Below are 243,793 nucleotides of genomic sequence, written 5' to 3'. Positions count from 1 at the left end.
GACATCACACCAGGGCCCACACATACAAATTCTGTATGAGACAGAACTTAAGCCAAGTGAGCAGCAGCTATGCTCCACACAGGGTGTCTCCATCGTGCTCACTCGCTCTCGCACATACATCGCCGCACTACGGCAAGCCATTTGAAAGCTGTGAGAAAGAGCTTTGCTTTTTCTCTGAAAGAGAAGACGGACCTGTTAGCCTATAGATGGCTTTATGTTCCAGTGAGACACCAGCTGATATATGATTAATGAAAAAAAAAGACTTCAAGTAAGGCATCTTTTAACTTCTTTCTTCCTGAAATTTTATTAAATCAGACATCTTTTTTTTTTCCTTTCAAAGAAGAAAGACATTAAAATAGTTTTCAGTGGCTTGATGAAGATCATCTGAAAAGAGTCCCAAGAGGTGGTATAGCGAGGGCTGATAAATGAATGCTATGAATGGTAGTTAACAGGAGCAGCGAAAGGAAGATGGCAGTTGTGTTGGTCACTTTCTGTTGGGCTGGGCTGCGATGTAGAGTGCCACCAGACAGTAGGCAACACCTCCTATAGTGAGAGCCATAGTGGTGCGGTACAGTAGCCTGTCGGGATAACCGCGCTTCAAATGGACGGGGATACCGTCTGACGTCTGAAATAAGAGGAAACAGGGAGGGGCAAGAAAAAAAGAAAATCAAAATTAATATTTATGATGTTAATCGCAGCAAATACAGAGCATCGTCAGCATCTTTACAGTCACATACATCGCAGTCACATGACTCAATTCCATCAGAGTAAAAGTAGTACATAACCTCCCTATGACTCAGGTAGTTCAGAGAATTGAGGGGTTACTGGTGCACTGTATTTTGGACCACTCTCCATTGCAAGGTACAGGTTACCTGGTCAAAGGCAACCCGTCTCCAAATAGTTGCAGTCTGACTGCAATTACTCACAGACAGATTGGCAAAGGTTTGCAAAAAACACTGCTGTCTAATTTATAAAGACTGCCAACGAGTCAGAATCAGCCTGCTCTGATGAACGCAGCTTGTCTAATGCGTCTCTCAGCGATAGAGGACTTGACTCTTGACACCATTTGTGATGGAATTTCTATAAGATTCGGTCTGGACTCTGAATATAAATACTTAATGTGAATGTCTGTGCATGCAAACAGCAGAAGATTGGAAATTGATTGCCGTTCATCACTGCAGTATCACAAACAGATTGCATGTAACTGCAAACACACCACCTCAATCACGGTCCAGCCCGGACAATGCAGTGCATCGGGTTTGGGTGCTTTGGGTTGGGAACAGAAATGGATGGTGAACTGCAAATGGACTGGTATTTAAATAGCACTTTTCTATGCTTGTTGAGCACTCAAAGCGCTTTACACTATAAGCCCCTTTAAACCAATCATCCATAAGCACTTTATTCTATGCATTACTGTAACACAGTTGCAATCTGGGATTTGAGGACACTTTGGACAGAGGAGATGTATATCAAATATCAATCGACCTGCTCTTCCTCCTGAGCTACAGCCACCATCGCAGCCTGACATTTGATTTTATCATGCGTGCCATTGATGAAAAATGGAGCTGCATCTGAAAGATGAGCCTGTTAGACTTGGATTTATTGCCTCTGAGTTTGATCAAAATGAGCACAGCTATTTTAGCCATGTACAACTGTAAAGAAGGCCTGATGCTGATGGTGTAGTTAGGTGGAGCTTATAAACTAAGTAATAAGACAGCCACTGTGATCCGTTGCTTCCTTTGCCATTAGCCATTTACATCCTTTTCCTGAAGACAATGAGAGTTTACATCCCATTTACATTTTTCATGTTTGATTGTTGTGAAACGTGTTCTTTTGAGACTAATATGACATACAAACTAATATATATTATATATACACTGTGTAGTCTGAAACTAGCTTAGAATATCAAGTTAACTGAATGTATTTTTGTATAAACTTTGAAAATTAACCCCTGAAGACTTTTGACTGCAAAAGTAATATTTTTAAAGCTGTAATTAAAATGGTTGTTTTAGTTCCAATCAGTATTTAATCAGCTTCCTTTGAAAAGTGATTTATTTTTTTTATTCTTCTCTTTTGTACTAGTGTCGCTCTTAAACAATTTTGTTAATTAATTTAAAAGAGAAAACACGTTCAGCAGCCAGTACTGTGATTTCCACTTATTTGAGTGATTGCTCTGTTCAGAGTTCGCCTCTCTTATTCTTATTAATGCAACTTGTGTGGTTGCTACTGGTGGTGGTGGAGATGGAAGTGGCAAAGGGCCATTAAGAATTGTGAAATAAATATCACTTATCAACTTCTACTAATCAGCCTTCACTGCTTCGACTGATTAAGCTAGCAGGTCGTGAACCCTCGCTGCTTCTTGGTCAAACTGGCGCCTTATTCAGTCTGAGCTCTGCATTACCTGGAATAATTTCTGGAAGTCGGGAACCTTGTTTGCTCCCATGTACTCCGCTGTGGCCCCTGCTTCTGACACCAACTTTGTGGGTGTAGCAAAGATCATGGTTGGAGACTCAGCTGGCAAACCGGATCTCAGTCCCTGAAAAGATAAAGAGAAACAACATGCTGGTCACAATAATGCACGAAATAAAAATCTAATGAAAGTGTCAGAGTGAATGTAACATCCTCTCTCCTGCCTATCTATCTATCTATCAACTAAGATTTTAAACAGAAACTTCATTTTTAACATTTACCCCCTTACATAACCCTCTTTACTTCCCCGCCCACCCAATCCAATCCTGAGGGTATGAGACCTTGACAGACTTCAACAAAAAAAACAAAACAAGAACAGAATGTAAAAAAAATAGACAAATAAATAAATTAAAAGGAAATCACCAGGGAGAGAAAGGGATAAGAGGCAATCAGCCAACCTCAGCATCATCAGGCACCAGAGGCAATTTTATTTTTTATGTGAGAGAACAATCTTGTTTCCTCCAGTTTGATGCAGTCCAGCACTCTTCGATCCAATCTCTGAACTTACAGTCTCAAGACATTAGCGTCTTTGCATCCTGCAAAAGCTTATTTATTGTTATTTCTTTACTTATTAATACATTTTTACAGGTTTGGCCCAGCTAGCATGAATGTTAAATGGCATTTGAACACAGCTTAATGTAGAAGAAACTAACTTAGTATAAATCAGAAGGTTTTCTGAACTGTTCAAATATTAGGGGACTGGATAGCTACAAGACTGTAATGACACACTGGGATGTCTTTTAATATTAACAACAATAAACCAGGACACCTCTTCATATCGATCTTCTGTATATTAAGTAAAAATAGTCCACAGTCTTTTGTAGACACTTGACTGAGCAGAGTGCTCCTACATAAATACAGCAGATTAAATGAGTGCATGATTGATTTCATTCTGCAAATTGTATCTCCTCATGTGAGACGCTTTAAGTGCCCGTTTAGATTAATACAGATCATCTCCAGCAGCAGTTCAGCTTTATAAACAAAAGGCATTTAAGCTTATTTCTGTATAAAACAGTTCATTGTTATAGCTTCAAATAATAACAGTCTTATCATTTATGGATATTTTGTACCTAGAGATTATAACCTGTCTCATAAAAGAAAGTAGCTTTGGATCATTCAGAGTTCAAAACCATCCTCGATCTAAACCCCGAGATTAAAAAACTGAAGCTAAAGCAATGCATAAAAACTTCTGATTAGCCAAGATTTTAAAAACGCTGAACCTGGAAGCTCAGATGAAACACACCTTTTACCTCATTTTTATAAACAAAGTGTAACTATTCAATTATCTTTCTTATTTAACCCTGGAGAACCCATGGGGTCAGAGCTGACCCCATTGGTTTTCTAGGGAAACCATGGGGTCAAATTTGACCCCATGGGTTCTCCAGGGTTAAAGAGCAATCAATATGTAAAAAAGAATATGAATAACCTGAGATGTCACTCAATTATCCTTTCATGTTTGCTATAATTTACAGATCACAGTGGATAGAAACAAAACCTAGAAATACTGTGCATGTCATCAATTTCCAGCTATTCTGGGGGTCAAAGGGGACACTTTGGACTTTGGTGGTCCCCAGCCCACATGTTTATCTGCCCTGAACTAAAATAATCTGTTTGACTCTGTTCTCCTTATCTTTAAGTCAGCTGCCCTCTGAAAACAATCAGAGCCGTTTACCTCAGATGACCATATTATGTTATCAACTGTCAGTGACATCACATCGACCTAGAGCAGGAAAAAGAAAATACCCTGCTATAAACAGCATGTTTAGACCAGTGTAAAGGTCGAGTGTTTCACGCACTCACATTTCAAAACTAATCTCAAAATTCTTAGTCTCAAACCTCGAGCTGTCCTATTTTTCCAGACAGTACACACTGTAAATAAATAAACCACAGGAACATTGCTGTGCACATATATATTTTAAAAAATACACCTCAGTATCCTCTCATTTGGAAGAAGCTTCTCTTGGTTGTTCAAAGTTAGTGGGACACCCATTAGCTTGTTAAGAGTGTGTGGAGGCAGATGGTGTGGGAGTGGGTAAATTAAATCTGACATATAAAAATGCAGAGGCAGTGAAAGATGATTATTTTTACTTTAACTTTTAGACAGAGGTCATTACTAAATGTGTTCACAGCAGGAAGTCATGTTTATGGATTATACCAGAAATACATATACTTCATATACTGGTTATATCACAATGCCTTACTACAACGCTTAAGGGATTAACAGGAGTACAAATACTTGTCATAAGTTTTGTTTTAGTAATAGTACATATCACTAAGCATTTGTGCAAGCCACATGAATTTAAAATTTTAAATGTTAACATTTGCTAACCAACATAAGAGGCTGGGAAATTAAGACTCAGTAAACATAAAAAGCAGGGAAACGCAGTGGAGCCAAATGTTCTTGAACACTTGTTGCTGTGTTTAAACATGATTTAGTTTATTTATGATTCGTGTGGAGGGAAACTTTTATACTGCTGTCAACCGAACTCTACAACACAAAACATCTCTAACAGAGGGATCTGTACTCCACAATTCAAGTTTTTATGCTGTCGATTACTCTTCACACTGCTATGCTGAAAGACTTTAAATGTTATATGACATTTTCGGGCTTGTTTATTACAACATTAAGTAGTCTAAACCTTTTTCTGTTTGAGTTATTCTAGTTTAGAGTTTTCTCATTAGTAAAGGCTAAGATTTCTAAGATTTGACTAGAAAAAGGACATTTTTGGCATCTTTTTTTAACACCGTTTTTCTTGTTTATTTTTCTAATAGATCGCCAGTTTACTTTTGCTTCCTGTGTCTTGTGCTGCTGTAACAAGTGACTTCTCCAGTGTACAATTAAAAAAGGTATATAAAACGCCTGGATTTAGTAAGAAACAACCAATAAGCTCCTTAGAAATCTTTAAGTAATCTCCAACTATCTTCTGACACTACAGGTATCTGGATAAAGAAGAAAAAAAAATGATGATGGTGCTAGCAACACCATTAATGAGACAAACAGAATGAACATAGAGGAACACCTTCAATTAAATGTGTGGATTCGCTTCATCAGGTCGAACAACACACTGACAAAGGTTTGATAAGGGATTAGGAAGGCTTTCTATCTGATAAAACGATAATCAACCCTATGCTCACTACGGTTTGCAGTCGTTTGAGAGAAACGAAATGGACGAGACTGAAAGCAAAACTGACTCGTTGCCTTTTAAAATTTTAATCATCACTGCTGAACTAATTTGAAGCACATCCCGGAGTTATTGAAGTGTTCCCAGGTTAGCCAAGAGAAACAGATCTAGCGGATATGAGATGGATTTTTGTTTTTCTGTGAAGAACTGTTTGATCTTTAAGTGGATTGTTATTGTTTTAACCACCTCTTTCATTTGTAATTGAAAACAGAAATCAATTTGGCTCAAATTAGCTAAATAAAAAACATTTTGATTTGATTTTAACAGTGAAAGAGGAAGTTAAGCTTTTGCTAGAAGTCAAGGCAATTTACTTTTGGTCCAGATTTGAAGAATAAGCTAGTGTATGTATACTGCTGTATGTGGCTTTTTTGTCAGGCAGGAAGAAGCAAGGAAGACCACAGAAGATTCGTTGATAGCGTAAGATTTTAAACGCACTTTTCTTAACATAAAAATACACTTAACGTACACTAAGAGTGAAGCTAAACTAGCTTTTCAGTAAGAAGTAATAAAACGTAAGTAGAGAAACACTTTCGTTTAGGAAAAATAAAACCAGATCTTCATGCACCCGTTTTCCTTGAGTGTAATTTATGATCCTGCAACTGTATCAGTCTGTGTACACACAGCCGAGGGGCGTTTCAACGCACCACAGACCTGCTTATTTGCCACTAGGAGAACCACTAAAAAGAAAATTTCTATGATTCAACTTATACAGAATAAAGAGCACAGACAGTGGCTGCTGTGGACACTTGGTTGTTTTTAATAGCGTTTCACTTCAGCTCTTTTTTATGTTTTAACTTTGCTCCTCTCTGCGGTTGGTTGACTGATAACAACAGTGGCTCACACACACACACACACACACACACACACACACACACACACACACACACACATGTCTGGTTTGCTATCTTCGTGGGGACATCCCATTGACATAATGCTTTCCCTAGCCCCTTACCCTAACCCTAACCATTAAAAATGAATGCCTAACCCTAACCCTTACCCTAAACCTAACCATAACCTAATTGTAACCCTGACAGTAAAACCGCATTTTGAGTGTGAAAATTGCTTTCAACCCCGAGGGGACCTGGATTTTGGTCCCCACGGTGCAGAAAGTCCCCACCAGGATAGTAAAAGTCAGATTTTGGTCCCCACCAGGATAGTACGAACCCGTACACACACACACACACACACACACACACACACACACACACACTTTTTACACCGTCTCCATCTGACAACAGAATCTGCTGCAGACAGACTGCGAACGTGCCACCCCCACTGAACCATAAATTGTCTTTCAGGTGCACCCCAGACACTCCTTTTCTTAGAAAGGAAAAACCCCTGAGATTAACCTAGAATGAAAATGACTTTTAGTTGTAAGTGTGCATTTGATCCATATGAACAAAGCAGAAGTAATTTACTACAGAAGTAATTTAAAGTAAACTCAAGAAATGTACAGGCTTATTAATACTGATGCAATAAAAAGTGAAAGCACTTTTATGAGCACACTCCAGACTGAATGCTGTAATACTCTGTGCTTGAAAGGTGTTGATTCAGCTGTAATGTCATTTTTGGACGTAGCATACGATGTGCATTATTTAACAGATGTGTTTTTATTATTTAGCCTCACAAATCGGTGAGACATAATAGAAACACCCATCAGCAGCACAACTGTGCCTGCGTGTGAATACTGGGTGTAAAAACAACACTGGCAAACATATTTTTTTTAATATCACATTTGGCTGTATGAAAATGGAAAACCCACTGTAATATTTGGTGTCTGCAAATACAATTAAGCTGTAAAAAGATGAAATTAAAGTTCATCAGAAAATCTCTACCACCTGCTGCTGTTGATTATCAGCTCATGGAAAGCGAGTGTTGTATCTGACGCCTCGTATGCTGCCTGCGCTCTGCAGGGTTCGGTGCCCTTGCTGGCACATAATGGGTGGCATGCTGGGATGGCCAAATGGAGCTTTGCGTGAATGTACTTTCTTGTTGTAATTTAGCGAACTCTGTGTGGTATTTGTTTTGAAACTAACTATTTCCTATATTGCTGGGTTATTTTTAAGCATCATCTAAATTAAAATTCATTTGAATGGTCACTGGGATGCAAAAGCTGAATTTATAGGGAGGACGTGTGTGCGTGATAAGAGGGAGGTAAGTGTAGCCCCAATTTAGACTTCTGCTTTGTAAAACATAGCCCACACGAGTGGTCAGTGTCACTGCCAGCATTTAAGCTTGTGCCGGTTAATTACCAAGTGATCCTGTACCAGTGTTTTACATCAGATACCAGCCTCTTATAATTATTACTCCCTATAGTGAGATAATGATTGCTATTGTCTTGATAAATTAAAAAACCGAAGCAAAAAAAAAAGGAAAGAAAGAAAAAAGTAGCAGACGTGCACGTCGGAGTATGACGTAGGTTAGGGCGTAAACTTCCCACTAAAGCATAAATCCCCAGTAACAGTAAACATGTAAGCAGAGGAGTTGGTGGCAGATGAGTTTAAACACATGGGGTCAACCATTCAAAGAAACAGACAGTGCATAAGAGAGCTAAAGAAGAGGCTGCAGGCAGGGAAGAGTGGGTGGAGAGGAGTATCGGGACAGAAAGACAGGCAGCAAGAGTGAAAAGGGAAGGTCTACGAGATTGTAGCGGGACCTTCTGTGATGTAGGAGTTGGAGACTGTGGCACTGACAAAAAGACAGGGGGCAGTGCTGGAAATACTAAGATATTCACTGGTTGTGACCAGCATGGACGGGATTAGAAATGCTCAGGTTTGAAGAAAGTTGGAGAAGCAAGGCTGAAGTGGTTTGGAGATGTGTAGAGATAATATAGAGACAATGTATTGGACCAAGGATGTTGAAGGTGGAGCTGTCAAGCTATCAGAGGGGAAGACCACAAATGATTCATGGATATAGTGAAGGAGGTAAAATAAGATTTTAAGCTCTTTTCTGAACATGTAAAACTACACCAAGTTTTACAAGCACCTGTGGCGGTGAGAGTGATAATAACACACCGGTGGACTGGAGGTAAACAAGCTTTTCAGTAAGTACATATTTAAATTAAAGCTCAATTTTCTCCTAACAAATGCAAACGAAGACATGACTTTTAAACAGAGACACAAAGGAGCTTCGAGGTAATTTAACCCCCTATCAGAGCACCACCACCGTGTAAGGGACCCACGGGGGAGCCATAATAAAGGTCACATCAAGCACACCTGCCACCGAGGCCATTCAATTTCGAAATTGCCTGTAGAGTCACACCACGGCCAGATCCACAGATTGGAAATGACCGTTCAGGCTAAAGGTTAAATAAAGGTTCCGTGATGAGGGGGAAAAGCGAATTACATTGTGCAAAGAAATGGAAAAGAAAGGCCACAACCTTTTTGATATCTGTCTAAAGAGCTTCCAAGACCTTTAAAATGAAATCCAGATTAAGACTATGCGTCTAACTATCGTGTGATCAAACAGGAAACTGGTGTTTAGGCTTTAAAGCGGGCATATGTTTGACATCACCGACTCTAAACCTCTCCAGCTGAGCTTTAAGCCCTCGTTACTACAGTCCGGTGCTACATCAAGGTCAACCCCGGCGGTTATCCACGCGCTCTCTCACAGCCACCCCGCTTCCGGCACTCACCTGAGGGTTGTAGGCGGTTGCAGGAGCAGAGCCCGTTAGTTTCTGGGTGAAACCACTGAACTTGTAGTACATTTTTCTTCTGAAGGAGGACCGGGACGAGGTGTTATGCACTAAAGAAATCCACCGGTAAGGACCTTCCTGTTGGGACCTTCGAGGGAAAGTGACGCAACAGTTAGCTGACCCAACACTGCCTGTTTAAAAGTCGAACGGAGGGCGACCGGAAGCGTACGCGGACAGTTAAATGCAAAGTGTGGACAACAAAATGTCACCAGGAGTTAACGCAAAACAACGAAAAAAAAAAGAAAAAAAATGAAATGGGAACATAGTACACGAAAGGGGGGTGGGAGCCAATCTCAGTTTCTATTTCGACTTACTGATTCAAACTTCAGATAGAATAATAAAATTATTAAGTACCCTTTCTGATAATAAACTCTTTAAACTTCTGTCATGCTTTTCAAAATAAACTAAAATAATATGACAGAATAAAAATCAGCCGAATCAGCTTTACACAGACACACACATAAATAAACGTACATTTAAAGAGTTTGGTGAAAAGCTAAACTGAGTCAAGTATTTACTCAAACACTGAACTTCTTTGAAGTTCATTTGTTTTGTGAAAGATCTTATTTAATAGAGACAAATGTCACAATAATACAGTGAAAAGTGTTAAATGGGAATGGCAATACATAAACATTGCTAGCGTCACGGATTTGGTTATATATACCCCATATTTAGGTTCAAATTATTCAGTGTGGAAAGTGAAAAACAGAACGGGTTTGAGATTAACTGACTGAACACGGGTGTGACTGATTAAACAAATGTAATGAGGGCGGGTAAATAATTATAAACACGGAAAATTAACAAGGAAAGGAAGTCAGAATTGTAAAGAGCCTGGGAATTACAAAACAAAATAGGAATTAACAGGCACCAAAATACAACCAAAAACCACAGAAGCTACATTTAAGTAATGCAACTTATCCAAAGTATACAGGGCTTTGTCCCTGATTGAGTTTTTAAGACATAGCAGTCAAATAAAAATTGTGTGTGTGTGTGTGTGTGTGTGTGTGTGTGTGTGTGTGTGTGTGTGTGAGTGAGAGAGAGAGAGAGAAATTGAAAAACCTGTCACTGAAGCAAACTGGATAACCAGCAGTGCCTGAGAACAAGAGTAGGAGCAAAAGACTCCTTTCAATGGTGCCTTTATTTTAGTGATAATTCTTCTTTGCCATTAAAAGTTTTAAAGTCATAATTTCTTTTGCTTTTAATTTCTGTTGGCAGGGTGTCTCTGTTCTTTGGACTTTTTAACTGGCTGCTCGATATGTGATGTATTTTAAAATCTCTAACTATCAGAACCACACATTGATAAATTTGCTGGGTTCTCCCTTGTATCAAAAGGCTCTTTCAGTCACACAGTTAGGGTAGCTTTGCCAATATACTTTGGATAGTTACACTCGTGATAAATTCAATCTTTCGATTAATTTGAGTTTGAAATAGCTGAGAATCATTGATCTCCTAAAACATAAAAAATAAAACCCTACATTTTCTACAAATCTACAATTTCTGAATGTTCAAGTAGCAAAAATTTGTTAAAACAAACAAACAAATTAAAAATGTTAAGTGACATGCATAGTCCCCAGAGAATGAATCCTATGAGTCCCAAAATATTTCTTCTGTGCCACCACCAGGTCAAAGTTTCACAAAGTTTTTGTGGTTTTGAGTGAAATAACTCAAAAATGTCTGATCATTTTAAATTTATTAAGCACTCACACTGCCATCATAATGAAGTTCAGTAACTTTGGTGATTTGAGAATCTTTCCTCTGGTGTCATCAAGGTCTAAAGGGCTTTTTTTTGTATTGTTTATGGGCATGGCATAAAGCGTTGTTGGAAATAACTCTAAAATAGAACATTTTCTGATTGCTCACACATTATTCAAATGGACTGCTATAAAGAAGTACACCATAAGGATGCATTTATAACAAGCCTTCTTACGTAATTGTTAAAAAATGTCTTGAATATTTTTTAATTGTTGATCATTCTTTTAAGAGAATTGCAGTTCTTATTGGTGGTTGTGCAATTGTTCAGGACAAAACTATTGTAGAAAAGTGGTACTAGTTGTAACATTAGCTCCATGTGTATGTAACTCCCTAAAAGCCTTGCAGTTACATAATATGTTCACCCCACCGGCTTCATATGTGTGTGCTTTGTCTTCTGTGTCATGTTTTTTAATTCCTTCTTCCGGGAGCCGTTTTTGTAGCTTAGAACACAGAAAGGCCCATTATAACAAACTGACACATGGGCCCTCTTTAATGGTTTCCAGAGGTGTATAGAGCACCTGCATGCATGAAGGTCACATAACATTATGGTTTTTGTTTGCAAGTCGACATTAGTAATAAAAGAAACACGAGCCTTTCGTGATTTGTGCTAGTTTCTCCTGAGATTGCAATTAAAATTGTCCCTGAAGAAGATTCCTGACTTTGCTGTCTTACTTTGACTGAAAGCAGAATTTGTCTTTTTACACTTCAAAGTTTCTTTTCTTTTTTTCAGTGTCAGCAGCCAAACACTGCCAAGTGCAGCTTGGTTCCCAGGTTCTGCCTGCTTGCATTTTGACCTTTTGTCTGTTTATTGGACATTGGATGCCTGCCTGTGAATTCCCATTTTAGTTTGTCTGGTTGGATTGCCCTTTCTGGTTTTGGACCCTAGCCTGCTTCAACCTTTACTTCTGTTATATTAGCTCTGCCTCAGGTGTCTGTATGTGGGTCTTATTCTCTGTGGACCTTTAATCCTGTTAGCACCAGTTGTGACTTATAATTGTAAGTCCACCTTTTGCCTTCACAACTACCTTAATTTTTTGTGGCATAGATTCAATACAGTGTTAGAAACATTCTTTAGAGATTTTGGTCTGTATTGACATGATAGCATCACACAGTTCCTACAGATTTATCAGGTAATAATAAGCAGTTATCTGAGCTGCTGTTGCCTTCCAGTCAACTCAAAGAAGTCTAACAATTCTCCTCTGACCTCTGGCATCAACAAGAAATTTACACCCAGAGAACCGCTGCTCACTGGATATCCCCCCCCCCCTTTTTTTTCCTTTCTTTTTTTTTTTTTAGACAATTCTCTGTAAACCCTAGAGATGGCTGTAAATCCCAGTAGATCAATAGTCTTCTGCAACACTCAGACCAGCCTATCTGGCATCAACAACCATGCCACATTCAAACTCACTTAAAACACCTTTTCTCTAAATTCTGATGCTCGGTTTAAACCTCAGCAGGTCATCTCGACCATATCTACGTGCCTAAATACACTGGGTTGCTGCCATGTGATTGGCTGATTAGATATTTGTGTTAACAAGCAGTTGAACAGGTGTGTCTACTAAACATCAGCAGCACTCTTGTGAGCTTCTCAGAGTGTGCCAATTAGAATTTAGCAAAATGAACAGCTGTGCTTTAATACAGCACCACAGAGCGGCTTGCTTCACCGATCTCAGTAATTAATGGCAAGAATAAGGGGTTATAAAAACAAAATGAGGAGAAACAAAATTTTGGCCACAATTAAATTAATAAACACCAGCTCTATCAGTAAAAACAGGCAGCGTGATGGTGCATTAGTTAGCACTTTCACCTCAGGGCAAGAAATTTCAGGGTTTCAAGATTCTCTGGTCTACTGGGGCATTGATTTTGAGTTTGCATGTTCTCCCTGTTCTTCCAAGTCCTCCGGCTTCCTCCCATGTGCATGTTAGGTTAATTGTCGGTTCTAAATTGGCTGCAGGTGTGACATAAATAAAGCACCGTATCAACATGTGAATGTTGTTTTTTTTATAGGGCCCTGAATTTTTAGAAAAAACAACAGTTTGGTCAATTTATCGGAAGAACCACTAAAAAATGGATACTTGGTTTTTTTGAGCCCACATGTATTTTGTTTTTATGTTGTTTTTTTTTTTTTTTTACCTCAGGTGCTTATGACACTAAAAGAGTTGAGTGAGTAAACACAGCTATCAGAGCTCATTGACAGATGTGCAACATGTTGAAAAGGTTTAAGAGCTGAGAACAGTGCGTCAGCATGGCTTTTTTTGGTTTAGTGTCAATTTACCCTCATGGCAGTACTTTGTGAACCAGACTGCAGTGCAATGCTCGCTCCAGTGTGAATCCAATGAGTGCACTAAATGACCTTGCCAACAGGCTCAGGTGTTCCTCGGGTTAAATGTTACATTCCCACTGCCTCCACAAAGGCAATGGTATTGTGATCATTGCATGAATATTTCTAAATCGCACCTTCACTGATCACATCCTGAGGTCATTTAGTGCAATTTTTAGTTCTGCTAATTTAATTAAGAATATCATGAGTTTGAATATTGTGAGAGCTGATGATTGAGACTGATAATTTTCAGAACATGACACTGAGATCAGACTATTTTTCTGGCTCAATCTGATTTCTAATACGCTATTAGACATTCAGAGGCATTTTGCAAAGAGTAATTTTATTATAAAAGCTCGTACATTGATCACATTAATTACAACTCCAGAGTGTACTGATGAAAATGTTTTGATTGATGGTTTCAATCAGGCCTGGCCAAACTTCACTGGTAAAAAGCTATGCTACATGAATAATGCATTGGAAGGTAGGTAATAAAATATTGATTGTGTTTAATTCAATTGTGCAACTACTTAAAAAGCACATCAATAGCAGCCACGAGGATACGGAGGTGTCTACAGTACACATTAAATACATACAGGGCTGCACAGATTATGAGGATTTAACATATGCAGACTACTATCAGTACAAAGACACAGTGAACACTCATTGTTTAAATTTCCTTTGCAAGAAGAAGAGCAGGATTTTGATGCGTGTGTGTAAAAAGAGGATTGTTGATGGCAACAGGAGGAAGAGGAGAGGAGATGCAGAGAAAGACTGTTGTGTGGGAGAGGTGTTGACTTGTTTGTTTGGATCATGTGTCTCTTCAACAAATCGTATCATCTTGGCAAACCGTGCAAACATGTCTGAATCATGAATGTCAGAACCATGACATTGACAGCCTCCATTGTTCTTTTTATTTTTTTCCCTCTACACTTGATTTTTTTCCCCCTGTACGTTTGTTTTTGGTAATTTTAAATAATCGCTCTGATGCTGTGATATTCCAGATAATCGTAGGACAAAAAAGCTGCGTGCCAGCCAGGAGGTGTGCGTGGATGTAGCCTATTTGTGTGCACACAAATCAACCACAATTATGATTGACATGCTGGAGGATGATGTTGCCTTGGAGACACAGAAATACAAAATGCCTTACATTCACTGGCAAACAGAGAAGCGATGCACGCTGCATCTATTCATTCTTCGTGCTCGGGTTTGAACCACATTCCAACATTTTTGCCCATAATCTTTTATGCTCACTTTCACACTCCATCTGCCCTGTCATATCTATCTCAGTGTTATTGTCTGCCACCTTGCAGTCCTCGGTGACCTGTCTCCATATTTCATTATCATCGGCTTAACTCCCCCCCACAGTCCCCCAAACTAAGCCCTCTGTGTAACTCCTCCATCCCCACTTTGCAGTGCCCTGTTCACTCCTTCTCTTTATTTCACAGGTTTAACAGGATGCATCTAGGTCACACATCAATCTTGTGTAACTTGTGCCATCTGTGTGCAAAGCTTAGACAAAGTGAAAGGCTGATGGCCAGACAAACAAACACAAACATACACACACGTTGCACTTGACGCAGCCGTCTCTGCCAGTGTTGTAACCAGGGGAATATGAGTAAACAGCAGCCGCTGTCAGATCTGGATTGACTGCACCTGTCTGCGTTTAATAAATAAATATCTGTGTATTCCTATTGTTACGTTTAAATGGTGCAGTTAAGAAGAGAGTCGCACAGCATGTTGGTTCAAGACAATGAAAACAAAAGCTTCTATTCTACACATACAAAAGGCTCTGCGATCAGACTTTAATAACCTACAAACTTGGCTGTCAGATAACAAATTACTGCTCAATAAAAACCTGCTTTATGCTCTTTGGCCTGAGACAGAACATCAACTTAAATCTAATTTGCTGCCTTTAACCCATAATGATGCCGGAGCTCTTCAGAAAATAAGGGGAAAAAAATGAAATATTTATGTGTGTGGGTTGACTCTGAACTTACCTTCCAACCACACATCGATCATTTCGTGAAGGTAAGCGTTGGTGCTGGTGCTCTGCATTGTTCCACATGAGAGACTTTTTTTCCCTTTTTACAACCTATTGAAGTGCTTTAACCCTGATCTTCTTCATCTCAATGGTACATACTATGATTTACAATTGGCTGCGCTTTCTTTTTCTTTTTTTAACATAATGTGACTTAGTAAATACATGATATAATTTTTATTTGTAGCGTTTTTAATGCATTATTTTGATTATAGTCACACTTTTTTAAACTTCTACATCATGTATTAGATGCTTTGATCTAAACCTGTTTTAAAATAGATTTTATTCTTTTACTTATGTTCTGTCATATATAATGTTGCACTGGTGAAATCTCATATTAAACAAGGCAAAGTTTAAAAAATAGTGATATGTATGTGTATATGTACAAGTAGTCTTGTGATCCAAAATCTGAGCCTTCAGTCTGCTCTGATGCTCACACTTAGATCTGTGTGATATCGAAAACAGCAGATATACTTAACATGATCATCTCAAGCACACAGCTTTGTCTATGAGTGCAAAAGCCCCAGCCATCAGCCTTTCAGAGCTTCTGTCTGCAAGGGACAGCGAATCAGAAGAAATTTGGATTAAAGGGAGGGTGCCTTTAAAGGGAGAAAGCTATAACAGCTTATTTCAGACAGTGGGTGAACTGAGGGGTTGCACAAGGCCCTATTGAACAATAATTCATGCAAAGCTACTCTAATAGTGTTAAGGAATTAAAACAACAGCATTTATGTTTCATTTTGTGTTTGACTAAAATAAGCTTAGTACCTTTAAATATGAGCTCTGTGTTATTTTTTCACTGACTTGAAAATATCTTGTTTTGTCAACTCAGAATAGAATAAATTATTGAAAACATAAGCAAACATATTAATTTATTGTTTTACTTTTAAGTTAATATATTTGTATAGTCCAGCTTTGTACGTCTGGTTTATGTTATTTTCTGTCCTTTTTTTTTTGGTAGGTATACTCCAACATATCTGCCTTGCTGTCTGTATCAGCCTTGTTGACTGATGTTGTTCTACTGGTAAACAAGATGCCATTTACCAATGTCATTCACTGACATTTATATATTTTGCACTAACTAAATGTTCACAGATAGCTGTTTTTATAATGACAATTTGTTTTCCAGATGCAAAGTGGAAATAAAAATAACATTGAAAACAAAATAAACTGAAACACATGAAGATATTGCAGAATTTCACAATTGTTAAATGTTATGTTTTCTTAGTCTTCTTTTTTCTATTTGATATATGAATGTTTAAAGGGTTTTTCTAGGAAATTTATTGTACCTGGATCTAGACAGGACAAATAAAATCTGGAAGGAAAAAGGGGCACATCAAACATTTGATGGTCTTCTGGTCATTAGAGTTTCTGTTTGTTGTAGGCAGGATGGTAGGCAGGATAGGACATGTTCATCGCAGCATTTCTGCCGACAGGTTGCGTGCATATCTGGCAGAGCGCAGTTTGAGTTCATGGTAGCACTGAACAAAACTGTGGTAGATGAATGTGATGGGCAGCGCCAGGAGCACAATGCCGCTCACTACACACATTCCCCCAAGCACCCGTCCTCCGATTGTTACCGGGTACACATCCCCGTAACCCACTGTTGTCATTGAAATAATAACCCACCAGGCAGCAGCAGGGATGCTGGCATAATCACTGTTCTGGGTCTCCAGATCCAAGCCGTGTTCCAGTAGCTGGGCCAGGGCACTGTATATAGCCATGGCAACGCAGACAAACACCATCAACATGACCATCTCTCGGTAGCAGCGCCTGAGAGTCAGCCCCAGAGTCTGCAGTCCCAGGAAGTGTCTGGCCAGCTTCATGAGCCAGAACACTCTCATCATCCTCAGGACCCGCAGTATGATTCCAGCAACCCCGAGCCCAGCACCCGGCATCCCTGCCCGGGCCATCGCCATAGTGACATAGTAGGGGGTAATGGCAATCACGTCGATGATGTTGAGTGGCCTGCGGAGGAAGTCCCACTTGTCTTTGGCCACCAGAAAGCGCACTATGCACTCTGCCGTGAACCAGCCAATACACACTGCCTCCACTATCCTACAGAGAAGATAGAAGAAAAATTAGTTGCACACACTGTAAACAGGAAATGACAGAGGAGGTACAGTGAGATATGGATGGCATGAAATATGAAATACTGCCTGGCAGTCAGTAAATGTGAGGAAGAAGGAAGCAAAGGAAGGGGAGTTAAATGATGGGAAATAAGGAACAAAGCTGTCGCAGTTCAGACCTGGCACAAGTAAACAAAGACAGCAGGACAGATACACGGGCTAGTAAATTGCTGGGAAACTGCACAGAGGGAGGGTTTAAACCCTTCAAAGAAAGATTGTGTCAAAGACAGTCACACAATTACCCCATTGACAAGCAGAGCAAGGCCAGTCAAAATGAATTAGAGAATGATGATTCTTGCATTAGATATAAATGCAGTGAAGCCCAGAAATTACTAAAATACCTGCAAAGCAACTATTAGAATAGTTACACCGACCCAAATTATGTAGCAACTGAGAGAACTGTATCGTCTAATGACATGAAACTAAATTGGAATCCTTTTGACCTCAGAGTATACAAGCCACTTGTAGTTGATTACTTAACCACTGTAGCTGATCCAAAACTCAAAACTATGTCCAGCCTGAGGGAGCATAACCTAACCTTATATAGAGAATGGCCAGCTCAGGCTTCCAGGAAAGTACAGGCCAAAATCACGCAGACATGGAGATACACGTTTTCACCTTGCGCCTACATGCTTAAGTTAAAGAAACAAAACTCTGACTTATGATGATTCCTGTAAGTGGCCTAATTTCTTTGTTTGCTTGCACTATTATATAATCCCCTCAGTACACATTCTACTTTTATCTCATTGCCCACTCAAATATTATAAATCTGTGATTACCTGATGTTTGCCCTTCATGTGCGCAATGCAGTGTAAACTAAGCAGGACAGTAAACATATTCAGACTAACTGGGAAGAGGGTGGGAGAAATAAGAGGGGAAAGCTATGGATTGGTTATTGATTTGCTTCCTTGGGGGCCTGTCCGGCTGTCATGTGAGGAGCCTAAGGTGTAATGTGCTGCCTGAAACTTGTCAGCGGGCATATTGACTTCAGGGGCATGAATTCACTAAAGCACAAGAACAAATCCCCTGCAGGCAACGTAATACATGGATGTTTTAAATATCTTGCTTCGCTGTCATTCTTATTTTTATGTTATTATACCAAACATCCTAGAAAACACTCAAAAAGCTGAGGTAGAAAACATCTCAATGCATCCACCTCCTGGTTAATATTAGTGCGCAGTGACTTTGGCCGTTGCCTTGAACGCATGCATGATCAAATGTTAAGAGGCATATTTATTTATTTATGCTACTTATAATGACAGAATCAAATATTTGACACAATTTCATCTGTTCAGCTCACTTTTACGCAAGACAGTCTCAGTTGTAGGATATCCGCACACATTGCGCCTAAACATTTGGCAGCATTTTCATGAGGGGGCTTCTATTCCTTCAAGTTAACTGACCCTTGACTATCGCCTACCTGTGTTCCTCCACAGTAGTTCTCTTGGCTGTATCCCAATCCGGCAGGGTGCTAGCGCACAGCATGATCATAGAAACGATAACAAAGATCACGGACACTGAAGCCAAAAGCTGCGCTACAAGGGAAGAGTTGGGCTCCTCAAAAGCCTTGCGCATTTTCTCGAGCCACCTAGCGCGACATGTGAGCTCAGCCTCTTGCACTGACTCCCCTGGGCTCTGGGGCTCATCCTCGATGTCCTCCTCAGAGAGTGTGTCCAGTCCGATGTCGGACATCCTATCGTCCAGGCGTTTCTGGCAGCAGGAGTCCAAGTGCGCGCTCTCCAGTCCCCAGTAGAGCATCTCTGTGTAGAAGGACAGCTCACACACTCCGGGAACAAATCGGAGTTTGCCGGAGCGCACGTACAACATAATAAACACGAAAGCCTGAGCGTGGCGGTCGAAGAAAAACTCATTCCGGTCCCGATCGTAGTCATCGCAGAGTTCGAGGACCTCTTTCTCGGTTGCGCAGGCAATCAGGCGGCTGACGCGTCGAAGAGGGAAATCCCTGATCACCTCACGGGTGAAGGCGTACCGGGTTCCCCCAACGTTAAGCACGCAGATGCTCTTCCCGAACTTCATTTTGACAACTTAAATCTTGAAAGCCTAAAAGAACTCCTCTTCACAGTCCATTCTTCCTTCCATCGCAGGAGTTTGGGCACTTGGGGAACTCGTCTCCCCTGCCCCGGGGCGTGGTTCGCTTTGAGTGAAGGTGGCCCTGCGCTGAGGTCCGTGCCTGCTAACTGGAAACTCTTCCCTCTGTCCCTGACTCTATTCTCCGTCTCCCTCTGTAGCCTGAAGAAGAGACTCATCCCCCCAGTCAGCTCCAGCCAATCCCATCAGTGATGTCACAAGCGCGCGCGCGGACGCAAGCAGAGAAAAATCCATAAGCAACAGGAGTATAGAGCGTAATATGTGATTTAAGTCCACAGTGGAGACTGCTTCTTCCTCTAAAATACTGTTTAGATTCTCCTGGAAGCAGACTGATGAGAAATTATCGTCAAACATGATGAAAACCGGGAGGAAAATTCTTGTTTAAGAAAGCTTAATTATGTCTCACTGTAATATTCCCTGTTACACTGACAAAAATAGATGTGAAGCTTGTATTTGATATGCTTGCACCATTATTAAAATTTAGACCATTTTATATCATTTAATTAAGATAGATAGAGATACTTATATACACCATCTCTGACTTGTGCAACAAAAGGTACATTATGTTTAGGTAAGTATAATGGAAAAAATAAATAGCAAGAGAAATATATGCACACATGTATAATTTATTATTGTTATTATTGTTAGTATTATTATTATACAAATAAAGCTTTTTTTACTATTATTTTGATTTTTTGTGTATTTATTTATCTATTTGTTTCGAACAAACATAAAGAAAATAGTAATTATTTTAACTTAGCAATGCAAATATTCTATACCAGCTCATTTGATAGCAAAATAAAATAATAATAATATCTACATCAATGTGTTAGCCGTGCGACAGACTGGCGACCTGTCCAGGGTGTACCCTGCCTCTGCCTGCCTGATAAGAATAAGCGAAAGGGAATGGATGGATGGATGGATGGATGGATGTCTACATCAAGTATACAAAACATAATCATATATTGAATCTTCTTCTTTCGGATATCGCCACAGCATCATCTGCCTTCATCTCACTATGTCACTGTTACACCAACCATCTGCATATCTTTCTTCACTACAGCCATAAATCTTCTCCGATGTCTTCTTCTTTTACTACTGCCTGGAAGGTAAATCTTTAACATCCTTTTTCTAATATATCACAGTATATCCCTCCAAGCTATCTAAGCCTTGCTTCTCTAAAGTTATTAGAATTAGAAATGACGTACTCATTTCTAATTCTGTCCACTCTGGTCAAGGTGGATCATGTAACGATGCATAAAAGATAATAATAATAATAATAATAATAATAACAACAACACAGAGACTTCTTCATGTAAACAGTTCCTTTTAAGTTTTAGAGCCCTTTCTGATTTGTTAGGAATTTTAGAGAGACTCAGTTTTAATGATTAAATTAAAGTTTAAACTTCTGGCTTTACAGATATAAAAATGTCCAAAAAATAATGTACAAACTGCTTTCTTATGTTTTCTGAGGTGGGCTGTAAGTGTCTGCGCGTGTGGGCCGCGTGTGGCTGTGCTGCGCGTGCGCGGGCCCCCTCCAGCGTCAGCAGTGGTTTTTCGGGTTGATCCGACTTCTTTTGGCTGCCGTGAGTTAACTGTATCATAAAGGGTGCTGTGACTCGAAGGAGGAGGGGGGGTTGAATTGCCATAATTCTCCCGATAGGTTACACATCCGGAGTCCCGACGATCTTAATTTGTCGCTCCTTTTCCCTTCAAAGAGAGTGACTTTTATTGTTTTTATTAATTTATTCCATTTCTCTTAGTTTATGGTTTGCACACTGGGAGGGCAGAAATGGCGGCCAACATGTACCGGGTCGGAGGTATGTATGTCAGTGTGGATCTTTTTATCAAAGAGAAACCGTTACAGTTTTGCACCTCCTGGGTGTTATTTTGTGTTATTTTGAGCCGTTTGCATTTAATGGTGGAGATGCGGATGTGCTACAGCAACGTGGACGCGTTAAGTTGAAGCAGGAAGGTGAGAGTTGGTGTATATTTGAGATTCAAAATGGGTCAGGCCTCGCGTCTGTCGTGGCCACAGCAGCTAGCCGCCAGCTTGCTAAATGGTTAGCTGGCAATGTAAACATTTTTCACTTGTTTGCTGCTCCCCGGGTTTCTGAATTCTTAGACCAGGGGATACAGGGGGCTTCTACACGGATAGACCTCACGACTAGACGTGTGTTTCAAAGGTTGTTAACATGCTACCACGGACAGTCTAAAGCTGCCTTTGTATTTGCCACTCCTGGCATGCAGCCATTAGTACGAGACCTTATTTAGCTAACGTTAGCACCAGCGATGGCTTCACTGATTACAATTAATGCCGTCTCAGCGCTCGTTTGCTGCATTTAAGGATCGTATTTAACCATCTCGGTAACATCAGCTGCCAAACTGTTTTGCCAAAGTGACCACCTACAGTAACCACAAGTGCAATTAATTATCAAACAGGGATGCAGGCTGGCTGATTTGCTAGCTAGCTCCTTAGCAGTCTGCTGGAATTCAACATCAAATTATTGTCTCCGCGCATGGCGTCGCTGCGTCTGCTTTTACACATTTATGCACGAATACTTGAGCTTTAAATCCATACACAGACGGCCACGTATCCTAATTGCATTAATGCTTGACATGCCACGCAAACTATAGGCATCTAATGACATATCTTGCAGCACTTTATAACCGGTATTTTCGAGGTGCATCAGCTTATTGTCCCCTCACGTCACCTTTAGGGTAACTACTTCTGCTGCTTTTAGGTGCTCATTGTAAACTCCGTCAACTTGTCGCTAGGACACACAAACTTCCAGGTACATTCAGGTACAGTTTTTCTCCCTGTATGGAACAAGTCTTAACAAATGTAGTCAGTATTTTTGCTGCTACGTTGCAAACAAAAGATGGGATATGTAGTTTATTCATTTATTTAGGGTTTGTTTTTGTTTTGATTTTTTTTTTACAGCATTGCAAGACTGATGTGCAGTACATTCCCATCCTAGAGGCTGAGGGTTATCATACATATTAGCATGATGATACATAGACTCTAATGACATGCATGAAGTGATATGAATTTTGACAACTCTGACAAATATGCCGCTGCACTGTTTAAAAGTCTGGAACATGTGAAATGAAATATTACAGACTTTGTGTGAATGCTGCCTTTGCCACGACCTAAAGTTGTGTAAAGTTGGTGAGCAATCTTCTAATTAAAAAAAAAAAAGAGAGATATTGTTACATTTATTTTATTTGTCCCATTTGTTGGGACCTGGCAGTGTCGAAAAGACGCATAAGGGGATTCAAACCAGTGCTTCTGCATTAGCCTTACGGCATATGGGTCATCTACTCAAACCTAGAGAGCTATACTGGCATCTGGTGATGTTATTTATATGCATGGGCAATCTTTTTTTTTTTTTTTTTTTTTAATGGCATATTGAAGTTTTTATTGTCTTTAATTTATTTTTTCATACAAACTGAAACAGTGTGGTAACATATGGCAACAGTTTGAAAGACTATGATAATTTTGCACTTTTATTCACCCATAACTTGGTGGTTGTTGACTAGAGATTTTTCCTTTTAACTTTTCTGGTGCAACACTTTCTGAAAGTCACAACTTTGCACATATTTATTGACTAAAGGATATGCATATTCATTGATTTGACCTACTGTAGCGCCAATGTATTAGTTCATGTGGTCTATATATTTAAATATATGATGTGCGTGTTTCCTGTTGCAGACTATGTATTCTTTGAGAACTCCTCCAGTAACCCTTACCTGATCCGTCGGATAGAAGAACTCAATAAGGTACTGATGTGTGCGTTTTTCATTTTCATGTGTGCTTATGTTAGAGAATTCCTTGAATTCCTCTGTGCTCCTGTCCCCACCCCATCACTTTCCCATTGTTTGTGTGGATTTTGTGACCTTGTTTGTAATATGGCTTGAAAAGACAGGTGTTCCCTGATCTACCAACTGTCATTAGTATGGCTTGACACACCTGTGTGTGTGTAGGTGGGGTGATTATTATCAACATTTCACAAGCTCATGTAGCTTTGGGCTAAAGATGCAGATTTATTTTAATTACAAGCTGATACCAACTGTGAACAGCAGTGTTGTTGCTCTCTCTTTTTTCTCTCACCATTTTACCGTAATTCCTGTTTTATTTTGTTCGAAATCCTTCACAAGCATCGTTAATAGGTGTGTAAAAGCTTTTCCTGTGTCATGCTTGCACTGAGATATTCAGATAAATGCAGGTCATTATCAGATTGTGTGGGTGGAATAATGCCAGATCACATTATCATCCTGAAAGAGCGTACTGAGGCTCAATGTTATAATCTAAAGACAGGAGACATCGTAATTATCATAAATGATGAAGTAACAGGAAGTCCCTGCAGCATGATACCATTTAATAAAGCTCTGCTGTTGCAAATACAAGCTGTATGAAGCTTATCGTGTTTGTAAAGGTGAAATGGAGTGCTTGATCAAGCATGATGGACATTTTTGTGGCTTTTGCTAGTGCATCGATATGCACATCATTGTTCCTGTTATTTACTCCAGATCCTTTTTTATATAGATACATTTGCTTTTGCGCATAAACTTGGAAGCAGGTAGGTGGGGAGTATAAGTTGTTTCTTCTTCTTCTTCTTCTTCAATCCTTTTTCAAACCTTTTACCCCCACATCTAGTCATCAGTCACGACATTTAATACTAGCTGAGTTTGAGCACAGCTTGATAGGTACACAAAGGAGCCAGGTCTCTTGGGAAATTACAGGGTTGCACAGGTAGGTGTTGCCACTTATTTGAGTCAACCTGGATGTCTCTCCTCCTCTCTTTTAGACTGCCAGTGGGAACGTGGAGGCCAAGGTAGTTTGTTTCTACAGAAGGAGAGACATCTCCCACAGCCTCATCCAGCTCGCAGATAAACATGCAAGTGAGTAGCAGTCGTGACGCATCATATGTGAATGATTCCCTTCAAGCATCTGTGTAAAATAGTACAGTTTCTTTAGATTGTGTTTGCATTAATACACATTAAACTATTGTATTTGCATTAGAGGGTTCTGTGTTCTAATTCACCATCTGGTTCTATGTGGAGTTTGCATGTTCTTGACGGGTACTCCGGCTTCCTTCCACAGCCCAAAGACATGCAGTTAGTGGGGTTAGGTTAATTGGTGAGACTAAACTGCTTCTATGTCGGAATGTAAGTGTAAATGTCTTGATGCATGCTCAATCATCCAGGTAAGGAAAACCCAAAAAGTTGGAGACTGAAGAAGTCACTCGGATGAGTGACGAAACGTTTCTCCCACTGAAAACGCTATGTTCAGATGAGCAGAATAAACTTTTTGGGTAAGTGTGAATGGTTTCTGTCTTTCTGTGTTGGCCCGGTGACAGACTGGCGACCTGTCCTGGGTGTACCTCACTTTTTGCTTTATGGCAGTGGGGATGGGCTCCAGCTCAACTGTGACCCTGAATTAGATAAGCAGAAGAAACTGGATGGATGGGTTCTTTCTGTTTTGCTAAACTTTAGAGTGACTTGTCTTTGTTGGTTGGACAAATCAAGCAGTGTCACCTTGGACTCTATGAAATATTGTATTCTAAATTGTATTTTTTCCTTTAAGGAGAGTTGTGATATTTTAGACTAGTCAATTATGTGACAGAAGTGTAACCAGTGGTGAAGATTAAGCCATCCATACATCCATCCATTTTCTTTCACTTGTGCAGTTTAGGATCACAAGTGGCTGGAGCTGATTCCAGCTGTCATAGGCTGAGAGGCAGGGTACACCCTGGACTGGACTGGTCATCAGTCTGTCACAGGGCTGACACAGAGAGACAGGAAACCATTCACACTTGGGGCCAGTTTAGTATTACCAATCAACCCAGCCCACGCATGGTTTAGATGGTGGAAGGAGGCTGGAGTACTGGGAAAGAATAAGCAAGCACCACAGAAAAGGGCCCGAGTCTTGATTTGAACCCAGAACCTTCTTGTTTTGAGGATGTAATGTGATGGCTAAATTTCAACATGACAGATGATATCAGGGTGACTTAATTATCGAAATTTTTTAAAGACTTTAAACTTGAGACATGACACTTTGATTTTTTTTTTTTCAGAAAAAAATGTAATTAAGCTTTCTGTCAATCAGAATGACATTGCCATTAGTGATTCCTCTTGGCAACTTTGTAAATTGCGCATTTAACTAGAAATAAGAGGTTTTTAATGCCAGAGATGGAGACGTTGAAACCTAAATTTGTACTCCAACTTGGGGAGATTCATGTTTGTATTTCACAGTAATTTCTCAATTGCTTGTTACTGCATTTTACAGAATTTGAGTGTGGATGTGTGAAGTGAAAAGGAAAAGAAAGTGTCATCACAGCAACACCTATTCAGTGTGGGAAGCAGAGTACCTGATTCCAGAAGGCTATTGGCCAGAATAAAACACATTAATAGTTAGTTTCTCAAAGTTAAAAACATGCTTTCCACCAAAGCAGATTTCCAGTTTAGATGTGGGCAATGAAGAGCAGCAGGAGACCCAGTGAACAACATGTTTACTGCATTCACGTCATTCAGCACTGACTGGAAAAATACTGTTCACTGTGTATGTGTCATCGAACTGCTGGTAAAAACCAGTTATCCTGATTGAGGTAGACTTTATAAACATAAAGCGAGAACAAAAACATAAAACTTGCAGTATGCAGAGACAGAGCATTGATCAAAGTGCTGTGCCAGTTCTGCAAGGTGTTTGGTGTCCTTCATCTGCCAGCTGGTCAGAAGAAAATCGAGAAACAACAATAAAATTTATGGCAGCCTAGTGCAGTGTAAAAAAACCCAGTTAATTTATGTTTGACATTATTTCAGAGGGAAAACAAAAGAACGCCAACTAAATTTGATTTACAGGACGAAAACTTGACTGTGCAGAGTTTATGTAAGAGTCACAGCTGAAAACTTTTTACTTATTACCTGACTATCGGTGTGTGGGTTGAAGGTAGAAAGATACAGATGTGTGGCTCTCTTTTTGTCTGAAGCCGGGTGTATGCTGTGCAATTTTGGGCTGCCCCAGATAAAAGATAACCAACAAAGGAAGGAACTGAGTCTCCAGAGCGGTGATCACACAGTGAGAGATGGTTAGAGGTGTCTCGAATGCTCTTCCAACCTAAGATTCTTATAAACTTAAGATGTCCATTTCTCAGTAACTGCGGTTATAACTGTCTACTAACCAGCCAGGAGTCAGGAGCGCAGGTAGAAATGATCTTCTGATCAACATGACACCAGAACATGTGGGTGGACAAAAACAAACTCAAACAAAATAGAAGAAAAACATTGTGTTTAGTCTAGTTGAGTAATGGTTTGTATGAAGTGTCCTCCAGCTGTTAGACTGAGCCAAGGGGAATGTTGGATTGAAAGAAGCGAAAGAGAAATAACAGCTGTACATTTTGGCCTCAATTCAGCAGGCACTGTACAGTCTGTGTGTATCAAACTTTATATTTTATTATACCCGTGGACCATTGTAATCACACAGTATTTAGATGCTTTAAAATCTCAGCAGACAGCATTCCTACTCTTTTGTACTGGATATGGTACAATCAGACACACCTGTTTTAACATTAACTAAGCTTGTGACATCACTTAACTTTAGTAATGAGATGTTTCTATGTTAAATTAAAAAAAAAAAATCCTACCATTGGCTGGAATGAAAGACCGTACAGAGACACTAACCATGGTAGCACAAGATCAATAAGGGGTTTAGACCCCAGTTACAGGCTGTGTATAGATGGCCCTGAGTAAATCCAGCGCATAACAGCAGTGTGCAAGATGCTAACAGACAGGGCATACAGGCAACACCATAACAAAGTGCCTAGCATAGTATACAGGAACACAGGTATGGCCTTGAGGTCGCAATGGGACATGACTCCAAAGATGACTGAGCTAAAATCCTGTGGGATACAGATGGTTAACCAACTGGACAGAGTAGTGGTGGACAAGCAGAGGAAAAAGGCCATAGTGATGGATGTAGCTATACCAAGTGATGGCAACATCAGTAAGGAGAAACACAAAGCTGGAGAAAAACCAAGGGCTGAGAGAGCAGCTAGAGAAGATGGAGAGTAAAGTCAACTTTGGTCCCCATGGTAACACGGAGCAGTGACGACCCCCCCAATCTGGGAGAGTGGCTCCAGCAAATTCCAGCAACGACATCTGAGATCTCTGCTCAGAAGAGCGCAGTCCTAGGAACAGCTAAGATACTGCACAGGACCCTCAAGCTCCCAGGCCTCTGGTAGAGGACCTGAGTTGGAAGAACAAATAAAGACTGCCCACAGGGTGAGAGGGGGATTATATATAATAGTATTTTACAAAAACATGAGCCTTTGCAGATGTTGTGCAGAGTATTTTCTGCAACAAATGCTAGCTGTTGCAGTTTATAAATTTTTAACAGTAACTCTTTTCAGGATATTACATTTTTATGATTTCTTAATGTAACATTAACTGAAATGCCAACAGTTTACAGACTCTAATGTTGGTGTATTTTTCGTTTTCCCTGCTGCTGCTGTTCCACCCACATGTTGTCTTCAGCAAACAATACTGTCATGTTTTCAGAGTTTAGCCATTGACACGTGATTGGCAGTCTGGGTTTTAATCAATTGAGCAAGGCAATTTTTGCTGTGTCCTCAGCACATTGCAGGTGAATAAAATAATGTTCGTGGCAGTCGAAAAATTTCACTTTCAAATGAACACCGCTTTTTGCTGCTTCCTCTTTCAGCATTACTTGGGATCTTTCACTGTATATGGTGTGAAAGCTGCTGAAGTCATTCCCCTGTAAATGTCAGACCTATTAATTAAGATCTTTGTCTTACCTCACTGACTGTGTCCAAAATAATTCTATTTCTCTCTGAAACTGACAAATGCATGCATTTTCCTCATATAAATGTGACACTATATAAGTTCTAGTATATTGAAAATCCACTTATAGAATTATATTTATTCAAAGTGTATGCAGTGCCTGCACTGTTTACCAGTGATTTAATATGTTTATATACTGCCTAGTATTATGTGCTAACCAGCAAATCCAGAGTTAAAAAAGCATGGGCCTCCTCATTTGAGAAAGCACTGCTAACAAATGTGAAATTACAGTCTGAGGGATAAATTGAAGAATCTGTGAGTTTTGATGGGGTTTTTTGCATTTATTAGTCACTGTCTTTGTTTTTGTTTTTTGTCTCTGGGATATATTGATGACAAAAGTGTTTCATAAAATGGATTCATTTGTTTTGTATTTTCCTTTGCAGAGGAGCTCGAGGAGGAGAAGGAGAACCCAACAGAGACAGAGCTAACAGAAAAACAGAAACACCAGCTCCGCCACAGAGAGCTCTTCCTCTCCCGGCAGTATGAGAGTCTACCTGCGACACACATCAGGTACAGTGCACAGAGGCATACAAATACATACACAAAATGGACCGTACAGCTCGTCAACTAAAGGCAGTGCCCATGGATAGTCACTCATTCAGCCATGAACGCATCCATCACACAGCGCGCACTTCCTTTGTTTGTGTTTTTATATGGTGTGTGCTTCCTCCCCCCTCTCTCTCTCCATTAGGGGGAAGTGCAGTGTCGCATTATTGAATGAGACTGAAGCCGTTCTTTCATACCTTGACAAAGAGGTAAGCCTGAGAGGGGGGAACAAATTGATGTCTCTTTCTGGTTTTTGTTACCTCAAGCTGCATCATAGAAAGTCCGGTCATAATTTACATGCTTTTTCTTTCCTTTTCTTCTTTTTTTTGTTGTTGTTAAATTCTGTTGCTTCAGAAAGTATTCAGGCTTTTCAGATGTGTCCCTGCCAGTTATTAAACTCCTAAAAAAAGACTCGCACATTAGAAATCTGTTTCAATACAAATAATCCATTTGTGTCTTAAATGGTTTAGATGCAACTGTGTACACCTTTGCTTCATTTACCATAAGCAAATCTATGAATATCCAAATTAGTGCCTGCACCTTGGCCCACTCTTCTTCTGCATTTGTAACATCATGTGCACAACTCCCCAAAAGTTGATTCTGTTCATCTGGACGTAGTGTTTTCAGTTTCTGAAAACGCTACGTCCAGATGAACAGAATCAACTTTTGGGGATTTACTTACCTGGATGATTGAGTATGCATCAAGACATCATGTGCACAAGTTCCTCTGGTACATGGAGGCAGACGCAGCACTGGTTCACATTGCTATAAAATGGGTTTGTTAACCAATAGAGAAAAATGTAGTGTTTAATTTCTTTCATCAGGAAAATACAGGGTGCTGTTGGGGTAGACATAAAGTGGAATACATAAAGAATCCACAGTGTCTGTACCTAGCCTAGGACCTAGCTGTTACATGACAGAAATACCATTGCAAAGAATTAGGCTTGATTAGCACAGGAAGCGGGAATTTTCTTATCGTCTTGAAGTAAAGCCTGACTGGTGGGGAGTGAGCGGCCAGGTGAACTAGTGACTTGTGATGCATTTTTATTGGTAGTGATGAATAAAAATTGGGGAATGCACAAAAAAGGTTTGCCATTTGTGGGAAGAATCTTGACAATATTATCAAAAAGCTGAGGTAATGCAAGCCTGGACCTGTCGGCAACTTGTTGCTAGGAAGTGTGTATTCCCCCACGTTTTGGCTGAGTGATTGCTGGAGGTTGCCGGCAGTTGGTAGGTGAAATTAGTAACACAGGTATACGGTGCTGCACCAAAGAAACTTCACAAACCGTCACACTGTTTGCAACAATTTCACCTAGCAACAACCAGTTGGGGAAATAAACATTTTCCCCCTGCAACCGCAGGGTGCCTGGGGGTTGTGGGCGTCGCTAGGTCCGTGTGGCTGATGCTGCGTTCCTTTTGCTTTCTTTTTTTAACAGTTTTTTTATTGTTTGCTTAAACAGTCAAATCAAGCATGGCTTAAAAATGACCTAAACAAATAGTCAGTAAACAGTGGAGTAATATTTTCTTCTCAGTTGACTGATTATATTATACATGTTGTCTGTCACATAAGTATCATTATATCTGTTATAACACCTGGAGATCACAGGAATTCCAGCCCTGCCAAAATCTGGGAAGCTCCACATTAATGGATGTGATGTTTTCCTTAGGATACCTTCTTCTATTCGCTGGTTTATGACCCAACACAGAAAACCCTGTTGGCTGACAAAGGAGAGATCAGAGTGGGACCGCGTTTTCAGGCAGATGTACCTGAAATGCTACAAGAAGGTGAATCGCAGATTTCACCTTTATTTCTTTCCTAGCCCCTTTCCTAAAGCATAAACAAAATGTAATTAGTTTATAATTAAAACCATCACTAATAAGCAAATAAGCGTGGAAGGCAAATCCATTGTTATCCTACTGTGTGTGTGAGCTGTTGTCTCTGGGCTTTGCAGGTGAGGCAGATGAGAGAGATCAGGCCAAACTAGAAGAGAAACTGTGGGATCCAGAGTGCCCACTCACCAACAAACAGATAGACCAATTCTTAGTGGTGGCACGGTAGGTCGCCCTCACATCTACAACAACAACTTCTTGATCGCATGCACTGGATAGGCAGTTTCACAGATGTAATAATTCTGAGTTTTGGCACTTTAATAGCCCGTGGTGCTGTGAAGGATAGGCTGAAATATTTAGTGTGTGAGATAATATAAATGCACACTGTTATGAGCCATGGCTCATAAGTTTGGCTCATTATTTTCATTTTTATTCATTCAATATGTGAATTTGTCATAGGTTTTTGTTTATAAGGGAGGATGAAAATGAATTAAAAATGAATCATGCAGAGATTTAAATCGCTTTTTGGTTAATAAACGACTGTTTACTGTTTCTGATGAACGACTCATCTGTGTTTGCCATTTATTTTTGCTCCATACCACCCAGTGCATATTTTGAGCTGTGAGGCTGTTCGTGTTTACTTTGCAGACAAGCCCTGCACATTAATATGTCAGACCATGCAGTAAGCTGTGCATATATGTATCATGTATTGACTGACTGTGGGTAATTTTCAGGGCGGTCGGGACCTTTGCCCGAGCGCTGGACTGCAGCAGCTCTGTTAGACAGCCAAGCTTACACATGAGTGCAGCTGCAGCCTCACGAGATATCACACTGGTCAGTGGGACACACACAGTCGAACCCTGCAGCACCTCGCTGGGATTTAATTGATGGTTTTGTAAGCTTTTTTTCTGCGTGCATTGATTACAGTTCCATGCGATGGACACACTGCACCGCCATAATTACGATTTGTCCAGTGCGCTGAGCGTACTGGTCCCAGCGGGGGGCCCGGTGCTTTGCAGGGATGAGATGGAGGAGTGGAGCGCCTCGGAAGCTGCCATGTTTGAAGAGGCATTAGAGAAATATGGAAAAGACTTCAATGACATCCGACAAGACTTTGTAAGTGTTTTGTAATCATTCTGCCTGGTAATCCTGTTAACGTAGAAGTTATTCAAAAGAATATTACATTATTTATGGTGCTTTTAAGATATTTTGTTTTTATGTAGCATTTGATTGGTTGTTACCCATTACTGTGAGAGACTGCTCACTGTGCAGTTAAAGTCTTCATGTGGTGAAATGTATTCACAGCATGCCGATGGACAGTTGAGAGGTTCGACTTTGAGGCTTTGAGAAGTTTCCAAAGAGTCGTCCTCCCTCATCAGTGAAAATCTGTCACAATGGAAATCCATTGTAATCTGCATAAATTGAAGCTGCTGTTCTGTGAAGCACAAAATTACCAATTTTAGCACTCGCCTTTCAAGCCTGTGGGGGTGAGGGATGACTGTTTGGTTCTTTTGAACTCTCCTTCCCACCATCTACCTCTACTGTACAATAAAGCCAGGGTATGGGTGTATGCGGTGGCACCAGGTGCTCATGAATACTTATTAAATGTGTGAATTTCTCTGTGTTTCCGTCTGAGGCCCAAAACCAAGCAAAGCCAGTAACTCTGAGCCTCTGTGGTCACGATGCCTCTTGCTCATGAATATACATGAAGGCTTCGCACCCAGATGGCAAGAACATGAGATATTAATATCATTAATTTGCTCTGTGTCTGTCTCTCTTTCTCTCCCCGTGCTCGACCGTTTCTTCTTGTGAAGCTGCCGTGGAAGTCTCTGACCAGTATCATAGAGTATTACTACATGTGGAAGACTACAGACAGATATGTGCAACAGGTGAGAAAACCATGTAGCTGCTCTTTACATGCATCTTTTTTTTGTAATTAGTGTGTGTTTTTCTTATGTTTACACAAGATTAAACTAAACAATGCCACCCCTAACAACTGCATCGCACTTCTAGTGTGCAAAAACTCCTTGTTTCCTTTTAAAAATGCGCAAAAACTCATTGTTTCATTAGAAAGGCACAACAAAACCAAAGCAGCTCACGACAACTATTCCAACTGGCTTTCTGTAAAATCAAAAGGTTTCACACCGTTCAAAATTGGTCCCCACAACATTTTAAAATAAAAGGGGACAAAAAATGCTTTTGCCTTCTTAAAAAGTGACGTTTTCATGCTTGTTCATTTTTTTTTTAAATTAGAACTGTGTCCCTAGGGATACAAAATAAGTAGAAGTGGCTAGAATCAGGCTTTCTATTGAAATAAAGTTCTCACCCACAGCTCTGACCACTTTTGAAATGTCTTTTTTCTTTTTTACTTTTTTTTTCTGAGCTGCCAGACATAGTAAAAAGGTCCTCGTTATGTTTTTATTATAACGATATAAAGGTATTTGCAGTGATTAATTCTGAAGTGGCAGTCTGTATGAGTGCAGCTTAAAAACTGTAGGATACTTGTACTTCTAATTCAGTTGCACCATTCCTTGGACCTCCATTGCTTAATAAATTTGAAAAATGCTTGCTGCATGGCCTACTAAACTTTTTTTTCTAGAGCTATTGAAAACTTTATATAGCTATTCACAGACTAAGTGTTACGTCTTATGATAAAACTGCCCTCTGTGTAGAAACAGGGTAGTTCCCCTTAAGGTAGGCGTGGTGGTGCAGAACATGTTTACAACCAAAAAAGCAAAAAGTCTGGTTAAAAAGGTCCTTCTGTATGAGAAGAGCAACCAAATGTATAGCATGCACAAAGGGATAGCCTTTGCTCTCCAAGGATTTCATGTGCTCAGATATAAATTATGCTTTTTTGGGGCACATAAACACAGAGGGAGAAAACAACTTCTTTGAATTACATCAACAGATTGAATCATTATCACTGTAATTCCACACTCCAACTTTCAGGATGCAGGGCTGAGTTTTATTTGAAGCAATGCTTGTTAAAGGCAACAGTTATTTTTATTTTGGGATTAATGAAGAAATCCATTTTTTTTTCTCTCTGAACAGAAGAGACTGAAGGCAGCAGAGGCAGAAAGCAAGCTGAAGCAGGTTTATATCCCCACATAGTAAGTTTCTTTATTTCATATTTCAGTGTTTGCAGATGACATTGGATGTCTTTTGTCTGTTACTCTGCTTGTGGTGGACAGATGATGATTTTATGCAGTATAGCTGCTGTCACTCTGCTTCCTAAATCACTTTGTCTGTCCTCTGACAGTAACAAACCCAACCCCAACCAGATCTCGATGACCAATGGCAAGATGGCGACGGTGAACGGAGCGGGCCCCGGGGCCTACCACACAGCAGGGGGGGGCAGAGCCTGCGAAAGCTGCTACAGTGAGTTAGTGTGTGCGTGTGAGAGTGAGTGAGTGTGTGATTAGCTATGGCAAGTGTGAAATTAAGTGGTGAGGGCAGTGAACATAAGTCAATTAGAAATCAAATGGAAACAAATGAAGCCTTGGACAGCTGTCACTTCTCTTACTTAAAGAAGAAATGCTTTCCTTTTATTTTCAGTCACTGCTTATCTGCTTATTATTAACAGCTTCACAGACTAAAAGGGGAACTCATTGTCCCACAGTATGTAACCCAGAGTGTTAACAGAGTGCCTCTAGCTGCCTAAAAATATTAGATTTCACTTTGTCAGAGGATTAGCAAGCAGGGTGGTTAGCTACAGCCCAAGTCACACATGCCTAGAGCAAAACCAAGATAATTTTAACTACTTTGCTTTCTTTCTTATCTCTTCTATTATTATTTTTACTTTCACCCTTACAAGGAGAGCCATTTTTAAGCATGGGTGCAATGATTTTGATAAATAACCTGGAACAAAGGCCCAGAGAGCGTTTGATGACCCCCGGCAACCACCGATCACAAAGAAGAGGGAAAAAAAGTATTTCCCAAACAGACTGAAGGTGTACAGACTCTGCTTCTGGTTGTGTAGTGCCATGCAGTTTTGCTGCTGCTCAGGGAAGGGCTGGCATATATTTGTAGGTAAATCTAAATCTTGCGTGCAAACTGCAGGCAACTGTGGCAGTCTGCTAGCAACCAAAAACCAAAACAAACCCATCGCCCCAAGGCTTTTGGTGCAGCAGTGTTTAACTCTTTGTGACCAGTTTCACCTTAAATCAACCTATTGGAGGATACACATTTTTTGCCCCTTGCACTGGTGGTTGTCAACAAAAATCTAAGTAGCATAAAGTGCCTTCAACATAACTGTTTCTGAATTATAACAATCCACTATAACACAAGTTGCAAGATTCTCTGGATATTTGACTTTTCAGTAATAATAATTCTGCTGGACATAAAAATCTGTCTGCGGCAGACTTCTGCTGATGTCACGTTTTATTGATGATATTCATTTTTGTGTCCCTTGGTGGGACTCAATTGCACTGAGAACTGGGAGAATTGTAAAAATTATAATCTGAGTTCTGCTTATTAGTTCTTGAACACATCCTAACATTCCCCTTAAAATCTACTGTAAAATGTAGAATATCTTTTAAAAAAATGCTGACAACTAAAATTATTTGATGGAAATGATAAATCTAAATGCCTAATATCTGCTCACTTTGCAGTACAATGGCCTTGTGCACTGTTTCATGTTTGTAAGCACTTAAAGTCAGTAGCAGGCATATAGAGTGATGTCTTGTGTAGTATGAATATTGATAAAATCACACAGGGAAAGATGGAGATCAATATTCTTAGTGTCTTGAGACCAGTTTTTTTTCTGCCAGCTCTCTAACAAGTGTTAATGGATTCCGTACATTAACAGCCATGCAGTCAGCCCAGTGGTATTCATGGGGGCCTCCAAACATGCAGTGCCGTCTGTGCGTCTCCTGCTGGATGTACTGGAAGAAGTACGGTGGTCTGAAGATGCCAAGCAGAGCTGAGGGTCCAGAGGAGAGGACCTCACCCACTCCAGCAAGCAATGTAAGCTCAGTGGAGGGTACAGAGAAGGGTTTCTGCAGGTCCTTAAAACATGTTCATATTAGAGTTAGACAAAAACAAAGCCTTTGAAACAAACTTGTAAAAATCTGTACCTCCTGTGTGATGCAGCGTTCCTGACACTTTAAATTTGGTGACACATTTTAAGCTGTTCTTTTAGCCACAATTTGCCTTTATCTTAAGTTCAGACACTAGAAACCAGCTAGCTCCTGGCCCTTTCACATCACTGATGAGGCAATCCCAAAATGATAATCTTAAGCTGTGGTAAAAATGTTCTTCAACTGGAATACAGCTGGTGATGGTAGTGTGGGTTATTTTGGTGATCCTCTGCTTGCTGAAGGTTACCATAACCAGAAGCTTGGAGCAGATGGAGAACTGGTTCATGTGCCTCTGTGTCAGAGGTGGGCAATCAGTTTTCTCAAGGAGAAACTGAGAACACAAGAATCTTGGTCTGTTGTGGAGGGCTGTAGCGATGAGCTGATCTCCATTCTGCTCAGTATTCATTTTTATCTCTTTATAAGCTATTGGTGCAGCCCTTCATAGCAATCCCAGTTTCTCGTGGCCTCTTGGGAAGATTAATTACCCAGCCGTGCTCTATGCTAAACCCCTCGTTGGTGCAGAGCAGAACGAGGGTTACCATTGCTAGCTGCAGTCTAAGACGAAGGAGTTGGAGTTTAGCTGCATGATGACTCACCGTAGAGGTTGCTGATTGTGCCGCAGTAAAAATATTTTTAAGGGACCATCAGGCACTCAGTAGTTTAACCCGTTTACCATCTTGATGTAAATTTTATGGATGCAGTGACAAAATATCCAAATATCCAGATGTAAAAATAATAGTAGTCCAAGAAAGTGGCTGATGGAAACCATAATAGAAGCTTTTACTAATATCAGTCCTCATGTGAAAACAGTGGCTTTGCTTCTGTATCACAAAACAAGCTCGATTGCCAGTTATCTAATGCAGTCTAATGCAGCAGCCCTGCAATAAATCCTCCCCTCAGGAAGGTTGTAATGCTCGATTTTTATCTAAACTGTTTTCAGAAGGGTGCTGATTCAACTTTATGGCCGTTTTGGAGGCTGTAATTATCCGCTGGCATAAACGGGGCGGGCAAATGATTAGATTCTCCTCACTGTATTACACAATACAGTTCAACAGCACCACGAACAGTAGCCTCCACAGTGACGACAGAGTGAATTAGACTCCCCTCTACAACAGTTTGAACCACAAAACAGTTTTGTGTTAAATATGCATGTTTTTAATAATAAATAACAGTAAAATCTAATTTGTTTTTCAGATTTTTGTTAAAGCCTTCAAACCAGCCAATGTGAATCTTTTGATAATGGTTTTTCAAAATAAAATCCAATGATACAGAAGCTAGTGCAGTGGTTATCAAACCTTTTCTGGCATGCTCCCCCCCCCTCCAAGAAAGCCACCATTCTACATTTTAAACTAATAGCCATTGTTAATAAAACCAAATCCAAGTTAAATTTGGGTGACATAAAGGTCAGCATGATATATATACTCAACCCTTTTATTCCCTTTTTATTGGAATTTTTAACATGATACACTTTTGGGGGGGGGGGGGGGGGGGGTTTGAACAAAATTGTCTATTTTTGAGTTTTTATGCTCAGTGCAGCTCTTTGATGCGCACATATGCACTAAGGCTGCATTTAAATGAAGTTGAGTTTTTTCCCCCTGCAAAAATATAATCATTCAACTGAAGTTCCCATTCCCAACCCAAGAGTTTAAAAACCATTGGATTTGTTGAACCATCTCTGACTTTTACATTTTCTGCCAGATGTCAAACTGATTTAATTTTCTTTTGTGTTTTGTTTGTTTGTTTGTTTTTTCCTTCCTTTCTGTCCCTCCCTCGATCTCAGGAGTCTCGCTCAAGGAGTCACGCTCCCCGCCAGTCCAACCACATGGTGCCGATGCGAAACAGCAACAGCCCCAAATCCTCCATGAAGACCAAGCAGGCTTTCCTGCTGCAGGCCACCCGCCTCACCAAGCTGGCCCGGCACATGTGCCGTGACATCATCAGGCTGCGCCGTGCTGCGCGCCGGCCCTTTGTCCCCATTAACTGTGGGGCCATAAAGGCAGAGTGTAAGAGCTCTTTCAATTCCTCCTAACTTCTGCCACATGGATACACATACACATCTCCAGACAGAACACAACATACAGAGACACACACCAACACACAGACACCTCCCCTCACCCCGACTGCCCCACCATCAACCCCCGACATCTCTGCTCGCCTCTGCCCCACCCACCCCCTCCGTCTGTCTCTTTCTGTTTTTATTATAATTATTGTTATTATTATTTTGTTTTTTGTATTCTCCCACCCCGTTTCCAATAAAGACTGCCTGTCCTCATAACTATGAGTTTTGATCATCTTTTCATTCGTGTTTTTTCTTTATTTTTATTTTTTTTATTCTTTTGCCTGTTGTTATGTTTCTGAGTCACTTTGAACCAAAAGCCATTGTTCGAGTGGTTAAACAGGGATACACACACCCGCGCGCGCGTGCGGGCACACACACACACACACACACACACACACACACACACTCTGACTGAAGTCGCTCCTGTCATAATGAATAGATTGTAACAGCATCCAGTAGAAGTCTAGTCTGAGCCGTATATATTTGCTGAAGTTGCTGGTAGAGGAAATGTATTTTATTAAGAAAAGCTCTATTTTGCACGGCACTCCTGGTAAAGGTGCGTCCAGTCTGTGCTGTTATGACTGAGTGAGTTGTCTCAGCCACATATGTTCATTGTAAATACTGAACCTCAGCTTCACTGTCTTTGCCATCACCATTTTTAAATAATTTTTTAATTTAAACTTCTTCCTCCTTTTTTTTTTTTTTTTTTTTTTTTTTGCACATGCGTTTTTCCCTCCTATTGATCATGTGTGTATCTGTGTACAAGACAAAGTGAACTGTTTGGATTGATTGTGAGCTTCAGACAGATTTGGAACCCTGAAGGAAGGAAGGTGAAGAGAAGACTTGGGTATAGCTGCTGGCTGCATCGCCCCTAGCAGATCAGGCCCAATCATAAGGAGTCCAGATCCCATTTGGGGATGGACCTTTTGCCATATTATTCACTCAGCTAATTTCCTGTGTTTCAAATCATGCAATATTCATATGAATCCACCCTGTCTCGTATATCCTGTGGACAGGATTTGCCACTCAGACTCATTTCTCGCCTTCGATTTCCCCTCCCTCATCTTTCATTCTCTAACGACTGTTGCAATATTCTCATCTCATCTTCTACCTCTTTTTTTTTTTTTTTTTGCTCTTTTCTTTCATTGCTGTGTGAATGTGGAGTAGACCTGCAATAAAGTCACACCTGAAAGCATCTCTTCTGAGTCCTTGTGCTTCATGTGTCTGTGTTCTCTGTCCATCAACTCCACCACACTCAGAGGAAGCACAGCGGCACCCCCGCCTCCCCCACTCCTCAGCATGGACTCAACCTCCAGTGCCTGCTGTCATGCCGTCTTCATAATTGAATGTATGTGTCTACGATATGTTTTCATGCATGTAAGCATGTGCTGACATCTGTATGCGCATGTGAGAGGGGGGGAGATTTCTCCTCCCTTAGAGCAAGTCGCTGCAAAATACCTCAGTCATTTGCTCCTTTGCATCAAATCCTGCATCTTGTGGTCTTTATCCATAATCATGTACCTGAGAAGAGGCCATTTTCATCTGCATGAGATGTTCATGTTGATAAACGGATAAATAGGGTTGTTTTTTTATTTAAATACAGGGAGAAGAGGGGATTGACACAAATTTCTGTGTATGTGTGTTTGGTTTAGACATGTTAAGGGTGTCGGAAGGGCAGGGGACTCGCCTACCTAAAACCAGAGCCGCCCAAAGGAGCACTCTGACCAGTGTCCTGCAGTTTCTAGGTAAATGAACACACAGTCAGTGTTTGAGCAGTAGGAGTCTAACCCATTAAGCCAATAAAACATGAGCAGAAATAACTCAGATGGTCTATAGGAGCCACTTCATGCACCTCCGGTGTGTCTTTTCCAGAGTCCCGTCCAGCAACCCACGCCCCTCGCTCCCACCGCACCCCGGGCCTTCAGACGCCTCCCCCTAGACGCCTCCTCTCCTCTCTACCACACGGGCCTCATGGCATGCTGGGAAAACGCAGCTATCATCACCACAGCAGGGCTGACCCAGACAGGCGCACAGGTACATCACAGACTCTTATTAATCAGTAAAAAGAAAAAGAGATCTGATTTAATCCAACAAAGGTAATTATTTTCAGATTTGCTTAACTTAATCCTGCTCAAAAGCAGAAAGTCCATTCTGTTTAAAGCCCCCCACATTCAAAAGAAAAAAAATGCATCCCTTCTTTCTTTTTTTTAAGTTACTCATAATGTGAATTAAGTCTGGGGAATAAATAGTGTTGATATCCAATGTTTTGTTATCCTTATGCTTAATAAAAAATCCAATTAGTAGGAATACATCTGGAGTTGATAACCTTTTCTGCCATTTCTTATCTAAACTAGCTCGTTGGAGAGAATGACAACTAATTCTAATGAAAACGAATCAGCAGATGGGGGTCATTTGGATAATTTGGATGGTTCAACTTCAGTTTGACACTTTGTTTTTTATTGGTAACTTCACTTTTTTTTACTGAAATTGAAACACAGTCATTTGTTGCACAACTTGTAACTAGGACAAGAAATAAAACCAATCAATACTACTCGCAACTGGCAGATTCCCTCATGTGTACTTTGCCTCTTTCTCTCACTGCTGTGGGTTTGTTTTTGCAGAGAACCCAGGTACAACAGGTGGACCTCTCATGGTAGGCTTATTTTCTATTTGCTTTACACTTCCTCTACAGCTGCATTGACTGCTCTTTGTAACGTTCGGATGTATGTTTTGCAGCATAACGGCCGCAACAGCAGCAGTGGAAATACCAGGGGAGGAGTGATGATTCGCAAGAGGCGCCCTAATTGGATTGACGCTCCCGATGACAGCTTCTTCCTTGTCACACGGGAGACCAGGTAAGCAAAGGTGACCCTTTCTTGAATTCTGATAGGCTTGTTGTGTGTGTGTGTGTGTGTGTGTGTGTGTCTGAAGGAAGATGCTGACAGCTGAGCGAAAGCAGATGACAGGAAATAGGCTGGGACAGAAATGGACAGCGAGTTATTTTTGTCTCATGGTGACCTTGAGACAGATGCACAATGCACATCAGCTCAAAAGGATACAACACAATGCCCTAAGAGTGCAAACACATCAGCGCATCATTCAACACTGTTTTGACCAACTGGATGGAAAATTTGGAAACTGATTAACACACTCATGTCATATTGTACTATTTTTTTTTTTTGTGGGGGGGGGTTAAGGGGTTTTGACAACTTTAAAGGATTTTAAATCAGTAAGAAGCTTGGGCAGCACAGTGGTGTGATAGTTAGCACTGTTGCCTCACAGCAAGAAGGTCCTGGATTTGAAGGTCCTTTCTGTGCAGATGTTCTCCCTGTGTCTGCGTGGTTTCTCTTGGGGTACTGTGGCTTCCTCCCGCAGTCCAAAGTCTTTAGATTAATTAGTGATTCTGTCCATGGTGTACCCCACTTCTTGCCCTATGGCCACTGAGATAGACTCAAAACCCCTCCTTCGAATTAGATACATGGAAGAAAATTAATGGATCTATAAATAGTACAAATTTCATGCTTGATTTGCGTTTTTAAGTTTACTATATCTAAATTTGGCCCCTTTCACAGTTTGTTAAAGTTTGCAGACTGTGGGGAGTGTGCAGTGCATAAGAGCCAAAGTGCAACAGACCAATTAACAACAAGCTGTATATTCACTGATAAAAGCCCAAATGTTAAACAGATGTTATCCAGACACCACAAGAGAACATGCAGGTAAGTAAACAGAGACTAAGGAGAAGAATTGGACTATTTTATATATACATGGGCTAATCAGGGGATTACCCCATGAACACAGTGTGGTAATGAAACACAAGTGAAGGTGAATCACACAGCAGAGGACAATCACTGACAATGAGGAAGGGAAGTAGAGCTAAAGAGCAAACATGGAAGACATAAGAGCCTGATAACTAAAAAAATGACAGTTTTTAACTGGAAACAGTGAAACGCAGACACACGAACAAACTAGAGCTAACATGTATCCAGAACTGAAGACTCACAGAAAATCAAAACTAACAGTAAAGAGAGCAAAGAAACAAACAGAGAACAACAATCCCAGTTCAGACCTTTGAGACTGGTCCCATACTTGGATTCAGTCAAGGATGTGGATGCATTTTTTCCCATATAGACATTAATCTTGTGCTTCACTGTGAATTCAATTCAATTTTATTTATATAGAGCCAAGTCACAACAATAGTTGCCTCAAGGCGCTTAAGGATTTGTCTCGGTCAGATTTCTGGTTATTTATTTATTGCTGTCTGATTCAGTTCAGTTACCTTTTAGCTACATTAGCCCTGTGGGTCTGAGGGTTAGGTGGTGCAGACATTCAGGTTCCCAAGGGGTGAATGTGAATATCATATGCCACTTATGATGAATCCTCTCGTAAGCACAAGCATGTCTTTGAAGGCACGGGTGAAAAGTTGGTATACTTTCTGAAGATTTAATCAAAGTCCAGCTGAAATGTAAGATTTCATGGTGCATTCAGGTAATTTAATAAAACATTTAATAAACACGATTAACTGTGCCATAAACAGCTGTTCAAAACATGCTGTTTCATCATTCTCCAGCTTTTCAGCTGAAACAGCCTGCCATTGATTTTGTTGCTGTTAAATGTTTTTAAAGCTTTGAATACGCGTATACATTTTTAATAAAAAACCTCTTCATTCAAGTGTATTCACCTTCATGGTCTGTTTGTTTTTGCATTGCTTTAGCCATTAATATACTTTTTTCTATGTGACTGAATTTACATCCATTTACTTTTTCTTTAAATGTACACATGCACATTCCCGCATGGACTCATACACGTATGTGTGTGTTCCCATGTGCAAGAGAAAGATGTTCCTCCATTAAGCCTGTGTCTAAATGAGCCATAGCGCTCGGCTCTCACAGCCGCCCTCGGACCGCTGGGGCTAAAATTAGAGGAGGCTAACTGGTGCAGATGGAGCCTGGCACCGTTGTGCCCTGAGTGGAAATATCATTACCACATTAACCATGGCTGCACTTGCATGAATCACTCAGTTACCACCAAGGCAACATGGCCGTGTGAGTGGGACAGCATCGATCTGAATTCTGCACCCTTTGTTTAATTGTCACCTAGTAGAGACAATTAATGCCTTTCTGAACAAAATGCATTAATAGATGTGCCCTGAAAGGTTGGTGCTAATGAGAAATGATCAGAGGTTTCATCAACTCCCTTTCTTTGCCTCTCCTTCTCTCTGAGTATGATGAAAACACAGAGTATAGACAAGGGGTTGGAGATGTCTCCCACTCATTCAGGGATGGGAGACGGATGAATAGAAATGAAAGTAGAGATGACAAAATGTGTTTCATCGTCATTAAAACAATTCTACTAGTTAGGCAATAAAAATTTTGAAACTATGGACAGGAAAATGCAAGAGATATGTTTTTTAAAAAAAACTTTTTAAAATATTGTGTATTGTGCAATAATCACACAAGAACTGGACTTAAAATCAGCGGCAGCAGGTCTTACAGAGAGATCAATCCAAATGAAAGACTTTTTATTTGAATTGCCATCATTGTGTCTAGAGGAGGTCAGGAAAAAAGCAAAACATGGAGTGTCTACAGCTATTTGTAAAACATGCTGGAGGCTTTGTCATGGTTTAGGGCTGCATTTCAGCCAGTGGTGTTGGGCATCTTGTCAAACTTGATGGCATTGTAGATGCAGAAAGTACCGTCAGATTTTCATCCACTGTGCAATGCCATCTGGAAAGGATCTACTTGGCATGGCTTAATTTTTCAGCAGGACAATGATTCCAAAATCACTGCCAGTGCAATAAAAACATACCTGGATAGAAAAACAGAGAATGGAACACTATCAGTCAAAGACTGGCACCCCCAGGGCCTGGACCTCAACATTACTGAGGCAGAGGTGGATGAACTCAACCGTAAATGGAACAAAAGGCAGCCAACATCCAAAGCATGTCTTTCATGTAGCCCGGAGAACTATTCCTGAAGACTACTTAAAGAAAGTACAAGAAAGTAAGCGAGAACATCCTCTGGGAACTATAGTAATCTTTAGCAATATTTCATGGCTTTCATGTAAAGACTGTATGTTAAAATATTTTGTTCACATGTAAATTGCATTTTACACTCAAAGTATAAACCGGGTATAAAGAACATACTCAGTGGTTCCAGCCCACTTTTACTACCTTTTAATGTTTTCCTCCCTTGAGGTGACTGCAGTCCATAAATAACCAGTAAATACGAAACTATTACACCACTGTTCCTCATTTCTTTCATTGCCGATAAAAAATAGCACTCCAGTGACTTTTTCCCCCTTATTTAATTGGAAAAAAAAAACCCATTGCATTTTGGTGAGTAAATGAATGGCAGCTGGTTTATTTCCTGAAATTGAATACTCCCAAGATATCACAAAAATCAGATGTTTGCAAAGAGAAATTGCTATAAATTGGACCTAATATGTTTTCCTTATTTTCTCTCATATATCCTTACCAAATACTTTTGTAGATACACCTGTTTAATCGCTTGTAAATCTCTAATCAGCCAGTCGCATGACAGTAACTCGCAGCACAACTTTCTGAAGTTCAAATCGAGCATGAGAATTAGGAAGAAATGGGATTCAAGTGACTTTGAATGTGGTCGGGCTCTTGTGCCAGATCGGCTGATCTGGATTTTTCCAAAACTTCAGTTTCACAGAGGATTTTCCCACACAACCATATCTAGGGTTTACATAGAATGTAACTTGGATAAACACTCAACAACCAAGTTATACTACAATGGTGGAGCTCTACATTAGCATGGCTAATGTTTTAAATAATAAGTGTATGTAAAGGTAATCCTTGTGAACCAAAGGCTAGGGCTTTGGTCTTCATGATGTCTTAGACAAATTGGTTATCCCTAGATTGGTCATCCGAGGCAAGGAAGCTCCACCCAACTGGTGATTAAATCTTTTGCAGCCGGTCAGAAGAAAACTGGATTAAGGATAGAAAAGCTAAAACTAAGGGGCTTACTTTAAACTATGAATCATGATAAGCTACTATAGTAGAATCCATGATTAAAAATAAATGGCAAATGGTAAATGGACTGATTCTTATATTGCGCTTTTCTACTCTTCCGGAGCACTCAAAGCGCTAAATATGGAGCTGGAAAATGAGCACGTCTCAATTCTTCCCCAAATTTGTCACATTATCCTTCAGATTTTATGGATTTGCCTTTGGAGAGGTTCTGAACTAAGCAATCAAACTGCAAATAAAATGGATAAACAAGCTTCACAGCTAAAACAGCAAAATGGTGCTTAAAGTGCTTAACAATGCCTGAGTATTAACAGTGTTATAATATCATATATCGAATGACCGTCTATAGCAAAGCGTCAGAAATGGGGAACATTAGGATACAGAAGCAGAGCAAAGCAGAATATAAATGAGACAGGCTGATATGTTTGAGGATAGATTTACATGTTTGCTTTCTTCCTCCCAACAACCAGATGAACAGACAACCAGCAGAGATAAATCAGTTCTGTTTTCCCCCCGTGTTATAAATGCGTGTCCTCTAACTTTGAGCCATAGCACATGCATGCGGTGCTCAGTGTCAGGGTATACTGTACTTGAGAGATTTGTGTGGAGACTCTTGCATGCACATTCAGACACATTTCGTGTTGTTGGATGTACTGGCACATAATGTACTGTAATCTGCTCGGTAGGAGATCCCTGTGGTTCGGCACATTATAGTTGTGCAGCGCAGCGGGGATTTGGAGGCAGCCGGTGTGTTTTGCGTTCACAATACGAGAAGCAACATTTACAGCAATAGGAAAGGGGAAGAAAATGAGATTGCACAAAGAGCTTTGCTGTGCATTAAGTCTCAGACTGCTCTAAGGGAACCATGAATAATCACCTATACATTGTGGTTATGCACCTTGCATTTGTCTCCATTTGGATTCAATTAGCGCTCCGTCCAAGACTTGTGAGTGTGTCCCAAGAATCTGGGATTCTTTAGTGCCTGTGGGTTGTAAAAAGTGCTTTCCTGTCATGCCGCAAAGCCCACTGCAGTCTGGAAATTACCTACAAAGCCCTCTACGAGCCAGAAAATCCTGCAAAAATGTTCTCCTCTATTACTTCATAACAGACACGTGTATTTGTTCTGGTGCTCGGAAGGCGCTGCACTCTCCTATAGTAAATCTCTCGAGATGAGAAGAATCTAGTTGTATCTAATTACCTTCTCAACAGCCTGGATCCGCAATGTATTGCCCTCCAGCTGAACTGTGCTCATATTAAATCATTCAAACTACCCTAAACTTCACAGCTTTCTCTCTTTATGAGATTTTTCATCTTCGTGTCTTGAACTGGCCGTTCTCTGGCTGTTTGCACTTTTCTACTTAAGTTGCGCTGATCAGAGACATCAGAAGCCATTTTCTTGCTCATATTTAAGAGACACTGCTAAAACCAGAATCAGATGTTGACTGATGATTAAATTTTTTCCAACCAAACAACCAGATGATTAACAACCAGTAGCGCAGTATGTCAAGCTGCATATAAACCCACGGTGATAAATCAGCTGTCTCATGAAGTCAGTTTCATAATTTGTATATTTGGGCTCTACGTGTTGATGCAGTCAACATGAGTAATCGTCTCAGACAAGCATTATTTGCAGGCTAAGAAATACATTCAGAAGCCACTTTATTAAGTACACCTACTCATCTGCTTGTTACTGTACAATCAGTCAGTCACATGGCAGCAATTCAGTGCTAAAGTATTAGTAAAAACATTTTTTTTGTTGTTTGTTTTGTTTTATTTATTTAAGGATTTTTGACTCATGTTGAGTTGAGTGATTATCGGTTCCCTGACCCTCGAGGCAATAGTTGGATTAGCTGCTGATATTTGCATTTTTAAGCAGTGAAATACAGTTAAAGTACCAAAGGTAAATTTGCTTATAATACCATTTCTGTAAAACGTAGTCCAATGGGTTATAACTGCTGACATTGCAGCTTGGCTTGCTAGGGAATTTCCTAGGGGATTGATAAAGTCTTACCTATAAAATTTACCAAATCTTTGTATTATTAATCTGAATTTGCAAAGTCAGTAGTGCCGATTGTTAGAAAAGGTTGTAATAATAAAAGATGAATATATAGTATGATGTTGAGCACAAACTGCACCACATAGTATGCAATTTTTTCAGATTACTGCATTAAAAAATTCCAAAATCCTACAAGCATAGTTGAACTACTGCCCAGGTGTAAAGATGTTAATTTCAGCTGCAAAGTTGTGCATTTTAACACATGAGTTTATGGTAATAAGACTAACCAGACTAACCAACTATGAAGCCAGTCTCTGGTAGTCTTTTGTAGAACTGAGGCACTTAGAAGTTGGCTTCAGACCTGGAGTTGAATGAAAAGCATAATATAAGCCCCTGAAATATGGCAGAGAGGAAGCATAAAACAAGTACCAAACGCCTAAGATCAGGAACATCCTTTTAGTTTTATTAATGCTATTTATCTCTGCATCCCTGTTTCTTCTTCACTCATCTTGTCCCATGTTGTCTCCATCCATCTAGGCGGGCTCGACGGATGTTGTCTCGCTCCCAGCTGAGGCACGCTTGCCGGCAACCTTGTGAGCAAATCACCCTGCGCAGGGTCTCCCAGGGTCCACCGCAGGGGCTTGTCCTCGCCCCTCCACACCCTCACCCCAGCCTGAGAATGCGAGGCCCCATTGTTATCCACGATTGATCGGATATGGACTCTCCGACCTCCACTCCACCTGCACTTCTGCGTACACACTAATGAATTCTCACCACCTGTTCTGCCATTAAATCCTCAACCCCCCCCTTTACTTTTAGTCCTAAAAATACCATTGTATCCCCTGACAACACTTAAACAACCTGTCTAACTGTTTGGCAACAGAAGGATGCGATGAGCTGCGATGCAATAGAAACATAAGCCTGACCTGACTGCAAGTGCTGCCTGTCTTTACTCCCCTGGGGATTACATTTGTATATGTATATACTGTATCTGGGTGCACGTAGAGAGCGTGCTTATATATATGTGACCCTATCAACCAACACATGAGGGAGTGGTCCGAGCGGATGTTGATGTCCGCTGTTTTTAGTTTTTACAGGATGGACGTAACCACAGGACTTTGTGTGACCTTTGTGTTGATGGTGAATTTTCGTGAAGTTTTATCAGTTTGTATAAAGTTATTTTGGGTGGGGGCATGGGGGCTTGAATTAGTGTGGGGAAGGGGTAGCGCTGCATTTAAGGGGGAATGGGGTTCTTTTAATATGGGTATCAAGACACAAGTCCACTGCTAACATTAAAAAAGAAAATGCACTATACTGAGATTGGCCATTTAAGACATGACTGCTATAAACTGTGTTTTAGTTTCAGTCATTCACACACCTCTTGAAATCTAAATAAATGAGCTGGAATCAGTGTTGAAGAGAGATGAGATATTTAAGTGGGGTCTTTTTCTGGCTCCATATTTCTATTCTTGGACTATACTGAAGTGGTTTTGCATCATTCACTCAGGCTCAAAATGAGCCTTGTATATCTTATGCTGGGCTTTGGTGCAGATTCTCACAAGCAAAGTAAAGCATTTTTATCTCCTCTCCAGTTCAAGCCAACTTTTAACTGATTGGCTGCTTCTTGCAAACAGAACATCCTAAAAGGAATCCAGAGTTAAGAATGGTAAAAACTGTCTCAAGCATAAGCTTTTGTTTCATACACACACACTTTTGGCATGTTTAAAGGGGTCGTATTATCAGTGTTGCTGATTTAATTAATAAGTAACGCCTGTGAGCCAAATGCTCAGTTTCACACAGTTTTTCCTACTCGTACTGTGACAACAGAAGTCCCACCCACCTGTTGTTCAAACCTGTTTACGAGGGGTATCCAATTAGAATTAGATAGCTTACATGGAGCGGCGACACAGTTAAACAACTTGTTTCACTCAGAGGACAAAGCAAGGCCTGCAAAAAGGATCAAATAAATATAAATAAGGATTATTTTGAGCTGTTTTTATTAAAAGGTACTTTAGGAGTGCCCAGGAATAGAAATACGGACTACAAATGAATAGAACAGATCCTCTTTAATATGGTCATGAAACTTGTAATTTCTCTCTCTCTCTATATATATATGTCATAACATAAGAAAATGCATAACAGGCCCTCTTAAAAACAACAATAAAAACAACAGAAAATGTGTATAATTCTACCCAAGAAACTATGTTACTCATGATGAATCTGCTTGAAGTATAATGAGGCAGAGAAATTAAGAGCCAGCTTACATCAAACAACATAAACCTCCCACATAAACCGCTGTATAATATATTGTATATCTCATTACATCACTGTAAATTGAACTCATCTTCTTTCTATGGCCAGTTCTACCTACCTATCCCAAACATGGGTACTAAAGCACTTCCTTTGCAGCAGAAAAGGGCATGGATCCGTCACTTTTCCCTCAAGGCTGTGATGTCCCGGCAACTTTTTGAGGCATAAAAATACATGCGGTTTTGCCAGCAGCTGTTTGCTATGTGCTAACATCCTCTGCTTTTTGTTCTTTAAAGCTAACGCTTGCATTTTTACTGATTTCAAACCTCTCTCCCCCTGCTGTACCGCCAAATTGCCTCAAAAAGCTGCCCGCCAGCGCATCCGGCCTCAAGGTGTGTTTATTCTGAGTTTTAGAACTGGCATTGCCGCCGCATGTCTTTGAGGTGAGAGCCTCAGCTGACCGATGGGTCACTTGATTTCTTCTTTCAGTCAGAATGTTTATGTTAGTGTTTCCTGTATGTCATGTGTTGAACTATGAATATGCTGAGACCAATAAAAGAGAAAAACAACGCAGTGCCAGATAATGGTGTCCATTGTCAGAGAGAGTCATTTGGTGGTGTTATACACTCACATTCTGCCTTGTCTACCAGCCGCCTACTCCATCTCTCTGCCTCTGTGTGTCTGTTTGTGTTGTTCTCGAGAGGGGGGGGTTGTATGTGATAGATGGGGCCTCATACACACTGTGGCCTGCGTGAGGTTGCCATAATATACCCCCACAAAATATGGCAATTTGACACAGTGGTGAAGAATGAGGAGTGTTTTCAGAATATAAATCATGTTAGTGGGAGCATGCAGCTTTCTTTGAGAGACTTCACTGTGTGTACATGTGCACGCTTTGTTGCACCCCCGTTGTTCTGTTTAAAAAGGTTTTAAACCTGCAGCTTATGCTCCCCCCACAGCCTGCAGCTAGAGAAGAATGACCACAGTTAACTGTTGCGATTGTTTTGATGGTTTCTCAACCTATGTTTTCTATGCGATCTGTAGCAGATTGAACTTGACATGTTATAATTTGCTTTTCCAGCTACAGGCATGAAGGATTTAGTAATAATATTTTACGGCTGCTTTCATAATATCTGTAATAGCTACAAACTTTTATCTTGCCGCTAATTTTGCAAAAGTATATAGATTAACAAAGATCATTCCCCTGTTTAATTGCTTAGCTCCTCGTTTCAACATCTAATAGAATTAATTAACCCTTAGATAACATTCATGTCATGGTGACGACATCAGTTTCTCTGAAAGATGATTCATTTTCATGTCTTTTAAATGACAGACATTGAAAAACTAATTTTAATCATCTTGTAGGAGTGACGCATGCTTGGTGTCCATACAGTTAAAAGACAAAAAGATCTGAAGATGAGAGGCCTTAGAGAAAATCCCCCACTTCCAGCTGGCAGAGTGATGACTCTGATTGCTGATTGACTGCACCTGGTTGAAGCAGAGCCCATTGGGTGTATAAAACCTGGATACTGAGCTTTACACCAGTAGCAGCTTTTCCCATTGTAGTACTATTGACTTGTGAGCATCATCAGTCACAGCGGAGCACTTGTGTCAGAATGTGTAAGTATTTTTGATGGTTGTCTTTTATTTTCAGTGCTTTAATGAACTGGTTCTGATCTAATGGGCACTTTGTGTTATCTATTCTCTTTGACTTTTCAGCCAAGAAAGTGCTGATTGTGTATGCCCATGAGAGCTCTGCCTCTTTCAGTGCTGCTGCCAAAGATGCTGCTGTGGCAGCTCTGACTGCTCAAGGCTGCACTGTAGAGGTGTCTGACCTGTACGCCATGAAGTTCAAAGCTGCTGCTACTACTGAGGACATCACTGGTACATGAATATCATGCAGGTATTAAAACATCTTTGCTTTGTTCATCAGATACAAACACTAGATTTTTGTTGCAGGTGGCGTGAAGAATGCTGAGAACTTCTGCTATGCAAAGGAGATCAAATTGGCATCAGAGGAGGGCCGACTTGCAGATGACATCAAAAAAGAGCAGGAGAAGCTCAAGGAGGCAGACCTCGTCATCTTTCAGGTAGTGTCTGACCGGCAATGTCTTTGTGATCAGGTGTCCACATCAAAATGACCATTAAACCTGTGTTCCCAGTTCCCCATGTACTGGTCATCTGTTCCTGCAATCATGAAGGGGTGGATGGATCGGGTGTTGGGCTTTGCCTACGCACAGGAGAAGCGGTACAGTGAGGGGATCTTCAAGGTGAGAGCTCCACCAACATGTCTGTGTTCAGGCTGTGTCCTCTCCCTCTTTGCTCACTCCTTGCTCTCTGTACAGGACAAGAAAGCCATGCTGTCCTTCACCACTGACTGTCCTGAATCTGTGTACAGTGACACTGGCATCAATGGTGACATCAATGTCACACTGTGGCCACTGCAGGTGAGGTCTCACTATAAACAGAGCCAAGCATTAAATGATCTGTCATGTGGTAACAGCTGCTCCTCCCTGTGTGCAGAACGGGATCCTGAACTACTGTGGCTTCCAGGTTTTTGCCCCTCAGATCTTCTGGGATCCTGCTGCTGGTTCTCCTGACTCTCGCAGCTCCATGCTGGAGGGCTGGCGCACACGACTGCAAAACCTCTGTGGGGAAGCCACTGTGTACTTTGCTCCCTTGGACCACTTTGACAAGGAGAAGGGTTTCCTGAAGCCTGAGGTCAAAGAGAAATATGCCAGCAGAGAATGTGGCCTCACAGTGGGGATCCACATGGGCAAGCCACTGCCAGCCAACAGCCAGACCAAGGCCGGGGTCTGACAATGGAGTGGGTCCATGTAATGTCTTAAAATGTGCTGCAATAAAAAGCCTGCTTTATTCTGATTTTTGAGCATAGTCTATTAATGAATCACTGCTCTCAAGTTGTAACTGGATAATGTGTGTAAAGTGGTTTTGAGTTCAGTAATTTGGACACTACTACTGCACAATGACTTAAAGTAACTTGCCACCTACAAGTATTCACTGACGACCCTGCATAGCAAGTTAGTATAGAGACTACTTCTATGGAGATGCCTGTTCTTATTCAGGCTGACCTGATTAGTCTGATGCATCATTGATTTATATTCATCACTTGACACAAGTTGCCACCGAACACGTGTTATTGTGCTGACCAGTCTGCGCGACTAAGTGGGTTGGTGCAATTGGTGGCTGCACTGGCTTTTGTCCGTTTGACAAAGCCAGTGACTTTTTCTGGCTTTGTCAAACAGACTTGATTAGTCTTCTACAATATGCTATTTGCAACAAAATCGGAATACTGGGTTATAGTTTGAGAGCTAATCACCATGCTGAGGTCAAGAAAATCCTAGAAACGGACTCCTTTACTGCACAGAATTGAATAACCTGGGCACAGTCCCCAACTCAAACTACTAATGGGAGTAGACCCATTTCCATAATGAGTATGCAGTCCTAACCTTTGAACCGTGTTTATACAAGCCCATGCATATCTGAATCTAAAACTGGCACTACCCCCAGTGCTGTAAGTGGAAATGTTAAATGCTGACTTAAATAGATTTATGACAGGGAAACAACTTGTCTGAAGCTCCAGTGGCGCAATCGGTTAGCGCGCGCGGTACTTGTATAACAGTATTCAGCAGAGCAATGCCGAGGTTGTGAGCCTGACCCTCAACTGATGATAAAAGGTTAAAAGTTCATGATGATAAAAAAAGCCTTTTTGGACTACTGCCACCCGCATAAGCAGAGATTGTTACAGCAGTGTGCACACCACAATGATCAAAATATGCAGAGTAATTAGACAATGTAGTTTCATACCATGAACGCTTTGTTACAGAACTATTTTATTTTAATTATCCTGTATTGTTAATACATCTGACTTTGTTTTTTACAACAAAAAAAGCCAGAATATATGTTGATCATAGCTAAAGTATTATGATGACTTTAGCTGTGTATAACTTAGCCTCATTAATGTCTAGCATTCCCTGCCCACTGCTGGCATATGTTAAGATTCAATCTGTATTCCAGAGCCTACAGAGTAGTATACCGACTCCATTTATGAGTGGAGACACCCATGAGAGCTGCCGGAGGCCTCACAGGACTCTTAAGTCCTGCCACCTGTGCCAGTAATTTAGCACTTTTTTGACTTTTCTTTTCAACTGTAAAACTAACGTTGACATATTTCTAACTCTCTGTCACTGCTAGCAGCTAACATGGTCATGCTAATATGCTCCCTAGCTGAGTCACTCCCAGCATCAACAGTAAAGTTTAAAGTTTTAATTACATGTGTCTAGCAAACCAGACCTTAAACATTGGCATACAGTATATTTTCTCTTATATCTCATACATAATCCTCGAAAGTGTTTTTGTCAGAGCATTGACTCCACTGACTCTCAACCTACTTTAGTGACTAAAACAACCAAGTGGTGTTTGGGGCTGATAACATTCAAAGTGTGCAATTTTATGCAGGAATACTTTTGTAAATGGCTTTATTTATGGTAGCTAGAGCAGATATTTGAAAGATTTTGGAACATCTTGAACCACCCCTTTTTTTTAATTTATATAAGGGGTGGTTAGGAAAATAGGAAATCAGTGGAGCTACTTACTGAAATGTGTGCAAACTTACATGGAAATACAGTACATGAGGCAAAAACAGAGCATGTACAATTTTAACAAACTTGGCAATATTTGTATGATACCTTTATTCTGAACTCTCTTTGGAAAGCTTTCTTGTTATTTCTATAATAGTTTTGGGAATAATTCTCCAGGTCACTTGGAGGTCACACCAAAGCTTTTCTTTTCATGTTAGCTGCCTTTTTTTCTTTTCTCTTTGATGATGATCCCACACTGCTTCAGTAATGTTGAGTTTTGGGCTCTGGGGATGCTAATCAATGACTGATAGTGTTCCAGTGTGTGTTTTTCTATCCAGGTCTGCGTTGCTTCATTGGCAATGTGTTTGGGATCATTGTTATGGTGAAAAATGTTGCCAGTCTGAAGTTTCCAGATTTTATATCATTGTGGATCCAAACATCACTGTCAGAAAAGCAGCCCCAGACCATGACACTGATGTGGCATCCACCATGTTTTACAGGTGGCCATGGATACTCACTGTTCACCATTCTCCTGACCTCATATTGACAATAACGTGAATAAAATTTTCACATTTGGATTCATCACTCCATGAGACCCAATACCACTGATGTTTCACTTCAGTTTCTGTGTAATTTGGCATACCTCAACCTTTTCTCCCCATTTGGGGAAAGACAGCTAGCCATCCACTGAGAACATTTCTGATGAGCCTTCAGTGAACAGTAGATGGTTCAGCTAAAGGGCCTGATGCATCTCTCAGGTTCTGTATCAGGTCTTTGCTTTTCCCCCTATTTCTTAGGGATTTCAGATACTTTCCATCTGCTTTTCACTACTTCTGCCACTTCTTCTTTTGTGCTCCACTATCCAGTTTCCCTCATTTTTTAAGGACACTTCCTAATATATGACTAAGATAAGCTCTTGGCTAGTAGCTATTTGAGAATCACCTTTTTGGTAAAAAATAAAATTTCTAGCTGTCAAACTCTGTTATCTTTGGCATTTTTCATAGATTCAGATGAAGAAACTGGAACTAATTATGTGTTTGGGCAACAGGCTGCTAGTAACAAAGTGCCTAAATATACAATTTATTGTTGTTTCTTTGCCAAGTTGTCCATTATGTGTAGACACAACACTGGTTCATCCTTTGAGTTAGGCATCCATTATATGGAACCACTAACCTGAAGATAATGTCCAAAGAATTAGACACAAACAACTGACTTTAGCAAAAAGTCATTTTGCTAAAGACCACTTTGAAAAATTACAACAGAGTCTGGCTCCTTGGAAGCAAAATATATTGCTGTTGGTGGAGGGGTGTTGGTCAATTACACTGTTTTCGTCTCTCCTTTGAGGACTGAGTTATGGCCTGAAGGTTTGTGCAGGTTTGTGCAGCAGCAGTTCTTGCTACTCCAAATTTGTCAGCCATTGTTCCCTTGTACTGTAGAGCTCAGAAGTAGACAATTATAAGAAAATCAAAGGATCATAAATGAGCACACAACTTTGACACAAAGAAGGTGAAAATATAACAGTGGCACATATAAATAAACTGACTTTATAAATGATAAATGTCAGATACTTAAAAGCCGTCTTATCTCGTCTAACTTTCTTTTCACTGAGACAGTAACTGAGGGCAACCCTGTGAAAGAAAACACATACATTGTTTTGAAGTAGAACATATATGCTTAAGGCCACTTCTATGAGTTGTTCAGTGTGTTCAGTGGTCTGCTGCTGCTTCTTCTTCTTCTTCTTGCTTGGTGCTTTATCACAGCTGGCATCCAGGACAATGCAGTACTGCCTCCTGTAGGATTCTCCAGTCATTTAACATTACTAACCATTCTGCTTCTAGATGCTCTTATTTAGTCCGGTCACGAAAAGATAACTCCATAGTGCTTCCATTGATTCAGTCTACATAATTTTGTAACATTTCTTTCCCTAATGAATTTCCTACATCACAGAAGAATGTGCTTAACTGTCTCAATCTAATGGCATTGTTCACAGAGACCAAATGAATGTTCTGTTATGAATAAAGTATTATTGAGGTTGCTGTGCCCACTCTGGATTCTACTCAACATGGCTTGGTCTCTTCTACTGGTCCTTTGATACAGTATGGTGCCAGTTTTATTTAGTAATGAATACAAATGCCTTCCCCTTGTACTGTTTTCCCAATTAAGTTGCCACTGCTTTTTTTTTTTATCTGTTTCCATACAATACTTTTCACTTCTGACTTTGATCATTTTACTTTGCATTTAACATGATTTTTTTTTTTAATTGCACCTTTTGCCAATTTGCTTTAAACTATGAAGTACAATCCAGTTCCTGTGTTCTGCCAGGTAATTGTATATTTGCATTTCTCAAGGTAAGACACCTGTTGCAATACTAATACCAATACTAATACTAATAATACTATTAGCTGATATCGAGCCAATTCAGTGGTACTCAGAGCCAGCCATCAATCAGCCAACTGTCTGATTGATGACCCTGATTGCTGATGGACAGCACCTGAAGTAACGAGAGCTAGAAGGTATATAAAACCACCATGCCAAGCCTTCCACTAGTAGCAGCTATCTCCAACAACTTACTTGCCACTTGCAAAGCTGATCAGTCATAGTCAGGTACTTGCTTCGAAATGGGTAAGTATCTCTTTTTATCCCTCCCCCATTCTTCTCTGTTGTCATGATTGCTGGTATTGTTATTTAAATTAAACATTGGAAGTTGTAATAGTTTTTTTTTTTCATAGAGTGTGATTTAAAATATTCTTGACCTAGTAGGAATTTAATCTATTCTCCTTGGCTTTGCAGCCAAGAAAGTGCTGATTGTGTATGCCCATGAGAGCCCTACCTCTTTCAATGCTGCTGCCAAAGATGCTGCTGTGGCAGTTCTGACTGCTCAAGGCTGCACTGTAGAGGTGTCTGACCTGTACGCCATGAAGTTCAAAGCTGCTGCTACTACTGAGGACATCACTGGTATATAAATATCCTGCAGGTATAGCAATGCTTTGATTGCTCTTCAGATGCAAACGCTAGATTTTTGTTGCAGGTGGCGTGAAGAATGCAGAGGGATGCTATGCAGATGAGATTAAATTGGCATGGGAGGAAGGCAAACTTGCAGATGACATCAAAAAAGAGCAGGAGAAGCTGAAGGAGGCAGACCTTGTCATCTTTCAGGTAGTGTCTGACTGGAAGTGTCTTTGTGGTCAGCTGAAGGGTGACATCAAATGACCATGAAACCTGTGTTCCCAGTTCCCCATGTACTGGTCATCTGTTCCTGCAATCATGAAGGGGTGGATGGATCGGGTGTTGGGCTTTGCCTACGCACAGGAGAAGCGGTACAGTGAGGGGATCTTCAAGGTGAGAGCTCCACCAACATGTCTGTGTTCAGGCTGTGTCCTCTCCCTCTTTGCTCACTCCTTGCTCTCTGTACAGGACAAGAAAGCCATGCTGTCCTTCACCACTGACTGTCCTGAATCTGTGTACAGTGACACTGGCATCAATGGTGACATCAACGTCACACTGTGGCCACTGCAGGTGAGGTCTCACTATAAACAGAGCCAAGCATTAAATGATCCTTCATGTGGTAACAGCTGCTCCTCCCTGTGTGCAGAACGGGATCCTGAACTACTGTGGCTTCCAGGTTTTTGCCCCTCAGATCTTCTGGGATCCTGCTGCTGGTTCTCCTGACTCTCGCAGCTCCATGCTGGAGGGCTGGCGCACACGACTGCAAAACCTCTGTGGGGAAGCACCTGTGTACTTTGCTCCCTTGGACTACTTTGACAAGGAGAAGGGTTTCCTGAAGCCTGAGGTCAAAGAGAAATATGCCAGCAGAGAATGTGGCCTCACAGTGGGGATCCACATGGGCAAGCCACTGCCAGCCAACAGCCAGACCAAGGCTGGGGTCTGATGATGGAATAGATCATGTAATGTCTTGGTCTTAAAATGTGTGCTGCAATAAAAAGGCTGCTTTATTGTAACTTCAGTTTGAGCAATGAGTTTTAAATGCACCACTTGGTTTCATACAGTTCAACCATCAACAAAATGGTACATATACAGAGTTCTCTATGTAGGCTTTCAAGACTGGTGTCATTATCCAACACTGACCAAATTGACACTTGGGGCTTTGTTGTATACCAGAAATGTGAGCTGGCAATGGTACACAAAGAACTGATGCAATGCGTGGCAAATCCAGTGAGCTGCTTCACATTAGCATGCTGAGTGACGGCTTGATTCATCCAGCTCACTACACCATCTATAACGTGATGGTGTCGTCACCTTCATGGTTCACTTGGCACTACTTCATCGCCTCTTTCCTGTACAGGTACTGTCTCTCTACCGGTAGTACCACTGCTGGAATTGTGGGGACTGTTGGTGCTTCTCATCAAGGGGAGGGATGAACTCAGATTACCAAGTAATAATTTTCAGCATGTGAGCAGAGAAGAAATGTGGCACTTTAAAATACAGGTCCTTCTTAAAAAATTAGCATATTGTGATAAAGTTCATTATTTCCTGTAATGTACTGATAAACATTACTTTCATATATTTTAGATTCATTACACACAACTGAAGTAGTTCAAACCTTTCATTGTTTTAATATTGATGATTTTGGCATACATAACTCATGAAAACCCAAAATTCCTGTCTCAAAAAATTAGCATATCACGAAAAGGTTCTCTAAACAAGCTATTAACCTAACCATCTGAATCAATGAATTAACTCTAAACACCTGCAAAAGATTCCTGAGGCTTTTAAAAACTCCCAGCCTGGTTCATTACTCAAAACCGCAATCATGGGTAAGACTGCCGACCTGACTGCTGTCCAGAAGGTCATCATTGACACCCTCAAGCAAGAGGGTAAGACGCAGAAAGAAATTTCTGAACGAAAAGGCTGTTCCCACAGTGCTGTATCAAGGCACCTCTGTGGGAAGGAAAAAGTGTGGCAGAAAACGCTGCACAACGAGAAGAGGTGACCGGACCCTGAGGAAGATTGTGGAGAAGAACCGATTTTAGACCTTGGGGGACCTGCGGAAGCAGTGGACTGAGTCTGGAGTATAAACATCCAGAGCCACCGTGTACAGGCGTGTGCAGGAAATGGGCTACAGGTGCCGCATTCCCCAGGTCAAGCCACTTTTGAACCAGAAACAGCGGCAGAAGCGCCTGACCTGGGCTACAGAGAAGCAGCACTGGACTGTTGCTCAGTGGTCCAAAGTACTTTTTTCCGATGAAAGCAACTTTTGCATGTCATTTGGAATTCAAGGTGCCAGAGTCTGGAGGAAGATGGGGAGAGGGAAATGCCAAAATGCCTGAAGTCCAGTGTCAAGTACCCACAGTCAGTGATGGTCTGGGGTGCCATGTCAGCTGCTGGTGTTGGTCCACTGTGTTTTATCAAGGGCAGGGTCAATGCAGCTAGCTATCAGGAGATTTTGGAGCACTTCATGCTTCCATCTGCTGAAAAGCTTTATGGAGATGAAGATTTCATTTTTCAGCACGACCTGGCACCTGCTCACAGTGCCAAAACCACTGGTAAATGGTTTACTGACCATGGTATTACTGTGCTCAATTGGCCTGCCAACTCTCCTGACCTGAACCCCATAGAGAATCTGTGGGATATTGTGAAGAGAAAGTTGAGAGACGCAAGACCCAACACTCTGGATGAGCTTAAGGCCTCTATCGAAGCATCCTGGGCCTCCGTAACACCTCAGCAGTGACACAGGCTGATTGCCTCCATGCCACGCTGCATTGAAGCAGTCATTTCTGCAAAAGGGTTCCCGACCAAGTATTGAGTGCATAACTGAACATAATTATTTGAAGGTTGACTTTTTTGTATTAAAAACACTTCTTTTATTGGTCGGATGAAATATGCTAATTTTTTGAGACAGGAATTTTGGGTTTTCATGAGTTATGTTTGCCAAAATCATCAATATTAAAACAATGAAAGGCTTGAACTACTTCAGTTGCGTGTAATGAATCTAAAATATATGAAAGTCTAATGTTTATCAGTACATTACAGGAAATAATGAACTTTATCACAATATGCTAATTTTTTGAGAAGGACCTGTATGAGGGTGTGGTCAGCCAGTACCACCATTACCTTTCAGTAGTGGTCAAAAGAAGGCCAAAAATGACACATCTAAATACATTTTAACTCATTAGCTATTTAGAGTTTCGTATGTACAAAATTCCAAGATAAGATGTCTTTGAGAGAATTAGAAATAGTTGTCCTTACCCATAGCTTACTCCTTGGTCTCCCTGTTCTTTCTACAAGCTGGCAGCCTAAAAACACTGGGTCCAATTACATCCCAAATTTCATTTTTCTGCAATACATTTTCTGGTTTTGTTCCATTCACCAATTGATACTGATTCGGGGCTGGAACCCATCCCAACTCCCACAGGGCAAGAGGCAGGGTACATCCTAAATAGGAAACTGGCCTGTTGTACAGTCCATTTTATATCCTATAGTATGAAATTTCTCATTTCTCCTTAATTTTGTAAATAGGTACATGAATGCTCTGGATTTGAATGTAGCGCAATCGGTTAGCGCGCGGTACTTATATGACAGTATTTGGCTGAGCAATGGTGAGGGTGAGAATTCAAGCCTCTCCTGGAGCAGTGGCTTCATGCTTCTCCACATTTATGATAGAAAAACTATCATAAATGTGGTTGCTACACATTTATGATACAAAGGTTGTGTTGGCTAACACCCTAATATGAAATAGGAAAATATGCAATACATACTACATAAACAGACTGTCGAATAATTCAGCCTATTTGCATGCTGAGTTATAAACAAGTATCTTGTACTTTAAGCGTTAAGATGAGGCAGGGTACACCCTTTCTTGTGGTGCTCCAATCAGTGCATGTATGATAGTATTAGACAGAGCAATGTTGTGGCTCTATGTCCATGGTCCTTGAATGACAAAAATACACAACAAACAAAAAGAGGCGGTACACACCCTAGACAGGCTGCCAGCCTATCTCAAGCCTAGTACTCATTTGTTCATTAATTTTTCTTTGATTTATTATAGGTCCATGAATGCATTTTTTTATATAACTGGGAAACTTTCTGGGGGAAACCTGGTCTTGTTAGGAAAGACGGCATCCATCCCACTTTGGATGGAGCAGCTCTCATTTCTAGAAATCTGGCAAAGTTGATTAAACCCCCAAAATGTGATTATCCAGAACTGGGACCAGGAAGCAGAGCTGCAGTCTTACATGCCTCTCTGCAGCTTCTCTTTTCCTGTTATCCTCCAAACCCAATCCCCTTAGAGACTGTGTCAGCTCCTAAACAACAAACTAAAAATCTCTTGATGCATGCTCAATGATCCAGGTAAGTAAATCCCAAAAGGTTGATTCTGTTCATCTGAACGTAGTGTTTTCAATGGGAGAAACGTTTCGTCACCCTACCAAGTGACTTCTTCAGTCTCAGCTGACTGCAGGTTTCCCCAGCTTATAAACAGTACATTTGCACAGAGGTCAGTTCCTTGATCATTAATATGCAAATTGTCATGACCATTGATCAGCAACCACTGATCAAAGCTTACTGATTAAAGCCCATTGATCAAAGCCCACTGATAATGGCCATGAGTACCATTCACAGAGAGTTGGGGAATTGCTGCAATCACAGCATTGTAAGATGGCGAAAGATGTACCCTTAGGCCCCCTCCTCGATTCAGAGATGGTCTTTCCCTTTTCACGTAAATGGCCTCCTTGACTCCCCGCTCAAACCAGGGGCCTAAAGAAAGCTCCAACCAATCCAGGAGAGATTGACAACTGCTGCCTAAGCAAAACCCTTAGTGATCTCGTATGTGTCAGGAGTATCAGAACAGTTGAGACACATTTCCTCTTAAACGCCGCATCTCGGTTACTTTTGAACCTCAAAACACGCTGCACCAAAAATTGGTCCACCCCAAGGATCGGGTCCCTCGACACAAACAGAGTAATATACTGTACGCTGTTAAGGGCCAGGAGGATTGCCAGGATTTATACATCGGAGAAACCAAACAACCTCTGGCGAAGCGGATGGCACAACACAGAAGAGCTACCTCGTCAAGCCAGGACTCTGCAGTCTATTTACACCTACAGGCCAGTGGACACTCTTTCAGAGATGAGGATGTACACATCTTGGACAGGGAGGAATGCTGGTTTGAGCGCAGAGTCAAGGTTTCTCTTCAGCACTGTAGCCAGACTGACAAAAATTCAGAGCTCTGTTAAGCCAACCATTCCTTTAATGATAACTAGAAATAATTTCATGAATTTCTTTACAAACAAAACTTTAATCATCTCACAGACGTAATATTATATCCATCTATTTTCAGTACAATTTGTATTCATTTAGTCTTTTTCTCCAATTAATCTTTCTGAGTTAACTTCAGTAATTAATTCCTCCGAATGTGTCTTTTAGACCCCATTCCTACAAGACTGCTCCAAGAATCCTGCCATTAATTTATGCTTCAATCTTAAATATGATCAACCCATCTCTAATAATCGGCTCTGTACCGCAGGCCTTCAAGCTAGCGGTAGTTAAACTATTACCTAAAAAGTAATCTCTTAGTTGTCAAACAGCTAACAGATCATCTGCAGAGGAATGGCTTATTTGAAGAGTTTCAGTCAGGTTTCAGAGCTCATCACAGCACAGAAACAGCTTTAGTGAAGGTTACAAATGATCTTCTTATGGCCTCTGACAGTGGACTCATCTCTGTGCTTCTCCTGCTAGACTTTAGTGAAGCGTTCGATACTGTTGACCATAATATTCTATTTGGATGGATGGCATTGGGCTCCAGTAAAACTGTCAGGAACCTTTGAGTCATTTTGACCAGGATATGTCCTTCAATGCATACATTAAATAAATATGTAGGACTGCTTTCTTCCATTTGCGCAATATCTTTAAAGATATTGCGCAAATGGAAGGGAACACATATGTTTATTAGAAAGATCCTCTCTCAGTGTGATGCTGAAAAAATAGTTCATTAATTAATACTTTTAGGCTGGCCGACTGTAATTCATTATTATCAGGATGTCCTAAAAACGCCCTGAAAAGCCTTCAGCTGATCCAAAATGCTGCAGCAAGAGCACTGACAGGGAGTAGACAGAGAGAACATATTTCTCCTATATTGGCTTCCCTTCACTGGCTACCTGTTAAATCCAGAACCAAATTCAAAATCTGGCTCCTTACATACAAGGTCTTCAATAATCAGGCCCCATCAGTGCCTTTCTAGTACCATATCACCCTATTAGAGCTCTTTGCTCTGAGACCGCAGGCTTACTTGTGTCTCCAAGAGTATTTAAAACTGCACTGTATAAATAAAATTGAATTGAATTGAACTGAACTGAATTGAATTGATCTGAAATGGGAACCGAGGAAGGGTGCTGTGGTTGCAGATACTATCTCGCTGTGAATATGCTCTTGGTCTATGGTCATGACAATTTGCATATTCATACATACTGACTGACCTCATGGCCAGTTGCAAGTAAGTGATGGAACGTTGAGACATTGTGCAAAGGTGCGTTTCTAATGTTGGAAAAACCTCAAATCAGCCGATTCTCACTAATGAGCTCACATGGATGACTGACAAAATGTTCCTTCCACTATAAACAAACCATCCAGATGAACAGAATCAACTTTCTAGAAGAAGGTACGTTATGGTGACTTAAACCATGTACCATAGCTTCTACACTGAAAGGACCACATGATGGCACTGTAGAACGAGTGAAACTAAGATGAATATGACTCATAAATTCATCTTGTGTTTGAACTGGGCTGAAGGTTTAGGTTAATCTCAGAGTTATGCCCAAGTTTCTGCACAAAATGGGAAACCTGAGAGAAAATCCCGCAGTAGCAGCTGGCTGACTCATTAGGCTGATTGCTGATTAACAGCATCTGTGTGAAGTAGTGCTCGAAGTGTGTATAAAAGCAACAGACTGTGTTTTACTTCAGTATGGGCACCTTTTTCTCTTATTATACCAGCTAGATAGAAAGCTTATCATTTACTGTTGTGCACCAGTTTTGAGAATGGGTAAGACTTTTTCTTCCTGGTAACTGCTGAAACTTGTTTGGTCTCTTATTTTGAACAATGTGAAATGTTTGTATGTTTGTGATCTGACTGGAAATCTATCAATTTTTATTTATTTTTTTTGGCTTTGCAGCCAAGAAAGTGCTGATTGTGTATGCCCATGAGAGCCCTACCTCTTTCAATGCTGCTGCCAAAGATGCTGCTGTGGCAGCTCTGACTGCTCAAGGCTGCACTGTAGAGGTGTCTGACCTGTACGCCATGAAGTTCAAAGCTGCTGCTACTACTGAGGACATCACTGGTATATAAATATCCTGCAGGTATAGCAATGCTTTGATTGCTCTTCAGATGCAAACGCTAGATTTTTGTTGCAGGCGGTGTGAAGAATGCAGAGGGATGCTATGCAGATCAGATTAAATTGGCATGGGAGGAGGGCAGAATTGCAGATAACATCAAAGAAGAGCAGGAGAAGCTGAAGGAGGCAGACCTTGTCATCTTTCAGGTAGTGTCTGACTGGAATCGTCTTTGTTGTCAGCTGAAGGGTGTACACATCAAAATGACCATGAAACCTGTGTTCCCAGTTCCCCATGTACTGGTCATCTGTTCCTGCAATCATGAAGGGGTGGATGGATCGGGTGTTGGGCTTTGCCTACGCACAGGAGAAGCGGTACAGTGAGGGGATCTTCAAGGTGAGAGCTCCACCAACATGTCTGTGTTCAGGCTGTGTCCTCTCCCTTTGCTCACTCCTTGCTCTCTGTACAGGACAAGAAAGCCATGCTGTCCTTCACCACTGACTGTCCTGAATCTGTGTACAGTGACACTGGCATCAATGGTGACATCAACGTCACACTGTGGCCACTGCAGGTGAGGTCTCGCTATAAACAGAGCCAAGCATTAAATGATCTGTCATGTGGTAACAGCTGCTCCTCCCTGTGTGCAGAACGGGATCCTGAACTACTGTGGCTTCCAGGTTTTTGCCCCTCAGATCTTCTGGGATCCTGCTGCTGGTTCTCCTGAATCTCGCAGCTCCATGCTGGAGGGCTGGCGCACACGACTGCAAAACCTCTGTGGGGAAGCCACTGTGTACTTTGCTCCCTTGGATTACTTTGACAAGGAGAAGGGTTTCCTGAAGCCTGAGGTCAAAGAGAAATATGCCAGCAAAGAGTCTGGCCTCACAGTGGGGATCCACATGGGCAAGCCACTGCCAGCCAACAGCCAGACCAAGGCTGGGGTCTGACGATGGAGTGGGTCCATGTAATGTCTTGGTCTTAAAATGTGTGCTGCAATAAAAAGGCTGCTTTATTGTAACTTCAGTTTGAGCAATGAGTTTTAAATGCACCACTTGGTTTCATACAGTTCAACCACCTAGAAAATGGTTGATGCACATAACAGGATACTCGGCAAGCTTTTAAGACTGTCATTATGCAACACTGACCAAATTGGTGCTTGGGGCTTTGTTGCCTACCGGAAATGTGAGCTGGCAATGGTAACTTGGAACTGTACACAATCTGATGCAATGCATGGTGAATTCACTGAGCTTCTCCACATTAGCATGCTGAGTGACGGCTTGATCCATCCAGGTCACTACACCATCCTGTAATGGGACTGTGTCATCAGTTTTATGGTGTAATTGACACTACTTCATCGCCTCTTTCCTTTACAGGGAAAAGGCGATAGTTGGTGGTGTTCTCGGCTTCATGGTTTACTTAAGAACACTTGATTGCCAATTTCCTGTACAGGTATTGTCTCTCTGCCAATAGCACAACTGCTGGAATAGTGGGGAATGTCAGGGTTTTTATCACGGGGAAGGATGAATTCTGATAACAATGTTAAAAAGCTCAGTATGTTGGAGGACAGGAAATGTGACTTTCTTTTTAGTCATGGTCAAAAGACAGATCCCTGTATTGAATAGATATTCATTTCAAAAATGACATCTTTTTAAAAAAAAAAAAAAAAAAAAAAAAAAAATTTTCACTGAGCATTCCATATGTACAAAATTCATGCAACTCAGATGTCTGTGACAGGACTAGAAATGGCTGTCCTCAGCTATTGCTTACTTCAGTCTCCCTGTTCTTTCTACAAGTTGGCAGCCTACAAGCATGATCTAAAATGGTTTTTGAATCTTTTGGTATGGAAAGAGAATTGTTCTGCAGTTCATTTTCTGGTTTTATTTTCCATATATACATAACTCACATCTGCATGGAGACCTGGGACTTGAACCTTTCCCAGCACCTATAGGACAACAGGCAAGGTACACCCAATGTATTAGGATTCAACCTTAGACTGAAATAAAGTCTTTATTCACATTTACTGTTATTAATAATATAATACATACAGCACAGTGTTCACTTAGCTTTGCACAAAAATAGCTGCTAGTAATGTTCTCCAAAGAGCTTTGACTTTTGATTTTGAGTATATTTCAGAGGCTAATTTTTCCTTTGAGTAAGCAGTTTGAAGCAGCACGTTGGTTAGCACTGTTGCCTTACAGTAAGGAGGAACTGAGTTCAATTCCACCATCGTCCTTGGGTCTTTCTGTGTGGAGTTTGCATGTTCTCCCCATGTTTGTGAGGGTTTGGCACTAGTATCTGTGCCTCTACCTAAGTACAGAACGATTATACTTTTCCCACCTCTGTAGGTAACCAGGCTATTGCAGAGGCAATTTTATATCTTAAATGGGCTGAAATTTATTTCCCCGTAATTTATTATAGGCTCATACATGGAACTCTTTTGGCGCTACACTGCTGCGATCTTGCAGTCACTGCTATAAAGGTTGTGTTAGGTAGCACTCTATTGTGAAATAGGAAAAACATATACAGAATATAAATAGACTATCAAATAATAAAGACTGATTACATCAAGTATACTCAATATAAGTACTACAAAATAGACATTTTGCCATTCAATATTACCTAAAATCTTTCTTTATTAAAACTCACTTCTGTGTTTTTAGTATGCTGAGTTATAAACAACTATAAGGTGTTTTAATTGTGATGACTTAAACAAGATGAAAAAAAGAGGCAGGGTACACCCTTTCTTCTAGTGCTTCAAACCATTAGTTCACGGTGTTTAATAATACCTGGACTTAGTAAAGTCTTTTAATTTTGTCCAATCTGTAAATGGTGCCACTTAAGAACGTGGACACACGCTGGACTTGGTTTTATCTTATGATCTATCTGTGTGCAATGTATGTTTTGAAGATGCGTTTTTTTCCGACCATATGCCTATTTTATTTGATATTGCTTCTCTTAACGCCATTGCAAATTGGGCTGTGCCTGTTCGATATTATCGTGCCCTTCGCTCTGATACTGCCAAACAGTTTTATATTGTTTGACAATCTCATGTCATATTCTTCGGAGTTGCCTACCTCAAATGACTTACTTCTGTACTTTGATTTTGCTTGTAAATATGAGCTGGATGTTGTTGCCCCATTGAGACTAAGACAATGTAAGTCCAAGACGAGGTTTTGGCTAACTGATTTCACCCGAGAAATTAGAAAACAATGTAGGAGATGTGAAAGACAGTGGAAAAAAGACAGGCTGCATGTCTGTCTGGAAACCTTAAAAAGTAGTTGGAAAAGTTATCAGAAGGTGGTTAAAGCCGATAAACATGCCTATCTTTCTCAACTTATTTCGGCCAACTCACACAACCCCCGTGTTTTATATAATACTATAAATTCCTTTGATGGTCATGTAAATGGGGTGGTAAAATCGGCTTTTTATCACCTCAGACGCCTATCGAAGGTCAAGCCTTTCCTTTCCAAACACAATTTGGAAACTGTTATTCATGCTTTTATCACCTCACGTTTGGACTATTGCAATTCCCTTTTAATTGGGGTTGGGTTGGGCACCCTGTCACGCTTGCAATTAGTGGAAATTGCGGCGGTACGTTTTTTAACTGGTTGAAGGAAATTTGACCGCATCACTGCAGTTCTGGCTTCACTACATTGGCTTCCTATTGAATGAAGGGAGAAAGGAATCAAAGCTTTGTGCATGTGCTCCAGTGGCGCAATCGGTTAGCGCGTGGTACTTATATGACAGTATTGGGATGAGCTATGCCGAGGTTGTGAGTTCAAGCCTCACCTGGAGCAGGTTCTTGAAATTAATGTTTACCTAAAGGGGAAAGAAATATCTCCTTAACCTGTTTTCTTTAAGAGACAACAAATGTCATGTATTCAAATACCTATTATAAAGTGAATTTGTGTACTTTCTTCAAAGAAAGTATCTTTTTCTTGCATAACCTTCAGTGAGGAGTCAAGGGGGCCATTGAAGGCAAAAGTAACCAAGGGGGGATCCTGTGGTTGCAGATATTCACCATCTCGCTGTGAAATATACTCTTGAATATGGCCATGACAATTTGCATATTCATACTTAAACTGACTGAGCTCTTGGCTAGTTGCTAGTAAGTAGTGGTGTTTTCTGTCATTGTGCAAAAATGTGTTCATAAGGTTGGAAAATCAGCAGACTGATGAACTCACATGGATGATTGACAAAATGCTTCTCCCACTAAAAACGCAACATCCAGATGAACAGAATCAGTTTTCTGGGGGGGAAAGTGAAATAGAAATAACAAATGATTCCATTAGTAACTATACAATGCAAATGGATGAAAATTCATAAATAACAAGTAATATGTAAAATGCGATTCTCAAGCAAAATACTTACTGTCCTTTTTCATTTAGCTTTTCTTCTCAGTTTCTTTCTTTGGTATATTCATAACATTTCAGTGGCACCTCTGGACTTTCATATTTACCTGCTGAAGCACTGAAACTGCACCGATTACAAAATTAACTGGCAAATTGTATAATTAAATCCTGATTCTCAGTGTAATGGATGGCATGCTCCTTAAATATACAATGAGAATCCAATAAAACAGACTACTTACACAGAGTATGCCAGTTCTAAACACTATTTTATAGAAATTTTGCCATCTATTTATAACATAAAAACTTCTTTCTTAAAACCCACCTCTTTATTTTCAGAATAAGATATAAAACACTGTCTGGCTTCATAAGCATTATGATGACTTAAACCATGACCACATGATGGCACTGTAGAACACCATTAGAAATTATTATAAACGTTCCTAATAATGATTTAATAATAAAGCATTATTGTGTGTGTGTGTGTCCTCTTGTATAGTTTATATCAGTGGTTCTAAGACTGCAGGACTTGGTCAAACATCCAACATTGGTCCAAGTTGGACACCAATCATCACAGGAGATGATGGAGAGAAACCAAGGTGAATATTATTTATAAGAGGAAATAAAAAAAAACAGAATGAATATAATGAACTGTTATACATTTATGCTGTGTTTCAACTGGGATGAACATTCAATTTAGTCTGAGTGTTACTCCCACTAAAATATTTTCCAGTTTTAGTAATAAATAGGAAACCTGAGTGAAAATCCCTCAGTAGCAGCTGGCTAACTCATGACCCTGATTGCTGATTGACAGCACCTGTGTGAAGTAGTGCTCGAAGTGTGTATAAAAGCAGCAGACTGGGTTTTGTTTCAGTATGAGTATTTTTTTTTTCCTGTTCCTACATCAGCTAGACAGAAAACTCATCAGTTACAGTTGTGCACCAATTTTGAGAATGGGTAAGAGGTTTTCTTCCTGGTAACTGCTGAAACTTGTTTGGTCTCTGGTTGTGAAAGTGTTTGGTTTCTGTTTAGGCTGTTTCCTTTGGCAATCAATGTGAAATGTTTGTGATGTGACTGGAACTCTATCAAATCTTTATTTTTGGCTTTGCAGCCAAGAAAGTGCTGATTGTGTATGCCCATGAGAGCCCTGCCTCTTTCAATGCTGCTGCCAAAGATGCTGCTGTGGCAGTTCTGACTGCTCAAGGCTGCACTGTAGAGGTGTCTGACCTGTACGCCATGAAGTTCAAAGCTGCTGCTACTACTGAGGACATCACTGGTACATGAATATCATGCAGGTATAGCAATGCTTTGATTGCTCTCAAATGTAAACACTGGCTTTAATTGCAGGTGGAGTGAAGGATGCTGAGAACTTCTGCTATGCAAAGGAGATCAAATTGGCATCGGAGGAGGGCCGACTTGCAGATGACATCAAGAAAGAGCAGGAGAAGCTGAAGGAGGCAGACCTTGTCATCTTTCAGGTAGTGTCTGACTGGAAGTGTCTTTGATCGGCTGAAGGGTGTCCACATCAGCAGTGAATGTACATTTCAAAACACACCACATGAGCACACACTAGGTTCTGCACATATTTTATTCTATTAACATCAACCACTACACTGTGAAAGATTCAGTTCTGATGCTACCAGAATACTGTAGTATTGTAATTTGCATGTAGATGTACATATATTTATATCTGAATTGGATACACTATACAATGTAGAAGAAATATCTTCTACATTGTATGGTTCTTAAGTATACAGCTTATTTTATTCCTTCCTTGTCTACTTTAGGAAATTCACATTGTTGCAGCAGCAATCTCTGGTACTAAAGGCTCTCATCACATCAAAGTGACCATTAAACCTGTGTTCACAGTTCCCCATGTACTGGTCATCTGTTCCTGCAATCATGAAGGGGTGGATGGATCGGGTGTTGGGCTTTGCCTACGCACAGGAGAAGCGGTACAGTGAGGGGATCTTCAAGGTGAGAGCTCCACCAACATGTCTGTGTTCAGGCTGTGTCCTCTCCCTCTTTGCTCACTCCTTGCTCTCTGTACAGGACAAGAAAGCCATGCTGTCCTTCACCACTGACTGTCCTGAATCTGTGTACAGTGACACTGGCATCAATGGTGACATCAACGTCACACTGTGGCCACTGCAGGTGAGGTCTCACTATAAACAGAGCCAAGCATTAAATGATCTGTCATGTGGTAACAGCTGCTCCTCCCTGTGTGCAGAACGGGATCCTGAACTACTGTGGCTTCCAGGTTTTTGCCCCTCAGATCTTCTGGGATCCTGCTGCTGGTTCTCCTGACTCTCGCAGCTCCATGCTGGAGGGCTGGCGCACACGACTGCAAAACCTCTGTGGGGAAGCAACTGTGTACTTTGCTCCCTTGGACTACTTTGACAAGGAGAAGGGTTTCCTGAAGCCTGAGGTCAAAGAGAAATATGCCAGCAAAGAGTCTGGCCTCACAGTGGGGATCCACATGGGCAAGCCACTGCCAGCCAACAGCCAGACCAAGGCCGGGGTCTGACGATGGAGTGGGTCCATGTAATGTCTTGGTCTTAAAATAAAGCCTGCTTTATTCAAACTTTGAGCAATGAGTGATAAATGCACCACTTGGGTTTCATACATGTTATCCCTCTACAACATGATGTATACTACCAGAATGTAATGATGGTTCTAAGTCCCTATAGGATCCAGTCAAGTATGACTTTAAATGTGATGGGGAACTGCTGGCTGGCTGGCTATGGTTCCACATGCTAATGCAAATTCTTACTCTAATAAGAACACACAGGTGTTTGGGGGGGGGGGGGATGACCGCACACCAAGGTTGAAAGCAAGACTGACACCTGACTGCTGCTGTAGATCACATGACTGCAAGCCCTATTGCGCCTCACTGCCTGTACTCTAGGCTTTGGCTGGGTTTTGCATGAACGCACCTTTAAGACCACACTTTCTGCAGCATGTGTTCTTTCTGTCCTAGATGCAGTTTACACTTTACCATTGCACTCTTGCAATTTTGTGAGGTAAAAATGTCTATTGCCACTATGGGCTCTTCCACTATTTTCCTCCTCCCACACATGAACGGAAGTCAGCTGACTGTGGTGCCAGTGCACAGGAAGAGTAAAGCATGTTTAATATTTGAAGATTTTGTTTGTCCTTTTCCAATATTTGTACTGAAGGCTTTTCACCATTTCTATTCACCTGGCAAGCAAATAACTGACAAACTTTCATAATTTAACAACACAACTGTTTATTTAATTTAGTACAGTGTTATTTTTCATAACTGCAGAAACTAAGATCATTACAGGAACATGTTGCATTTTTAAGCGTTATACCCAACGCTGAACGTCTTTAAGTCTTTAAGCTACTGAGCACTGGTTATAAAAATACAGGTCTTTCTCAAAAAATTAGCATATTGTGATAAAGTTCATTATTTCCTGTAATGTACTGATAAACATTACTTTCATATATTTTAGATTCATTACACACAACTGAAGTAGTTCAAGCCTTTCATTGTTTTAATATTGATGATTTTGGCATACATAACTCATGAAAAAAAATTAGCATATTTCATCCGACCAATAAAAGAAGTGTTTTTAATACAAAAAAAGTCAACCTTCAAATAATTATGTTCAGTTATGCACTCAATACTTGGTCGGGAACCCTTTTGCAGAAATGACTGCTTCAATGCAGCGTGGCATGGAGGCAATCAGCCTGTGGCACTGCTGAGGTGTTACGGAGGCCCAGGATGCTTCGATAGAGGCCTTAAGCTCATCCAGAGTGTTGGGTCTTGCGTCTCTCAACTTTCTCTTCACAATATCCCACAGATTCTCTATGGGGTTCAGGTCAGGAGAGTTGGCAGGCCAATTGAGCACAGTAATACCATGGTCAGTAAACCATTTACCAGTGGTTTTGGCACTGTGAGCAGGTGCCAGGTCGTGCTGAAAAATGAAATCTTCATCTCCATAAAGCTTTTCAGCAGATGGAAGCATGAAGTGCTCCAAAATCTCCTGATAGCTAGCTGCATTGACCCTGCCCTTGATAAAACACAGTGGACCAACACCGGCAGCTGACATGGCACCCCAGACCATCACTGACTGTGGGTACTTGACACTGGACTTCAGGCATTTTGGCATTTCCCTCTCCCCATCTTCCTCCAGACTCTGGCACCTTGATTTCCGAATGACATGCAAAATTGCTTTCATCGGAAAAAAGTACTTTGGACCACTGAGCAACAGTCCAGTGCTGCTTCTCTGTAGCCCAGGTCAGGCGCTTCTGCCGCTGTTTCTGGTTCAAAAGTGGCTTGACCAGGGGAATGCGGCACCTGTAGCCCATTTCCTGCACACGCCTGTACACGGTGGCTCTGGATGTTTATACTCCAGACTCAGTCCACTTCTTCCGCAGGTCCCCCAAGGTCTGGAATCGGTTCTTCTCCACAATCTTCCTCAGGGTCCGGTCACCTCTTCTTGTTGTGTAGCGTTTTCTGCCACACTTTTTCCTTCCCACAGACTTCCCACTGAGGTGCCTTGATACAGCACTGTGGGAACAGCGTATTCGTTCAGAAATTTCTTTCTGTGTCTTACCCTCTTGCTTGAGGGTGTCAATGATGGCCTTCTGGACAGCAGTCAGGTCGGCAGTCTTACCCATGATTGCGGTTTTGAGTAATGAACCAGGCTGGGAGTTTTTAAAAGCCTCAGGAATCTTTTGCAGGTGTTTAGAGTTAATTCATTGATTCAGATGGTTAGGTTAATAGCTCGTTTAGAGAACCTTTTCATGATATGCTAATTTTTTGAGACAGGAATTTTGGGTTTTCATGAGTTATGTATGCCAAAATCATCAATATTAAAACAATGAAAGACTTGAACTACTTCAGTTGTGTGTAATGAATCTAAAATATATGAAAGTCTAATGTTTATCAGTACATTACAGAAAATAATGAACTTTATCACAATATGCTAATTTTTTGAGAAGGACCTGTACTTGCAACACAATAGAGAAGATGTCCTAAGTACTTCAGTTCATGAATCTAACCTCTGAGCTGCTCCCTGCCACCGGTTGGTCAAGCAAATCCATCATGTGAGAGCCAATAGTTTTGCTTTGTACCAAATTCAACCAACATTTAGCCAGTCATGTGCTCCTCCACTACCAAGAACTGTAGAAGCCAATCACCTCTCGCTGCACCTACCAGGATTTGACCAATCATTGTTATTGCTACCAAGTATGCTACAAGGATTTGCTCCCCAAATAGATCCTGATTGGCATCAATATTGTAATGAAGTCTGTCAAAGTTTATAGTATAAAAACATTGAGAAGTATTGAAACGATGGACTTTTCCTGCAGTGGCAGCAAGCTAACTGTACTGAAGGCTAATCAACATTTATATGTAGTTCACTTAGCTACTTTTTAAAAAGTAAGAGCCAAGGATGTCAGAATAGCTCATTTTAATGCATGAAAGTCGATCAAATAGTACAGTTAACTGCTTCTAAAACATTACTGGGAAATAATATAACAGAGAGGCAAATTTTATTTGAGGCAAAGCTCATTTATATGAAAAGATGTAGACGCAGACTTCAACTTTCGTTCATTTAATTTAGTTTTGCTAAATGGAAGTTCATGGTATAGTGGTAGAATACAGAGATACAAAGACTTTGTTGCCACATGCTTGAATTCTTTATCAGTTAGTTCAATATCTCATAGTAAAATGCAATTAAAAACTATGACAATTAAAGAATAAAAGTGAAATATGAAAAAAGGGAAACAGAAATGATCTGAAACAAATGTGCAGAGACTGAAAAAAAAAACATTTGTAAGATATATGTATAGAAAAAAAGACTGATTTCCCACATATATTAATGCATGCTGTGACAACACTTATTGTAGTATAGCACCACTGGAGGGGGGGGGGGTTGCCCTACTATTATTGTAGTTGGGGGAGTCCCCTAGTGGGTATGGGAGTATAGCGGTGGCCGTTACATGCTGATCATGTCGCTGTTCAGAGAAACCTTACCGTTGTAACGGGCTGGCGCTGGCGACTACCGGTCCCCGCGCATGTATGTACGGACAGGGTAGAGCCGTGGAGACCTGGCTTGTATGGTCTTATGTTGCTAACGTCAAATAAAGGTCTGTTTAACTGACTGGCTCCGAGTTATCCGGCTAACCTCCACACCACATGCCCGCTGGACCTGCTAACCGCTCCTCCCTCGCCAGACTGCTGTTACAATGCATCTATCGATTAATCCTATATATAGTACATAGACTACAAGCGTGAGATTTGTGGCAATTTAGTATAGTGTAAAGCGTTTGTCCTATGAGTGACTGACCAAGCTGTTTGTGTTTCCCGGTTTTTCCCTTAGACCAGTTGAATGAAGGGAGAAAGGAATAAAATCTTTGTGCATGTGCTCCAGTGGCGCAATTGGTTAGCGCACGGTACTTATATGACAGTATTGGGCTGAGCTATGCCGAGGTTGTGAGTTCAAGCCTCACCTGGAGCATAAACTTTGAGTTAATGTTTATCTGATGAAAACAGATAAATGCTGAGCACACTAAAAATGCCAACAGACTTTATAGCATCTTTAAAAACGAGCAACATTCAAAATAGAGATTAAGAAACCCAGAATTATACCTCTCTGTGTTTGTTCTGCTTCTTTTTTGTCGACCAATGCGAGCTATTAACCATCGAGATATAGTTTTTCCTTCAAAGTCAGATTTTCGGCTGTATGTGTGTGTGTGTGTGTGTGTGTGTGTGTGTGTGTGTGTGTGTGTGTGTGTGTGTGTGTGTGTGTGTGTGTACCTTTTTTGTCCTCAGACCGCAGGGCGTAAGGCAAATCATTGGTTCGCCAAGTTGGGCAACAATCACCATGGGAAAATGATGTGTGTGAAACTAAGATGATTATGATTATATGAGGTATATATTCATCTTGTGTTTAAACTGGGCTGAAGGTTTAAGTTAATCTCAGAGTTACTTCCACCAGTTTCCATACAAAATGGGAAGCCTGAGAGAAATTCTACTTCTTTATACGGTTTATTGGCAGTTGGCAAACAGCAGAATAGAGCATTACCGCCACCAACTGGTCTGAGAGAAAATGCCGCAGTAGCAGCTGGCTGACTCTTGAGGTTTATTGCTGATTGACAGCACCTGTGTGAAGTAGTGCTCGAAGTGTGTATAAAAGCAGCAGGTGTGTTTTGCTCCAGTATGGGCACCTTTTCTGTTGTTATACTAGTTAGACAGAAAACTCATCATTTACTGTTGTGCACCAGTTTTGAGAATGGGTAAGACTTTTTCCTTCCTGGTAATTGCTAACACTTGTTTGGCCAAAGCTGATAATCTTTGACAAGAAGAGTGAAAGGTTTCTGTGCTGAATGGAACTTTATGTTTTGTTTTTTTTATTCTTTGGCTTTGCAGCCAAGAAAGTGCTGATTGTGTATGCCCATGAGAGCCCTACCTCTTTCAATGCTGCTGCCAAAGATGCTGCTGTGGCAGTTCTGACTGCTCAAGGCTGCACTGTAGAGGTGTCTGACCTGTACGCCATGAAGTTCAAAGCTGCTGCTACTACTGAGGACATCACTGGTATACAAATATCATGCAGGTATAGCAATGCTTTGATTGTGCTTCAGATGTAAACATTAGCTTTATTTGCAGGTGGAGTGAAGGATGCTGAGAACTTCTGCTACGCAAAAGAGATCAAATTGGCATCAGAGGAGGGCCGACTTGCAGATGACATCAAAAAAGAGCAGGAGAAGCTCAAGGAGGCAGACCTTGTCATCTTTCAGGTAGTGTCTAACTGGAAGTATCTTTGTGGTCAGCTAACAGGTGTCAACATCAAAATGACATTAAACCTGTGTTCCCAGTTCCCCATGTACTGGTCATCTGTTCCTGCAATCATGAAGGGGTGGATGGATCGGGTGTTGGGCTTTGCCTACGCACAGGAGAAGCGGTACAGTGAGGGGATCTTCAAGGTGAGAGCTCCACCAACATGTCTGTGTTCAGGCTGTGTCCTCTCCCTCTTTGCTCACTCCTTGCTCTCTGTACAGGACAAGAAAGCCATGCTGTCCTTCACCACTGACTGTCCTGAATCTGTGTACAGTGACACTGGCATCAATGGTGACATCAACGTCACACTGTGGCCACTGCAGGTGAGGTCTCACTATAAACAGAGCCAAGCATTAAATGATCCTTCATGTGGTAATAGCTGCTCCTCCCTGTGTGCAGAACGGGATCCTGAACTACTGTGGTTTCCAGGTTTTTGCCCCTCAGATCTTCTGGGATCCTGCTGCTGGTTCTCCTGAATCTCGCAGCTCCATGCTGGAGGGCTGGCGCACACGACTGCAAAACCTCTGTGGGGAAGCACCTGTGTACTTTGCTCCCTTGGACTACTTTGACAAGAAGAAGGGTTTCCTGAAGCCTGAGGTCAAAGAGAAATATGCCAGCAGAGAATGTGGCCTCACAGTGGGGATCCACATGGGCAAGCCACTGCCAGCCAACAGCCAGACCAAGGCTGGGGTCTGATGATGGAATAGATCCATGTAATGTCTTGGTCTTAAAATGTGTGCTGCAATAAAAAGGCTGCTTTATTGTAACTTCAGTTTGAGCAATGAGTTTTAAATGCACCACTTGGGTTTCATACAGTTCAACCACCTAGAAAATGGTACATACTTGTCTCTGTAGGCTTTCAAGACTGGTGTCATTATCCAACACTGACCAAATTGACACTTGGGGCTTTGTTGCCCACTAGAAATGTGAGCTGGCAATGGTAACTTGGAACTGCACACAAACTGCTGCAATGCATGGTGAATTTGGTTAGCTTCTCCACATTAGCATGCGAGTGACAGCTTGATCCATCCAGCTCACTACATTAAGCTGAGAACACATCACATTATAGATGGTGTTCTCAGCTTAATGGTTTACATGGGAACACTTTATTGCCACTTCCCTGTACTGTCTCTCTATTCTGGCAGCACCACTGCTGGAATTGTGGAGGGAAATGAATTCAGTCAGTATCTTTGGCTAATTCTTGGTAAATAAGGAATCATATGCTTTTCCACTACCAAGAACTACAGAAGCCAACCACCTACCAGGATTTGACCAATCATTGTTATGGCTACCAAGGTTCTGCTTGACTCGCATCAATACTGTAATTAAATCTGTCAAAGGTTAGTGTTAAAAACACTGAAGTATTAATATGATGGGCTTTTCTTGCGATGGTAGCGAAGTAATCATACTGGAGGCTAATCAACATTTATGTCGTTCACTTAGCTACTTTTTATAAAGTTAGAGCCAAGGAAGTGAGAATAGCAATGAAACGCGTGCCGTTAGGTCCATTAGTATAGTTAATTGCTGCTAACACATTATTAGGAAACAGTATAACAGAAAAGCACATTTCATTTACTTATTTACATGAAAAGAAGTACACACAGACTTTAGTTTTCTTTAATCTATTTTAGTTTTGTAAAATAGAAGTTCAGGATACAGGGGTAAAATACAGGGATACAAAGCCTTTATTACCACATGGTTAAATCCTTTATCCATTAGTTCCATATCTATTAGGTAAAATACACTAAAAACTACGAAAATTAAAGAATAAAAGGAAATATGAAAAAAGGTTCTGTTCATAATTTTTATGGACAGGATTTCTAGGCGCAGCCAAGTGGCGGAGGGCTTTCACTTCGGTGGCCTCAGAATCTCATCTCTGCTTTTTGCGGATGATGTGGTTCTGTTGGCTTCATCGGGTGATGGCCTCCAGCTTGCACTGGAACGGTTCGCAGCCGAGTGTGAAGCAGCAGGAATGAGGATCAGCACCTCCAAATCTGAGGCCATGGTTCTCAGCCAGAAAAGGGTGGAGTGCCCACTCCGGGTCGGGGATGAGTTCCTGCCCCAAGTGGAAGAGTTCAAGTATCTCAGGGTCTTGTTCGCGAGTGATGGGAGAAGGGAGCCGGAGATCGACAGACGGATTGGTGCTGCGGCTGCAGTGATGCGGACGCTGCACCGGTCCGTCATGGTGAAGAGGGAGCTGAGTGTAAAAGCGAAGCTCTCAATTTACCGGTCGATCTACGTCCCTACCCTCACCTATGGCCACGAGCTGTGGGTAGTGACCGAAAGAACGAGATCGCGGATACAAGCGGCAGAAATGAGCTTCCTCCGAAGGGTGGCTGGCCTCTCCCTTAGAGATAGGGTGAGAAGTTCGGCCATCCGGGAAGGGCTCAGAGTAGAGCCGCTGCTCCTCCACATCGAAAGGAGTCAGTTGAGATGGTTCGGGCATCTGACAAGGATGCCTCCTGGGCGCCTCCTGGGTGAGGTGTTCTGGGCATGTCCCACCGGGAGGAGGCCCCGGGGCAGACCCAGGACACGCTGGAGAGATTATATCTCTCGGCTGGCCTGGGAACGCCTTGGTGTTCCCCCGGATAAGCTAGAGGAGGTGGCTGGGGAGAGGGAGGTCTGGGCTTCTCTGCTTAGGCTGCTGCCCCCGCGACCCGGCCCCGGATAAAGCGGATGAAGATGGATGGATGGATGGATGGAAAGAGAAATGATCTGAAACAAACGTGTACAGACTGAAAAAACATTTGTAAGATAGATGTATAGAAAAAAAGACTGATTTCCCACATATATTAATGCATGGATCTATCCATGAATCCTACATATAGTACATAGACTACAAGCGTGAGATTTGTGGCAATATAGTATAGTGTAAAGTATTCTTTCTATGAATGACTGAGCAAGTGGTTACTGTCCCCCCTTTTTTCCATTAGACCAGTTGAATGAAGGGAGAAAGGAATAAAATCTTTGTGCATGTGCTCCAGTAGCGCAATTGGTTAGCGCGCGGTACTTATATGACAGTATTGGGCTGAGCTATGCCGAGGTTGTGAGTTCAAGCCTCCCCTGGAGCATAAACTTTGAGCTAATACTTATCTGATGAGAACAGATAAATGCTGAGCGCACTGAAAATGCCAACAGACTTTATAGCATCTTTAAAAATAAACAACATTCAACATAAAGATTAAGAAACTCTCTGTATGTTTGTTCTGGTATTTTTGTTTCTGTTTATTTTCAATGCGAGCTATTAACCATCGAGATATAGACGTTCTTCCAAAGTCAGAGAATTTTGGCTGTGTGTGTGTGTGTGTACCTTTTATGTTCTTATGTATAGTTTATACCAAAGGTTCTCAGACCGCAGGGCGTAAGGCAAATCATTGGCTCGCCAAGTTGGGCAACAATCACCATGGGAAAATGATGTGTGTGAAACTAAGATGATTATGATTATATGAAGTAAATATTCATCTTGTGTTTACACTGGGCTGAAGGTTTAAGTTAATCTCAGAGTTACTCCCACCAGTTTCCAGACAAAATGGGAAACCTGAGAGAAAATCCCGCAGTACCAGCTGGCTGACTCATGAGGCTGATTGCTGATTGACAGCACCTGTGTGAAGTAGTGCTCAAAGTATGTATAAAAGCAGCAGGTGTGTTTTGCTTCAATATGAGTGGTTTTTTTGTTACTACATCAGCTAGTCAGAAAACTCATCACTTACTGTTGTGTGCCAGTTTTGAGAATGGGTAAGACTTTTTCTTCCTGGTAATTGCTGAAATCTGTTTGGCCACAGCTGATAGTCTTTGACAAGAAGAGTGAAAGGTTTGTGATCTGACTGGAATTTTATCAAAACTTCTTTTTCTTTCTTTTTCTTGGTGGTGTAGCCAAGAAAGTGCTGATTGTGTATGCCCATGAGAGCCCTACCTCTTTCAATGCTGCTGCCAAAGATGCTGCTGTGGCATCTCTGACTGCTCAAGGCTGCACTGTAGAGGTGTCTGACCTGTACACCATGAAGTTCAAAGCTGCTGCTACTACTGAGGACATCACTGGTATATAAATATCATGCAGGTATAGCAATGCTTTGATTGTGCTTCAGGTGTAAACATTAGCTTTATTTGCAGGTGGAGTGAAGGATGCTGAGAACTTCTGCTATGCAAAGGAGATCAAATTGGCATCAGAGGAGGGCCGACTTGCAGATGACATCAAAAAAGAGCAGGAGAAGCTCAAGGAGGCAGACCTTGTCATCTTTCAGGTAGTGTCTGACTGGAAGTATCTTTGTGGTCAGCTAACAGGTGTCGACATTAAAAATGACCATGAAGCCTGTGTTCCCAGTTCCCCATGTACTGGTCATCTGTTCCTGCAATCATGAAGGGGTGGATGGATCGGGTGTTGGGCTTTGCCTACGCACAGGAGAAGCGGTACAGTGAGGGGATCTTCAAGGTGAGAGCTCCACCAACATGTCTGTGTTCAGGCTGTGTCCTCTCCCTCTTTGCTCACTCCTTGCTCTCTGTACAGGACAAGAAAGCCATGCTGTCCTTCACCACTGACTGTCCTGAATCTGTGTACAGTGACACTGGCATCAATGGTGACATCAGTGTCACACTGTGGCCACTGCAGGTGAGGTCTCACTATAAACGGAGCCAAGCGTTAAATGATCCGTCATGTGGTAACAGCTGCTCCTCCCTGTGTGCAGAACGGGATCCTGAACTACTGTGGCTTCCAGGTTTTTGCCCCTCAGATCTTCTGGGATCCTGCTGCTGGTTCTCCTGAATCTCGCAGCTCCATGCTGGAGGGCTGGCGCACACGACTGCAAAACCTCTGTGGGGAAGCCACTGTGTACTTTGCTCCCTTGGATTACTTTGACAAGGAGAAGGGTTTCCTGAAGCCTGAGGTCAAAGAGAAATATGCCAGCAAAGAGTCTGGCCTCACAGTGGGGATCCACATGGGCAAGCCACTGCCAGCCAACAGCCAGACCAAGGCCGGGGTCTGACGATGGAATGGGTCCATGTAATGTATGCTCTGCTTGAGGCAATATGCCCAAATGTTACTAGCGTTTACACATGCAGGCTGCGGATTTATAGAATGACACAAACAAATGCAACAAATTGACCTTAAAGTATTAGTCCTCTGACTATTGTTGAGTCTGCAACAAAATAAAAGACTTGTACTCATTTGTGGTGTTTCAATTTTATTTATTGCCTGAAATTTGGATTTTGATAACTAAACTTTTAACTCTATCGTACAGAGAGAAGACTGCTCTCACATTAAAAGATTCAATTTCCTTGTGGATCTACTGTTCAGAAGCCTTCTTTACATTTACCTTCACGCTGGTTCTTTTTATAGTTTAATCTGTTTTAGTGCAGCAAGCAAGAACTTTAATTTCTCTGGGCATTGACTACTTGACCAAAGATGGCTATCACAGCGGTGCAAGTTTTTCTTCACTCAGTGAGCTCATTTTTAAAAAATGCATCAAGTAATCGGACTACTCCTGCACAGTGCCGTGAAGAGTTTTTCCTCATTCATATTTCTTAAATTGCTCCTGATTTTCCTCTTTTTCTTTCAGCCTCACCTTTTGCTTTATGCATTTTATAGTGCTGCAGCTTATTGTTTGGTATCTGGTATAATTATAAGAGGGGAATGATTTCCTTTATGCTGCTCAAGACTACAATGAAATTGCAGATTTCCCTTTTCACTCATTAAAATGGAGCATGCTAATTAAATGTATTTATGGTTTGCTGTTTAAGCATATAAGTGCAGCTTTCAAAACCTTGCAAACACATTGATTAAAACAACTATCTGCGTTTTTACTTTCAAAGAATAAAGTGTCAAGCTTTTAGGTGTTAATAGAGCCTACTTCTGGTTTTCTAAAACACTAACATGAAGCAAGAAAGGCAGTGCTTGCCTTGGCAAGTCTAAAAATAGACAAACCATAAAGTAAAGCTTTCATCTCATAAAGAGTCATCCTTTGTATTACTGTCATCTTGTGGCCACAGTTAGCTATTGTCACTGAAAGCTCTGCTTGTTTCTTACTCATAGGAAACGACAGCTGTCTTCATTCTACAGATGTGTCTGTCTCCCATTAACAATAACTTGAGCTATGCTGAGAGGGCGAGCAGATTTTTGTTTTGTGGTGTGAATACGTGGCCAGCATGCGAAGCAGTGTCATATTTATATATTAGTATCAAACCAGTGTATACATATACTTTAACATTAGCTAATGCTGAAGAACCGACATGAGTCCTGACTGAAACATTTCCTTCATCACTATACTTGGTATTCTTTGCCTCTTTGAAAAGATTGTGACAGCATGCTGTGGTCTTGATCTGTCTGAGGGATCTCGATCCTCCTCTCCATTTCCTTTGCAGTTTGTTCCAGGAAGAAGCTTTTTCTTTTCTTGGTCTTTCATGTATTTATTTAAGCTGTTGGTGTTATTTAAGGAGAGCTTTTCCTTCCAGCATGTTTTCCTTTATTGCTTTGTTTTGTTTTCATAGATATGTGGCCCTCACAGCACATCCACTACAAATGTGATTTAAAGAATATGATGCTGGATATTAAACAGAACATAAAGCATTTAATATGAGCTCAACATTAAACATATGGAGCAGTATTATTAATCTATTTAAAACTGATATGGAACATTTTTCTACACAAAATGTAGTTTTACTTTTTGTGCTGTACAACAGTTGTTGTACTGTAATGCACAATTTTCCATTAATACGTTTTTATGTGTAGTGAGGCGTTTTCATAGTTCACACAGTAGATAGTAAAAAATTAATTACAGTTTCTCAGAAAGGATAGGGGTTCAGAAAAGTGTAAACATCCATGCTGTGTACGGTACAGTATGGGCATTTGCTTGTTAAACTGTTAAATAGTGGAGGAAAGTGTGTGTGTGTGTCTCTGCTTACCTTTCTTCAAAAGTCACCGCACGTCTGCGTGCCGCTGCTCACGTTTTGTTGCCTGTCTTATTTTTAGGTTTACCGCAGGTTTTTTCGAGCTTTGTGTCAGGTCCCTGAACGCAGCACGTGAGTCGGCTATTTGGGATCTTTTCGCTTCTAGACTCGGACAACCGGGGTCCCATGAACTTTTAATACAGTCTGCATACATTCTGCGCTTGCACTATTTGATAAGCAAAACGTAATTAACTAAAAGTCATGTTTCCTCACCTCTTCCGGGCAGTTGCGCCTTCTTAAACCGATTTCCTGGCGGCCTTCCGCCGAAGCTCCAGTGGCGCAATCGGTTAGCGCGCGGTACTTATATGACAGTATACAGCAGAGCAATGCCGAGGTTGTGAGTTCGAGCCTCACCTGGAGCAGAGTTTTTAGTCTCAGCCTCACCTGTAGACGACAGTTACAGCCTGATATTTGGAGATTATCTGTCGACACGAGCGACCCTCCAGCTGTTCTTTACACGTTTATCTTCACTTTCTTTGCTTTAAAAGTGCATCTTTAATACTTCCTGCCTTGCGATTAAATGCAACTGCTGCGATCTTACCTAATGAAGACCACCAGTGTCATCTGAAAGGAGAATGCTAAAAAAGCTTCTTTGTATAATGGACAACCCCTCCCACCCCATGCACGCCTCCCCGAAATGCAGAACTGACCGCCACAGAAAATCCTTTGTGCCGGTGGCAGTAAGACTGTACAACTCTTCCTCGCTCTGTGGGTGATTTTCCTGAGGATTAATAACAAAGTTATTCTGTTTCCATTCAGGCCGTGCAATATCACCCAACAGTTTTTCATCGAATGTTTGCTTCATCTCCCCATCATATGCTGCTACTCTCTTTTATTCATTTGCACAATACTATGCCACTTTTAGAATCACCTGCACTGATAGCTAAACTATTTATTTTTCAGGATATAGTTATATTGTTACTTGTTAAAGTTATTTGATATTATATTTTGCACTATCCTACTGTATATTACTGTATACTAGTATTCTATTGTATATATTGTATATCTTATTCCTCTGTTCCTCTGTCTCTCTTGCTGCATTGAGCATGTGTATGACAAAAGAATTTCCCTCGGGATAAATAAAGTTCTTCTTATCTTATCTTATCTTATCTTATCTTATCTTATCTCATCTTATCTTATCTTATCTTAATGTGATTAAGAAGTGTATATTTAACTGGAACCCAGTATAAGCATAACATTTAGCATTTCAATTTCCTGCTAGAAATAGCTAGAATTGAGCATATCCTTGCTATTTCTATATCATATACTTGCCGTATAGATTGGACAGCGCTCAATACAAAACTGAACTGGAAGCTTACATAAATAAATAATTAAAACATGAGCAGACATCCATCTTTTCTATTTAGAGTCTCTAATAATAATAGAAGTGTTGCACAAACGCAAAGCAAAGCAGATTATATAACTAGGCAATTCAAAGTGATTTACATAACACATAAAGACATGAAAAAATGAAAAGGCACAGTTATTATGCATGCTTTAGATGCTTTTCTTCATGTTAACTAGTTTCTGTTATTTTTGTTTTGTTTGATTTCTTTATGAACGCTGCGAATATGTTGCAAATGATACAACACAACCACACCAAAATAAGCACTGGTTATCACTGGTAAAAAGTTTAAAATATGTATGCTGTTACTGCATAAATTAACCTCCTATTTTAACCCAATAATAATCAACATGAAATATCTGCATGCCACAGAAGACAACCACAACAAGGTAAAACATGTTTTTGACCAGGGAGCTAAAAGCAACTTCAGCCTACCGTTCTCCCAACAATATTGTTCAACACTGCCTCCTGTCGATTATCACGTGGAGGTGCTGTTTGCTGTGAAACCATTGCCCACCGGTAGAGGGCGACATTGCTGCACAAAACTGCCCTGCTCTAATGCGCCTCTAAACATATTTTTTTTTAAAAAGTGAAATAAATAAATGAAAGTACTGATGACTGCAGCAGAATCCAGTGTTAATTTTTCTCATAATTTGTATTTACAAACATATTGACTGACGCATATTTATGACATTTTCTACGCAACTGCTTGAGAAAATGTCTCTAAGCTTTGATCTGTAGCAAATGTGTGCTGATCAATCTTTTCACCGCATCCTGAAATCTGCGTGTTACCAAACACAACCCCAATCACCTTAATCCCTTTTAAGACGTTGTTTTATTTCACTGTTCACAACTGTCACACACTGTGCACACGTCTCCATCCTTGTGTGTTTACGTGCATGTGTTTCTCAGCAGGTCTGCCGCTCTAAGCCCCCGTAAAGCTGGGAATGAACAAGCAGAAGATTGCAGTAATGATGTGACCCAGATGTCCTGGGTGCAGATCCCCTGGCTGAAAATGAGAGTGGAGATCGGGACCTTGGACCTCCCCTCCCTCGCTCCCTCCCTCCCTCCCTCGCTCCCTCCCTCTTGCCTGGGACACAATCACAGAACATTTGCATGCGTGTGTATTATTTGGGGAGGGGCATGTGTATGTTGCGTGTGTTTAAGCTCATGCAGATCCATGTAAACATGAGGGATCAGACTTAGGAGTGTGTGCCACTTGTTCTCAGCACTCCGGATTAGATGTAACAGGTTTTTTTTTTTTAATTTACTCTCCTTAGCCGCCTCCATAAGATACTAAAGCCTGGCTTCAAAACCTTCCTTCCCTCTCTGCCTCCCCCATTCCCTTCCTCCCCTTGACTCACCCATTCCCTGAGGTCAGCAGGTGGCTGAACAATCACATAACCCGCACCGTCCTGAAAGTAGGCTCAGTGGGCCACTTTACTCAATGAGAGGCTTGGCAGTTGGAGTGGTGCAAGCATGTGTGTGTGTGTGTGTGTGTGTGTGTGTGTGTGTGTGCGTGTGCGTGTGTGTGTGTGTGGCAGGGATTGAGAGGAAAGGGGACAAAAGACAGAGTTTAATATTTGGGATAAGCTGTGATTGAATATCCTGAGATCAGAGCAGAATGATCAAATTCTGCCAGTGATAATCCTTCATCTTGGAAAATTAAATACCACTCTGCAGTCTCTCCTCTTGACTCACACTCTCTCTCACACACACACTTGCAGTATTTAAACGAGGTCTGACATGTGTCTCATAACCGTGCTCGGTTCCTCGGGGAGCTGTTCTGATATCTGATGAGTTTTTCATTAATAAGACACAAGTCTGATCCTGAGGGAGAAACACAAAATGACAACAGATAAGCCCTGCTTTCCCCAGCTCTCCACCGCACACACACATAACACAGATTCACTGATACACCATAACTAAACATCTTTATACATGCACTTATATTAAAGTCTTTGCCTTAATCACCTCAGCCCTGTTTTATTCACTCAAGCCTACATTTCATTTCCTTGCACATCCTTGTTCAAATAAATTAAATCTCATCTTTTTTTACAGTCTTACCAGTATAAGCCCCGATACAACAGAACAAAAACATTATCAGACTCCATCAGAGACCCTGTTCCTCCTCACCTTTTTGTAATTGGCATCTAGGATCTCTCCAAAATCTCAATCCAGCATACACCCACACGTCAGGTTATGACTGCCCAGCTGTGTGGAGTAGAGTGTTTTTGTCACTTTGTGACTGCATTCAAAAAAGCATGCACAGCTATATTCCTCAATATTTGGGCAGAAAGAACAGGTAATCCAATGCAAGCAAGTAAACTAGTACCAATAAAGTCATAGGCAATCAGTTTAATTACGTATAGACCATGGACAGCATTAAAGATGGGTATAGCACCCAGTGGGTTTGGGGGCTGGATTTTCAAGCTTTAGAATTAGCACTTGGCCACCATGTTGTTTTGTTTGTTTGTTTCTTTGGTTTTTGCTTTTGTTCTTTTGAAGACAGAATTATTTTATGCAGATGAAATGGTGAAGTGCTAATTTATCAACTAATACTAGCTATCTTGGTTAGCAATCTCCCGTGCAATGCAGAGCCACACATATCAGCTAATTATGGCTAAGCAGGAGACTAATAACACACTAGACCTGCGTTCATAGAATCTGAAGCACAAGCTTCTGGGATGGTCTGTTGCACACAGCAAGCCATAATATTGGTCAGGTAACCTATTAAATGTGCTCCCAACAGTCACAAAGCGCTCACACAGGAAGGTCCAGTAGCAGACTGATGAGGACACTTTTGAAGGGGAAGCTATTTTTTTTAACTAGGCTGCATAAATGCTTTGTCACAGCTGTAAGGCTAGCCATAGTGTAGTGGTTTTGGTTGCTTAACAAGCAAAATATTCCTAGTTTGATCCTGAGAGGAGTCACAAATGCCTTCAAGGGTGTGTCAGTAAGGGCAATCAGCATAAAAAAAAATAAGGGTGAGATAATTTGGACATGTACAGATGAAGGATAATGGATACATTAGACAAATGATACTGAATATGGAGCTGTCAGGCAGGAGGAAAAGAGGAAGCTCACAGAGGAGATTCCCAGTGAAGGAGGACTTGCAGTCCTGGAGATACTTGAAAGTAAGAAGAAGAATCTTAAAATGAATGTGGTATTTTACAGTAAGCCATATTTTGAACCAGGTGAAGTCTACCGAGAAGTTTGTGTGGTAAGCCAAAGAAGACACAATCTTAACAATCAATACTAGATGTAACTACAACACATACAAGCTCTAGTTACATACACGCTACTCCCATCTCTTTTAGCTGAGATGGGAGTAGCTGACTAATATTACACGAGTGGAAATATGTCAGTTTAATTTCAGGTAAGCAGTCAATGAGAGAAGAAGAAACTGAATTAGACTTAATGCAGATATAGAGCTGGGTGTCATCAGCATAAGAATGAAGGTCTATGCCAGATTTCCTAAACATGTGACCTAAACGTAAAAGATAAATAACAAATAGAAGGGGGCCTAAGAAAGAGCCCCGGGGAACACCTAAGACACCTGGGCAAGCTTGTGATCTGAAAATCTTTTTAGCTGTACATACTGATTATGATTTTAGAGATAAGATTTAAACCAGGCATGTTATATGCCAACAGTACAAACAGATTCTAATCTCTTTATAATAATATTATGAGAGAGTGTATTAAAGGCCAATTGTAATTTTGACAGCACTCTGTGCTGTGAAGTGGTCAAAAATCTGACTGAAATTGTTCAAATGGATGATTGTTAGTAAGGTGAGAGCAGTGGTGGTTTTTGCTATGGGCAGCATGGGCTGTTGCCCAGGGCAGCATCGGCCTGGGCAACGGCCAGGCATTGGCAAAAAAAAGTTGCTTGTACCCATGCTGCCCCGACATCATGCCAGCACATTTTGGGGATATCATAGGCACCAAAGGGTTTTCTATTGCCCATTTGCGAGGAGTAAGGGCGCCCTTCATTTACCCTGGGTGAGAGCAAACCTGCACGTCAGCAGCGTTTTCGAGATTTTTTGAAAGAAAGGGGAAATTAGCAGTGGCACAGTAATTATTTAGGTTGAAAGAGTCTGCTCTGGGTTTTTTAAGAAATGGTGTTATCGCGGCGTTTTTAGAGGAACAAACCCAAAGATTATGGAAGAATGCATAATACTCTCAAATTCTCATGACCATTGATCAACATTGAGAATTTGCATATTTATGATGAAGGAACTGACCTCCCAGCCCATTGTTCCTTCAGTGGGCTGGTTTCAGTCATTATGCAAATGTACTGTTTATAAGATTGGGGAAACCTGCAGTCAGCTGAGACTGAAGAAGTCACTTGGATGAGAGACGAAACGTTTCTCCCACTGAAAACGCTACGTCCAGATGAACAGAATCAACTTTTGGAGATTTACTTACCTGGATGATTGAGAATGCATCAAGACGAAATGCATAATACTCATTATTAAAGGATAGCGAGAAGAAATGTAAGGTTTAACCAAAAGTAGGAAGTGGGTCAAAGTAACAGGTAGAAGGTTTAGAGGTCTTAATAAATCTGGTTATTTCATCTACAGTCAGGAATCGGAAAACTAGAAAGAAAAGAACAGGGGGCTCATACACTGTCCTAAAAGTAGAGTTACTAAGAGCCAGCTGCTGATGAATATTACTGATTTTAGTTTTACAAAGGACATAAAAGTATTACTCTGTTCAGTGCCATACAACTGAGGTCGAACGTTTTAAGGTGGTCGAAGGAGCTTGTTCACACTGGAGATGGGTGCCCTTGTATTTCCTTTACCAGACCTGATTAGTGTTGCATTATATTCAGATGTAGCTGCAGACAGGGAAATCAACTATACACTGTACCCTCTATATTGGATTAGATTTTCTCCTGATTGAAGATGCGTGGTATAATTTAGATCGTGCGTGTGTTTGTGTGTGTATGAATATACTAGAGACTCTTGGAACCTCTTCAATCATCCATATTGCGCTTCATTTAAGTTGCGCTTCTTAATGACTCCGGGGCACTCGGGCTCATGTGTGGCAACTTTCAACCATGAAAGACAAGCAAATGGCATAATTTCAATTGTGCTCTGTTTTGTTTTATATATAATATATTTATATATTTATAGTATTAGTGGGCAGCTTTGGACGCGGAGTTGAAAGTTTCTATTTTAAGACTGACACCGCCTATTTAAAGTACTGTCGGCATAAGCCGGTAACAGTTAGTAGTGCATCTCAAAGGTCTGGCATATCGCAGAACTTTGCAACGCACCAATGAGAATGTAGTATCGCACAGGGGCAGAGCTAATTGACGGAAGAAGTAGCCAATTAACCGACGCTTTGCCTAGCCGTTGTAACCAATCATCGAGCAGATGCCAAAAATAACACCTCCTCTTGTTCAGCACCCAAAGTCGAAGGATAGCTCTGGCCTTTCAATGGAAGAAAGTGCTAGATTTGTCAGTGTTGTATAATATAACCAATTCTCAGTGTCCATGTTTGTTTGGGAACGATCGGAATTGTCTACATTTACTGTGAAGGACACAATTGGCGTCAAACATGCGTAAAAACCAACGCTATCCAAGCAGGGAACCACCGAGAAAGGAATTATCGCCGCTCATCTGAGGCCGATCTCCATTATTTTTGTCAAATAAGGAAACATAACACAGCTAGCAAGCTAACGTTAGCTCCGCATATAGCTAGACGAGTCTTCACACAGAAAGCTGAGATTTTAGCAGATAATCAGGATTGGATCTACAATCGCACAGCAGCAGGAAAACGTAAGTAGCACGCTTGTATCTGCGCTAACGTCATTAGCATTAGTTTGACAGTTCCAGCGACAGCTAACTGTGAAGCTAATAGCTAACGTTAGCTCACATCAACACACTAGTAAACGGGCCTTTCGTGGAGGGAACAGTGTTAAGTGGAAGGGATTTCTGCATGTGGTATTTCCAGAGCCAGCCGGTTGGTTCATGCTACACAGGTAGATCAAAATAAAACCTGAAACAATGAGCTGAAGTTTTAAAGTAACTTGATTACCTTAAGCGTTAGCTCGGCTACCTCATGGTAGTTGTAGTAATGTAATATATTTAAAGAAAGTGCCAAAGGGCTTCCTTATTTTAGTAATGTAATGTTTGCTGGGTAACTCTACCAATCTTCGATATGCTCCAAGCAGACGTGCATTGGAGTGTCTCTGGGTACTCCATGTTCTCATGTGTATGCAGGGCGAATATAAGGGCAGGGTTCCCCCTATTAGTGTGCAATGTCTTTAGTCAAAGCCAGAAAGGCATTCAGATGTCATTTAATTTAATGTAAACAGGCAAGATTTACTGATATTTAGCAGTAATGTTTCACTGCGACAACTGTACGGCTCCTCCCCACACTTCACTGATTTCCCATTGCTCATTATTTACAACAGGACCACTGATACTGAATTTTGGGCCGTTTTTAGTGAGTACCTACAATAGAATCTTTGCAACTCTAAACATTTTTAATTTGACGAACTAGTGAGCTACTTGCTAGACCTGCGATAAGTGAGTAAAGCATGTGATAACATCGTTCATAATTGCAATGATGACATGATTTGGAATAAATAAACAGGCACTGAACTGTGAATGTGGCTTGTACAGTTCAGCTCAGGGTTGTCCCTAAGTTTCTGCAGGGCTCTAGGCCTCAAGTTGAAGTTGGGAGGTGGTGGAGGTCCATCTCTCCATACAGAGGTGTGGCTAATCGCCTGTGGTACTGTTATATCAGTCTGTTTATTACTGACTATGGCGCAAAATAATAATACTTTGGGATATGATGTGTTGATAAGATAAATACATTCTTAACTTTTACTATTTTTTCTTTACATTTTATGTAAAGACAATTTTAATTCTTTAAACAACAAAAATTAGGACAGAAGTATAGTCTGATATAACTAAGTTAATTTGCTGGTGAATCAGCAGTAAATATTTGAATAAATGTAAAATGTCACTAAAGTGCATAATATTTGTGATATGAAATCTAGAGTAAAGTATGGCAAACATTAACAGTACACACATCAGCGATCTTTATCCTTCTTGTACTGTTACTAATGTGGATTCACTGCTTGTCAAGGCTCGAGAGAGAGCGCTATTAAAAATACTTGGCAAACTAACCTGGGAGTTGTGATACATGGGCTGGGTTGTAATGATTCATATTTAAACACACTCACTATGGTTGTGTAAAACAAATGGTAGTTTGTTAAGATCGCTTTTCTCCACGTTTAAGCTTGGGAATCAGGTGGTTTAGTATTTTGGTTTTACTTGCAGAGACTTTGATTGGATGGTGTATACAGTAATACTGATATAGCCATGATAATATTGGTTAATAGTCTTGGATTTTTTTTACTTACTATTTTAAGGGACATGGTTAAGTATATATGAGGCTCTTCGAATAGAATGTGTACTGTAGCGATGAGGCCTGTCAAAAATATGTGAAATCAACTGTGATAACACAATATTACAATTCCCCTTTAAAGAGTACTAGTCAAGCTATTTATCTTGCACATTAAAAAAAGCAAGAGTTGGCTCAGAGTGGATTCCAGTCGACGTAAAATTTACAAAAACACAAGCTGAAGTTTGTGCAAGTTTGTGAGACCCTGCAAGTATGGAGGTGATAGATACAGAGGGCTTTTAAAATAAGTAACATTTAAAAATCAGTCATGTTTTTCAAAGGTTGGCAGTGCAACTGAGCTGTCTTCATTTGTACCAGCTTGAAGTCTAGCAGCCGACTAACTAGTAAGTAATATAAACTTTAGTTGTCATTCTGCTTAAGTCGTCTAGTACTTGGAAAGTTTCTGTAGTTTTGTGTTTGTCCTTCATGCTTCGGTTGATTTGTGGTACGGCAAAGTCAGATAGCTACATTCTTAGAAATATTTTACAGGTGTTGCACATGTTCCAGGCTTTGTAAGGACATTGTGGGTCCGTTGTCATAAGACAGTTGTATTGAATGTACTGGGGGTTGCTCTGATATAGACAAAGGTTAGTTGTTAAACATTGCTGTAGATATACAGGAGGAACTTGTGACCATCCCTTAATCATGCTGTTTTTCGCTGATGTGGTAATAAAATGGCACAATGACTTTGGGTTTGTGGGAGTTACAGTTAACCAATGCATGGTGTTACTTTTTTGCTACCATCAGTTACACTCTTACCTCTTTAGCTTTGCTCGCTGTTTTTCTAACAATGCAAAATGTATTGTTCAGAAAACAGAGTCAAGTAAATATTGCTAGATATTATTTGCTAGATATTTGTCTACCTGTTTATTTCTTAGTAGTCATACTTGCATCACATACTATATAGAAAGTTCCTGTTTTTTTGTGGTGTTTCTTTTTTTGGGGGGTTTGGTTTTGTTGTTTGGTTTTTATACTTCTACCTGTTCCAGTTAAGGGCATCCCGTCAGCAGCGGTCATCCATGCAGCCCTTCTTCCTTAAAAAAATGTAAAGAAATATACATATGTATGTGTTATATATTTTAGGGCTGTTCGATATAACGATATATATCGGATGACGATATAAAAACATCTATCGTTTCATTTTACGCTATCGTTTGTTTCGTGGTGTCGCAAAATAAACTGTTTACGGCAATATTTTTTCAATAAAGCTCAAGATCCTGTTGAGACTTATCAAAATAAACTGAATCACGTGAAAGAGTATGCAGAGTGTTTACGGATGAGAAGCAAAAAAGAGCTGCCAGGTGCTAAAAAATAAACCTTAGACTCAAACGTTAGAACAGGCTTTTCCCCGCAGCACGCCGTGTAATAAATACTCACAAAGAAAACGGCGGCCGTTACAACTTATGTCTAAAAATGTATAGTTTCATACATCGTTAAAACACTCGACTCCAGGTACACGACGCCCAGCTGGAAACACTTCACGCAAGTCGAGCTGCTCGAGTTTCACAGAATTTACAGAAAATGTTAAATCTTTGTGATTTGTATCGTTATCGGGACGATAGATGTCTTATATCGGGATATGAGATTTTGGTCATATCACACAGTCCTAATATATATATTCATCTTAACAAACGTTAGGCCATTACTGAACTTTAAAAATGTATTTAAAGTTCAGTATTTGTACTCTAGCTTGACAATTAACAAATGAAAAGTGAATGAAAAAAGTGAATGAAAAAAAGAGGTTGAGATGGTGGAGCACACAGGGTTGTACGGTAGGGAGTTGAGGCCATTTTGTACCCGCCGCTGTTGCCTTCATGAACAGTGTATATCTAAAGTGATGTCTCAACTATTGGCGCGAGCCGTGCTTTGGTGTTGTTACGCCTTGTCATGCATGTCTGCGTTTTTGTAACCTTGTGTGGCTGCATTGAAGACATGAATATACAGTCGGGTTGGTTTCTATCACCATTTCAGTGATATCGGTATAAGAGCTCAGAGGTTTGCAGATCATGCAGAGGAAGATGCTGCAACAGCTTGAAAAGATTAGACTTTCTGAGAAAAAGTTTTTGGAGGAAAAACAAACCTCAACTATTCCAGCATTGGCACTAATGGGGACTTTTTCTCTGAAGGGTGGCACCTATTGTTCAGGAGAATACTGCAGTGAATCTGGCGCTTCAAGTATATATATTTGATGTGGCTTTTGTGACACTAAAACAATAAATAGGCCATTAGGGTTTCTTTTTTAAACTGTAAAGACTAGGCTGATGTCCATATGTCAAGAGGGACTGTCTGCACCATGGAATGAATAAACACTGACCGTCAAATGTCTACTAGATTGGGTAAGGAACATGTGTAATATGAACTTTACTGGTGGATCAACACATTTTTAGCTTGCGGCATTTATCATATATTCAGAGATGAAGGGAGCTCGAAGCAACTGATAATCCCTTCACAGTTTCAATAATGAAACCTTGACAGTTTTACTTCCTCCAGATAGGTCTCGTTGAACAAAGTCTCTCCTTTAGTCATCTTGGAGGCAAGTGATTTTCAGAAACCTTTGCGGTGAAAACGAAAGCAAAAGAGTACGTTTTTCATGCTGATATTTTTATTTTATAATTGGCGAAAGACAAAATCAATTGATTAATCTGTTTAATTGAACTAAGGACTAACCTGATGAGTTCTTCTCTGACTTTGCCCTTTGCCTTTTCTTTCCACGACAAAGAAAAAGACTGCTACAGTTTGCATTCACAGTGAAGCTCTGGACACAAGTTTATCAGCAGCTTCTTGTGCATTTTATACACTCTGCTTTACTGCAGAGGTGTGTCAAAGTTAGAACTGATGATAAATTAAAAAATAATTATCAGTTATGTACCGTGTGGTGTTGAAATTTAGCCACCCTGCCCACCTTCTCTATTATATCAGATGGTGATAAGGTATTCAGGTGACCAGTAAATGACATCACTTAGTTGGGCTTGTGCTCCACTCGTCAGATATGAGATGAGTTCAGTTTATTTCACCTGAGTCAGCACTCACTGTGTAAAGTCACAAGCAGCAGTTGAAACCCCAGTGTCAGTGAAAGACTGAAGATAGTTAACAAGATTATTTTAGAGTTTAACAGATCTTATCGGCCTTAGCTGTGCACTGGTAGAAACTGTAGGCATCAAGTTGACCGCATTGATCCTCCATTGTAGAGAGCAGTTTGCACTGCTTTAGTGGCTTTCAGATTATTCACTAACTGCTAAATGTGTGGTGGCTTACAGCACAGCAGAGCTGCATATGTGCAGATTTGCACATAGAAGGAGAAGAGGAAGGCAGACAGAGTGACGGTTAAAGAGAAAGCCATGTGCATCTGTACCAGCAGGAGAGAGCTGAGTCATGTATAACCTCAGTCACATACAGCAATGAATGAATGATTTACCTCCAATAGTGGATATTTGAACATTTCCATGATTTTTTTTTTTAAAATTTCATTGTTAACAGTTAAGAGGAAAACAGTTCCTATTAATGATGTTTGTCTGAGAAAATAGATAAATTATTAAACATCCCCAGTGCATAAGCCTTGTTAGGTTAGGACAGTGAAAGCAGGTGTTTTGCTGTTAATATTGCTGCATTGATGTTTGTGCTTTATAATACTCGTCTGATATTAATCAAAATTACAGAAAGTAAATTCTAATTAGAGTTTTAATCAGAATTATAGAAATCAATATGGTTTCGTTATAAAGGCTGGAATTTTTTTAAAGCTTTATTTACTCTGTGTTTGATCATATTGGACACAATGTTGAGACCAGCAGAGTTTGAAAGAGTTGGATGTTCTTGGCTTGTAAAGTCATGCTTAAGCTTGGATTCGGTTATCTTTGATTTATAGTTTTGCTTTAAATCTGCAGCCTAGCCTAAGGTGGACCTTCCCAGATCTCAACAACTGTGATAAGCATGATACGTCCATGAAACAAAATGTTATAGGTTGTATTTGTTTCTAGCTTGCTCATTATGATTCTCTGCCTGAGTAATAATATCGTGTTTTCCTCGTTTTCATAGCTTGTGTGTACATGCGCGCATGTGTGTGGATTTCTTTTTTACATTTCTCTTCTTCCTTCCAGTTTATGTTCCATTTCCTGCACTTTGAGATGATTACCAGGCTTGACTTGTTAGCATCTTTGAAGGTAGATAATCTCTGTGTTGGTTCGTTGGTCATCCATCATGATTTAAGGAGTCTGCAGTCAAGACTGTAGATGAAGGCAATATCTTGGTCACAATTTCCAAGATAGGTCCATCTCAAGTCTAAATCTTCAGTTAGTTACCGAATAAAAATGGGATTTTTGACTTGGTGTAAAATTGTATTGGCCTGCAGTTTTTAATGGAGCTTAGATATTTTACTTTATTATACTTACTTTAATTTCAGAGTGGATTTTTATATTATTGAGATATGTTTTGTTTTAGTGTATTTATTTATGTGGATGCAATTCTGCATATTAATTTAAGCGCTATAACCAAATTTCTCCTATCTGGGACATTTTTATCTTAACTTATCTTTTGTCCATGTGTAAGGAACCATCAGGTAAATTTAAAACAGATGGCCCAAATTTGTAAATTAAGATGTAATTTGGATATAAGTGCATCCAAGGATAAAAAATTTACTGAATTATTGCTATTCATTAGTGGAAAGAAAACCCCAAATCAGCTTTGGATCATTTCAGTCACACTTTGACACTTGGTAACCAGTGTTGGGGAGTAATGGAATACATGTACCGCCGTTACGTATTTAAAATACAAAATATGAGTAACTGTATTCGGTTACAGTTACAGTTTAAAAAGGTGGTATTTAGAATACAGTTACTTTGTTGAAATAAATGGATTACACGGCGGTATTCTGTTTCATATTGTGGCGGGTCAGGACTGTTTGGGTTTTGTTTGACAGCTATGTTCTGTTGTTCCAGGCGGCAGCGTTACGGTTGCCATGGTTACAGGGTGACGCGCGCTCTCTCTGCGACTGTGTGTTTCCTGGGTGAGAGAGCGCCTTTTTGTTGTTGTTATTGTGCTAAGCTAATAGGCAGAATGGTACAGGCATAGCCCTAAAGAGTGTAGCCTCATGGGCAGTGTAGTCCGTGCTGCAGGGAGAATGGACTGCCATACCCGGTATGTGTCTGTGAGCGCGAGGAGGGAGAAAAAGGAGAGTGGAAAACTACGAGTTGTCATCGAGCAGAAACGGGAGCTGGAAGCATGTAAATATAATAATAACCACTGCAGCCAAGAAGAGTGCCTGGAGAGCCCAGTTGTAAGTAAGCTATTAAGACTCGACTGTACACCGTGTTCGTGTTTTCCTCCGAAACAATAAGTTCAGTTGGAGCAGCCTTTCAACGCCTCTCTCTGTCTCTCGCTAGCAAACTTGACCCAGACAACAAATTAAAGCTAGTTTTCGGCTACGAGCCCGACACGGAACCGACGTATTAGCCAGAGGTCCCTTTACTATGGTTCGGAGCCGCGGACCTTCAGTAATAGTAATAAATCACATTCATGTAGTTGTAAACAGCATGATAATATATTAAGTAATCCAAAGTATTCAGAATACGTTACTCTCATTGAGTAACGTAACGGAATACGTTACAAAATACATTTTGGGGCATGTATTCTGTAATCTGTAGTGGAATACATTTTAAAAGTAACCTTCCCAACACTGTTGGTAACAATTTGCAGTTAAAAAAAACAAAAAACAAAACCTTGCCAACATAAAAATAGAAGCAAATTTAAAATATCTATAATTCTGCCATCTTGCTACATTAGATCTGCTGCTAGCTGATGTTGTCCTGTGGGGATGTAAAGAGAACTAAACCCAGCTGACTGGACCATAGATCGACGCATTGTCACGATATCAAATATAGCGTTTTGCCTCAGGACAATATTGACATCTAATCTAATAACCCTTTTGCACTAGATTCTTCTTGGGTTGGCCTGATCGTTTTTGTTTTTTTTTACTTTTTTTAGTACTTTTTGTACTTTTTTTTTTTAAAACTACCTACTTGGCTAGGGTTCCAAGCATTCTGATGCAAAAATGTGCCGTCAACAGACTACATGCCACCATTTAGCTAGTTGGTGGTATCACTTGATGAATCATGAGAGCGTCTCCTTCACTAAAATCAAAACTGCCATTTTTGAAACTCGGCAATGAGGGTAATAGCTACACAAAAAACAACACCATGGTCCCAGAGTCTGACAGAAAGCCATACACCATGCAGTAGGTATTCCATCGACTCGGCGTCCTCCTTTGTTGTGGCATTCATATGGCATACAAATGATATCACAGGACCTTCGGCCATGTTGCTATAATGACTCCACACACATTAGGTGGTAGTGAGTTCCAATGGAAAACGACGGAAACTTTCGAGTCGAGTCGGATCGGTACTAGTGAAAAAGAGCTATAAGTACTGGATTGGTGCTTTTCTTTTAGTTTTATTCTTTCTGTGGTTCCTTCCTCAGATTTTATGAGTCTTGTTAAGTATTAGGCTGTGATTTTGTGGTGTGCGGCGGTAGACTGCCCTTGGCCCATTTCCATGCTCTTGTCTTGAAGGATTGCAGAAACCTGTCAGTTTGACTTTAGTTTTTTGTAACACCTGTTTTCTTTAAAAGCACTTTGACAGTGTAAAATGTTACCTGTGAGCTTTGTACACCAAAGTTATTTTTGCTGTCATTCAGGAGGCGTAATGCCCCTCTCTGAAGCAATCTGCTGCAGATTAGTGCACAAAGGGCAGATGAACAAAAGTTGGATATGTGAACCTTTTGTTCTGTGTGTAATAAAAGAAATGTAAAGCTTAAAAATGCCTTCAGTACAGGCTTTTGGTAAGAGTATCAGATAAGATAAACAAGACTAATATAAACATGTAACCTTATGTTCAGGGGTGTGACTAGATATAACATAAAGGTGTGGCCAGTACTGTTGCTCTGGACCACTTACACAACAGGAGCTGTTTCCCTATTCGGGGTATGCTTGCTTCAAAGTCCGTAACTCAAGACTGAACACTTCCCTGCAGTTTGACGAGGCTGTCCCGTACCAGAGGCTCCTCCAAATGCAGCTGTGAAATTTGACCCGCCGTATCCTCTTCAGTCCTCACTTACTATCCCACAGTCCTCCCTGAGCTGTTAGTTTAATGGTGCTTTCACATGGCTCCCTTTCACTATGTAAATATGGAGGAATATCACAAGATCGAGTTATATTTATCAGTAATTTTCCTTTTGGTGGTCATCAGTTCAACATGTGGATTGAAAGATCCAGGAAAGTGTAAATGATGTAAGATAACCATATTATTCTTGCTAGCTCCTTTTATGCTTATAAGCAGAGAGGTGTAAAAACTCAGTATTCTAGTATTGCGTTTGCTGATCCTTCATTAGCTTATTATTTTTTTAATAAGTTAAATATATTTAACGTATTTAAATGAGTGCACAGTCTGCGTAAGACTCTCTGGCGGCCATATATGCTCACAAGACAAGCCAGGCAAAGCCCAAATGGACGAGTGACGCGCTTTACAACTTCAGTGAGAGAATAAAGTAAGATGACCCTTAGGAGGACAGAACGGTGAAGCAGAATTAGAGGTTGGGTTGGTTCGCTTGTTACCACCCATCTTATGTTGCAGAATTAACCTGCTTTGAAGCAATTTACATCAGAGATGAGAGGTCAGCATGCAGGAAATCACCGCCTGCTGACTTTTTTGGAAAATAGTGTCACTATTCCTGGAAGATCCCGTGGACCTCAGTTGGCAGATATTTTTTTCTTTTTCTAACTGAGCATCCATATGAAATAGATTCATTATGTCTTTTTATTTTTTCCCCTTCTGCCTGCTAGCAGTTTGAAAACAATTTTCTTGTTCTGAGCCTTAACATCAATAGCTAAAACCTTGATATAAATTTAAATTTTTTATTTGTTCTTTGTTTAATCTCACACTGTTTAACACCACCAGGATTGCAGCTGAACAACTATAGTTGAAACTGTATTGCATATGATAACAAAACATTGGTGTTGGGGATGTTAAATGATAAATGTAACAACATATTTAATCAATGAGATATCTTAATATAAAAAAAGAGCGCAAATTCAACAGTGTTGTACTGTAAACAGTACTGTAGTACATGAAGGAAATCTGTCAGCATGACTTTTGGGCTTAAGTTGTAAGAAGTAAAATGCAGAAATCTGTTACTTAATTACTTTGGAGTATAAATGGCCATGGAGAAGGTCTTGCTGTACAAGTTGTCCAACAAACTGAAAATACAGTTAAAAGTCCAAAATTAATGTCGTCCTTCACATTATCCTAAACCATCCAATGGGCCAGATTGGAGTCTCTATTGGGGTAATTCTGGCCCCTGGCCCTTAGGTTTGACACCCCTGATCAAAGTCTGTGTTGGTTCTCAGTCATCAAGGTCGTGGTAGTCTAAGGAGTTTGGAAAAGAAAGCAACTAGACTTATTCTGAACTTTTAGTAAGTTTGTATGAACTTAAAAATTTATAGATGGATTTAAAAACTAAAAGAAAATTTGTAATAATAGTTACATCTTCACATTAGAACCATGACAGTGATAATTCTGTAAACTTTTACTGTTGGTGCTTTTCACTGCTTTGATTCCAGGGTTTGGATAGACTTTATTAGAACCTGTAGTGTTTTTCCTTATCACACAGACGACATTACCTATCTTAGTGTTCTTCCTTTGCTGCCAGAACCTGTATACTCCCAGCACTGGCTCTTTCATGTGAAACTGTGCGTTAAATTATGAAGTGAGTAACTTTTGTGTGACGGCTTGGTGGGGCTGTAAGTGAACTCAGATAAGGAAAAGGTATTCAGAGTATGCTGAACTTGTATAATAGTACAGGCACCAGGAAAAAACGGGGGAGTTATTTGTGGGAATACCAATCATTTAAATATATGTTTGTTTTTCGAAGTTGATGTTGGTAAATAATAGTAATGTTAAGATAATGCGCTAGCTTATATTTAGTCTCTCTTAGTGGTACTATTGCATTTGTGCTGAAGCTTGTGCATGTGCATACATGCAAACTGAGGCTTACACATGCTAATTTAAATAAATGAGGAAGAAATGCAAATATGACTATCAGCTTGTTAAGTATCCAGCAAAGAGACTTCAACTCCACCATCTTGGACCTCACAGCAGGTAATGATTGTTCCTGTTCTACTCATCAACTTCAGCATAGCAGCATCACGTCATCACCTGCACTAGGTTCTGGCTAGAGTGAGTGCTCACAGTGGACTGGAGAGCAATTAAGATGGTGGAGTTGAAGTCAGAGATTCAAGACAGCTAAATGATACAGAAGACTGCCACAACAGCAAACTGACCTACCTGGCAGTAAGGAAATGCTATACTTTAAGAACTGTCAGTGGAAAGATTGAACTTTCAAAACTATATCAGTTTTAAGGCCATTGTGTAAATAAAATAAAATAAAAATATACTTGGGTGGCCATCAATATACCTGAGTGGCAAGTGTATATTTGGAAAAGACTGCTCGCTGCCTCCTTCAGTCTGTGTCCTGTTTGTTTGCTAGGCAGCCACTTTGTTCTGTGGCTTTGCTCTTCACAGAAGTTAAATATAATGGTTTGTTATATTTTGTAAATGTCAAGAAAGTTTATAAACAGTACCTTGGAAAAACTTGTCAATGAAGCAAAGCTTATGTTTTCCAGCAGCAGTATAAAGCCCCAAGGCCTGGGCTATTGGTAATCACCAGGCAACTGACTAAGTGGCTGTGTCCTCTTTAACCATCTTAAATGTAATCCCTTATTGTGCTCTCTATAAAGACACTGTTATTTATTAAGGCAGGAACACATGTCAATTTGTATTACTCAACAAAAATTGGATATTGGAAATACTGAGTTTTTCCTTTTAAAATAAAAAGAATAAAATAGGACTGTGATTTTAAACAGCCATTTTTGAAGTGGGGTTTAAGTTATTCAAGTCTAAAATGCATAGACTTCTGTTAGGTCAGGTAACACAGGTTTCTTAGCCTTGACAGTCACTCCCAAAAGACCGGTTTTGAGCCAAGGTAAACCTTTTATAGACGAGAAGCAGTGTAAAGGTCTCCAAGTTCCTGGAGCGAATGAAATGTCTTAAATCTTCTTCTTATTAACATGTAAAGTTGTAACCAACCGTCACACACATTTATATAAATCAGTCAGATTAAGCGAAAACCAGTGAGTTATAGTGTATATATGGATAATGCTGAAACCTGTGAGCTACTCTTATTGAACAGGATAGCTGTTTCGTATGAATGTGGCTGCTCTGAGCGCAGCATTTGGACTCTCTGCAGCATTATGTAATCCCCGACCTTCCACTTCCCTTTTCAAAGCCAGTGGTTTTTGGCAGGCGTGTGTTTCAGCATCGGGGGTGACTGTTTCGACCTGTGGTTACTGTATGGGCGATAGCAGTTTTAAGGGGGGGTTAAGTAGTTGAGAGTTCCTAGTTTCAGTTTGATGTCATAGTCCAGATATTTCCCAGCTTTTCTCTTCTCTGTGTACGTGTTTTTTGCCAGCAGTTTATTAACAGCCATTATCAGCCAGAGATACCTCATCATATCTGCATGTCTCCTTTCAGGGCTGGCTGCTGCAACTGCTTTAATGGATGGATGATGCAACTCCTCTCTCTTCTCCCTACCAAGCAGCTGAGAGTGTGTGTGTGTTTCTTTTAGACAGAGAAAGACATAGAGAGGGGGATGTCGCTGAATGAAGCCTAGGCTGGATGTTTGCACTGCAGGGTGGGTGGTTGCTAGGCAATAGCAGTGTGTTTGTTTTATTTTTAGAGAGAATCACTGTGGGTGAACATAACACGTTTGTCCCTTTCTCATAGCACGTCTAAGTGCTTTTTCTTAACATACAGTACATTAAAATACAAGCTACACAAGAGTGGAAAACATGAGCTTAATTTGGAAAATCTAGTTGTCATAATCACGTAGCAAGAAAGCAGTTTAAAAAATGTCAATGGCATGGTTCAACTCCTCACCCTAGTCATGAAATCTAAACCATCCTGGCGTATTTATAGAGTATCTTTTTCTCGCACATAGACTATGACACTGCACGCATGCGCAGAGCAGACACAAACGCACACACACACATACATGAAACCAGCTGTAGTCACTCCTTGCACGTACCAACCTTTTTTGGGCACATGGCCGTCACGCTGTGTGTCTTTGTGTGTGTGTGCGAGTGTGCGAACTCATGTGGGAAGTAACACCCAGTGAAAAGTCAATATGCAGTCAAGGCTCTTTTGATTTTTATAGCTTTTCATTGATTTCGAGATCTCGTGAGTGTAACACCAACCATGCGTTTTGTGAATCGCCCCATACTGTAGCAGTTGCTCACATTTAGGTCTGAATTTGATTCATGCGAAGAGAAAATACCAGAGAAAAGTAAAAGGAAGGTTTTGGAGACTGTAGTGGGTATCATGATCTAGCCAAAATAATATATATAATATTAAGATAAGTGCCAGGTCAGGCTGCTTAAAAAGTCAGACTTTAAAGGGCTGATGCTTAAGCACCAATTTTCATATTGGTATCCCAGCTACCATAGGGCGAGAGGCAGGGTACACCCTGGACAGTTCACCAATCTGATGATTTTTGAGTATGTTCTTATTTTTAGACTAGTCAGCTATTGTTTCCTTGTCTGCTTTAAATAATTTGTAAATTAGTTGCTAGAAACGTTCCTAATTTCAACATTAGAGGTCAAAACATATCCAGCTTTTTTAGTCTCAATAGCAATGCGTTTATCTTGGATTTGGCTTTTGGCCAGTACTGAGTGCTGCGTCAGTAGTTAATTGGCTTTATTCCTAGTTATGATGAAGACATGGGGATCATTATTAATTGTTGAAGGCTTTAACTAAATATTGTTTAGTAAATGGACAGAAGAACAAAAATAGTGTTTATTTAACAACTTTATTTGCACTTTCAGCTTAATGTGAGAGTCTCTTGGGTATTGCTGTCATTTGCAGTTATGCAAGTTTTTTTCCCTTCTGTTTGCCCTTTAGGTAAGGGTGTAAGTGTGTGTACTTATTTGACCTTCCCACACACAAACAGTGAACAGTTATGTCAGTTATGTTGACATTTCACTACATTACTGGGGATTTGGGGTGTATTAACTCTTCACAACTGTCTTTTGGGTCATGCTTATTTTTTTAACAGTCAGCAAAAAATAAAACAAAATAAGAGGAAAAAAAATAAGCTTTTTACCAGAGTTAGGTCTGATGACTTCTTCGTGAACATGGACATTTAACTAGGGACAAACAGCTGTTTGTCTGGTGATTTGGATCTTGGTTTCAGAAGGGTTACAGCCCTACTCTAAGTGCAGTAAAATCTTTGAAGGACATGTCTTCAGCACAACATTATAATGCAGCTTTCCCATTATTTCCAACTCACTTAATCATTCTTTGCCATTAAATCGCCATTAAGATTGAAGTACTGCAATGTAGCAAACCTCAAATAACTGCTGACCCTTTGTAGTGACGTAGCATGGCTTCTCTCATGCTCTGTCATTTACCTTTATAGGTAGTAAACTAGTAAAAGATAGATTAGCAAAGTATAGACTTCAAATGAATCTGCTGTTTTCACAGCTGGTGTGCTAACAGTATAGGGTTTTCCATCAGATAAGTTGAGCCTGACTCAGCTGTTGCAAAAGCGACACACAATGTCCTTGGCAAGGTACAGAGATGACAAAAGCTTGTACATTCCTAGTAAATTGCTTTCTAATGAGCATTCCTACAGTTTCCCTGCATTTGTTGCATCATAAGATAGCATACTTGCTAACTTTCCACAGCAGTAAAATCCCTCCTGATGACATAAACGTCTTCCCACTCTTGGCATCCAAGAAATCGTGGATACACAGGGCCTTGAAATGTTAAGAACTAATGACGTCTGTCCGCCTGACGCCACTGGCTTTAATAATTAAAAGGCTGATTGTGATTAACTCATGGACAAAGAGGTTCTGCGGTTCTTTTTAAGTGAACAAGGTTTATGTTGAGGAAAAGACCAAACACGACTCAAAGTGAGATTTAATTCAGCTCTTGGCAGCAGAGAATCTATGCCCTGCTGATTCAGTAATGCCTCTCCACTTCCCGACAACAAGTTAACTAATGGTATTAGTTACTGTGTGTCCAGAGTGAAAGAGGTTCTGTGTGCTGGGTGAAGCTTCCACAGTGTAATCCTCGACTCTGTGGTTCCTCCTCAGCTATCTTTGTCTTGTCAGGATCTCTGGCTCTCACCCTCCATTGAGTAATTAAAAGCTCTCAGTACTCACGGTATGAAGCAGCCTACTGAACTACTGACATCAAAAACCGGTGATTTAGAGAGATTTATAGTACAAAGCACATTATTATGCACTTTAGAATGTTGTGTATTTTCTGTTATAGAACTGACAAAGTTGTGATCTGTGAACTGAAAATGGCTTTTTATCAAACGTGTACAATAAGATTTATAAATGCAGTCATTAATTGTTTATTTCAGTATTGCTGTTTTCTAAGCATAGTCTGAATAATTCTGGATTATTACATTTTACAACATGAGAGTTCAAGTTTAGAATTTGGAACTGACGTGAAGACCTTCAATGTATAGTTTTTTTGGTCAGTATGTGCAGTTATTCATATATGATAACATGCATCAACTTAATGAGTTTATCAGTGCAGAGGGTTTCCCACACAACTGGATTACAGTTAGTTCCATATATCTTTGAACACTGACTCAAGTTTTTTTTTTCCTGTTTACTGAAACATGTTCCAGTTATGTACATGGACATAATGTGTAGACTCTTAGCTTTCATTTGAGTGTAGGGTATCTACATTCAAATTGGATTATGGGTTTAGTTTCAGTTCCTTAACATGTGCCACCCTCTTTTTAAATGGACCAAAGGTAATTGGACAATTGACTCAGGCTAGGTCCACACTAATCCGTTTTTGTTTGAAAACGCATCATTTTCTCTCCATTTTGGCCTCCCGTCCACACTGAGACGGTGTTTTCCCTGAAGGAAAACGCAGCGTTTTCAAAACGTTCTCGAAAACGAATACATTTGAAGAGGGTGCTTTCGCGTCGCAGTGTGGACAGCGAAAACAGACTTTTGAAAACGATGACGCATGTTAGTCATGTGATGCAGTCATGTGACCAATTAAACTAAGATAGCGGAGGGCATTATACAGCAGTTGTTTTGTTTGCTCTCAATTTTGACAGCCCTATTAAAGATTAATATCAGCTTGTACATGCTTCAGATAGCTTTTCTTCAAATTCTTTAATTCTCACTCGCTTTTGCAACTTTGTACGTTTGTGTTACTCGCAACAACAACTTCACCTCATTGTTAGTCCATTTAAAAAGCTCTGTGTTTTTCCTCGACATTTTGCCGCGACGTTTCAAGTAAATAAATGGCAGACAGAAACGAGGCAGGCCGAATCTTCATGCGTTTCACGCATGTGCAGTACTGGAACATAAGCGTTTTTGGCCGTTTCAATGTGGACGCACAACTCTGTGAAAATGCTAGTGATGACGCAGAGCGTTTTCAGACGAAAACGCCGTTTTCAAATCTATCCGGGCTAGTGTGGACGTAGCCAAAAAGGCTATTTTATGGGCAGGTGTGGGCAATTCCTTTGTTATGTCATTATCAATTAAGCAGAGTTGATTTGAGGTGTGTGCTCACATTTGGAAGATTTTGCTGTGAACAGGGAGTCAACGGAGCTCTCCATACAAAAGCTGAAGGAAAAAAAAAAAATCTGAGAAACTGTTACAATAGTATGAGTGGGAAAATCTACACTTTGGTACATCCTGAGATAGAAAGAAAGCACTGGTGAACTCAGCAACACAGAGACTTTGATGTCCATGGGAAAACAACAGTGGTGGATGATCGCAGAATCATTTCCATGGTGAAGAGAAATGCCAGCCAAGTGAATAATACTAATAATATCTGTACAACACAGCGGGGGCAGTGTGATGGCTTGAGCGTGCATGGCTGCCAGTGGCACTGGGACACTAGTGTTTATTGATGATGTACAGACAGTACAGCAGCAGCCGATTGAACTCTGAGGTCTTCAGAGACGTGCCGTCTGCTCAAAGCCAGCTACATGCATGGAGTTTATTAAAGCAAAGAAGTAGAATATTCTTGAATGGCCAAGTCGGTCACCTGATCTTAACCCAGTTGAGCATGCATTTCTCTTGTTGAAGATTAAACTTTAGACAGAAAGACCCACAAACAAGCAGTCCTGGCACAGCATTAAAAGGAGGAAACCCAGCATCTGATGATGTCCGTGAGTGAGCATGGCCAGCAAATGGTTTTTAACCAAGTATTAGAAATGAATGTTTTATTTTCAGCTATTTCATTTGTCCAATTACTTTTGGGCCCCTGAAATAAATGGATTGTGTTAAAAAATGCTTTGTTCATCACATTTGTATGCAATCTTTTTATTCAGCCCTATTCAGCCCTCAGCCCTAAAACTGAAAGTCTGCACTTCGACTGCATCTGAGTGGTTTTATTTAAGCAGTGGTAGTGCACAGAACCAAAATTAGTAAAAAGTTGTCTCTGTCCAAATAATTATTTTCACAGGGTGCACACGTGTGTGCCAACGCGTTCTTAAATTATCTATAACAAAAATTCATTGTCTTATTCTTCTTTTGGCTTCTTGCTATAGTGTTCACCACAGTTGATCATCTGCCTCCATCTGGGCAGGTATAAAGTTATTTTGGTTCACATGTTGATTTGGAGAAGGTCTTATAGCGCCATTGCTGATGTAGCCATCTCATTTTATCCAAGCTTGGACTAACATACCTTGGTGGTTGCCTATAGGAAAGTCTATGTGTGGGAGCACTGGCTATAGGTCTAACTCAAAAACTTACAAAGTTGGTGTTTATGATGTGGTCAAAGTTACTGACTTTGTGCAAGAGATACTATTTTCTTTGTCTTTGCTGTTTATAGTGTAATGTTTACTGAGTTGCCTTCTTCTCTTCCACTCTCTAGCTATAGGCAGCAATGGGTGCATTCCTGGACAAGCCGAAGACGGAGAAACATAGTGCCCACGGTGAGGGCAATGGGCTGCGTTACGGCCTGAGCTCCATGCAAGGCTGGAGGGTGGAAATGGAGGACGCCCACACAGCTGTGGTGGGCCTTCCCCATGGACTCACCGACTGGTCTTTCTTTGCTGTCTACGATGGTCACGCTGGCTCCCGGGTGGCCAACTACTGTTCTGGTCACCTGCTGGAGCACATCTTGTCAGGAGGGGCTGAATTTGCTTCAGGACCCAGCTCTGTGGAAGGCGTGAAAGACGGCATCCGCTCTGGCTTCCTGAACATTGACGAGTATATGCGCAGCTTCTCAGACCTGCGGCAGGGCCTGGACCGCAGCGGATCAACGGCAGTATGCGTGTTGCTCAGCCCGACCCACCTCTACTTCATTAACTGCGGTGACTCACGGGCTGTGCTTAGTCGAGACAGCAAGGTGGGCTTCTCCACCCAAGACCACAAGCCCTGCAACCCACGTGAAAAGGAGCGCATCCAGAATGCTGGCGGCTCAGTCATGATCCAGAGGGTAAACGGTTCCCTGGCTGTGTCCCGGGCCCTAGGGGACTACGACTACAAATGTGTGGATGGTAAGGGCCCCACGGAGCAGCTGGTGAGCCCTGAGCCTGAGGTATGTGTGTTGGAGCGGGTAGCCGAAGGAGACGAGTTTATAGTCCTGGCGTGCGATGGGATCTGGGATGTCATGTCTAACGAGGAGCTGTGTGAGTTTGTCCACTCTCGACTTCTGGTGTGTGACGACCTTGAGAAGGTCTGTAACTCAGTGGTGGACACCTGCTTGCATAAGGTAAGTTGTTTCTCATATACAGTGTACATTTAAGGTGAAAGTGTGCATAAACAGAGTTGTTTTGACTAGTTTTACTGACAGGATTGTGATTTTAAATGCAAAATTTTACTTTAATGTATTTCCATGGGGCAGAGCTGTATCGCAGTTACAAATGTCTGAAAGATTATTTGTTGCATGCAAACCAACAATAGCTTGGTGAATGTGTAGGTAATAATCTGTTTAGAAGGCTGATTTGCTCTGGTGGGAAAGTATTTGAAGACTATTTACTCTAGTATACCAAATGTCAGACCAGATCTGGTTATTAGAATAAATCCAAAAGGTATTTCTGGTGGTGTCAGAGAGACACGCATCTTAAACAATACTGTCTGAAAAATGAAGACTGACTCCAATTGCAGCTGGTTGTCCTTGTTTAACTCTGAAGACTCAGTGAGCTCAGTGTAGCAGTACATGAAGGAGTTTCCACTAGCTGTAGGCTCCAGTTAAAGTGGCCGTCTGGTTTATGCTGAATCTCCAGAGCAGAAAAAAGACTACTGATGGAATCTCATCCTGCAATCTTAGACTCAGACTATCTGATAAGGGATTATAAAAACTTGTGATTGATTGGGAAACAGAAGACCAGGTCTGGGTTAGCACTGACTAAACTTTAAAATATGAGAGAACAATTGTCCAGTAGTATATGGATGGTGTCATGCCCCTGATGGATTTTTTTTTAAAGTGCTAAATGAGTTGTCAGAAACACTTGGGCAGCAGTTCACATGCCTGGGCACCTCGCCTAAGTGAAGTGTATTTGTGGGAAACAGCTGCCACTTTTCTTAATAGAAATCTAATGCCATGTAAAATGACCAAATAGATGGACAACTGCAGCCGAGTGTAACAAAAATAATATGCATCTAAATATTTAAAATGCTTTACGTCTCACAGTGAAAGACAAGATGATGAATAATGCACTGGTGCTTTAAATTCTCTCATTATCCATTGGCCCTCTCAGCTATCGATTGAAGATAAAGCAGGAATGGCTTTAGCAGAATCTATTAGACTATTACACTTTGTGCATCACTTATTTTGTGTCTTGGGTACTCCAAGAACCAGTGAGTGCACAGCACCTTGGTTATTTTTACCTTGCTGTACGAGTTATCTCAAGTAACAGCCACACGCTGCTATAAATTTCCTCCACTGCAGCGGCTTTTTGTGATGTATGTGACACTGTACACATACAGAACATTACTGTGACCAATTGGAGTTTTACAAGGTAATGACAAGGTGGCTACCCATTTGGTTAAAGGCCAAGGAACTGTGTGTGTCCTATAAATGCCAATTAATATAGTGTTTTACACTGGCCCTCCAGCTAAAGAAACGCATTCTTATTCTCTCTCTTCAAACTTTGCTCTCCAGGGGAGCAGGGACAATATGAGTGTGGTGCTGGTGTGTTTCTCTGCGGCTCCCAAGATCTCAGAGGAGGCTGTGAAGAAGGAAGAGGAATTGGATAAATACTTGGAAACCCGTGTTGAGGGTCAGCATTCTGAACACACACAAACACACCTGCAAACTATGACTGTATGATTTTGGATTTGCAATAGTTCTTATTTTGCCTTTAAGTACATCCCTTTTCTTTACTTTTATCATTCAATAAAAGCCAACATTCACTCACCACCAGGCTGTGAAAAGTTTAGTATGCTTATTCAGTCCCACCCCCCCACCCCCAATTTCTAATTAAAGTTCAAGGTTATGCACTTAATTAAAAAACAATTTGCTAAGTTTGCAAGCTCAGTAAAACAACTTTCTCTAACACAAACATAATAACACAATTTAGAATATTTACTGTATTTATTATTGTGTTCAACAGCACAGTCTTTATACTGTGGTTAAAAAAAGAAACATTACTATTTATCTGTCAGCATCTTTCTTGTTATGCAAATACACTAAGTATTTAAACTGTCACGTCTGATATGTTGCGGTTGAAACTTGTGGTTGGTTTTTGTGAAGTGTTTAGTTATAGTTGAGCCTGTTTCTAAAGGTTAAGTGAAACACACAAGGCCACATACAGTGCTTAGGTGCTGTCTATATAACTTCGACATAATAAGTCTTTTTTAGGTATTACAAATATTTGAAGTCTTCTACTGAGTGCCGCAGCAGAAGGCAAGCAGGGGTTTATCTGATTTACTATGGGTGAATTCTCAGCCTTTGTAGAGAAAGGTGGTGGTTAAATTCCAAAAATGGTGTATAACTTTCTGTATTATAGCTCTTGTCATCTTTCCATTTGTCTGTAGGGCTTATGGGAAACTGTGGAGAGGCTGGAGTCCCTGACCTGGTATCTGTCCTAAGGAGCATTGCCTCAGAGAACATCCCCAACCTTCCTCCTGGTGGAGGCCTGGCCAGCAAGTAAATATACAACAAAATCTACTCTTTCTACACTTAAAACTTGTATATAGTTATTATTATGAGGCTTGAAAATTTGAATAGATTCATTCCATAGAAATTTATCGCCAGAATGTTAACACTGTGCGATGAACTAGAAGTTGAATCCTTCACTCACAAGTCACAAAAAACAGCTTTGTTTGCATAGCACATTTCTTATCGCCGTTATGAAGGGAAAGTAAAGGGTTATGCTTTGGAGTGCCATGGTTAGATCTGATCTCACCATATTTCTGGTATTTTGTGATTACTGGTATTGTTGATGTAAAATCAAAATCTAACCACATTTAACTGAATTTAACAGAGATCTGTTCACAGAACTTCTGAGGAGTCTTGTGACTGCTTTTTTACCTTCTCTCTAGTATATAGCTAATGCATGCAGATTAAAATGTCTGTCAAAATACAGCTATTAAATATAGCTATTAAAGTGCATCAGATTAATACCTGACTCCTAAATTTAAGTTAAAATGATACATTCGATTACCTGCACCATCACACATCATGCAGGTAAAAAACAAGTTTTTATATACATGGCACAGTAACAGAAACTTTATTAACACAGGGGTCAGACAGCTCTGACAGAAAATAAGGTTTTGTATTCTTATTTTGCACATCCTACTGGTTAATGTTAAACACATTTCAGGTTTAGAAGGTGGAATAGTTTTTACCCTTCAGCCAAAAAGGCTCATGACAATGGTATTGCCGTCGCCTCGACAGGCGGAGTGAACACCCAAGCTTGTGAATGCAATAACTTGGGAATGAGGAGCGTAAGATTTTCAAATTATTACCATTAAAAATCTCTCTTGGAGTTCGAATCTCGGTGATGTCAACGTCAAGCCAGAGGTCAGGTTGTCTGAAAATGTTGTAAATTCAATAGTAAGTCAAGAACGAGTCAGCGTAGGATTTTAAATTCATCCCATAGGTGCAGCTACAAAAAATCTAAGACAAGTTAAATTCCCGGTAACCTTGACCTCAAGGTTAGAGGTCAGTCCCCTGGGATTTTCAAATATATACCATAGGTGCCAGTAGTTTTTATAATTCAGCGCTTCACAGAATCAGTCCCATATGCCACCTGATATATTAAAAGATGCCATTTAGCCACACAAAATTCCCAACAATTTGTAACTGAAGACTCCACCTTTACATCAAAAACACAACAATTCTTATTTAACTGCTCATTGGTCTAAAGTGACGCTCGATTTGTGTCGTTAAACACAGAGATAAAACCTGTTCTTACATTGTATTACTTTAGTAGGTTGAATACGCACTCCCTCATCACGCCTGCTCATTTCTGACCCGCTAATTTGTGCTGTCGATGGATGGTGTTAGTCATTATTGAAATAAATTGGCTGCATCTTTGCTTATGAACTAGCACCTTGTTAGTAGAACACTTGCAGAACTTTCCTCTCCCATCTCATGCTAATTTGCCCCACCTTGTAAATCTGGCCCTTTGGGTTTATAAGCAGTCAATCTGTTTGATGTGTTTTTAGCAACATGTCTTACTAGGAGAGCATTAGATGTATATAATGACCCACAACTTAAAATAGTCTGGGTTGATTAAAGATGTGAAAAGTTTTGATTTTTTTCATCAAATTCAAAAGTGTATATATTGTTTATGTTTGGGATTTATCCAGTTATACAAGAAAAGCCTTTCAGGATTTGATGATGATAAAACACTGAGAAACGCAAGTGTCTGCATCCTTTAGTTGCATGCACAACAACTTGGGATAAACATGCTGTTTAAAAAGCCAACACATGCAGAAAACACTCACAACATTAACTGACTGCACACATGAATGAAGAGATTACAGAGTGTCATATGCATGAATGGTGAATTCTCGAAAATTGACAAAGTCGCTTTTAGCTCCATTAAGTCCTCAATCAATATACATTTACTGAGAGCGACCAGAAGCTGCATTATGTCGGTGCTGTTTGTCTCCTCTAAGCAGGAAACTATGTGTTGTTTGTGTGTTTGCAGGCGGAGTGTGATCGAGGCGGTGTACAACAGGCTGAACCCTCACAGAGAAGAAGAAGGGGTGAGTTAACCTCTCTCTGAACTCTTTCCCCGCCCTTCACCTCTTCAGCCTTTCACCCTGCCTCAACATAACCTCATAAACAAACACCAGCCCAGACAAGGACACTCTTTCTGTGTGCCGCTGTATGTATGTGTGAGAGCGAGAGAAAATGAATGTGATATAAGTGTGAAAGAGGGCAGAGGATAGAATAAACGGAATAACCTTGACAGGTTCAGGGAGCCTCAGTTGACTGCATTCCACGTTGAAAAGCACTGAAGCTCCAAGCGTATGTTTCTATTTCACATTTATCATCGAAACGGGATGTATAATGAGACCTCGATAAACCTATTGAACCTCTCAGCAGTGAGCGCATATCCTTTAAACCATTGACTTCATATAGTTAATGCTTGAAAAATGCATCTGTGTTTTTTTTGTGTGTGTGTTTGGAAACCTAGCAGCAGAAAATCATTCAAAAGAACATGCTAGCTTTATTTGTTACATTAAATATTTACTTCGTGTTACTGATAAACTCGGTAGTCACAGCTTATTTAAGGTGGATTCTTGTTCCTCTGTTTCATATACTCAGTGTGTGCACTTAAACAAATGCTTGGAGGACATTTAAAAAAGGTTTTATTCACCTCATCGGGAAGCCATACTTCTGCAAAGCACTGAGTGATTAGATCTAGAAAGATATTTGAACCCAGATTTGTTTTTGATACTTTCCTAAAATTCAAGATAAGGTCTTCAATCAGATATTTATTTGTGAACATACTGCCTGAAATGTCCAGTTTTTGATCTTTATCACAATGTTAAAAAATCCCTGCAAAAAATTCATAGATCGAAATCCAAAATTCTAATTTTAAGCTAGGCCCAGCCTCACATCTTGTAAAAATATAATTCAAATCTGTGTGTAAATTTTGCAGAAATCCTCCCATCAGACGTATCGATCCGAGAGAGGCCTTAGGCTTTCTTACTGTTTTCTGTCTCATGTCTTTTTGACTATGTGGAAATCAATGTAAATAAAAAATAAAATTAGAGATTATTATTCTTCTGTTACATAGAACGGGTGTGCACACGGCTTACGAAAACAATGTCAGGATCATCTGTGCTTTAATTACCCAATAATTAAAGTACCCATGCTGCATTGTGCTCGCTGTGTTTGTCTAAGAAATCTCAAGCCAAAGATTATGTAAATTAAGTTGAATTAGATGTTAACACTCCCCTGGCATGATGATTCTGCTCAAAAATATTGATTTGTGTATTCAAACACATTTATATGGTATGTGATCCAAAGGTTCTTTAAAAAATTAAAACCCACCTCAGATTTAAGTTGTCATTTTTTAATTTTGGCTCATTTTGCACCTTTGACCACAATGATTTGGTCAGATAGGGACTTCCACAAGGCCATCTAATCGGGATAGCACAAAAGTTTTTTGTTTTGTTTGTTTTTAAGGGCAGAGTCACAGATTTTTTTTCTTAGCACCTTCTGTAAATAAATGTTTAAATGTTATTGGACACAATCAAATTAAATCATACAACTGGAATGTTTTTTTTTTTTTAGGGTAGTTTACAATATGTAACACCGCACCGTCACTATTAAGAGATAAATAAAAAGAAATGGTATGAAGTATTTACAGCTGCAAATAATATAACAGCAACTGGAAAAAGACATGAGTTTTAAACTTCAGCACTCTGTTTATACTGCAGGAAATGGATATGATGTTAGAGCAGAGAATCCCACATCCAGCATCTTTTAAGGAAGGCTGCAGGCGTTTTTACAAACATCTTCATTCTGAAGACGAGATCAGTGTCAGGTCTTGAACGGCCCACCAGGGTGAATGTGAAGAAGTGTGTGCATAAATGCATGGGTGTATTTGTTGTATTAATGTCAGTGGAGTCTAGCCTCGCAGGCTCTTTTCTTTGGGCTTGTGGGTACTGATGAATTCCCCCTCCCCTCGTTACACTACACAGCAAATCTCACAAAGGACTGTTGGTCAGAGGGTCAGAGGTAGCGTTTGCATGGGCCTGTCCGTCTGGTGCAAGTATGTCTCTTGATGCTGTGATGCTGTTGTGTGGTAGATGTCTGTGTGTGTGATGTGCCGCTGATTGTAAGGTGATGTGTGCGCGTGCGCGTGTGTATATATAAATATATATATGTGTGCTGGTGTGTGTTTGACAATGGAGCGTGCCTGCAGAGTCTGACCCTGGCGTGTCACCTCAGGCCTGTGCGGGGGGAGAGGAGGAGGAGGAGGAGAGTGAGGAGGGAGGTGGCAGCACGGCAGCTCATCTGCTGGAGGCTCTTCGGCAGTTCCGCATGCACCACCGGGGGCAGTACCGCTCGGTGTTGGAGGAGTCCCTGGCTACCTACCATCTGCGGGGGGAGAGTGCTGTTGAGAGAGCAGGGGAGAGAAGGAGGACGACCGACGACTGTGACAACCAGGACGAACCCGCCTCCCCTCCCTCTCCCCCTTCGCCCCCGCCCTCACCCGCCATTGCAGAGCTGGAGGCCAGCCAAGACGAGCCCATCCCAAAGTCTGATCCCTCCTCTGACTGACCACCTGCCTGTATACCCAACCACCCTCTCATCCATCCTATCCCAGAGCTCTAGTGAGATGTGCTATGACCTCTCCTCCTCTGTCCTTCATCGCAGAACTTGAATGGCCACATCGGCCACGTCCAGCTTTGTATTTGAATAATTCATTAGGAACAACAAAAAGGGCTTTTCTGTCCATTCAAGTTCTGTATCTGAGACATACATATATATATCTATATACCTTAGATGTGGACTCTTTGATTTTTCTTCCTTTTTGTTTCTTCTGACCACTTTGGCTTGGATTCCCAAACTTAAACTTGATCACAGAAGCAGATTTATTAACTAATTTTCATGGTAAACAAAATAAAAATATAACAAGCAAAAGTGGCTAGTGAAGCCAAAGTGAACATTGCACTCTATGGCTTACATTTATCAGTATTTGCTTCTGGCTGACCCCACCCTCAACCCCACCCTTAAGCCTCACCCCCACACCTTCATACAGTGGAGGAACTGACAAAGAAAACACGAGGAGACATTCTGAACTGCAGCTGTGCAACCTTTTGCACTGTCTCCAGGCCTACTCCATCTACAGACTCAGAACACACTCTTCTTGTGTTTTTGTATGTGTGTTTATGTGTGCGTGTCTGCATGAGTTTGAGTGACCGAGCAAGAGCCCAGTAATCACTACTGAAATGTGTGTTTCTGATTGCTTGCGATACTTGACAGTTACACAGTCCATCAGCTGCTCAGCGATGGTAGGTTGTTCAAACCAGTCTGGGTGCAAATTAAGTCTTTGCAGCTTCCACATGATTACATAAAAAAATAATAAATTGCTTGATACTGTTATTGGTGGGGTAGAGTGCGGTGGGGGTGTAAATGTTCAGACTCAGGCTCTTTGAAAAGTAGAAAGCAAAGTTATTAAGTGGATAAAATTTTGGTGCCAGAGCGGCAATTATAGTTCTCCCTAAAAATGTTTAGTCCTGCACTGAGGTGTTTTTGTTTTTGTTTGTTTTGTTATGTTTTTACAGCAACACGCGCATAGCCACATTATCTTAAAATGCTAAGCACTACATTGTATGATGCGACCTACATTTGTACTAACAGCTGTTTGATTGGATGGCGTGTTCACAGCTTAGCACTAGTATTTCAAACTGGAAACGTGCGCCTTACTAACAGAACGTTAGCATTAATTAGTATAACCTGTGGAACCATAGACTGTATATAAAAGATGAACGTAGTTCCGGGTCTGAAAAGTATGTAGAAGTGCCATAAACCTGGATTCCTTCTAATTCCCAGTCTCAATTTGTAGTTTCAAGTCATCTGTAATACAAAATTATGCTCATTTTGTAAATTTTGGTCCCAATTCAGGTCAAAAATGTGTATCCTTTAGGGTGGGTCTACCTTCTCGCTTCTGTAATCCAGTTTGAATACAAAAACAGTAAAAACTCTCACTAACCAATGGGCAAGATAATGTTGGCTCCTGCTATCTTTTGTTTACAGTCTATGTTGCAAACCTATTGTTGGCAGTTTTACCAAAGCTGCTATTCTGACAAAGTGCATCGATCAGTGAAAGGCAAACTGTAAAAACTGGTAACTGCTGATAAGATTAGGACATGGGTGACATTGGGACTCCTCTGCTTTGATTACATCAGTTCTGTCAGTCTAAAGGTAGCACACCATGTGGGATGGCGACCACAAGTATTCCTGCCTTCTCGATCTTACCTTACAAAAGTGATACGTATACATATCGGTGGGACGGCCGATGTCATACTGTTCACCTGTGGTGAATTACACTCGGACCACAGTTGATATGTTTCATGTGCGATGGCTCTCTGTCTGTAATCAGTTCAAGGTATTATTAATAATCAAGGTTTTCCAAGAGTCCTTTGTAGCTTTTGTTTAAAAAAAACCCCACATTGCAGCATATTATATTCCTCACAGGTTGTGCCATTGCCTGTACAGAACGACTCAATCTTAAACACTTACCTCGATGTAAAAGATATATTGAAACTAACTCCTTCACCTGCAGGGTTTATTCTTTTTCAGGTAGATGGAGGTTATTGTGAGTCTGTACAAGCCCTGTATTCTGGTAATGCATGCGCTGCACTTACCTTTTCAATATCTAAAGCACTTAACTATCAGAGGGGAGGTAATGCTAAACGGCGTACGTGCGTGTGTATGTGTGTGCTCGCGCCTGTATGTATGAGCTGTATTTCTATGATTTCTATGTGGTTGTGTGGAACAGGTTAGTTCTGCAAATGAGAAATAAAAAGGATTTGAGGTATAATGCAATGATTTGTGTCAACTGTGTCTCACTGTAAACTAACTGTATGTATTTATGTCTTGGGGTTTATTTTTTTCTATTTTTCGTGTAGGCCCTGTACCAAATCAGTCATCTTGCAGATCAGGGGTTGTCATAAGGAGTTCAAAATTCACATTTTTCCATGCAGAAGTGATTGTTTTTCATGATTAAGCATTCCAATCCCAATGCAACATGGTGACATTTGATACAGGACTGTTCCCTGACACTTTTAGTAGACCTTTACTCCGTTTATTGTGTTGTGTATGTGTCTGTGTAGGCTGTGAAGTATTCGGAAACTGCTGAAGCTTCCTTGCTCTCCTCTGTCAGCTGTTAGCTCGAGCCTTGACCTCGTCTCGGCTGCTTGAAGACATTTTAAAGAGTCGTCTCCTTTAAAACAAAAGCAGCTCTCAGGTTTGAAAACTCAAACTGAGCGAGGAGCGAGAGGAAGCCATGTAGACTATAGGGACTCCATTCTCTCCATTCCTCCCCTGTTTTTCAGTCTGACAGCTGGCCTCGTGATTCTCCGCAAGGTGAGTCATCAGAGGTTCTGGTTGTGCAGGGGAATATAACGGCTTTCCACCATTAGCCATTCAATTTGAATATATTAAAAAAGGGGGGGGGAGGGGAGGGGGGCAGTGAGGTTTAAAGGTTTGCCATTATTTAAGGCTTCTGGAGCAGTTTAATTACTACATACAATGATAGACTTGACAATAACGATTCTGGCACACCTCTCTTCCTTTTCTTTCCTCACCCAGAGTGCCGGTGACCTGGATGACCCTTGGTAGCTGCGGCAAGAAACCCCGTCTCCTCCTGGTGATCCGTGCGTCCACTCGGGGAGGAGGAGTGTCTCTCCATTGCGCCATGTCTTTCTCCACTAAAAGAGGACACGTGGTGTGTGCTGGAGCGCGTGAGTGTGCGTATGTTGGTTGTGTGTGTGTGTGTGTGTGTGTGCGCGCGTGTGTCTGTGTGTGTGTGTTTGCAGCAGTGGGACAAAGACGATGACGAAGACAACTACTACACACATGCATACTGCTTTAAACCTGGAGGAAAAACCTGAATCACTTCTCTGAAAAAAATATTTTATGAACTGAAGCATTGTGATGGTAGAGATGATTTTTACCATTGAGGTGTTTTTGTTTTTCTTTTCTTTTCTTGAATGTTGATGCCTGACTTCACAATGACATGAGGACCTATCGTGTGTGTGTGGTGCGTGTTCGTTTGTGTGTATGCGAGAGAGTTTGTGTGTGAGAGTGTTTCGAGGAGGGCCAAGAGGAGACAAATGGTGGATAAAGACTTTGTATGTAATTCTTCGTCTCCTGGACTGTTTTTTTGTGCTCCTAGGTCTGATAAACACCTAACACATTTGCTTCTTCCCTCTTAAAAGACACAGACACACACACACACACACACACTCCCTCTATCTCACACAGACACTCTAAACCATAAACCCCCCCACACCCCCTCCCCACTTCCACCTGTGCACGTATGTGATGTGCCACCTTCGCAGGGCACTGCATGAGGACTTTGGTTCTACATGTACAGCTACGTGGTTTTTCTAATCGACCAGGATGGACAGCCATTGGTTGAGATGGACTAAACCTGAGGGACCTCTGGACACTGATAGGCTCCTGAGGTTTGAAAAGCAGAGATGATTTGGATTTTATTTTTCTTGTTTTTGTTAGGTTGATGACAATGATAATCATGATGGGGAAATGGGAGGTTATCAATGAAGAGCCGCGGGCAAGTTGGACTCATGGCGTCGCGGTTGATGGTTTGGATTGGGTGGGGGAGAAGGGGTGGAGGCAGTTCAGTAGTCTCCTCGGTCTTCCTCCCCACCATGACGGTTGGAGGTGCACATGACAGCAGACTGTCCTTGTTTTTTTTCTCCTTTGTTTTGGATGTTGTCCATGAGGTTACTAGCTGCTCGCTGTGTAGAGTGAGTGAACTCCCTGTTTTAACCCTGTTCTTGGTTCTCAGACTGCATTGGTAATGTTTGTATTGCTGTTGTTTGATTGCACTCACATTTGATTACAGAAAGCGTCTATATATGAAATAAAATACCTGCCAAGGATCCTGTGGTGGCTGCGTGAATCACTAACTGAAGTCACATCACTTGAGTTGTGTGTAGAAATAACATTTGTGTACCGCCAGAGTAAAACTAGTATGTAGGAAGTGGTTTGACAGAAAATGCTGAATTTGTCAGAGCTGGACATTTGTGCTTAAAACTGTAAAATTAGAGAAATGGGGAAGCTAAAGAAAGCATTGCACAAAATGCTGTTGTCCTTTTAAATAACAATAAAAAGACGGCATATAAAAAGTGTTTAAAATGGATTTGATCATTGAATTAGGCATATTAAGCCTAAAGTTATTTACAGAATGTTTTAAGTGTTCATATACACTCAGTATAGGAATGAATGTCTTGGTACTTTTGGACTTTTAAGGATTTCTTTGAACTTTTCGGGGGGGGGGGTGTTAGCGTGGAACGCTTACATAGCATAAATCTGTAACTACTTTAAAAAAACAAGATTTGGGTGCACAAGTACATATCTAAACTAACATTTGGTTAAATGTCTCTTAGCAAGCTGCACTTCAACCAGACATATTTTGGTTGAAAGTAGTCCTCCATTATTCCATCCACTTTGCAATGTAACAGTACCACAATCAGGAAAGCAGCCCCAGAGCATGGTATTACCACGACCATGCTTGACAGTTGGTGCAATGTTCTTAGGTCTGAACGCCTCACTTTATCCTCCAAATATGCTTTCTATCACTGTGGACAAATAGTTCAATCTTTATTACATCAAATTGTGAAACTTTTCTCCAGAAGGCATTTGCTTTGTCCACGAGGACAGCTCCAAATTTCAGTCGAGGTTGAGGGTGCTGATTTTGAAGCAGATTGGCACCCACTCAGTCCATGATGATGTAACACTCACTTCACTGTGGATGGTGACACTGGTGTTTCTGCAGTTTCCATTTTTTTTGCAGATTTGAGCCTCATTGGTTCCTGTACAACCCAACCATGAATGTTTGGGTTTTCATCCACACCTTGTTAAAGTGACCTTCCCAATATGTCACAGTTCTCTTTAGATCTTCACTGCGCTCCTTTGGACTTTTGAATTGTTCTGAGAGTTGGTCAAATGAGCACTGTCCAACTGATCTTTTTTATGCTGGCAAAAAGAAACTACCAGTTGTAGTCATACTAAAAAGGTGAGCGCATGTATGTATTTGAGCCTGTGGGGATATTTTAGACCATGTGTGGATTAGAGAAAATCTCGACTTGTGCACTCAGTTCTTGTTTTTAAAGTCATTAAAGATGTGCAATCCTCGGGAAAAGAGCAGTTCAAAGAAATTGTTAAAATTGCTATGACATGCATGCCCATGATGAGTGTATGTAAACTTCTGACCACGACTGTACATACTGTAGATTATACAACCTTTTTATAACGCCACGGAAAAGTTAGAACAGAGCAAACTGCGTCATTGCCGATGGAATTTGTATGTCTTCAGTATAAATGTTTGTATACTCAGTCCTAATCTTGTCTTGTCTCTTTTCCACTTCTGGATTTGCAGCTGCTAGAACAAACATTAGACGACTGATCTGTTGCATTTGTAACCTACTTATCACCAACAATAACTATCAGTGAAATTAATTCTGCTTTGATCTGGTGACAAACTGAAGCGATTTCCACCTCTCCTTTATTAGGCTATGGGTAATCTTTAATGTTTAAATGCATGCAGTTTAAAGTTTCAGAGCTCTAAGGTGCTATTGTCACATTAGACACAATCAGCTGCACAGAGAGCGCACAAAGCATCATTACTTTGCAGCGCTGGATACGTCCCAGACTTTCAAGGCTAATGCAGAGAGACAGAAAACCATTCACAACTACAACCAATTAAGAAGCACTAATTAACCAAATATCTATGTCCTTGGACTGTGGGAGCATCATCGTACCACCTATGATAATTCTAAGGAACTTGGAAAGAAAGCAACTGAACGTCTTTGTTTCTTGAAGATGTTTCACCTCTCATCCAAAAAGCTTCTTCAGTACCAAACGGTGGAGAATCCCAGGTATTTAAGCCAAGTGGGAATTGTCCCTTTAGAGGGTTGTTGACCCACTATTGATCATGTGACTCACCACATGAGCCAAGGTGTGATAAAAGGCATGGGTCCTTATCAGCAGAGGTTTCGGGTGAAGCCATTGCATCACCCTATTATGTGACCTATTGAGATCACCTGACACAAGATGTGAATGGGGGTTGAGGCGCCTGGGACGGGATCTTAAAACTGCATTGTTAAGGTAGCAAACAGTGTCATAAGCCACCCCAGCTGTTCAAAGATGATCGTTTCTTTCACTTTCGCTTCTTTCACTCCTCTTTCAAACCATCTGTCTTCTCTGTCCAAAACGTGAACATTGGCATCCTCGTAAGAGTGACCTTTGTCCTTTAGATGCTGATGTACAGACGAGCCTCGTCCTGTCGAGGTGGCTCTTCTATGTTGTGCCGTGCATTTGTGGAGTAGCTGTTTGGCTTTTGGTTTCTCCAGTGTAGAAGTCTGAGCACTTTAGCTTGTCTTTGGGAGTTTTGTCCTTGGGATGAACCAGGTTTTGTCCGAGTGTGTGGCTGGGTCTTAAGTGAAAATTCTCCCGAGTTATTTTTCTCCCTAGTCGGTGTCTCGCCTTCTTTCCTGTGCATCTTCCCTGATTTGATGAAGGCCTACTTTGGGATAACCACATGTTTTAAGAGCTTTCTTTAAATGTATGCGCTCTTTTTCTTTCCCTACTGAACTTGCTTTGCAGTACACCCTCCTGAACTGGCTCATATGAAGTCAGTCTTAGTCCTATCTTGGGACCTGTCTTTAATGTGCTTTAAAACCAAGCAGCGAATTCTAAAACTCAGTTGTATAAGGCTTACAAAACCAATGGAGAGAATCCAGGATTTGAAGGATGTAATGCTGTCTGATGGATTTTTAACCAGCTGGAAGTGAGAATGATTTTTTTTTTAATGCTGTGTACTTGTGTGTGGCCTTGTGCAGACTGTCGGTATATGTGCAATCTGTTGATGTTTGGAGTACACTTTCACTTTATAAACAGACGCGACTCAAGGCATTAAGAAACCTGTTGCCTGTTTTCAAACATCAAAGCTTGTTTGGCGTCAAATTTCCTTCAGATTCAGTTTCTTTCAGTAGGGTTGGTACTACAAAGCAAGTGAGGCATAGCCAGGTTTTCTTTGCAATTGCTGGCTTAACAAACCCTGATAATAGGTATCAGGATGGTTGGTTATTAACTTTACCTTTTGTACCAAGACTTCTGCTTCCATGCCTGAAAAAGGTAGTGTTTGACTCGACTTCTGCTGAAAATGGATCACAGTGAGACGTTTTTAGAGGAACAGGTGATAGAGATGCTGATTTGCATCTCTAAGCCTGATATATTGGCAAAGGGCAGCACTGGTGCTCTTTATAGGGCAAGAGCACAGTGCTGCAGAAATCTGTAATTCAGAAATGTATATTCTTATTTTCACCATTAGTGCTGTTGTTTATTGAAGCTGCACATTACAGCTCTGAAACTTTACACTTGATTCATTTAAAGGGTAAAAACAGTGTAGTTAGCTCTGAATTTGTCCCGTAGCCTAATTACATTTTTCTTAACTGCACAGCTTCCTTCACTTGTATCTTTAGGACACAGCTTTACTCAAAACACATTCCTTCAGGAGTGACTCAAGATCCGACTTTGCGTGTCAGGAAAGGACTGTGAATATGCGGCGCTTCCCGTCAATTTTAAACTGAAACTCTGAACACATGTTCAGGATGAATTACTGCAGAGATGTAGTCAGGTAAAAAGAGAGCCACCTTCACGACACAGAGACCTCTGACTTTTGGCTCGACATACCTCGCTAACCCATTAGTTTTGTTTTGCAGTACACGTCCATAACTCAACATGAAGCTTAAGTCTTTAGGCAAGATACTAAATTACTGGTAGCTCCATGCTGCTGTTGTGAAATTTGACCTCTGACGTCTATCAAGTACAGACACGACTACTTTAGTTATACAGGTAAAAGGAGGCACTATTGTCTCACAGCAAGAAGGTTCTGGGTTTGGCCAGGCTTTTTCTGTGTGGAGTTTGTATGTTCACCCAACGTCGGCATGGGTTCTCTCCATTTTCCTTCAACAGTTCAAAGTCTGTGGCTCAGAGACTACAAAGCATTGTCAGACTGAGCACTCAGAGCAGTCTAAAGCATGAGCTTTTGGCTCACAGGGATTATTTTCACATAGGCCGACCTCAGTATTCAAAATCCTGGCCATGTTTATTATGAGCATCTACAATCTAACAGTATCTATGTGATAGAACATAAGACGCGTAATAGCACACGCTTTATCAAAAATGTCCGCCTTGACAGCACCACACCTCCCCGACACACGCACACTACCCTGTCTAATCTGTCACTCTGTCATAATTTGATCATAATCCCTAATCATAATCACGTTGTATCTTAAAGGTGTTCTCAATCTGGAGTGGGATTATGGGATTGCAGAACATGTGCGTTTGTGAATGAGTGATCCAAATACATTATGAAGTCGGTGCGTATGTGTGTTTTGGGAGGGGTAAAAGGGGTAAATTTAATTTGGTGATGGTGGGGTACAGCACGCGCTCTCTCACTGATTCACCCGGTGAATCCACTTTAAGCCTGATAGGACAAAACAATAGACAGACACTGACCTGTTAACATTGTGTTTGTGGAGCCTCGTTTGGTTCATCGTTAATCTCTTTCACTTTAATTTGTTTTCTCAGAAATACAAATTCTTCTCTCTCTTTTTTTTTTTTTTTTGGGGGGGGTCTATGCCAGTAGGGTGACACCTCATTGGTTCACACATTGAAATAATTTCTCTAAAATTTTTACCAATGAGAACTTTACTGAGAACAGTTTTCTTTATGTTTAGGCAGCAGTCCTAATAATCTAAAAATAACCATAGCATTCAAAATTATACTTAAATTATCAAAAGTAGAAGGTCATTCAGAGCAGAACAAGTCGATGGTACCAATAAAAAGATTTATTTTTGTCTGTAAAAATACTGTTTTTGCACTGGACAAGATAACAATATAAGATAATCATTTGTGGTTCTGTTTGAGGTGAGTGTTTGAATTTGGCGATTTTACATTTTAAATAAAGTCAGACTATAGTGTCCTGACCCGTAGTCAGCCACAGTAGCTAAATGGGGCTGGTTTTTAATTTGAGAATATTGAGTAACAATTTGTGTTTTTACAGGAAATAGGAAGTAATTATACTGTAAGTAATTTCAAGTAGTTTGTAACTTCTGGTTCATTTAGAGGTGAAACAATTACAAAACCTATTTCTTTGCTTTTTTGTGCTTTCTACACAACACCCACTACATAACGTGGCCTATGCCTAAAAAAAAATGTACAGTTAAATTGTGAAATGGAGAAATTAGTTTGTTACATGTCTTAGAATACTGATAATATGATTTGTCTCTTTTTCTGTAAAATATGTTAAATTATGCACACTCGCGCCAGCAGCGCCAGTTGGCAGCCATTTCTGAGTTTACAACAGACATTCAATGGTCAATGGTAACTTTCAGCACGTAACTGGTAAGTCCAACTGTGTGGCTGACTGTCTGTCCCGCGCACTTATGTTGGCACAGACTTTGACGCTATGGCCGCTGACCAGCGTGCTGACCCGGACGTCCTTGCCCTTCGGTCTGCGCAAACGGGCCTTGTACTGGAGGACAGACCAGAGTGGAACGGCGGGCCTAGCCTGCTTTGCGATGTTTCCTCCGGCCGTCCACGTCCTGTAGTTCCCCTTTTGTGGCGTCGTCGCATTTTCGACTCAGTACACGCCTTCTCTCATCCAGGCGTCCGGGCCTCGGTCAAGCTGGTCAGCTCTAGGTTCGTTTGGCCGGGCCTTTGTAAATCAGTGCGTTGGCATGCATCCCATGCCAACGCGCTAAGATCCATAGGCACACGCAGGCGTCCCTCGAATCCTTGCGCGTTCCAGGGAGGCGTTTTGATCATATCCATGTGGTTCTGGTTGGTCCTCTGCCGCAGTCACAAGGTTTCACGCACGTTTTGACTGTAGTGGACCGCACAACCCGCTGGCCCGAGGCAGTGCCTCTGGTGTCCACTACAGCAGCAGCGGTGGCCAGGGCATTTTTGTCAACGTGGGTTTCGCGTTTCGGTCCCCCCTCCCACATCACCTCAGACAGGGGCCCCCAGTTCGTTTCGGGGCTTTGGTCTGCCGTGGCTGATGGCCTGGGGGTCAAGGTCCATCGAACCGCTGCGTACCACCCGCAGGCCAACGGGATGTGCGAGCGTTTCCACCGGTCAGTTAAGGCCGCGCTCCGTAATTTTCTTACGGATGGTAACTGGGTTGACCGCCTTCCGTGGGTTGCGCTGCACGGTTAAAGAAGACCTTGGGGTTTCCCCGGCTGAACTTGTCCTCGGCCAGCCCCTCCAGGTCCCCGGGGAATTCTTGCCCAAGAGCCCGCCCCCGTGCTTCGATCCCTCTGTGCTTTCTCTCCGACCCCCAAGAGACTCGTTTTCTGTTCCTGTCCCAGTGCACCATTGTCTGCCCAACACTTTTGTACCAAGGTCGTTGGACTCTTCGCAGTTTGTTTTCGTCAGGCATGACGCTCATAGGCCTCCCCTGCATCTACTGTATGACGGCCCATTTAGGGTTATTCAACCGGGCCGAAAGCATTTCCTTTTGGACTTTGGGGGTCGGCAGGAGGTTGTTTCCATTGACAGACTTAAACCGGCAAATGTTCTTCTGGATGATCAGGTGGTGCCGGCCCAGGCCTCCCGCCATGGCCATCCGCCTTCCACTGGACTGGACGACTCTGCTTCTTCCTCTGGGACCACCCCCCACCTGGCGGGGCCCGAGCTATCTTCAGCTTTTCTATTTTGCTCTAATGGAATCTATAATTTACAAAATGAATGTGATGTTTGTAGACTTTCATATAGCCTTCATATTTCTGCACCCAAAGGAGTCACACCCTGCTTGGCTTCACTTTTCAGATGCTAAAGATACACCCATCTTTCATATGAAGTCTAAACATATTAGCTTCCTGATTTTGGTCATAGGCTCTATTCTTTCATTCTGCCACGTTCTTATTTTCTATTTTCTATCTGTTCTATTAATAAGCTGATACTTCTGTGAAAACATCAGAGCTTCTGGATGCACGGCCTTTGACCTGTAGCTGTTATAAAGTCGAAGCTGCTTTAGAAACTCAATATACAGGGTGTGTATATATAAGCAACTGCCTTGTGTCACAGTATTTATATCATATATTTCTACAGCTATCCAAGTACCGTGTTTATGTCTTCCTCTGCAGTGATGCTAGTGGTTGTTGTGCGCTTTTCAGTTCGAGATCACCTGACCTGGTTGACCCTGACACTCAGAACAACTTGTGCCAGATGTAAAACCAACAGATGAATTGTTTTCTTAGCAGAGAGGGAGATGCTAGTGGTATTTCTTCGAACTCTGCACTCTTAGGTCTCCCTTTCTTTTACTTATTTTTTTCCCTTTTCACCCACTCCTGGTGCTTTCACTTGAGTTCTCCTTCCACCCACTCTTGTCTATTCATTGTAAAGGGTTTTCTGCTTGAGGCGGTAACCTTGAGCGAGAGTAATGGTGGCCTGGTGATTCAGTACCCAATGAGAGCCCAAATAAGACCAATTTGCACACACTGTGAAACATCATTTACGCACAGCTCCCTGAACCTGTGTGTGTGTTTGTGTGTCTCAGCATATGATTTTGAGTGAAGTAATTTAGCAGATGAGCGCGTGGCCATTGTTAGAGGGATAATCTGGCTCTTGCTGCTCAGATAGGTTAACATCCAGCAGATTAGACCAGATTACCCCCAACCACACCAGACTGTTGCCTCCCTCCCTTTACCTCCATATTTCTGAGTAACCCCTCCCCTCCAACTTTCACTCATTCTGTTTCATTAGGCTTTCGCTTCCTCTAACTCCTACAACATTTATTCCTACCACCCAGCTAATAGTCCGACTGCATTTTCCTCTTTATTGCCAGATTCGGAGACACATACCTCAGGTCAGCCGCAATCAAAAGGCGAAAAGCCGTGCATTACTGTCAAAGATTCAGACCTGTTTTATGCTAGTTGTTTATGCAACTTTATCATCTTGTGAAATATGTATGTCAACCTTCTGTGGATTTAAAACTTCTGCATCTAATTCTTGTTTGCTAAAGTTATTAAAGATACATGTTGTACAATCATTTCACCCTGAAAAAAAGCAGTTCAAAGAAGTCCTTAAGAGAAATTATATTCATGCTCACGCTTAGTTTATGTAAACTTTTGAGCACAACTGCAGGTACAATGATAGGCTATTAAAACATTACTATGCATAAAATACAGTATAATGGGATCTGAGACATTTCAGTTGCTCAAACAGTTTAATTGCTTGTGGGTTAGCATTGTTGTTTTATTCAAGACACAAAATAATTACATTCATTCATTCGAAGACTGATCAATAAATAATCTTAGGCCTGCGTGACCACAGGTTGGCATCTAAGCCTGTCAATAAGTCATCTTTAAATGTATAAAACATTGAGTGATATACTCCTTCCCTTTCTGTGCCAGATTTACTAAAAGTGCTGCAGGCAGATTAACTTTCTCTGAGTTACACAAAAACTTTCTGCAGGAAAAAAAAAATCTCCAGATGAAAGAAAAAATTTAATGTAACTCATTCTCCTCATTTCCTTTCCTTTGACATATGGTTTCATTTCCCTCTCCTGCTGACTTTGCATGAATATGTCTAACTGGAGGGTGTTAATGCATTAGCTCTGTGTGGGCTATCCGTGTGTGTCACTACATCTGCACGTGTACCATGTGTCTCTGCCTTGAGAAGCCTAGGAGCCAGCTGTTTGTATTTTTGGCCGCTAGTGTTTGTTTGTCAGGTCGCTGCTGTGTTTATCTCGTTCAAGCTATTAATTAAAAGCACTGCCAGTGGTGAGATGACACTAACATAACACAGGATAATGATGTAATTATTGGCTTTACATCTGGACCAGCTGTCCTAAAGCATCCTAGAAAGCATTGTTAGTTAAATTATCTGATTATTTTGTTTATTCATCTATAAGTGAGGTGTTTGTGTTTTAAAGTCTGTCACACCCATCTGTCACATTTTGGTGCGTATTTGCGAGCATCTGTGTGTGTTTGTGTGACACACAAACGTCCTCACTTGTTTCGGCACTCGCATACATTTAGATATATCTTTGGACACTGACACAAGTTTTGTTTTGCTTACCTGTTTACCGAAACGTATTCCAATTATAGTTATATAATATATATATAATCTACATGGACATAATGTGTAGAATATCAGCTTTCATTTGAGGGTATCTGCATTCAAATTGGATGAAGGGTTTAAGAGTTTCAGCTCCTTAAAAATTAATTACATTACAAAAGTAATTGGACAATTGACTCAAATTAATTTCATGGGCAGGTGTGGGCAATTCCTTTGTCATGTCATTATCAACTAAGCAGATAAAAGGCCTGGAGTTGATTTGAGGTGTGTTGCTTGCATTTAGAAGATTTTGCTGTGAACGGACAACATGCAGTCAAAGGAGCTCTCCATGCAGGTGATACAAGCCAACCTTAACCTGCAAAAACAGAAAAAAACGCATCCGAGAAACTGCGACAATATTAGGAGTGGGGAAATCTACAGGTTGGTACATCCTGAGAAAGAAAGAAAGTACTGATGAAGTCAGCAACACAAAAAGACTGGTGATGATCGCAGAATAATTTCCATGAGGAGAAATGCCTTTACAACAGCCAACCGAGTGAACAATACTCTCCAGGCGTGAGGCGCATCAATATCGAATCTACAATGAAGAAAAGACTTCATGAAAGTAAATACAGAGGGTCCACTGCAAGGTGCAAGCCACTCATAGAAAAGCTAGTTTGGACTTTGCTAAAAAAAAAAAAAAAAAACATCTAAAAAAGCCAGCGCAGTTCTGGAAAAACCAAGATCAACCTTTGTCAGAATGATGGCAAGAAAAAAGTACAGAGAAGGTGGGGAATGGCTCCAAAGTATAGCACATCACGTTATCATCTGTAAAACACAGCAGTGGCAGTGTGATGGCTTGGGCGTGCATGGCTGCCAGTGGAACTGGGACACTAGTGTTTATTGATGATGGACAGATGGGACAGAAGCAGCCAAATGACCTGGCAGAAACCCAGCATGTGGTGATGTCCATGAGTTCAAGACTTCAGGCTGTCATTGTCAGCAAAAAGTTTTCAACCAAGTGTTAGACATTTTATTTTGATTTATTTAATTTGTCCAATTACTTTTGAGCCCCTGAAATAAAGGGATTGTTGTTTAAAAATGTTTTAGTTCCTCACATTTATATGCAATCTTTTTCTTCAGCCCATTGAATTAAAGTTGAAAGTCTGCACTTCATTTAAAATTCATAGTGGTAATGTACAGAACCAAAATTGGAATAAATTTGTCTCTGTCTAAGTATTTATGGACCTTAGTGTAGTTGGACTAATGCCTCACCAATTACAACACTGGGATTGGGTTACCATCCAATCAGGTGATGGGATTAGTAGCTCAGGTACAGTTACTTAAGTACCTTTCCTCCTCAGCTTTGTGTGACAGAAGTTAATTTGTGGTCAAATGGCGACCCCACACAGATGCACACAATGTGTAACACAATACGCCCAAATGTGCAGGAAGCTTTTCTTCCCCTACACTCATATTTGTGTGATGATGATGGGGAATCCCACCAACCTGTTAGGTTTTTTTTATTATTATTTTTTTTTTTAACATTTAGCTGATTAAAAGAAAGATAAAAAGTGTATGGAAATGATTAATTACTAGGGTCTTTAATATAATGCTCTGGTATTACTACAAAAGAACAGACAAGCTCTTTAATACATATAGACAAGAAATGCTAACAAACAAAAATGATTATTGTTACACAAATAAAAAAAGCAATATGTGAAGGTTTTATGCTGTTTGAAGCTCTTGGTGCTATGTGTGATGTTGGAATTGTAAAATACAGGGTGGGCCATTTATATGGATACACCGTAATAACATGGGAATGGTTGGTGATATTAAAGTCCTGTTTGTGGCACATTAGTATATGTGAGGGGGCAAACTCCTCAAGATGGGTGGTGACCATGGTGGGCATTTAGAAGTCGGCCATCTTGGATACAACTTTTGTTTTTTCAATAGGAAGAGGGTCATGTGACACATCAAACTTATTGGTAATGTCACAAGAAAAACAATGGTGTGCTTGGTTTCAACGTAACTTTATTCTTTCATGAGTTATTTACAAGTTTCTGACCACTTATAAAATGTGTTCAATGTGCTGCGCATTGTGTTGGATTGTCAATGCAACCCTCTTCTCCCACTCTTCACACACTGATAGCAACACCGCAGGAGAAATGCCAGCACAGGCATCCAGTATCCGTAGTTTCAGGTGCTGCACATCTCGTATCTTCACACCATAGACAATTGCCTTCAGATGACCCCAAAGATAAAAGTCTAAGGGGGTCAGATCGGGAGACCTTGGGGGCCATTCAACTGGCCCACGATGACCAATCCACTTTCCAGGAAACTGTTCATCTAGGAATGCTCGGACCTGGCACCCATAATGTGGTGGTGCACCATCTTGCTGGAAAAACTCAGGGAACGTGCCAGCTTCAGTGCATAAAGAGGGAAACACATCATCATAGAGCAATTTCAAATATCCAGTGGCCTTGAGGTTACCATTGATGAAGAATGGACCCATTATCGTTGTACCCCATGTACCACACCAAACCATCACTTTTGTTGTTCCAACAGTCTTGGAGGGATCCATCCAATGTGGGTTAGTGTCAGACCAATAGCGGTGGTTTTGTTTGTTAACTTCACCATTCACATAAAAGTTTGCCTCATCACTGAACAAAATCTTCTGCGTGAACTGAGGGTCCTGTTCCAATTTTTGTTTTGCAGAGTCTGCAAATTCTGTGCGCCGATCTGGGTTATCCTCGTTGAGATGCTGCAGTAGCTGGAGTTTGTAAGGGTGCCATTTGTGAGTAGCTAATATCCGCCGAAGGGATGTTCGACTGATGCCACTCTCCAGTGACATGCAACGAGTGCTACGCTGTGGGCTCTTGCTGAATGAAGCTAGGACAGCCACTGATGTTTCTTCATTAGTGACAGTTTTCTTGCGTCCACATTTTGGCAAATCCAACACTGAACCAGTTTCACGAAACTTAGCAAGCAGTTTGCTAACTGTAGCATGGGAGATGGGTGGTCTCGTAGGGTGTCTTGCATTGAAATCTGCTGCAATGACCCGGTTGCTGCGTTCACCAGATATCAGCACAATTTCGATCCGCTCCTCACGTGTTAACCTCTTCGACATGTCAATGGCTGTGAACAAAGAGAAACTTCTAAATAACTCATGAAAGAATAAAGTTACGTTGAAACCAAGCACACCATTGTTTTTCTTGTGACATTACCATAAAGTTTGATGTGTCACATGGCCCTCTTCCTATTGAAAAAACAAAAGTTGTATCCAAGATGGCCGACTTCTAAATGGCCACCATGGTCACCACCCATCTTGAGGAGTTTGCCCCCTCACATATACTAATGTGCCACAAACAGGACTTTAATATCACCAACCATTCCCATTTTATTACGGTGTATCCATATAAATGGCCCACCCTGTATATTTCATGGAAATTTACAATAATATTTCTGACTGTATAGAAAAACTGTGCTTTATTGGTGAGTGGTGCATGTATTTATTCACACAAACAAAACAAAGTACATTTTCCATCCTGTTCCAATAGCCTACTGTTTTTGATGACAGACTACCTATTTGTGCACATTTATTGCATAAAGCTGCAAACGTAGCCTAGGTAGGTTTTTTTTCCCTTTAAATTTTAACACTTTAGTTTAAAGGTGAATGAGGTTTGTTGTTTCCACCTGTAGCAGGAATAGTTTTCTTGCATATTTTTCATAGTACTGTGCTTTGTTGGAGGTTGTTTAGTACCTAAAAACTCCCTATTTAGATACTAAATCTTCATGAGAGGCTGACAAGGGGGCTCTCACTCTCAGACATGTGCTGGCTTGTCTTGTTGTTATGCACACTAGTAAAAATACTTTGCAGTACCACTGATGTTGAGATCTGGCTCTTTAATATCACATTAAAAACAACCCTTGTTGGAATTATCTGGCAAATGTTTTGACTTTTGGTTAGAAAATGTCAGTAAAATTTGATGAAAGTCAATGGACTATCAAGTTGTTGAAATCACAGACAAAGACATGGCTGATGATGATGATGAAGAAGATTAATGGTGAAAAATCATATTGCATATTAAGTTTTTGCTAATGTTTCATTTGTTACAGGCTCTGTTAATTTCTCTTCATGTAACGTGACCAAAAAAGTGTAATGAGTTATTAGCAGTAAAACTGATAGCAAGTCTGGTAAAGCAGCTTTTTATTATTATGCACTACAGACTCTATACATTGTTTTAATGCTCATAGCAATTATAACATCAGACATCCAACTTAGGAAGGTGAACCATCCAAGCAGCGTTTTAATGCACAGTACAGACAGAGAACTGTTAACTTAGCTTTCTCCTTCTAGCGCATATCTCAAATAAAACCACAGCTTGTTGAATTTATTCTTCCTTTTGGTGAAATATAACAAACACAATACTGTTTGTTCAGCCAGGAACTGAACTAGAACTCTAATGTTATCGATTTACTCTCACTGAAAAAGCCACAGTTTGAAAATGCACTTACCCAAAATGTTAAAATATTCTTTTAAATTAAAGAATTATCACTATAATTATTGCTATTTCTTTTTCTGATCACTTATTCAACAGTTTATAAGTTTATAAGTTTATAACAGTTTGTAAATTGTTGCACAGTCTCGCTGTGCAACAATTTACCCTCGTTTTTTGTGTACAATTGTGCTCCAGATTCTCCTGGAAACCTGTAATGGCACAAAAGCACGACAAAGACTCGGGAAGTGATTAGTGGCTTAATGAGGAGGAGGCTTTGGTGGGAGTTTGGGGCCTGTATGGCCACGGGTGAGGGGGTTAGAGTTTTGGGGCTTAAGAGGTCAGTGGAGAGGTTAATTAGGAGCACGGCTTTTGTTTATGAGGGGATAAGGAGATGCAAAGGAGATTCACTTTGTCTCGTCATAGTGTTTCTCCAGCCACCCTGGAAGTGTCATCCACCCGGTTTTAGCCACCTCTGCTTTCCTTCCTCCTCCCCCCACCCCTGATAATTACCCTGCAGCTTGGTGGAGGTGCAGCTGAATTAATATGATTGTCTCCGTTATAACACACTTCCTTCCTCATCATACATGCACACATACACTTTGAGTATCTTTCCTCAAGTATGTTTGGCATGTCCTTCCTGCTTCCACAGAAGAATGTTTTTTCAACTTGGAGGAGCTCTGGTCGTGACTGTCGCTCAAAGCCTGTTGTGTGAGTCCATTGTTCTGCTGTTACAACACAGATAAAACCGTCTGCAAACAAAAGCATCCACAGACTCGAGCTCGAGTCGAGCAGAATGAGTGAGTCCACATGATGAGTGCGTGTCTGTGAAGACGAGTAAACAGAACTGACAGCTTTCTTGGCCAAAACTTTTACACCACTTTCATTGTGTCTTAAACTGTGCATTAAGTGCATTTAGAAATTAGGTAATAATTGACAAGCTGATGTTATCACCACAAAAATAGTCACAGATGATTGCAAGACATCCTCTGCAATACATGTGTGTAACTGAAGAACAGAAAATAGCCTTAAAGAGGGCCAGAAACTAAACGGGAATTATGTATTTATTCAGTGCTTTGAAATGACTGTGAGTGTGTGTGTATATATCATTATTATTTAAATTTAATAATGCCTAAGTTTATTTTATTAAATGCCTAATTAGCCATCCCTTCCTGTCTGCCATTTCCATTTCTTCTGCCAGTTCGATAACTTATGTTTAATTTACTCGTTAATTTTGGGAATCTTCACCTCGAGGTGTCGTGAAATACAGGTGGGGAAATCTGACTGGAGCACCTGCATGTTTGAATAAAAGTAATGATGCTTTAGAGGAGAATCTTGTTCCATTTAAATTGCATGGAGTTACATTCCCTAACACTGTTTGGATTAAATGCAAATTTTGTTTTAGCCCTTCTGTGTCTAACCTAAGTGGAGGTTGGCCGAAAAATCATGTGGTGTTTCATGTAACTGGAGCTCGTATTCACCTATATTTGAATGATCGTGGGCTCATAACTCTTAAGCACCTCATCACTGCTGACCATGACCAATGTTATCCGGAGCTGCAGACTGTGTTAAACCAGAGAAACTCCTGTTTCTGTCTGTGTAAAGTTGTTTAACTGCACATTGAATCTCTGGAATATCAGTATAAGAAAAAAGAAGTGCAATTTCAGCAGTACGTCTCCGTTTTCTTCACATGATAAAGAAACGCTGCTGTAGTTAATGAAAGAAATCTGTCAGCACTATTCTTTGGGCTTTAATTGTAAAATATTATTGTTCAAAATTACGCAAAAACTTTTAGTAGTCCATTGCCCAATCAGTCCTGTAATTATAAGATGACATTTTTGTTAATTCACAGAAAATGTTGTGTTTTATTTATTTATTTTACTGTGGGCATTTTGTGAAAAAAATCAATTGTAGTGAAAAAACAGCAACTTTTCCATCATTTAATTCTTTATCTGTTATTGCATTACTTTGGTGCAGTACGATTGGCTGTGGGAGAGGTCTTGTCAGTAGGACAAGCTGTAAAATACATGAAAAGTCCAAAATGTTTCCCCTCCTTTACAGTTTCCAAAAGATGTCCAGTAGGCTGGATTGAAGTCTTTGCTAGACCAATTCTGGTCCCTGAACCTTATGTTTGATGCCCCTCTGGTAAAACCTTTTCCTACATTTTGCAGGGATGTGCTGGAGAATGGTTAGAGACAATCTGTCTGTGATGTTACACATTTCCGTTCTATACCTGCAGCTGCATAAAGCCCAGAAATATGCACCTTTACCTGCCTTGAAGGCTGATAAGACGTTGGATGCAACCAAAGACGATATAAAAGACTAAGATAGCTAGCGTGCTGTCACTCGGCTTGTGAAGTTCTGTAGCAAAGCCTCAAGATGTGCCAATGTGACAAGGAGGGGTGGTTCTGATAGTAAAACCACTTGCTCATTGGCTAATTACTTGAAAAGTACTTCGCCAATGAGTGAGCAGGACATAGCATGGCTATTCCTCATTTATGAAACTTTTTTTTTTTTTCCAAAATGACCCAACATAAGCGACTTAGTCCTTGAACTCAGCAGGAAAGGTCAAGAAAGAAAGCCATATTCCCAAAGACTTCTATAGGACCAGATATCTTTTTGCAACCACACCTATCGCCATCTGGTGGCCTTCAGATAGAAGTAGGTTTAATGCACTACCACATTGGCTTTGTTTTTTTCCAACCAGGATTTTATGTCCACCACTGTGGAAACACCATTGCTTTTGTTGACGCTGCTTATCCTCAGCTGTCCAGAGCAGGTATCTACAGAGCAAAAGAAAAATGGAGCCTCAAGCAGTCTAAGATCTTAAAAGCTTACTGAACTTTCTCCTTGTGTAGTTCTCTCTTTTGTTTTTTCCCCTCTTCTTCTGATTCCCGTGGCTTCTTTGTTTGCATAATCTTTGCAGTGCTACATGATTTCACTGAATACATGCATACAAAAAAGTGATCACAAAACATATTGATCGTTCATTGTGCAACTAGCTGAAAGTGAATGAAACATTTTTTCATTTTGTCCCCATCCTTTCACTGTAGGAAATGAGGCTTTCCTGAATGTTACAAAATTAAGGGAGAAATGTGTTCCATAGGGAAAAAAATAAAAATAAAGATAAAAAATAAAAATACAAAAAAATGCTACCTGGCACAACATCACATAAATTGTCGGGAAATGTTCATATTTTTAATTAAATTGGTTACTAATGATAATCTGCAGGACTTCCTGGACACTGTCTCCAGCAGACTGCCACAAGGACAGATGCAGGAAATCTGTGATACATTGTGCAATAGCACGTTACAATGCAGCACATCTGTCTAACAGATTATTATCTGTTCTCTTGTGTTAACATGCTATTTCAACCTTGCACTGTCACTACACTTTACACTATTTGCACTCTGAGCCACTTGGATGCTATCTATTTCATGCTTTTACTTAATTTAGAAGCCATTTTTACTGATAAAGTTTGCTTTATTTAATTTTACTCTATACTTTATATGGTCATTTTATTGTGTTGTCTTGTATTTTAATTGGATTTTAACTTTATTTTTTATGCTTCTTTTTAATCAAGGCCCTTTCTTTTGTGTACTTCTTACCCTGTTGAGCTATTGTAATTCTGTTATGTTGTACTTATTGTATTTTATTCTTATGTTCTATTTATTTAACATTTCTACAAAATATTGCTATTAATCTCTACTTTGTGAACAGTCAATTGGTTTCTCAACATAAAACTCACTGCAGCACAAAAATGATTCTTTTAAACTGATTTTTAGTTTTTCTGTTATTATTTTCCTCAGAGTAATCAGTTCTGTCCCTGGTTAGCTAGCATAAACTAATGTAAGTCTATTATCTGCAACCAAATACATGACGTCACGTTCGGTGCTGACAGAAGATGGCTCCGCACATGTTCTCAAAATGTAAACTTTAAGCACTTCTTTCTTAAATTGGCGATTGCCTGTGTAGTGTTTCATGTCCTCTTTAACTTCTGCTGTTAGAGAACTTCGAGGCTTGAATGACCACCTTGGTGATCTCAGTAAAATCAGTATCAAAACCCATTATGTCGAAATGTCTTGCATACAGTTTATTTGTTGGATTAATTTAAATTTGAACATATGTATATTTTTCACAGCCCTTCCTCTATTGTTTCCTTGTTGTTTTGCATTAAAATCTTTAATATGTATAAAATATTTGGGATTATTTATTATTTTAGGCTTACTTGATTTGATTTAGGGATTAACCAGAACCATATGTGTCGCTCAGGGTGAAAAACTGGCACACAACCCCTCACATCACAGTGCAGGGACATCTGTCTGTTTGGGTAATTGGCATTAACCCTTTTAAGCCGAGTGACACCATTTTTTTTTTTACAGCCCACACATCTGCATGGGGGTATTTGGAGGGTGTTTCTATGTGACAGAACAGTGTAAGAAGGTGTCCAGCAAAGATATAAAAGATAGTTTTTGTTGTTTCGATCAAGTACTTTAGCTTGCACATACAAGAGGATGTTCCACTTATTTACTCTAGTTTACTGGACTCTGACCATCGTGATCAACCCCAAACTTAACTCTAGCCTTGCATTGCATGCTAAAATATATTGCTCTCCACTGCATCAATTGTCTTTACTGTCCTAAAAAGGGAGGAAAATCAACACAGTATGACAGTGTAAACAGTTTTATGTGCTCATACCTTAAAGAATACAAGCACAAACATACACAGAAGGGCAAAAGTTGCCACACTTCAAAGCATATGGCCCAGGGCAGCTAAAATGTGTTAATGTTGATTGAATAAACTGCTCCATTACACTAATGTTAGCAGGCTGCATAGACCCGATGCTAATCCAAGGTAAGAGAATGGAGATGGAGCAGCTTATCTCTAAACTCATGGATATTGGAAAATGATTAGAAAAGTGATTAGAGTGGAGGGATACCACTTAGAGAAACATACGCTTTCAGGTTCTGATGTTGTTCCCAATCACAACAGGACGCTACGCATTACTGCTATTAATGATGCAAGCAGCTTACTGCCAGGAAGAGAGAGGTTATGAGACTGAGGTGATAGGTGTTGATTGCAGTTTTCAACATAATCACCATGAAAATTTAGAATTACAGTGCACTACTCACCACCAGGACTTTGTTTTTAGTTCTTCTGCCTTCTGCCGTCAGAGCCATGCAGTGTTTCCCTCTTTCTTTATAAACTGTTATATTTACTATGTTGGCACACAGCTTGCACACACAAAGCCTTCACATTGCAATAGTACAAAGAAATTCAAAAGCACTGAAAACTGTAGAATACTATTTATATTTATTTGTTTATTTATTTTACTCTTGCACAGTTGGTGTGGAGTACCCATAATTTTGTTGTACATGTACAGTGACAATAAAGGACTATTCTTCTTCTTCTGTTCACACTGACAGATTAAAAAATTGATGCTGTTTTTGTTTTTGCACTGCAGCCTCCATCTACAGGGGGAAAACAGAATGAACTGTCCACATTAGAAATGCAACCCAAGTGACTTCATCTGTACAGCTAGTGCCAGAGATCATCCAGCTGTGTTTGATTGACAGTGGTGCCATGACAACCCCGCATCAGCTCCCGGGAGTCCAATGAGAAGTCAGAATCAGTGTCCCTCCCTGACTCCCAGGTGAGTTTAAAAATCAGATTTAAGCAGATTTCTGTCAGATGGTTCACGGAACGCTTTCCGCCTCCTTTTTGGCTTCAGTCTGCGAGCCAGATGGTTTTCAGGTCTCCCCTCGACTTTTTCTCAGCCTCCCGCCTCCTCCTGCCGCACTTTGCGGACGGGTCCCCTGTCCTAGCTCGCTCTCAGTCCCCGGATGACTCTTCCGGGGCTTGCGCTCCCGTTGCCCTCCCGGGACTGTGTTTCTCTGCTGCGCAGATCGCCAGCGTGTGCGAGACCCTGGAGGAGACAGGAGACATCGAGCGGCTGGCCCGCTTCCTTTGGTCGCTCCCGGTGACCTCGGACGGCCGCGACTCTATTTCTGAACACGAATCTGTGCAGCGGGCTCGCGCTGTAGTAGCCTTCCACACGGGAAGTTTCCGAGAGCTTTATCACATCCTGGAGACTCACCGCTTCACTCGCGCCTCGCACGGTAAATTGCAGGCGATGTGGCTCGAAGCGCACTACCGGGAAGCAGAAAAGCTACGCGGGCGGCCGCTCGGACCCGTGGACAAGTACCGCGTGAGGAAGAAGTTCCCGTTACCCAGGACCATCTGGGACGGAGAGCAGAAGACACATTGCTTTAAAGAGCGCACCAGGGGCCTGCTGAGAGAGTGGTACCTGCAGGATCCGTACCCTAATCCGGGCAAGAAGCGGGAGCTGGCACACGCCACCGGACTGACACCGACCCAAGTAGGGAACTGGTTCAAAAACCGCAGACAGAGAGACAGGGCGGCAGCAGCCAAAAACAGGTCAGTAGATTTGACTAGAACTAGGCTGTGCCCTTGGAAGGTGCACTGAGGTTTGTTTGTCTGTTTGTCTGTTTTTGTTTTTAAATAAATGCACGAGCGCATTTGGAGGTTTTTTAGTATCAAGTTACCGTAACTATATCACATTTCAGTTCAGTTTCATTCAGTTTTATTTATGTATCAAATCACAACAACAGTGTGATGAGACTACTGTTCATACTTACTATTCAGTTGGGCAGTACTTTAGCTAAGGGTGCGCAAAAAGGCCATTCATGCGTAAAAGCGCACGCCCATGCAGCTTGTAGGTTTTCGTTTTCCAGTTGCATAGTCGGTCTTTCTTCACCTTTCTGTCACTACAGTTTACTTCAGGGTCAGTGTGCGGGTCAATCACCGTGTTGATGAAGGCAAAGCAAGGCATGCATGAATGGGCACAAATTGCTCATCATGCAAGGATAGACTCCAGTTTGACAGGGACGGAGATGGCATTAATTTAGTTCATAGGCTGAATTTAATTTCAGTTTTAGTTATAGGTTTTGTGTTCTACTTTACCTGAGTTGATAAAATTACTTTTTTCCCTCTTCAGTAATAGGTTGCAGCACCACCACATCTGCTCCGACAGAGCGCGTGCACTAAGCAGAGGAGGCTGTAGTCCAGACGGGAGCACAGAGCGCGCGGATGGAGAAACTCTGCTCTCAGTAACGGACAGTGACTCCGACTTGGACGTCTGACACTTTTAAAAGTGAAATAAACATTTAGGCTCTGCCGTCGGTCAACAGTGAGGAGAATGTGTGTGGACAAACGCTGGTCAGGATTTGCGCTGCAATAAATTCGGGGTATAAAACCCAATATTATTCCACAGGCGAAGGTTACGTTAACCTTTTCTGGGTGCTTTTTCTTTCTTTTTGGTTTTTGGTGGTCTTCAGGTACAAATTTTGAATTTTAACCACCGATTTTATTTAAACTGCATCATTGGAGGGTGAGTGCACATCTGCTGACCCAGTTTGTCATGAACTTAATTAAACACGCATCAAGCAGTGCACTCCTGTTGGACTTTAAACCCAGGGACCCCCCAAAGAGAAGGCTGAAAACTGCCAGTGAGCGAATCACTTTCATTCTCTCTCATTTTCTCAAATTATGTGTCATAAAAAAAATCTGTCTAGTTGTTCCTTTAGAGGCTCAAGGTGGACTCCTAAATGTTTACTGTAGACAATCAGTCAGCACCACTGAATTCTGCCTGCTCCCTGTCTGTTTGTATTTTAATAACCGTTTTTTGTCAACTTGCCATTTTTTCGTTATTTAAAATTTACCGTGTAGCCATGTTCTGTCTACTTGATGTTCATTTTAATGCTGAATAAATGTTTTTTTGGTATTTTATAGAAATAAAGTTATTTATTATATCACTGTTATGAAGACTTTTGTAATGATCCGGAACCAAATACCTGTCATATAAACAGTTAACACAAAACAAACACAATGTATGATCACAATTTATGATTAGAGTAAATACAAAGTATTTATTGCAAATGACTCGCATGTGGCTTCAGCCTAAAATGTGTTCTTAAGGGCTTACCTAAAGGGATTTATCAAAGTTATATAAAGCTTATCAAAGCTTTGTTGTTTTCTGATTGATCCAAAACCCCAAAGAAGGGGAAAAAACATATAGAATTGCAAATAAAAACTTTGCTTAAATAAACTCAAACTATTCCTTTTTTCAACCAGTTGAGTATTAAAACCGTGCAGAATACGTTTAATAATCGTGTTGGATTTTCCGTAAGTATTCGTTTATTTTTGCCTACTTTTGCGATCAGTATGTTTAACCTGACTTTCCCGCAAAATGCCCACGGTTCCGGTCCACACAGTGGCCTTTTTTGTATGCCAAATATTTTTATACACCTGTATACATGCAAACTACGCCTACATATGTGGATAGATATTATTTAAATACTCTCACTGTCTGGAAACGCTGTTTAACAAAGTAAATGCACACCGGCGCCACCTAGTGGTAACATTAAATTCAATTTGCATTTATACCAATGACTGTAGAAAACCAACGACTGTTTTCTACAGTCATTGGTTTATACTCGTTTATGTAAGCCCAATGTGTTAAAGCTCAAACTACGCAGTAGTTGACACAATACTTCAATAGTGATTCACCGACTATACAGTAATATAACCGGACTTTACTGCACCACTACTGCCTTTATTTGGGTTTTTAGTGTATTCTATATTTTAAGTAAAAAAAAAAAAAAGAGAGAGAGAGAGAGAGAGAGAGAGAGAGAGAGACTTTTAATTCTAATGTGCCACATGTCTATATATTTTTAACCCATCATCTCTAACTTTAGTCTGGCTCCACCACTTGGATAGTATTTCTGAGACGACTGACTCATATTTCTTGGCATTTATCTTGTTTCGGCGTGAGTCATTATAACCATCCACTATCCTGTGAAGGGCGAGAAGAACAGAATAGCATTGTGTTTTAACATACTTCTGAAAACAGCAGTGGTTTTCCAGCACAGACGACTGGACGACCCTTTTCTTCTTGACCATTGCAAAATGGCATCGGTCTCCGAGCTGCACTTGAACACAGCGTTCAGTGACATCACGTCTGATAGCGTCATCCTTCCGGTGATACTTTTCTTGCACCAGCAGGTGGCGCAGTTGGACAGGCCTGATCATAAACTGCATTGGCGTTAATAAATAGTCTCTGATGATATGATGACATTTTACTCATCATTCTATTTAATTTACTAGATCATAATTTGATATCTAAATAAATAAATAACACATTATTTCAGACAGGAGACCCAGCTGGAGGTAGCGGAGTGGAAGATGCTACTGTTTTCACTGGACAGAATTAGAAATGAGTATGTCAGGGGGACAGCTCAGATCGAGTGGTTTAGAGACAAAGTATAGAGGTAAGCTTGAGAGAGTTTGGACATGTGAAGAGGAGGGATGGTGGATATATTGGGTAAAGGGTATAGAAAATAGAGCTGCCAGACAGGCCACAGTAATGGAAGTAGTGAAGGAGGACACACAGAGGGTCGGTGTGACAAACAAGGATACTAGGCATAGGATACGATAGAGGCCACTGTGGCCTAAGTGAGTATCCAAAAGAAGACTTTGGCTTGCGATAAGACCTGGGTACCTCTTCCAGCACTGGCTGCATGGTTAAGATGCTCAGATTCCTCCATAGGGGAAAAAATATGAAAAAAGACATGGCCAAGAGGCTCATTGTGAAGATGTGTTTGTTATGTTTTCAGCAGCTGTAATTGTAAGAATTATATTTTAATTCCAAACCAACAAAGGAATAAACAAGCAGCACGTTTGGAGGAGAAAAAATTATGACGTTTGATTATGGTTTCGCTCTTGTTTAAGGACTAGTGGAGGCAGACAGCAGGGAAAAGCTGGAGTTTTAGCAGATACTTTGCAGTTATAAGTTCCAGTATGTGTATGTTGCTTGAGCGAGTGCACAGGAGGTCAGGGCTTCACTAACATAGAGTCCAGAAGATTTATGACACCTCATCCAGATACACACTGCACAACCAAATGACAGGCCACAGAAACATTCATACCAATCTACCTTCTGCTGCATTGTTAACATATATATTTACATGTCCATATTTTCTGGTAAGTGAAAAACCACTATAACTGTGTACGGTTTCATGTAAGTCTCAACGAGAGCTTATGATCCTTACATCACAGTGAAGATGAGTTCAGAAGAACTGATATATGCAGTAAAAACAGCGCTATGCTTGTGGTGTAGTTTTAAATAAAGTTTAGAACAGCATAAGTAATGAATATATATCTAAATTTGATTGTTTTGAGTACTGGCATATCTTGGAACATTTCTGAAATAGCATCACTCACTGCTGATTTAAACACCAGTCAAACATCTATTATAGTCTTATAGAAGTAGCCAGTATTACTATAGTACTTTATAAGATACTAAAATACTATTCCAGCCATTTGAAAAAGTGTAGATGGCTTCTTACTTTCAGAGCTCTTTCTTGTGAGAAGAAATGTGAAAACAGAGGTTCTGGAGCATTTTCATGTAATATTTTGGAACTATTCTAAGTTTCTATTCGAACAAATAAACTATAGAAATTTTGGATGAATATGATAATTTTATAGAAAATGGGCAATTTATTTAAAAAATATAATTAAATGTAATTTTTTTTATTATCACATGAAATGTAATGAAAGAATACAATTTTTTTAAGGAGGCTCTACCTCCTCCCCGTATATGTGGATAAAACCCACCCAAGGGCATCACTTTTTACAGTCTGTTAACATCGAATTAATCACTAAATCTAGTTAAATGAAGTTATTTGGTTTCTATTGTTAGTGGAACACCATAATACAGCCCTCAAATATGATGACATTTCAGAACATTTATAATATAAATATGCTGAATTCAGGGTAGTTAAATTCCATAAGTACAGTAGAACAAAAGAGTAGCAATTTGCAGTTTTTAAGGGACAAGAGAAAAAACCCAGAATGTAACTTTTTTTTTTTTTTCGAAGAACTGGTAACTGTTTGCTTTAAGGTAAGAAGGGGATAGAGTACTCCCTTAAAATGGAACCTAAACCCCTATAAAAGTAATGGTCGATTATAAAATAATAAGAAGGGCTCATTGGATTACTCTACAATATAGCCTGGAGCCCTATTATTATGGTGTAATTACAATGTAAGAAGAGAAGGTTAGACTACTCTAAAAGGCAGCCTAGACCCCTAATAGTAACATGTAATTACAAAAATAAGACAGGATCTTTAGGATAATCTATTATACAGCCTTCACCCCTAGTAGTAATGTTTGATTACAAAAGAAGAAGGGATTTAGGATGTTTAGGAGCTTCAGGGTATTCATTGATATAGGGAAGGCTGGGTTACTTTATAATACAGCCTGAAGCTCTATTAGTATGTATTGTATCTTGAAGCATATTAGACTACTCTAAAATACAACCTAGACACCTATTAATGTGTAATTACAAAATAAGAAGGGCTCTTTGGGATACTCTATAATATAATGAAGCCTGGAACACTTTATAATACAAACTGTAGCTCTGTTAGTATCTACAATGTAAGAAGGGATACTTAGATTACTGTAAAAGGCAGCCTGGAACCCTAATTAAATACAAAGCAGGGTTGAAATCCTCTGTAATAAAGCCTAACCCCAGGAATACAACAGACATGGTTCCGGCTTTTCATCACCACTGGAGCCGACTGCACCTGCTCAAGACAATGCTTGTAATTCTACCAGACGTACCACAAGTGTCCAAGCGGCTCTCTGCTCCACGTTGCTTAAAATAGGCCTAGTCTGTTTTTTCTCTGTCTGTCTGTCTGTCTGTCTCCCTCTCTCTCTTTTTCGGAAGACATGTCAATCTGCACAGAGCAGATGAGAAGGGCAGAAAGTCTGACAGAAAAACGGCACGGACAGTGTCGTAACTTTTCAATTTTCCCTGTGAAACCATCAAAGCTTGCAAAACAATGAAATAAAATATGTGTAAAAGGAAGTTGGGATACTCTTTAATAAAGCTTTATTACTTAAAAATGTCTAGTGTTAAAATGATTTAATCTTAAAAACAACAAACAACTGTTGATTATGACTCATTTTTTTAAGTATCATTGGGAATCTGTAGTATTTTAGGAACCTGAAAATCACATCCTATATTCAGGGTGTGGTAAAACGCGGGCTGTATTATAAAGTGCTGCCACCAGATTTACTCAACAATATCAGCCCTGTCTCTTCAGATTCTCTAACTGTGCGTGAGGCTGTCTGTGGTCATGCATGAGGACTGATGGGCTCTGTGGGCTGTCTGGCCATGACACGCGCGTTCACACATACACATTACTCCACGCCTGCGGGTGAATTCCATCGCCCCTCTTTTAAAAACACCTCTTCCAGCTAAGCACACACACACACACACACACACACACACACACACACACACACACACACACGTATGTATGCACGCACGCACGCGCACACAGATTCTCTCTGTCTTTCTTTTCTGTCATCCGGCGCAGAAGCCCGGCAACGCGGGTGACGCGTTTTGCGCATTTCCTGCAGCTCGCGCTCACTCACAGATTCGGGAGCGAGGGGACGGGAAGCGAGGGGAGCGCGCAGAGAGCGAAAGGAGAAAAAAAAGCGAAACGGGAGCGGAGCACTGGGATGTGTTTGGGGTGCTCGTGAACCCCCCAAAAAAACCTTCATTTGGGGGGGTGGGGGGGCAATAAAAGGCACTGCTTTCTGAGGGTTACGCGCAAATATCGCGGTGCCGTGAGGTCGTAGGAAGGAGATTATCCAGGAGAGGAGCGAGTGAGCCGAGACGGGCTGGAAGAGGAGCACCAATCCCGGATGGCTAGGCGCGGCTGGTCGCGCTCTCTTCCACCCTGACCCGGGAGAGACACACGAGGACCGCGGGGAAGCTCCGGGACTTCACGTGAACGTGAGCCAGTCAACCTGCGTTTCTGATCAGAGACGTTTATACCCCGTTCTGTTTCCGCGGTAACAGGAATTTTGTGTGGCTCACGAGACCGATCGTAAACAAACAAGGCAACCGCCTCGGTGGGAGAGCGTCCATCAGGACACCCCTGAAGGGTGTGAGTCCGCGTTATTTCTGCGTTTTTCAGCCTGCTGGGGATCAGTCAGCTGCCCTGTTGGCGTCTCTGCGCGCGTGTGTGGATAACGAGCTGTTCTGATATGGCTGTACTAGACTGAGAGTCCAAGGAGCCAGCGGCATTATGGGATGTAGCAGGACTGTGCAGTGACCCCGCTCATTGGAAGGAAACACTCTGTGTACAGGAGCAGGAACAGGCAGACTAGCCTAAACACACACACACACACACACACACACACACACACACACACACACACACACACACACACACACACACACTCATCCTTTTACGCACACACACTTCCCAGCAGCCATGCCTGTGTTCAGTGGCCTGTTGAAGGTGCGGGTTTGTGAGGCGGTGGACCTAAAGCCCACTCCATGGGCGCTGCGTCACGCAGTGGGGAAGAGCGGCTCCTTCCTGCTGGACCCCTACCTGGCTCTGAATCTGGATCAGACCCGACTAGGCCAGACCGCCACCAGAACCAAGACCAACAGTCCCGTTTGGCACCAGGAGTTCTGCACCGAGGTGCGTGAGGGAAGGAGCCTGGAGCTGTCCGTGTTCCACGATGCACCCATCGGGTATGATGACTTTGTGGCCAACTGCACCATCCAGCTGGAGGACCTGCTGCAGAATGGAACCAGGCACTACGAAGACTGGGTATGCGTTTGATCTGTAGCTGTGTGTGCGTGTGTGTAGGTGTGCGTGTCTGTAGGTGAAAGCCACAGTTTTGCATGTGCAGGTGGAAGGAAATCCTAAACACTCTATCTGCATAGTGTATTTGATGTGGTCTATTAGGCTGTGGTATGCATGCCATTGCTTGACTGCTTGTTTCATGTTCCTGTTCACAGTGAACAGCTAGGGAAAGAGTATTCCCAGGTTTCACCTGTCGGTTATTATTGCGTAAGGAATCAATACTGTTGGTCTTCTATTCCCAAAATTCAAACGTGAGCCTTTGCCACACCAGTGGGTGAAACTGAAAAAGACTACAATATGATGGCGAAGACTTTAGGACCTTATTATGCTTGTTTTCTGCTCGCAAGAGGTCCCCCCCCTCCCCTCCAGCTTCAGGTTCCTATTACAGACAGTATAAAAGATGGTTGTGAATTCCAGGTCTGAAAAGTGAAACTAACATGACAGTACCTTCAACCAAGATTCTTTGTAATATCCACCAGGGGGTGATACTCATGGTTACGGACCTACTAGAGTCCATTTTGGAAGATTTTGATCAGTCGGCTAACGTTTGACAAGTCGTTAGCTGGTTTCACAATCAAATCTGCCCCTCTTTCCGTACAGTCAGTTTAAAAAACATGAAAAATGATAAGAGTGCTATTGCTTCAGAACAAGACTTTTCTAAACCACTAGTTTCATGTTACAATACCTGCATCTATCTCCTAAAGGCTCCATTTCACACTGAAGTTTCCTCTCTTGTTGTAACCTGATGTTCAAACCGTCTGTTTGTGAATTGTAGCCAGTGAGAGGCTAGTTGATTTAAAGGGGAAAGATGTTGTTTCAGAAGGTAGATAAACCAAGGGCCTGCACCAAGGTCCAGTGTAATGCTCGACTTAAAAGTCTGCAGCACTGATTTTTTCCTTCACAGAAATATAACTACACTTAACAGCTACACAATACGTCCACTTTAATCGGTAACAAATATATGTTTAACTCTAGTATCATTTAGTATCAAGACTGACAACATCCCTATCCAGTGAAACCGTTGGTTTTAGTTCAGAGCCTTTTACAATGAAATGGGCCTTCATATTTATGACAACGTTAGTGAGGCAAGGCTGAGATGGTTTGGACATGTGCAGAGGAGGGATAGTGGATATACTGAACAAAGGATGTTAAATATGGAGCTGCCAGGCAGGAGGAAAAGAGGAAGACCATAGAGAAGATTCGTGGATGTTGTGAAGGAGGACATGCGGAGGAAGATGCTAGGGATAGGATCAAGAAGGAAGAAGAAGATGTTTACCTTATGTTTATTATTAAATGCTCTCTTCCAGTGTCAAACATTTGCACTGAGCTCTTCGTCAGAGCCTCCACTTCTGTTATTCAGTTTCCTTAGCTGTGCTGCAGTCTGCCGTTGTCACACTGCACGTGTGTATGGATATAACAGCTGGAGTCTGACTGATACCACATTATAAAAGCCGATACCGATATTTGGTCATTTAAGAATCCAATTTTCCAGTATATCGGCTGATATGGTTTTTCTTTCATGAGAAACGGATTTCCCTAACACTTGTTACGTGTGGTCATTTTTTATTTATTTGCGCTCTGCTCAGATTAGCTGTTTGTTGTGTTCGTGGCCTTACAAGCGTTTCCAACGGGGAATTTGCAGGTTGCCCTCTAGTGGACAAACTATGCAACATCAACACTCATAACATGGTTGAAGGGTGTTTCTTCTGTTTCCGTTACTCTTATACTTTCTATAAATGCCAATATCAACCTCCAACCAAAGTCATGGAGTCGTCTTTTGCTAATGTAAAATGAGACCATGTAGGGGCGACTTGTTGTTTTCCATTCTATTATCATGCAGCTTTACCCTCGTTATCTGTGACACAGGAGCTGTTCGGACTTGCATTGCATCTGGTTTGGGCATCTCAGGTTCGACTTGCAGTCGCCCTTTCACAGTTCATCGCATTCCTCCTGTCTCTTTGCACTCGCAGAAACAGGAGCTGTTGTTTTCTTTAACCCCCCCCCCCCCGAAAACGCAGCGTTGCAGCTCAAGATAAGTTTGTTTTTTTACTTATTTATTCGTTTTACTGTCCTTTCAGAGATGTACTCAGCTATGCAGAGGAGAAAACTATACTACGGTTTCCCATCATTTAACGTTAAGACTGTGATGTTGGACTGCTACACGTAGATTTGTATGTAAGGGAATAAAGAGCTGTTTGTTTTAGGTCTGCAAGTTTTGTCTCCAGTTATAACATGTGATCTCGTTCCACTGCTTCCCCTCATTTTGTGTCAACTTGCCTTATGTTAGACGAAAGGCTAATGAAGGTGATTTCAGGACAGAGTTGGGAGGGGGAGAGGATAACGGCAGACTGTTCTCCAAAGCACATTGTGAAATACTCTAATAATTTTCTACCTTTCAGGCAACTGTTTCAGGCAAGACACACACACACACAATGAAAATCCACTGTCAGGCCTTTGGAAGAGGATATGAAATCACAGCACCCATTGCACTTATTACAATATTATTACAGTTTATTTTGTGAAATGGCATTTTCCTCTTTGAAGTAAGAGTATTTAATAGAGGCCCTGCTCTCAGCTGGATTAACATATGACCGTGATGTAATCTTAAAAAAAAAAAGAGGGGCAACAAAATGCTCATTGTGGTGAATTAATCGCAAATCTAAAGTCTTAGGAAGCTTATTTTCATGATGCAATGCTGCAAAAAAATGTCAGTGTGAGCTCTGTTAATGAGTGTAGGATGTGAAAGTGTATATGATTTTATGCTTGCCAAACTGTAGGTTTTCTTAACGGGGGGTGGGGGTTAATTGATGTGCAGTTACATAACCTTATGCTATGTCAGCACACGCACTTGTATATAAACCAGCACACACACAGGCACCCACTTCGCCCCTCAGCCATCCAAAGTGAGGTCAGAGCGTATGGATCAATGTGCTGATTGACCACATCCCATCGATCAGCCAGCCGGCTCGTCAGTACATCTGCCTCAGAGCGACACAGTCCCTCTCACTCCCCCCCCCCTCCCCCCTTCATTATTCCATTACTCACCATTTCTGCCTCCCGAGTCTTTCTCATCCTCCCCTCTTCAGCAGCGAGCTCGTCTTTCAGCTTTAAGAACACCCCCACTCTCCCGCCCACCCTTCGTTTACCCATCATCTTCCTCTTCCTGCCTCGCTCGTGCACCTTAAACTCCTCTTTTATCTGCTTCCTCCTGATGCTCTTACCTTCTCGTGCGCCTCTGTCTTAAGCGAGGAAGGAAGGATGTGATGTTCAGTCTCAACAAGGAGGCAGCGGTGGGAAATATAGTATACTCGTTAATAGGTTGTCTGACTCAGATCAGACGGTTTTCTCTTCAGTTTTTTTTAAACTCATTTATACAAAAAAAAAAAAAATAGGCCAGCCTGCCTCTCACACACTGATTTATCACTACTCGCTGTATGTTTCACAAAAAATACGTTATTAAGGATAAACAGAGAATACTGTTAACACAAGAATGACTTCTGGAATCAGATCTTTTCAACCTTTTCTGCTCGGTGGTGGATGCAAACCCTCTGTATAAATCTCTCTGTATGTAAAAATGAGCAAGCAAATTAAACTGGGTGGTAAGGCTTTAAATCTAGCTCACTAATTTCTTTCATGGTAAATTTATCTGTCACTTATTTGAGCTTTAAAAGGTCACAAAATAGTAATGAATGACCTTCACAGCCCGCATGGGGAACTCTCTACTTGCAGCTTATTAAGGTGGAATGAAATGCTCTTTAGGTATTCTGGCTTTTTAAATAGCTTCAACAGTTAATGACAATCAAAAATGATGTCAGATTCTCTTTTGGTCAACTAATTAGCAAATTATGTAACTTCAAAGTTCTGGTCAGAATTTGGAAAAGTTTATCCCCAGAGGATGAATCCTAAAAACCTAGAATCCTAAAGAAGATTCTTTCTAATGGATTACCGTACCGTGCATTCATTCCTTCTTCAGGATGCACACCGACCTAACATTAATCCCTGTCATTGACCGAAAAGTTTAGCCAAATTTAATTTAAATCACTTTAAACAGTCAGTCTTTTACTTTGGTTTATTGGCTAAATATTAATATTGACTTTTGAATGAACATTAGCTATATGTTGTAGTTGGAGATAGATAACTAAAGCCCCTTTTCCATTCGCCATGGATCTCCATGACTTGATTCGGATTGACTGGTTTTCCACTACAATCCAGTACTAGCGAACGTGCGTGGTTGTCGTCACAGAAACGTGTCCGAGCATCCCACAATGTTATTAACATGGCACACGAACTCTACAAAAAAGGTGCACGTCAAAGTGAAACCCGCTGCTCGGTCTGTGGCTTTTCGTCTGACTGGGGGACCATGGCGTTGTTTTAACCATTTCCTTAGTTGCTGGGTTTCAAAAATGGCTGTTTTAATTTTCGTGAATGAGAGGCTCTCTTGACTCATCGAGTGATACTACTGACCAGCCAGTCAGTGGCATGCAGTCTGATGATGTCACACTTTAGTGCCTGCTCGGATCGCTTGGAACCCCGGGCGAGCGGGTACTAAAAAAGTATCTGGTACCAGGTACTATGACCTAATGGAAAACGCTGAAAACCGTGGCGAACCGTGCTGAGTTGATCCGAGTAGGTACTAATGGAAAAAGGGCTTAAGACTAAACTAAGTAAACAGATAGATCCCCCCACTCCCCATCCCATTTTCAGCAAATGCAGAATCACCCATCTGGGATTATTTTGGTTTTAAACCAGGTTACATCAGTGAACTGAAGGACTTAAACAAAGCAGTGAGATGAATGATGTTTCAGCTTGCAGCCTCCAAATGAAAAGCAGGTACAGATATATGTTATCCAGTGTCAAATATGATTTCAGCCTAGGCCAACGGGACAGCAACGTCCTCCTTTTTTGAAAAAAGAAAAGGAGACAGAAATCAGGGGAACAAGCAGTGATTTGAGCCAAATACTAGTCTTAGATTAGATTACATTTGTGCTTTGTGGGTAATTATTTACCAAGTTGAATTCTCAAGGCACAACATTAAATTAGCAGTTGTGAACTCAGCCAGTCCAGTCTCTCATAGCCGCTATATTCATCCAGTAGCTCATCCATTCTGTAGACATCGTGTTTTTTGAGTTTGCAAAAGATTTTCCATAAGACACAAAAATAATTTAATATTCAGTTAAGCCTAGCTAAAAGAAATCTTTTGTGCTCAGTTGCAGTGCCATGTTTTTGTTCTTGGACTATGATCATTAAGTCTGCTGTGTGCAGAGAGGGCCATTGAACAAGGAAAAAAAAACAGTATAGAGCTCCACAAAATCTGTGACTTAATACATTTTGCATAATGGATCCTGGATCGCGCTACCCCTATCTTTGTATATTAACCCCCGCCCTTCTAAGCAGCAATAATATCAGTAATTGGCAATCTAATAGGGGGAAGAGAGGGCAACTGGATTATGAAGAAGATCACCTAAATCATTAATTAAAATATATTCTTTTTCTCTTACATTGGACCTTTCATCCATCCATTCTCTGTCTGAATCAAACAGTTTTAGCATCCTCTGCTCTCCATTTAACTCATCTTTCTTGTGATTGGCTGCCCCTCCCAATGTGGGTGGAGCTTCTGTGCTCACAGCCCAGGGTTCAGCAGTCTGAAGCCTGAGATTTTGCATCATAGGAATTATTTGCACATATATTGACATTATTTGGTCGCTTTCAAGAAAATAAGCAAAACAGACCACTTTAGTGTGTACGAATTATTTAAACCTCGGCAGAGTTTGCAGTACTTAGAGCAGATCAGTGACAAAAACCGAAGTGTACAGTAATACCCAGTGAGACCCAGCACAGAGTACAGCCAAATGGCATACTTCCTGCTGTTCAGAAGAACACTGAGGCATGTGTACCTCAGCTCCATCTTTCTCACTTCCTCCGCCCTTCTGCTGCCTCTCTCATCCCATCTCGTCATCGCTCCATCTCTGTCGTATGTGCACTGTTATGCCCATCCTCTCTGCTTCCTGTTCTCTTTTGTCTTCCACCACCTCTCCATCTCCCCGGGACCCAAGCGCTGGTTCCTGCTTTGTGCCGCTGGTGAAATATTAACCAGGACTTTGATGCTTATTAATTGTCCCACTCAGTAATTGAGATGCTCTACGGAGCCCATCCCCATGGTGACAGTGACAGCCCCGTCCCCTTGGTGACAGTCACTCACCCACAGGCACATCAGAGATAGAGAGAGAGAGAGATGGGTAGGTAGGAGCTTTTTTTTGGGGGGGGGGGGGGAGGGGGGTAAGAAAGGGCAGAGAAAAAAGCCAGAAAAGCAGCGTTTTAGTTCTTTTAGAAGGAGGAGTGATTCAAACTCAAGGCCTTCAAAGGTAGAGCGACTTAAAGGGTTCCCTTGTGCTGCGTGCCCACTCTTCAAGGGAAATTCCACTTTACTCACCAGCATAATTATGCCGATGATGTATTCAGGTAGTCGGTGAGACACGACATTACAGCATCAACCGCTGGGCTCTGTAAATCAAGCCTCAGGCAGGTTTGGACAAGTTTTACTCAGTAACAAAACAGTAATTAATCATTCAGCCACATAATACAGTTGCTGTTTAGATCGTCATCGGTGTAATGTACCGTTTAGGACACACAGGTTAGTTACACCGCCATTTATGTATTGTTTTCTGTTCCTTATAGCTGCGATGTCTATTCTTTCGTGACTGAAATGCATCACTTGAATATGTTCGAAAATTTAAAATCTGTCAGTGGGATTGACTCGCCTCAAGTGGCCATTAAAGGAACTGCAGTTTTTTTCAGCCCTGCAGGTTGGTGGTTTTACTTCGCATACACTGCAGAGGAAATTCTGTTGCTTTCTCCATTATTAGCAATTATTACAGTATAGACTGTAAGCTTATATATAGATTTAGGGTGGGTTGCTTTTTTCAACAGAAGAAAAAATAGAAATAGAACAAAGAAGTAATGTCTACAAAAAAATGATACCATGTAAATCTTATTCTGTAAAATAATTTACTCTGAGGCTCTTACATATTTGTGGCAGAGGTTTAGATTCAAGGGGTGTACGCACAGGAAATAATTCACAGTGATGTGGTGAGCAGAGACCAAGCGATGATGGGCAAAATAACCACTGATGATATGTTTCTCAATTGAATTAAACAAATACCAACGAGAGTGAAGGATATTGTAGATTCGTGTCCAGCGGGGTGGTGGATACGCTAGCAGGTGCTTAGGTAATTAGAGATTACCTAGGCAACCAGAAGCTTGAATTACCGTTAGCGATTGACCGTTATTACAAAGCAATGTGCAGAGAATAAATACTTACATTTAGTAAGTTACTTACATTCACAGGGAGGTGCACAAAAGCTTACAGCTCAGTTTACGTTGTAAGGTTTCAGAATGGTAACTTGCACTCATTCTTCCAAAATTTCTCCACCAAAGCGATTCTATCTCCAGGTAAAAACTCCAGGTAGTTTAGAGTAACACGTTACCATCGTCTTGTTTCCTGCTGTACTGGCCCTGCTCACACTTAGAAATGTGAGCAGGGCCTCATTTTCTTGAAGCCCGAAAGGCTTCCAGACTGCAGACACAGCTCTGCTATTGGTTGAAAGTTACTCTGGATCTGTTCTTCTAAACCTCCACCTCTCCTCACTGTCTCCCAGCTGTTAACAGCCTGTTACCCAGCATGCCTTTCACTTTATTAATGTTACAAGCTGTTTATGTTTGACAGATTATTTTTTACCATGATGTTTTGCCCTTATGATTGTTGTGCATTATTTTATTTATTTATTTTTTTGCAGCAGTGTTTTTATTAAATTTTAACACAATACAGCCATAAATCAGAACATCTTGTACGTTTAAAGAATATTCAAGCTGTATTGCCAGAACAATAAAAAGAAAAGGAAAACACACACACACAGAAGGGGGAGGCTTCTGTTTTGCAGCTTCACAAAACAAAAAAAGAAAAGAAGAGCGGAGGGAAACATCTTCAGCTTGTTATATTCAAATTCTCGACATGAAGGGTGATGAAGGGCGTCCATATATTCTCAAAGATCTGGTTAGCAACATTTGATTTATCTATTGGTGGTGCTCAGTCTGTGACTGGACTTCCATAACATTGCAGTGCTTTTTTTGGAATAGTCAAACTACAAATGGCTCATTTTTACTTTAATTATGTTTTTTTCTGAAACAATCTCAAGAGGTAACATTTCAGATCCAGTTTAGTGATTGTTTTTTTCTGTAATGATGCTTTAAATTCTTCATAAGATTATCTGGTATTATTTTTTATTATATTTATTCAATAGTTGTGGATTATTAATTGTGGTTTTATATTATTGTATTTAATTCTAATAACAACCAGGAGTGAGCGTGCACAGTTGCAGGCTGTAATATTCAAGTCAGGCTGGCTATTATTACCACCAGCTTATCGCTTCCTTAGTAATTAAAAAAAAAATAGCTCCAGGTAGTGTTTTTTAAAAAAAGTTCTCAGTTGACAGAGAAAACAGAGTTGGTGCAAAGGTAGCAAGACGAGTCTGAGGAGGGGGAAAACAATGGTGATGACTGAGAGAGGACAGGAGATGAGGCGTGGAAGTAAGCTCTGTGTACATGTAAACATGTCAGGCTGGAGGGCGAGAGCTGCGAGGCTGCTGGAAGCTTCTGAGACGTGATGACCACACAGTGTAACGTTTCCTCGCTGGGACACGGGCCACGTCAGATGTCAGCCAGCCACTGTTTGACACTTGGCTTCAGCACAGATACACTCACATTCTCCAACACGGCAGCCGGGATTAAAGACTGAAGGGCTACAACTAGAGACCGACCAACATCCGTTTAAAAGATGGTTTAACCAGTTTAAATTCTTTTTTGTTTTACAACTACGAAGCCAAATATTTTAGTACAACATGTTTTATAGGCTCCGTTTATGCCTGGCAGAATTTATTGCATTGCATATTTCTAAAAATTCTTAAACAAGTAACAAATTCAGGCGGTGTAGAGTTTCTGAATTTGTTATATTAGTGTAAATATTGAATTTATAACCATTTTATGTCAGCAGCGACGGCTTTGCAGTTGTTTTTTCATCTCAATCTCAAGAGCGCCTGTCAGGAAATTTCTTCATAATTGACTCTAAGGCGATCTGATCAAAATTTTAATGTCACAGGTCAGGGAGAAGAATATATACCTTGGCTGTGACAGAATTTCACCCAGTTTGTAAATCAAAAATGTATCGATTGCACAGATGTGGACAAAACATCATCATTTCATAATTTGCCACTTTTTTTGCAGCAACATAAGTCAAGCTTTGGCTACAACTTATGTTGTGTATGCTATCAGAATCAAGCGTGTTAATCCACAGAAGGAATTTGACTTACTCTCAAAAAACGTAGACACAAATGGTGACCGTGTAGCCACGGAAGAACAAAAGATTTTTGGCTGTATACACAGTTCTTTCCACAGATTTTAAATCCAGTTGTGCCAAAGTGAGGTTGTATTGCTAATGTGTTAGTCTGCGTGCAAATGTCACGGATATATGTGGTATTCAGTTGCACAAAATATCACAAAGCTAAAACCCCCCCCACAAAAGTGCAGTGACTCAGTAAATCCATTGAAGACAAGGCGCGGGGTACAGTAAGGCAGTCTCCCGCAGGAGCTAGCAGATAAGTGGGGAGGAGCTGCATCAAGAGAAGACAGGAAAATGCTAATTAAGTTGGTTGACTAATGGGTTGTTAGTTTGTAGTAAATCTTTTTCAGTGTGTGCGAGAATTTGCCCCATGTGCCTGCTTTCAACATTAGATAGCCATAAAAAGTCTAGATGAGCTGTAGCTGCAGTAGGTAGCAAAGCAGAACAGAGCCATGACACTGGAAGTCTGTTACCCTGAAGGGGCGTCCACGTAGGTAGCCCTGCTTTGTTGCTAATGGTTGGTTGCTCCAGTTAGAGTTTCAGGCCTGGGTTGCCTAGGTAACCTTTTGGTAATTTATTTAGCACATTGTAATAGTGCTGGGCGATATGACGATATATATCGTGTGGACGATAGAAAAGTGTCTATCGTGCCATTTGTCTTCTATCGTTTCTATCGTTTCTAACCCAAATTTTATAAATTATTACATAAAATATATAATTAACCCTTTACAACCGGTCGGAGCAGGCACACTCCGTTTTACCTAACTATTTTTAAATGTAGAACTGGAACCATGTAAGGTAGCGCAATAATTTTTTTGCATGTGAAACCGGAGGAGTTGTACTTACATCTTATGCCATCAGCTTGCCCTAGGTCACGGTTTCCTTCCACATATAGCTTTGCAAAAATTGCATAAGAAGCACTTGCAGCAACAAAAACATAATATTCCAAACTTTAAGCAACAAAAAGGTAATATTTCATTCTTGCAGCAACAAAAACATAATATTCCAGAAACACGCTTTGCCGATGGTCATAACACTTCCTACGTTGGCATATACGTCAGCGCGAACTATCGCATGTCCGCCATTACCTGCCCGAAACCGGAAGTGACGTCATTTTCGCGAAAGGGCCTTATAAGCCTATGTTGGTGTTTTTAAAAGTCATGTTTGACTTTATGCTTTTCTGTATCGTTTCTGGGATGCTTAGAACTCAAATTACACTATTGGAAATAGTTTATTTTGATGCATTATAATATTTATTTTCCTGTAGTATATAAAAATTAGTGTATCTCAAAAATAAAACTATGAAGACACTCAAAATAAATTTCTCGTGGTTGGAAACTATTTTGTGCAACTTTTTTGTATTTACAGTTTTGAGGGATAAGCCTCTTAAATTTTTCTAACTAGAAATATATGTAAAAAAAACCAAAAACGATTTTCAATTTTTTTGTAGTTTATTGCACTACAATTTTTTGCAATTTATGTAGTTACTATGGACTTAATGCATACATATTATTAAAATTTGGGCTATAACGGTTGTATTGATGTATGGAAACTTTAAATGCTCCCACAAATGGCACTACAGCATGTAAAAACATAAAGATAAGCTCTGGCGGACTTGGTTCTATGGTAGGTCTTAAAGGGTTAAATAGCCTGTGGCAAATATATTAGTGTTGTCTTCTCACTATACATGATCTTAACTTTATGCAAGAGAAAATAAAGTATAAAAAATGATATTTTTTGCAAAGAAACTCCATCTTGTGGTTTTGCGACCTGGTGCTGCTATACGTGCACCCGGATTTGCGACATACTTTACGGTAACTCAAAACAAACACTGCACCCTCTCCACTCGCTGTTTACAGACTGCGTACTTTCTAGATGACCACAGGTCAGGTGGTATATCGTGATATATATCGTTATCATGATATAAAATAATTCATATCGTGATAAATATTTTTTCCATATTGCCCAGCACTACATTGTAATATATCAATCATCAGTATTTCACTGTCATTGGTAGTTGCTTCAGTCACTCGCCTTGACGTTGAGTCCTGGGCATTGCCTCCGTTTTCTTCACTGTTGTTTAAAGTTGCAGAATTTGACTTTCTGTGCTCACTGGTCACCACGTTGCTGCGAACTGGGGGATGCAATTCTCTCTGAACGAAATCAAGGAGAAACATGAAAGTTTTAGTTGTCCAAAGTTCAGCGTTACACCGGGAAGGTTGGTGTCAGTATTGTCTCCCACCTGCCCATTTCTGCAACCAACGTTAGGGTAACCAACAAGTATGTTAAAGACAGCTTGTAATTACCGAGTATGGTATTTGACATTTCCTTAGATGGGGAGGAGGGCCAAAAAATATTTTTATCCTTTAGTGGCTGTCAGACTCGTAAAAAGGTTAAGAACCGGTGCCACTTTGAGGGAATGAACAGCCAGAGGGTTAAAAATAGAAAACACTAACAAGTCTTGCTAGCCTCTTTTGCACCATCTGCTGCTACCTCTCAAAAAAGATGCAGTTTGCAGAAAGTTATAAGATGAAAACAACTGAGATCCACCTGTTTGACTTTATATGTTTTGTTGCCTTAAAAAAAAAACCCCATCCAAAGTTAAAAATATCCTCGAGCACTAACATAATCCTATAGTCACAGAGGCAGCATCATGACACCGTCACCTTGTTCCCCGCCTTTCCACTTTGTCTCTTTCAAGACACGATTATCGTCACGGTCACAGCCACATTGTCATTATGCCTTGCTTTACTCCTGACCCCCAGACTCCATTCCCTCACAATCTCTGTTTGTGGACAATGACATCATGGGCCCCACCCCTCGGTGACCTGCTGGTTAAGTAGGACAGTCTGGATTTAAGATATATGCTCACACACAAAGACAAATATGGTGCACTGCCCACTAAAGCCAAATCAGGACAACCTTTAGTGTGTATGTGTAGGGTGTATGTTTGCTGAGGGTGTTTAATTTATGTTTCCAGTGAAAGGGAAGAAATGGGAAGGTGAAATGCACACTCCTTGTCTCCTCTTTCTGTGTGAAACCAGGAGTGTACCTGTATTTCTCTGTCTGTTTTAGCCAGCTTTTCTATGTTATGTATGACTTTAACCACAGTTTTGGTTGTTAAATGTCTCTGAAACTATTGCTTTGGTAGTAAACCCCTTCCTTATACAGCACATTCATTTGTGTTTCCTTCTGGTCCCAAACTGGGGATCTTTTAAATGTAAGGTGAATTTATAAACCACTACACTCTAGAGACACTAGACAGATTTGCGTTTCAATGTCTCGCCATGGGTGGACCTCTGAGAACTGTAGTTACACAAATAACCAAAAGTTATATTGGTATTTTTTTCCATTTAAGAATTATAATCTTATCAATAATAAACAGGCTTTGTTTTTCAGTTATTATAATAAAAGTAGTTAGCACAGAGTTTATGAACTCATTGGTATTTAATAAAAAATGTCCTGAAAAATAACAGGAAAAAGTATAGACTTAAGTTAAGTAAGGTAACACAGTGATTATATGTGTGTGTCGTTCCCCAGAGGCCCAGTACTTCCACTTTTTGGGAATTATCTGATTAACAGTGGAGAGTAAGGTCACAAATGAAACTACTCTGAGTTTGCCCTGCACGTTTAAGGTCACATGGTTGTGTAATCAATTAAAAAAAAGGTCTGGCAGTTTTATACTTTTGAGTACTCACACACAGACGACTCTTGTATGGCAGCAAGTTATTGTTTTTTTACTCAGTTTTTAAATTTAATATTCTAACTATAATATTTGAATTACTGAGTGCTAGAAATTCCACTCGGTGGATTTTATTTTGGTTTGTATGGAGCAAAATTTCGCCAGCTCCTTATCCTCCTTTATCAGACAAATATATAAATTGGCATCAAGGTTCTCGTTTAGCTGTGCCAGGAAGTAAATTTAAAAAAATAATAATAATAAAATAAATTATGGACATGTTGTGAAGCCGTTAGTTTGCCAATTTTGCTATCATAACTATTGCTTAAGAGCGTGAAGGTGTTATCAAAAAATCTTACACCTCAATTGATGACACCTCGTTTATCATATGGCAAATGAGAGTCTAAACAAAGGTTTAAAGAACAAATGTAGTGTTTACATGAAAGCTGCCTTTTCAGGAGCTGGTTTAAAAGAGGAGGACCTTCAAAAAGAGTGATGTCTTATATTTAATTGGATATTTCTCTCCAATCGTGCAGCCACCTCGTGCGGCTTGAATTTTTATGAAGCGTGTTTTCATCCAACGGTGACGGCTGTCTGATCTATGGGGACTGCTCATCAGACTGTCTGGATATCACGCACATATCTGGAGTGGTTGTGATCTCTTAAGATGACTGAACGGGCTGGATGATTTGATGGGGAACATCAACTGTTGTAAATCTAATTGGCCTCCTGCCTGACGCTACGGGATTGTTGGAGCGTTGGGTTGTGGTGAGGGGCGGGTTTTGTTGCAGTCTGAACGCAGAATGAGAATCTCTCCCGTCCTCCCGCTTTACCTTCGCTCCGCCGCCGCCGCCACAGCTCGGCTCTTCTTACATTATTAGCCGTCTGTGATGTTACATTAAAGATGCATGACTCTCATGCTGTCTCACTCAGCGGGGGCCTCCTGTGTGAGTCGAGTTGCTGTTAGAAAGAGGGCCAAACACACAGACACGCACACAGACACACACATGTTATCGTGTGAATGCGGTCGAGCTCTCTCAAAGCTGAAATTTGTTATTTGACAGATGGATGTGGGAGGCTGTCACTGAGACTAAATGCTCCTGAGAGAGACACAGAGAGCCGTCTGGCTGGACAGAGATAGCGAGCTGGACGGAGAGTGGGAGGGGGTTAGCTCCACAGTATTGATATAATACAAGCTTTGAGTGCCCTGTCTGCCTGGTTGAGTGCTTGTCAGTGCTGCTGCATATGGTGTGTGTCTTTTATTGTAGCAGTGTGTTTTTGTGTTTGGAGCGCGAGGAGATGGAACCAATGCGAGAGAGTTAAGACTGTACATGTGTTTAACGCTAACATCTCTCTGAAGTCCATTTTAAAATCCCCAGACGCTCTGAAAGCTCAACCACACTCTGCTTCCTGTATGTGTGAGTGTGTGTGTGTGTGTGTGTGTGTGAGAGAGAGAGAGAGAGGGCTTGTGAAGCTATCCATCTCTCTGGCTGTATCAGTGTCCTAATTGGACTAACAAGATTAATGAGGCGAACTAGATTCTCCGGCTCTCCCTCCTCCCATCTTTTGTTGGCGAGGCGGGGAACCTCGGCGTTGGTGTGTGGTTGTGCACGCAGGAGGTTAAATCCAAGTCACATTACAATTCATTTAACAGGGCTGGTGACGTGGATGCAATCTCCTGTCACAGTAATGTAAAGTTATTAGTGCTTAAGTGGTCAGTCGATTAATCAGTTGGAGAAAATTAATAAACAGATTGTTCTCTCCGCGCTTTGACGCTTAATCGGCTGAACAGTTAATGACGTAACCAGGAAAATAGCCGGTGATAATTACTTGAGCCATAATATAATAAAGTTTGTGAAGAGACAAGCTTATTCATAAATAACCTAATAAAAATGTCAGTTTTGGCCTAACTTGTCAATTAAACTCAAATAATCAAGGTATGTCCTTAAAAAAAAATAAAAATAAAGATACAGATGATCAGTATTACCTGTAATTAACAAGTACAAAAATAGAAATTAAGTTACATTAAAGAAACATATGGCCTATTGCCTAGGATAGGATACTGTCACCTCTTATCTCATTATAGCCTTAATCTGATCTGATCTATCGCTACATAATCAGCCAACTTTTCCAGCTTTGTTTATCATCTATTATGAAGACAATATGATTAAAAAAAGAGAAAATAAGAAAGGAAAGACACAATCTGGGATGATTCTTCACCCATTACACTCATGATTTGAGTCAGTGTTGATATAAAAACATCATCAGAAACAGAGCAGGGCGTTATATTCTGAAAACAACCAGCATAACAGCATAACTGGCAAAAACAACATTTTAGTGGCAAAAAAATATTAGATTTTCCTTTATTAGAGGATTTTTTTAAACATGCTAGCCTCTAGTTAGCCTTTAGAAGGGTAATGCAAGCCTCTGTAGTTAGTTAATGAGATGTTTACAAACATAACATTACTCAGCTTTCTGAACTAATGAGGTTTTTCAGTCATGTGACCTTTGCTTGTCTGCCATTTTGGACTTGTGACAGCTATGTTGACAATGTAGGCTCAAATAAGTAAAGCCCCATTCACACATGTCAGTGACCCTCTGGCAATCACATGTTGCTAGGGGAAAACATGTGTATTCCCCAGTCAGTTAGCCAAAGCCTTCTTATGATTATTTTGGTTGCTAGCATGTTGAATGAAAGCGAAGGACTTGTCTGGAAACAAGCTAGCTACTCTCTGAAGTTGCACCTTCTAAAACATGTTGGCAAAACTTTTTACTTAGAAGGAGAGCCTTAGCTTTTCGGTTGGAGTCACATTATTGCAAGTTGTCTTACGCCTCGGCTAGCAGTTAGCAAGTATTTGCACAGGATCATTAAAAAAAAACTACATGCAACTGTGGAAATATGCTAGCTACCATTGCCAACCTGTTGTTTCCCTAGCACATGGTGGTGTCACATCCTAGACAACAGTGGCAGACAGCTCTTGAGCAAAGAGTGTGTGATGTCATGTGAGAAACCTCAATAATACTAGTACAATTCTGTTACAACTATATTACAGCCTTTGGATGTGTGACAGAATGTTTGTAGCACACAAAGGCACAGTTGGTGTCAAAATGTTCCCATTTTTCTGGCCTCACTTTGACATTAAAGGCTCAGTTTTCAGTACATTCTGAGTTATTCATCCTGATGGTAGTGAGTAGGCCTACACATGTTGTAGCTTTAAATTTGTATTTTATTTTTTTTTTTTTTCTAGCAACAAAATTAATGAGATAATACCAAGTCAAAAAAGAGCAAGTAATTGTTTTTCCTCCTGATGTTGTCGGAGCTCAGGTTGGTATAACAACCCAAACCTGACCAAATTATTTCCGAGATATTGCACGATTAAACTCACTGATAAGCCTGTTGATGCAGTACAATGCTCTTGTGGCTTCGTGAATAGCTTGAGGGATCTTTCATGGTTCAGAATAGCAGACTCGTGTTACGTTTGTTTAGTCATGAATGGACTGCTGGGCGTTTTGGCATGACACAGTTGATGACAATTCAAATAGAGGTGAGGTTATAATCATAGAAAACAAGAAGTGGTTAACTCTCATGTTTTATCGAGACAGGTGTGTTCACTTGCTAAAGCAGTAAAAGCAGCAAAAGCCTTACTGATCTATTCTCCTTCAGTTTGAAGCAAAGCCAGCATTCACAGCGTCCATGATGAGTATTATTAGGCAGTTTGTGGTGTGTGTATTGTTCATATGCAGATGCTGAATCACTGGTTTGTCTTACTGTGATGTAGGAATGCAACTTTTTCGGGCGGTCACGTGATACCAAAATATTGGCTACGCTCAGGAACGATGTTGAGTTGTGTTGACTCACTTGTGGTTTGTGATTACCTCAAAAAGTTTTGCAAACAAAGAAAACTGTTGGCAGAGCAAGCATGAAATGCATCCAGACTGTTGCAACTCATGCTTTTAGCTTTCTCCATGCTACCTACGCTCACTCCCCAGCAGAACAAGATAAACTGAATTGAATTGTCCTGTTTTCACCCGATCCACTTTTTGAGGATGGGAATCAGTGGATCCCTACTAAGTCACCTGATTTGACCGAGACTGTTTTTAATATGAGCGTAAAAAAGGTCAGTAACAGACGTGTCAAAAGCCAGAAGCCTCATAAAGCCTCAATTATACTCATCACGGACGTGGACAGCTGGAAACCCGACAGCCGAGTAGTCATTCCTGTTATACTTCTTTCAAGTCCGTTTGAAATTCGCTGCCTGGGTGCATGTGTGGTTGGTACATTGTAATGTAAATTCTATGCAGACAAGTCCGTGTGGCCCCAAAAAAAGGCAGGCATGCGAACATGGAAAGCATAAACCCCGCTTAAGCCAGAACTGGCCCATCATAAGCTCCAGTCTGGCCGTCTCGATGGTTTTGCAAAGTGTAAAAACTACAGCGAAGGGGGGTTGGGGGTTGGACTTATCACTGTACAGTATTTTGAACCAGGAAATATTGTGTTGTTAAAGGTACAGTGTGGAAAATCATTCTCACAATTCAAGTGCATATTCCTTGCTACAGTGGTCGCTGTGGGACAAACCTGCTTTAGATATTGAATGTTAGGTGATCGTTCTAATGGTAATGCCCAAAGTGCTTTTTAGACTACAAGTCACATTCATCTACTACAAACAGCGAGCTATTTATTAATTGGTGGATCCTTTGATGGTAGCTTAGCATGACTCGAGGACCGAAATAATGCTTTTTTAAAAATCTTATAATGGGCCTTGGTTCAGTGGCTCCGTAATGTACTGATTTACACATTCAACTATGAAGTGAAGGAGGAGGAGACACAAATACCTTTGGGGGAGGTCATCTGGTGTAAAACTGCCAAATCAAACACGCGGTGCTACCTGCTGTGGTGACCCATTGTGAATGAGGGAGCAGCTAAAAGCAGCTTTACTCAGCCTTGGTTCAGCTTAATTGTCAGCCTACTTTGCTCTGTGTGGCTGTCCCCAGGCTTGCAAGGGTTGCGATGAAGTGTTATCCTGACCTTGAATGACCATATTAGAGATATTCATTCAGGTCATGCAGATCCAGGAGTAGAAAAAAAACTGTTTTAAACAGAGTGTTTAGAGCACCCGGCAGCCTGAAACTTCTTTGTTTGAAACTTTAGCCATGCTTCATGTAAGAATCCACTATTATGTTTAACTCCATTGACCTATAAATATTTCTAATTCCTTCAGATTACATGGATGTTTAACTTTACCATAACAACCAATGTCATGACGATCTGTGGGAAGCATTTAGATGAATCTACAATCTACAAGTAATGTGGTGATCTGGCCAAACTCTGAGGTTTGGATGTATGGTAAAATTGGTCGTATATAACAAAGCTGGTATAATTCTGGATGCCTAATTAACCATTGTGCATAGAATACTGTATCTGTCATGGCTTTTATTTTATTGCTTTATAACTGCAATAAACTCTTCTTTTTTAATTTTTAAAGATACATTTGAGCACATATATGGTCTAATTCATCCTCAAAAACTCATATCTGTGCAGCAGATGTATTTTTTGTATCTTAATTGATTTTGGATATGAAAAACGAGTTCGAAGGCACCGCATGGCTCAAGTGGCCAGAAACTGGCGATGTGGAAAGAGTGCCGTTTTGCTGGATGGCGTGCCATCCGAGCGCTAAATCAATGACGGTGCTGTCCATTTGCTCCACTCTGTTCCAAATCACTCTGCGTCCATCTTTTGGCTGAAATCCCCGCTGAGATGCGCGGTTATGCAAGAGGTTACGTTTGGGGATTAGCACATCATTTTCAAGGGTAGACATGAAGAATCCAATGGCGTTTATAGGTCACAAATCCCCCGCAGTTGCTATGTGTTAGACACACAAAACAAAAGGATAATACTTGCACTCTCATATGTAGTACATCTTTCGAGTCTTTTAGCGTTTTTAGCTTGGGACAGTTTCCTTTACATTGGGATTTTCAGTTAAAAATAAAATATATGTCAAAGAAATGCAGCGGATCCCCTGATATGACACTGAATGTGTGGCATTTTTCACATTTTTTGCTGTAAGAACAACTAAAATGCACAAAAGCCGGCCTTTTTATGTATTGTTCCATCTTTACTTGACATCAGTAGTACCATAAAATGACAGAAAAGCTGACAACAAGTCTTTGATGAAAGTTATACAGATGAAGAAAATATGAGCTTGAGAGTGAATCAAAAGAAAATATAACACATTAATGAATTTATTTGCATGGGTATCTTTTAACTCTGTGAACCATAAAAATATAAGCAAGCAGCATTTTTCTGATATTTTTAAGGGGACAGGAAATATGTAGGTTAAAAAAATGTGTCATGTTTATTTGTTTATATCATATTAGTCCAGCTGGAGGCAGCAGGACTTTGAGTTTCTGTCCATGTAGCTGTGTGTGTGTTTCTCCATACACTGTGCCTGATTGCTGTGGGATAGGCTGTGTGATGTGTGGAGGTATGGACTCCCTATTTGTTTGTGTTCTTTGTGTCTCATGTTCAGCAATGGATGGAGTCCGTGTGTGCGTGTGTGTGCATGTGCGCTGCTGCCTCCTGTGTGCAAGTCTGACTGTTGCATAAGAGGATCTGCTGCTGTCCCAGAGCTTAACTAAGGATTTAAACCTCTCTTCCTCACTCTCTCTTCCTCACTCTCTCTTCCTGGGTCGTCTGCCTCTCCAGCTCGCTCTGCTGCACTTTCTCCCATCTCTGTGACTGCATGTGTATTGTGGGCGGCTGGTGTTGAATAAGTCTCTGTGCGTATGCAGATCGCCCTTACCCATTAATATTTAAAAGTTTGAAACTGCCTCCCTTTTTGATGGCTGGCTTAACTCATTATAACATGTAATTTTTTTTGTTTCTAATAAAAATAATGATTGATGTGGTGATTTAATCAGCTGCGGTTTTGATTAATTCATTTAATTACACTGACTTTAATTTATTCATTTTATATAGAGGATGAATGGATTATAACTGTACTGTACATACATCTCATACTGCCTTCATTCCAGTCGTCCTCTATCAACTAGTCGCTGTTTTGGCAACTCTAAATATCTTTGAGTATAAAAATAGACACTAATATCTTACCACATTTATAATGTGTAGATACCTTCAGAATTGGGCTTGCTGGTGATCTAAAAATAAAAGGTTTGGATGAGACTTGGATGTGATGTGACTTTGTCCAAGATGCCAGTGCTGCAAATTTGTTCGCCATAAACTCGCACAAGAGAATGTTTTGCCAAGGAGCTCATTGGACTCTCTGCTGAGGAAGGTTTTACTGGGCTGAGCGTTTTACTATCAAGAAATTCTCTACTATATTTATTTAAATTGCATTATGCAGCCATAAACATTTTGATTGCTGCTCTCTATAATAACAGCAATTTCTCTTACGTTAAAATGCAGGAAGTTAATATTAGAGCTTAATAATCGCCGTATGTAAATGATCTTGTGCTGCACACACTGGATGAGCAGTGTTATTTAGCAGGAAGGGACACTCGCTATTTGGTTTAGCCTAACTGTTACAGGAAGTCATTGCAAACAGTATGCTGCAAACACTGATGAAAACCTGCTCATTTTTTAACCATTGATAAGCTGAAGTTTATACTAAATCTGACTGTATTCCATACAATGTCTGTTCCTTTATTTGCGTTACTAGTGAGTTGCCTTTAACCCATTTTTTTTTCTATTTTGATGCCTTTATTTTCCTAAAGTTTTGAGTTTGGTTTTTCTGAGGTACTTTTTAGATCAGCAAAGTTGACTGAGGACCCAGTCAACCACTTGTCCAGATATAGGACCTCGTGTTTTTAAGCCTCGAGCTTGAAAGGTAACGATAGCAAGCTGCATACACACATAGCACATAGGCAACACAGAAACACTCATATCTACTAATTAGTACTAACATACTAGAATTTCAGTCATGAAAACTAATGCCGAAACTTCTTCGATTGTCTGTATGACATAGTAATTTGTTAAATAATGCTCCAAAAGGTCTCAGTCTCTTTTATAAAAACACAGCAGTGAAAAATGTGACTTGAGTACATTTTGTACCTGCGTATCTTGATTGTGTGCAGTTTATCAGTGCAGTTGAGTCAAAATTGACAAGAAAACACAATCAAATGTCAGCCGTAATCAAGCTGTGATACTGTAGACTGTGTTGAAGTGAAGGTGGTGGTAAAGGTGATGATAATGATGACGGTGTGAGAATACCGATCACACTGGGGAACGTGGTGAGGGGCATGAAGGGGAGGCAGGAAATGGCTGTCCTGTCTTTTAGATAGTCTCAGAGAATAGCAAAACATATCCGTTACACTTCCTGAAGACACAGTCATGACCAAAGACCAAAGATATCAAGTTTCAATCACTTAAAAACAACCAAACCTCTCAATTAGATTTACCCAGACCGAATACTTTACTGCCATCCTCTCACTGGCCGACGCTCTTATTAATATTTTGCACTAGAGAACACATGCATGTGACACTTGTATACACAAAAAACTTTCCAATGGAGAATCCTTTCATGCCGCTGCAGCTCCTGTTTTCTGTCTCGCCTGTCTTCAAACCTCATCTGTCATGCTCGGGAAGCAGATGTGAGTGCTGAAATCTGCTCGCATACGCACATTTCTCATGAGACAGGTGTTTGGAGAGGGGAATGACAGACGAGCAGTGTTGAGGTTACATCTTTATCGATGGCTGAATTCCTTTCATACTTGATGTGTAAAGCGCCTAAGTGTGCCCAATTCATCTACCATCCAGCCGCACCTGGGTATGAATGGGTGTACCACGACTGGGAATAGTGTGAAAGGATCATGAAAGCTTACCAGATTTTGGAGATCTGAGTCGACTGATATTTGATATGTAGTTGAACGGGAGCTATAGAGAATAATCAAACAAACGTAAAAATAAGAAAATACTTAAAATTGAGCCTAATTTAATGGTCGATGTCAAACATTGTACATGTTCATAAACAGGGTGTATCAAATAAATAAATCAAATAAACTACTCATGTATTAATGTGCAACACAATACGATAAAAAACGATTTATGCCCAAAGTACCATGCATTTTTGTTATATGAGCACATGGTAAAACATTAAATTTAACAGATTAGGGTCAAATTAAATTGATTTGATTGGTATACATTTGATTTTTACCAAGTGCATTCTCCTTAATGATTAATTATTTGAATAAATAAACCTTTGATTTTACTTTTTTTTTGTTGTTACTCAAAATTGCTCAAAAGAATTGTAATTGTAAGAAGGTGTGTAAAAGATGATTAATTAGTTTTAGTGCAATTCAGCAAGGATGGGAATGTTTAGTTTGCTGGTTGAGTTAGCGAGGACATCCATAGTATCAACAGGAACCACAAGCATCATAAGAAATGCACTACCTAAGTCAAACTTATGTCATGTTTGACTTCAGATTAATGTCAAAAACCCCTGAATTGGATAAATGGAATAAAATGGAAGGATGGAAGGATTCTCTAATCACCCCCAAAGACCTCAGTAGAAATGCTGATGCTTTGTATTATGCTGATGTATAAAGCTCTGTTTCATTTTACACCAGCTATTAACATGCGTTCTGTACTTTTACATCCTGCTTGAATGCGGTTGTTAAAGCAGCCACATTATAAAGTGAAAAAGTGAATGCTGTCTGGATGCCGTCCTTGAATTTATTTATTTATTTTTGTTCTACACAAATGCTGCAAAGTGATGGAGACAAACTCACCTCGCCAAAGGCAAAAAAGGTTGAGCCAGTACAGCTGTATCACCTTCTGTGTGAAATTTGCTGCTCCGCTTACCTACTTACCTAGCTGAAGGACGAATAAAGATAGTGGTGCCTTTGCATTTATAATATGTTGTTTACAATATATTTGAAAATGCAGATAATTGCTTACATATAATCTTTATGCATAATTGCATTTAATACCAGGAGTACATGGGGGCTAAAAGAGTGTAACCATAATAATAATATGGAGTGTCGGGGCAGAGTGTAATTCTAGTCAAGATAATGACCTCTTGCATGTGCACTGGTGTGTTTGTTTGTGCTGGAGGACTGCCCCCGTGCCGCACTCACTGTTCAGTCGTGTTATTGCTTGCTGATTTACTCTCCGTTTCTTTCTTTCTTCCTCTGCACAGATTGACTTGGAGCCGGAGGGGAAGGTGTACGTGGTCATTGATCTGTCCGGATCCTCCACTGAGGGTAAGATCACCACGTAGCACCATTATACAAAGAGGGAGAGAGAAATGCACAAAAATATGCACGCACGCATGCACGCACACATGTGCAAAGCTGGCAGTAACAAACATGGAAAGGAAGAATTTATAACCGTCTTTTAATACAAATGTAGTTTTGTATAGTATAGTGCTTCACAGAAGCAACATTAACCCTCTGAGGTCTGAGTTATCATTAGTGCCAACCCTAAAAGCCCTTACACACCGAGTGCATTGTGAAACAGTGGCGCCATTTTAATTCACTTTTATTTATATAGCGCTAAATCACAACAACAGTTGCCTCAAGGTGCTTTATATTATAAGGTAAAGACAACAACACAATGAAACAGAGCAAACCCCAGCAATCAAATGACCCCCCTATGAGCAAGTACTTCGGCGACAGTGGGAGGTTTCTTCCTTTTAACAGGAAGAAACCTCCAGCAGAACCAGGCTCGGGTAGGGGCGGCCATCTGCCATGACCAGTTGGGGTCGGGGGAACTTGAGAATGACTTTGGCTCAGTGAGTTGAGTAGCCACCTTGAGACCAGGAGGACCAGGTTCAAATCCTGTCGGGAGAACTTGTCATGTAATGTACGTGGGCAATGAACATGTCCTCAAAAAAAAAAACCTGTCTCAAAAATGAAGTCAACATCGAGCAATGATGAGCTGTTCCTGATCTTTCTAAACAAAAAAACAACAACAACAACAACCAAACAAGAAACTTAGTCTCTGAGTTCATCTGATTCTCAAGAGGAGACAGCAGCAGGGAGAATTTCATGGTTTGATCCAGGAGTCGAAGCTGTATCACGATCACTTTCAAACATACTTCAGGATGTCTGTGGGGCAGTTTGAGGTCTTGTTGGCAGAGTTGGGACCACACAAAGCAGGGTCCTCCTCTGTGTCTGAGCTAAAGTAGTATTTCCATTATATTTCCATTCCATGAGCTATGAGCGAACTTGTTACCAAATGCAGTCATCTGAATGGTCAGATCTGCTCATTCACATCTGAAAAATTGGTAAATATACATGAAATATTGTCCTCTATTTTAGGTGTCTGGTATGTAAACGCCTTTACGCTAACTTTAGGCAATCAGGATATTTTTGTTTAAGCGTGGCAGTCAGGGAACCAAGGAAATATTAATTGTAACTGATGCTCAAGAACTATTCAGTGTTCACTGTCTGTTTTGCCCTTCTCCAAAAGATAAGGGTAGGACTACCTGTGATGACTTAGACCTCACATGGCTGAATGATTGTGTAATAGGGCAAACATGCCAGTAAGTATTTTCCTTACCCTTAGCATTAAAATAGCATCGAATATTTTCTTTTATTCTGCATTTAGCTCTGTTTTTTTCTCTATGATATGACTGATATGTTCAGATGTTTATAAGTATTTCTAAATGTTCTGACTGTGGGGTCTTAGATCCCGAGCAGGTAGCATACAGTGGGCTTTAGATGTGTGTGAAAAACAGCTTTGTTTTCTCAGTGGAAACAAAGGGAGTGATATTAGTGAACCAAAACAGTAAAGCGGTTCGGTGTATGATTAAAAACCGTAGCTCGTTGTCACTAAAATGTTCCTTAGAGTTGAGAGGCATGCATACCGACGGTTGACCAATTATTGACACGACCATGCTAACTGGTATGGAGGTGAAGACAAGAGTGTTTACAAGGTGGTAGCGATGTTAGTCGACAGGATTCAGAGGGAGTCAGATACTTTAGGGACAAAGTAAGAGAGGTGAGATTGAACTGGGTTGTGCGGTGGAGAGATACTTGTTAAAATGGGAGAAGAGTGTAGAACATAGAGCTACCAGCCAGGAGGAAAAAGACCAAAGAGGAGGTTTGTGGATGGAGTGAGAGGACATGCAGATAGATGGTGTGACAGACAAATGTGCAGAGCACAGGAAGAGATGGAAACAGGCGATGTGCTGTGACGACCCTAACAGGAACATCTGAATAAAGTCTGCATGAATCTATTGATTACTGAAGCTTCTAGCCAGTTTAGTTTTGGTGTGCATAAAAAGCATCTATCCTTAATGTTAATTGTGTTATTGGCTGGGCTCATTATATTTTTCTGCATGGAAAGCAGCCGATAATTTGTAATAATGTGACACGTGTAATGTTCAGCCGTCCCGAATTCCGCCCACATAATGCATTTTATATGTGGAAAGGTCTATCAGTAAGTACTGAATCATAAAAGATTCATGCAACCTATTAATAATAAATCAGTCATCAATTTTATTTCATCATCAGCTCATTGTTTAGCTTTCTAGCACTCAGCTTGTTGTTTTAACAGCATTGTTTTCAGCTGCAGCGGGCGGGTGTTTCTTTTGTGTGTGTGTGTGTGCGTAAAAAGCTCTAAAAACCCTCTACCCGTGTGAGTAGCTGGTAAACATCGTGGATATTTTAGCAGGTAAACAGAAAGATATTTCCCTTAGGGGTTTTGAGTGAATGTTGCGCTCACATCTGCCAGGTGCGAAGACACACAACTCAAAATAAATGATAATGTTGCTCTGTGACTGGCGACCGTGTAAATAAGCACGTCAGCACACTGAGCGATTTTCCGTTGATTAGATGTCCAAAAGAAATGGTACATAACTGGGCTGAAATTGTACTTACAAGCTGGAATTGCACCTGTAATCTTATCGTTGCTACATCAGCACTTAAAGTACCGAGCGACTCAAATGCTGAATGAGAGAATGACACACCATGGTCTTAGACTGCTTATAGAAGGCACAGAGGGCCAGCCGTGAGGTACTCAGAGGTTCAGAGATATGATGATGGCTGGTTGACAACCCTACAAACCAAACTTGGTCACGGGAGTTTCAGATTAAGCAATACTGAAACCTCAGACTTGGATTTGAGCAGTTTCTTCTGTTTTTATGGCACTGCCTTGTGTCATTACACCTAACATGCTATCATATGATGCAAGCTAGTTAGTATAGCGTTGTCCTTCTTTTCTAGCCTTGAAGTTTAAAATACAGTTTGATTACCAAAGGACTGATTCATGTTTTTAATAGCTGTTGTATACACATGCAATATCATAAAGATTATTCTCTCCCATTAGATTGTGATCAGTTTTCTGAGTGTTTTCTAACTCATCTAGTCATTAACATCATTAAATGTAAACATAATTTTAGAATGTAAAATGTTAATCAAATGAAAAGAGACACAGTTTTATTAATAATTCAAAATGCAGCATGTAGATATATAGATAGCTCTCGGGTAGCCCAGAATCTCACTGACTAACTCTGGCATTTAATAGTCTATACCATTACGTAACAATCTTTGGGCTGAAATTGGGTTTTATCATGACATTTTATGTTATTTTAGCAAAATATTAGGACTTAAGTGTGCATACTGAATATTTATAAATTATAATCAAGCTGCTCGGGCTTAAAGGGATCTATATTTAGCCGGGGATCTTAAGGGATCTGCAGCGGTTACAAAAAAGCCAGAATTTCTTGGTTCTAGGACTCAGTGTTACATTATATCAGGAGGAGCACCATTTTTAACCACCCAGCAGAAGAAAGTTGAAGACAATGAAAATATGTAAATAAATAACATTTAGAAATCAGGAAATAGACAGTATCATGGACAGCTTTGCCACTCAACACACATATGATGCAGACTGGAAACAAATACACCAGTGTACTTGAGATTAAATATGAAAACAACCAAATGTATTAACGTCATCGCCACGGAGACCTAAAACATTAGAGTAAGTCATTGTCTTGAGGAAGAAAGAAGGGTAATAATATTCAGTCACCACCTCCAGTCATTTCAAATCACCTGGGAGGAATTTGCATATTTGTGCACCTTTTTCCCCGGATACAAACGGAAGGAATACGTTGGTGCAAAACACCAGGAGTGCAACTTCGAAAACACTGTCTTGAGGCTTCTCATTGGGACTTTGCACACCATTTATATAAAGTCTTCGATGAACCGATGCTGCTACGTGTTTTCTAAGAAAATCTGCGCAGAGAATTAAATATAATCTGTATCGGCCTTCACCGGAGTGGCAGGGCTCAATGTTCAATAAAATAACTCACATTTTAAATTATTACTTGCTAATTTTTGTGGTTTTTAATGAAAGTTCTGATGATTTTCTATTAGCAGGAAAAACCTTGAGTGGAAATCAGACAAACAGCAGTGTGAAAAGAGTTTCTGAGAGAAGTTCCAGGTATTTTGTAAAGAAAAAAAATCGTCTTTTCTCTGTGTGCATCCTTGCCAGTTCCTTGCTTTGAAATGTAAGAAAAAAAATCTAATCCAAAGCCCTTCCTGTTTTCCTAGAAAGCTTAAGAGCTCACAGACCCTTCTCTCTCCTTCTCCGTTTTCCCGTCTCCTCTGTTTGTTTGCGTCGATTAAACACGGAAACATCTAGAAGATCTTTATCGAGTCGGTCTCTCTGCACACATTCTCTCACTCACATGCTGCCTGATAAGAGTGATTTTCACCTGCACCTGTGTATCCTCACACCTGGTTATAAATAGAAGCAGCTCTGTGCCCTCCGGTGAAATTGTGCATGTATATATCCGTCTGCGAGCGCGCTTGTGTGAGGGTGGTGGGATAGCCTGAGCAGGGGAGGGTGCAGCGGTGTAACGCAGAGAGCAGTAGAGAGTGGAGATAGAGGGAGTGGATTCTTAAAATAGTAGGTGAGATTGAGCCACAGATTACATACAAACACACGCACACACACACAGTCTCAGGCGTCCATGTCAAGCCCTCCTCATCGACGATTGGACACTCGGCTGTGACCTCACGACCCACTCTCCTCCCACTCCTGAACTTCCTGAGTTCAGCTGGCTTGAGTGCTCGAGCTAATGTATGCTGATAAAAACAAATGGTGTGTGTGTGTGTGTGCGTCCTGATAGGAGGGATGGAGCGATGGAGGGTGAGAAATAGAGGATGAGGTGGTATTTTTAGCAGATTTATTTTTTTCCCCTTGCTGCAATCTGTTCTCTGCAGCTTCGGAGGCTGGAAGGATGTGTTCCTATCCTTGTTTTTTCTTCCTCTTTAATTCTCGTCTCTCCTCTCCATCCTCCTGCATCTGTTGTTCTCAGGAAGCAGATAACAATAATCTGACCTAATCTGTCCATCTGTAGACTCTCCATCGGTATTTCTCGATCGCTGCTTTCATATTCTTCAGCAGATTGTCTTCCTTTTTGAGTCCCTCCACCACCCCACCCCACCCCACCGCCATTTTGTCAAATAAAGCCGATTTCTTTTAAAGCTTAAATCATAACCTTCGTGGTAATTGCGTACTTGCATCTACAACAGGAGAATTTCAGGCTAAACTTTTTCCAAGAAAGGCTTATTGTTTTTCAGTGCAGCCTTTGTTTATCCAAATTAATCAGATAGTTAACGGAACATTTTCAGTGCAATGAAGAAATAATACAAATAATTTTCCTCAACTTGATAAAGACTTTTTCTGCTTTAGGTTTTTCAATAAAATCTAGTGTTATTTTGAATTTCTGTCTGTTCTCTGCAGTAAGATTTAGTTTAGTTCAGCCAAAAAAAAGGCTGATGGGGGTATTGTAGTCACCCTGCCAGGTGGGCGGGTGGGCGATTGGATGAATATATCGACTATCGACGATAGGCTGAGCCCTTCGTCGATCATTTTTACAAGGGCGATTTATTTATTCATTTGCCCTTGAGTAAGTTTGCTAATAATGATGGAGCTGTTAGAAGCAGTCAACAGAAAAAAAAATAATAGCGCTGTTTTAACAGCACCCTCTTTCATCTGCAAGCAAATGCCTCCTCCTCAGAGTGCGCCCAAATGCAGCGATTCATTTACTCAAACTCATAACAGAAAGAAAGGCAGTAGCCTATGTTCAGAAAAAAACATTGATGGTGGACACGTACATGCTCATGCAAGTTAGTCGTGTTTGCATCCTTTGCTCGCACTAAACATCTGCACAAGCGGCATATCGCTTTGGTTACATCCTTAGGTTTGCCTCTTGCATGATTACATTGCTCCGCCCATCAAAAAGTCTGCGCATGCGCGAATATATCGCCCATCGTCAATTGTTGGACTTAAAATTGTCGGTTGGAAAATCTTTACATATTGCCCAACTCTAGGGTGGACGCTGGTGACCTTAACCTTAACCTCAAGGTCAGAGATCAGAGGTCAAGTTTTTTGAAAATCTTATGAAGGTGATAACTCTTGAATGAGGTGATGTTGGATTTTCAAATTGGTACCATAGATGTGCCGACTAGAAAGCTGAGGCGTAACAAAGGCAGTTGCAAGTACTTTTAAGACCAGAAAGCATCAATGCCGTGTGTACTGGATGGCAAAGAGCACATATGCTTATTATTCATGGAGAGATAAAGGATGGACGTTCCCATAATGAATCATCTTAAACAGCCTGATACGACACTGATGCATTTTAATTAAACTTAAGTGTTAATCCATTAAAAATAGATGTGGAGGCCACCATGTTGCCCGCCATCTTGAATACAGTGGCCAAGGTGGGCCTCGCTGTTCCGCCTAATTGCACTTTATCTATGTGACTAGAGACCGGCCACATGTGTAATAGGCCTTATAACTTACTGTTAATGTAAAGATCAGAAATAGCTCTTTCAAACTCTATATGACTAGTTAACATTTTTACATGTATAATTTAATGATCTCTTTCTGATTATGCCTCCCCCTGCACTATTTCCTCACCTCAAGCTTCGTCTCCTAAACTGAAGTCAGGGCTGTAACACACAAAAACTTGCATAAACATGCTTATTTACTTCTGATATTGATATATAGTAGATTTGAGGGCAAACAAATTCAGTGCTAACTCAGTGATATGTTGATAATAGGAGGAACTTAGAGGAGGCATCTGCATCTTGATGGGCCTTCACCAGAGTGGCAGGGCTGTGGCAGGATGTGGGCGGCGACCTCACACACAGAAGTCCTGTTGTTCCATAAATATTTAAGACTCAACATTGGTTAACAGATTTTTATGTATTTTCCTGATATTCTGGCCCATTTGTTAAACACAAATGTATTTCAGTATTGTGTAAAATAGATCACATTTTAAATAAATAAAAACTTGTTACATATTTTTTTAATCACAGTCCTGATGGTTTTCCTTTGGTGGAAGAGCAGATGTTTTATAAGCAGAGAGCAGAAATCAGACAAACAGCACTATGAAAAGGGTTTCTGAGAGAAGAAGTTCCAGGTATTTTGGATAGAAAACCTTTTCTCTGTGTGCATCCTTGCCAGTTCCCTCCTTTGAAATGTAAAAAAACCCCCTCCAAACCCAAAGCCCTTCCTGTTTTCCTAGAAAACTTCAGAGTCACAGGCTTTCCTTTCTCTTTTTGTCATGATCCTGGGCCGTGTTGGCCCAGCATTTTTGGTTCTTGTATTTTTAGTATGTTGTTCTGTATTTAGGCCATGGTTCCTGCTCTGTTACGTTGTTATGTGTTTTCCCCCTGGTTACTCTTACCCCCTGTGTGCCCCTCTGTGTATCTGTGAGCCCTCGTCTCTCCTTGTGTTTTATTCCATGTTTTCCCCAGCCCGTTATGTCTGTGCTCTCCCCGTGCTCTCTCTCCTCCTGTCTGAACCTCTGTACTTCCTGTTTTACTTTGACAGTCTCCCGTCAGTGTTGCGTTTACTCCTGCCTCGTCTTGTTATGATTATCAGTGTCACCTGTGTTCCTCGTGTGCTCCCACTCCCCTCGTTAACCCTCTGTGTATTTAGGTCTGCGTCTCCCTCAGTTCTGTGTCGCGTTCTCCCTCATACATGGCCGTGTGTTTCCCCGTGCAATATGTTTAGTTTCCAGTTTAGTTTGTATGGTCTTCCTGTCCAGCAATAAAGCTGCGTTTTGAGTTCATTCCTGTCTCCGCGAGCTTGCGTTTGGGTCCACTCCCTGCCTGCCACACAGCCGATCCATGACAGAAGAACGCGACCACGACATGGACCCAGCAGCTCACAATCCCTCCGCTGAACTCCGCGAGGATTTAATTTACACAGTGGAGTACCACTGTCAGGAGTGGGCAGCGCTGCCAGGGGAAGAATATCGGGAGACCGTAGCCATCCGTTTACAGAGGATGGTGTCCGGACTCCCATGGCTGTTCGGCGCGCTACACCCCCACATCCAGGACTTCCTTGTTTCCACCATACTCATTCGCCCGGAGCTGCCGCTCCAGTATGAAGAGCCGGAGGACGTTCAGCCCGGTCCGCTGGAGGATTTGCGGCCTGGCTCCTCTCCTCCCCCTTCCCGGAGAAAACGGCGTTCACGCCGCCGGCGTTCCCGAGCAGCGGAGCAGCTTTCTTCTTTTGGTGAGAGTGATCGTGTTTCTCACATTCCGCTCGAGCATTCAGCTCCCAGGCTTCCGGACATTGCACCCTCAGTGAGTAAGACTGTGCTTCCCTCCGTGGACTTTGATAAACCTGAATCCGTAGATTGTGACTCAGCAGACTTAAAGTGTCAGGGTTCTAAGGCAGTTAACTCAGTAGCATCTGTTTCTGTGCCTGTTGTTCCTCTGAGTAAATCCAGTGTTAATGAGCGAGCAAGTCATTCTTCTGTTCTGCCTAAACCTGGTAGTATAGAGACAATTAGCCATGCAGCTACTCATCGTGACTGTCTTACCTGTTCACCTGCTCTGTCACCAGAAAGCTATGACAGCAACCAAATGGGCTCTGTCACCTGTTGTGTTCCACGGTCTGACCGTTTGAACTTTGTGCACCAGGCATCTAGCTCAGTCTCTGCAAAGAATGTTCAGGAAGCTCTTCAAGAAACGACTGTTTGTGTTTTTTCCTATGGGACTGCCATTCAAACCTGGGACTGTGCTGCGCCTCAGCTGGTGAATGTAAATGGCGACAGAGTGCCAGCTGCCATAGTTAAACTAGCTAAGAGGTTTGGACTGTGTGCTTCAGACCTACTGAATCAGGTTGAGTTTTGTGTTCCGCAGTCATTCATATGTAAACCAACTCACCATGCCTGTGTGCCAGTCCCTGTTAACACTGAGTTTACACCTCAAAAGACTGTGGTTGACATTGTTACACCCCTGGACTGTGCAGCCCACCAGCCAGTTCATTTTGAGTTGGTCTGTGAAAACACACCTGTTTCTGTAATCACCCATTCTGAGCTGAGCGTTACTGACCCAGAGTTTGCTAAGCCTGAATCCGTCCCCATAATGACTGTTTTAATGGCTGCTAATTATGACATGGACAATTTATGTACAGCAGAGTTGCTAGAGCCAGCCCACCATAAGTCGCTGAGTGCTAGTACTGTGTTCAGCACCAGCAACCTCGTTTACCCAGTGACTGTAACTGTTCCTGTGCTTCGCTCTCCACCTCCAGTTCCTGTACCCAGGGCAGCGCGGGCCCAGCTTTCCCTTGCACCCGTATCAGTTCCTCGGGTGAGGGTGGCTGAGGTCCAGCTGGTCCCTGCTTCTGTCCCCAGCCTGGCAGAGGCGCCGTTCATCCCGGCACCCGTACCTGCTTCTCGGGTGGGGTTGATGGACACCCAGCCGTTGCCTGCACCTGTTCCGGTTCCCCGGGTGAGGTCAGCTGTGACCCTGCCGACTCCTGCACCCGTCTCAGTTCCTCGGGTGGGAGCAGCAGAGGTCCAGCTGTCTCCTGCACCTACACCGGCCCCCAGGGTAAAGGCAGCCAGAGCCCAGCTCGTCCCTGCACCCGTCTCTGTTCCTCGGGTGGGGATGACTGGTGTTCGGCCAGGCCTAGTACCCGTTCCTGTTCCCCGGAGGAGAGCAGCCAAGAGTCAGACACCTGCTCAGTCACAAGTTCAACTGCCTGCTGTTCCACCACCACTACAACTTGCACTTTTGTCCATAGCGCAGTCATTAGCTCAGTTATTAGTACAGTTTCCTGTTTTGTCACCAGCACAGTTATCAGCTCCATTGTCTGCTCAGTCATCCGTTTTGTTACCACCTCAGTTTCTTGCTCCACTGCCTGTTCAGTTATCAGCTCAGTCATTACCAGCCCAGTTTGTAGCTCAGCAACCTGTTCAGTCACTGCCATCCTCGGCTGGAAGCTCTTGTGTGCTCACTCAGTCAGTTGAGGACAGCGAAATGCTGACAAAGTTTGGACAAACTGTTTGCACTGCACAGCCCCAGTCGTTGCATCCCAAGCCGACTGCGTGCCCTGTGCAGCTACAGTTAGCGTCCCCTCAGGCAGAAGTCTGCGTACCCGCTGGCTCTGTTTCTGTTCTCGCTGGGGGTTCAGGAGGACCCCTCCAGCACTTCCTCGTCTCCGCTGGGGGTTCAGGAGAACCTCTCCAGCCGCTCCTCGTCTCCGCTGGCGGCTCTGGTCAGCCCGGCCAGCACCTCCTCGTCTCCGCTGGGGGTTCAGGAGAACCTCTCCAGCCGCTCCTCGTCTCCGCTGGCGGCTCAGGTCAGCCCGGCCAGCACTTCCTCGTCTCCGCTGGGGGTTCAGGAGAACCTCTCCAGCCGCTCCTCGTCTCCGCTGGCGGCTCAGGTCAGCCCGGCCAGCACTTCCTTGTCTCCGCTGGGGGTTCAGGAGAACCTCTCCAGCCGCTCCTCGTCTCCGCTGGCGGCTCTGGTCAGCCCGGCCAGCACCTCCTCGTCTCCGCTGGGGGTTCAGGAGAACCTTTCCAGCCGCTCCTCGTCTCCGCTGGCGGCTCTGGTCAGCCCGGCCAGCACCTCCTCGTCTCCGCTGGGGGTTCAGGAGAACCTTTCCAGCCGCACCTCGTCTCCGCTGGCGGCTCTGGTCAGCCTGGCCAGCACCTCCTCGTCTCCGCTGGTGGCTCTGGTCAGCCCCGGCCAGCACCTCCTCGTCTCCGCTGGCGGCTCTGGTCAGCCCGGCCAGCACCTCCTCGTCTCCGCTGGAGGGTCCAAGTCAGCTTCTGCTCCGCCTGGCCTGGCCTCCACATCTGCTTCGCCCGCGCCTGGCCCGGCCCCTGCGTCGGCTCCAGCTTCGCCCGCGCCTGGCCCGGCCCCTGCATCGGCTCCAGCTTCGCCCGCGCCTGGTCCGGCCTCTGCATCGGCTCCAGCTTCGCCCGCGCCTGGTCCGGCCTCTGCATCGGCTCCCGCTTCTGCTACGCCTGGTCCGGCCTCTGCATCGGCTCCCGCTTTTGCTACGCCTGGTCCGGCCTCTGCATCGGCTCCCGCTTTTGCTACGCCTGGTCCGGCCTCGGCTTCTGCTCCCGCTTCTGCTACGCCTGGTCCGGCCTCGGCTTCTGCTCCCGCTTCTGCTACGCCTGGTCCGGCCTCGGCTTCTGCTCCCGCTTCTGCTACGCCTGGTCCGGCCTCGGCTTCTGCTCCAGCTTCTGCTACGCCTGGTCCGGCCTCGGCTTCTGCTCCAGCTTCTGCTACGCCTGGTCCGGCCTCGGCTTCTGCTCCAGCTTCTGCTACGCCTGGTCCGGCCTCGGCTTCTGCTCCAGCTTCTGCTACGCCTGGTCCGGCCTCGGCTTCTGCTCCAGCTTCTGCTACGCCTGGTCCGGCCTCGGCTTCTGCTACAGCTTCTGCTACGCCTGGTCCGGCCTCGGCTTCTGCTACGCCTGGTCCATCTTCTGCACCTGGGAATCGCCGGTCCCTTTCCGGGCCACCAGCCAGATGTCACCGCCGTCGAGGCCGGCCCCCTGAACTGTTCCCGCAACGTTGCCGTCCACACGGTCGGCCCCCGGAACTGTGTCCACGTCGCCGCCGTCTTCCACGCGGCCGGCCTCCGGACCCGCTCTGCTATCGCCGCCGTCTTCCACGCGGCCGGCCTCCGGACCCGCTCTGCTATCGCCGCCGTCTTCCACGCGGCCGGCCTCCGGACCCGCTCTGCTATCGCCGCCGTCTTCCACGCGGCCGGCCTCCGGACCCGCTCTGCTATCGCCGCCGTCTTCCACGCGGCCGGCCTCCGGACCCGCTCTGCTATCGCCGCCGTCTTCCACGCGGCTGGCCTCCGGACCCGTTCTGCTGCCACTGCCGCGTTTCACATGGCCGTCCCCCGGAACAGCTGAACTGAACTTTTGTGCTGTCGCCCCCGAGTGGACCTTCTGCCCTTTTTGGACTTTGCTTCCCTGTTTTGACCCGTTTTGTGTATTCGTGGACTCAGTTTTGGTCCCCTGCTCCTTGTGTTTTGTTTGGTTTTCGTTCCCTCCGTCCTGGTCCCCCGCCTCCCACCCTGGGTGGGTTGTTTTGTTTTTTTTTCTTGGGTTTCGGCTGTCAGGGGCCAGCCCTTGAGGGGGGGGTGATGTCATGATCCTGGGCCGTGTTGGCCCAGCATTTTTGGTTCTTGTATTTTTAGTATGTTGTTCTGTATTTAGGCCATGGTTCCTGCTCTGTTACGTTGTTATGTGTTTTCCCCCTGGTTACTCTTACCCCCTGTGTGCCCCTCTGTGTATCTGTGAGCCCTCGTCTCTCCTTGTGTTTTATTCCATGTTTTCCCCAGCCCGTTATGTCTGTGCTCTCCCCGTGCTCTCTCTCCTCCTGTCTGAACCTCTGTACTTCCTGTTTTACTTTGACAGTCTCCCGTCAGTGTTGCGTTTACTCCTGCCTCGTCTTGTTATGATTATCAGTGTCACCTGTGTTCCTCGTGTGCTCCCACTCCCCTCGTTAACCCTCTGTGTATTTAGGTCTGCGTCTCCCTCAGTTCTGTGTCGCGTTCTCCCTCATACATGGCCGTGTGTTTCCCCGTGCAATATGTTTAGTTTCCAGTTTAGTTTGTATGGTCTTCCTGTCCAGCAATAAAGCTGCGTTTTGAGTTCATTCCTGTCTCCGCGAGCTTGCGTTTGGGTCCACTCCCTGCCTGCCACACAGCCGATCCATGACACTTTTTCTGTTTTCCCGTCTCCTCAATACAAAATACTTATAAATAAAAAAATGCTCAGATAATTGAAGAATGAGACAAAACGCGCCTTTATGTTGGATTGTTTATTCGTTTTTGAATACTTTTTAGTGTAAATGTTTAGCTGCATTTTGGTAATCAAGGGAAAAAAGTTTTGAAGTTTAGATATACTAAAATATATAAGCATATATATCAATGTAAAATATTTTAAATTCATTACATTGAGAGGAGAAATACCAGACATTTAAAGGTTTACAATGTCATGTTGCACTTTCCATTTGTGTTAATAGAATATAAGCAAATTTGAACTTTGCAGTTAAATTATGTTAAATTTGATCTGGTTTCTGTCCAATTGCTAATTCAGGCACTTCACATCCACCGAGCCAGTGATGACCAGGTTATGGTTAACAAAAGATTCAGATGGAAATTTCCCTTCTTTGCCAAATGTAATTCTTGTAACTGAAGAAGTGCAGACAGGTGGTTTCAAAGGTAACACTGACTAGTATGTGACCCATCGTGTGTGCAACCTTACCCCAAGCAGGTCACTGAAGACCTGGTGCATGTTGGGAGGTATAACGAGTACGGTGGCACGATGCTAGAGTTTCAAGCTCGACACCATGGGGCAAAAACTGCTTCCTTATTCACAAGAGGTCTCTATAGCGGATGGAGACAGATCAGCATATCATTAATATCAATTACTATATGAGTAACAGTAATATAGTAGTAATAACACTAAAGTAATACAATAACAGAAAAAGGTTTACACACATGAATCTACAGTCTAATTTAGGATTTAAAAAGAAGCTGACACACCTGACATCTATGTTTTTTGGGGGGGTGAAAGCACGCACACTGAGATTTCTGGTGTGTCTTCCCACGATGCCAGCAATTAAGCAGTAATTGCAGGGGAATGGGTTTAAAATTCCTCAGCATTTTAATGAAAATGCTGACATTTGTTAAATACCACAAAAGAAAGCGATGTGGTGCATCGCCCACTAATCTGCAAATTTATTTAAGATGTTCAAAGTATCGCTTTAATTTTTTTTCAGTGCTTTCACTTCATTTTCTCTGAGCAGCTCAGCTTTACTTCCACAAACATATCGATAAATGCCTTCGGCATTAGAGGGACCATCTCCACGGCTATTTCTTCTTTTCCGGAAATGCAGCTTAATTTTTTTGTTTTGTTCTTAATTTAATTTTAATTTATATTTAGATACGATTTCCTGCTTTCGGATCCTTCTTCAGAAGCGAATCGCCTGCTTGCCTGTGCATGTGTGTGTCTGTGCATGTGTGTATGTGTGTGTGGTGACGTGTACATTTATTGGGTGACCACCCCGGCTTGTCCAGAGTATGCTTGTCTCTACGGCGATAACTCTTACCTGTTGTTATGCCTCCTCAACTCTTCTTGTTAACATGCTTGTGTGTGTGTGTGTGAGACTTTGTGTGTCCTAGACAGATGGATGATGTATTATGTAAAACAAAGTGATCCCAGTAATGGCCTGTTTAGCTGCCACCCTGACCAACACCAGCATCTCACACACACACAGTTACACATAAAAACTCACACTTACACACACACACAGAGTCCCTAGACAGCCTGTCTGTAATCGAACTCTGGAGAGGCTCAGCGGTAACCACATCTATAACACTCCCTGGAGAGAGATGCTGGGCGAGTGAAAAGAAAGGCAAACTAGGACAGGAGCGCGGAGAGAAGGAGCGCGTGTGGGAGGGAGAGTGGAGGTGGTTCTCTTGTCTTAAGGTTGCCCTCGGAAAGCATTTATCTTCCAGGGGAGATGCAGAGAGGAAGTGAAAGCCTGATTGGATGGTGCTGGCTGAGGAGGAGTATTTTAATATGCTATCCTTCGTTTTAGTGCCCACACATGAAAGTATAAATAGCCCGCACACGTACGTATGCATAGGCCGCTGGTAGGTGTGGGGTGTTGTGTGAGAAAGAAGGGGTGGGGGGGTGACAGAGGAAGATGAGAGGCCGCTGAATGATTAAACGTCCTCGACAACATGATGCAAATGATCCTTATTTGTACAGTCGAAGCAGCTCAGTGATGTGTGTGAATACTCTGAGCCAAGACTGACTCAGAAAACCACAAAACTCAAGACATTTTTTTGCACATTTAACTGTGAGGCCAACTTTTTCCACTTCGAGCATGATACCGATACCTTGACTACAGCGGTCTGCTGGCAATGACCTGATACCAGCACTGAATTAATAAGCTGTGTTCATATCTGTGAGGAAAATACTGGGAATAATTCTTGATCTGTAACACAACGTCAGGCTACTTTCTTTTCCTAACAAATAAATACATATGCATATAAAAACAGGCCCAAAACAAACACGTTAAACAATAAAAAAACTGCATTCATCTAATTTACTCACACTAGTCTCTTTTCAGCTCAGTGTAGGAGTCATTAAGCTCCTGCTTGCTGTTTTTCCTGCTCCTGCACACGTCGCACGTGGACCTGACAAGAGTTAAATAATAATTTGAACATGACGGGATGTTAGGTTATCATAAATGTACTGAAAGGTTCCCAGCAGGTGTTACACTGGACCAGCCTGCTTGTAGTTTCTGCTTCGTGTAATGTGTCTCTGACCGAACATAACCGGCGAAAGTGAACGAGCGAGAAAGAGAAACAAAAACAATGTCGCGTCAGCGCTTCTCAGTCATGTCGACTCACTTGACTCACAGTTTGCAGTTAAGTTAAATGGTTTATAAACAAACAAAGACAAGCTGTTGACATAGCGAGCGTGGAAAACGCTCCAAACTGCCAACCCTTTGCTGTTAACTTCCTCCGAGCTCTGCTGCTACCTGCTGCTGACCTGTGGACGGTATACACAGAAAAACACTGAATAGATTGGCACGTTGTCGCTGATCCAGCTCTTTAACACCAGACACCAGACTGTTGCATCATTAAGATTACATGTTGCTCATATACTTGTGACTAGAGTTATTGTAGCATTATGTTTTCCTTTAGTTTCATATTTTTGTTCACAAACAAAATCAGCTGCAGCAGATTTATATAACAAAACAAAATTCAGGTACTATTATAATTTTCCAGTATGTTTATAAATGAACCAGATAACAATATAAATTTATAAGTTCCTCTTTTTTCCTCATCCCCTTAATTTTCCTGCTTTGATTAGTTGCTCATACCGAGGCTCATGGCTGGTAGCTCACTCTGAGCGCTGGTTAGCTTTAGCCACTTTTCCTTTGTTAGCTTCTTTAAAATGATTAAGTGTCTCATTTGGTTTGCTGTTGTACACGTTTTCACACCGTTTACTTACCTGTGCCGGTGTGTGTGTGTTGCACATGCACGAAATTGCCCAACTCACAATCAGTCATATGGAAGGCTGACTGGCTGGTCACTGGTCATGGTGGAAAACACTGGAAATTGGCTGATTAAGTCATGTGGACATCAGTAAACATAGCACACAAAATCCCTCTAATGCCTGCTGTGTTGACAAAATTGAAAAAGACTTAAACTAAAGAGCTAAAGACATTTTCTGTAATTGTTTTAAACTAGTTATATGGAAAGGACTGGTCTTTGTATAGTAATTTTCTAGTCTGATCATAATAATCACGCCATGACATCACAAGAACTGTTTGCCTTTTCACACATTTTCACACGACGTTTTATTCTCAGCACTTAAGAGCCTTATCTAGCTTCCATCCACACCTATGGCCATTTCAAAATCACCAGTTAACCTAACATGCATGTCTTAGGACTGTGGGAGGAAGTAGGTGAGAGAACCCACACAGGCTGTGAGGTGACAGTCCAAATCAGTGCTCTGCAGCGCATCCCTGTTTGCTAACCATCATAACCTTGACTGTTTTTCTTTCCTTTGCAGCTTCAGGAACCAACGAGAATGAGGAGCGTGTGTTTCGCGAGAGGATCGGCCCTCGCCGGCGACAGGGCGCCGTCCGTAGGCGCGTCCATCAAGTCAATGGACACAAGTTCATGGCCACCTACCTTAGACAGCCGACCTACTGCTCACACTGCAGAGATTTCATCTGGTGGGTGAAACATCTATCGCATGTATCTGACCCGTTTCGCTTGCTGTGATGCCGCTGAAATGCTGACTCCTCTGTGTGTGATCTGATAGGGGCGTGCTGGGGAAGCAGGGATACCAGTGTCAGGGTGAGTACTTTTCTCTGGCAGACTCCAATTTCTCAAGTAACATTGCACATCATTTATTATTCAAGCATGAGAACACAAGAGGGATTACATGTTGCTGAGTGACAGCTGTGATTTGGTCCCACGCCATCACCCCAGAGCCACGCATTTACAGCGTTACACGAGCAGAAAACAAAATGAAGCATAATAGTATTAAAAATTACATGCACAGGCTTTTTTTCTTCTCTGTGCTTGCAAACATCCTAAAAATTCAGCTTGAACTCGTGGTGTTATTTAACAGACTCTTTAGGGTACTTCATTACTTCACTTCATAATGCACACTGTGGAGGTGCGGGTGGAAGATGTTACGCAGCTTAGCGGTGGAAAAGGTGAAGGTTGAGTGGTTGAAACTGTGCAGCCAGCAAAAGTTGTGCCTCTCTTACCTTTGCTTTAATGTGAATGCAGTTTATCTGCTGTTAACCTCACATTTGTGGCAACTTTAAAGAGTTTTAAAAATCCTCAGAGTCTGTGAGTACCCCTTCTGCCAGGCTTATACATTAAACATTAAATGCTTGTGTATATTTTCAGCATTTCGCATCATTTTAACCCAGTTTTATTTTAAAACTCGAATGATATTCACCATATTCGAATTACTAATACTCTCGGTCGTTCAACAAATGAGAATTTGGTCAGATGGGAGCAACTAAAAGTCAAAACATTACTTAACTGAGTCATTAATGAAGAATGAAGAATGAGTTCAACAGTTCAGCCCGTCCATCTGGAGTCTACAACCCTACCGAGGCCTGTGCTGAAGTAATTTGGCCTTTGATAAATAAGCCTTAAATCCATTCATCTGGTACGCCAACTGGACTTCCTGGATCATATTTCATTGTCTCACCTGTAGTTTAAACAGCATGCCTCTATCAACACAGCTGTCTGTGGTTAAACGCGGTGCATTTCTTTTTTCCCCTGGTTTAAATATGCAACCATAATAAAGATATTTTGATAACAGAATGGTGTTTAGGTGTCTAAATGATTCTCTGCGCAGCAGGTGGTTGAGCTATGCAGATTTCATTGATGCATATGGGCTCAAGTTTCACTTGAACCAAAGCATATTTTTTATGTTTCATGTGGGTTGTTTTTGTTTTGTTTTGTGACACTACAACAGTACACCTGAGTGCATCCTGTAAAACTAGAGGAAGGGAACGGAAGCTGCTCATGTGCTTCTGTTGACGTGTTGCTTATACTGCACAGTCTGTGTAGACTAATTGTTACTTGTGAATACGAAAGTAATGGATATTAACAAAGAAAAATGGAAACTAATTCTGTTTTTGCTGAATTATCCATTGTTAATGTCTCCTAGTGAGTTGTGATGCCTATGAAAATTCTTCCGTTTGTGCTTTTTATTCATGTAACCTTCATTCATTCATTTAACCCAGAAAATGTAACTCCCACGATTAAAATCACTTTCGGCTAAGATAGGAAGCAGCTCAGTCAGCAGGCTAATAGTACCTGTACAAATATGGATAGATAGATATACACAAGTTAAGGAATATATTGTTAAATAATCAATATTCAGCTTCTCTTCGAAGTCTTTTTCGTGTTAGATTTGTAGGCCTAATTAGGTCTTTCTCATTAATGAAGAGATGCGCAGAGGATGTGTGGCTGTCAGTGGTAATGCTCACTCACCCACATTCTGTTGTAGACTGTAATTATTTGCAATTTTAGTTAGTTAGCCTTTTCATATTGATATTTAAAGTGGGTCAACCACATCTTTCAGGATTGGTCGGCAGTGGCACGAAGAAGTGTGTGGCTGCATTGCAGTGCTTTGTTGAACTACACTTGTCTCCCAGGTCATACTTACTTTTGTGTAAATATGATCTGAGATATGATAAGAACAGATAAGGCTTTCTTATAGCTTACTGTTTGTTTGCAGCTGGAAAAATCAGATTAGCACACTTTAAGATGAAGCTGATGTCCCTCTGCCTCTCACACATCTGTTGTTCAAAACGAAAATGTGTTTATTTGACCAAGGTTGTGTGTGAATGCCTTTTAGTGTGCACGTGTGTCGTCCACAAACGCTGCCATGAGCTGATCATCACCAAGTGTGCCGGCATGAAGAAGCAGGAAGACACACCTGAGGAGGTACACACGTCTGCAAACATTCAGCTGCACGGAGACTTTGCAGGAATGAGAGGATGCATTGAAAAAAACTCACTTTGATACGACTTTATTAGCATTATTTTACCTCTTTTTCAATTAAACTTGATTTTATTGTTATTTTAAATGCTGATCCTCACAGTTTCAGAGAGTAGGACAGAGACGGTCAACATTCAGACCACTGATGACTAAATCTGTTGCTTAAAGTAATGTGTGTAAGAACGCTCCTCTGATAATGCCACCCTGACCTCTCGTTAATGCCCCCGTGTGTGTGTCTGTGTGTTCTTCTGTGTGTGTCTCCCTCTGCAGGTGGGCTCACAGCGGTTCAGTGTTAATATGCCCCATAAGTTCAGTATCCACAACTACAAGGTCCCCACTTTCTGTGACCACTGCGGCTCCCTGCTGTGGGGCCTCATGAGGCAGGGCCTGCAGTGCAAAGGTGAGTTTATGAGCAGTGGGGAATTTACATGAGAGCCCACGGGGAAACATCATGTCAGCCCAGGTGCTCATATTTGCATGTTGAAGCCACATGATGTAAACAGGGATGCCACGAGGAACAGTGTTTTCATTACATCTGTTAAAACTTGATAACGAATGAAAAATTATTGTTTTTTTCCCATGTTTAATTACATTTCTGTTAAAAACAGTGTTAGACATTTGCTATAGACTCTACATACTCACATAGAATTTCTTTTTAGTCTAATTTTCAGAAGTATCCCCAAACAAAGTCCCCCATTTGTGCTTGTTTTTTGTCATGCAAAAATGGCTTCCTTGGTCTGAACTTGTGTTTTAGTGGCTATATTAAATGTATTTTAAAGAATATACATTTTTAATTTGCAGATTAATTTCTGTATTTTCAAAGTAAAATGCCTTTAATGAGCACTTAGGTTGTAGTAGCTGGAGACATGGTTTATGTGTTTAAATTTCACATTTTCTTTCTTTCTTTTTTTTTACAGTGTGTAAGATGAATGTGCACAGGCGGTGCGAGACCAATGTAGCTCCTAACTGCGGCGTGGACGCCCGAGGAATCGCCAAGGTCCTGTCTGACCTGGGAGTCACACCTGACAAGATCTCCAACACTGCGCAGCGCAGGAGGAAGGTAACAAGCCGCCCGTGTCAGGCCTTTACTGGATTTTTCCTTTTTCTTAAGGACATGGCTTTTAAATACTGCTCATCTGCTGCGTTTTCTTTAGGCCTACCACTTAAGTTGTCCTCCACTTGTCCAGTTTCCACAAAACTCCCCTTGTTAATGCAAAAATATTACTTTTTGCCCATCAAACTGTGCTATCTTTGGTACTTTTGCAGATTCAGTTAAAGAAATGGGAAGAACTTATGTATTTGTGCAAATGGCTGTTAGTAAAAGGTTGCTGAAAATACGACTGAAAATTGCAGACAGCACCGTGTGAAGGCTTCACAGTTTGTGCTTGTTTGTAATACTGGAGAAATAGGAAGATAATATGGGAAAAGACTTGTTTCAGTCCTTATAGAGAGAAATACCGTTGTCATGTATGTACAGGTGGTGAGCTGGAGTTCTACCCGAGGAAATAAACTCCAGCACCTCAGATGTGCACAGAAAATGCATTTGGGACTTTTCCCAGGCTGGATGTAGCACCTTCCCTGAGGCCGGCAGGTTAACCTGTGGAGTTACACGTATAATGTGCTAATTAAGGAGCTTCATTAATTAAGGAGCTTGCTGGTTCCTTCTTTTTTTCCAGTGTTTGTGAGAAACTCAGCTAAGCTAACCGTCTGTTTTTCATCATTGTGTGGTGCACATCTTTGCATTTTACTCCGAAGGCGTCTCAAAGGGTGTCCATCTATTTGTCCAGCTACGCATTTCAAGCATTTTACTGAATGTGTTTCTGTTACCGTTGGAAGCTGTTTTCAAACTCGGGAGTATCAGTTTGGGACGTTGTTCAAAGATGTCCTCACTCACACGCAGCACACAACGGCAGGAGTCGGTTTCAGATGAGTTCTCGCTCCTGTAAATACTCCGCGTGGTTTGGGTTAGGGAGAGCACACAGGAGGCAGGACGCATGACGCCCACTCGCTCGCTGTGAATTCACCGAGCTATTACCTGCTTTATTCTTACACTGGGTCAATCAGACATCACACAGACTTTGTGTGGGAGCGACTGCGTTGCGCATTTGTATTCTCACGTGCTCCCGTGTTTAGTAATGCCTTTAAAAGTTCAGGCCTGCGTTGGACGTGTAAAAAGCAGCTTTAAAGCTCTGATTTTCAACGGAGAAGCTTGGATTCACCTCCGTGACTCGTGATTCAGGAAACAGATTTTTAGAGGACAGCCCAAAGGCACGGCCATGTTGACTCTCTCTGTGTCTCTCTCTTTCTTCAGTTGACTCCAGGGCAGGACCCTCCCCAGTCTCCTCCTGAGCACTCTCAGACTGAGGAGAACAGCTTCAGCCAGCCAGCTGTCCCCACCTCCCCCTCACAACAGGGTAACACGACACACACACACACCAAAAAACCACACACGCAACACCAACAAAAAGACGTTTAAAAGCCCGCTTCGAGATGGGTACGGCAGGGGGGCGGTTTAATGTGTTAATTCTACCAGTGAGGGGTAGTCATTTGATTTCAGCAATAATATTGTTGCTGTTTTCAAAAAATAAGTTAAATGTTATTGTTTTGTTCTTTCTCTCTTTTTTTTCTAAAAGCAAGCTAAAATTGAATTATCCCTCCACCGCCCACCACCATTTGGTTGTCACAGTTAGTCATCGCATTATCACACTTTGCAAGCTGAGAAATAAAAAAGTTAACTTTCTCTTTGTGGAAGTCGTCCCATTTTTTTTTTGTTCTCGTCGAGCCAAACGCCGATGACAACGGCGCCGCTCGCTGCTGTTATTTAATCGCCCTGGTCCGGGGAGTGAATCATCCCAGGTTTTAACAGAGGATGTTATCATGTTTTTTTTTTTTTTTTTTTTCAAAGTTTATTGAAAAGCAATCAGTAACAAATGTGTAATGCTTCTAAACAGCTCTTATTTCCGTATAATTGAGTTGAACGCTGAGAGGAAAAAAGAGAAAAGGCAGCCAGCCTGTTTTTGCTGATGTCTGATCTGCTTTTCCGATGACACCCACAGACTTGGCAGAGTTGGATCGCCTGCAGGACGCGCTGTCGCTCGACCAGCAGGGACCCCAGCACTCCTCCTCCTCTTCCTCCTCCACCACCTCCTCTTCCTCGTCCTCCTCGGCAGCCAGGCAGAACGGAGAGAGCCAGAGGAGGAGCCTGAAGGATTTCAACTTCATCAAGGTTCTCGGCAAAGGCAGCTTCGGCAAGGTGGGAGAGCTCGGAGGAGGCGTGCAAGGGGGATGTTTATTTGTTTGTTCCTCATTATGTTTATAATTAAACTGTTTTTTTTTTTTAAATCAACAACCAGTTCACGGGGTTCCCATTATTCATAACAGCTGAATTATCAGGGGAAGTGAATAATATCAGGGGAGCAGAATAGACTGACGCTCGTGTGCATTGCATTAGATTCAGGCACCTGCTTTTATTTATAATTTAAATGTAATGTTTTGTGTGCAGTTTAGATTTTTCTGCTTATTGTTTTCTTTTTATGGGGTGCAGGATTAACTGGTACCATGTTGATACAATGTCCAGCAGCAGGTCACTGTAAAACCTTTCTATAGTTACTGCAGGTTACCTGCCCAACACCAGATGGTAGGTTAGAGACTAGCTGGTAAATATATTGAAGCTCTGAGCAGATAAAGAGCCATTTGTTTCAATCATCAGCTGCTAGAGACCAAAAGCAGATAATATAATATTGTTACATTCATAATTTTTATCACTGTAAATCCCCTCTTGCATTTTATAATACACCGACGAGCTAAAACATTATGACCACTCACTGGAGTGATTCATGTTGATGATCTTACACCTATTGCAGTCTGTGATTGAACAGGATGAATCTGAGCAAAATTGACAAAGCCAGACGACCCAGTCTGAGTAACGAGCCAAGCCAGTTTCCCATTGTCTGGCACAGTGGGAGGACTCTAGCATTTCATTGGACCACCTTTAACTTTGTTGCATTGTGGCATCGTTTTGAAAAGCTTGTGCAATATCACTTCATTTATTTTCGTTCAGATATGCATCAGTTGTTCACCCCAGAGCTCCCTCTCTTGGAGATGTGAGAGTTGGGACCCCTGTATGAAGTCTTCTCCAACATGTAGATTTTCAGTGGGGTTCAGAGACGGACTCTTTCACAGTTTCAGCCTAACGATTCCTGTTGTTGCAATCTTGGAACGCGGCTGCGCCGTCGGGAGAAAAAAATCAGTTGATGAAAAATGATTCAGTCTAATCAGGTAGTCAGCTGGCCCAATGTTTTCAGGCACATAACATTGCTCAACCTAGACCTGACCAGCTGACGCAAACCCAGATCATAACACTGCTCCCACAGGCTTCATCGCTTCATCCACCTCTCCTCTTACTCAGATATACTGATCGCTCTGGAAAACAGATTAAACATCCAGATTCCTCAGACCATGTCACCTTTTTTCACTTTTTACAAACCAAAGCTTTTTTTCTGATTTGCTTTATTGATAAGCGGTTTTGTTAGGCGTACACAGCCGTTTGGCCCCAATCCATTAAGCTCTCTTCACGTTGTTGAAATGCTCTTATTTCCCTTTCCTTTTAGCGCTCGAGTTCAGCAAATGTTAAAGGGGTGTCCGATCACAGTTATTCAAGATTCCTTCCTGATTACATTTCTTCCTCAAAGATGATGTTTCACCACTATCCTTCCGGGTTGTCAGTAATGCCTTTGGCACTTCTTAACCTAATTTTAGAGGTTTCAGCAGTCTTCTTTGTTGTGTTCTTTGCTTGATGCAGACGAGTAACTTGACCCTTCTGAAACGAAGAAGCATCTTTTCCAGGACCAGAGGAGATGTCTTCCGATATGGTGGTTTGGAGAAAGAAGAAGTTACTCACTGTTGCAGACCTGAAGCCTATTAATCACTGCAGTAATTATCCAGTAGAAGGCTCTTACCTATTTGCTTAGTAAATCCACATGGTGACCTTTTGTTTTTTTGGTGAGGCAGTGTATTAAAAACAAGGGAGAAAATCACAAGATATTCAAAACAGAGAAACATTAAAAAATTATGAAAGACTCTTTAAAACAGAGACAATGAGAAAAGGTGTGAAAAAGAAACAAAGAGGTATAAAAAAATAAAACACTTGTGAATAATAGAAGCAGAAGGCTAATTAAGGATTAAGGAAATGGGCATCTGCTCTTTATCTACCTAGGCTACTAACTGTGGTTGAACCTACTATGAAAAGCACGTGCGGGACGTAGCTTGGAACCAAAGCATGCGAGTTGTGCCAGCGCACCAGGACGCCTAATCCTCACCTTAAGTAACAAGCGTTTCAAGCGTCCTGTAGTAGGCATTACTGCATTACTTGTGTGCGTCCTGTAGTCTTGCAGGCTGCAGATGGATAAAGTTCGTCCAAGCATGGACAAACAAGGCCTGCCCGAAGCTTACAGGAATTACAGGATCTTTGTTTTGGTGCCAGAAAACTCCAGGGCACCTTTAGAAGTCCATGCCTCACTGGATCAGAGCACTTGAAGGACAGACAGCATATCAAGAAGTGATGGATTTGGGTTTTGGCTTGTCGGTGTAAACAAAATCAGCCTGGATTTTACACGTCACTCTCAACGTTGAGTCGGCAGATAGTCTGATTAAGTTTACTTCTAGAGCTCATTTCAATACAGCAACCAAAGTGCTTGTAAAGTGCTCACAAAACAAACACTGGCTATATAAGACAGTGTATATAATAAATAATTAATGTAAGTCATAGCTTATACGTGGAAGCAGATGCCTCCTGATCTGTGTTTGCATTCATTCTGAATTATGATTCAGCAGATGTATCATAAATCCCATGTGGTACAAATCACCGTGCAACTATGGATTGTACTCAGTTGTAATGCAAGATGCCTACAATTCGAAACACCCACAGATAACGAATGACCCCGTAAAAAGAAAAAGGTGTTAACGCTGAGATCGTGGAATAAACAGTGTGAGCGTGTCGTTTCATACTGCGCGTCTCTTATCCAGGTGATGCTGGCGGAGCTGAAGGGGACAGAAGACGTTTACGCCGTTAAAGTTCTGAAGAAGGACGTCATCCTACAGGACGACGACGTGGACTGCACCATGACCGAGAAGCGCATCCTGGCCCTCGCCCGTCGACACCCCTACCTCACCCAGCTGTACTGCTGTTTCCAGACACGGGTAGGCTGACGTGTGAAGCAAAACGTACAGATTCAACAGCTGACTGCATTTTTCCTGTCTAATACCACTCCGTCCCTCCCTCTGTCTGCAGGACCGTTTGTTCTTTGTAATGGAATATGTGAATGGAGGAGATCTGATGTTCCAGATTCAACGATCCAGGAAGTTCGATGAGCCTCGCTCTCGGTTCTACGCTGCCGAAGTCACCTCAGCCCTCATGTTTCTGCACCGTAACGGAGTCATCTATAGGTAAACACCCTGCTGTCCTCGTGTGGTTTTTCCATCAAGGTCATTCTTAACTGTCAAAGAGAAAATATATATTTATATTTTGTCTTTTTATTTTGGTCTGAAAAGCCACAGAAAACATCAGTGCTTATTATCTGTTTACACTGCATGCACCTCCCCCAGTGAACCAGACTTTCCCAGAAAGTAGAAGGTGCTAATAGCGTATCTGTGTCTTTCTGTCACAGGGATCTGAAGCTGGATAACATCCTCTTGGATGCTGAGGGTCACTGTAAGCTGGCAGACTTTGGTATGTGCAAAGAGGGCATCATTAACGGAGTCACTACCACCACCTTCTGTGGCACCCCGGACTACATTGCCCCTGAGGTGAGATTAACTCAAGGGCCTGCACTTCTTTATGTTGACAGGATATAATGGTAGATATTTTTACCCTTGTATTGTTAAGTAGCTATTAGCTATTAACAACATTATATTTCACCTGGATATTTGAATATCTCTCCTGATAACATTAATCTGTGCTAAGTTAAAAGCACAGATTCAGACGATGCAGATATATGAGAAGTATTGTACTGATGTGTAAAAGATGGAAGTCCCATGAGCTGAGTGTTTTTCATCTTTGCTGTCTTGCTAGTTTTAAAACCTTGTGACGAGTGACGGACAGACTGTAGCCAGGACCCCACAAACCACTTGTCTGGTTCTAATAATGACTATAATTTACAAAATGGCTTCATTTTTTAACCCTGTGTGAACTGGAATTTGCAGTTGAGCCCATAAGTTTATTAGAAAGTGTTTTCTGAATTCAAAAATAAGGGAGGCGAAAGTTGTTTTTCACAGATTTCTATGCAGCCATAAGCATTTTTGCAACCTGCTGCACTGCCCCCTGCTGGCCATTTAAAGAAAAATACAGGTTTAGAGCACATCAGAGTTTAGACCCAGAAGTTGGGCATATTTTATGCTGTCTATCCAACTTAAGCTCCCTTTTATTGGCTCCAGCACTGTGCGTGCTGTGGGGTCATTAACTTCTGGGGACTCTCAGTCCCCTTGGTTACAAATATAATGTTTAGTCTTTGTTAAGGAATCACTCAAACACTTTTTGGATAAATTGCCTAGAAATGTCACCGGCCGAAGTGCCATGTGTTCATGACGCATCTGAGTGCAGTCACTTATCATGGGTATTACACAAGTCTGTATTTGTGGACATCAGCTGAGGGTGGACACTGAAGTTGAAGAAAACTTGTGTGCAGCAGTTAAAGCATTTCAAGGGACTTTTATTTGCATAATTTTTAAGTAGATATGCTTTTAAGAAGTCAAAAAGCATATCAAAGATAAATTATTATTCAATGCAGAGACTTTTTATCTCTCTTAAACATGTATGGAGATGATCTTTGAGTAGTTCAGTTTCCCTTTCACTCCTGCTGATGACATTAGTTATGTCTATCCATTGTTTTGTCTTTTCTGCACCACTTAAAGTGGAATAAAGTACATCCTATTGAGGCTCTTCACCTCAATGGATCTGTTTGCAGGATGTCACGCAAGCAGAAATGTATTTCCTCGTAATCATCTTGAGCTGTGTCATTTGGTTGAATTCAGATCCTGCAGGAGCTGGAGTACGGAGCCTCTGTGGACTGGTGGGCCCTGGGGGTGCTGATGTATGAGATGATGGCCGGACAGCCTCCGTTCGAAGCCGATAATGAAGACGACTTGTTTGAGTCGATTCTCCACGACGATGTCCTCTACCCCGTGTGGCTCAGCAAAGAGGCTGTTTCTATTCTCCGAGCGGTACGTGTCGTCTCTCCCAACATTATCTGATATTTTTGTAGGACTGATAAGCTCTTGGGAAGCTCTCATCACCAATTCCTTTTGATTCTACAAGGAAAGCTTAGTTTATTTTAACTGTATTTAGTAGATTTTGATCAAATTCAATTCAAATCAGTTCAGTTTTATTCACATAGTGCCAAATCACAACAGTCTCCTTAAGGTGCTTTATACTGTCAGGTAAAAGCCCTACAGTAATACAGAAAAACTCCAACAATCAGATAACCCCACTATGAGCTAGCACTTGGCAACAGTGGAAAGGAGAAACTCTCCATCAGAACCAGGCTCAGGGAGCGGCAGCCACCTCCTATGAGTGGTTGGGAGTGATTGTACTAATAAAGTACTTGTGTGTTTTAACATGGACAACCAACATTTATTAAACGTGCTATGAAGAGAAATGTAGAACAGCTATGTGAGCACTGTAACAAGTGTAATGATGCAGATAAGTTGAAGTTAAGTTAAAAAAAACAAACTTCAAACTTCAATGTCTAAAAAGCTCAATTCCAGCCCAGACTTGGCCAGGCTTTAACTCAACAGCATCTCAATTAACAAAAACTGTTCCTGCAAGAAAAGAATTCAGTCTTGTGGTCACCGTTTTAACTTTCATTCAGATTTCTGTCCTGAGAGCGTCACACGAGCAAATCAGTACACTTGATGCAAAGGTGTCACGCTGCACTTTCCTCCGACACTGAGGAGAATTAAAAAAAGGTTAAATGCAATCATAAAACTGCAGTGAATCACAAAGTGCTCTTATAATGCTGAACAGACAGCAGAACAAAAGCAACACAGTAAATAACACCGGCACTCTGCTGACCTGTTTGATCACTCTGCCAGTGACTCTGTGGATGCTAAAAACAAAGAGCTGTTAATGCCTCGGCTCTATTATTAGCACCAAAATGCTTTTTTTCCCCCTTATCTCCTCAATCCCTAATCCTTTGTCTTTACTTGTGCAAACAAAGATGTGAAGTGTATTTTTTTATGGATTAAACCACAGCTAATTGTTTTCAAGGGCCTGCTTTTCTGGAAGAATAAGTCCTAAAATACAAATGTTTTATTTGTGCAGTTCATGACAAAGAACCCGGCCAAGCGTCTGGGCTGCGTCGTGAGCCAGGGCAGCGAGGAGGCCATCAAGACCCACGCCTTCTTCAGAGAGATCGACTGGGTACTGTTGGAGCAGAGAAAAGTCAAACCACCCTTTAAACCCCGGATTGTAAGAGACACACACTCTGCTCACACAGGCCACAGTTTTACATGCAGCTATTTCACACATAAACCTTCAGTAATGCATCGTGTATTTGATACTAAACATTTTTCAAGGCTCAGTAGTTTTGTGAACTTGTGGATAGGTATCCTAATTATTATTCTTTAGTTTTAAATTTACTTGGAATGTAGAAAGACTATATACATGACACATATTGAGCAGGAACTACACCAGCAAACTAGCAAAATACTCAAAAAATACTTGTTTCTCAAAATACTAATTTATCATTCAGCTAAAATCTTAACTGTAGCAGAATAAAACATAAGCTGCAATGTTCAGGTAATATTCGCTAGTATTACCTGACAATGGCTAAACTAAAGAGAGCAGCACACAGCCAAAAAAAAATGCTTCTTTTTCTTAGTCCACCAGGTGGTGCTGTTGAGTTTTGGGTTACATTTGGAAGTTGGTAAAACAAAGATGGAGGCCTAGGAGAAAGTCAGAAAAGTGCTGTATGTGTTTAAATCAGAGATGTTGCCTTTTTTAACAAGAAAGGGACAAAGGAGATGGATTTGTAAGGAGTGTCATGTGAAAGTAAAATATTCTATGAATACTGTAAACATGAGGGCATATTTCATGCACTGCCATCCTCTCTGGTAATTCCTGCCTCTACTGCCTAGTTGGGGGACCTGTTCTTGATTAACTTTGAGGTTTATTTTAGCGCCCCATTTACAGTTAATTGTTAAAAAGCTAATGTTAGCAAAGTATTTGAAACATTAGGGTAAGTGGGACCAGTCAAATAAGGTTTTAAAGCCCTGCGGATGCTGTTATATTTTCACCACCATCTCTGCTGGTGCCAAGTTGCATCATAGACTTTCATCTGGGATTGTTTTTTAACACTGTACGTCTCTTTTTGTCTCAAATATAAAATTCAACATCAACACCTTTATTACTATGCTGTCAAAAGTCTTCAGGTTAGCTTTCAGGAATTGTAAAGCCTAGAAAGCCTGAAGTTAAAGTAGGCATAAGCACAGAGATTGAAAAAGTATCTCAATTCGTTATGTTGAGTAATTCTTACAGTACCAGTCAAAGGTTTGGACACAGTCACCCATTCAGTTGTTTGCTGGCAGAATCGAAAAAGGGAAGGTCAACTGAGAGTCATGACCTGCTTCCCCCTCCAGAATGGGCAGGCTTTAAGCGCACTCTGTCTCTGTCAATCATTCAAAAACAAGTAAATATGTGTTTAAAAAAAGTCTTTCCGTGTACTGAATTACTTTAATTTTAATATGTGTTTATTTATTTTGTTTGTGAAAGAAAGACTGTGCCATTTAGTCTCTAAAAGTAGCTTAAAAGGCTTGAAATCCCAATTTTGCTAATGCTAGATTTAAAAGGTTTGTGGCGTGTTAATTAAAGACCCCCTAAGAGAACACCTTTAAAGGAACAGTAAGTCACAGTGGTCAGAAGGTGTCGCTGTCATGTAATTTTGAACGTTCTCTGACATCCTTCCCTTCGTCTGTGCCTTTGTGTGTGTGTTTTTGTGTGCATGCGTCTGCAGAAGACCAAACGAGATGTGAATAACTTCGACCAGGATTTCACCAAGGAGGACCCCGTGTTGACGCCCACGGACGAGGCCATTATCCGACAGATCAACCAGGAGGAGTTCAAGGACTTCTCCTACTGCGCCCCCGAGGAGACGCATACCTAACACATACACACACAAATACACACAGATCCAGCCACACTAAACTCGGTATGCACGCACTCACACATGCTGACACTCCATAGATCCATAAAATCCCTTTACAAATCACACACACACACACACACACACACACACACACACACGGTCAGTCCTTTACTTTGAAGCTATTGGCTGTTGTTACTTTTGAGATATAATTTACTTGCATTGTGTTGTTGTTGTTGCCTGGGTTCATTATGAATATGAATATGAATTTAAATATGAATATGAATATGCACACGCTCTCACAAACACACACACACATCGACACGCTCACGTGCGTACAAACACTACAATCCCAAGTTTTACGTGCCCTCGCGCACTCCTACAGTACAAGGTCACTGCACGTGCTCAGACAAAACCAAACACACATACACACACCTACACTGCTTCTCTCCCCGGCACCTGTACACATGTGGACTGTGGGTGCTGGGTGCAGAGGCTTGTATATAGCCTGTGTTGAGTGGCTGTATCGTGCTGGTGTTGTCTGCTATTAAAGGAGCGTCGTGGCGCATGGACAAGCACCCTACCTGTGTTATTACTGTCCTTATTGTGGACCAGTTAGGGCCAAATCCCCTTTTGTGCAATACCCTGACTATCTATATATTTTATGGTTTGTTTGTTCATGTGCGCGTGTGTGTGTGTGTGGTTTTTTCTTCCTCAAAATGTGTTTTTTAAATTGTTTTTGTTGGATTATGGTATGACTGAAGTATTCACTCATTCTCTGTCCTTTGTGTACAAAGTGAATGTCGAGCTTACAAGTTACAGGCTATCGAACTAATTATGTCGAGCAGAGTGTTAGAGGCGGCCTGTGTAGCAGTGAAAAGCCCCATTTCCAGCTATTTCATCCGTCTGTTAGGTTCGGAGATTTGGTCTGCCCTTTTCGTGTGAATGTGGGCCTTTTTATTAATATTATTGTTATTGTTATTATTATTATTATTGTGAATGTATATTTTCATGGGTGCGAATGTGTGAATTTGTTTTTTCCCCTTTTCTGTCACGTGCGACTTTTTTTGTTTTTGGCATTTCCATAGCAACCGTCAGTGTTTTCCCTTTCCTTGCATCTATTTCAAAGCACCAATTCCCCTTTTCCACATCCAGCAGCTCTTTCAGCCAAAACCACACGCTTTATTTTTTCTGACTTTTGCTCTTTATGTTTTCAAGAATGGCTTTTTCTTTCTTATTGCTCTCTCTCTCTCTCGCTCTCTTTCTCTTTTTTATTCTAAATCTAATTATTATTATTATTATTGTAAAGTGTATCTGGAGAAATCCTTTGTGCATAATACTATAACTATACTATTATAGGTCTGTTACAGCCGGGTTGATAAGACGTGTTGAGAGCCAGCAGCTGAATTACCTCTCACTTCACACACACACACAAACACACACACACACACACACACATACACAATAAGCACCACATACAGACTAGCTCCTTTTCCACCTCCCCCTTCTTCTCACTTTCTATTGTGCAAACACACACACACTAAACACAGAAGGACTGTTGCGTACTGTACAGTGATCTGAAGATGAGCTGGTTGCTCTCTGTGCAGTAGAGTTGATGTGTAGTGAAGCTTTGTGCACCCAGGGGTAGGGCTGTTCCTGGTCACACTATCTTACTCTGTGCCAAAATGTAGTGCAACAGCCGGGCTAGTCCTGTCTGGTCTGATTCCAATAAAACACTGAGCTGTCTACATCAATCCCAGACTACATTGTGTCTTTTTCTTATTGTTCTTTTCCCCTTCTTTGCTTTAATCGATTCTAACCTGCTGCTGTTCAGAGGCAAATCTGTGGGATGCTCAAAAGTTTATGTAAGAGAAGAAGAAGAGGGGAGGGAGGGTGGAGTGGAGGGAGGAGGAAAGAAGAGGGGAGGGAGATGCTTCTCGTCAAGGCTGACCTATCATCACTTTTGGAGCCCTCTAGGTAATTTGCATGCTGAGGGGAGATGAGACTTTGTTTGGAATCCATTCAAGTCATCTGTGCAGCACCGTGGGTCTAATTGCCTGTCTGATGAACTAGTCTACCTGTGATGGTGCAAATTGCAGTGCAGAGATTCGCTGTTGTGCCGTGAACTCCTGCTGCCATCGCGCCTGCTTTCTTGAGCCATCATTCACCATGCGAGACATCTGTGAGGCACGATGACAGCTGACAAGGAGAAGAGAAGGTAAAGCAGCGTGTTGCTTTGTTCACAGGGACATTCATTTGGCAGCAATAAATCTTAATAGATCAAGTTTAAGTGAGTTGGCAGCTAACTGAGGTAAAGAAGTGAGGTCAAAGAGAGTGCTGTGGCCACTCTGGATGCCTCAGTTCTTAACCACGGTGCACTGTTGACCTTCCACATCTGTTCATCAGTGGTGGGGGAACTATTAAAAAACAAAGACACTAAAAACTGCAAAAGATAGAATTCAAATACTTCAAGGTAAAGCTCTGGAATCAAATCTTTCAGTAGAAATGAGGCAATATTAGCAGTAAAAACACTCTGAAGGTGAAGTAGGAATAAGCATAGAGATTGAAGAAGTGTCACATATTGAGAAATTCTCTAAACTCACACAGATTATGTCAAAAGTTCACAGTGTGATGAAGCTGAAACATGACTGTTTTTACAGTTCCTGTAAAGCTGAGGAACAATTTCACTTTATTTCTTTATTTAATTTTCCTTACATCAGTTTTAGGTTCTGTTGAACACAGAATCCAAGTCTGCAGAGTGACAGCATTAGCAGGCAAAATGCGGAAAATGAACAATATTATCTTCCGATATCAAAGAGAGTACATTTGAAATAGTCTTTGAGAAAATGCACTTCATCCAGTATCATCTCACTTTTACTTTAGTGACTAAATGAGTGAGTTTTCTCTAGTTTATATGTATCTATGTTGTGTGCAGCATAGAGCATACTTGCAGTAAAATGGTGTTTATAAACTTATCTAACTTAATTTTAGGTAGTAAAATCTAATGTAAGTTTGATTGAGAGAAATTTAGTTCAGCCTTCTTTGCATTTCCTGACTTCTGCTTCCTGAAGAGCGATCAGCCGTGAGGCGGCCCGAAGGAGACGGCGAGTGGAGTCTGACGTGTTTGGGGATTTGTCTCGCCTCCTGCCGCTGCAGCCCTCCGTCAGAGCTCACCTGGACAAGCCCTCCGTCATTCGCCTGACCCTCAGCTACATACGCATGCACACACTGCTCAAAGGTAACAGCGCACATGTGAAGACATTTAACACCGTCTCTGGCCTCTGTGTGTGAGATACACTCAGAGCAAACTGAATCACAAGGAGAAAAACACCACTTGAAGTCAGTAAATATACGCATTTACATATTTATGTTCTGGGCACTGATATTAGTTTGCAGGTTTTAGAGAAAATATAGTGAAATATAGAGAAAACCTTCAAAGGTGGTAAATGCTTTGTTTCACAGTCAAGATGAGATTTCCTTTATTTTTTTTTCCTGAAATCTGGGAAATTCATACAAAAACCCCCCAAAATAGCTCACAAAGTGTAGAGAACAAGCACAAAAATAGCTAAAATTGAAGTGTTAACAGTGCTGTTCAAAAATAATGTGTTTCATAATACAAACAGATGTCCAATAAGGTGCTATCCATAAATAAATACATGCAATTGGGCTGTTTAAACTATTTAATTCTTGCTGAGGTGTGTCTGGCCTATTTATTTATCAATCCATTATCCTGCCAAGAATTCCAGAAGTCTATGTGTTTGCTCTGCGCCTGTCTCACAACAGTCAATCCATCCGCTTTAAATTCAGCTTGTGTACTACTGAGGACCTGAATACATTGCAGATAAGTTTGAGGCTCTTTGGTTGAGCTTTTGGGGGGTTTTTTTGTTTTGTTTTTTTTATATTTTAACTACTTTGACAATGGTTGAGCAGGCCACAAGGCCAACTGCAGCGACCTGGGGTGGATTCTGATCCAAGACCCTTTGCTGTGCGTTATGTTCCTGTTGCCTGTGCAGACGGGAAACATATTAAACTGTGACAGCTGCTTGCTTCTCTGTGTGTGGAGGGAAGGGCACACATACACGTTTGTTTGGCCTCTTATATTTTATTTATATTTTATATTTTGGCCTCTTATGTTACCATTAATGCTTTCTGAAGTCTTTTAACTCTAACTTTAACCATCACATCTCACTGCCAAACCGTCACCGTTTCCCAGTAAGGCTATTGATTTTAATCAAAGGATTCAAGATTTGACTTAATCCTTACGCACTTTTTGGGTTAAATGTGACCTGTTTTGACATTTGATAGCATCAGAAATGCTTTAAATGTTTCTAAAGTGACCTAAAACACACAGAAAATGAAAATGAAAATGACTAACATGACTAACAGGTGCTAAAAATATTTTACAAATGGATTTTACATCAATTTTAGGGAATCCTGCAACTGTGCATGCCGTGTCTATGTGTATTTCATATGGGACAGTAGTGACAGTTCAAGGTGGACCTCAACACAATTGTTATATGGTGTTTCTCTACTCAGTTTTAGCATTTAAAGTGTTTTCTTCCTCCAAGCCTCATTCACACATTCATACACAAGCCTTTTATCGAAACCCAGTTGCCGTTAACCACACATTCACACACTCATATTCATACTCTGATGGAAGTATTGGGGGGAGCTCATAGCTCTACCTCCTGACCCAAAGAAATCTGCTAACAGTGTAAGAGTAAAACAGCATAAGAGTGATCATATATGGAGCACATAAGGAAGAGTGGTCGTACAGTGGTCACAGGATCTATTGACACAAACACAAGATCTGAAATTTTTCGGCATGGCGGTGGAGTGGCTAGTATAGTTGCCTCACAGTTCCTGGTTTAAATTTTCTGTGTGGAGTGTGCGTGTTCTCTCTGGGCCTTCAGGGGTTTCCTTCAGTTTCCTTTTGGCCCGTCTCCTCGTCTCCTCCCAAGGTTCAAAGACATCCATGTTAGGTTAACTGGTGATTCGAAACTGGTTGTGGATGTGAGGCAGAAAGTAAAGTGCTTGAAGTAGATGGAATAAAGCGGTGTATTAATGTGTGGTTAAAGTGTAAGTTGTAGCTAAAAGTGCTTTGTGTGGTCAGAAGAACTAAAAAAGCACTACATAAATGCAAGGACATTACGTGAGCACCCACAACGGAGCAAAATAATCTAAAAATAAACAAGTTAAAATTAAAGTCTGAAATCAGTCTGATTCGAGTTAAAACTAACTGACATCATGTAGCTAACCAAGCTGCCAGTTCAGTGAGTGTGGAAAACACACGTGCGAGTCCCACATGCAAGATTTCCTACCGATGCTTTTAATGTGCAGCCTAATCACATTTTTTAAGCATTTTGTGTGTTTCAACTGACAATTAATATCTAATTAACACTGATAATTATAAATGGCAGTTTTAATGACATAAGAGTGAGGAAATGGTTAACAGCTGTAATGGTTATATAATAAACCTCAACAGTTCACGTTCAGTAAAATACATTTAAATCATTATGGCTGTCTTAGGACATGAGGTTGGGTGATTACAGTGCTTTTTCTCTTTTTCTCTTACATCTAATAAATATATTAATCATCTATTTATTAACATCACAGAGACTATTTGTACAGAGTTGTAGTTCTGAGTCAAATCTTGGCTCCACACTTGGACATGAAATATGAGCAGTATGAAAGGGTTATGTCAGGCCATGTGCAAATTCATGTTTTCATCCCTTCATCCCAGAATATTGGGTTAATTCAACTTGATTTAATATTTTAATATTATTATTATTATGTTTTTGTATGTGGTTTTCAGTGCCACACTTCCAGTGGCTCAGTGTCCACAAACCACTACCATAACTTAACCCCGACACCAAGTCTTAGCACGCCAGATATTTAAATATGTGTGAAAAACCAAAATGATTTAGTCACTCTGAAAATCTAAAACTCAAGCTGGTTCTCACAGAGCAGAGAAGCACACCCTTTTTTGTTTTTGCTTTTGTTTTTGTCAAATTCTTTTTTCTTTTGTTTCCTGTGACAGCTAACTTCACTCAGTCGTGCCGTTTAGATCATCAGTTCTCAAGAAAGCTGCAAGCCACAATCTGTCAGTTCTGCACAGCCGTGTTGTGAGAAGACACCTTGGTCATCTCTTTAAAATTAGACACCTATAAAAACTGATGCTTTGCCGCACGTGCTGCATTTAGAAAACATCTGTCAATTGTATATACAAAAAATTAACAAGGGTTACCCTATTCATAAAAAGGAACTGGACTAATAAAGACAAATTAGGTTAACAGGCTCATGTAGATTTTTCTGCTTACTTAAAAGGTTTCGAGATTAATACATTGTTAAAATGGACGTAGTTGTTGTGGAGATGCAGAAAAAAAAAAGAGTGAAGAAAAAAAAATTCAACGGGCTTGTGGCTTTTAGATTCAGATTGGTTTTAGAAAGAGGAAGTCTAAGATAACACAAGTACTAACAGTTGAAGCAAACACACAAAATGAAAAAGGAAACGCATCTTTTGTTATCCACTGAAAATGTAGACTAGAAAGCTTTGTCATATAAAAACCACTCTGTTTGTCTTAGAAAATGATGGGATAAATGCCGGGAGTAGGCACATGATAACATATCAGCAAGTGGTGGAAGGTGGAGATGAACAGAGCGGCTGTGACGGCGCACGGGACGAAGAGGAGAAAGACACTGAGGAATTCGAAGCCTCGCAGGAGACAAACATGTACCTGGGGATCTTGGAGGGATTTGTCATGGTCTTGTCCACTGAGGGAGACATGATCTTCCTGTCTGACAATGTCAGCAAGTACATGGGCCTGACTCAGGTAAATAAACTTCACATATATTCTTACTATTCTTTTAAATGAACAGTAGGATTCAGGACTGAATACTCTTCTATGTTTTCTCAAAGACTGAGTTGATGGGACACAACATTTTTGAATATACTCATCCCTGTGACCATGAAGAAATCAGAAGTAATCTGCGTCTAACAGCAGGTAGGTATTTGAACATCAAGGATATATGTTTGTCATATGATCATATAGAGTCACTGCCACATTATTAGGTACACCATTTCAAAGCAAATATCTAATCAGCTGATCACGCGGCAGCGACTCGCATTTAGCCATGTAGATGTTGTCGAGGCGACCCACAGAAGTTCAAACTGAGCATTAAAACAGCTGATAGGAAGCCAACAGCAACTCAAATAACCACTCATAGCATTCAAGATATGCAGAAGAGCATCTCTAAATCCACAACAAGTTGAATTTTGAAGCAACTGGTTTACAGCAGCAGAAGACCACACTGGGTGCCACTTCTCCCAGCTAAGAACAAGAAACTGAGGCTAATGGTTCACACGGACTCACCAAAATGGGACAAAGGAAGATTATAAAAACATCACCTGCTCTGATGAGTGTCAGTTTCTGCTGCAACATTCAGATGGTATGGTCATGATTTTGTGTAAACAACATTAAAGGATGGATCTATCCTGCCTTGAATCAACAGTTCAGGCTGGTGGTGGACGTATAATAGTGTGGGGGATCTTTTCTTGTCACACTTTTGGTGTCACGGGTTGCTGGGGCAAGCCGTGTGTGAATTATTAACGGACCCAAGATGCAGACTGCGTAGTTGTGAGCGAGCTTTATTAACAAAAGGTGAAACAAACAGGAGCGAAGTGGACGAAAACCAAAACCTAAGAGTAACCTAAACTGGGAAAAACTAAGCAAAAACAAACCTGAAACCTTGAGACCTGAAACAGAGATGCAGGGAGAATACACAGGAAAATGGAAGGGAACAACACAGACAAACCAGCAGCTACTATGACAGAAGACACGACTTAAATACACTCAGAGAAACACAGGGAGATTACACACAGGTGGGGGACACAGCTGGGAGTGATTAACGTGAGGAGACAAGGGAGGCAAACTGAAAACACTCACATAAGACGCAGACCTTCACAATAAAACAGGAACTTACACATGCAAGGACACAGACTAAGAAACGCAGACTTGACACAGGAATACACAGGCAGAAAAGAATAAACACTAAACTGAGGAAGAACAGGACCAAAATCACAATAATAGAAAACACAAAACGCTGGGTCAAAAGGACCCAGGATCATGACATTTGGCCCTTTATGACCCACTGAACCGAATGACCCACTTTAAACACTAGAGCCTATCTGACTATTTCCATCGAGCATTTCCGTACCTTTATAACCACAGTACCCATGTACTACAGGTTCCAGGACGCCTTGTCTCAAAGCTCAGATCATCTCAAGCTGGTTTCCTGAACATGAAAATGAGTTCACTGTACTCAAATAGTCTCGACAGTCACCACATCTCTTCAATGGAATGGGAGATTCCCATCATTGATGCTTAGCTGATAAACCTGCAAATAAGGAAGTTCTGAAGCCAAAAAGGGAGTTTAGCGTGTTTTACCTAACAAAGTGTCCAGTGAGTGTATAATCACAACAGCTTTGTCCATGTGGCTAAATTAATTACTTATTTTTAGAGGAAGTTTGGTACGGTGAGAAGAGGGACTTTGTCATGAGGATAAAAAGTGCTCTGACTCACAGAGGAAGAACCGCCCACCTCAAGTCGGCTACGTGGAAGGTTCGTGAGAAACAGTACCGCTTAAAAATATCTTTTTTAAAAATGGCCCCCTGATCTACATTAAGATGATTTTTATTACACCTCCCATTTCCAACTCTGTGAGTTCAGGTTCTGCACTGTCAGGGCCGAGCAAAGGTGTGCGTGGACCCGTCTGCAGTTTCCTGCCTGCTCCTGACCTGCCGGCCTCTGCCTCTCTCACACACCCTGCTCAGCAGATACACCTTCACCAGCCAGCACAGCATGGACATGAGGTTTACCTATTGTGACCAGAGGTGTGTACATGCATTCAACCAAAGGTGGAATTTGTTGTTTATTAAAAGGATTGTCTTTTTGTAATTACTCTTCATCTAGTAGCTTAGATTAATTAGTGCTTGTGAATAAGCTGAAATAAGTAACAATGGGGAAAAACCCCCAACAAAAAAACCCCATGCGGAAGCATTTTTAACCACCATATATATTACTTTAATACATTTAAAATGAATGCAGCATGTTAAGTTGAAAAACAGGAACATGTCTGGTAATCTTATTATGCAGTGCTGGATATTATGAAATTATATTTTTTCAAAAAGGGACAATTTTCGAAGCCAATACAGGCCAATTTAGTTTAAAAACTGTGCTGCATTAAGGTTCTATCTGAATCAAGAAGCAAATCCTCAGCGAAGAAAGCTCAACCAAAAAAATCGGCTACAGTATACAGTTCAAACATTAAAGTAGAAATCATTAAAACAAGTTTCATTATGATTCTGGTTAGAAAATCCTGATATGTCATAGTTATAGCAGATTGGGCCTGACCTATGTTTATATAAACAACTCTGTGGTTATAATGCAAACCCTTGCCAGCTGAGAATGAGTGCACAGCATAATGTGTGACTGTATGAAAGCAGTGAATTGTAAACTTGCTTTTGGTGTTGGCTTTTGCACTTTTGTTATTGGAATAAAAGAAGAATGACCGTGCAGTTGTTTGTAAAGGCAACAGTGACTGGTTTATTAACATGATTTTAATCCTCAGTGTTACTGAAAATAAAATCATTTTGCCTCGTGTGTGTTTCTGTGTGTGCAGAGTGACTTCTCTTTTGGGCTACAGACCCGAGGAGCTGCTGGGCCGCTCCATCTATGATCTCTGTCACGCACTGGACACAAGCTGTTTGAACAAAAATCATCTAAACCGTAAGCACTGACACACACACACACACATACGTGCACACACACACAGACGTGCACACACAGACAGACGTGCACACACAGACAGACGTGCACTCGCACACACTACACTCCTATAAATACTTAACTCCATATTTCCACGCAGTGTGTCTGAAGAGCCAGTCAGTCAGCGGTCAGTACAGGATGCTGGTGAAAGGTGGAGGTTATGTCTGGGTGGAGAGTCACAGTGCTGTCATCCCCAGCGTCCGACCCTCCAGGTCCAGACCTGGCATCCCCCAGCCGCTCTGCATCCTCAGCGTTACCTACGTCCTCAGGTGTGTGTGTTGTTTTTGAAACTGCTTTGATTTAGCATGGCCATCACAGTAAACATGTTATTGGCTTAATTTCTATCCAGATTGGTAGCTCCATTGTCACCTCCTGACCCAGGACCAGGCCCTATCTCTTAACCCAACTCTATTTTAAGAAGCTCCAGCCAATCATGCCTGATTTCTACCGCTTGTAAACAGAATCATCTCTGGTGGTTTACCCAGACTCTACGTGCTGACTGCTGTTAGAAGGATCCAGTTCACCACAGTAATGCATTAACTTCCAACATGCGACTCTGACAATAAATGATCATTTCAGTGATTAATGGACAACCAATTTCAACCAATCCACAAAAATGCCTACCACAAGTCTTTATAACATCTAGGATGTTTGCAGATTCTGACTTAGATTCACATAAACACATTAAAGCTGGAGCACTGATGTCCCAAATGGAAAAGTGTTAATGGAAAGGGATTAAAAAAGATGTTTGCAAGTAGATTTGTATGCCATACTGAGATTTGTAACATCTATTATTTGTGAAGGGGAGAATATGAATAGAATAACTTAAAGCAACATATTATTATCTTTGAGGCTGTAACTAAGGATGATAAGTTATTGAAAATTAATGTGTTGATTATGTCTTAATATAGAAATGTGGTATAATGACCTGTAGGGTTCCTCAGTAGTCTGTCCTTGGACCTCCTGTTTTCTTTATAAATGTTACCCCTGAGGCATGTCATCCACAGCAATGGTGTGAGTTTTCCTTTTTATGCAGATGACACACAGCTGCACGTCTATTTTAACCTCAGTGACATTCTCTTAAAATCAAATCGTTGAGTGACTGCATCCAATATATTAAATGCTGGATGACACAGAACTTCTTGGAACAAAATATGGATAATTAAAACTGAAGTAATTGTTATTGGCCCCAGTGAATCTGACACGCTCACATGGACGCACCTGAACTCCTTGTCTGTAAAGTTGGGCCAGTACTGTAAAAACTTTGGCATCAGCTTTAACAGCCAGGTCACGCTGAATAACTTTTCAGTTCAGTTTTTCAGTCTCGCTTGAAGTAGCTTAGGAAACTGATCAGCTCAGTTTTATCCAAAGGAAATCTAGAGAAAATCACACATTTGTGGGTTAGATAAGTAAAACTCATTATACGCAAACTATTGCTGATTCAAACTGAAACTTCTTACTAAAATCAAAAAAGCAACACATCACTCCCATTTCGGCTTCACTTCACTGGTTAACTGTTAATTTTAGAACTGATGTTGTTGTTGAATTTTAAGGCCAGCTTGCACTTGACATATTTGCCTGGTTTAAAGCTGCTGGGCAACCCACAATCATCGGTTGAGAATCAATGGTGATCTGGCTTTTTCTGTTAGGAGATCCACTCTTTGAGACAATCTTTCTTTGAGATAAGCTGTTTTTTTCTCCATCTTGTCTCCCAAAGCACTTGGGAACTTTCTTTTAAAGAAATTCAAAGAAATATAAAGTATCTCCTTTGCAAAAACTCAGATAAAAGTGAAAACTCTGAAGGTAGAATGTTTTTTTTCGTTGCTGTTTTAATACAACTCAGAGTGCTGTTATTTACAGATGTTTAATATTGTGTGCATGTGTGTGTCACAGTGGTGTGGAGCAACCATCTCTGCAGCTCTCTCTGGACCAGACTATCCACAGATATTTGAATTGAAATCGAGATCTGAAGAGAGGTCTGCGAAACCCTCTGTCCTTCTGGGAGCCCTCATCGATTATTTCAATTAATCAAATTTCATTAAATTTTTGACTTTTTAAATCAAAGTGGCTGTCTCTGTGTCTTGATGCAGATTATTGTGTGCATTATTTGATGAAGAGTGTTTGGATTTAGACTGTTGTCTGTTGATTACATCCACAAACTTGTAAAAGGATGTTTTGTTAGTTCAGGTAGATATGTTGTTGTATTTGGAGTTTTTCCCTTCACAGTTTCTGTCTTACACGTTTGCAGAATTGCTGCAGTATGACAGCTTCTCATTCTCTAAAACAAAAAACTGAAAGCTTAGGTGTAGACTGTGGTCGATAGGCAGTTGACGGGGTGTTCTGAGAGTTCAAATATGTTGATGAAAGCAGGCAGTTTGACCTTTTCTTGACCTCCCTGGGCCTGACCTTACTTCCTTTGGGGTTTCCTTCTGAGCCACCTGACACGTGGGGTGACATCTGACTGCCAGCCATAATGCAGCGCGCACACAGACACACAGACATGCACATACACACACATACAGGCTATATAGAGCGAGATACGCATTGTGCTGATGAGGAGATGTGAGTAGACGCAAGTCAAAGCCACAGCTTCCTGAATAGAAACACACGATAGGAAAGTTCTCATGGGAACTCTGTCAACTTTTAACCTCTTGGCCTCTAAATGCACGCAAACACACACACACACACACACACACACACACACACACACACACACACACACACACACACACACACACACACACACACACCAGGCTGTTTCAAGTTTCAGTTCAGTTAGTTTTACTACTATTGAATCAAAGTGAATCAAAACATTCACTGTAAATGAAAACAGTCCAAAAAATAAAAAAAACACATGATGAATCTAGTTTTGTTAATAAGAAAATTATGAAAACCCAAAATTATTTCTTTGTGTCCGCTGTTCACAAACATATGTTGTTATACCAACATAGCACCTGCTGAATTAGCATGCTCTTCAGCTCCTCCTTTGCATCTCTGCTGTAACTGTGATCCAGGAAGCACTGATGTGGTTATTCACAAGTCATATGATGTCTAGACTTCTCTGGTAAAACATAACTGTGCTGAAAGTCATTTTAGCCACCATAGTTATATATAAAACTAGTGTTTCACTGACTCTATTACAGCATATGTTGAACCCTTTGAAGTTATAATGCTTTGTTATGCATCAAACCATTTTTTCTCAACATTTTTTAGCGATGTACCCTGAGCCTAAAATACTTTTTCCACCAAGTGCAACCTCAAACCAAAAACAGAAAAGAAAAAAAATGTGAGAGATGAAAAAGAACCCCCATAACTGCGTATAACATTGGATTAACAAGAAGATGATATCATAGGTGTACAATAGGAGTCTCTCTGCTAAGTTGTGCTTAAATTGAATGACAAACATGGGCTGTTTTTTCACTGAGGATCTTAGTCATCTGTAAACAAATGTCAGTTGCTTTCACCTTTTGTGAGGCTTAACGGCCGTTGACTTTGTCATAACATTGGAAACAGAACTTTCCAGACTTATTTTTCATTAAACTTACAATTTAATTTCATAACTTAGGGGGACTTGAAAGCAAAAACTAAAGTTAGTCTCTGACATAATCGAGACTATCTCAAAAATGATGCTCTTATTTGGGGAAAACTCAGCAAAGGACATTGGCTGTCTCAGTGTTGGAAGAAGATGCAGTCTCCCAGCATATTCATCTATGATGCTAAAAGAATCAAGTGCCTCCAGTGCTGATAGCCTAAAGGGAAAAAGGTAGCACATACACGAAAATGGCTCTGATTAAGCACGTTTGTTGACATGGCCAGAATAAATTTAGATTTTACAACTTTTTCCTGTAGTTTTGTTCAAATTCTGCCCATTTAGCTTTGGGTAATTAGCACTGGAAAATACTGGCTCCAACTGATAACTCTGGTCATTTGATTTTTTTTTTTAATGGAAGGTTTTTTTTGCAAAGGTAGTTCTTGTTAAATCTGGGAAAGTAAAAACACGTAAATGTAAAAGTCAAACGCTGTCTGCAAGTTGGAATTTGCTAATTCATTCAGTATGTGGAGTAAAAGCTCTTGTTACAAAACAAACAAACAAAATTACAGCTTGTAATTTTTTTAGAGCTTTGTCACTGCGTGGTATGACAGAATAACAGAAACAGAATAAACAGAAACACAATATCGCAGCAGATGTGAAGGTAAAATTATTAATCAAGCAAATATTTAATTTTTTAACTAATCTTATCTCATCCAAACATATGAAACCAAACATATGTTTTAATGTTATTTGTACATTTTCTTTCACTTTTTCTTGGCTCAGGAAGCTCATTGCAGTTTCAAAGTAGAAGGCCTGCGTGGATTTGCATTCTCATCCTCACACTGATGCAGTGACACCAGAATGTGGGAACAATGTTTGCACCATCTAGTGTTGAATGCTAGTCACTGAAGCAAACCCAGGCGCAGTGTTAGTTGAAACCTTCATCAGTCTTTTTAGTTTTGGCTACAGCTTAATGTTCTGCATGGATCAAAACCATCTCACGTGACTTGTAATTCTGGAAAGCATCCAACAATAATTTTAATAGTTTTTATTAACATGCTCATAAAAAGCACAATAAAAAAACATTCATATTACTTTTAATGTATATTTACCTTTTTACTATCCGAAACTTATGGATATATTTAATGAAAGAGTCACCAGAGGTAGAGCTTTTCTGGATTCTTGAAGAGAATCTGAGAGGATTATTTTGCTAAATTGTACATTTCTTATCATAACTACAGTGGCCCTGAGAGGTCTTTTAAGCATGTCACAGCGAAATCCTTCACATGTTTTAGTTTTTGACACTTCCACAGCTTTTCTGCCACATTATTGTTTCCCTTAAATCGCTTCTGTTGTGCATTTTTCCAAGTGATTGCGTTTTCTTAAGTTGCATTGCGTTCGACCTCCGAGGGCTACTATACATGTCTTTACAAAGACCTTTAAAATATACAGTAATACGAAAGATATCTGACGTTTTCTTTAGCTTATTAGACTAATAAATCACAAATTAATCCCACTCCAGAAAACCTTTGAATCCATTGAGTACATTTTGCATGGTATGAAAGGATTTTGAGGTCTCATAGCAGCAGCGTGCAGTCTCATGGTCTCCTTGTGCTTTATTTACTGAATCTTTATTTGGAACATAACTACCTGTCGGCAATGCAAAAAGTGTTTCTTCATATGCTATTATGTGAAAAGACCCTCAGGTTATCAACTTCCTGAAACAAGTTGTTTTGTTCTCTTCTGACTGAGAACAAACAGGTCTGAAGAGCAGGTGGGTGGACCCCCCTGTGCTGACAGTGCTTGAAATGACCATATTAAGAATATCTGCTCTCAGTGACATCATAAAAATCTAAGTAGAAAATCCGGCTGCAGACAGAGCCCTCAGAGTTGTCTGAATCCTGAGCCTTAGACTCACAGAGGTTAATTGTAAATCTTACTATTATTATTGTTATTATTAATTAGGTTTTGGCCATCCACCTTTTTAAAAGCATGTATACAGAAACCAATGAAAAGTGGAATAGGCCAACTTAAAAAACTAATTAAAGGGAATTTAAGATCAGTAACATTAATAACCACTATAAGTCCATATTTATAAATATTGATTCTTTAATGAAGGATATCATAACATACACAGCTATCACAACATCATGACAGAACACCATAATCAAAGAAAACATGGGGAAATATTATTTTGTAATCTTTTTCAACATGCTATAGTTCAACAGATTTATTAGGTGTACTGTAACCATATTGGTTTTCAAGGTGACCCAGATGACCGTTTTTGCCTTGCACATTGCTTCAGAGCCCTGTTCACTGCGGTTTCACCAAGTGTGCAGCCACACAGAGTGGAGATAAGGGGTGGAGGAGGCAGAGTCCAGTTTCGTCAGATCCCATTTTACATTCTAGTTTCACAACGTTCTCACGCAGGAAGGCAGGAAGACCAGGTTTAAACTCATATGTGCTTCCTGGGAGAGCAACACACGAGTCCTCTGGGTCTAGCCCTGTTTACGTCAAGCCCCCATTACCTTTTCCTACCCTCTTCTCCTCCCCTGTCACACCCCTATGGTTGGGTGGGTGTTGTCAGGCCCTCAGCCAATGACATTACAGCGAATACCCTTTGAACAAGCCACGATAAATCAATCTGTGTCACTGGAGGGAGGAAAACAGGCAGGGGGAAGGTTCCGATTAAAGATAAACTGGAAAGCATTGCTATAGCGATGAGAAAGAACTTTGCACTAATATCCTAATGAAATAAAGACCTACAGTTTCATGTAACTGTTAGTAATTATTTTATTGTGGAATTATAAAAACATATCTAGATGGAAAAGTGCGTGAAAACAGATATGAATGAAAGTGACCTCTGGTGGTCTGTTCAAAGTTCTCAGACTGATTTCGGTTTTACGTGTCAGCCAAAGAACAAGATTCACTGCCAAAGAAATAACCATGACTTCCTTACATTTTGCATTTATATGTTTTGCTTAGTTGGTTAAAAAATGAAGAAACTTGTATCTTAAATCTCACAACCCAGTCTTATGCAGTGATGACAACCATGTGCTTAATGGAAGAAACTGTCTGCAAGTTGGAATTTGCAACTTAATTCAGTATGTGGAGTAAAAGCTCTTGTTACAAAACAAACAAACAAAATAACAGCTTGTCATTTTTTAAAGCTTTGTTACTGTGTTATATGACAGTTGTGCATGGACAGGAAAGTTAGGAGAGAAGAACTATGTATATGTCACACTGTGGTTAAATGGTGAGTAGGTTTGCAATCTGTCTAATCAACAGATATTGCCTGAGAAATTATATGTCTGATTTTTCAGGCTTATGGTGCGGCAACATGTATTACTTCAGTTATCATCTGTTTGTGTAAGATCTAAGATGTGTTTCTTATTGTTCTTGTTGGTCACAGTCATGTGACCTGTCACAGGTGATTTAAGATGTGTTTTACAGTCTGAAGAAGAGCAGGTATGCTCAAAATGTTACACGGCACTAGAGGCAATAAATAAGGTAATTTGAGACGTCCCCCGTATCATGGTGAGAATGTGTCTGGATTTTTTTTTATCCTGTTTTAGAGGGTAAAGGGAAGACAGCAAATGGCCTGAGGCAGATTCACATCCAGGCCTCGGCAATAGCCCTACAGCATGTGGGTTGCCTGCTCAACCCAGTGAGTTATACCAGCACTCCTTTCAGGTTGTCTTTTGAAATTATATTCTTGTGTGCCTGTTAATTTGTAGGAGGTACATTAAGGTTAAAGTGAGTCATGTGATGGTCAAAATGTAGGTGGTGTTTTAGTTTTCTTCTGTTCTGCATGCACTTACTTCAAATTAATTAAGCATGCTGTGCTAGTACCTGGGTTAGCCCCTGTCTTAATTCTTCAAGAAATAGGATTTAAAAAGGTGTGGGAAACATTCCTCAGTGATTCTGGTCCACACTGACACGATAGCATCACACAGTTGCTGCAGATTTGTCAGCTAAACATCCATGATATAAATCATGGCATCTCAAAGCTGCTCTGTGTAGTAAACTTTGGTGACTGTGCAGAACATTTGAGATTTGTTCAAGAAACCAGTTTCGGATTTAGGGAGCTTTGTGACATGGTGTGTTATTCTGCTGGAAGCAGCTGTCAGAGACTTGGTCACAAAGACACGGTCAGCAACAATACTCCGTTACACTGTAGCATTTAAATAATACTCAGTTGGTACTAAGAGGCCAAAGGGGACAACACTGCCATTTTTACCCAGTTTGAACTTGTGACTCTCTCCATTTTAGAGGTTGTAGTTCGCCATATTAAGTCCTCGGGTTCCCCCTGTGATCCACGATTTTTTAAAGAAATTTTTCCGAGTATAGGAAAGTTTCTTCTTGCCATTATTAACAGCAGTCTGTCCTCTGGTGTGGTTCCTGCAAATTTCAAACAGGCAGTAGTGCAGCCACTGCTTAAGAAACTTGGCCTTGATCACATTGTATTAGCTAATTATAGGCCTATTTCCAAACTGCTTTTTCTTTTCAAGGTTTTAGAGAAAATTGTTTTTTCTCAACTGAAATATTTTCTAGATGATAACAGCATCCTTGAGGATTTTCAGATTTCAAAACCCTTCATAGCACACAATCTGCATTATTGAGGGTCTTGAAAGACATCCTTCTCGCATTTGATTCTGGTAACCACGTTGTCCTGGTCTTACTTGACTTAACTGCTGCCTTTGACACAGTAGACCACTATATTCAAATATCTTGTTTAAATGATCTAGTGGGTATTGGTGGCACAGCACTTAATTGGTTTAGGTCATATTTGGCAAATAGAACTTTCTCTCTCAGCCTTCTCATCATGCGGCGTCCCACAGGGCTCAGTTTTAGGGCCACCGCAATTTTTGCTGTATTAATTGCCTCTGGGTTCCATCCTTATAAGGCATGGTATCTCTTTTCATTGTTACACTGATGACTGCAAAATGTATTTGTCACTAAAGCAGAAGGATGCCCTCTCCATAAAACCTCTCTTGACGTGTCTAGATGACTTTAAAGCTTGGTTGGCTTTAAACATTTTAAATTTTAATGAAAAGAAAACAGGGGCTTTGGTGTTTGGACCCAGTTGTCCCTGTGAGTCCTCTGTTGATTTGGGACCTCTGGATGTTTATTTTAAACCTGTTAGTACCAAGCTTGGTTTCAAGTTGGACAGTGATTTTAATTGGACAGCCAAATTGGAGCAGTGGTGAAGAACAGTTTTTATCACTTAAGGCAATTGGCAACAGTGAAATCTTTTCTTTCTAGGCAGCAGTTTGAAACTGTGATCCATTCTTTTATTTCATCCCATCTGGACTGCTGTAACCCACTTTATGTGAGAGTCAGTCAGTCATTGCTCTCTCTTCTGCAGCTAGTTCAAAATGCCGCTGCACAACTATTAACAGGAAATCATAAAGGAGAGCATATAACTCCTGTCCTGACCTCACTGCACTGGCTGCCTGTGTATTTTCAAGATCATTTTAAAATGTTTGCGTTTCTTTTTAAATGCTTTCACAACCTCTGAGCTTCTTCATCCCTACACACCCTGTCGGTCGCTCAGGTCAGCTGGCCAGCTGCTCCTGGAAGTATCAAGATCCAGGAGGACACTCAGAGGAGACTGGGCCTTTTCTATAGTTGCTCCTAAATTATGGAATAACGTGCCCTTGCACGTTAGAGAGGCCCCTTCTCTGTCCACTTTTAAAACATGTCTTGATACCGATTTTTATTTTTTGGCTTTTGGCTTTTGGCCTCAGTGATACTTAGTTTTTCTTGTAATTAAATTAATGATTAACTAATAAATTAATTATTTTACTTTTTTCTTTTATTTGGTTTTTATTTATAGCTTATTTGTTTTTATTATTTAGTTCCAAGGTACAGCACTTTACATCAGCTGTGGTTGTTTTAAAGTGCTTTATAAATAGAGATGCTGATGAATTACTCAAACCAACCTATTTGACACCCAACAACCATGTCGTGTTTTAAGTCACTTAAATCCCATTTCTTTCCCAATCAGATGCTTGGTTTGAATTTGAATGTGACTGGCTGATTTGTGTTTTGTATCTTTAAATTTGATGATGTGGAAGATCTTTCTCTTCTCTTTTCATTTTTTTCTGTACCTGAATGGGATTGAATACATCCACAATTCTTTAGCTTCAGTTGTATATACAGCTTCAGTTTATCTTTATTGCTGTTTTTTTATCTAACAAAACGGAGACAGAGAGCAAGCGTGAGTGCTCAGCCTAGAGTATGACCTTTCTCTCTGATCCTGCCTGTTGTACAAAACTAAAATCCAGCCTCATTCCAACTTGATGTTGTGTCACCCTTACCAATCGATAAAGCCATAGCACAGAAACAGAACAATAGAAGGATAACGACTACTGGATGAGTGATTACTCTCGATTATATTTTCTAAATGACAACAGAGTGACAGTACCAGAAGCTGAAAGCATTCAGATTTGAAGCCTGATCAACCTCATATACGTTTTGACATATTTTGCAAAATCAAATACTATTCAATATGCTTTTCATATTCTGTTTCCTCTGTTTAAGCATATGGATGAACATTTGCACATGCTCGCAGAAAGTGAATCTAATCTTATCTCATGTGCAGAGTCCACATGTGTAAGCACAGGTCATTCAGACAAGCTCAGCACTGGTTCTTTGTAGAGTAGTGGATCATTTACAAACACATATGTTTGTGTGTATGCACGTAATTATGTCAGCATGTTAGGTAAGGCTGTCACGCTATCTTGGCTGTGCTTTAATAATGGGAGTGAATCAAGTGTCATGTTTAACGAGTAAAAGTGTGGAGCATTTTATAAAATTATGTTGATATAATGGCTACTGCTGCGAGGTGAGACAGAGATTTACAGCAGATATATCTCTAAATCGCACTCCATTGGGTAACACTGTTTTTCATGCTTTATGCATAAAACACCAGAAAAGGTTTCGCTGATCGGAAGATCAGCAGGTTGTTCCTGTGATACCCCCCTGCCCCTCTGCTGACTCAAGAGGCAACTTGAGCAACCTGGTAGTGACATCAAACTTTGTGGAGGACACCAGGACAGCCTCACCTCCATAGTTTTCGACCCACTCAAAATTTGGATTAGAAAAGAAAAGAAGAGTAATTTTGGAAAAATCTGACATTTATCTGTTTAGGATGGAGTTCGTATGTTGTCCCTTTGCCTGCATGCCTGCATGGGTTTCCTCTGAATGCTTCTGAATACATCCTCTCACAGACCAAAGACATGCTTGTGATTCTAACCTGGCCATGGATGTAAATGTGTAACAGAGTGCTGAATGGTTAAAATTTGACACGTCTAAAGTGCTCTGAGCGTCGGTAAGATTCGATAAGCAGTATGAATGTGAGTGCATTACATTAACTTACACGTGGAAGGACTAAGCACATGGTAAAATATGAATAAATGGTGGAAAATGGAGAAGAATGGAGCATTTGATGTGGGGGATGGGATTAAGAGGAGAATTCAAGCCCTCGGAGGAGACAAACATGTACCTGAGGATCCCGGAGGGATTCGTGATGAATTTGCAACCTAAATTCATTCACACATGTGCACAACATGAGTTCCCAAAATTATGACTTTTAGCCACAAACAGCTGCACAGATGAACTTGTATGAACAGCATTCATGCATAGACAGATCACGAAGAAAAGGTGGGCCGTTTTGCTTGTAGAATGACATTTGTAGGGACGACGGTGTATCAACAAAACTGCTAGGTCTACAGGCGCTATATGATTAGGTTTTAGTTTAGTTTGTTTTCTGTAACATCAGCTCTTGAAATCCAGTGTTGAAACTGTCAAAAACCAATCATTTGCTGTCAAAACTGCAAATTCTATGCTTTTATTCTCAGCACACTGGTGAATCTCACCCGAATGTCTCAGTTTGCAATGTTGCTCTACCTCTTTGGTCAAGATTAATAACTAAATTGCTGGTGGTCCTCCAGCAATTTAGTGCCACTAAACATGGGCTTATGCTGACTTCCAGCCGAGCAAGAGGACAACATGAACCAGGAGTCCTATTATAGCTTTGTCAAGGGAGGGCAAGGTAGTTGTGACGTTTAAATGTAGCCTGTGCAGAGTGTGGATGCATCACATTTAATGTCTGGTGGCAAGAATTAGGCCATATCTATAAACCTTAGCTTTGCTTTATGTTCTTTCTTTATATATTTCTTGGGCTTTCAGCCTTTGTTGTGAGACAACAGCGGTGAGAAGACAGGAAAGCTGGTGAGAGAGAAAAAGGGGGGAAATTTTAAACAGGCTATTTAAACATGTTTATGTTTTTGATTTAAACAATGGCTATTGCCTTTGCAATATGGCATCATGACATATTGGCCACCTGTTAAACCTAGTGAGCCAGACTTTCACTCTGTCTTGTATTATTTCTTACTCTGAAATGAAAGCATGCTAAATATGAAAACATACAGAAGTGATAAATTGGCTTTAGTTTCTTTATCACATTACTCAACTGAATCTGACAATAATTATTTGTGCTAACTGTCACAAACTGGAAATCACCAGATCACTTCCCTCATTAATTATTGATGCCTGTGACTGAGGTTAATGACTGATGCAGGCACAATGGGCCTTTTGAATATCTCGCGTCTGACTCACCCTCTCGCTTCTCTCATGACTGCGTGTCGCTCACCCAGCAGATCAGGGAACTGCTGAGGACAGCAGACGAGGCAGAGAGATCCTTTGATCAAACCACAAAGTACAAAACTATATCACTGTGGCCCCTGAACAAAAGCTAATGAATGACCAGGCTGGTGCTCGTTGTGTAGCTGCAAGCTTGCATTGCTTGCTGTCAAGATTAATGTCTTGAGGTTTTACTTAGCAGGGAAGAAAAACAAACAAACAACAAACACTCATTAATAATTTGAACCATAAACAAGAAATAAACTTGTTTACTTGTTACCTAAATGGGCTTCAAATATTACAACTTCCTCCAGACTACCATTAATTTACTATAGAAAACAAATGGAGTTGCAATATGGCATTTCAGATGTTTAAATCTCTGCAGCCTTCGTATCTGAATCGTTCCTGACAGAAATATTTAATTCTGCATTTTTCTTAACCTTAAAGTGGAGTGGTGGGGTCATTTATGACCCCAGTTGTATATATACATATACTGTTGTGATATTTTTAATTCTAACAGTGCTGTCAGTCTACGTCTTCTACAACCTTTCAGGGTTTGTTACAAATTGGTTTTTTTTTTTCAATATATAAGATTTGATTTAATTTAAATTTTGCACTTATAATCACTACATTGTAACATTTTGAAGGTAACCATGGCTAAAAGTCCTATAACCAGGTTCAGAAATATGTTGAAATGCATGCAGGACAGGCTGTGGACAAACTCGCTGTTATCAGTGATTTTTGGAAAAGATTTGTAGCCCAGTTACACAAATATTATAACCCCAGCACTGATTTTTGTGCAAGATAAACAGTTGCAGACAGGTGCAGTTTAGTTGCATCTCTTCTAAATCAGCCGCAGCAGAAAAATCTGGGAGAACTGTGATAGCAAAAAAACATAATTAAATACATGTAAACATTTTAAAATATCTGTAGTAGTCATTCTATAATAATACTCCACTTGATTTTTCTAAGCACACATAAGTATTAGCAACAAAACCTCAAAATGCTTTATGGAAAGTAGAGATCTTTAGAACTGATTTCCAGTCTTACTGCTCACTCTTTGTGATCTCTTACCATGTTAAAAATATCCCCTGAGCAATACATAAGGCTGCTGAGATTCCCAGGCAGAAGTAGATGCCTTTTACCAATCAGAAGAAACCAGGATGGAAGAGTCAGTGCCTCTCCTTAAAACACACGCTCAGCTGCTGTAGTTTTATACAACATTTGGGTTTCTTTCTATGGTTTATCCAGCACCGACCTGAGGCATAAGCAAACTAAGCAGCTGCTTGGATGCTCTACACTAGAGCGTGATGGGGTGTAGTGTTACTGAACTAGGAAAAGGAGGAGGAAATGTTGAGATCCTTAGATAGATGGAAATTTTAAAAAGAGGAAGAGAAGAGGAGCAAAAGTGTGTAGGTGTAGGTAGGTCTTCCTGATTTCTCAGGTTTTTCATATTTGTCACATTTACATGTTTTAGATCATTAAAAAATAGACAAAGATAAACAGTGTAAATACAAAACGCTGTTTTTATAGGATGATTTCATTTGTGAAGTGAAAAAGCCACCCAAACCTACCTGGCTCTGTGTGGAAAAACTAATTACCCTGTACACCTAATAACTGTTTGTGCCATCCTTAGCAGCAAGAACTGCAATAAAGTGTTTGAGATAACCAGTTACAACCCAAATGCACTTGAGCTTCAGACTGGACGTTCTCCTTCTAGGAAAGGGCAGAATTCATGGTTCCATTAACAGCAAGTTTTCCAGCTCATAAAGCAGCAAAGCAGCCCCACCCCATTACACTACCACCACCATATCTGACAGCCTATATGCTCTTTCATGAAATGATGCCCTTGAAACCTTCCAAAAAAGTTTAACTTTTTTCTCGTCATTCGACAGAACATTTTCCCTATCGTTCTGGGGATCATCAAGATGTTGTTTTGGAAATGCCAGACTAGGGATTGTGTTTTGGTCAGTGGTGGCTTTCTCATTGGAATTCTCCCATGGATGCTAACTCTCCCCACTCTAAACACTGTCTTTAACTTCAAGAAAGAAATTAAGCAGCGGCAGAATAGTTTCTGACAGCACTGAATATGACATTATCCTGATGAAAAACATTTTCTATTTTATATCACATATAATTTTGCACCGATCTATATGCCTCATTACTGAAGAGAGAAAGAGGAGGCTCGTGCCGGTTATTTGTGCCCGGACCTTTTCTTTTCACTGGCATTATAAAACAACGGTTCAAACCCGGGAGCGCGCACGCTTAACGGTTTGGCAATTGCGCGTACCCATGTAGTCCCTCCTCTTCCGCGTGCGTCTAGGAGAGCCTCAGTTGGTGTGGTCGGCTCGCGCTGCCTTTTAAAGCCAACTGACACGACATGCCATTCCACACTCGGCCAGAGGACGGGACACGGTGAAGAGCTGTTGTGTCTCTCATTCTACCCCCTTTTCCTGTCGTCACCCCCATTGTCCTTGTTGTTGTTTAGTTTCCTTTTCTTTAGTTTGTTCACACGGTTAGCTAGTTTCAGTCATGTATCGGTATTTCGGGGAGCTGCTGAGCCGCTCTGCGGGTAGTGCCCTGGCCTCGGGGTGCGTGGATTCCGCTCTCCCGGCGTCATCTTCCCTGATGAGGGTCCGTCGCTATGCCGACGCAGCGAACCAGCCCGACGACCCTAACTTCTTCAGGATGGTCGAGGGCTTCTTCGACCGCGGGGCCGCTATCGTAGAGGACAAGCTGGTGGAGGATCTGAAGACTAGGGAGAGCCCAGAGCAGAAGCGGAACCGTGTGCGGGGCATCCTGCGCATCATCAAGCCCTGTAATCACGTCCTGAGCGTGTCTTTCCCCATCAAGAGGGATAACGGAGAGTGGGAGGTGGTGGAGGGCTACCGCGCCCAACACAGCCAGCACAGGACACCGTGCAAAGGGGGTAAGAACTGAACCAAACCACCTCCACCAACCCGTTTGACAGCTAGCTTTAGCCAGCTTTTTAGCACTATTTAGCAGCAATGTTAGCTTGCTTTGAAAAAGCATAAAATAAACTAAAAACACGAATTACTCCAGTAATTGAACCTTAGACGTTTTACTGCTAAATTAGCATCATGTTTCCTATGTTTGTTTATTATGTGTCACAACAGCAGTGACCTTCTTCCTCACCTGTATCTGCTCTAGTTGGTTAGCTTGCAAGCTAGCAGTTACCCATACTTTGTCCAGTCTTAATAAGCTTCAATTTTTAAGGTAGTTATGCATGCATACTAACTTTGTCAGCCTGTGGTTTGATCAAGAGTTAAAGCACAGTCTCACTCTAAATGTTATGGAGAAAACAGACCTACTGGCATCAGGTGTCATACATAATTTTATGCTGACATCTCCACATGTGCAGCACAAAACACAGGAAAACAGGGCAAATGCACAAGGCTACATTAAGATCCTCCTAAAACTACTGCAAAAACATGGTATACTATTGCATTTGCTCTGGAGTATATAGTTCAAGGTTCAAAACCAGAAGCCTCAGTCAGCTACTGCTGCGACTCACCCTGGGTAAACTGTGAACAGAAGGTTTCAATGTATATAAAAAAAGATGAGGCATTAAAATTTAGGAGGGGGTGGCTGTGTTTCTAGGCATCCTATTTGTCAGTGTGACAGATGGGGGAGGGTGTTATAGAGAAGAGGAATTCTCTGAAGAAAGAAGACATGCATTTCATTTGCTGACCAGACAAAGGGCAAGTTTCAGTGGTGTGGAGAGACACTAGCCTGGTAATGACACTGTGAAACCTTTCCATGGCAGCTGCTTAATGTAGTGAACACAGCCCCATCGTAGGGGAGACCTATTTCTGTTCAAGACATGGTCATTGCATGTTGCCACTGAGCCCTGTACATAAGAATTGGTTAAAAAAAAAAAGGTTGGTAAACTATCTGCCTAGATGAGTCAGTGTGGCACCCACATGAAATATGTTTCACCCACCACCACCCACCCGACAAACCACTTAACGGTAATATAACCCATTTATGAATTTATAGCACTACTGCCTGTCCAGGCAGTAACCAGCACTCAGAAGCAATATAGGGACATTCAAAATCAATAAGCTTGTCCAGCATCACGAGCATCTCCCCGATCCAAAGACAAATCAGAACAGTCTTGCATGAACTGCCCTTCACAGTAGCATTATTCCTGAAAATCTAAAGCCATGATCATGCTGGACTAATAGCTAATAGTTACAGTAACAGGGCACAGTTCATCACAAAGGCGTACATGTGAATGTGTGTAAAGTATATTTATTCATCTATTGATCTAGCTCTAGTCTTTTGTGGTCAAGGCCCACTTGTATTTAAAGTTGTGTAAGACAAACTTTATTCATCCATCTGAGATATTGTTAATCTGTCATTATATACGGTTGCAGTAAGGCCTTTTGCTGCCACAGAACCAACCAGATAATTAACACCTACACAATAGCTGATTGTAGTTTGCACTACACAAGAAACCAATCTGTTTAACTATTTGCTACTTGCGACTACTTGTTTAACTACTCTAATTACTCAGTTACACCCTTTGATATTTAGTAATATAGTAAATTTAAATCTCATTCATTACTTTTTGTGTAGTTGCAATAGTAGTAATAAAAAATGTGTAACTGACACAAAATCAGATGTATGTATTTATTTATTTATTTTTGGTTTTTCTTTATTTGGTGTGTTACCCAGTTTTGTAGGTATCATAAAATCGCAGAGTGGAAATAAATGGCATTTGCCTTTGTCGATCAAACTGTCCCATTTAAAAGAAAAATAAATAAATAAATGAAAACTGCAATATCTCTTCCCAAATATTATGACATGACTAATCAAAATAAAATATACAGATCTTATTGTGAGCAGTTTTATGTAGGAACATTTTATTTCTATTCAACTACACCTTTCAGGCATATAAGAAAGTCTCCATGTACCACTGACAAGAGGTTCATGGTAGTGACAGCTTATAAACGTTTAATGGCAACAGCCCCCTACAGCTGAGCTGTAACTTGGTTAGCTGCATTTTTCTTTTGGTTGGCAGATGTATACAGAAAAAGAACAGTTAATACATGAAGTTGCTCACAGCAGAAGTTGTGGAATTTGGAGTAACTGAGTTTGGGAAGTGGCATTGCTGCTGAGTTTTTAAAACGCATATTTGGCACTTTGATGACCACAAAGCAACAACCACCTAGTTTCACTTTCAAGAGAAGAAGAGTGATTTCTACACCAAGCATATCAAAAAAGGGGCCTGGGCGTGGGTTTAGCTCAGTGGCTGAGCAGCCCCAAGGCCCTTTACTGTGTATCTACCCATCTCTCTCTCCCCACTTTTTAGTGGTACGCTATTAAAGGCCTACCACTGGGTTGGTTCTGGGTTTTTAACAAGGGAAACCCAACTGTCTGTTTTTTAAGTGGGGTTTAATTAACTTCAGTATAAAACACATATTTAATTTTCTAATGTCCAGAAATTATCATTTTGAGCCAGTAAAAATGAAATGAGTAGAATAAAGTACATCATTTAAACTTATTTCTTATCAGGTCCAGTTTATGATCTTATATTGGTTTAGCCGTCATATGCAGTTGTTACAGATTTGAAATAGCTTGAAGCATTGGTCCTTCATGACAGTCCCATGGATAATGGTCTGAATATGGTTTGAAGTTGTTATCTTTCAATGGCTTAATCATTGATGTAGTGTATGAAGCTTTTGCTGTGTTCAGATCAAACTACAAAGTGCAAAGGCTGTCTGAGTGTGCATGTTGTGCTCATCTTCCCCCTTTTGAGAGCCACATAGACTGACAGCTGCCAGGCTGGACCACGCTGCCTTTAACTGGATATGTGAATGCAAGAAGTGTTGTCTGTGTGAATGTGCATGCAAAACTGAAGAAGGCTACTGAAATTTTGTATAGTCTGCATAGTGATTCCCATTGTTCTCCTTTTTTGTGCAGAAGTGGAATACATTTGTGGGTTATTTCATGTCACTGTTGTCACATGTGAACTGTGCAACATTGTGAAAAAATGGAGATACAGAGGACATCTGATACTGCATAAGAACTTGTAGACATTAAGTAGAACCAGTTTCATTAAAATGCACATTTAACAACACAAAACGGTGTCACAGTCCTCCATTCCTAATCAGAGGCTTTCTCTGACAAATTTACACTTCAAACACTAAAAGACTTGTGAATTACACCTTGATAAAAATATCTGCTTACAGCTGTCCAAATTCCTTTAAATGGGTCTATTCAGTGTCCTGATGTTTGAAGGACTGAAAGTTAATAAGTGTGTCCCTTATCATTTCAAGTCTGTTAATATTTCTTGAGGAAAAATTGAAAAATAATTAGCAGAGCTTTTAACACCATAAATAGTAGTTTTCTTAGTTATAATACAGTCAAATGGCCAACAAATAAAGTAACATGGAAATGCATTTATTAAATCAAGAAACACCAACTCTTTATCTCCACTGTATGGGAACTAATGATGTAAACATGTGCAGTTTCTCCCCAGTTTGAGACAGAAAACAACCTGGCTTTAAAAAAAGAATTCCAATGTACAGGTTATAGTACTATTTAAATATATTTATGGCAAAGAATTTTGCAGTCTAAAAATAACATTTTAAAAAAAAATTTAATGTTAGATAATTGGCACTTTTGTTTGGACAAGAGAGAGCCATTAGTTTGAGTGCTGAAGGAAGTTTAACTTTGAGAGAAAACTCAAAGATCTGCCCACCCATTTTAGAGGAATGTGTTTACAGTCTGTTTTGGTACTTGTTGCTGTGGTTCTCTGTTGGTTGGGTGGGGAAAAGATGGTTGGATGGGGGATGGTTTGGTAGTCAGGCTTTTTTCCCCCTCCTTTTTTAAATTTGATCAGTAAACATACAATTGTCCTTTGCTGGCTGTGGTAATTCAGCTGATCTTTGGATGAATGGAAAATAAGAGCAGGAGCAATGCTCTGAAACACAGAGCTTTGTTTTTAAATGTTTTTAGTACCTCCTTTTTCCATTCACTATAGTTTAATGCAGTATTGCCAGAACAGCAAAGAAAGCAGAAGCTCTAACTGCAGTAATGAAAATACTAGTATGTACGGATAAGTGAAACATCCTCCACTTCACTTGATGAAGTGGAGGATGTTTCCTGCTTCCTAATGATTATTTGGTGGGATTTGTTATGTATGTAACAAATGCACTCTAAAGAAAATGAGAATATGATGCCTTTATATGGCAGAAATTTATACATTTTGCTGCCATTTTAGAACATCTGTTAAGCAAAAATGAACAAACCTGGTTAAGAGAAATATTAAAATGCTAGTGATTTCCCTTTTGACTCTGGCTAAAACTGCTTTGGTGGTGTTTGTCTGTGCTGGAGGGCCTCTGTGTAAGATGATTCCATAGTAGGAGGGGCTTTTACTTGTGCTGTAGTTTTCAGCATGTAGTCGAACAAGCATAGCTAGATATGCACACACAAAACATGCTGCCGTCTCCTCTTTGTGCGCTTCGTCCTTGGGTTTGTGTGTGTAAGCTAACCCTGGACCCTGCACTATTTTTGGTATTGCCATCTAACTCGTGTGCGCACACACACTGTGCCAATGAGACGGGGGTAGCGTGACATGCTATATGATCTCATGTAATGCTGCACATGTTGCTGCGGTGACGCTAGTAAACGCCAGAAAACAGGAAGGTATGACTCCAGCTGAAGGGCTGGGGGCACAATGGGGGGCTACGATTGGTTCATTTGGTCTCCACCCACCCATTAATGTTGCCCTGACTGCCGTACACACTTGGCGATCTTTGACCCATTCATGTGGTCTTCTGTAGTCATTATTAGTCTGGTTTTTCACAGTCCTTCTGTTATTCATTTTCTTTTGCTATTGTTAACCTCTACAGATAGGGGAGACACTTTAAGACCAAGAATACTCTGGCTGCTTCATGATATGACAGTGGATGTTGTTGGTCTGCTGCTGCTGTGGTGAAAGTGCAATGTCCTGATAATGGAATATAAAAAGTGCATTATAAATACCTTCACCAACTTGTTGTTATCGTGTTGTTTCATGGAGGTCATGTTTTAAAAAAATAAAAAAATAAAATAAAAGTAAAATAAAATACCAGTGAGCAATATGACTTCATGCCCACCAAGGTTGTGGTTGTAGACGGGGAATGGATGCCCTATAAAGTGAAATAAAATGGGTATCGCATTGAGATTAGTTGCCCATACTGTCCATGTCCACTCATTATCACTTCATGCTTGAGATGTGATCCAGTCCACTTCTAATTTTGTGAAGTCTCTAATTAAAGATGGTTATAAAAGCTGGCAATATAACTAATGGAAAATGGTAACCCCTAAATTCACTTGTCATTTTAATGTAGCTCATAATCTTACTTGTTAGCTGTTTTACAGTCTTCACATATGGCAACAGCTTGATAAGAAGTATATTTTATTGCAGCAGAGTATTTCATCCCTGCCTTTAATAGCCTACCACTGAAGCTTCAAAACAGCAAGTCATGCCATGCAATGGCAAATTCAATCTTAACTAACGTGTTAATTATGTGTTGGGACTTTTTGTTTGTTTGTTTGTTTGGTTTTTTTTGGTGCTTTACTATGAAGATGGCATGATCTCCCTTTCTTTGGAAAAAAAGGTCCAATGTATCCTCTGCTAAAGGAAATAATCAAGAAACGCTGAAGTGCCTTCCCTTAGTATTTAGAGAATTCAGAGAATTTATTATTATGGCTGGGAGACAGATACTTGAAGGGCAGTTCAGTGAAAAATCTTTGTAAGGAAAGCTGGTTGTTTGACTGAAGTCAAGGACTTATCCAGGTTCCAGACTGAATATACAATCTTCTATCAATATATAACACACTTGAACTGATTAATGAGCTAATGAAAACATAGAAAATATGGGGGAAGGTTACATTTTGTGCATTGAAAACCATTGAGACCTTTATTTTCAGCTTTTCTATACAGACCCTGTTACAAATTGTTCCCTCTGTGTGGGTTTCCCTCAGGTATCCGTTACAGTACAGATGTGTCTGTGGACGAGGTGAAAGCCCTGGCCTCTCTGATGACCTACAAATGTGCTGTTGTTGGTAAGCATTAAAGTCTTAGCCTTCCACAAAGTCTACAGAAGGTCATCCCTGAACTCTGCACACATATTAATACTGTACAGGAGATTGGTACTTATGTGGAAATGCCAGAGAATAGTTTTTTTTTCCTGCTTCTATCTTGTATGTCTTCATGTGTATTTGCAAAGTAATGTATGCATGTTCTTGTGGTTATAAAGCTGTATTATTATCTTCCAGATGTGCCATTTGGGGGAGCCAAAGCTGGAGTCAAGATCAATCCTAAGAATTACTCTGTAAGCCTTCTGATTGCAGGCCTATTCTCACATAATTAATACAACCCTCGTAACAACAACAACATAAGAGATCAATCACTTAATAAACTTGAGGTGGTAAAGGAGACAACCTTTTTTCTCTTTTCTTTTTTTTTTTGTTGTTGTCTTTGATTGCTTAATTATAGGGCACTGTCATTTATTTAAAGGTCATCAACTGTTCATCTAAGCTTATAGTCAACTGAAGAGAAAACCCTCACAAAACCTCACAGATGCCTTAAGCATCTTTCTTAACATCTGATAGGAATTTGTTTATGTGAACTGTTTAGTTTTCTGGAAGTAATGTAACCACACTTTGTTGCAGGACAATGAGCTGGAGAAGATTACCAGGAGATTCACGATTGAACTGGCCAAGAAGGGCTTTATTGGTGAGTTTCTAGTGTGTGGTTGGTTGTTTTAACTGTTTAATGGGCTTTAGAAGTGAGAGGTAAATACTTGCACCTATGAAGGTAAACATTTCCAGTCTTCTAATGGTGTTTATTCAGGTTGGGGTCATTCAGAGTGTGTCTGTGTCAAGTAAAAGGGTAGACAACTAATAATGGTTAAGGAAAGTTCTGATATTTATAAAGGTGGAGAAACCAAAAAATCATAAAAAATTAGCTAATGCATATTTACAGTATATAGTCAGGACAAGATGCAGGTACACTGATATTTTTCTTAAGTTAAAGTACATGGGGATAACCTACAGAGTAAAAGTTGGCATTTTAAAAATTGGAACTTGGGTGCTAAAGTATCAAAAGTCACAAAAGTAAAACTAATATATTTAAAAATCCGTCTTGTTGATTTTTTTCTTTCTAGATTTATACTTTAAATACTAAGCTTGGCAGTAGGTGGCAAAGTTGAGGCTAATTTTTAGGCTCATAAACTTCACATACTGCTGGGTATATTGCCAGGTATACTTTAATAGTAAATCATAACTTTGGTTATGTATTATTAATCAGAATCTGCAAAGTAACTAATTTAGTTTGGAAGTACAAATTGACATAAAATGTTCTGCTTAATTACAGTATATGGGGAAAAAAAATACTGGGTTAGTTTCTTGAGGGTATATAATTGTTCTTGTTTGGCACAGGTCGTTCCAGCTTAGCTGATGGACAACTTTTTGACAAAATCAGCCTTTTAAGATCACATTAAAGAACCTAAGATTATTTTTTTTAAAAAAGGTCAAAACAAGGGAACACGTATGCATATTTGTCACTACTTGGTCATTTGGCAGAATAATTTATTTTTTTAACTTAACCTCACAGAGATTAAAATGGTAATTTCATTTACTTTCTCCAGGAAGCTGGCATAGATGTGTTTAGTATGTTGAGCAAAGTCACAGAAAACTTGTTCACTGGTTCCATGGGTTAATGGGCCCATATACCACCTGTTTATTCACCCTTACCTGGATGCATTTAAAATGTTCATAATGTGTTTACTATTCTACTGAGGGATATGACGTTGTCTGTTATATACCAGTAGTCAACAATAGTTGCTGCTTGTGGAGCTTGGAGGTAAAAAGGTACCCACCATCTGCCCACAGCACTTGTCTGTCTGTCTATCTGTCTGTGGACAGATTCAGTTATTTTCTGTCTGCATGCTTGCCTCTGTTTTCACATCTTGAGGCCCTTTGAGGCACATGGTTATGTCACACAAGGACACGAAGCCTGGTGCTCAGAGTTTGTGATATTATACTCTTTTTCTTTTTTCTTTTTTAAACTCTCTTCCCCTCTCTCTCCGTTTCTTTCCTTTCCTTCCTGTTCTTGCTCAACAGGACCTGGCATCGATGTCCCTGCTCCTGACATGAGCACAGGCGAGAGGGAAATGTCCTGGATTGCCGACACGTATGCGAACACTATTGCACATACTGTAAGTTCTCAGACTTAATGGATATATTATTTTGTAGACGGCATAGCCAGTCTGTCTGACTTGGCTGCAGTTTCGGCACAAATTTTAAAACGGGCTAAATTAAAAAAACAAGGAGTGAGTCATACATAAACCATGAACAGTGGTTTCCTGCCTCTCCCTTTCCAGCTGACCACAGAAGCATTCCTCATGTCTTAAAAGGAGCTTTTCAGACTGAGGCCTCTGTTCATGTTATCAGCTAATCATTGTGCTATCTCAGTCTGTCAAACAAGGCTTATTTGATTAAACATGGAAAATATTTACCCATGTTTATTGTTTCACATGCGATCATGTGTTGTTTACAACTGGTTTGATCTAAAAACTATAATTGTCAGAGAACTCTCAGTTGACTGGTATTTTACTTATTAGCAGCAAGAAAAGGCCATAATATTACTCATATCTTTTACCTTCTATCTGCTTACAACACCTTATTGTTTCAAAGTTAAAAAATATAATCCCTTTCAAATTGTTAACAGTGTTGATTGCATAATCCTGAGGGCTGTACTGCAAAGGAGGTTCAACACAGTCAGGCTCTCTGCGCATTAGCTGGATCGAAAACCCCCCACAGATGACAGACAAGTTAATAACTGCTGTTATTAGTTAATAACATAAGCTGGGCTTCTCACTTCTGTGCATGCTCACATGAAAAGGAGCATTTCACGCATTATATGCCTTTTTGTTAATGCCACTTATTACAAGTAAGTAGAACGAACTTTGATAATTGAGAAGGCATTCTTGGTGATGGCCTGATCAATTTTCTAATCTGTGTCAAGAATAGCTAAAATATTTCAGCTGTGGAAGAGACTTGGCAGCAGTGAGATACAACTCGCACATATAAAATGTATTCCTCCAACAATTATTGCATTGGAAAATTGTTTTAAATAAAAGAATTAGAAAAAAACATGGTGCTTTCAGCCAAAAGTTTGAGCACAGCCTGCTGCAGACCAGGTTATGTGTTGCACATGAGTCACCATAGGGATTTGCCAAGTTAAAAAAACAAACAAAACACTTTTATGACACAGAAAACTGACATTTCTTGCTATCCCATTAATCTTGCTTAATAGTACACATCTCAGTCTATTTAAAAAAAAAAAGAAAAAAAAGATTTATTTTCATTTTTAAATCAAAAAACAAACAAAATAAACAAAGCGAACAAATAAACAAAAAGCTCACAACTATGGCACATAGCAAATATCTACAACTAACCACAACATGGCAGGCCATTGTGACCACAGGAGCACTCCTAGGTGCACACTCTTGTATCCATGCCTTTCAAGGATAACCTCAGACATCCGAAAACCAAACACAAAAAGTAATATCTCAGTCTATTCTTGACATTTATTTTTTCCTATTAATACTTGGTAAGAGACAAGCAACATTGATGAACACAGTGGTGTTCTAGAAACACTGAGAACTTGAGGATTTAAACCATATAACAGACATATTTCTACTTTAAATTATTGTTGTTGTTGTTCTTGTTATTATTAAACTCTTAAAACAGTTTGTGTCATTGAGATCAGGATCTGAGAGAAATGCAAATAACATGAAACAACATAGCCAGGTACATAATACAGATGCACACTATGCATGTTCATAAATTAAGAAAGGATGTGCAAGAATGAATGCTGATAATTAAATGTAATCAGTGTTTAGTTTATAAACAAATATATCCAGTTCACACTAGGAGATTCCCTACAAAGGTTGTAATGCCAGCGTTACCAAATTGGCCTGCTGGTTGTGTTGTAGTCATTTTGTTGGCTCACATTCATGTGATGGGTGCTATGTTCCAGTTAAGGTCAATATCCAGCAGTCACCACTTCGGGCTCATTCATGTGTGAATATCAGTGATTTAAAAACTGTGTTGGTCCTGTTCCACTCTTCTCTCTGGTCTCCTCTCGCCTTACACAGTCATGTGACCTCTGCTCCAGATACCTCTATGGAGTAGGCCACAAATTCCTACTCTGGGTATCTGAGGGAAGAGGAGCTTGGGTAGTACGTGTAGTACGTGTCATGGTACCTGGGCCACACATGACATTTTATGACATCTGCATGTATATTAAGCAATACCTGAGCTGAAGCTGAGCAGGAAAAGGGGGGAGTGCCATTGATGGTCACTGGAGACTGTTGCTCTGGCTTGGCAAAACATTTGGCCTACTGGATGGCTTTGTCTGAACTTTGCAGTGAAAAAATTACTCATGCATGGTTGCTTATTTTTGGTGGTGCCAGCTTTAAAGAGTTTGTCTAAATTTGTGGAATTATATAGTTGAATCTAAGCAAGTGTTTTGAATCATAAACATTTAAAATATTGTTAGTTTTTTTTTTTTAGAAATACTACAAGGTGTTTTTTGTTAAGCATAAATTATTGCAAATGCTTTTAATGGTCTAGCCTACCTACTGATTAAATTAGGTTGTATGTGGCACATACCAGATACCTGATTCATTAAAAAAAAATCTTGGTTTCTTTGGTTTACATTATTCGTTATAATGCTGGAAGTTTTTGTGTTTGTCAGTTTCTCTTCCAACACTGCCCAACTGAGGTTTCGATAATCTGTGTGCAAAGATGCTGTGTACATAGTAGTGTTTTAAGCTGTGGTCTGATTTCTTTTTTCTTTTTTTTCTCCTTACAGGACATCAACGCACATGCATGTGTGACAGGAAAGCCCATCAGTCAAGGAGGAATCCACGGGCGTATCTCAGCCACCGGTCGTGGAGTTTTCCATGGCATTGAGAACTTCATTAATGAGGCTTCTTACATGAGCATGCTGGGCCTCACTCCTGGCTTCCATGACAAGACCTTTGTTATCCAGGTACACAGACGCATGTACACTTTGATAAGAGAAACAAAGAAGAATGATTTCAGTGATGCAGACTCTTGTGCGGCTGTTTTCTCCCTGATAGTCACAGGACTTAAGTTTTCATTTGAAGTCATGATGAGAGGTTTTAAAGCTGTGCCTCAATCAGAGCCGTGCCATCTGTTTTTGCCTGATCTCCTCATACCGCACAGGCAGCAGCGAGCTCAAGTTTTCCCTTCTTTGTTTATGGAAAAGGATGATTCATCGAGAGGAACCAGTTAACAAAGAACCTGGGCTGCTCTGCTTCCAGTTCCAGCTGGTTTTGTGAAAAACAGTTTGAGTTTAAACTAATATGTTTTAGAATCAAGCATGAAAACTCATCAATGAAATGCATCCAAGTATTGGAATCATTTGCAGTGTTGATTAAAAGGAACTTGTCTTTTCTTTAAAGCTGTGCTGATTTTAACTGTAACCATGTGAAAGCAGAAGTGTGCCTGCAGAGATAAAAAGTCAAAGAGCAGCATTTTGCTTAGCAGTTTCATTTCCAGTAGTCACATGGCAGCTCCTCACGTGTCACTGACGCAAACTAAGCAGGAAAGCCCTCGGCAGTGATGTCTGCTGTTTTCTTCTTTCTTAATGAATACTTTCTGTAATTTCCCCTCTTCATGACAGCAGTGCAGTCTGATATTCTTGATCAATAGCTCTGTGTGTTTACATCCATTTCATTTAGTTAACCATCTCTGTGAAGCTAGCTGCAAGACTTGCAGATTTCAGATTTTTTTTTTAAATTTTTAATTTTTTAAGGATTTTCTTGTATTTGTTTGAGATTATGTTTGAAGTTTAATGTCCTGGCTTCACTGAGATTTGTAAATTGGCAGATAGTTCAGATTCAGTGACTGTAAAGAAACAAAGATTTTGAAGGATGATGATTACTGCTGAGTGGGTTTAAAGTGAGGGATGATAGGGTGAGGAGGTGAAGAAGCTGTGACGACAGCTGATTCATGATGTGGATGTTCAAAAAGCTAATCCGTGTCTGTGTTTGGGGATTACTCTGTGCTGAGCTGAGATTACATTTTCTTAGAGATTTATTAGTGAGAAAGGACAGAGCAGATCTTTAATGTGGTATTAAGATGAAAGCAGGGGTATATATTTACTCCCTTTTTTTTTTCTTTTTTTCTTTTTTAAATCATTTGTAAAGTTGTCTCTCTTCTTGTCTTTATCCAGCAGCTCTGTTAGTGGCCAAAAGGCGATATCAGCAACGATATTAGCGATATTAACTTTGTTGTTGCTTTAAAACTGTGAGACTTGTGCTTTGGGGTTTATCTATAACTTATACACAATGTCATCTTCTTTCTACATCCCAATTTCTGGAGTTGGATATACAGAATCTTGGTTATTAGTGTTTAATTATCTTTCTTTTCCTTGCTGCATCTGGTTTTAGTAATATATATTCACATTTTTCTTCTGTTTTGTAGTGTGTGCAGATGAATGCATCGAGAAATTTCAAATCTCATATATACTGTACTGCTGTCACTCATCCATAGTCAAATGAAATAATGATTTTTTTTTTCTTCTGGCCACATGGTGGCAGCAGAGTATGTAGCTTATAAAAATGAACATCATTTTGTTTGTTGATTGAGAAGGGGAATAATTATTTGTAACTATGTGCTGTGACTTTCACAGGGCTTTGGTAATGTGGGTCTCCACTCAATGAGGTACCTGCACAGGTTTGGGGCCAAGTGTGTGGGCATTGGAGAGATTGATGGAGCCATCTACAACCCAGATGGTATCGACCCCAAACAGCTGGAGGATTATAAACTGGTATCAGCACTGCTGTCTTCCCCTTATTTCTGTCCTTTGTTAATTTTTTTTTTTGGGGGGGGAAATTGTACTTATTCATTCTCCACTGAAACATCCATCTCTACAGCAACATGGCACCATTGTGGGTTTCCCAGGAGCCAAACCCTATGAAGGGAACATTTTGGAAGCGGACTGCCACATCCTGATTCCTGCAGCTGGAGAAAAGCAGCTCACACGTAACAATGCTCCGAAGATCAAGGCCAAGGTAAACTCTTTGCCTGATTACAAAAGCTGCTGTGATTTTAAACTGTCAGTTTGATTAAAATGATTAAGGTTGAACAGTTCAGGTAGTGGTTAAGTATATGTGTTTATTTTTGTCAGATCATTGCTGAGGGTGCCAATGGTCCCACCACCCCAGGTGCTGATAAAATCTTCCTGGAAAACAACGTCATGGTTATTCCCGTAAGCACACACACCACCAAACACACAGAGAAATACAAGCTAGTTTTTTGGTTTGTTTAAAGTGAATAATTTTTTGTGTGTTTTGATTCCCTGAATGACAATACACGTGCACACATTGCACATTCATACACATTCAGACTTAATTAAGCTGAGCTGTAGAACAGATTTAAGCATGACAGGTTAAACTTGTTCACAGAATAAAAGCGTCAATTTCATTTTATTTTCATGCTGATCTTTTCATTTCATTTTTTTTTTTTTAACAGTAACAAGAAATAAACAGTCTAAAAGCAAAAATAAACAGGAAAAACAATCTGCTCTGCTCATTCAGCAGTTCACATCCTCAAAAAACATTTTTCTAGAAAAAAGGGGCAAAGCACAGCAAATGAAATCTTCAAATTTATACAAAGGCCAGATCTAGATTAGTATAGCACATTATTTTATTATTTAAACATATTCTTGTAATTATGTTTTTGTCTGAGATTTGAATTGGTTAGGACTTGGTTAATAAGACATGAAGTCCCATCCTTCTGAGCTCAGATCACAAGAAACAAAGCAGAACCAATAACAGTTTATTGGGGTAACTTTCTTGTGTTTCCAGCATCTATCCATCAAATACGGTTAATCAAAGCACACTCGTACAGTTTCAATAAAACACATTCATTTGCTGAGGGTTAAACTCTTTGTAAATTAAAAATATTTTCCTCATGTTCAAATGGACTGGGACTGAAACATGCATTTGTAAATATAAATTCTAACTAGAAATATGATGGAATGTATTACTAAGTGTTGTTTCTAGTTCTTGTTTTAAAATACAATTTCGATATATGCTTGTTAAATAATTTCTCCTATAACATATATAATTAGATTTTTAAAAGTCATATTTTCCATACAGAGGACCTTTTCATCTGTGCACTTATCCATACAGAGAAGTGAAGACTGTTTCTGCTTGCAGGACATGTACTTGAATGCTGGCGGTGTGACGGTATCTTATTTCGAGTGGCTCAAGAATCTCAACCATGTCAGCTATGGAAGACTAACTTTCAAATATGAGAGGGACTCAAACTACCACCTTCTCAGTGAGTACAAACTTGCAGTTCATGCTTTTGTCTGGACACAGATTGTATTTATATTGTTTGACAGCTTTTATTCATTACATTAGAGACGGGTTGCAAATCGGAATGAAAAATAATGATAAAACACAAACAAACGTAATAAATCACTCGTACAAGTTTTTTTTGTGTGTGTGCGTGCGTGTGACCCAAAACATTTTATTCAGATGGAGAGACAGCATCAGAATTAGATCTCTATATTTTTTTATTCCTCTCTGGAGTAGTAAATAGGTTTTATAGACTGAAAAATTTCTTCAAATGCTTTACAATCATCCTGTGTACCTTTTTTATCTTGAATCAAAATCTTTCCGCTACGAAATACAAACACAACACTTTTACATCGTGGTTAAGATGTAGTTTGTCCTCGATTTAATTTCTTGTGGTTCCACGGTAGGCTGCTTTCCCCCAACAGTAACAACTTACAACGTTCTGAGTAACAACGTTCTGACGGCTCTCATAGATAAGCTTCTGTAAGATTTGACAAGCAGTATCTTTTGCTGGTGTTGGGCAACAAAAAAAAGAACAAAAGAAACATAAAATGAGTGAAACTGTGTAGCCAGCAAGAATTTAGAGAAGAAATGCTTAAATTTCTTACTTTGTGGTCACCTATCTTCTGGTGTCGCTCTTTTGCTTTCTTCATGTACTTTCTGATTGGCACTCTCATACAGCCAGTTATATGATACACTCAATGAATCAGACATGTTATCACTGCTATTTGTAGTATTTGTGATTAATTTGTATTTTTGTTTTACTGATATCTACATTCTTATATAAAATAAACTCAGAGATTAAGCGCGTGATATAATCAGGGTGATTAGTTTATGTAAAAATGTAGTTTGTTGTTGTTCTGGTTTACGTGCTGAAAATGGTTTTTGTTTGTGTATGTTCAATGTGTTAGACTTGTACATAGTTAACCATATATGATCAAATAATGTTGAATCCTGGATATGGATTTGTAAGCAATGAAATTTGAAATAAGGGGGTAGGAACAAGAAAAGTGTAAACTTCATCCTACTCCTTTTCGAGCACACGCATTCTGTAGACAAAGATATATATATACATGAAAACTTGATGATTTTTAAGTTTTGTTTTTTGTTTTTTTTCTGTTGTTATTTCAATTATATTTGCATGTTCGAAATAAAATTATATCTATCTCCTTTAGTGTCTGTTCAGGAAAGTTTAGAGAGGAAGTTTGGCAAGCAGGGAGGACCCATTCCCATCGTACCTACTGCTGACTTCCAGGCCAGAGTTGCTGTAAGTAACAGCTGCTGTCATAAACATGCATTTCTTGTTTAAATGTTGTAAAAGTACCACACGTACCAGTGTGATGAATTTCCTTCCATATGAAACTGATTCTAATCAATAAACGTGATCAAGCCAGTTAATGTTTATTCTTTGTCAACTGATTAATAATCCAAGAACTATTTTACTATTGTGTCCCGCTCAGCCTGATGTGTGGTTAACACATAATCGTCCTTTACAGGGTGCCTCAGAGAAGGACATTGTTCACTCTGGATTGGCCTACACTATGGAGAGATCTGCTCGGGTAAGTGATCATGCAGGAAATGTCAGAGGTGTGGTTCTCAAACATTTTTTATTTCTTCTTATCAACGTAATTGCAGCTTGAAAAACTGGTTCAGGTAGACAAAATATCAGGCACAATGCTTCCACTTGTAAGCAGGCGCATCCTGTTAGTTGTCATTAAGTCCTGTTTAACAACACACACAATATAATTATGGTTTGCTTGTTTTATGGTCAATTGGACATCAGTGCTTAAACCACAGCTCTCACATTTCCTGCTTTCTGAAATGGAACTCCAGGATGGGGTGGTGGTGCAGCAGTTTGTGTGTCGATTCACAGAAGAAATGTTGGGGGTTCAAACGAGGAGCTTTCTGTCTGTGTGGATTTTTTGTTCTCCTTGTGGCTCTGAGTTTTCTCAGTCTGCTTTATTTTCTTCCCACAGTCCAAAGAGTATGCAAAGGGGATTAAGTGGTGGTCTTTTTTTTTTTTTTTTTTTTTTTTTTTTTTAAATGGGCTGTAGGTATGTGGGACGGAAAGCATGCACTAAACAAAGTGATGGAGAGGCAGGTGTAAATGTGGTTATGGTGCTCCAGTCCATGTTTCATAACCAGTGAGATGACACTTTTATTTATTTTACAGTCATCTCAGAGAACTTTATACTGTAAGGTAACAATGTTAGGAAGGAAAGTGCCAATGGTCAGGTGATCCTCCAGGAACAAAATTTTATAACAGTATGTGCTAAACGTTGATTTGATATTCGTTCTGTTTTATTAGACTTCGATGGGATAAAGTCTAAACTCATTTGCTTTGTAGTCCTTTCTATGAAGGTACTAGTTTGAACACTGTATAAACTCTTTTCTGTATTTCCTGTACAGTTACTTCAACTTACTCTAGCCGTTCTGACTCCTGGAGTGGCAGAATCTTAAGGAACTATTACATGCAGTCTATCGACCTGGTCTCTGTCATTAGTTCAACTTTTTCAACTGTTACCATCAAGACTAAACTGTTGGAATTGCTGTTGCTCAGTGTGTAAGGAGACGAGAAGGGACTGAGAAAAGAAGAGTTAAAGTTTTTATATTGTCCTGAAAGACGTCTTTTTACTTTTCACTATTTAAACAAATGTCTGGCTGACCAGGTTAAATCAGGAAACTGCATCCATTGAAATGTTGAACTTGGCGGTGTAGCATGTATAACCTGTGTCATCATCTTCTTTTGTAGCAAATCATGCGCACAGCGAGCAAGTACAACCTCGGTCTGGACCTGAGGACAGCTGCCTATGTGAACGCCATCGAGAAGGTCTTCAAGGTCTACAACGAGGCTGGGCTCACCTTCACATAAATGGCTGGCCATGGTCCACACTACTCTCCCTTCCTCCACCCTTCTGCTGTTGAATCCCCTCTCCTGCCTTCCTCCACCTCTAAAACAGCCTTCAGAACATATCACTGTTTACCGCTGCTCCTTGGCTCCTTTCACACACACATGCAGCGACGCAGTGGCTTGCCTTGTAGTTATTTCATGATCTTTGTGCTGTCATTATATCTCTGCAACTCTGTTTAAATATTGTCCTGTTCTTGTTTTTTGCCTGAGGTTACAGACAGACAGAGAATCCCCCAGCCATCATACAAGTGTTTATAATTCAGCTGTACGGCAGCCACGTTCTTAGCTCTGTGTTTGTGATCGCTGAATGCATGTG

General features: G+C 40.8%; 14 protein-coding genes and 4 non-coding genes across 20 annotated transcripts in view; 16 read left to right on the top strand and 2 right to left on the bottom strand.

Moving 5' to 3' along the window:
- Nucleotides 1–278: 278 nt before the first annotated feature.
- On the bottom strand, nt 279–9,450 carry LOC134633093 (cytochrome c oxidase subunit 7A-related protein, mitochondrial). The gene is made up of 3 exons (XM_063481951.1): nt 9,286–9,450; nt 2,402–2,536; nt 279–625 (listed from the first exon to the last, which is right to left on the bottom strand). The coding sequence occupies exons 1-3, from the start codon at nt 9,355–9,357 to the stop codon at nt 485–487; spliced, it is 348 nt and encodes a 115-aa protein (XP_063338021.1). The 5' UTR covers nt 9,358–9,450; the 3' UTR covers nt 279–484.
- A 4,328-nt stretch (nt 9,451–13,778) lies between these two features.
- Nucleotides 13,779–19,804, bottom strand: kcng3 (potassium voltage-gated channel, subfamily G, member 3). The gene is made up of 2 exons (XM_063482787.1): nt 19,008–19,804; nt 13,779–17,516 (listed from the first exon to the last, which is right to left on the bottom strand). Exons 1-2 carry the CDS (start codon nt 19,622–19,624, stop codon nt 16,871–16,873), a joined length of 1,263 nt encoding a protein of 420 aa, XP_063338857.1. The 5' UTR covers nt 19,625–19,804; the 3' UTR covers nt 13,779–16,870.
- A 1,434-nt stretch (nt 19,805–21,238) lies between these two features.
- mta3 (metastasis associated 1 family, member 3) lies at nt 21,239–48,246 on the top strand. Of its 2 annotated transcripts, XR_010094786.1 has the most exons (20): nt 21,241–21,516; nt 23,412–23,479; nt 24,508–24,601; nt 28,942–29,068; nt 29,250–29,313; nt 30,772–30,889; nt 31,057–31,159; nt 31,669–31,768; nt 31,862–32,050; nt 32,749–32,823; nt 33,986–34,044; nt 34,194–34,312; nt 35,742–35,899; nt 37,793–38,015; nt 39,724–39,816; nt 39,944–40,105; nt 40,426–40,533; nt 40,693–40,724; nt 40,808–40,936; nt 47,599–47,670. XR_010094786.1 is itself a non-coding variant. In XM_063482786.1 (19 exons), exons 1-19 carry the CDS (start codon nt 21,489–21,491, stop codon nt 47,768–47,770), a joined length of 2,103 nt encoding a protein of 700 aa, XP_063338856.1. In that variant the 5' UTR covers nt 21,239–21,488; the 3' UTR covers nt 47,771–48,246. The 2 variants fall into 2 exon arrangements, 1 of the variants encoding a protein (XP_063338856.1); XM_063482786.1 differs by lacking the exon at nt 40,426–40,533 and having other exon boundaries at nt 21,239–21,516; nt 40,808–40,926; nt 47,599–48,246.
- Nucleotides 48,247–50,709: 2,463 nt separating this feature from the next.
- On the top strand, nt 50,710–52,169 carry LOC134633215 (NAD(P)H dehydrogenase [quinone] 1-like). Its single transcript, XM_063482090.1, has 6 exons — nt 50,710–50,931; nt 51,031–51,195; nt 51,271–51,401; nt 51,474–51,581; nt 51,657–51,758; nt 51,835–52,169. The coding sequence occupies exons 1-6, from the start codon at nt 50,928–50,930 to the stop codon at nt 52,129–52,131; spliced, it is 807 nt and encodes a 268-aa protein (XP_063338160.1). The 5' UTR covers nt 50,710–50,927; the 3' UTR covers nt 52,132–52,169.
- A 4,361-nt stretch (nt 52,170–56,530) lies between these two features.
- LOC134633492 (ribosyldihydronicotinamide dehydrogenase [quinone]-like) lies at nt 56,531–57,801 on the top strand. Its single transcript, XM_063482325.1, has 6 exons — nt 56,531–56,534; nt 56,703–56,867; nt 56,941–57,068; nt 57,144–57,251; nt 57,327–57,428; nt 57,505–57,801. Exons 1-6 carry the CDS (start codon nt 56,531–56,533, stop codon nt 57,799–57,801), a joined length of 804 nt encoding a protein of 267 aa, XP_063338395.1.
- A 6,101-nt stretch (nt 57,802–63,902) lies between these two features.
- LOC134633491 (ribosyldihydronicotinamide dehydrogenase [quinone]-like) lies at nt 63,903–65,137 on the top strand. Its single transcript, XM_063482324.1, has 6 exons — nt 63,903–63,906; nt 64,037–64,201; nt 64,275–64,402; nt 64,482–64,589; nt 64,663–64,764; nt 64,841–65,137. Exons 1-6 carry the CDS (start codon nt 63,903–63,905, stop codon nt 65,135–65,137), a joined length of 804 nt encoding a protein of 267 aa, XP_063338394.1.
- A 2,756-nt stretch (nt 65,138–67,893) lies between these two features.
- trnai-uau (transfer RNA isoleucine (anticodon UAU)) lies at nt 67,894–67,987 on the top strand. Its single transcript has 2 exons — nt 67,894–67,931; nt 67,952–67,987. It is a non-coding gene; the product is annotated as a tRNA-Ile (tRNA).
- Nucleotides 67,988–69,492: 1,505 nt separating this feature from the next.
- On the top strand, nt 69,493–71,066 carry LOC134633490 (NAD(P)H dehydrogenase [quinone] 1-like). The gene is made up of 6 exons (XM_063482323.1): nt 69,493–69,496; nt 69,651–69,815; nt 69,887–70,017; nt 70,409–70,516; nt 70,592–70,693; nt 70,770–71,066. Exons 1-6 carry the CDS (start codon nt 69,493–69,495, stop codon nt 71,064–71,066), a joined length of 807 nt encoding a protein of 268 aa, XP_063338393.1.
- A 3,870-nt stretch (nt 71,067–74,936) lies between these two features.
- On the top strand, nt 74,937–75,030 carry trnai-uau (transfer RNA isoleucine (anticodon UAU)). The gene is made up of 2 exons: nt 74,937–74,974; nt 74,995–75,030. It is a non-coding gene; the product is annotated as a tRNA-Ile (tRNA).
- Nucleotides 75,031–75,804: 774 nt separating this feature from the next.
- Nucleotides 75,805–77,045, top strand: LOC134633489 (NAD(P)H dehydrogenase [quinone] 1-like). The gene is made up of 6 exons (XM_063482322.1): nt 75,805–75,808; nt 75,942–76,106; nt 76,179–76,309; nt 76,388–76,495; nt 76,571–76,672; nt 76,749–77,045. The coding sequence occupies exons 1-6, from the start codon at nt 75,805–75,807 to the stop codon at nt 77,043–77,045; spliced, it is 807 nt and encodes a 268-aa protein (XP_063338392.1).
- A 2,281-nt stretch (nt 77,046–79,326) lies between these two features.
- Nucleotides 79,327–79,420, top strand: trnai-uau (transfer RNA isoleucine (anticodon UAU)). The gene is made up of 2 exons: nt 79,327–79,364; nt 79,385–79,420. It is a non-coding gene; the product is annotated as a tRNA-Ile (tRNA).
- Nucleotides 79,421–80,080: 660 nt separating this feature from the next.
- LOC134633487 (ribosyldihydronicotinamide dehydrogenase [quinone]-like) lies at nt 80,081–81,328 on the top strand. Its single transcript, XM_063482321.1, has 6 exons — nt 80,081–80,084; nt 80,223–80,387; nt 80,460–80,590; nt 80,671–80,778; nt 80,854–80,955; nt 81,032–81,328. Exons 1-6 carry the CDS (start codon nt 80,081–80,083, stop codon nt 81,326–81,328), a joined length of 807 nt encoding a protein of 268 aa, XP_063338391.1.
- A 2,228-nt stretch (nt 81,329–83,556) lies between these two features.
- On the top strand, nt 83,557–83,650 carry trnai-uau (transfer RNA isoleucine (anticodon UAU)). The gene is made up of 2 exons: nt 83,557–83,594; nt 83,615–83,650. It is a non-coding gene; the product is annotated as a tRNA-Ile (tRNA).
- Nucleotides 83,651–90,038: 6,388 nt separating this feature from the next.
- ppm1bb (protein phosphatase, Mg2+/Mn2+ dependent, 1Bb) lies at nt 90,039–121,628 on the top strand. Of its 2 annotated transcripts, XM_063482784.1 has the most exons (7): nt 90,039–90,419; nt 108,015–108,857; nt 110,250–110,367; nt 111,125–111,236; nt 113,248–113,305; nt 115,506–118,649; nt 118,875–121,628. In XM_063482784.1, exons 2-6 carry the CDS (start codon nt 108,027–108,029, stop codon nt 115,836–115,838), a joined length of 1,452 nt encoding a protein of 483 aa, XP_063338854.1. In that variant the 5' UTR covers nt 90,039–90,419; nt 108,015–108,026; the 3' UTR covers nt 115,839–118,649; nt 118,875–121,628. The 2 variants fall into 2 exon arrangements, with proteins under 2 accessions (XP_063338854.1, XP_063338855.1); XM_063482785.1 differs by lacking the exon at nt 115,506–118,649 and having other exon boundaries at nt 118,875–120,445.
- Nucleotides 121,629–139,241: 17,613 nt separating this feature from the next.
- On the top strand, nt 139,242–141,717 carry six3b (SIX homeobox 3b). Its single transcript, XM_063481950.1, has 2 exons — nt 139,242–140,314; nt 140,895–141,717. The coding sequence occupies exons 1-2, from the start codon at nt 139,620–139,622 to the stop codon at nt 141,037–141,039; spliced, it is 840 nt and encodes a 279-aa protein (XP_063338020.1). The 5' UTR covers nt 139,242–139,619; the 3' UTR covers nt 141,040–141,717.
- Nucleotides 141,718–146,373: 4,656 nt separating this feature from the next.
- prkcea (protein kinase C, epsilon a) lies at nt 146,374–202,889 on the top strand. Its single transcript, XM_063482783.1, has 15 exons — nt 146,374–147,589; nt 170,850–170,913; nt 187,536–187,701; nt 187,791–187,825; nt 189,858–189,946; nt 190,271–190,400; nt 190,918–191,060; nt 192,312–192,414; nt 193,057–193,253; nt 196,025–196,198; nt 196,290–196,444; nt 196,666–196,804; nt 198,029–198,217; nt 199,317–199,463; nt 201,007–202,889. Exons 1-15 carry the CDS (start codon nt 147,245–147,247, stop codon nt 201,154–201,156), a joined length of 2,226 nt encoding a protein of 741 aa, XP_063338853.1. The 5' UTR covers nt 146,374–147,244; the 3' UTR covers nt 201,157–202,889.
- Nucleotides 202,890–203,327: 438 nt separating this feature from the next.
- epas1a (endothelial PAS domain protein 1a) lies at nt 203,328–211,250 on the top strand. The gene is made up of 8 exons (XM_063482320.1): nt 203,328–203,353; nt 204,207–204,373; nt 207,721–207,968; nt 208,055–208,139; nt 209,656–209,756; nt 209,865–210,028; nt 210,817–210,923; nt 211,063–211,250. Exons 1-8 carry the CDS (start codon nt 203,328–203,330, stop codon nt 211,248–211,250), a joined length of 1,086 nt encoding a protein of 361 aa, XP_063338390.1.
- A 14,220-nt stretch (nt 211,251–225,470) lies between these two features.
- The window catches only part of glud1b (glutamate dehydrogenase 1b), an 18,836-nt gene continuing 513 nt past the window's right edge, over nt 225,471–243,793 (top strand). The window contains exons 1-13 of the mRNA XM_063482782.1: nt 225,471–226,072; nt 232,144–232,224; nt 232,438–232,493; nt 232,834–232,897; nt 234,286–234,380; nt 237,044–237,223; nt 238,892–239,029; nt 239,136–239,273; nt 239,390–239,470; nt 240,423–240,546; nt 241,742–241,833; nt 242,063–242,125; nt 243,319–243,793. The exon at nt 243,319–243,793 is cut by the window's right edge and continues 513 nt beyond it. Of these exons, the coding sequence (XP_063338852.1) occupies nt 225,676–226,072; nt 232,144–232,224; nt 232,438–232,493; nt 232,834–232,897; nt 234,286–234,380; nt 237,044–237,223; nt 238,892–239,029; nt 239,136–239,273; nt 239,390–239,470; nt 240,423–240,546; nt 241,742–241,833; nt 242,063–242,125; nt 243,319–243,438 (1,629 nt within the window). The 5' untranslated portion in view covers nt 225,471–225,675 and the 3' untranslated portion in view covers nt 243,439–243,793. The remainder of the gene's footprint in view (nt 226,073–232,143; nt 232,225–232,437; nt 232,494–232,833; nt 232,898–234,285; nt 234,381–237,043; nt 237,224–238,891; nt 239,030–239,135; nt 239,274–239,389; nt 239,471–240,422; nt 240,547–241,741; nt 241,834–242,062; nt 242,126–243,318) is intronic.

This window comes from Pelmatolapia mariae, linkage group LG8, assembly GCF_036321145.2.
Source record: "Pelmatolapia mariae isolate MD_Pm_ZW linkage group LG8, Pm_UMD_F_2, whole genome shotgun sequence".
NCBI lineage: Eukaryota > Metazoa > Chordata > Actinopteri > Cichliformes > Cichlidae > Pelmatolapia > Pelmatolapia mariae.
This window is presented reverse-complemented; position numbering and strand designations above follow the sequence as displayed.

Coding starts and splice junctions, on each gene's coding strand:
- six3b (XM_063481950.1), top strand. CDS start 139,620: ATGGTTTTCAGGTCTCCCCTCGACTTTTTCTCAGCCTCCCGCCTCCTC. Junction 140,315..140,894: donor GCGGCAGCAGCCAAAAACAG/GTCAGTAGATTT, acceptor TTCCCTCTTCAG/TAATAGGTTGCAGCACCACC.
- LOC134633491 (XM_063482324.1), top strand. Junction 64,403..64,481: donor CAGACCTTGTCATCTTTCAG/GTAGTGTCTGAC, acceptor CTGTGTTCCCAG/TTCCCCATGTACTGGTCATC. Junction 64,765..64,840: donor TCACACTGTGGCCACTGCAG/GTGAGGTCTCGC, acceptor CCCTGTGTGCAG/AACGGGATCCTGAACTACTG.
- kcng3 (XM_063482787.1), bottom strand. CDS start 19,624: ATGAAGTTCGGGAAGAGCATCTGCGTGCTTAACGTTGGGGGAACCCGG. Junction 17,517..19,007: donor ACTACTGTGGAGGAACACAG/GTAGGCGATAGT, acceptor TCTTCTCTGTAG/GATAGTGGAGGCAGTGTGTA.
- LOC134633492 (XM_063482325.1), top strand. Junction 56,868..56,940: donor TACTACTGAGGACATCACTG/GTATATAAATAT, acceptor TTTTTGTTGCAG/GTGGCGTGAAGAATGCAGAG. Junction 57,069..57,143: donor CAGACCTTGTCATCTTTCAG/GTAGTGTCTGAC, acceptor CTGTGTTCCCAG/TTCCCCATGTACTGGTCATC.
- LOC134633215 (XM_063482090.1), top strand. Junction 51,196..51,270: donor TACTACTGAGGACATCACTG/GTACATGAATAT, acceptor TTTTTGTTGCAG/GTGGCGTGAAGAATGCTGAG. Junction 51,402..51,473: donor CAGACCTCGTCATCTTTCAG/GTAGTGTCTGAC, acceptor CTGTGTTCCCAG/TTCCCCATGTACTGGTCATC.
- LOC134633490 (XM_063482323.1), top strand. Junction 69,816..69,886: donor TACTACTGAGGACATCACTG/GTACATGAATAT, acceptor CTTTAATTGCAG/GTGGAGTGAAGGATGCTGAG. Junction 70,694..70,769: donor TCACACTGTGGCCACTGCAG/GTGAGGTCTCAC, acceptor CCCTGTGTGCAG/AACGGGATCCTGAACTACTG.
- LOC134633093 (XM_063481951.1), bottom strand. CDS start 9,357: ATGTACTACAAGTTCAGTGGTTTCACCCAGAAACTAACGGGCTCTGCT. Junction 2,537..9,285: donor CAACCGCCTACAACCCTCAG/GTGAGTGCCGGA, acceptor TTATCTTTTCAG/GGACTGAGATCCGGTTTGCC. Junction 626..2,401: donor ACTTCCAGAAATTATTCCAG/GTAATGCAGAGC, acceptor CTCTTATTTCAG/ACGTCAGACGGTATCCCCGT.
- LOC134633487 (XM_063482321.1), top strand. Junction 80,591..80,670: donor CAGACCTTGTCATCTTTCAG/GTAGTGTCTGAC, acceptor CTGTGTTCCCAG/TTCCCCATGTACTGGTCATC. Junction 80,779..80,853: donor ACAGTGAGGGGATCTTCAAG/GTGAGAGCTCCA, acceptor CTCTCTGTACAG/GACAAGAAAGCCATGCTGTC.
- ppm1bb (XM_063482784.1), top strand. CDS start 108,027: ATGGGTGCATTCCTGGACAAGCCGAAGACGGAGAAACATAGTGCCCAC. Junction 110,368..111,124: donor CTTGGAAACCCGTGTTGAGG/GTCAGCATTCTG, acceptor ATTTGTCTGTAG/GGCTTATGGGAAACTGTGGA. Junction 111,237..113,247: donor GGTGGAGGCCTGGCCAGCAA/GTAAATATACAA, acceptor GTGTGTTTGCAG/GCGGAGTGTGATCGAGGCGG.
- prkcea (XM_063482783.1), top strand. CDS start 147,245: ATGCCTGTGTTCAGTGGCCTGTTGAAGGTGCGGGTTTGTGAGGCGGTG. Junction 189,947..190,270: donor AGGAAGACACACCTGAGGAG/GTACACACGTCT, acceptor CTCCCTCTGCAG/GTGGGCTCACAGCGGTTCAG. Junction 193,254..196,024: donor GCAAAGGCAGCTTCGGCAAG/GTGGGAGAGCTC, acceptor TCTCTTATCCAG/GTGATGCTGGCGGAGCTGAA.
- LOC134633489 (XM_063482322.1), top strand. Junction 76,496..76,570: donor ACAGTGAGGGGATCTTCAAG/GTGAGAGCTCCA, acceptor CTCTCTGTACAG/GACAAGAAAGCCATGCTGTC. Junction 76,673..76,748: donor TCACACTGTGGCCACTGCAG/GTGAGGTCTCAC, acceptor CCCTGTGTGCAG/AACGGGATCCTGAACTACTG.
- mta3 (XM_063482786.1), top strand. CDS start 21,489: ATGGCGGCCAACATGTACCGGGTCGGAG. Junction 24,602..28,941: donor GCTCGCAGATAAACATGCAA/GTGAGTAGCAGT, acceptor TTTCCTTTGCAG/AGGAGCTCGAGGAGGAGAAG. Junction 34,313..35,741: donor AGCCTGCGAAAGCTGCTACA/GTGAGTTAGTGT, acceptor GTACATTAACAG/CCATGCAGTCAGCCCAGTGG.
- epas1a (XM_063482320.1), top strand. CDS start 203,328: ATGACAGCTGACAAGGAGAAGAGAAG. Junction 208,140..209,655: donor TAATCTGCGTCTAACAGCAG/GTAGGTATTTGA, acceptor ACTTATTTTTAG/AGGAAGTTTGGTACGGTGAG. Junction 210,924..211,062: donor GAACAAAAATCATCTAAACC/GTAAGCACTGAC, acceptor ATTTCCACGCAG/TGTGTCTGAAGAGCCAGTCA.